The sequence below is a fragment of the Suncus etruscus genome, chromosome 17, assembly GCF_024139225.1.
Source record: "Suncus etruscus isolate mSunEtr1 chromosome 17, mSunEtr1.pri.cur, whole genome shotgun sequence".
Lineage (NCBI taxonomy): Eukaryota > Metazoa > Chordata > Mammalia > Eulipotyphla > Soricidae > Suncus > Suncus etruscus.
The window spans coordinates 46,509,652-46,788,036 of record NC_064864.1 but is presented as its reverse complement, the minus strand read 5'-3'; the positions used below and the strand labels follow the sequence as shown (position 1 = coordinate 46,788,036).

Genomic DNA, 278,385 nt, shown 5'->3' with positions numbered 1-278,385 from the left:
TATAGCAAAGTGGCAGGCTACAAAATTAACACACAAAAATCAATGGCCTTTTTATACACTAATAATAATAGGGAAGAAATGGACATTAAGAGAACAATCTCATTCACATTAGTGCCACACAAACTCAAATATCTTGGAGTCAACCTGACTAAAGATGTGAAGGATTTATACAAAGAAAACTATAAAACACTGCTCCAAGAAATAAGAGAGGACATGCGGAAATGGAAACACATACCCTGCTCATGGATTGGCAGGATCAACATCATTAAAATGACAATAATTCGGGGCCCGGAGAGATAGCACAGCGGTGTTTGCCTTGCAAGCAGCCGATCCAGGACCAAAGGTGGTTGGTTCAAATCCCAGTGTCCCATATGGTCCCCTGTGTCTGCCAGGAGCTATTTCTGAGCAGACAGCCAGGAGTAACCCCTGAGCAATACTGGTGTGGCCCAAAAACCAAAAAACAAACAAACAAACAAAATGACAATAATTCCAAAAGCATTGTACAGATTTAATGCAATTCCTCTAAAGATACCCATGACATTCTTCAAAGAAGTGGATCAAACACTTCTGAAATTCATTTGGAACAATAAACAACCTCGAATAGCTAAAGCACTCCTTGGGAAAAGGAATATGGAAGGCATTACTTTTCCCAATTTTAAGCTGTATTACAAAGCAATAGTTATCAAAGCAGCATGGTATTGGAATAAAGACAGACCCTCAGATCAGTGGAATAGGCTTGAGTACTCAGAGAATGTTCCTCAGACACATAACCACCTAGTTTTTGATAAAGGAGCAAGAAATCCTAAATGGGACAAGGAAAGCCTATTCAACAAGTGGTGTTGGCACAATTGGTTAACCACTTGCAAAAAAGTGATCTCAGACCCTCAGCTAACACTATGTACAAAGGGAAAATCCAAATGGATTAAAGACTTTGATATCAGATCTGAAACTATAAGGTATATAGAACAACATGTAGGTGAAACACTCCAGGACATTGAGACTAAAGGCATCTTTAAGGAGGAGACAGCACTCTCCAAACAAGTGGAAGCAGAGATAAACAGATTGGACTATATTAAGCTGAGAAGCTTCTGCATCTCAAAGGAAATAGTGCCCAGAATACAAAGGCCACCCACTGAATGGGAGAAATTATTCACCCAACAGATAAAGGACTAATATCCAAAATTTACAAGGTACTGACAGAGCTATACAAGAAAAAAATATCTAACCCCATCAAAAAATGGGGAGAAGAAATGAACAGACACTTTGAAAAATAAGAAAGGCAAATAGCCAAAAGGCACATGAAAAGATGCTCAACATCACTAATCATCAGGGAGAAGCAAATCAAAACTACTATGAGGTACCACCTCACACCACTGAGATTGGCACACATCACTAAAAAGGAAAACAAGCAGTGCTGGCGGGGATGTGGAGACAAAGGAACTCTTTTTCACTTCTGGTGGGAATGCCATCTAGTACAACCTTTATGGAAAGCGATATGGAGATTCTTTCACAAACTGGAAATTGAGCTTCCATACGATCCAGCTATACTACTCCTAGGAATATACCTGAGGAACACAAAAATACAATACAAAAATCCCTTCCTTACACCTATATTCATTGCAGCACTATTTACAATAACCAGACTCTGGAAACGACCAAGATGCCCTTCAACAGATGAGTGGCTAAAGAAACAGTGGTACATATAGACAATGGAATACTATGCAGCCATCAGGAGAGATGAAGTCATGAAATTTTCCTATACATGGATGTACATGGAATCTATTATGCTGAGTGAAGTAAGTCAGAGGGAGAGAGAAAGATGCAGAATGGTTTCACTCATCTATGGGTTTTAAGAAAAATGAAAGACATTTTTAACAGCATCTCAGAGACAAGAGAGATGAGGGCTGGTAGGTGCAGCTCATGACATGAAGCTCATCACATAGAGTGAAGAGTGCAGTTGGAGAGATGACTACACTGAAAACTATCATAACAATGTGAATGAATGAGGGAAGTAGAAAGCCTGTCTTGAGTACAGGTGTGGGGGGGTGGGAAGGAGGGTGATCTGGGAAATTGGTGGTGGGAATGTTGCACTGGTGAAGGGGGGTGTTCTTTACATGACTGTAATCATACAACTATAATCATATTTGTAATCACGGTGTTTAAATAAAGATAATTATTTTAAAAAATTGCATCACTATGTTGGTAGAGACAACCACACCCATCAGTGCTCAAGCGCTATTCCTGGGAACCACAGCACTGCCAAGATCTGAACTGGTGGGGTCCATGGGATGTGAGGCAAGTGTTATAACCCCAGTATCTCTTCAGCTCCAAATTTGTTTTGTTTTGGGTGATGTTTGGGGTTCACTGAGGCAATTCTGGGGTACGATGAAGATCATATGACTTGCCTGGGCCAGCCACAAGCAAGGCAAGGACCAAATTTTGTAATTACCATTTTTATTGAGGTACCAAGATTTATAATCACTTTTTTAAACATTATCCATTAGATAAAAGTTGTACAATGTAGATGGATACACTACACAGACCAAACTAGGACACTTACATCATACATTTTTTAAATTAGATAAGTTAGGGATGAAGCAATAGCACAGAGATAAGGCATTTTGCCTTGCATGCGGCCCAATACAGGTCTGACCCCAGTTCAAATCCCAGCATCCTATATGGTCCCAAGCCTGCCAGGAGTGACTTCTGAGCACAAAGCCAGGAGTAACCCCTGAGCGTCACTAGGTGTGACCCAAAAACAAGCAAACAAAAAAAATTAAATAAGTTAATTTTCTTAGGTTACATAATTAAACTTACATAAAAATTTATACCTTTTTCTCCCCTACTTCTAAGGGTGAGCTGTGCTCATCTCCACAAAGCCCACTTTCAAAGCTAATACTCAACCTAGGATGAGCCAGAAAGGCAGATTTCAGGGAAGTCATCTTTCCAGAAGTTGTGCTCTGCCACACAGCCAATTCTCCAAATACTGCAATTCCCCACAGAAGCTCATTTGCTAGTCTTGTAGAGTCAGGGACAGGTGACTGGATTCAGTCACTTCCAGGATCATTTCATGTCTTGTTAAAATGCTAGGGACAAGAGGACAGAGATAAAGTATAGCAGGTAGGGTGCTTGCCTTGTATGTGGCTGACCAGGGTTTAATCCCTGGCACCCCATATGGTTTCCCATTCCCCATCAGGAGTGATTCCTGAAAAGAGCCAAATAAAAAAACAAACACACACAAGAAAAAGAAAAGATAATAGGGACAAAGGGGAGCAGCCTGGTTCCTATTCATAAGAAAATTACCAGGAACAGCTAACTCAAGAACCCATTATCAATTTTCAAGTTTCACTTCGTTTAAGCCTGACTCTAGTCCTCTGGCAATCTAATCAAACTTCTGTGTGATCCAGGTGACTCAGAGCAGATATTAAGACCTCCCACGAAGTCAACTCAAATAAATCAGCCACACTAGCCCTGGAAAAGACAGAGCAATGGCAATGGCATGAACGTCAGAAGTGGCCTCTCCTCTGAAATAAATGAGAGATTGTTAAAATAAAGTAGCCTACCATCATAACCGACCACCAAACTCATGGTCAGGCCTGGTTAAGTTATTTTATCATCTGAAAGCCATGGAGTCAAAATTTGATCTTTTTTTTTTTGGGGGGGGGTCACACCCGGCAGCACTAAGGGGTTACTCCCGGCTCTATGCTCAGAAACGGCTCCTGGCAGGCTCAGGGGACCATATGGGATGCCGGGATTCGAATCACCGACCTTCTGCATGAAAGGCAAACACCTTACCTCCATGCTATCTCTCTGGCCCCAGAATTTGATAATTTTTAAGCTGCATACAATTCTAATAGTCTGCACTACATGCTGTCTTCAAGATTTTGGTGGTCCTTTATTTAAAAAAATATATTCTTAGAAAAAAATTGTCTTTGAGCCACATACAGTTGTACTCAGGGATCTTTCCTGGTGGTGCTTGAAGAACCGTTTTTGGTACCAAGAATCAAGGGTTAGACACATGCAAGGCAATAGCCCTACCTACAGTATTGTAGATACATTCTCAAGTATGACTTAGGAACAGAAGTTAGAAAGTAAAGAGAGAACAGAGTGGTAGTACAGAGGTTAAGATGCTTGCCTTGCATGTGGCATAGCCAACCCAAATTTGATCCCCAGCACCCCATATAGTCTTTTGAGCAGAGTCAGGAGTAAGCCCTAAGCTGAGCATAGCCAAGTGTGACCCAAAAACAAACAAAAAATAAACTATTATTATGCATTTTTCAACTGTAGTTTTAGATAAAAATTAGCGGTAGCTCATTGTTTCCTATTAGTGAACTGTGTTTTGCAGTGGCTGTCAAGAATGTATTTGTGGGGGCCGGGAAGGTGGTGCTAGAGGTAAGGTGTCTGCCTTGCAAGCACTAGCATAGGACAGACCGTGGTTCGATCCCCCAGCGTCCCATATGGTTCCCCCAAGCCAGGGGCGATATCTGAGCGCATAACCAGGAGTAACCCCTGAGCGTCAAATGGATGTGGCCCCAAAACCAAAAAAAAAGAATGTATTTGTGGAATTATTTTAGTAACACTTCAAAATATGCAGTTGTTTTTAAAGACTATTTGGACACTTTTATCTGCAGATATTAAAAAATAAAAAGAATCCCCTATAGCCTTGTGCCACCTAATTTTGATTTTTTCCCCATGCTCTGGAATTTTAATTTAGGGTCACCCCAGCAGTGCTCAGGGGCTACTTAATCTCAGCTGTGTTTGGGAGACAATGCAATATAACAAATTGAAGGGGCCGGAGAAATAGCATGGAGGTAGGGCATTTATTTGCCTTGCGTGCAGAAGGACGATGGTTCAAATCCTGGCATCCCATACGGTCCCCTGAGCCTGCCAGGAGTGATTTCTGAGTATGGAGCCAGGAATAACCCCTGAGTGCTACTGGGTGTGACTCAAAAAAAAAAAAAAAAAAAATATATATATATATATATATATATAAAACAAATTGAAGAGCAGACTCATAATGCAAGACCACATTTTTTTAATATGAATATAGATCTTACTTAAATAATGCAGACTTCATTCATATTTTAGGTACTAAGGTTTACAATATTTTTAATAATAAAAGTTTCATGCTTAAAATGTTCTAACTTTGCATCTTCCACCAAAGTGTTAGCCCCCCAATTACCCTTTCAAATATTCTCCCATCAGAGTAAATTAGGCCAGGTTTTTTGTTTTTTTTTATTGAAACAATTGTGATCAACAGAATCCTTCATAGTTGAATTTGAGACACACAATGAGTCACGCCCCTTCTCACCACTTGTTGTTGTTTTTTAATGAAACACACACTTGAACAAATGAATTGGGTATTCTACTATCATTTTCTATAATTTAGGAATATATAGAAATGCTCTGGCTTTTGAATGTTTTTCTTTTAGAGAAAACATAATTTTTAAGTCAACTTTTTTTTTTTTAAGTCAACTTTTTATTTTTTAATTAATAAAGAATTGGGCCGGAGAAATAGCATGGAGATAGGGTGTTTGCCTTACATGCAGAAGGACAGCGGTTGGAATCCCGGCATCCCATATAGTCCCATGAACCTGCCAGGTGCGATTTCTGAGCATAGAGCCAGAAGTAACCCTGGAGTGCTGCCGGGTGTGACCCAAAAACCAAAAATAATGATAATAATAAATTAATAAAGAATTGAACTGATTTGAACAGAAAAGAATTTCACTTTAAAATCAAACACAATAAAGATGGTCAGCTATGGCAAGTGACCATGGCAATACCATTTAATAAGAGGACTTCTGTTTACAAATAGGTTTCACCATGGCCCAACCCTACCTCAAATCACTATCATTTAACTGTCTTGGCACTTATCATCCAAGTAAATTTGCTGATGAATAGCAAAATTACAAAATGAACCCAAGGCCAGTGAATCAAGATTCACAACATCCCCCAGGAATGTAGGTCAAGGTAGGGATTGCAGCTGGCCAGAGTAACCCTGGCCCAAATTTCATTTGGAACTTCGCTACAATGAAGAGAGCAAGTCACTGCTCTGACAGGTAAAAATTAAAAATAATTACAAAATAAAAGAGTGATTATTACCAGACACCATGAAGTTACTAGTTCCTGAAAGTATGATGAGAAAGGATCAAGTCTGCAGAGAAACTATTGATCTTTCTTATATGCTCACAAATGAAGCTCTACTAAAGAAGGTAAAACATCACTAAATTTTTCTTAGGAATCAGTTTAGGGCTGGAGTAATCAAGTGTGGTTATCTTTTCATTTTGCTTTCGTCAGAAAATTTAAAAAACACACACACATCCAAACATTGAGGGCAGGAGTGATAACATAGCAGGTAGAGCATTTGCCTTGCACACGGTTCAATCCCAGGCATTGGATAAGGTCCCCTGGGCCTGCCAGTAGTAATTTCTTTTTTTTTTTTTTTTTTTTTTTTTTTGTGGTTTTTGGGTCACACCCGGCAGTGCTCAGGGGTTATTCCTGGCTCTGTGCTCAGAAATTGCTCCTGGCAGGCACGGGGGACCATATGGGACGCCGGGATTCGAACTGATGACCTTCTGCATGAAAGGCAAACGCCTTACCTCCATGCTATCTCTCCGGCCCCCAGTAGTAATTTCTGAGTGCAGATCGAGGAATAATACCTGACCACCACCAGGTATAGCCCCAAAACCAAACAAACAAATAAAAAAAGACATTTAACCATTCAATAAGAGGCCCAGAGAGCCAGTACAGCAGGAAGGGCACTTGCCAAATTCAATATTCAGTATCCTGAGCAGTGTCAGGTATAGCCCCAAACCAACCCCTCCAAAAATTCAAAACATAAATAATTCAATAAGGACATGGGGTTAATGCAATTCATGAAGTACCTCCAAAGCAACTACCTAACTTCCCTCAGGAGAAACTACACATCATCCACAAATCTCATCTACAAAGTCTGGCCAAGGTGGGACAATCAACACACAGCACAAGGCCTTCCAGAGCTCGCTTCTCCTCAGCACGAGGCCTGAAATGTCTCTGCCCTCTGGTGAGCTGTCCTATTTTAACAGATGATTCAACTGGTCCTGTAGATCCAACGACTGTTCAACACTAGAAGTTAGAACAGAGCAAAATTTTGGCATGAGCTAAAAAGACATCTCTTTGTATCAACTATTTGTACTTTAATACTAATTATTATGCAGCTGTGTCAAAACTTATAGTGGTCCATGAGGTTCCCAGGGATGCTTCAATTGTGAAGAAAAAGATTTGTAGGACCCAAAGATAGCCTGGAAGTATGGCAGTTGCCTTGCATGTGTGAGGTCCTGGACTCAATCCCAGCTCAACAAGGAAAAGAAAAGATTATAAAGCTAATGAGTATAAATTAACTTAAAAGGATAGATTTAATGTATTGGGGAAAAAAACTATAAAAAAAAAAAAGGAGCCAGGGAAATAGTACAGGGGTAAGGCGCTTGCCTTCCATGGCCAATACCAGCTCGATGTCCAGCACTAAATATAGTTCCCTCCCCAATAGCCAGGAATGATCCGAGTATAGTCAAGGCTAAGGCACAGCTGGGTGTGGCCCAGAACCAAACTAAACCCAAAACAAGAGAATGTAGTGATTCTAGTAATTTATTTTAAAGTATTACCAGTTAAAAAGGTTTCTATTTGATCTCAATTACCTATCCCAGGTTATGAGTTGATTTAAAGGTTGATTTATGAGTAAATTTAAGATCCACCAGAAAGAAATCAATAAAAGTTTTGTTCTAATCTTAAATCAAGGAGTATAATTCCCACCCCTCTAGACTGCTTTGCTGGGCTCCTTTCTCTCCTACCTTTGGGGTTACTTACTTTTTCTGAATAGCTTCTTGCCTAAATCAGAAAAAGAAAAAAGAAACTCAAACACAAACAATCAAAACACAATCAAACAAAATTCAGTGAATTAGCAAAAGCCATTCACAGTCACCTATATAGAGGAGGAACAAACTTCCCTCTGTCACATTCTGTATTTTTGTCAATCTTACCCTGAGACTTGCTATTGAATCTCTGTTCAGTATCTAAGTGGGGGGCTGTTAAAAAGATGGCATCTGGGGCCAGAGATAGCACAGTGGTAGGGCATTTGCCTTGCAAGCAGCCAATCCAGGATGGATGGTGGTTCGAATCCCGGAATCCCCTGTGCCTGCCAGGAGCGATGTCTGCACACAGTCAGGAGTAACCCCTGAGAGTGACTGGGTGTGACCCCAAAAAAAGCCAAAAAAAAAAAAAAAAAAGATGGCATCTATCCTGAACTGTAATAATGCTTTATCAGTGTAAGGGATGTGGCCCAACAAATATAGGCATGGCTCAAAGTCAGTTCGGGCTCGGGGAGTCAACGAATGCATACCAATAGGTATTTGCCTGAAATGAGCCTTTTACTTATTGCATTATTCTGCTGGGCCTGTCCTAAATAGGCCTTGGCTTTGAGCGGGTTTCAGGTCTTTCCCTGTGAGATGCCTCAAGAGGGCAAAGATCCACTGAAATACAGCCTAGTTCTAGAGCCTGCCTCCTACCCAGTACTCTGGGCAGTCTCAGGCATCTTTGAGGCAACAATCAGGTGTGTTCCAGAGCTACTATTGGTACAGAGGTGACTTCTGGCCTGGCTCAGGGGAAACAGAAGTCTGGTGAGCAATCCCAAGGCTCTTATGCACAAATTAGGCACTCTAGCTCTTAGAGCCATCCCCACCTCTCTTAGGAATATTAGGGAACTCATCCCTAACCTACTCTGCCAGGTTCCCTGGGAAATGAAGCTGAAGCAAGCAACAGCCCTGGGGAAGAGGATTTTCACACAAGGACGCACTGCAGAGAACATACTCACTGGTACTGAAGATGTGTGGTGATTATGGCCATTTTCCTTAAGCTCTATATTAAAAAATGTAGAGAACAAGCAGTGAAACAGAACAGTCCTCCTTCCCATAGCTATGTAAATTCTGCATATTTTAGAAAACCCAAAGGACAAAGGAAATTTGGTCTTACATCTTCCGAGTGCAAGATGGCGTCTTCCTGGAGCACCATGTTCCGAGCTGCCTGACCCAGCAGCTGGAAGACAAAAACTGAAGGGTGATTATCAAAGTCTCCAGTGTTGCTAATCCTCCCAATACAGACATTACCCACTTCCCTCCAACACAAAACAGCAGGGGATGGTTTCCTGTGCACGCATCCAGGATCCATTTCAGTGTCATGATGGCAGTTTTAGTTTGCCTGGGGCCAGAGAAATAGCATCGTGTTTGCCTTGCATGCAGAAGGTCAGTGGTTCAAATCCCAGCATCCCATATGGTCCCCTGAGCCTGCCAGGAGCGATTTCTGAGCATAGAGCCAGGAGTAACCCCTGAGCACTGCCGGGTGTGACCCAAAAACCAAAAATAAAAAACAACAACAACAAAAAAAAACCTTCTTTTTTTAGTTTGTCCCCAGGCCACTGCCCAAGTTCCAGAGCTGCTGTACATGTGGCATGACTATTCATCGGGGCCCAGGGAAGACGGCAAAACACCTTGGCCATACATACTGAGTGCCAGCTGATCTTGGCTCTTTCCAAACAAATCTGAGATTGGAGGTGTTTTGAGAAGACTGATGGAGTAAGTATTAGGGTAGAAACAGGAGGAGACCAAGATTGGACAGATGGCTCAAAGAGCTAAGGTGTATGCTTTTGGGAGAACTGGGTTTGATCCCTATCACTGAAAGGTCCCATAATTTGTTTTTTTTTTTTTTTGGGGGGGGGGGTTTGGGGTCATACCCAGAAGTGGTACTCAGGGGTTACTCTTGGCTCTGCACTCAGAAATTGCTCCTGGCAGGCGCAGGGACATATGCCGGGAATCAAACTCGGGTCCATCCTGGGCTAGCCACATGCAAGGCATATGCCCTACCACTGTACTATCACTCCGGACCCTGAAAGGTCCTCTGAGTATCACCCAGAGTGGCCTCCATCTCTACCAAGCACTAATCCTACAGCACTGAGCCTATAGTACCCCTAGCACTATCAGTGGCCCAAAAATTAAGAAGTAAATTAAAAAGAAATGGAATAAGAGACAAAGTTAAAGAAGCCTGGGAAGCAGCTTGAGGTTGAGCATAGGAAAGTATCCTGAAGGAGAACCAGAGGAGGCTTGGGAGACAAATGAGAGCATATTTATTGCAGGATGGGAAGTGAGGAAGGCTTGGAGACATACCTGGTGGTACAGGAAACCATGTTGTTTAATCCCCAGATCAAACCTAAATCACCACATGCAAAATATGTGCTCAGCATTTTGGGGTCTCTCTCCAACCCACTGAGGCAAATTTCAATGAGTTCACTGATGGTGGTCACCAGGCTCTCATTCACCCAGGACACTTTTGGGGCAGGGTATTAGACTTAGCACAGAGGCAAAAAGAAATTAACAGGGGCCAGATCAATAGTACAGTGGGTTGGACACACACTTGCCTTTCACATGGACAACCATGTTCAATTCTTTGCATCTCATATGGTTTACCCAAGCACTACCAAGAGTAATGCTTGAATACAGAGGCAGAAGTAAGCCCTGAGCACTCCAGGTGTGGCCTAAAAACTATCAAGCAAATAAACAAAAAAAAACAGCCCAAGGGGCCAGAGATTTTTTTTCTTTTTGGGCCACACCTGGTGGTGCCCAGAGATTACTCCTGGCTCTGTGTTCAGAAATCTCTCCTGGCAGGCACAGGGGACCATATGGGATGCCGAGATTCGAACCACTATTGGTCCTGGATCAACCACTTGCAAGGCAAACGCCCTACCACTGTGCTATCTCTCCAACCCAGGGCCAGAGATTTATAGTGGGTAGAACACTTACCTTATACATGGCAGACTTGAGTTTAATTCTCAGCACCCCATATGGTCCCCCTATCCCTACTAGGAGTGATCCCTGAACTCAGAGAAAGCCCTAAGCATAGACAGGTTCTCTTCCAGACCCCCCAAAAAAGTTATAAGAGGCTTTAAAATCTACAAGTTGGGCTTTAGAGTCTTTGTGACTATAGGAAAGTGACTATTCCATTTTTGGTTTAACTTTTTTTGGGGGTGGGGGGCACACCCGGCGGTGCTCAGGGGTTACTCCTGGCTGTCTTCTCAGAAATAGCTCCTGGCAGGCACAGGGACCATATGGGACACCAGGATTCGAACCAACCACCTTTGGTCCTGGATCGGCTGCTTGCAAGGCAAACGCCACTGTGCTATCTCTCCGGGCCCTGGTTTAACTTTTAATTCAAAGTTTTAATGTGCCACGCTTCTGGCAGATGTGAGCTACTATTAAGTGTACCTCACCAACCTTTCACCATTCTCTTGGGTCAGAGATTCCTGATGAAAAAGGGAGTTGTTCGGGCCCTGGGAGTGGGCGGAGGAGGGAAACCCCTCCCCTATGTATATTGGACCCCCTGTTTTGTTTGCTAGTAATACTATTTTTCAAAACTTTCACGACAAATATACTTTTTAAAGCATTATCCAAAAATGTTCCTGATCCTAGACTGTTCCTAGGAATAGAATCAGGATGCCCAAGATCTTGATAAAACACTCAAATTGACCTTTATTGTCTAGTCTTTTATGTATTGCCTCTCCCCTCACCCCTGTGTCTCTCCTACCTCCTCATACCCAAACTCTGAACCGTTATCTTCCCCTTATTCAACCCTCCTTATCCTCAGTTCCTAATTGGGTAGACACCAAGACTGACCTTCTGCCCCAACACCACCATCCAGCTCCTCATTGAAAGATACCCTCTCAGGCCCGGAGAGATAGCACAGCGCGTTTGCCTTGCAAGTAGCCGATCCAGGACCAAAGGTGGTTGGTTCAAATCCCGGTGTCCCATATGGTCCCCCGTGCCTGCCAGGAGCTATTTCTGAGCAGACAGCCAGGAGTAACCCCTGAGCAATGCCGGGTGTGGCCAAAACAAAACAAAACAAAACAAAACAAAAAAAAAGAATTCAGCTTTAATTCACTTTCAACAGTCTCCTTATGAGATTGTTGGTCCCCCGTGCCTGCCAGGAGCTATTTCTGAGCAGACAGCCAGGAGTAACCCCTGAGCGGCGCCAGGTGTGGCCCAAAAACCAAAATAAAAAAAAAAAAAAAAAAGAAAAAGAAAAAGAAAAACTCCATGGCAGAGAAAGACATTCCAGAAGCTGGAGCATATGCCTGGCATGTACAAATCCTGGATCATCAGTACCATTGGGGAGGCCACCTTCCCCCTCAAAAGAAGTAATTCCAGCAGGATGTGTGCTGGAACACTGTATAACTGAAATTCGACTACAAAGTACAACAATTTTTTTTTTTTTTTGGTTTTTGGGCCACACCCGGCGGTGCTCAGGGGTTACTCCTGACTTTGTGCTCAGAAATCACTCCTGGCAGACTTGGGGATCATATGGGATGTGTGGAGAGCGAACCTGGGTCCATCTTGGGTCAGCTGTGTGCAAGGCAAACGACCTACCACTGTGCTATCGCTCCAGCCCCAACTATCAACAACTTTTAACTCTGTATCTCAGGGTGATTTAATAAAAAAATTTTTTTCTTTTTTTAAAGAGAAAAGAACCCAACCTGGGGCATCCACATGCAAAGCACATAACCAGGCCTTGGTGCCATCAGCCCCAGTACTCAGACCAAATTTTACAGGTGGACCAAAGGTGCTGCTCCACTTAAAAGAAACAACCCGGGGACCGGAGATATAGCATGGAGGTAAGGCATTGCATGTAATTTCATATTACAGCTCTGACTTATTACAATTCTTCTAATTTCCTTTTTTTTTTTTTTTGGTTTTTGGGTCACACCTGGCAGCACTCAGGGGTTACTCCTGGCTCTGCTCAGAAATCACTCCTAGTAGGCTCGGGGGACCATATGGGGTACCGGGATTCGAACCGATGACCTTCTGCATGAGAGGCAAACGCCTTACCTCCATGCTATCTCTCCAGCCCCTAATTTCCTTTTCTTGTTCCTACCATTTTAGTCATGCCCAGGTTCTCTAGGAATCTGTCCTTGGCTCCTTGCATGCAGAAGGTCAATGGTTCGAATCCCAGCATCCCATATGGTTCCCTGAACCTGCCAGGAGCAATTTCTGAGCATAGAGCCAGGAGTAACCACCGAGCACTGCCAGGTGTGACCCAAAAACCAAAAAAAAAAGAAAAGGAAAAAAAAGGAAGGAAGGAAGGAAGGAAGGAAGGAAGGAAGGAAGGAAGGAAGGAAGGAAGGAAGGAAGGAAGAAAGGAAGGACCCCAAAAATCCCCACTTTAAAGAAATGAAAATTAAACATTATATGGGCCCGGAGACATAGCACAGTGGTGTTTGCCTTGCAAGCAGCCGATCCAGGACCAAAGGTGGTTGGTTCGAATCCCAGTGTCCCATATGGTCCCCCATGCCTGCCAGGAGCTATTTCTGAGCAGACAGCCAGGAGTAACCCCTGAGCACCGCCGGGTGTGACCAAAAAAAAAAATTAAACATTATAAATGATAAGCTATGTGCAAGATTGGTTTTGGTTTAAGCCTTTGTTTTGTTTTATTTTATTTCAAGGTCACACCCCATGGTGCTTGGGATCACTCACAGAAGAACTTGGGAGAATAATATGGTGCCCACAATAGAACCTGGAATACCTCATGCAAAACATATATTCAGCCCCAAGAGCTATTTCCCCAGCCTGCATGGCTGATTTTTTCTAAAAAAAAAAAAAAAAAAAGAAAGAAAAAAATGAACAAATAAAACATGCTTTTGTTTCTCTTGGGTAAAAATCTAGGAATGGGACGGCAGAGTCAGATACAAGCCAATCACCTGTCAATGAATACAGACAGGTATAAAAAAAAAAAGTAAAAGTCTTTGCACAACCTAAGTATTAGTTTCTGTGTGAAAATGTAGGCGAACAATGACTAGTTTTTGTTTCTTTAATTATGAGAGAGGAAAATACCCAAAATACCTCATTAAAATAGATTCTGTCATTGGATAATAAAGGAATAGTCAGGAGAAAAGAAAAAAAAACTTCTAAGAAACAGAATGGTCAAGATTGTGACTAGAAAGGCAATGAAGAAAAGAATTAATCCATAGCTCAAAGGAATGGATCTCAGACTTTGTATGAAAAGATCTTTTCTCACAGCACCTCCTCCTTGCTACTTCCCGAGAATTAGATCTCTAAACACGAATAACTGCGGCCCCAAAAGTTTACGAAATGTGGAACCTTAAAGGAATGCAGCATTTGAGGGACAAGAACAGGCGTCCGTTCTTTTGGTAATCTCTGCCTTTTTGAATTGTTTTTGGGCCACAGCCAGCGGTACTCAGGGTACCATTTGGAGAGCCGGGCCAAATGCCTTTACCGCAGCACTGTCGGTCCAGCCCAAGATCTCGACTTTTATCAAGGTTTTTTTTTTTAAGGAAACTAGACAATACAATTTTATTAGTATCGGCGACGTTTGAAAAATATGGAACGCTTCACGAATTTGCGTGTTAATCACCGATTCCCAGCACTTTCCCATCCCACCAACCTCCCAAAACTACACAACCCAGAATGCAACGCGCGACATTTTGCGATCAGGTTTTACAGCCTACAATTCCCAGGATGCAACAGGAGGCCCTTCCCACGGCCCTGCAAGCCCTGCAGGAGCCCAAATATGGGGGCTGGGAGAGGCCGCGCCCAGCTCACCTCAGAGCTCCGCGAGCCCTTCAGCACTTGTTTCGTGAGCGCTATCACGTCAGTACCACAAGTGTTCACCTTTTCCGTCAGCAGTCCCTTCACGGACTGACCAAATCGCGCTTGCGAGTCTGGCGTCCCAGTCGCCATCGCCTCGGCCTCCGGATTAACTACGGCGAGTCTCCGAGGCCAAAAGAACAGCCAGGCGGAAGGAAGCGGTAGTTTCGCGTTTTTTTCCCCTTGCCGTGGGAAAGGAGATGACGTATGCGCATAGCAGACTTTGGCCTTGGCTAACTAGAATTCGCTCCATAGACTCAGTTGCTATCCTGAGGGAAACGGAGTCCGGACAAACATCGCTGGAGAGGTTAAAGGGCAATTTTAGGAATTCCGCGACTGAGCGTTAGTAGGCTTGGAATAGAGTCCCAGTTGTGCCATTTGTGTGATGGCAAATTTACCTGTCTTTTATTTCTCCCCTGTTAAATAGAAGCAATAGCATGAAAATATACAAAGGGTTAATGGGATTACTCAAGATCATTCCGTTCAGCTTTGATGAGCTGTCAGGATTGAACCCAACACATGTGGGCACACTAGGAATAAAATACAACGAGAGTTATTGTGCAGGCATAAGGCAGGTGTTTTTGGTTGATTTGTTTTTTTATTTCCTTTTTGTGTGTATGAGGTTAATTTTGGTTTGGGGGCAAACCCGGAGGTGCTCAGGGCTTACATCTGGTTCTGCAATCAGGGATTACTCCTGGCAAGAATTAAGGGACCATATAGGATACTGTGAATGGAACCTTACCATTGGCAAGCACCTTACCTACTGTAGCTCCTCTTCATTTTCTCTTTTTTTTTATATTGAATGACCATGAGATACAGAATTAAGTAATTGCTGATGGTTGAGTTTTAGTCATACAATGTCACAACATCCATTTTTTCATGAGTGTTCATTTCCCGCCACCAAACCACCAGTGTCCCAGTGTCCCATTTGGTGCTCCCCACTATGTCTACCTCTTATAACAGACGCTGTTCTCTCTCTCTCTCTCCCTCTCCCTTCCTCTCCCCGCTCTTTAAGGCGCTATGGTCTGCAATATTGTTACTGAAAGGGTACCATGCATATCACTTTACCTCCTTTCAGCACTCAGTTCTCATCCAGGGTGATCATTTTCAACTATCATTGTCATAATGGTCCCTTCTCTGCCCTAATTAAACTCCCCCTTCCTTGTCTTGCTGTTGTCAACCTAAATTCGATCCCTAGTACAGCATATGGTTCCCTGAACACCACTAGAATCCCTGAGCACAGAGCCCTGAACACAGCCTAATATTGCCCTCCCCAAAAATAAAAACTGTAAAGAAAAGAGCAAGGAATAAGCCTTGAGCACCACTAGGTGTGACCCTAAAACCCAAAAATGAATTTTTTTTTAATTTTTGGGCCACACTCAACAGTGCTCAGAGGTTACTACTGGCTCTATGCACAAAAATTGCTCCTGGCAGGCTCGGGGGACCATATGGGATGTTGGGGATCGAACCAGGTCCATCCAGGGTCGGCTGCATGCAAGGCAAACATCCTACCGCTGTGCTATCTCTCTGTCCCCCCAAAATGAAATTTTGAGGGTTGGAGAAATAATACAATGGTAAAGCTTATTTGCCTTGCATTCTCTCTGCTCAGTTTCCATGCCCCAGCAATCTATTTGGTCCCAGAACCTTCATGGCTCACTTCTGAGTACAGACCTTGAAATAGTCCCTGAGCACTACTGAGGGTGGCCCAAACCCCTCCACCTGCCAAAAATAATTGAAAATATGTTTTGGAGGGGTCCACCTACTCTAGCAGCCCGGGGGGTGATGGTAGGGTATATGGGTTGTAGAAAGGGAACTGGAATCAGGGGAGGACATAGTTGGTGATGGGTATTCCCCTGATTCAATGTTAATATGTACCTAAAATACTACTGTGAAAGATATGTAAGCCATTATGGAAAAATATTTGTGTTTTTAATCAGAAACTTTCTTTGACTTAAATGTATTATTATTATATCAATTATATTATATGTTATGTTACTATAAAAAAAAAAGAAAATATGTTTTGGTTTTTATTGGAAAATCCCATTGACAAAATGTTGGGATCTCCCTCTGAGCTCAAAGAGTTGTTCCTAGGGGTGTTTAGAAAACCATGGGTGGGGAGCCGGAGAGATAGCATGGAGGTAAGGCGTTTGCCTTTCATGCAGAAGGTCATCGGTTCGAATCCCGGCGTCCCATATGGTCCCCCGTGCCTGCCAGGAGCAATTTCTGAGCATGGAGCCAGGAGTAACCCCTGAGCACTGCCGGGTGTGACCCAAAAACCACAAAAAAAAAAAAGAAAAAGAAAACCATGGGTGGATCCAGAACCTCCTTCTTGCAAAACAGCTACTCCTACCCATAGAACTTTTATCCCATCCCTGAAAACACTTTGCTGCCAGAAGCTACTGTCTTCAGGGTATAAAGTTGGTGTCAGGCCTCTCCACCATTGCCAATGAAGATTCAGGGCCAGGTATTCAAAAGGGAGAAAGAAGCCATTTAGTGTAGGTCTATCTGAGAATTTATTCTCCAGTAGCCTGGTATCCTGGCACAAGTAGAGTCTGAAAGGTTAAAAGCAGAAACTCAGGGTAAAATTTGATGAGTGGAGGAGATAATGAAGGACATAGTCAGTGAAGAAGCCCTCTATTTCCAAATTCTCTGCAGGTCAAAAGCAGCACCTGTTAGAGGCTGAATATTGGTTAAAAAAAAAAAAAAACTTGGGTTGTTGTTTTGATTTGATTTTTGGATTTTTTTTTTTGTAAATTAAAACCTTGAGGGGGTAAGATAAGTTGAGACACTGTCAATGGAGAGGAGCCAAGGACAGATTCCTAGAGAACCTTGACATGCCTAAGATGGTAGGAGCAAGAAAAGGAAATTAGAAGAATTGCAATAAGTCAAAGCTGTAATATGAGATTTATTTTATGTTACCGGAGACCAAGTAGATAAAAATAATATATAATGCCAGGAGAGGTTGCTTGTTTTTGCAATAGGTAGGAGTTGGGTCATCCCTAGTGGGGTTCAGAACTATTTCAAGTTCTGTGTGTGAACCTGGTAGTATCTTCGGCCTTGGTGCCAAAGATTCAAACAGGCTGCCAACAGTGTTGCAAGGCAAGTGCCTTACCTCTTCCCTATCTCCCCAGCCCACCTACAGGAGGTTTTGGGTTTTATTTTATTTATTTTTGTTTGTTTGTTTGTGGGCCACAAAACTACTTAAGGGTTACTTCTGGCTCTGAGCTCAGAAATCACTCCTTGCAGGCTCAGAGGACTATATAGATGCCAAGAATCAAACCCAGGTCTGCCGCATGTAAGATAAATGCCCTACCAGCTGTGTTATTGCTCCAGCCCTTGTTTTTGAATTTTCACTCCTGGTTCTGTGTAGACTAAAAGCAGCCCTTATGATGGCTTTGGATGGTGGATGGAGGCCTTTGTTCTTAGGCCCTGGGCACGTGGCTCCATCCCCCACTAATCAGCAGATCTGGGTCCAGGAAAGCGAAGGGTATTGAACTCACTTACAGGCAGGTTTCCAAAGAGATAACATCTTCATTTAGCCCTAGCCATCAGATGCGGCTACTAACCATTTACGAATGCCATTCTTAGCTAGCCCTACATCTTACTTCTTTCATCCATGTTACCTCCAACCTCCATCCTGGCAAAAGACCAAAACGGACCTTTTCCCTCGGCCCAAAGGCCTTATCTAACCTTCCCAAAACCACTCCCAGGAATGGGCGGGGGTCTTGCAGATAAAGATAACATAATATCTGCTTCCCAAGACCCCTCCCAGAAATGGGCGAGTCTCAGGTAGATACACCTAAATCCAGGGTGGAGTCACATCTTGGTATAATGTTTTACTGTGTATATTTTAATGTATTTAGCCTGTTTTTTTAAAATGGATGTTCTGTAATTATGCTTTTGTGCTTGTGTGTAGGAAAGGTTAATAGGAACAGAAAGTTCCCCCCAAAATAGTTTAAAAGTATAGGAATATGAAAGTTCCAGGATAGTGCTTGGTAAAATAGCATTAAGAAAATTTTTAGGGCCCGGAGAGATAGCACAGCGGTGTTTGCCCTGCAAGCAGCCGATCCAGGACCAAAGGTGGTTGGTTCGAATCCCGGTGTCCCATATGGTCCCCCGTGCCTGCCAGGAGCTATTTCTGAGCAGACAGCCAGGAGTAGCCCCTGAGCACCGCCGGGTGTGGCCCAAAAAAAAAAAAAAAAGAAAATTTTAAGGTCCCGGAGAGATAGCACAGCGGCATTTGCCTTGTAAGCCAGGACCAAAGGTGGTTGATTCGAATCCCTGTGTCCCATATGGTCCCCCGTGCCTGCCAGGAGCTATTTCTGAGCAGATAGCCAGGAGTAACCCCTGAGCAATGCCAGGTGTGACCCAAAAACCAAAAAAAAAAAAAAAATTAGATCATCTGGGGCCTGAGAGATAGCATGGAGGTAAGGCATTTGCCTTGCATTCAAAATGACTGTGGTTCGAATCCCAGCATCCCATATGGTCCCCCTGTGCCTGCCAGGAGTGATTTCTGAGGACAGAGCCAGGAGTAACCCCAGAGGGCTGCCAGGTGTGACCCCCCCCAAAAAAAAGAACATTTTATTCTCCCAAATAACCTCATTTCTTTATATTTTGCAATTCATGCTCCCACTTTCCTAGAGATAATTCAAAGAAGTTCTCTAATGTGATCACACCAAAACTGCCACAGCTAGCTTTGAAAAATCTGCAAGCTGGAGCTGCTGCAATAGCACAGTTTGTCGGACCCTAGCCTTGCAGTGGTGGACCCAGGTTTGACTCCACACACACACACACCCGAGCATCCCATATGATTCCCCAAGTAACACCAGGAGTAATTCCTGAATGCAGAGGCAAGAGTAACCCATGAGCATCACTGGGTGTGGGCCAAAAACAAAGGAAGGAAGGAGGAAGGGAGGGAAAAGAAAGAGAAAAGAAAAAACTACAAGCAGGAATAAAGAGTCAGGAGGCAGGAGCAATAGCACAACAAGTAGGGCATTTGCCTTGCACATGGCTGATCAGGGTTAGATCACTATCATTCCATATGATCCCCCATACCCACCAGGAGTGATTCCTGAATGCAGAGCCAGGAGTAACCCCTGAGCAACTTTGGGCATAGCCCCAAAACAAACAAAAGTAATAAAAGAAAGAAAAAATATAAATAGTAGGGAAGGTTATATTTAAAAAACTACAACAACAAAACAAAACTGAGACCAGAGTGACATGACAATGGATAGGGTGCTTGATTTACATATGGGCTGACCCAGATTAGATTTTTGCACCCCATATGGTTCCCTGACCCTACTCCCTGAGTGACCCCTAAGCGAAGAGCCAGGAGTAAGTCCTGAGTATCACAGGGGGTGGACCTAAAATCAAAACAAAAAAATACTTGAGCAGAGGGAGGGAAGGAAAAAGAGACAAAGAAGCAATGCGGCAAGGACAAAGAGGCAAGGGGATTCAGGTACAACAGTGGTGTTTGGAATGATAGAGCTAAATATCACAACAGAATCAAGACCCTGAAATCATGAGACCCAGACTTTAACAACTGAACATAAGAGGGTGTCTGGCAGGCTAAGGAAGGGGCACTAGATGGGAAAGGGAATCTTGGGACATTGGTGGAGGAAAGTTGATACTGGTGGTAAGATCAGTGCTGGAGGGGCTGGAGAGATAGCATGGAGGTGAGGTGTTTGTCTTGCTTGCAGAAGGATGGTGATTCCAATCCCCGAGCCTGCCAGGAGCGATTTCTAAGCATAAAGCCAGGAGGAACACCTGAGTGCTGCTGAGTGTGACCCAAAAACAAACAAACAAAAACAAAAAAAAAAAAAGATCAGTACTGGAACATTCTATGTCTAAAACCAAACTATGAAGGACTTTATAAATCACAATGTTTAATAATATTAATTTTCAAAAATCAATAGAAGCTCTGAGCAGCAGAATAATGGCAGCTGAGGAAAAGAACCAGGCACTCCAAGATGAGATTGGGAAAACTGCTAGCAAACAACAGAAGTTGTTTGTTTGCAAAGATGCAAGTTTGGAAAGAAATTAATAGCATACCAGAGAAGTAGGAAATGAGTTCAAGGGGATCTATATAAGATTCAATGGGAAATATCTGAACCCAGCCAGCTCCATAGACTTACTCTATTCTCAAAAGAGATATAAACCAAGTCATGAAAAATCATGGATACACACAGCTAAAAGCTGGCAATCCTAAGAGGAAAGGGTGGGACAAGCCCCTGTCCCGCTTGAAGCCATGCCTGCTGAATCCAACACCCATTAACAACGCTTTGCCTATGCCCCTACCTCATTACTTCTTGTCCTATTTTACTGTATTACCTCAGCAGCAGTCCAGTACCAACCATAAAAGAGATCCGCCCCTTTAAGAAAGACCTTACTCAACTATTATTGGCTGGCTAGATCTATTTAAAAAAATAGGGGCCGGGTAGGTGGCGCTGGAGGTAAGGTGTCTGCCTTGCAAGCGCTAGCCAAGGAAGGACCGCGGTTCGATCCCCCGGCGTCCCATATGGTCCCCCCAAGCCAGGGGCGATTTCTGAGCGCATAGCCAGGAGTAACCCCTGAGCGTCAAATGGGTGTGGCCCAAAAACCAAAAAAAAAAAAAAAATAAATAAATAAATATTTAAAAAAATACCCACGTAAGGGCCGGAGAGATAGCACGGAGGTAAGGCGTTTGCCTTTCATGCAGAAGGTCATTGGTTCGAATCCTGGCGTCCCATATGATCCCTAGAGCCTGCCAGGAGCGATTTTTCTGAGCGTGGAGCCAGAAATCAAAAACCCCTAAGCACGGCCGAGTGTGACCCAAAAACCAAAACCAAAAACAAACAAACAAACAAAAACACGCCCAGTGAGGCTCAGTTGGTATGGAAAGTCAGTGGCAGTTTGAAGAGGCAGTTGGAGCAGCAATCTGACTGAACTATTTCCACTCCTGGCTACCACTTTTCTTCCTGATGTTGTCAGACCTTTGGCTGTTTCTTTCTAAACTGCTATCCTTTACCTTGGATCCCTTATCCTTGTACCTTGTCCTCATTCTGACCTTACCCTTGTCCCAAACCCAACTCTCTCTCCCTTTTTCTCCCTTCCTCACCTAGGTGTTTGCATAAGGTCCCTGAATTCTCTATTTCAAAAAGGCTTGATGCTTGGCCTCCAACAAATTGTAAGCCCTCGCGGACTTTGGCAGTTGGCCTACTGAACAGTTAGGGTTCAACAGCAGTTGAACAGTTCAACAGCAGTTGACGACCCAGTTGGACATTGAAACAGGTACCATATTTTCTGGCATATAAGACGACTTTTGAAAGGAATAAAAGTCAACCGAAAATCGGGGGGCATTTTATACGCCGAGTATATCCCGGAAAATGTTTCTATATGCCGCTAAGCGAAAATCGCCTGGAAATTGCCCCGAAACGAATTTTCCAACTCAATCCTGCACCAATCACTGCAAGGCTGCTTGGACCGCCTCTCTGACTCAGTCCAAGCAGGCTTTTATGCATGCAAATTATACAGTTCTGTACCCGAATCGACACTGTCAAAAGCCTGCTCAGATTGGCCAGAGTCAGAGAGGAAGTCTATTACAGTATAACCTTTGAACCTTTGCTTGTTGTGAGTGGCTCACTGTGGTACAAACAGTTGCAGCACAGGAACGTTCTGTCTTACACAGCAAATATAGGCCTAAACCTATGTTTTAACTATAAAATTATGGGGTCGTCTTATATGCCAGAAAATATGGTATGTTTGTCTGGCTATTATACTTGATTTTCCATTAGGTTTGGGCAATGATACCATCTTGTATTAAGGTCCTGATCCCACTGTGGATTTTTGGTCTCTTGGATTTTAGGCAATATAGAGCTGAAGGCAATAATGACCTATTTGATCATAATAACAATGATATGCTGCAATATATATATATATATGTATATATATATATGTATCCAGTTTATGTTGAAGAAAAATAACAGGATGATAACTAATTTAATGTAAAGCATCAGGCCCAGAGAGATAGCACAGCGGTGTTTGCCCTGCAAGCAGCCGATCCAGGACCAAAGGTGGTTGGTTCGAATCCTGGTGTCCCATATGGTCCCCCGTGCCTGCCAGGAGCTATTTCTGAGCAGACAGCCAAGAGTAACCCCTGAGCAACGCTGGGTGTGGCCTAAAACACACACACACACAAAAAAATCAATCCTTCAACCTCTCTCAAGCCCACTCCACTGGTAAGGAGACCAAATCAAAAATGATAGCCAATGCCACTCTTTCAGCACACTCCATTCCAAAACCTAGAACAAAAATGCCTCCTCCTGTACCCATAAAATCAAATTAGGTGAGAAATGCAAGAAAGGGAAATTCTGCTAAACTAATACGAGAGCAAGGGAGAGGAATTTTCCTAGAGAAACTAGGGCACAGTCTCAGATTAAAACAAAGCCAAAAACTGTAATCAATATGAATAATGATAGCCCAAACAGACCCACAACTCCCAGGTCTGATGGTAATAATAGTACCACAGAGGATGAGCCCATAAGTACATATTCAGAATCTAAATCAGAAGGATATACCTTCCCAATAAGATCAAAGTTAGAGCTAGGCCTCGTGAACTGCCCTCCTATCAGGAATTAAATCACTCGAGGGCCAGAGTAATAGAACAGCAGTAGAACATTTGCCTTTTATGTGGCCAACACAGGACGGACCCGGTTCGAATACTGGCATCCCATATGGTCCCCCGAGCCTGCTAGGAGCAACTTCTAAGCTCAGAGCCAGAAGTAATCCCTGAGCACTGCTGGGTGTGATCCAAAAACCGAAAAAAAATTTTTTTAATTCCCTAAGCAGCTTCAAAAAAGCTTGCGCAGCCTCTGGGCATACAGCTCCATATTGCACCAAATACCTGTCAGACTGGAGCAAGAAGAACGCGCTTTGGACCCCACAAGACTTTCAGACCGTGTCCAAAGTAGCCCGAGTCTATCGCAATACTTATGGTAGATGTGGTTCAGTGATGAGGCAAAAGCTAAGCTTTGGAATCAGGGAAAATCAGGCAGGAGGCTGACCAGGATAAGAATAACTTAAATATGCTTTTAGGAGAAGGAAAATATAAAAAAAATCAAGACAGCAAGGGCCGGAAAGATAGCATAGCAGTAGGGCATTTGCCTTGCACACAGCCAATCCAGGACAGACAGTAGTTCAAATCTTGGCATCCCATATGGTCCCCCTGTGCCTGCCAGGAGCTAATTCTGAGTGCAGAGCCAGAAGTAACCCCTGAGCGCCGCCTTGTATGACCCAAAAAGAAAAAGAAAAAAGAAAGAAAGAAACGAAGAAAGAAAGAAAGCAGGCTACTCTACTCTGCACTATCTTGATGTACATTAGAGAAATAGCTTTAAGTGTGTGGGAGAGAATAGACGCAAACTCTGAATTCAAGGGCATTTTTACCAAATTTATCAAGAGCAAGCTGTCCAAAGCAGTACAGAGGCAGGTGAAGAGAAAACAGGTTCAGGATCGTTTAATCAAATAACTCGCATTAGAGAATGCAAACGAGTTTTACCAGTCTTTACTGAGGCCAATAAGAAAAAGAAAAGATGTGATGGGATTCCTCAAGGCTTGCTGGAACATTGGTTCTATTTCCCACCAGCACAAGTAAATGCCTTTGAGACTTATTTGGTCTAAAAACAGGCTAAGAGACCAGGATACCAATACAAATATTTTAGAGCCCTACCTAACCGTACATTCTCAAGACCTTGCTCTAAATGTGGTAGATGCAACTACTGGGCAAGAGACCACCAATCTGCCTGGAACATAAACAAAGGACACCCAGACCTCTCAAACCTGGGATAGAAGTTTCAAACATTATAGGAAGGAATGAAGAGCCCTCCTTAGACCCACCCTCTGGAGACCACCACCCAGACCAGGAGAGTTAATGTGGAGAGTCAGTTGGAGCAGCAATCTGACCAAGCTATTTTTCCTCCCGGCTACAGCCTTTTTCCCTGACTTCAACAGACCTTTGGCTGTATCTTGGACTGCTTATCCTTTACTTTATATACCTGTTCCTTTTTCCTGGCTCTCAATCTGACTTTACCCTGGTCCCAAACCCAGTTCTCTCTCTCTTTCTTCCTCTCGCTGCCTAAGAGTTTGTCAGAAGGCCCCTGGCTTCTCTATTAAAAAAGGCTTAAAGTATCTTGTCAGAATCGTGCCTTCTTGGCCTCAGACAAACCAAAGGCCTCTGTGGACTCTGGCAACCACTCCTCTACAACTCTCTGCAGAGACATCAATCTGACCAAAATCCAAGTATACCAGTATTTGGCCTGATATCAACACTTTTTGGAGTGAGTGCAGGCACCCTCCCCAACCCTTCCTACCCATCCCACCTCCGCCTTCTCAATCTTCTGGAAGATTTCACAGCCCAAAACATGCCCCACAAAAGACCACAGTAGTAGCAATAGTGCTTTGTATTCTTGGACCTATAATTCAACTCCTGGACAATTTCATTTTTGTTTAATGTGGCCATCCCCAGAGGAACACACCAATTTAGGTGCCAATGTGTAGCTGAGGTAATTTATTGTTCAGAAACAAATGAAGTAACAGAATGATCATCTTGCAACAAGAACTTACTAAGCCTTCTGACAATGATTTAATGACCTTATTGGAGATACAATACTTTTCACAAATGTGCTTGTTGCTTTACTTCTTTCTTTCCTCTTAATTCCATTTTTTTTCTATTTTTTCAATTAATTTTGCTCTCACTTATCTGGAAACAAATATCAACTATATATGTGCTTTTGTATGTTTTTTGGTTTTTGGGTCACACCCGGTGGCGCTCAGAAATTACTTCTGGCTCTGCGCTCAGAAGTCACTCATTGGACCCAGAGAGATAGCACAGCGCGTTTGCCTTGCAAGCAGCCGATCCAGGAACAAAGGTGGTTGGTTCGAATTCCTGTGTCCCATATGGTCCCCTGTGCCTGCCAGGAGCTATTTCTGAGCAGACAGCCAGGAGTAACCCCTGAGCAACACCGGGTGTGGCCCAAAAACAAACAAACAAACAAACAAACAAAAAAGAAGTCACTCCTGGCAGGCATGGGGAACCATATGGGATGCCGGGATTCCAACCAGCATCTGTTCAAATCAGCTGCAAGCAAGGCAAATGCCCTACCGTTGTGCTGTCTCTCTGGCCCAGATATGTGCTTTATTTATTTATTATTTATTTATTTATTTATTTATTTATTTATTGGTTTTTGGGTCACACCCGGCAGTGCTCAGAGGCTACTCCTGGCTCTACACTCAGAAATTGCTCCTGGCAGGCTCAGGGGACCATATGGGATGTCGGGATTCGAATCATGGTCCTTCTACTTGCAAGGCAAACACCCTACCTCCATGCTATCTCTCCGGCCCCTGATATGTGCTTTTTAAATAAAGTAAATTTAAAATATTTCAGTGGAGTTTGTGAAGAACAGGATGGTAAATTCAATCAATAATAGTTAAAGAAATCATAGATTAGGATTGAGGAATACAGGTCCTGAGATCCCAGAAGCCCAAAAAGTCCAGCAAAATAGACTCAAACAGAAAAACTTCAAGAAACATTGTACTCAAAATGAAAGAAAAAAAGGAACTTAAATGCAAAAGGAAGCTCATAACAAGGGCAGCAGATGTGTCAGATGAGACTCTCTACAGGATCAAAGAGAATGGAAGGATATAGTACAAACACTCAGAGAAGTGACCACCTCACCAAGAAGGTTGTACCCAGCTGTTTTTGTCCATATTTGAGGGAACAATACAGAACTTTAAGAACAGGCAACAGCTTAGGGAATTTATAGCCTTAAATTGCAAGAAGCATTAAAGGAGCTTGTTTGTTGTTTTTTTTGTTTGTTTGTTTTGTTTTTTTTTTTATTTTGAACCATACCTGGTGGTGCTCAAGGCTTACTCCTGACTCTGCATTCAGGGTCGATCCTGGCAGAGATTGAATCCAGTTCAGCTGTGTGCAAGTTAATGCCCTCTGTACTGTTGCTCTGGCCCCTAAAAGAGTTTCTTAATTTTTAAAAAATTTTGTTACTTTATTTAAACACTAGTTTACATAGTTGCTCATAATGAATTGTTTTTGCCATTCCATGTTCCAACACCAACCCCACTATCATTCTAAAATTCTCTCCACCATTATCCCTGGATTCCCACTCACACAAATCCTGCTTCCTTTGGTATGCACAAAATACTTTATTTTATATTGCTTGTTTTAACCAAATGGTAATGAAATTATTGGTAAAAAAAAATTACAGCAAAAGAAAATTTGTGGAAATTATTATATCTCTTTTTTGGGGGGTGTTTACACCCAGCTGCACTCAGGGGTTACTCCTGGCTCTATACTCAGAAATCGCTCCTGGCAGACTCAGGGGACCATATGGGATGCCGGGATTCGAACCATCATCCTTCTGCATGCAAGGCAAATGCCCTACATCCATGCTATCTCTCCAGCCCTCTCTTTTTTCTTTTTATTTTGTGTTTTTCTTTTGTGGTGTGGTGGATAGTGGTGGTGGTGGATGATGGTGGTGGTGGTGGAAAATTATATCTCAATGGGGTCATTAAGTCATTAATGAAAGATTTACTAAGCTGTTATTGCTAGATGATCATTCTGTTATTGGTTTTGTTTGTTAACCTTAGGTGGCTTTGATGCCAATAGGATATCTAATTTGGTGTGCTCCCACTGGGGTGGCATACTGAAAAATTTGAAGGTGCTGAGGACTTGATGTGTCCTAAAGAAGCTTCTTTAAAAGACTAGACCACAGATCTCCAGGGCTTCCCCGGGCCACATGCCTGGGCAAGCCAGCGAGTTGGGTCCCTTGTCGGAGCTTAAAGATACCCTAGGCTTTCCCCAATTCGGCTCCTTGGGGAGGATCTGGGTGGGGCTCTGAACTTCCGGCCTCCCAGCTTCTTAAAGGATCTCTTTCCTTCCTGGGAGCCTGGAGTCTAGCAGCATGGGGTTCAGCCTCCACTATGCCAGAGGCCTTCTTAACCAGGCCTGGGTGGGGGGGGGCTGCGGGACTTCGGTAACCCCAGCACCCCTCTACTGCCTTGCTCCAGATCTCCAGGGCTTCCCCGGGGCCACATGCCTGGGCAAGCCAGTGAGTTGGGTCCCTTGGCAGAGCTTGAAGGTACCCTAGGCTTTCTCCCATTCGGCTCCTTAGTTTGGGTCACACCCAGCAGTGCTCAGGGGTTATTTCTGGCTCCAGGCTCAGAAATTGCTCCTGGCAGGCATGGGGGATCATATGGGACTCCGGGATTCAAACTGATGACCTCCTGCATGAAAGGCAAACGCCTTACCTCCATGCTATCTCTCTGGCCCCTCCTCCCAGCTTCTTGATGCAGTTACTGGTAACTTTCCAGTCTATATACCAGATACATTAATAGTCCTCACTATCATAGGATTATGTTTTTATGTATGCAGAATGTCCATTTTGTAGTCTGCCCTTTCGCACACCCCTACAAAAGATCATTTTTCTCTTTAACTCTTTTTTTTTGGGGGGGCCACACCCGGCGATGTTCAGGGGTTACTCCTGGCTGTTTGCTCAGAAATAGCTCCTGTCAGGCACGGGGGACCATATGGGACACCGGGATTTGAACCAACCACCTTTGGTCCTGGATTGGCTGCTTGCAAGGCAAACGCCGCTGTGCTATCTCTCCTGGTTCCCTCTTTAACTCTCTTAACCCCTATCATCATTACTCCTCATTTACCCTTTTTAACTTAAGTACTGTAGAGTCCTAAGTCACAGACCAAAGTGGTGCCTTGGAGTTAACACCCACCCAACTATTCCAAAAGGCATAGAAAGGACACGTATGTCTTTTCAACATTTTATGTGTTTTTTTTGTTTGTTTGTTTGTTTTTTTGTTTTTGGTTTTGGGCCACACCCGGCAGTGCTCAGGGGTTACTCCTGGCTGGCTGCACAGAAATAGCTCCTGGCAGGCATGGGGGACCATATGGGACACTGGGATTCGAACCAACCACCTTTGGTCCTGGATCGGCTGCTTTCAAGGCAAACGCCGCTGTGCTATCTCTCTGGGCCCTTATGTGTGTTTTTTTGATGGCTATAACTTTTGCTGAATATTCTCTTATATAGTGATAATCCCCCCCCCTTTTTTTTTATCTTCTCTTTGTGAACTGTTCAATATGGAATTTGGTGTGAAAGAATCCCTCAGTTTGGGCCTGGAGAGATAGCACAGCGGTGTTTGCCTTGCAAGCAGCCGATCCAGGACCAAAGGTGGTTGGTTCGAATCCCGGTGTCCCATATGGTCCCCTGTGCCTGCCAGGAGCTATTTCTTTTTTGTGTGTGTGTGTGTGTGTGTGTGGTTTTTGGGCCACACCCTGTGACGCTCAGGGGTTACTCCTGGCTATGTGCTCAGAAGTTGCTTCTGGCTTCTTGGGGGACCATATGGGACGCCGGGGGATTGAACCGTGGTTTGTCCTAGGCTAGCGCAGGCAAGGCAGGCACCTTACCTCCAGCGCCACCGCCCGGCCCCGCCAGGAGCTATTTCTGAGCAGACAGCCAGGAGTAACCCCTGAGCACAGCTGGGTGTGGCCCAAAAACCAAAAAAAAAAAAAAAAGAATCCCTCAGTTTAATGCTCATGTTTGAACCAAGTCATGGGTATTGTTGGACGTGTTCTTACGCCCCCATATACTCTGATAACGCCACGTGGCTTTATTTCTTGTTTGCATAGGCACACTAAAACGGGAAAATACTATACATACAAATAAGTTCTTATCTAATAGAGATGGGAACACACAAATCTTGTAGTACAATGGGACCTTACACCCTGAACATTGACATAAAGACCTGGCACAGGCTTCAGAAGAATGGGCATTCTCCATTCACCCCTGATCTAGAGAAGACATCTAGGAAACATCCAAGGTTATCTATAACATCACCTGGAGGCAATCCTCTACCAGGGAAGACCCTACCGCTGCTCTGACATCGACCTACTCAAAAGAGACTTCCCTTAACACTGAGAAGACTTAACAACAACAATGACCTGCTTACTGGACAGGGCTTTCTGTATTGCCCCTTAATTCTGAGGTGAAACTAGAGGATACTCCACACCAGCCTGACTTCAATGTAGGATGTGCAGATTCCAGGATCTTTAATACAGAAACCTGATACCAACAATAGGACTGCATGAAAAATAAAACTGTATTGGCACTACAGACAATGACTTGGATTGAATAAACTAGTTTGCCCGGAGCCTAGAGTTGGTCTTATGCCAGGAAACTTCAGGGGTAGGGGTCTCCTTGTATTTAGACCAAGGCTTTTTCTTTCCATGTCCCCCATATTTTGGTGGGCCTATGCAAACAATATTTGCCACTCTAACACCGTTTTTACCGTGCCCTTTTGACTAACCCTTAAAAAAAAACCTCTTAAACTTTTGATGTTAACTTAAACTAATATGTATGTGCATGAAAATATAAAAAAATACTATGCCTTCAACGTTTAAGGAGTCACATAAATCTCATGGCTTTAGGTTGCTTTGTGTACTGCTAAGAAATGTTATAATGTACTACAATCTGGAGACTTGTGGACAAAGTAATTGTACATGGGTTCTGCCTTATTTTTCTTAATGTTCTTTGACTGTAAGTTCAATATTTAGGCGTCAGCAAGGGGATTTCTTCTGAGAACTCTGTTTATAGGTGATTGTCCTTTCACTGTAACTTTACCTTGTCCTCTTTGCATTATTTTTCTCATAATTAAAAATAAAAAATTTGGGGCCGGGTAGGTGGCGCTGGAGGTAAGGTGTCTGCCTTGCAAGCGCTAGCCAAGGAAGGACCGCGGTTCAATCCCCCGGCGTCCCATATGGTCCCCCCAAGCCAGGGGCGATTTCTGAGCACATAGCCAGGAGTAACCCCTGAGCGTCAAACGGGTGTGGCCCAAAAACCAAAAAATAAATAAATAAATAAATAAATAAATAAATAAATAAAAATAAAAAAAATAAAAAAATTGGGCCCGGAGAGATAGTACAGTGGCATTTGCCTTGCAAGCAGCCGATCCAGGACCAAAGGTGGTTGGTTCGAATCCCGGTGTCCCGTATGGTCCCCCGTGCCTGACAGGAGCTATTTCTGAGCAGACAGCCAGGAGTAACCCCTGAGCATCACTGGGTGTGACCCAAAAACCAAAAATAAATAAATAAATAAAAATAAAAATAAAAAATTTATATAAAAAAAAAAGACAAGACCAACTCCTCAACTCTAGGCATTGAGTATGGCACCATTCATGGCCATTATGGTTTCCCACTAATAGAGTGAGAAAGGCTTGTTTACTCCTATTCTGCTAAGGGATTTGTATACATTTGAAATAACTAACAGCTCATTTACATTGAAAGTATATATCTGATCAGGTGTTCCTTTTTTACATGCATGGAGATTTTTTTATTACAATCCTTTATTAATGCAAGCACTTAAGCAGTATCTCTAATATATTTTATAAATTAAATCTAATATTCCTTTTCTTATGATAAAATACATTTTTGTGCTTGTTTTGGGGGGCCACACTTGGTGACACTCAAGGATTACTCCTGGCTATGCACTCAGAAATCGCTCCTGGCTTAGGGGACCATGTGGGATGCCAGGGGATTGAACCAAAGTCCATCCTAGATTAGTGCTTGCAAGGCAAAAGCCCTACCACTTGCACCACTGCTCCAGCTCAATCCTTTTATACTTCTAGATACCAATTCAGATTCTCACCTTAAATTTTTCTAAACTCTCTCAACTCTTAGAACATTTTACATTTGTAGCATTTAAGTATTTCATGTAAATCTTCAAATGAATTAACACAGATTTATTCATAATATTTTTAAATTTATATACCTATAAAATGATATAGTTGTTGAAAGAAATTTACTTTATTGGTTTACCATTGAGTTACGATTTTACGGGATGACAGATTAGCTCTGTTCTTCCATATGTATATGTGTCACCACCTTTGCACACAAAAAAGTGAGAAATATATTCCAAATGTGAGGTAACAGAGGAACATTGTAAGGGAACAATAAATGGTCAAAGTCATGAGAACTGAAGATTTTGTCTATAGAATTGAGTTTATGTGGGGTCGGGGATGAGTACTTGGTGGAGGGAAGTGGACTCTCTGGCAGTGGGTTAGTGTTGGGATGATGTATCTATGGAAAGTATGACCAGGCAGGTAGATAATACAGCAGGTAGGATGCTTGTCTTGTATGTGGCTGACCCAGGTTTTATCCCCAGCACCCAATAAAGTACCTGGAGTGATCCCTGAGTATAAAGCCAAGAGTAAGTCCTGAGCACCACTGGGTGTGATCTAAAATGAAAAAAGAAAAAAAAATGACTAAAAGTTCAGTATCTCAATAAAAATAGTTTAAAGAAAGCAAGAGTTTTGGTTTCAGATAGTACATAATTGCTAATACATATTTTTTTCAGGGGGGTCACACCCAGCAGGGTTCAGGGGTTACTCCTGGCTTATGCTTAGAAATTGCTCCTGGCAGGCTCCAGGGACCATATGGGGTGCTGGGATTCGAACCACCTCCTTCTGCATGCAAGACAAATGCTCTATCTCCATGCTATCTCTCCAGCCTTGTTTTGCAAATATGTTTCTATTATTTTTTTACTATACATTGATAATTATAAAATCAAAACAGCAACCAGGGGGAAGGCAGGGAAAAAAAAAATTGACCAAGTCTGAAAAACACTTACTTACCCTGCAGTTCTTACCCTGCAGTATATTCAACCAAGATTTCATTGTTATTATTATTTTTTTCTTCTCTTTCCTCATATAGTCATCTTCTTCCTCTTCATCATCATCTTCTTCATTTTCCTCTTTTCATCATCATCATCATCATCATCATCTTCATTTTCTTCTTCTTCTACCTTCTCAGTGAAGCAAGATACTTTTTATTGAGACACCCCTGAGCGCTGCCAGGTGTGACCCCCCCAAAAAATATATATATATATATAATATATATATATATATATATAGAGAGAGAGAGAGAGAGTGTGTGTGTAAGAGAGAAATGTGTTCGAGAGAACATAGGCTTCTACAGAATAGAAATAGGCAAGCAAAGAAACATAGAAAAAAAGTAAGTGGATCCCCTCAAGCTCTCCTCAGAAGGCTAGGAATGGCCCCCCAAAAAACTGCTAAGCCCTAGAGGCCAAAAAACAAAAACAAAAACAAAAACAAAAAACAAGTGAGTAAGGACTGGCTGTGCGGTTGCCAGGTAGAAAGCTGATACCTTTGTCTGTGGAGGATCCTCCCTGCTGTGCCTTTGATGACTCTGAGATCTTCAAGCGACCTGTTGGCTTTGCTTGTGTCTCTTTTTTGATTCCCTCAAGCTCTCCTCAGAAGGCTAGGAACACCCCCCCAAAAAAAAAAACTGTCACCTAGAGGCACAGAGGAGCACGGCCACTCCACTTCACTTCAGGACCCTTGCACTCTTTCTAACCAATGAACCCCACAACAGCATGAAGAAAGAATCACACTACAAGCATGACAATGGGGAAACCTCTAAGGCAAACACCATGCACAGAGAATGAACATGATAGCCCTGATGATCCCAAAAAATTCCAACCATCTGATTAATCTCTCAGATAAGGAGTTTAGAATAGAAATATGGAGGATGTTCATAAAACTCAAAGAAAGCATAGATCAATCTGAACAGACCACAAAGACAGAAATCAGAAAACTCCAAACTGAAATAACAGATCTGAAAAACATGGAAGCTCAACTGAAAAACTCAGTGGATGGCCTCTCCAGCAGGGTAACAGCAGCTGAAGACAGTATCAACGTGCTGGAAGATGAGATGCAGAACAATGCAATACAGCAGAAGAAACTGGAAAAGACCCTTAGGACAAACGATCAAACAATGAAAAAAGTACTCAAGGAATGTGAACAGATGAAAATAGAAGTCTTTGATAAACTCAACAGAAACAACATAAGAATTATTGGAGTCCCAGAGACCCAGGTAGGAGATCCCCAGGAAGAATCAACTGTCAAAGACATCATCAAAGATGATGTTACTTCCAGAGTTAAAGACTTCATGCAATCAAATCCTGCATGCCTAAAGAGTACCAGCTAAAAGAGACCTGAAGAAAAACACCCCAAGACACAGGCTAGTTATAATGACAAATCCCACAGATAGAGATAGAATACTGAAAGCAGCAAGATCAAAAAGGGAAATTACATTCAAAGGAGCATCCTTAAGACTTACAGCAGACATGTCACAGAAACCCTAAACGCCAGAAGACAGTGGTGGGATATTGTGACAAGACTGAATGAAATGGATGCCTCACCGAGAATACTGTACCCAACCCAACTCACATTCAGGTTTGAAGGAAGGATACATAGCTTCATGGACAAGCAACAGCTCAGAAACTTCACAGATGCAAAACCAGCCTTAAAGGAAAAACTGAAAAGTGTACTTTAAGACAAGAGAGACCAACAAACACAGCAAACTTATCCACAAAGATGACATTAAATCCTATGACAATCATCTCCCTCAATGTCAATGGACAAAATGCACCAATTAAAAGACACAGAGTGGCAAAATGGGTCAAAAAGATGAATCCTGGTTCGAATCCCAGCGTCCCATATGGTCCCCCGTGCCTGCCAGGAGCTATTTCTGAGCAGACAGCCAGGAGTTACCCCTGAGCAACGCCGGGTGTGGCCCAAAAAACAAAAAAAAGATGAATCCAACCTTCTGTTGCCTAAAAGAAACACACCTGAATAGTCAGAACAAACATAGATTCAATATCAAAGGCTGGAGGAAAATCATCCAAGAAAACAACACCCTTAAAAAACCTGCGGTGGCCATATTAATTTCTGATGACCCCAAGTTTATACTCAGAAAAGTTGTAAGGGACAAAGATGGACACTTTGTACTACTAATCAAGGGATATGTGCAACAGGAAGAAATCAGATTATATGCACCCAATGAGAGAACAGCAAATTATCTAATACAATTATTGACAAATCTGAAAGAAGACATCAATAATAACACAATAATTGTGTGAGACCTCAACACAGCCCTATCAACACTTGATAGGTCAACCAGACTGAAACCCAACAAAAATAGACTAGCCCTGAAAAGAGAAATGGAAGAAAGAGGACTAGTAGATATGTATAGGACACTCCACCCAAAAAAACCTGGATACACATTCTCCTATGTACATGGGTCATTCTCCAGGATAGACCACATGCTGTTACATAAAACATACCTCAATAAAATCAAGAGGATAAAAATTTTGCAGGCTACCTTTGCTGACCACAAGGCTCTGAAATTAGATGTGAACTACAAAGGTGCAGTGGTTCTTTGCTGTTAACTTTGCTGGGTATTTGTGAATCCAAGAACAGTCCCCAGAATGAGAAATTACTTCCCGTCCCCTTGTCCCCTTTCAGGGGAAGACCTTGGTAATATTTATCCGCAGCAAATAATAATCCACACAGACAAGAACGATAGGGTTTAAAAGATCGGGCAAGGAGAGCCAGAGAATCCTCCTGCAGCCAGCAGCTTTTCACAGAAGGCCCCCTCACTCCTGTCCCTCCAGCTATTTATTCCCAACTCCACAGCGCCCCACCTGGAACGGTTAGGTGGGGCAAAAGTCACAGAACAATCCTAAGGAAACACTTTTATATACAATTCCAAGAATCATCTTATGGAAACTTTTTCATATGCTACAATTCCCCCTTTTTTTGTAAAGAACAATAAACAATAATAATGTACAGAAATAAATAATATTTGTTTTTATTTTTTTTTATTTTTTTTTTTTGGTTTTTGGGCCACACCCGGTAACGCTCAGGGGTTACTCCTGGCTATGCGCTCAGAAGTCGCTCCTGGCTTGGGGGACCATATGGGACGCCGGGGGATCGAACTGCGGTCCGTCTCCTAGGCTAGCGCAGGTAAGGCAGGCACCTTACCTCCAGCGCCACCGCCCGGCCCCAGTTTTTAATTGTAAAAGAAATAACTAAGCAATTGTAAAAGAGTGGCTGTTTGCATAAGTGCATCACGGAAAAAGGTATAGAAAAAAAATTTTTTTAGCCTAACACAGGGTGTTCAAAACCAGAAACAGATGTAAAGGAATCAACTACAAGCTCCAGAGTAGAATAAAATCTACAGCGTCCAAGATGATCAATTCCGAGTAAGTATTCCCTAGAAAAGCAGAAGTCGAGTAAGAAATTCCAATATTCAGGACCTATTAGGCCATGGGGAGCTCCCGGGGCAATAACAAAGCCCGAAAGTAATTCGGAGACAGAGATCCTTAGATGAGATGCTCACAAGGCTGAGTAGCAGGTGAGAAGACACACATTTTCCATTCCAGTCCAGTTTGAGCAGAAGAAAGCCCATCTTTGGAGGCAGTGAATTAGGCCCCTATTTCGAAGGAAGAGGCACACACACACACCCGCACAATGGGTGCCAAAGTAAATAAGATCCATATGTACTTGAATTCAATCCAAGATGAGTTCTAGTCCAGTAAGCAGTTCATAAGAGGTCCGAAAATGAAGAACCATGTACGGCCGATTATTAGGTGGGAGCTTAAGTTCAAAACCAAAACAAAATGCTTAAGGCAGAGAACCTCCCCCGTGTAAATGAAAAAATTGAGGGTCTATCCAAAATGGATAAAACCTCCTTTTGCACCTGCTATTTTTTCCAATGATGCACCCATGCAAAAGGCCAAAATACCAGCCAGGATTACAATCTAGCAACTTATTTATGACAGTATCTAACCCCTAATCCAAAGCAACAAAAGTAAAACCTTAATGAAATACCATATCAATTTTGAGAATTAACAACTAAGATGTAAAAACATTAATTACAGTAATCAACAAAAGTGTAGACTCAAATATAACTTTACAGGATTACAATTATAAAACTACAAGAGCTGAAATTTCTCCCAAGTTCAAAGACTACTATGAAAAGATAGGGAGTCCAGAACTCCCAAAAGTCCGACCAAAGAAACTTGATGAGTCAGGGAAAGCAGTTGTAATAAGAAACAGGATACAGCACTGCAACAGTTTACGATGTCTTTCTCAGTCAGAGATCAGGAGGCTTGTCATAGTGGGTGATGATTTGCACACGATGATTTGCAAATGTGGAGGGATTCCTGAAAATAGACTGTTAGGGACTCGGAAAAAAGAGGGAAGGATAAGTAAGAATAAATTGGGGAAGATAAAGTCAGGAAAAAAGAACTATATACAAAACATGTAAGACATACAGACACACAAGACATACATAAACATATTTCACACAAACATGGCCATCACTCACTCATACTTACCAAAAAATGTTAGCTGGGAGGATCCCAAATAGAGCGAAAACAAAAAAACAAAAAAATTCAGCTGAATCAACAAAAAGCGCTTTAAAATACAATAGCCGGCAAACAGTTTAGATGAAAATCTTCAAGTTCACAGCAACAACAAAAGATATATATTTTAAGGCATAGTCGAGTAACTCTGCAAGAGAATTTCATGCACAATACGACCAAGGAAACCAATAATACAAGTAGAGACAAGTAATTCTATCGTAACCATAGATGATGAGCACTGTAAAGAGAGTCCACCTAAAAGGTACTGTTATGTCAAAATTATGAATTCACCTCCATCTAGAAGCCTAAATTGAGGCAAATAAAACAATGACGTTAGAGTGAAAGAGTGAAAGTTGTTAGATGAGTATATCTCAATATATTGCTATATAATACCTTAGTACGATGAGGAAGCTTTCTCTCGAGTGAGCCTGGATCAATAGTGGTATTAAGACATAAATACATCATACAAGCAACTACAATGGGGATTCATCATATTAAATCCTATTCAGCGGGAGTACCTGTGAAATGAATCATAAAGCATTAATGACAACTAACAAATAAAATAAATAATTATTAAGCATTTATAGTAGATCTCTGAGAAGTATAAAACAGGATGTATGCTGCTGTGGATTTTACCGATGCAGTAGGAATTTTCTTGATTTTCTTGTCATCAAAATTGATCCAGTGTTGTCTTGAGTCAATATTACAGTATGATGTACAGTGTCCAAAATGAAGTTTACCAAAATGGTTAGACACTGATGATAAGATGTATTTTTCAGTTTTGTAATTTTTTTCCTGAGTGAATTCTGCTAAGTTGAGGTCTTCTAAAGGAAAATCCACATAAGTGAGTAGTTTTTTAATTTGTTTGCCATCAAAAGCAAAACGTTTCAAATGAATAATTAATACTGGAGGTAATTTCCACAAGTATGTCCTCTTCAAAAAGTCCCTTTTAGCGTTGCAGCTGTTACAATGAATTCTATTGTTACCTTTCAAATCTTCTTCTTTAAAGAATTCAACAAGGCATTCTTGTAACGTACATTTATCTGTAGGCTTGATTGCCAGGGACAACTGAACAAATGTCTCATATACCTCAGACTTTTGGTGACATGTGAGACACTGTAGTATAGATTTGAACTGTCCTTGAAAGAGGTCATATATAAGAGATTTGTGAGCCTTTTGGTGTTTAGGCCTAGATTGTTCATGTTTTTCATTGTCTATCAGGTGTATAGTTTTATCTGCTATTGAATTTTCAGTAAGCAAATCCTGATGTAGTCCCTCTATAAGGAACATCAATAATTCGTGAGGATCCTGTTGGTTGTGTCCGGCAAATTGGTCATTAAGTAAACCAATTGTTGCTTTGAAGTGTTCAGGATTGACATTCCTATGACATCCATCTCCCATGATTTTTATGAGATGACCGAATTGTTCTGCTAATTTACCTTTATGTCCACTTGGATTTTCTTTGTTAATGTCTTTTTTATAATGATCTTGATAAAAATACTGAGTTAAGTCTGAAATATTATACAGGCATTGTAATATTGAGTTCATATAGCATGAGTTCCCTAAATTTCGTAATCCTGTAAATGCAGGTCTCTGTTTCTCTATTTGCATTCTGGAATGTAAGGGCTTCTTTTTTTTTTTTTCTTTTTTTGGTTTTTGGGCCACATCCGGTAATGCTCAGGGGTTACTCCTGGCTATTCGCTCAGAAGTCGCTCCTGGCTTGGGGGACCATATGGGACACCGGGGGATCGAACCGCGGTCCATCCAAGGCTAGCGCAGGCAAGGCAGGCACCTTACCTCTTGCGCCACCTCCCGGCCCCCATGTAAGGGCTTCTTACTCTTGTCTGCCTTATTCAAGGTATTGGGTGTAAACGTTAATCCCTTGTTTACTTTCCCAGAGGCCACAGCAGTGTTACAATTGTCAGTGTTTTGAGCATTTTGTATTTGACGTGGGGGCAGGCTTGTAGTCCCAGCAACCTGATCCTGGTGGTTTGTACTAATTCGATTTCTGATGAGGCGTAAAGGGACCCAAAATTTCTTAGAGGGGTTGTCATTTGTACCAACATATGCATATCCCCTTCCTCTCAGAAGAAGATATCCAGCGATCCATTTTTCATCCTCTTTGATCCAAACCGGTATATGTGATGTTTCTTGTCTCTGAATATCTTCTTTAAAATGTCTTTCCCCAGCAGTGTAACTTTCCCCTTGGGGTAAATTTAGGTAATTTAGTTTAAGAAGAGTCAAAGATAACAGCTCAGTAGGTGCTAAACCTCTTTTTCTATTCTTTTGTAATTGAGTTTTTAGCGTCCTGTGGGCTCTTTCCACAATGGCCTGTCCTTGGCAATTATAGGGGATTCCTTTCAGATGTTTTATCTGCCATTCTTTACAAAAGAATTCAAAAGTTTTGCTGATATAGGCGGGTCCATTATCAGTTTTAATGGAATACGGAACACCCATAACTGAAAAGCATTGTAAAAGAAAACCGCAAACTGCCTTAGACTTTTGGGAAGACATAGGGATTGCCCAAATAAATCGAGAATAAGTGTCCACCACCACATGAAGATAAGGTTTCTTTGGAAATAAATCTGTTTGAGTTACATCCATTTGCCACAGTTCATTAGACTGTAAGCCTCTTGGGTTTGCTCCTGCTATATGAGTCTTTTTTGCTAATGGGGCACATATGTCGCACCTTTCTATAATTTCTCTAGCTTGCCTCCAGGGAATCTGGTAATTTACATGTAAGCGGCGAGCATTTGTGTGTAATGCTGTATGTTCTTCTGTAGGTGACTTGAATATAGGCATTGCCAACAAATCTGCAGTTTTATTTCCTTGAGCCATTGGCCCTGGAAGACCTGAGTGGGCTCTAATATGCGTGATGAAGATGGGTTCAGTTCGTTTTTGAATAAGCTGTTGTAATGTTTGTAGTAAATTCTGTATAATTGGGCTATGAGCATTGAGAGAGGCCGTGGCTATCACAGGACATAAATTTACCACATACAAAGAATCAGAGACAACATTCATGGCGTCAGATACATTTTCTAATAGGTAAATTAACGTTGCTAATTCAACTTTCTGTGCTGACTTATACTTGGTATCTATTGTTATTTTCATGTTTTCTCCAGTTATCCCACCCCTACCCCCGCTGGACCCATCTATGTAAAAAACCTTCGCATTGGGGATAGGAGAGTCTCGAACGATTGAAGAAATAACAAACTGAGTCTTTTTCAAAAAGTCCCATGTCTTTCCTGGTGGATAATGAGAGGAAATTTCTCCTGTGAAATCTGAAAGGGCCCTTTGTAAAGATTCATTAAGAGGCAATATTGACTCAATTTCCTTTTTTGGTATTGGCAATACTAATATATCAGGGTCAAATCCTAGTAAAGATATAGATCTGAGTCTTGCTTTGATAATGAGTTCTGAAATTAAATCCAAATAAGATATCACAGACCGAGGCTGTTTGTTATGTAAATATACCCATTCCAGCGGACCTGCCTGTTGCATCAATGCCCCCGTAGGGGTTTCTTTTGTAGGGAAGATTAATAAAGAAACCTTCTCTCCCGGGATGAATCTTGAGAGAAATGATTGTTGCAACCTGTTCAAGAAGAAGTCCAATTCATTTTTGGCCTCTATAGTTAAATTTCTCGGGCTGTCTAGGGCAGAATCACCCTCCAAAGTTTTAAACAATTAGACAGTTCTGCATTTGGGATTCCTAGCGCAGGCCAGAGCCAATTCACATCACCTAAAAGTCTCTGAAAATCATTAAGTGTTTTGAGGTTTTCTTTTTTGATGGAGATTTTTTGTGGACGTATAGACGTTCGGTCCAAAATAAAACCCAAGTATTGATATGGTGGCATAGTCTGTATCTTTTCTAAAGCTATTTTCAGTCCTGCTGTTTGCAAACAGTCAATAACAAAAGAATATACGTCCTGTAGATCTGTTTCATTGTTCATTGTGATAAGAATATCATCAGTATAATGAAAGATCATGGCTTGAGGAAATCTTTCACGAGCAGGGCTCAAAATCTTATCTACAAAAAATTGACACATTGTTGGGGAATTCAGCATGCCCTGGGGGAGGACAGTCCATTGGAACCTCCGCAGGGATGGGTATTGTTTATAGAAGGAACTGAGAATGCAAACCGGTGTTTATCATCCGGGTGAATAGGAATATGGTAAAAACAGTCTTTCAAGTCAATTATGACTAGTGGCCATTCCTTTGGGATAACTACAGGTGATGGTAAACCTGTTTGCAATTTTCCCATGGGTACCATAGATATGTTTACAGCTCTCAGATCCATCAACAGTCTCCATTTTCTGGACTTCTTTTGTATGGTAAATATAGGCGAATTCCATTGAGAAAATGAAGGCTCAATATGCCCTAATTTTAGCTGTTCTTCCACTAATTCTGTTAGCACCTTTAATCTATCAATTTTAAGGGGCCACTGACCTATCCAAATTGGTTCATCAGATTTCCATTTTATTTTTATCGGTGCTGGGTTCTTTCTGTCAGTGGCCCCTACCAAAAATTCTGAGTTTTCATTTCAGGAGAAGTTCCAGACTCTTCTGGAGCTAATGGGATGTGGAATTCAGCTTTCCACTGTTTGTGTAGGTCGCGACCCCAAGAATGGGCCCACATGAGGTCTAATTATAGCCTTTTGATTTTCTGGGCCGTGAACTACCAAAGTCCTTTTACTTAACAGACAGGAACTTAAGCCTCCCACTCCTTCTAGCGAGTATGGAATTTCTTGTAAAGGCCAATTTTCTGGCCATTCCTTATCAGAAATTACTGTGATTTGAGCCCCAGTGTCTATCATTCCATTAAAGGGTCGCCCCTGAAAGTGAAATTTAATCATCGGATTTTCCTCTTTAAATTTAGTAACCAGAGCGATAATTGGGTTATGGGCGGCCCCTGGATCTGTGCTTCCAAAACCTCCAATTTGTGTCTTATCTGAAGTCCCAAATTTGACATATGGCACTATTACTATCTGGGCAATTGCCTCCCCCTTTTTGAATGTCCAAGTATCCGGTACCGGTACCGTAATTACTACAACAATTTCTCCCTTTGAATCTGAGTCACTGACACCTGTGGTTACTGATATACCCTTTACATTGAGGGAACTTCTGCCCAGAATCAATCCCATTGTATCTAGGGGTGGCGGGCCCACGATGCCAGTTTTTAGCATGAAGGGGCATGCTCCTGGGTAAATTGTAATGTCCTCTGGGCAAGTTATGTCGAGCCCAGCGCTCCCCGCAGTCGCATGAATTAATTCGCTAATTGTGAGCAATCTTGGGCTGGGCTCGGAAGAAGTATGGTTTGTGGACTTTGCCCCTGATTTGCACGGGCCTGGGGACTGGTAGGCGTTTCCCTGCATTGGAAATGTGTGTCCCTGAGGAGCTTGATTTAACAAAAGACGACAATTTCTTCTGAAATGGCCCTGTTTTCCACAATGGTAACAGAAGAATTGCCTCCTGGGTGTAGTGTTAAAACCATTCCCTGTGTTATTGTTAGGGAGATTTCCAGATCTGCAATCTTTTGCCCAGTGGCGACCTCTCTTGCATTTTGGGCAGAGACCAGGCTTTGGGGCGGCGCTTCCCCCCCCCCCCCCCCCCGGGGGTAGAAGGACTTTGTTCCCTTACTGACTGCAAAAGTTTGCACTGGATCCAGGTTTGCTGAAGAATCATAAACATTTCTGCAGGCATATAAAAAATCATTTAAGTCAGCGTTGTCCTGCAAAGGGGCCAATATCAATTTGCAGGCTGAATTCGCATTATGATAAGCCAAACTTTTTTCTAAATATTTTCTAACCTGCTTATCTTTGACTTGTATTTTCAAAGCATCTTTGAGTTTAGCTACAAAGTCAATATATGGCTCATGGGGACCTTGGGTAATTCTTAAAAAGGTTCCTGCACCTGTGCTGTTCATATCAAGTTTTTCCCATGAGGATACTGCAATATCTTTAATTATGTTTAAGATTTCCTTAGGTAAAGCAGCTGGTGCCTGAATATCTGCATATTGATTTTCTGCCATTAATAATTCATACGATAGAGTGACCCCTGCCACTCGTTTTTTTGTTCCATCCGGGCTATATAATTTGGATTTCACACCCTCCGAATAGAACATCTCCCATTCGGTTCGCTGTTTAGATGGCAAGCATATTTCAGCTAGTTTTTTAAATTCATGCAGGGTCCAAAGTGATTTTTGACACCAAAGTCTTAGCGTCTCCAGACAGTATGGAGAGGTTGGCCCAAATTCCTTACATGCTTTCTTAAACCGTTCCATGTCTTCTATTTCAAGGGGTTCATAAATTGGTCTATATACTGTTTGTAAAGGAACTGAGGCCGGATTAGCAGAATTACTTTGCACCGGGCTCTGAGCCCTGACATGTGGAGCACTAGCCTGTGATTCGTCATCTGAGCTGGTACTATTATGTGATTCCATTCTGTTTACAGAATCCGGACTCACTTGTGGACTTAGCATCGGGGGTTGGTCATCAGTGTTAATATTTTGATTTGGGTCCTGAGTTTCTAAATTATGTTTCCGAGTAGATTTTTTGTTGGGAAAAATGCCTATATTTTTGATGGTGGTGCTAGATTCATCAGCCTGCACTTTGGCCTGGAGTTTCATTGGATAGATCTCCTTATTTTCCATGCTGGTCTTAGCCTCACTTTTTCCACACTTTTTCCTTCCGAAATACCAGCCAATACCTATGCACGCCATAACAATATTAGCAACCACAGAGATTCCACAAACTATGGCTAATGGAGCCAACACAGGCGAGGCAAATATTTGAGTATCAATTGTCATTTGAACTATAGACCACAACCATCCAAAAGCAATGAATTTACCTATCATCCAGCCTATTTGTTTTAAATAGTATGGAAATATCCACTTGACAAACGCCAAACCAAAGAATTTGTAACAAGGTGGCACAATCAACATGGCTGACCATAGAAGCCATCCAAGGATCTCCAGAGGCAATTTCCAATAAAGCGTTTCACTTACAGTTATTGAGGGTCCAGGTCCACCTGTTCCCGGTGCCATTTGCAGTGGTTCTTCGCTGTTAACTTTGCTGGGTATTTGTGAATCCAAGAACAGTCCCCAGAATGAGAAATTACTTCCCATCCCCTTGTCCCCTTTTGGGGGAAGACCTTGGTAATATTTATCCGCAGCAAGTAATAATCCACACAGACAAGAACGATAGGGTTTAAAAGATCGGGCAAGGAGAGCCAGAGAATCCTCCTGCAGCCAGCAGCTTTTCACAGAAGGCCCCCTCACTCCTGTCCCTCCAGCTATTTATTCCCAACTCCACAGCGCCCCACCTGGAACGGTTAGGTGGGGCAAAAGTCACAGAACAATCCTAAGGAAACACTTTTATATACAATTCCAAGAATCATCTTATGGAAACTTTTTCATATGCTACACAAAGGCACACAGAAGAAAAACTTTAACAATTGGAAATAAAACAGCATGCTACTAAACAACCAGTGGGTCCAAGGGGAAATCAAAACTTTCCTGGAAACAAATGATAATGAAGACACAAACTGCCAGAATCTATGGGACACAGCATAAGCGGTCCTGAGAGGAAAATTTATAGCTTTGCAAGCACACATCAGGAAGGAAGAAGGGGCATACCTGAATAACTTAATGACAAGGCTATAAAATTAAAAAATGACCGAAAAAAGGACCCAAAAATAGGAAGACAGAAGGAAATAACAAAGCTGAGAGCAGAAATCAATGAAGTGGAAACCAAAAAAAACAATCTGAAAGATCAACAAAAGCAGTTTGTTTTTTTTTAATAAATAAACAAGATTGATAGACCATTGTCAAAACTCACAAAGAAAGAGAGAAACCTGATAACCCATATTAGAAATGAAAAGGGGGATATCATGACAGATATTGCAGAGATTCAAAGGGTATTCAGAGCTACTTTGAGAAACTTTATGCTACTAAACATGAGAACCTAGTAGAAATGGATAAATTCTTGGACACTTATAACCTTCCACAGTTAAGTAAGGAGGATGTAGTATATCTAAACACCCCCATCATTATTGAGGAAATTGAAACTGTAATTAAATGTCTGCCTAAAAAGAAAAGCTCAGGCCCAGATGGATTTACTAATGAATTCTTTCAAACCTTTCAAGAGGAACTACTACCAATTGTAGCCAGCTCTTCCACGAATTTGAAAAAAAGGAAACACTCCCAAACAGCTTTTATGAAGCCAACATCGCCTTGATTCCAAAACCAGACAGAGATGCTGCAAAAAAAAAAAAAAATTACAGACCAATATCCCTGATGAATGCAGATGCAAAGATCTTCACAAAATCCTGGCAAATAGGATCCAATGCATCATCAAGAAGATCTTTCACTGAGGCCTGGAAGGTGGCGCTAGAGGTAAGGTGTCTGCCTTGCAAGCGCCAGCATAGGACGGACCGCAGTTCGATCCCCCAGCGCCCCATATGGTCCCCCCAAGCCAGGAGCGATTTCTGAGCGTATAGCGTCAAATGGGTGTGGCCCAAAAACCAAAAAAAAAAAAAAAGATCTTTCACTACAATCAAATAGGTTTCATCCTAGGAATGCAAGGAAGAAGGAAGGTTCAACATCCGTATGTCTATCAACATCATACACAACATCCACAACAAGAAAAATAAAAATTGATCATATCAATAGACGCAGAGAAAGCATTTGATAAGGTCCAACACCCATTCTTGATAAAAACTCTCAGAAAGATGGGAATGAAAGGAGCCTTTCTCAATATAGTTAAGGCCATCTACCACAAGCCAATGGCAAATATTATTCTCAATGGAGAAAAACTAGAAGCCTTTTCTCTAAATTCAGGTACAATAAAAGGCTGTCTGTTCTCATCACTCCTCTTCAACATAGTACTGGAAGTACTTGCTATAGTGATTAGGCAAGAAAAAAATATCAAGGGAATCCAGATAGGAAAGGAAGAAGTCAAGCTCTCACTGTTTGCAGATGACATGATACTCTACTTAGAAAACCCTAAAGACTCTACCAAAAAGCTTCTAGAAACAATAGATTCATATACCAAGGTGGCAGGCTACAAAATTAATACACAGAAACCAATGGTCTTTTTATACACCAATAATGATAGGGAAGAGATGGACATTAAAAAGGCAATCCCATTCATTTTAGCGCCACACAAACTCAAATATCTTGGAGTCAACTTGACCAAAGACGTGAAGGACCTATACAAAGAAAACTATAAAGCCCTGCTCCAAGAAATAAGAGAGGATACACGGAAATGGAAACACATACCCTGCTCATGAATTGACAAGATTAACATCATTAAAATGGCAATACTCCCTAAAGCATTGAACAGATTTATTATGATCCCTCTAAAGACACCCATGACATTCTTCAAAGAAGTGGATCAAACACTTTTGAAATTCATTTGGAACAATAAATACCCTTGAATAGCTAAAACACTCTTAGGGAAAAGGAATATGGGAGGCATTACTTTCCCCAACTTTAAACTATACTACAAAGCAATAGTAATCAAAAGAGCATGGTATTGGATAAAGACAGACCCTCAGATCAGTGGAATAGGCTTGAGTATTCAAACAATGTTCCCCAGACATACAATCACCTAATTTTTGTCAAAGGAGCAAGAAATCCTAAGTGGAGCAGGGAAAACCTCTTCAACAAGTGGTGCTGGCAGAACTAGTTAGCCACTTGCAAAAAAGTGAACATAGACCCCAGTTAACATCATGTATGAAGGTAAAATCCAAATGGATTAAAGACCTTGATATCAGACCTGATACCAATAAAGTATATAGAACAACACGTAGGTAAAACATTCCATGACATGAGACTAAAGGCATCTTCAAGGAGGAAACTGCACTTTCCAAACAAGTAGAAGCAGAGATAAACAGATGAGAATACATTAAGCTGAGAAGCTTCTGCACCTCAAAAGAAATAGTGCCCAGGATACAAGAGCCACCCACCGTGTGGAAGAAACTATTCACCCAATACCCATCAGATAAGGGGCTAATATCCAAAATATACAGGGCACTGACAGAACTTTACAAGAAAAAAAAATCTAATCTCATCAAAAAAATGGGGAAAAGAAATGGACAGACACTTTGACAAAGAAATAGGGCCCAGAGAGATAGCACAGCGGCGTTTGCCTTGCAAGCAGCCGATCCAGGACCAAAGGTGGTTGGTTCGAATCCCGGTGTCCCATATGGTCCCCTGTGCCTGCCAGGAGATATTTCTGAGCAAACAGCCAGGAGTAACCCCTGAGCACCGCCGGGTGTGACCCAAAACACACACACAAAAAAAAAAAAAAAAGACAAAGAAGAAATACAAATGGCCAAAAGGCACATGAAAAAATGCTCATCACTAATCATCAGGGAGATGCAAATCAAAACAATGATGAAATACCACCTCACACCACAGAGATTGGCACACATCACAAAGAATGAGATCAAGCAGTGCTGGTGGGGATATGGAGAGAAAGGAACTCTTATCCACTGCTGGTGGGAAGGCCGTCTAGTCCAACCTTTATGGAAAGTGATATGAAGATTTGTCCAAAAACTGGAAATTGAGCTCCCATTCGACCCAGCTATTCTACTCCTAGGGTTATACCCTAGGACCACAAGAATACAATACAAAAAATCCCTTTCTCACACCTATATTTATTGCAGCACTAATCACAATAGCCAGGCTCTGGAAACAACCAAGATGCCTTTCAACAGATGAATGGCTAAAGAAACTATGGTACATAGAATATTATGCAGCCGTCAGAAGAGATGAAGTCATGAAATTTTCCTATACGTGGAATCTATCATGCTGAGTGAAATAAGTCAGAGGGAGAGAGATAGGTACAAAATAATCTCACTCATCTATGGGTTTTAAAAAAAAAAAAAAAAGACATTTTTCAACAATCCTCAGAGACAAAGAGAGGAGGGCTGGCACTTCCAGCTCACTTCATGAAGCTCACCACAAAGAGTTGTGAGTGCAGTTAGAGAAATAACTACACTGAGAACTATCATAACCATGTGAATGAATGAGGGAACTGGAAAGCCTGTCTAAAGTATACGTGGGGGTGGGGTGGGGTGGAGGGAGATTTGGGACATTGGTGGTGGGAATATTGCATTGGTGAAGGGGGTGTTCTTTACATGACTGAAACCTAATCACAATCATGTTTGTAATCAAGATGTTTTAATAAAGATATTATATAAAAAAAAGAAAAAAATCAAGCAAGATAGATATGTGTTTACGGGAGAATATGTGCTTGAAGAGCAAGCCCAAGGTAAATTCTTTGTATTTATTTGTTTGTTTATTTTTGTTTTTGTTTTTTTGGGTCACATCCTAGCGGGCTCGGGGAACCGTATGGGATGCCAGGGATTGAGTCAATGCAAGGCAAATACCTTACTGCTGTGCTTTAACTCTGGCCCCTAAAATAAATTTCTTTTTTTTGGGGGGGTCACACTAGGTCACGCTCAAGGCTTACTCCGGGCCCCACACTCAGAAATCGCTCCTGGCAGGCTCGGGGGACCATATGGGATGCCAGGATTCAAACCAATGACCTTCTGCATGAAAGGCAAATGCCTTACCTCCATGCTATCTCTCTGGCCCCTAAAATAAATTTCTTGATGGCTTGTAAAGAGTAACTATTTGTTTGATATATTTTCTAATCATGTATATGTATAATATATCTGTATATATATTATATGTATATATATATATATATACACACACTATATGTCCAGGGTTACATAACAATTTCTCTGGCATTCACAGCTGACCTGAATCAATCACTGGTACTTCATACCCTCCAGAAATGATTCCCTGAGCACAAAACAAACAGAATTTCTCAAGCAGTGAATGAACAAAGGTTACATAGCCTGGAGTCAGACTAAAGACATTGTGAGCCATGAACAACAATCAACTTTCAAAACTTTTTTTTTTTTATTGCAAACAAAGCAGAAGACTCCAAAGTCTTGCATGACCCTTTCCAACCTCAAACCTATTTTGTCCTGGTGACTACCAGAACATTCCTGCTGAAGAACTTACAGGAGCACCTCTACATTCTAGTCTTACCCAGAGACATAGCCTGTGGGATGCATTTGTAGTGATGCCTCCAACTCATTCCCTCATCACTTGCACCTGTAGCCAGGCCTTCCCGCAGCCATATCTTGCACACATCAGGCCTCACCTATCTTCACATTGGGGGTGGGTGTTGGGGCTACACAGGGCAGCACTCAGGTTGATTCCTGTCTCTGCTCAGAAATCACTACCGGCAGTCCAAGGGACCGTATGGGATACCAGGGATCAAATTCGGCTCTCTCCCATGTCGGCAGCTTGCAAGGCAAATGACCTACCTCTGTGCTATTGCTCTGGCCCCTACCACCTCCACATTTGACTGGACTGCTCTTCTGTTTTGTGGGGCCTTTCTCAATCACTACCCAGGCCTTTGCCCACGACCCTCCCTAGCCTTCACAGCATTGCTTATATTCCTCTTCTTTCTTGAAGTTGCTTCTGACCATCCACCCTTAGTGCTGTTCACAGGGTTGCCTTGTGAACCCCATTTGAGCCACTAAAACAAAAGGCAGCTAAGTGGTGTGTCAGGCCAGGTCTTGCTGGCAGCTGTTCTCCATGTTTCTCTAGCTGAAGAGACTGGGAGAGCATCCCCCCAGGATCGAGCATCATTTCTACCTCCCACCTCTGTGGACCTGGTCCAGTGAGTCCTGTTTGTTTCTCTCTCTTGGGGCTGTGGCTTCATCTGGTGATAACCCACTAATTTGTTGATAAATACTCATTGACTGACTGCAGGTTTCCAGCAGTGAGACTTTTGTCCACCAGGAAGACCTACTGCTAAGAGTGCCAGAAAAAATGAGAGATTTGGGGGATAACCCATAGTACGATGATCCATATTAAATGGGGGCTAGCTTCACACAAGGTAACCCTTGCATGAGCCATGTGTTACCCCATTGACTCATTGACACCCTCAACAGGATTTTTTTTTACTACTTTCATATTACAGAGGAAAAGAAAACTTAAAAAAGTTAGGGGGTCGAGGCTGGAGAGATAGCATGGAGGTAAGGCATTTCATGCAGAATTTCATGCAGAATGACAGTGGTTCGAACCCCGGCATCCCATATGGTCCCCAGTGCCTGCCAGGGGCGATTTTCTGAGCATGGAGCCAGGAGTAACCCCTGAGCACTGCCGGGTGTGACCCCAAAAAAAAGTTAGGGGGTCACTGGGGCTGGAACAATAACAGTGGATAGGGTGTTGCCCTGCAGGTGGCTGAATTGGGTTCAATTCCTGACATCCCATATGCTACCCTAAGCCTACCAGGAGTGATTTCTGAGCTCAGGGCCAGGACTAAACCCTGAATGCCACTGGGTGTGAGCCAAAAACAAAACAAAACTAAAGGTTAGGGGTCGGGACCAGAGAGAATAGTCCAGCAGGTAGGGCCCTTGCTTTGCATGCAGCCAAAATAAATTCAATCCCTGGCACCACATCCTGAGCCTGTCAGAGTAATTCCTGAGCACAGCCAGAGTACAGGCCAAGAAATAAACAAAAAATCAGGGCTGGAGAGATGGGGCAATGGATTAAGTATGTGTTGTGTGTAGAAGGCCCAGCTTCATCAACATGGTCTCCCTGTTACTACTGGGAACAACTCCAAGCACTTGCCCAAAACAAACCAAGAAAGTTTGTAAGAACTTGGAGCCAAGGTTCTTACACATTCTTACACTGGGCCACATGCCTGGTATGCACAAGGGCTCAAGTTCAATCCCCAGCACTGCATAGCCCTTGAGCAGTGCTGGGCAAAGCAATGTCCTATCACCAGACCCTAGCACAGAACCATTTACCTGGTTTGGTAACTAGCCCAGGAATGACCTGAAAGCCCCTCAATACTACTTTCTTCCCCCTAAAAAAGTTAGATAAACAATAATCATACTATCAGGAAATTCAATATCAAGGGATATACCTCCAATAAATAAACAGGCTCTTGAATAGAGGATAGGGTGCTTGCCTTGCATGCTGTTCACCTGGATTCAATTTCTGGTTCCACATGTGGCCCCCCAAACAACAAGAGTGATCCTGAGTACAGAAGCAAGAGTAAGCCCTGAGTACAAGTGGTTATGGTCCCCAAACAAAAAAGTTTAATAAAAACAAATAATGAGTACAGAGTTAATGCAATATTTCTAGAGAAACCCATGACATTCTTAAAAGAAGTGGATCAAACACTTCTGAAACTCATGTGGAACAATAAACACCCACAAATAGCTAAAGCAGTTCTTAGGAAAAGAAATATGGGAGACATTACTTTCCCCAATTTTAAATTGTATTACAAAGCAATAGTTATTTAAAAAGACATGGTATTGGAATAAAGCTGATCCTCAGATCAGTGGAATAGACGAGTATTCAGAGAATATTCCCAGACATATAATCATTTAATTTTTGATAAAAGGGCAAGAAATCCAAAATGGAGCAAGGAAAGCCTCTTTAACAAGTGGTGTTGGCACAACTGGTTAGCCACTTGCAAAAAAGTAGCTAACACCATGCACAAAGGTCAAATCCAAATGGATTAAAGATCTGGATATCATGAAACAAGAAGGTATATAGAACAACACATAGGTAAAACATTTCATGACATTGATACTAAAGGCATCTTTAAGGAGGAAGGAAATAGCACTCTTCAAACAAGTGGAAGCAGAGACAAACAAATGGAAATATATTAAGCTAAGAAGCTTCTGCACCTCAAAATGCCTAGGATACATGAACCACCCACAGAATGGGAGAAACAATTCACCCAATACCCATCAGAAAAGGGGCTAATGTCCAAAATATACAAGATACTGACAGAACTTAACAAGAAAAAAACAACTCACCCCATCAAAAAAATGGGGAGAGAAATGAACAGACACTTCCTCAAAGAAGAAATACAAATGGCCAAAAGACATGAAAAAATGCTCCACATCACTAATCATCAGGAAGTTGCAAATCAAAACAATGAAGTACCATCTCACGCAACACAGACTGGTACACACCACAAAGAACAAGAACAAGCAGTGCTGGGGCCGGTGAGGTGGCACTAGAGGCAAGGTGTCTGCCTTGCAAGCGCAAGCCAAGGAAGGACCACGGTTCGATCCCCCGGTGTCCCATATGGTCTCCCCAAGCCAGGGGCAATTTCTGAGTGCTTAGCCAGGAGTAAACCCTGAGCATCAAATGGGTGTGGCCCGAAAAAAAAAAAAAAGAACAAGCAGTGCTGGCGGGGATGTGGAGAAAATGGACTCTCATTCACTGCTGGTGGTAATGCCTTCTAGTCCAGCCTTTCTGGAAAATAATTATGGAGATTTCTTAAAAAACTGGAAATTGTAAATTGAGATCCCCTTTGATCCAGCTATACCACTCCAAGGAATATACCCCAGGAACACAAAAATACATTCAAAAATTCCTTCCTCACACCTGTATTCATTGCAGTGCTATTTACAATAGCCAGACTCTAGAAACAACCAAGATGCCCTTCAACAGATGAATGGCTAAAAAAACTGTGGTACGGGGCCGGAGAGATAGCATGGAGGTAAGGCGTTTGCCTTTCATGCAGAAGGTCATCAGTTCAAATCCCGGTGTCCCATATGGTCCCCCGTGCCTGCCAGGAGCAATTTCTGAGCCAGGAATAACCCCTGAGCACTGCTGGGTGTGACCCAAAAACCACCAAAAAAAAAAAAGAAAGAAAAAGAAACTGTGGTACATATATACAGTGGAATATTATGCGGCTGTTAGGAGAGATGAAGTCATGAAATTTCCCTATACATAGATGTATATGGAATGTACTATGCTATGTACATGGAATCTATTACGCTGAGTGAAATTAGTTCAACAGAGATGGACACAGAATAACCTCACTCATCTATGGGTTTTAAGAAAAGTTAAGGACATTATTGTAATAATGCCCAGAGACAATAGAGATGAGGGCTGGGAGGACCAACTCACAATATGAAGCTCATCACAAAGAGTGGTGAGTGCAGTTAGGGAAATAACAACACTAACAACTATCATGAAAATGTTAATGAGTGAAAGAAGAGAATGCCTTTCTCAAATACAGGCAGAGGTTGGGAGGGGGGACATTGGTGGTGGGAATGTTGCATTGTTGAAGGGGGTATTCTGTTTATAACTGAAATCCAACTACAATCATTCTTGTAATCATGATGTGTAAATAAAGATTTTATTAAAAAAATTAATGAGGAGAGATAGTACAGAGGATAGGGCATTTGCCATGCACGCAGCTAGCCTGAGTTCGATTGCCAGTATCCTATATGGTACCCTGCACATCATCAGGAGTGATTCTTGAATGAAGAACCAGGAGTAACCCGTGAGTATGGCCTGGGGTGACCCCAAAACCAAATAAATAAATAACAGGCTTTGAACAGATGTGTGTGCGTTCAAAGCAATGTTATCTATAACTATTGGGGCTTGATCCCTGACACCCCATGTTCTCCTAAGCATTTCTGCTAGTGAACCTGAGCACTGTCATGTATGACTCCAAAACAAAAACAAAAGAAAGTAAGAGAAGAACAATCCTGAGATGTCCCAGATCCCAGTGAAGAAATATTATTGTCACAGAGGGGATTCAGGGCCAGGAAGATAAGACAGCAGGTAGGCGTTTGTCTTTCATGCAGCTAACTCAGGTTCTATCCCAGCATTCCACATGATTCTTTCTGAACCCCATCAAGAGTGATCCCTGTAGGCTGAGCCAGGACAAGGCCCTTGGTACTACCGAGAATTGCTCAAAAACAAACCATAAAAGGATGGAGGGATGCCATTAGATACCTATGAAGCAGGGGTCTCAAACTCAATTTGCCTGGGGGCCGCAGGTTGCAAAGTTGGGCTGATCCTTGAGTGCAAAGTCAGTAGTAAGCCTTGAACATTGGTGGGTGTGACCCAAACAACTAAAACAAAACAAAAAAAGATTTCTCTAGGGCAAGGCCACAAAATGTTGTACGGACAAATGGCCCGCAGGCCTCGAGTTTGAGACCCCTGCTATGAAGCTTAAGAACATCACACTGGGTCCGGGCGGTGGCGCTGGAGGTAAGGTGCCTGCCTTGCCTGCGCTAGCCTAGGACGGACCGCGGTTCGATCCCCCGGCATCCCATATGGTCCCCCAAGAAGCCAGGAGCAACTTCTGAGCGCATAGCCAGGAGTAACCCCTGAGCGTCACAGGGTGTGGCCCAAAAACCAAAAAAAAAAAAAAAAGAAAAAAAAAAAAGAACATCACACTAGGGCCCGGAGAGATAGCACAGTGGCGTTTGCCTTGCAAGCAGCCGCCGATCCAGCACCAAAGGTGGTTGGTTCGAATCCCGGTGTCCCATATGGTCCCCCGTGCGTGCCAGGAGCTATTTCTGAGCAGACAGCCAGGAGTAACCGCTGAGCACTGCTGGGTGTGGCCAAAAAAAAAAAAAAAACATCACACTAAATAAAATAAGCCAGACACAAGAACAAACCAAGCATATGTGAAGCAGAGTCATTCCCAGGGAAAAGGTTTGATAAACTGGAGAGATAATACCGGGGTTCAGACATTTGCTTTGTATGCAGCTGAATCTGGTTTTAATCCCCACGCTATGTATGGCCCCCAAGCCCCATCAGGAGTGATCCCTGAACACAGCCAAGAGTAAACCCTGATAACTTCTGGGAATGCCCTCAAAAAGATTGATTTATGTTGTGTGTGTGTGTGTGTGTGTGTGTGTGTATTGGGCCACACCCAGTGAAATCAGGAGTTATTCTTGGCTCTGTACTCCTTTCGGTGCACAGGAAACCATATGGGTTGCCGAGGTTCAAACCCAGATTGGCCACATGTAAGGCAAGTGCCTTATGTGCTGAACTATCTCACCAGCCCCAGTACATTGTTTATTTTTAACATAATAAAATAGATTTCTAACATAATTAAATTTTAACTTTTGTAATCATAAATTTATTTGTTCATTTATTTAACATAAATAAATTTTAGCATAATTAAAGTTGTTGGGTTTGTTGTTTTTTTGTTTTATTTTTATTTTTATTTTATTTTTTTTGGTCTTTGGGTCACACCCAGCAGTGCTCAGGGGTTACTTCTGGCTCAATGCTTAGAAATCGCTCCTGACAGACTCGGGGGACCATATGGGATGCAGGGACTCAAACCACCATCCTTCTGCATGCAAGGCAAATGAACTACCTCCATGTTATCTCTCCGGGCCACAATTAATGTTTTAACATAATAAAGTATTTCTTAAATGTAAGTAGCTCACCTCAAATCACACACACACACACGCACACACACACATATATATATGTATGTATGTATGTATGTATTATAAGAGGTAATCTGGCTTCGTTGGCAGGGCCAGGACTTGACCATTTGTGTTCCTGGCGTCACTGTCTTTGAGATTGCGTCTAGGCCTTGTTTCAGAGCACGCACATTCTTCAGTGAGGATATGATAAACTGAGATAAAGGATTTTAACAGCCTCCTGGTTATAAGCCTCCTGACTTTGCCATCTGCTCCTGATTCTGATTTCACAACATGGGCAGCTCCAGGGCTTGATTTCAAACCTGGCATCCCCTCAGACAGGGACCCAGTAGCTCTCTTTTCTTGAACTTTCTCTAGAGTGTTGCCTGGAAATCAGCCAGGCCTTGAGCCTCCATTCTTCAGGCATTTTTTGCTTCTGAAAAAAAAAAAGGGCCTGGACATGGCAGTGCTCCAGCAGAAACACCCACAAGACAAGAGATAATATAAAGTCAAGGTGAAGGGCAGGGCATTCCCTTAAAAAGCTTCCTTGCATCCCATAGCTGATCCTACTGCCCGCCACAATGTGGGAGCTGCTGATGCTCTTGGTGCTCAGCTTCACCTACTTCTTTTGGCCCAAGCTAAAGTCTTCTGATGTTAAATATCCCCAAAGTCTCCCATCACTACCCCTGGTTGGCAGTCTGCCATTCCTGCCCAGGCATGGAGAGCAACACGTGAACTTCTTCAAGCTGCAGGAAAAATATGGCCCCATCTATTCCTTCCGGCTGGGCACCAAGACTACAGTGATGGTTGGCCATCACCAGCTGGCCAAAGAGGTGCTGATCAAGAAGGGCAAGGAATTCTCTGGGCGGCCTCAACTGGTAAGCAGTGCCCATCCCCACATCATCATCCCATTTCCTTCCTTCTCAAACCACCAGGGCTTGTTCTGTTCCTCAGCCAGGACCTTGCCAGGTTACTCAGATAGCTGTAGGAAGCAGGAAGCTTCTGCTCCACAAACTCTGCTGAGGCTCAGGCTGCACAGAGACACCCTGGGACATTTGTTTCAGTCTGACCCCTCAGACTCTCTCTACAGGCAAAATAGAAAAGATGCTCCTTTTCTGGAGACCCAGAAAAGCCTCCAGCCATCTTTATGCTGGCCACCTGCAAGACTTCTCTGACCTGGATTTCCTGAGTGAAGGGAAAAACCTGCCGTGTGCAGCTCAGAGGGGGAGAGTGGTCAGGGCATAGGAAAGAGCATGCCTTTACCTGTGTTCCTTTATCTGTGGGAGGCCACAGGAGGACAGACAGCTGTTCTCTGTAGTCCAGAGGGTCTGAAAGACATGACCCAGCCTCCCAGTGGTCCTCAAACTATGGCCTGCGGGCCACATATTGTATTTGTATATGTTTTGTTTCTTCATTGTAAAATAAGATATATGCAGTGTGCATAAGAATTCGTTCATAAGTTTTGTTTTTACTATAGTCAGACCCTCCAATGGTCTGAGGGACAGTGAACTTTGAGGACCCCTGCGAGAGGATTCTGCTTGCAACTGCTCAGCTCCCAAGTGGTTTGGCACACAGCCCAAGTTCCTTGGATGCTGAGGATCAGCCACTTGAGCTTCTGGGATGCTCCTAGAGAAAAAGTGGAGACTCACCACCCAGAGGTGCTCCCTCGCCCAGTCCCTGCTCAGCAACAGCTGAGTGCCAGGCAGCACCTCCTGTCTCTCTTGATCAGGCCAAGTACCCATTTCCCTTTGGCATTTTGTGGGGTCCTCGGGCATCTGCTTCCCTCCTGGCAGAGAGAGGGAGGCAGGTGCATCCATAGGGGCCTGCAGGTCAAGGGTGAGAGAGGGGAGGTATGGAAGCCTCCTCTACTGGCATTCTCTGGAGGGCAGTTTGCCCAAGTCCTTTCTGGGTGGATGAGATGCCTGATCAGAGCCAGCAGATGGAGGGGCTGTAGGTTGGGCCTCTAGCACTCTCTTGGAGGACTCAGGGAAGACAGGGACCTCTGGGCTGAGCACCCCAGCCCCATAGCCTACTCCCTGGCCCCAGACAGCCATACTTAATGCCCCAGGTATCAGGGAGGTCTAGAGGGCATCAGGGGCTAGACCCAGGACCTGCCTTTTGACTTGGGGTTTTCAGGATTCTGTCTCTGATGGGATTAGCAGCTCGGTGGGTGGATTTAGGCCTTGCTCGGTGTCTTCCAGACCTGGGTAAGTGAAGCAGGAGGGATACCCTAGGGTCGGTGTGACCAGCACCTTGGGAAGGGGAACAGGTCCAGGAGGCCCAGGGCAAGTCTGGTAGGTGACTCTGATCTTTCCCGTTTTCCTTGCTCTCCAAAGGTAACTCTTGACATCCTGTCGAACAACCAGAAGGGCGTCGCTTTTGCCAGTCACGGAGCCTGGCAGTTGCATCGAAAGCTAGTGCAAGCCACCTTCGCCCTCTTCAAGGATGGCAGCCAGAGGCTGGAGAAAACCAGTGAGCTGGCCAGGGCCCTCCACCCACCCCCCCCAGAACGGAGAAAGGAGAGGAGGGAGGGGTGGCGAGCGGCTCAGTGACCTTCCTTTGGCCACGTCTGCCACCTAGTGGCCATCTTCTTACCCGCCCCTTGCAAAGATGCAGAGTAAAAGGGGCTGGGTGGGAGAAGAGGAAGGAGATGATGAGGTCCTTTCTTCATTTCCACTCTCAAGTTTCTCTCTCCCCTCAGTCTGCCAGGAAATCAGCTTACTGTGTGATTCCCTGGCCACCCTGGATGGACAGTCTATAGATATGTTTGAGCTCATCTTCCTGATGGTGACCAATGTGATCTGTACCATCTGCTTCAACTTATCCTACAAATATGGAGACCCGGAATTAGAGATCATGCAGAAGTTCAACATGGGCATCCTGGATTCCTTGGGCCAGGAGACTATAGTAGACATATTCCCTGTGTTGAAGGTGAGCATGAGAATGTAGGCCTGACCGAGGCCCCAGTGCTTTTCCTACTGGCTCAGGGCACCTTCTCCCCATAGTCAATTCAAACAGACACAGCTGCGCCCACTCTCATGCTGTCATAAGTTTTAATAGTCATGACAATTGCTCACATTGCCAATTGCCCTGCAAGGATTTTAGTCAGCAGCCCTCACCCTAGAGCCAAGGTTCTCATTGGGCAGCTAAGAAATACTGTGGAAGTTAAAGAATGTGCTCCAAAATAAAGAAGGGATGTGCTGAAAGATGGGATGTGCCCAAAAGAGAGTCAGAGATGGGATGAGGTATTTGCCTTGCATGTGGCTTACCCAGGTTCCATGTCCCAAATATGATCTCCAGAGCCCCACTGGTAGATAACCCTGAGCTCAGAATCAGGAGCAAATCCAGAGCACAGCCAAGTGTGTCCCCATAACAAAAATAAATAAATAATAACAACAACAAAGCAACAGAAACAAAACAAATTAGAAAGCTAGAATCTGGGGCTTCAGCGATAGCACAGACAGAAGGGTTCTTGCCTTGATGAGGCTGACCCAGTTTAATCCATGGCATCCAATATGGTCACCCAGGCCTTTGAGGAGTGATTCCTGAGCAAAGAGCCAGAGTAACTTTTTTTTTTTTTTTTTGGTTTTTGGGCCGCACCCGGTAACGCTCAGGGGTTACTCCTGGCTATGTGCTCAGAAGTTGCTCCTGGCTTGGGGGACCATATGGGACACCGGGGGATCGAACCGCGGTCCGTCCAAGGCTAGCGCAGGCAAGGCAGGCACCTTACCTTTAGCGCCACCGCCCGGCCCCCAGAGTAACTTCTAAACAATACTGGGTATGGATGAGAGAGAGACAGACAGACAGACACAGACACAGAGAGAGACACAGAGAAGGACAGGGAGAGACAGAGAGAAACACACAGAAAGAGAGAATAGAAGAGGAGAAAGCTAGGATCTGTCACCTGGAGAATTTGAATATCTGACCCAAGAAGTGGATTTGATATTTCTCATTACCTTTTCAGATTTTTCCCAATAAAACCTTGGAAAAGTTGAAGGAAAGTGTGAAATTTCGGAATGAACTTCTGACTAAAATCTTGGAAAAATACAAGGTAGGTTGCTACCTGAGCATTGCAGGATGTAGCTCAAAACAAATGTGCAAGATGATAAAGCAAAAGTAGATGAATTACAAGTTAGGTTAGGAGTGTCCAAGACTGAGGCCAGGCCTGAAAATACTTCTCCCTCATTTGCACATTGAAGAAACCTTGTGTCCATCCTGGCATGGAAACAGACAGGGCTCACCAACTTTTCCCAACCAGGAGAACTACACTGGCGACTCTACCACGAGCATGATGGACGTACTAATCCAAGCCAAGACGAATTACGCTGACTCTGACTCAAATTCCACTCTGCTTTCTGATGAGTATATTCTGGCCACCATCAACGACATCTTTGGTGCTGGGGTGGCACCCACCACGTCTGCTATACAGTGGACAATCGCCTACTTGCTGCATTGCCCACAGGTAAGTGGCCCTGCTTCCATCTTCCCAAGCCTGACTCCAGCCCCAACTCTGGGGCCAAAGGGGAAAAGGGACACTACACTCAGGCCTCCATGCAGCCACATCAAGCTGCTCTGGTCCTGGCCCCTGGGAGAGCTACCCCATCCCCTGCAAGCAAGGTTGGTTCACAGTGCCATCACCAGGAGCCAACTCTCCTGGATGTGACACTAGGACCCTGGGAAGCTCACTGCTCATATCTGGCCTTTCTGGCCTTCAGCTGAAGAAGAGGATCCAGGAGGAGATTGACCAGAATGTGGGTTTCAGCCGGACACCAAATATCAGAGACCGGAACCACCTCCTGCTGCTGGAAGCCACCATCCGTGAGGTGCTCCGTATCCGGCCCATAGCCCCGCTGCTCATCCCCCATAAGGCTATGGTTGACTCTAGGTGCGTCTGCTCCTGAGCCCAGTCCTGAGACATGGTCCTCCTGGCTGAGGTCTGCCTTAGTTAGTTCCTCTATGAGGGGTCATCTTACTGTCCATGTCTCCACCCTTCACCCCTCGGACTTTGCTTTATCCTATCTGGAATGATAAATGAGGTGTGAGGGCTACAGCAATAGCACGGTGGGAAGGGCATTTGCCTTGCACATGGCTGCCCCGGCTTCGACCCCCAGCATCCCATATGGTCCCCAGGAGTGATTTATGAATGCAGAGCCCAGAGCCAGGAATAAAATCTGAAAGCCACCTGGTGTGGACCCCCAAAATAAAACAAAAACAAAAGAGGGGTGTACTTTGATCACAGATGTCCCCAGCTCCCAGTGCCTCTAAAGGATAAAGCAGAGGTGGGATAGTTTTTTTTTGGTTTTTTTGTTTGTTTGTTTGTTTGTTTGTTTGTTTTTGAGCCACACCCGGCGGTGCTCAGGAGTTACTCCTGGCTGTCTGCTCAGAAATAGCTCCGGGCAGGCACGGGGGACCATATGGGACACTGGGATTTGAACCAACCACCTTTGGTCCTGGATCAGCTGCTTGCAAGGCAAACACCGCTGTGCTATCTCTCCCGGCCCAGAGGTGGGATAGTTTTAAGGGAAAGAGGAGTGGGTGCAGGTGGGAAGAATGTCCCCTGGCTCCACATGGCAGTTTCCCACTGAACAGGGTGGGGAGAAGCCTCCTCTAGCCCTTTCTCTCTCTTGGGTGCAGCATTGGCACTTTCACCATTGACAAGGGCACGGATGTCATCGTCAATCTGTGGGCACTGCATCACAATGACAAGGAGTGGGCCCAGCCTGACCAGTTCATCCCTGGTGAGTCCTGCCCAGCCCACACACCACTAGCCTGCTGTTCTGGCTTCCTCTTCCCAGTGGCTCCCCCAAACTCCTGGTTCCAACCTCGGGACCTGACAGTATCCCCACTACCACCATTCTTGCCCTCCATTGACACCCCCATTTGCAGCTCCATCTCCCATATGGCCAAATCTCCTCTCTTGGAAGCTACTCCCTCCTGGGCTTTGCCTTTCTTTCTGCTTCCTTGGTGGCTGAGAGCACTGAGGAGGGCCCATTCGGGGGTCTGAGGCCCACCTCCATTCTCTCTGCCTCAGACCTGACTTTGCCTCTCATATCCACAGAGCGTTTCCTGGACCCAACCCAGAGCCATCTCATCACTCCCTCCCAAAGTTACATGCCTTTTGGGGCTGGGCCCCGCTCCTGCCTGGGAGAGATGCTGGCCCGCCAGGAGATATTCATCACCATGGCATGGCTTCTGCAGAGGTTCGACCTGGATGTCCCAGATGATGGGAAACTGCCATCTCTGGATGGGTCACTCAAGGTGGTCTTTCTAACCGAGGCCTTCAAAGTGAAGGTCCAGATACGCCAGGCCTGGAAGGAAGCCCATGCTGAGGAGAGTCTCTGAGGCTTCCATGGCCCCAACTCCAACCTGGAAAGCCAAAGATAGGCCCAGAGATGCTTGTCCTCTGCTACCTCTCCCTCAGCCCTGTGTCTTTCTCTACTCTGCCACAGCCTAGTGCTTCAGCTACTTTCTCTTCAGCAGGCCCCAGCAGCTCAGTCACTATGAGGTTTGTTCAGCACAATTAAGTTTTTCAGCAAATTTCTGACTGGCACTACGGACTGTTGTTTTAATATAAAATAAAAAGTCTATAGTCCTAGTGTTGGGAGGAGGCCTTTCTCAGCACGACACCTTTACCCCTTGGCCAGCTGGTCTGGAGAAGGGTAGTAGCAGTGAAATAATTTCACAGGCAGTCAATTGGAGTGTTTTTTGGAGTCAGCTTGCTTTATTCCAAGGCCCTAAACACCATATGCTTTTCCTCATGCATGGCTTCCATGCTAAGCTTTTCCAAGCAGCTTCTCTGCTGCTCTCTGCAGGCTCTCTGCCTCTCTTCCCTTTCAGCAGCCCTCCGTGCTTCCTTGACTCTCTCCATCCCCCCATGCTGCGGACTTTTTATCCTGATAAGATAAAAGTCCCTAAGCAAACCTTAGTGGGTTCATTTTCCCACTGGGAATCAAGCGGAAGCACGAAGCAGACGAATATGAAATATGAATTATGAAATATGAAATAAATGAAACCACACAGAACTACATAGTGAACAACAAGAGGGAGAGGCCAGAGAGAGCCAAAGAGGCTTTATTGGGCCTTATATAGAGGGATTTTTTTGCCTAGCCAGGGAAAAAGGAAAAGGGGATGAACCAATAAGATCAAAGCTAGAATTAGCATATGAAGAAACCAGATACCTTTAAGGAAATGGGGGGAGAAAGAGAGATCACAGGAGAGCTCAGCAGGAGACTTTTGGCAGGCTTTGGTACTGTATTTTCTTTGTTAGAAAAAAATACTGAGGCCTGATTTCTATAATGGTCAAAAATAAAGAGAGAGATAGTCACAGCCACGTTTAGAATTATAGCCAAACAATCCACACAAAGGGTCAACTGATTTGACTACTCTAAGCGGGCCTTTTTGGCAAATAATTCTTTTTCAGGAGTGCACTATACCTAAGAAAGCACTTCTGTTGTGTGCCCTTCCTGAGTGGGGTGTAACACCCCCATGCAACATTTTTTATATTTTTTATTCCAAACCGTAGACCCCTCCCAGGTGTGGGTGGATCTGACCATCTACGTGGGATAAACATTAAGTTGGGGGAGAGGATACCCACATTCTCCGCCCTTTTTGGAGAAAATTTGAAAACAAAATAAAAAAAGAAAAGTTACATATCTTCCACCCGAGGCAGGAATTCCATATCAGAATTTTCAAGTCTCAAAGTTTAAATTGTATACGATACTTCTGAAATCCGTCTTTTCCATATCGTATACATGTCACAAAATTTTTCCTAGAATTCTTTGAGCATAAACATTAAACTTCTGCAGATACACATATAGTTTGAAATTCTTAGCACTATTACACCAAGCACTATTAATAAGTCTAGAACATCCAAGTTTCTTTCCATAAACTTCTCTAAACAAAGTCACAAGAACATTTCTGCAGATAATACAGTTTAAAAATACACTGCTACATAAGATACACACTAAAACATCATAGCAATTGGGAAACATTCACTAGCATAGCTGAGAACCTTCAAAACTCTAACATGCAGTTCCCCAGAATTGTGCAAATCAATATATTAAACCACTAAAGTTAGATACAATATTTTCTGTTTGCAGTGGAGCTTAGTACAAAACAGTAAGATCCATACAGATAAAACACATTTTAGCCAGCAAGACAATGACAGATGCTAATAGGGTCAAGAAATTAACTTAAGGGGCAGGAGCCACCTTGTACATGCTAACCTAGGAGGGACAGCAGTTCAATCCCCGGCATCCCATATGGTCCCACGAGCCAGGAGCAATTTCTGAGTGCACAGCCAGGAGTAACCCCTGAGCATCACCGGGTGTGGCCCCAAAATAATAAACAAACAAACCTGAACCAAAGTTAAGATCCAGGGGGTTTTGAAAATCAGCTTCTCCCAGGGATGAGTTTAGTTAGAGAAATAACTACATTTTGAACTATCCTAAGAATGAGAATGTACGAGGGAAATAGAAAGCCTGTCTAGAGTACAGGCAGGGGTCGGGTGGGGAGGAGGGAGATTTGGCACATTGGTGATGGGAATGTTGCACTGGTGATGGGTGGTGTTCTTTACATGACTGAAACCCAAACACAATTATGTATGTAATCAAGGTGTTTATATAAATTTCTAAAAAAAATCTAGTGACCATGGTGTTTAAATAAAAAAAAAAAAAAAGAAAGAAAAGAAAATCAGCGTCTCCGTGGGGCTTCACTGGGCTTGTGTTCATCTTCTCCATCTTCTTTATTTTCATCATCATGATGTCCAGACACTGGTGAGCTGGGGGTGACTCCCCAGGGTGCACGGGTTGGCCACACGCAGAACCCCAGGACATGGCCCGGGGCCTCTCAAGGCAGCTCGGCTGGAACCTATCCCCACCTGCCTGCCTGCCTGCAGGGAGTGCTCCTGCTGCAGTTCATCGAGGAAGTGGTTGTCTTAGGGTGCACAGCTCGCAGCTACTGCCGCGTCTGGGCCTCAATTCGGGTTCGGTGCTACCGGTCAACTGCCTGCTTCTGGTCCCTATTCAGAAGAGCTTTCTTTCTGATTTTTTACCAATCACTCACTTCTATACGTTTCTGCAAATTGGGAGGCCGAGGTCCTTGGAAAAGAAAATTTTGGTAGAGGAAAGGTCAGGGGCCTAGTCCTTTGAGGGGGTGCTCTAATTTTCCAGCTCTCCTCCCTTTACTGCCCGCTTACCCACCTAAAGGGATCTCCATCAAGTTCAGATTAGGCGGCCCTGCTACAACATTCTGGGCTCTCCATTCTCATTCCAGCCAATAAAAAATCGGATTACCCACCAAAGAGTCAAGGCACAATACGTCATCACTGAGGTCTTCTTGGGTTCTCAGACTCTGTGTCCATCCATGTTCAAGTGTCAGTTGTAACTTTAATATAAAATATAACGTCAGGGCCGAGAAGGTGATGCTAGAGGTAAGGTGTCTGCCTTGCAAGCGCTAGCGTAGGACCGACTGCAGTTCCATCCCCTGGCATCCCATATGGTCCCCCCAAGCCAGGGGCGATTTCTGAGCGCATAGCCAGGAGTAACCCCTGAGCGTCAAATGGGTGTGGCCCAAAAACCAAAAAAATAAATAAATAAAATAAAATATAACGTCTATAGTTCTAGTGTTGGGATGAGGCCTTTCTCTTTACCCTATGGTCAGTGGGTCTGGAGAAGGCTAGTAGTGGTGAAATAATTTCACAGGCAGTCAGTTGGAGTTTCTTTGGAATCAGCTTGCTTTATTCCAAGGCCCTATGGTTCCTATGCCATATGATGTTCTTCACATGGCTTCTATGCTAAGCCTTTACCAAGCAACTTCTCTGCTGCTCTCCCCTGACTCTCTGCTTCTGTCTCCATTTCAGCATCCCTCCATGCTTGCTTGCCTCTCTCCTTCCCCCCAGGCAACATTTTTTATATTTTTTATTCCAAATCACAGTCCTCTCCATGTGAGGGTGGGTCTGACCATCCAGGTAGGACAAACAGAAAGTTGGGGGAGGGGATACCTACACCAGACACTCTCTTGTGGAGGGGAGAGCATATTCCTGTGAGGCCACCAAAGAAATGAGAGTTCACAGACTCTCAACTGCATCCACATTGCTTATGAAGGGTAACAGGAGCTGAGAGGGTGGGGTGTGGGGGGTTTGGGCTGAGAAGCACTAGATGAGGCCTCAGGTGAGAGAAACAGAGGCCAGGATTGTGGGTGCAGAAACAGGAAAGGGGCAGAGGGCCCACTGAAGTTTGAGGGGGCAATGGAAAATTGGGGGCATGGTCCCATGACATCTTTGGATGCAGCAGGGAGTTGAGGTGTCTTTTGATTTTGTATGAGGGAAATTGTATTTTGTTTTGTTTTGTTTTGATTTTATTTTTGTTTTTTGGGCCACACCAGCATCGTTCAGGAAAGGGAAATGTTTTGTTTTGTTTTGTTTTTTGGGGGGTCACACCCGGCAGCGCTCAGGGATTACTCCTGGCTCTATGCTCAGAAATCGCCCCTGGCAGGCACAGGGGACCATATGGGATGCCAGGATTTGAACCACTGTCTTTCTGCATGAAAGGCAAATGCCTTATATCCATGCTATCTCTCCGGTCCTGGGAAATGTTTTCTGTTTTGTTTTGTTTTTTAGTTTTTCAGCCACACCTGGAGGAACTCAGGGATTACTTCTGCTCTGTGCTCAGAAATCATTCCTGGCAGACTCAGGAGACCATATGGGATGCAGGGACTTGAACCCAGGTCTGTCCAAGGCCAGCTGCATACAAGGCAAATGCTATGTTTGCCTGCTGCTGCGCTCTCTCTCTGGCCCCAGGGAAATGTTTTCTAAGCAGGGTCATTTCCAGTGATACTCAGCCAACTGGTTGGGAAGCTCAATTCTCAAGTTTGAGTGGATCATGTGAAGGCCAGAGATAGAACATAGGACCCTGCGCATGAAGCTTGCATACCTGACTCCTGAGCCTGTGTTGAGGTTTTGAGACAATAGGAAGCTACTAAAGAGTTAAAACTTTTTTTTTTTTTTTTTGTGGTTTTTGGGTCACACCCGGCAGTGCTCAGGGGTTATTCCTGGCTCCAGGCTCAGAAATTGCTCCTGGCAGGCACGGGGGACCATATGGGGTGCCGGGATTCGAACCGATGACCTCCTGCATGAAAGGCAAATGCCTTACCTCCATGCTATCTCTCCGGCCCAGAGTTAAAACTTTTAAGAGGAAAGATGTGTATGTATATATATATATATATCTATATAGATATAGATAGATAGATAGATAGATAGATAGATAGATAGATAGATAGATAGATATACATATATACACATATATATCACTCCTGGCTTGAGGGACCATATTAGACACCGGGGGAACAAACCTCGGTCTGTCCTAGGTTAGTACTTGCAAGGCAAACACCCCACTGCTTGTGCCACCGCTCCAGCCCTTATTTTTTTTATATATAATTTAGAAAGATCAATACCTGTGCTAGGCACTTGTCTTGGGACCAGAGAGATACACAGCAGTAGGGCATTTGTCTGTTTACAGCTGACCTGGGAGAGACCCAGGACCCAATTCAATTCCTGGCATCCTAAATGGTCCCCCAACCTGACAGGAGCAATTTTTGAGTACAGAGCCAGGAGCAGCCCCTGAGTGCTGCTAGGTGTGGCCCAAAACCCAATCAATCAATAAAGTTAAAAGAAAATTTAAAAAATCACTTTCCTTGCATATGGCTGAGCCTGATTCAATCCCTGGTTCCCTGTCCTCTCTCAAAATTAGCTGGGCATAGCCTACAACTACATGGACTGGCCACATGAAGCCCAATCTGTTCTTTCTCCCCTCGGGGGAGCTCAATCCTGAGGCTGAGCAGACACTTCTCTGTAGCAGGGGTCTCAAACTCAATTTACCTGGGGGCCGCAGGAGGCAAAGTTGGGGTGATCCTTGAGTGTAACGTCAGTATTAAGCCTTGAAGATTGGGGTGTGTGACCCAAACAACTAAAACAAAACAAAACAAAACAAGATTCCTCTAGGGCAGGGCCACAAAATGTTGTACAGAGGCCCGCGGGCCACGAGTTTGAGACCCCTGCGAGGGAGGAGAGTGAGATCAGATGGAGCAGAGCTGAGGACCTGAGCCTGACAACAGTGTTTTTTTGTTTGGTTGGTTTTATTTTGGGATCACAACTAAAAACAGCATTCGAATTCAAGGGTTACTCCTGGCTCTGCACTCAGAAATCGCTCATGGCAGGCTCAGGGGACCATACGGGATACTGGGTACCAAACCAGGTCACTCCCGGGGCAGCCATATGCATGGCAAACTACCTACCGCTGTGCTATTGCTCCTGCCCCTGATAATAAGTGTTTTGAGAGCAAGAGAAACAGGTCTTGTTTGCCTGGTACACATGCCACAGCTGGGCTTGAGGGGAGTGTGCCCCAAGTCCACCTTCCCCCGCCCTCCAGCCTTGGTTCTACATGGGGTCTGCACTGCAGAAAAGGGCTGCTTTAGTGTCTCTATCCCTGCTTCCCACCCCAGCTGGCCCATTCCCCTCCATGCTTTGAAGAAGTTATGTGACCTGTGGGTCCAAATGCTTGCCTTTACCACATTCCACTAGCTTCATAATGCTGAGTGAATGAGCTGACCTCTGAACACTTCAGCATGTGTATGAAGTTGGGACCATGACAGTACACTTCTAGAAGGGCTGCTGCCAGGCTACAATGAGAATAGGTGGGGAAGAAGACAAAGGTAGGGCCATTAGTACAGAAGGTAGGGTGCTTGCCTTGCAGGAAGCCCTTCTGGGTTCAATCCAGACACCCTTTAATGCCCCCTGAGCCTCACCAGGTGTGATTCTTGAGTACAGCATGGTGTGGCCCTCAAACAAAAACAAACACAAAATATAAAATTATAAGATGGGGTGTTCAGGAAACAGCCTGTTGCAAGTCAGCCCCTGAAGAGGTTGACTGATGGAGGGATGGAGGATGAGGTCTTTCCCCTCCAGCTCGGAGCACGCGTCTGCCACCCTGTCCAGCCGATGGTTCTGAGGTGAAATGGCGGGTAAACAGCTTGCAGACAGTCAGGCTTGTGGAAATATTAGCTTTATTCGGTGGACAAGACTGAAGTCCAAAGTCTCAGCCTCAGTTCCAACCAAAAAGCCCCTCGCCTTCCACAGACCTTTGTTTTTATCCCCCAGAATCAGGTACCACCCAATGGTGGGATTAGATACCACCCAATGGTGAAAGCAGAATCAGGTACCACCCTAGGGTGGGGGCAGAATGCCAGGTCACACCCTAGGGTAGGGCACAGTCACCGATCATGGTAGGGTCAGTAACATAATAATCCCATAAAATGTTTACATACACAACACAGTCAACAAATAAAACAAGTGACAATCTTTCTGAAAGATGGCGGGATAGAAGAATCAGAGCAGATACCAGGGGCCAGAGAGATAGCATGAAGGTAAAGCACTTGCCTTGCATACAGAAGGACCATGGTTCGAGTCCTGGCATCCCATATGGTCCCCTGAGCCTGCCAGGAGTGATTTCTGAACATAGAGCCAGGAGTAATCCCTGAGCACTCCCGGATGTGACCCAAAAAAACAAAAAACAAAAACAGGGGGCCAGAGAGATAGCATGGAGGTAAGATGTTTGCCTTGTATGCAGAAGGACCAAGGTTCAAATCCCAGCATCCCATATAGTCTCCCAAGCCTGCCAGGAGTGATTTCTGAGCATGGAGCCAGGAGCAAACCCTGAGCACTGTCGGATGTGACTCCCCAAAACAAAAAAAAAAAACAAAAACACAGGGGTCCAGAGAGATAGCATGGAGATAAGGTATTTGCTTTGCATTCAGAAGGACGGCGGTTCAAATCCCAGCATCCCATATGGTCTCCCAAGCCTGCCAAGAGCAATATCTGAGCATGGAGCCAGGAGCAAACCCTGAGCACTGCTGGGTGTGACCCCCCCCCAAAAAAAAAAACAGGGGTCCAGAGAGATAGCATGAAGGTAAGGTATTTTGCTTTGCATTCAGAAGGATGGCAGTTCAAATCCCAGCATCCCATATGGTCCCCAAGCCTGCCAAGAGCGATGTCTGAGCATGGAGCCAGGAGTAACACCTGAGCACTGCCGAGTGTGACCCAAAAACCAAATAAAAAAAAAGAAAAAGAAAAAGGTATGCCAACTACAGAGGCATGGCTGGGCTCAGAACACTCTGCATGCCAGGATTTCTGGGTGTGTTTGAATGGCATACCCAGTTTGGGGATTACTGCTAGATCTGCACTCAAGGGTCACTCGTGATGATACTTTGGAGGCCATATGGGGTGCTGGAGATCAAATCTGGATCAGTTGTGTGCAATGCAAAGTGGAAAAAGAGATGTGCTGGTCAAAGGAGAGTTAAAACATCTTCGAGAAAGTCATAAAGGTGTACGCTCTTCCCATCAAGGGAAAGAAGATTGCTTCTAGCATTTGCCATTTGTTGGAAATGGAGAAAAAAGCATTTGACAGATTAATAACTTCATCCTCAATATCAAGGACTGTTACTGATTTGTTCTAATCAGGAGACCATGAAGGGAAAAGTACCTGAAGTCAGAGTCACACATTATTAAACTCACAGTAACCCATCGCCATTTTCCAAGGTCCATCTGTCTTTGGCAAGAGAAACCAAAGAATCAAATGTGCCTGTGAAAAGGAAAGGTAACTCCTGCATTTGTCCCACGTTTTTGATGGGGACACAAGTTTCTAGGTGTCTTGCAAGAGGGTGGTTTCTATTTTGATTTTATATGTTGGTAATAGCAGAAAATTTGGAAGTTTCCTATTGTCCCTTCCTGCCAGGTTCTCCCTCCTCCATTGATAAAGGGGACATTGAGATGGTTATTTTTGAGTATATTTATTCCAATAAGTGACACAGGTTTTGAGTTCCATTGGCCTATTTCCATCAAATGGCATAGGTAAAAACTTTATTTGTCACCTGTTATACTAAAGCCTTCATTCCAATGATTAGATCATAGTGGTGATTTAAGTACACAGGCAGTAGTATTAGTTTAGATCTTATTTAAAGTATATATACACATACAGTTATATATTTACTATATATCCATAGGTAATTGAAGAAAACAGAAGGAAGGTCCTAAGTATTTACTTGAATCATTTTATAGGCTCTTTCTTCAGATATACCCAAGTCTTTCCTCCATTTGAGGATTTCTGTCTCTGAATTTGAGTCTAGAAATTGGGTAAGGATCATATCTACCTACCATGGTGGCAGCTAAGGTCTGGGCACTACTTGCTCACCTGTATTCATAAAGGAGAGGTGGAGAAAATAATGCTCACAACTCCTCCACCTGGTCCATCCATTTCTCTGTCTCCTTGGAGTTAAGTGGCACTACATGGTTAGGTCTGTTCAACAGGCTGTGAGCAGAAGTAATATATGTCACTTCTGGGCAGCTGCTTAGATGAGCAGGTGTGACTTCTCCACAGACTCTCTCTCATCCCAGGAACCATGAAATCAGATCACAGGAATAAAGTGGACTCCATCCCCTGAGAGTCACTTAGACTCGAAGCAGACTTTATGTGACAAATAAACTTTAATGCCAAATCACTGACACTTGGGGGTCATTGTATTAGTACACCCTATCGCAATGCATTGGAGGAAAGCAGAGCTTTCATTCAAAGCAGCCCATGAACAATCAACCATCACCATTTCTGTTACCAGGATGATGCATGCACCTTTCTTTTCTAAAAATCAAGCTCATTCTGCCTTTCTTAGTTCAGTTTCTTTGCTTGTTGTTTTTCCACCTTGGATTCCTTCCATCACAATGAAACCAAGAAGCCCATTTTAACTGTAGCACCTTCCTTGACAGTTCTTAACATAGAACAGCCACCAAGTGTGTATCAAAGATGTTTTTCCCACTTCTTTTTTATTTTTTTGTCAATATCCATCTCAAGGCTTCAGTGAAGGCAGAATTTCCTGAGCCCTTCCAAGGACATGGGCATGCAATTGTGCTGGTTGACTCCAGACTTCTTTTTTTTTTTTTTTTTTTTTTTTTTTGGTTTTTGGGCCACACCCTGTGACGCTCAGGGGTTACTCCTGGCTATGCGCTCAGAAGTTGCTCCTGGGACCATATGGGACGCCGGGGGATTGAACCGCGGTCCGTCCTAGGCTAGCGCAGGCAAGGCAGGCACCTTACCTCCAGCGCCACCGCCCGGCCCCCAGACTATTTCTTTCTATTTATTTCTTTCCTGGCTCCAACCCTCATCTGGTGTCTTCAATCATGACTGATTCTTCTCCTCGTGGGGATGAGGACTGCTGTTTTTTTGGTTTGTTTTGGTTTCCTGGCAGCACTCAGGGGTTACTCCTGACTCTACGCTCAGAAATCACTCCTGACAGGCTCAAGGACCATACGGGATGCCGGGATTCGAACCACCAACCTTATGCATGCAAGACAAACACCTTACCTCCATGCCAACTCTCGGGCCCCAACTGCTGGTTTTTTTTGTGTTTTGTTTTTGTTTTTGTTTATTTTTGGTTTTTCGGTCACACCCAACAAGGTTCAGGAGTTACTCTAGCTCTTAAGCTCTTAAGCTAGGGCAGTGGTCGGCAACCTGTGGCTCGAGAACATCCGGCTCTTTACACTTTTTTTATACTTCATTATTTTTTATATTTTTTTATTTAAACACGTTGATTACATACATGATTGTGTTTGGGTTTCAGTCATGTGAAGAACACCACCCATCACCAGTGCAACATTCCCATCACCAATGTCCCAAATCTCCCTCCACCCCACCCAACCCCTGCCTGTACTCTAGACAGGCTTTCCATTTCCCTTATACATTCTCATTATTAGGACAATTCAAAATGTAGTTATTTCTCTAACTAAACTCATCACTCTTTGTGGTGAGCTTCCTGAGGTGAGCTGTAACTTCCAGCTCTTTTCTCTTTTGTGTCTGAAAAACCTATCCATACAATCAACACAGAAAGACCTCCACAGGAAGCCGAGTCATAATCAGAAACCATTTATTAAGTTGCCCTGAAAAAAAATCATTGCATAATCCAAAAATGCCTTCAGTCCTGCATGATCATTTTGTTCTCTTCCTGAACATATTTGGGGAGCAAAATCATCATCAAAATCTGGTTTTGTGAGTGGATAATCAGGATGCAGAAGGCTTTGAGGAGAATGTTTTGAGGCAAAAGTTTACTTTATAGGTCTACTTCAGAATGGATAAGATTTTGCCAGAAGAAATGAACTCCTCAAAACAAAATGGCTCCGGGCCAGAGTAATAGCACTGCAGTTGGGCATTTGCCTTGCACGTGGCCAACCTGGGACTGACCCAGGTTCTATCCCCGGCATCCATAAGGTCCCCCAAGCCTGCCAGGAGCTATTTCTGAGTGCAGAGCCAGGGTAACCACCGAGCACCACCAGGTGTGCTTCCCCCACCCCCCCCCCCAAAAGAAAACAAGATGGCTCCAATTATTTTTTTGGTAAACGGACACCTAGTTCAGTGGGTTGGGTGTCTTTTCATTATAGCTAAATGTCCACTACTTAGCAGTTTGAAACAATAATCCCTTGATCTCAGTTTCTTTTTTTTTTTTATTGTGTATTTTTTTTTATTTAAACACCTTGATTACATACATGATTGTGTTTGGGTTTCAGTCATAAAAGGAACACCACCCATCACCAGTGCAACATTCCCATCACCCAAGTCCCAAATCTCCCTCCTCCCCACCCAACCCCCGCCTGTACCCTAAACAGGCTCTACATTTCCCTCATACATTCTCAATATTAGGACAGTTCAAAATGTAGTTATTTCTCAAACTAAACTCATCACTCTTTGTGGTGAGCTTCCTGAGGTGAGCTGGAACTTCCAGCTCTTTTCTCTTTTGTGTCTGAAATTTATTATTGCAAGAATGTCTTTCATTTTTCTTAAAACCCATAGATGAGTGAGACCATTCTGCGTTTTTCTCTCTCTCTCTGACTTATTTCACTCAGCATAATAGATTCTGTGTACATCCATGTATAGGAAAATTTCATGACTTCATCCCTCCTGACAGCTGCATAATATTCCATTGTGTATATGTACCACAGTTTCTTTAGCCATTCGTCTGTTGAAGGGCATCTTGGTTGTTTCCAGAGTCTTGCTATGGTAAATAGTGCTGCAATGAATATAGGTGTAAGGAAGGGATTTTTGTATTGTATTTTTGTGTTCTTAGGGTATATTCCTAGGAGTGGTATAGCTGGATCGTATGGGAGCTCGATTTCCAGTTTTTGGAGGAATCTCCATATTGCTTTCCATAAAGGTTGAACTAGACGGCATTCCCACCAGCAGTGGATAAGGGTTCCTTTCTCTCCACATCCCCGCCAGCACTGTTTGTTCTCATTCTTTGTGATGTGTGCCATTCTCTGTGGTGTGAGGTGGTATCTCATTGTTGTTTTGATTTGCATCTCTCTGATGATTAGTGATGTGGAGCATTTCTTCATGTGTCTTTTGGCCATTTGTATTTCTTCTTTGTCAAAGTGTCATTCATTTCTTCTCCCCATTTTTTGATGGGATTAGATGTTTTTTTTCTTGTAAATTTCTGTCAGTGCCTTGTATATTTTGGAGATTAGCCCCTGATCTGATGGGTATTGGATGAATGGTTTCTCCCACTCAGTGGGTGGCTCTTGTATCCAGGGCGCTATTTCTTTTAAGGTGCAGAAGCTTCTCAGCTTAATATATTCCAGTCTGTTAATCCCTGCTTTCACTTACTTGGAGAATGCAGTTTCCTCCTTGAAGATGCCTGTAGTCTCAATGTCCTGGAGTGTTTTGCCTATGTGTTGTTCTATATATCTTATAGTTTTGGGTCTGATATCGAGGTCTTTAATCCATTTGGATTAAACATGATGTTAGCTGGGGGTCTACGTTCAATTTTTTGCAAGTGGCTAGCCAGTTGTGCCAACACCACTTGTTGAAGAGGCTTTCTTTGCTCCATTTAGTATTTCTTGCTCCTTTATCAAAAATTAGGTGATTATATGTCTGGGGAACATTCTCTGAGTATTCAAGCCTATTCCACTGATCTGAGGGCCTGTCCTTATTCCAATACCATGCTGTTTTGATAACTATTGCTTTGTAGTAAAGTTTAAAGTTGGGGAAAGTAATTCCTCCCATATTCTTTTCCCCAATGATTGCTTTAGCTATTCTAGGGTGTTTATTGTTCCCAACGAATTTCAAAAGTGCCTGATCCACTTCTTTGAAGAATGTCATGGGTATCTTTAGAGGGATCGCATTAAATCTGTATAATGCCTTGGGGGAGTATTGCCATTTTGATGATGTTAATCCTGCCAATCCATGAGCAGGGTATGTGTTTTCATTTCGGCGTGTCCTCTCTTATTTCTTGGAGCAGAGTTTTATAGTTTTCTTTGTATAGGTCCTTCACATTTTTAAGGAAGAAATGGACATTAAGAAAACAACCCCCCCCCAAAAAAAAAAAGAAAAGAAAACAACCCCATTCACAATAGTGCCACACAAACTCAAATATCTTGGAATCAACTTGACTAAAAATGTGACGGCTCTTTACACTTTTTTTTTTTTTTTTTTCAATTTTATAGGAAAGGTGAGTGGCAGCTACAAGTACTGGTGACCTGCGCTGTCAAAGACTCTCCGGTTTACTCTAGCATGCAGTTGGAGATCCCATGGCCACTATTAGCCACAGACCTTGGGAACATGCTATCTTTACACTTTTAATTTGGCTCTTCTGTGTGCAGGGCGGCCGCTCCAGGAGTCAGGACTCTGCTCCTAGCCTCCGTCAGTGCGCGCCCTGTGTGCAGCGCTGGCGCCGGCTCCAAGAGTGTAAGATGATATCCAGTATCAACCCTAAACAAAGGTGTTCCCCCAACCTCATCCTTTCTTAAACCTCTTCTTTTGACATGTAAAAGTCCACTGAATATGTACTTTTGTCTCTCTCTTTTGACCTGAAGCCTCCTGGTATTGGGAATTGGTTTTAATAAAGAAAAAGGTGTTCTAGCTTTTTGGGCTTGAGGCAGAGAATACACGGTAAAAGGCCATGGACTCCATGATCATCCTTTCCTGGCTAGCTTGATTTATTATTTCTTTCCTGCTACCCTGCTTCTTCAGACCAGGTTGGGTGGGGTTTAGAAATACAGTGCCTGGAGTGATCTTAAAACACATATTTTAGGGGCCGGAGAGAGAGCAAGGAGGTAAGGCGTTTGCCTTTCATGCAGAAGGTCATCGGTTTGAATCCCGGGGTCCCATATGGTCCTCCGTGCCTGCCAGGAGCAAATTTCTGAGCATGAAGTCAGGAGTAACCCCTGAGCACTGCCGGGTGTGACCCAAAAACCACAAAAAAGGAAAAAAAACAAAAACAAAAAAACATTTTATTTTGCACAAGAGTGGGCATCTTCCATGAAGGGATTCTCAACTCAGAGTTTTCTTTTCCGTGGATTCTCATGTTCAGAGTACTCATGATTAAAGTTTTGAGCTAATGCCCTTAAATGCTGTTTTGCATATTGATTATGACTATCTGCATAATATAAGTGCCAATCAGAAATTTTTTGCAAGTGTGAAAACATTTCAATATCTCCTTCTCAGACACAGCTATCCCAGAATCAGATTCTTTTTTGAACACATCCATCTTATGTCTCACTGTAAAAACTACTTGTGAAACTCCCCTGCAGAGAAATATTAAATTCATAGAGAAAATGAACAATGTCTGCCAAATACACAAGTTTAGCTACCCATTCCTTGTCCAACTGGGGCTGTACAAAGTCAGAGTTCTGCTCTCACAAGAGCTGCACTACTTCTTCCCTCTTGCCAACAAAACAAGAGAGCACCCTTCCCCTGAACAGCCACTTCACTTCTTCATGGAGAAAATTCTAGTAGTGGGCATCCATACTCTCATCCAGGGTGTGAATAGCCTGGATTTGATCACAATTGTGAATTTCACAAATTATCTTTACTGTGTCATCTGTCACAGAGTTTACTTCAGCAGGGAGTTTTTTTTTTAATCCAGTCTATCATACAATGAGTGAATACAATGTACAGGTATGCATCTTCTGTTTCTTGTGACTACACAAAAACACTGAGCCATGCACAGTGCATCATCTGTACATACATCAACACATCAGATTATTATTCTGAGTGAAATGAGTCAGAAGGAGAGGTGTAGACACAGAATAATCATTTGTGGCATATAAGAATAATAAATGGCAATATGGTAATAATATCTAGAGAAAATAGGTATTTGAATTTTTAAAGACAAAAAGAAATCAACAGGGTTGCTTTGCAGTAAACTCTTTTGGACTTATGATTAGTAATAAAGCAGCAAGAGTTTATGAGATAAATTTTTAGAAACTGCTAAATGATATGCCTGAAATAGTTACAAAAACTATTTTGGATAGCATCCTAAGTTATTAAAGGGAATAAAGTAATTAAAATTGTGTGGACAGATCATACTTTGGAAATTATGATTTTTCTTAATTGCAAATTTAAAAAAAAGGAAACCCTTTTAAGAAAATTTGTATTTTTTTTACTGGTTTAAGAATTTTGTTCATTTGATATATAGGAATTTTAAAATGAAATGCTTATGAACATAGGAAAGGACCATAGCTTTTAAGATTCATTTCATTTTGGTTCAATGTTTTTTTTGGTTTTTGGTTTTTGGTTTTTGGGCCACACCCTATTGACGCTCAAGGGTTACTCCTGGCTATATGCTCAGAAATCACCCCTGGCTTGGGGGGACCATATGGGACGCCGGGGGATGGAACTGCAGTCCGTCCTACGCTAGCACTTGCAAGGCAGACACCTTACCTCTAGCGCCACCTTTCCAACCCCTTGGTTCAATGTTTGTTTATTTTTTTTTGTTTTTTTTTGGGGGGGCCACACCCGGTGACGCTCAGGGGTTACTCCTGGCTATAGGCTCAGAAGTTGCTCCTGGCTTGGGGGACCATATGGGACACCGGGGGATCGAACCTCGGTCCGTCCAAGGCTAGCGCAGGCAAGGCAGGCACCTTACCTCTAGCGCCACTGCCCGGCCCCTGGTTCAATGTTTTAATTAAAAGTTTTGAGCCCAGAGAGATAGCACAGCGGTGTTTGCCTTTTAAGCAGCTGATCCAGGACCAAAGGTGGTTGGTTCAAATCCCAGTGTCCCGTATGGTCCCCTGTGCCTGCCAGGAGCTATTTCTGAGCAGACAGCCAGGAGTAACCCCTGAGCAATGCCACGTGTGGCCCAAAAACAAAAAACAAAAAAAGTTTTATATTATTAATGTAGAAGGATATGCGGTTATGCTAGAAGAATAAAATGTGGATTTAATGCTGGGGAAAAGGGGAATTTCTGGGAAAGAGTAGGCAGTTGGTTGCAAATAGAACTGAAGAAAATTTGTAGAGTGAATTTGAATAATGTAAAGAAGGTGAAAGTATGAACTAAAGAAAGGAGAGGTTAGAAACAAAAAAGGGGGCCAGAGAGATAGCATGGGAGTTAGGGTGTTTGCCTTGCATGCAGAAGGTCAGAGGTTCGAATCCCAGCATCCCATATGGTTCCCTGAGCCTGCCACAAGCAATTTCTGAGCATAAAGACAGGAGTAGGGCCCGGAGAGATAGCACAGTGGTGTTTGCCTTGCAAACAGCCGATCCAGGACCAAAGGTGGTTGGTTCGAATCCCGGTGTCCCATATGGTCCCCTGTGCCTGCCAGGAGCTATTTCTGAGCAGACAGCCAGGAGTAACCCCTGAGCAAAGCCGGGTGTGGCCAAAAAAAAAAAAAGACAGGAGTAACCCCTGAGCACTGCCAGGTGTGACCCAAAAACAAAAAAAAAAAAAAAAAGAAAAGAAAAGAAAAAGGAAAGGAAAGTAGGTGAATGCAGAAAGTTTAAGAATGTGTATAAGGGGCCCGGAGAGATGGCACAGCGGCGTTTGCCTTGCAAGCAGCCGATCCAGGACCAAAGGTGGTTGGTTCGAATCCCGGTGTCCCATATGGTCCCACGTGCGTGCCAGGAGCTATTTCTGAGCAGACAGCCAGGAGTAATCCCTGAGCATTGCCGGGTGTGGCCCAAAAACCAAAAAAAAAAAAAAAAAAAAAAAAAAAAAAAAAAAGAATGTGTATAAGGAGAGGCTGGAGAGATAGCATGGAGGTAAGGGGTTTGCCTTTCATGCAGAAGGACGGTGGTTCCAATCCGGCAACACATATGGTCCCCCGAGCCAGGAGCGATTTCTGAGCACAGAGCCAGGAGTAACCCCTGAGCAATGCCGGGTGTGACCCAGAAAAAAAAAAAAAAAGAATGTGGAGAAACTGTAAGTGTTGCCTGTGCGTGTTTTTCCACTGTCCTGTCTCCTGAACCTCTTGGGAGTGGGCCGAAAAGGACCCAGAAAAATAGCTCTCCCAGAGGCTCCAGAAGAGCACGGCCGCTCTGCTTCACGGCCGAGCACTCTTTCTAACCAACACGCAGAAAAAAATCACACTACAAGCGTGACAATGGGGAAACCTCGCAGGCAAACACCATGCACAAAGAATGAAGACGATAGCGCAGAAGACCTAAAAAATTCCAACCATCGATTAACCTCTCGGGTAAGGAGTTTAGAATAGAAATAAGGAAGATGTTTGTAGAACTCAAAGAAAGTATAGATAGATCTGAACAGACCACAAAGACAGAAATCAGAACTGAAATAACAGAACTGAAAAGCACGGTAGCTCAACTGAAAACCTCAGTGGATGGCCTCGCCAGAAGGGTAACAGCAGATGAGGACAGAATCGGCTTGCTGGAAGATGAGATGCAGAAACACTCAACACAGCAGAAGAAATTGGAAAAGAACCTTAAGACAAACGATCAGGCAATGAAAAAAGTACTCAAGGAATGTGAACAGGTGAAAATAGAAGTCTTTGATAAACTCAACAGAAACAACATAAGAATTATTGGAGTCCCAGAGGCCCAGGTAGAAATTCTCCAGGAAGAATCAACTGTCAAAGACATCATCAAAGAGATACTCCCAGAGTTAAAACTACATGCAATCAAATCCTGCATGCCTGAAGAGTACCAGCTAAAAGAGACCCGAAGAAAAACACCCCAAGACACATCCTCGTTATGATGACAAATCCGACAGATACAGATAGAATTTAAAAAGGAAATTACATTCTAAGGAGCATCCCTAAGACTTAAAGCAGACATGTCACAAGAAACTCTCAAGGCCAGAAGACAGTGGTGGGATATTGTGACAAGACTGAATGAAATGGGTGTCTCACCGAGAATACTGCACCCAGCCGGACTCATGTTCAGGTTTGAAGGAAAGATACATAGTTTCATGGATAAACAACAGCTCAAAAACTTCACAGAATAAAAACCAGCCTTAAAGAAAAAACTGAAAGGTCTACTTTAAGACAAGAGAGACCAACAAACACAGCAAACTTATCTACAAAGATAACATTAAATCCTATGACAATCATCGCCCTCAATGTCAATGGACTAAATTCACCAACTAAAAGACACAGAGTGGCAAAATGGGTCAAAAAGATGAATCCAACCTTCTGCTGCCTAAAAGAAACACACCTGAATAGTCAGAACAAACATAAACTCAAAATCAAAGGCTGGAGGAAAATCATCCAATCAAACAACACCCTTAAAAAAAAGCTGTGGTGGCCATATTAATATCTGATGACACCAAGTTTATACTCAGAAAAGTTGTAAGGGACAAAGATGGACACTATGTACTAATCAAGGGATATGTGCAACAGGAAGAAATTAGACTATTAAACATATATGCACCCAATGAGAGACCAGAAAATTATCTAATACAATTACTGACAAATTTGAAAGAAGACATCAATAATAACACAATAATTGTGGGAGACCTCAACATGGCCCTGTCAACACTTGATAGGTCAACCAAACTGAAACCCAACAAAAACATACTAGCCCTATAAAGAGTAATGGAAGAAAGAGAACTAGTATATATATATATATATGAAACTCCACCCCAAAAAACCTGGATACACATTCTTCTCCAATGTCCATAGGTCATTCTCCAGGATAGACTATATGCTGACACATAAAACATACCTTCATAAAATCAAGAGGATAGAAATCTTGCAGGCTACCTTTGCTGACCACAAGGCTCTGAAATTAGATATGAACTACAAAGGCACACAGAAGAAAAACTTTAACAATTGGAAATTAAATAGCCTGCTATTGAACAACCAGTGGGTCCGAGATGAAATCAAAGAGGAAGTCAAAATTTTCCTGGACACAAATGATAATGAAGACACAAACTGCCAGAATCTATGGGATACAGCAAAAGCGGTCCTGAGAGGAAAATTTATAGCTTTGCAAGCACACATCAGGAAGGAAGAAGGGGCCTACCTGAATAGCTTAATGACGAAGCTCATAGAATTAGAAAGTGCTCAACAAAAGGACCCAAAAAATAGGGAGACAGAAGGAAATAACAAAGCTGAGAGCAGAAATCAACTAAGTGGAAACCAAAAAAACAATCCGAAAGATCAACAAAAGCAGAAGTTGGTTCTTTGAAAAAAATAAACAAGATTGATAGACCATTGGCAAAACTCACAAAGAGAGAGAATGAAAAACCTGATAACCCGTATTAGAAATGAGAAGAAGGAGATCACGACAGATGTTGCAGAGATCCAAAAGGTAATCAGAGACTACTTTGAGAAACTTTATGCTACTAAACATGAGAACTTAGAAGAAATGGATAAATTCTTGGACACTTATAACCTTCCACAATTAAGTAAGGAGGATGTAGCATATCTAAACACCCCCATCATTATAGAGGAAATTGAAACTGTAATCAAATATCTACCCCAAAAGAAAAGCCCAGGCCCAGATGAATTTACTAATGAATTCTTTCAAACCTTTCAAGAGGAGCTACTACCAATCCTAGCCAGGCTCTTCCGTGAAATTGAAAAAACGGGAACACTCCCAAACAGCTTTTATGAAGCCAACATCGCCTTGATAGCAAAAACCAGACAGAGATGCTGCCAAAAAAGAAAATTACAGACCAATATCCCTGATGAATGCAGATGCAAAGATCTTCAACAAAATCCTGGCAAATAGGATTCAATCCATCAACAAGATGATCATACATTACGACCAAGTAGGTTTCATCCCAGGAATGCAAGGATGGTTTAACATCCATAAATCTATAAACATCATACACAACATCAACAACAAGAAAAATAAAAATCACATGATCATATCAATAGATGCAGAGAAAGCATTTGATACGGTCCAACACCCATTCTTGATAAAAAAAAAAAAACTCTCAGAAAGATGGGAATGAAAGGAACCTTTCTCAATCTAGTTAAGGCCATCTACCACAAGCCAATAGCAAATATTATCCTCAAAGGAGAAAAACTAAAAGCCTTTCCTCTAAATTTAGGTACAATAAAAGGCTGTCTGTTCTCACCACTCCTCTTCAACATAGTGCTGGAAGTACTTGCTATAGCAATTAGGCAAGAAAAAAAAATATCAAGGAAATCCAGATAGGAAAGGAAGAAGTCAAGCTCTCACTGTTTGCAGATGACATGATACTCTACTTAGAAAACCCTAAAGACTCTACCAAAAAGCTTCTAGAAACAATAAATTCATATACCAAGGTGGCAGGCTACAAAATTAATACACAGAAATCAATGGCCCTTTTATGTGGGGAGCCTAGCTGATAAACCTAGAACATAAAAACACCTCAGTAATTCCTAATCTGGTCACCCACGTGACCAAAGGCGCCCATGCCTTGAGAACAAAGAAAATAGACAAATAAAGTAATTCAGAGCAGCCCAATATATCCAGCCAGAAAGAAAAATATAGAGCAACCTGCCCTTGTGTTAGCAAAACGTTATTAAGATTATAGCTGATCTTCTATTTATACTTGTTGAGTATAATTTATAGAACTCTGTTTGAATCTTATGCCTTTTAGTAAAACGTGCTCAGGTCTACCTCTTTGCCCCTCCCTATTACCTGCCCCAGTTTATGCTAATGAATGCTTGTAACTGTGATTGGTGGGAAACTTGTAACACCTTCTGACGTATCTCAGCCCTTAAAAGCTGATCCCCCAACAATAAACTTCCCTTTTTTGAACAGCATGCATTGTCTTGAAGGCTTCTCTTACTAATTTCTCTAGTTCTTCTTTACAGGTCGGTTCTGCTCGAGTGAACCCACTAATAACTAGCAACCTTCATTTCCACACCCCCGCCGGTCGGGGGTCTCCCACGAAAGTTGCACTTTTATACACCAATGATAGGGAAGAGATGGACGTTAAGAAGGCAATCCCATTCATTTTAGCGCCACACAAACTCAAATGTCTTGGAGTCAACTTGACCAAAGACGTGAAGGACCTATACAAAGAAAACTATAAAGCCCTGCTCTAAGAAATAAGAGAGGACACGTGGAAATGAAAATACATACCTTGCTCATGGATTGGCAGGATCAACATCATTAAAATGACAATACTTCCAAAAGCATTGTACAGATTTAACGCAATTCCTCTAAAGATACCCATGACATTCTTCAAAGAAGTGGATCAAACACTTATAAAATTCATTTGGAGCAATAAACACCCTCAAATAGCTAAAGCACTCCTTGGGAAAAGAAATATGGAAGGCATTACTTTCCCCAATTTTAAGCTGTATTACAAAGCAATAGTAATCAAAAGAGCATGGTATTGGGGCCAGAGAGATAGCATGGAGGTAAGGCGTTTACCTTTCATGCAGAAGGTCATCAGTTCGAATCCTGGCATCCCATATGGTCCGCTGTGCCTGCCAGAAGCAATTTCTGAGCACGGAGCCAGAAAAAAACCCTGAGCACTGCTGGTGTGACCCAAAAACCACACAAAAAAAAAAAAAGAGCATGGTATTGGAATAAAGACAGACCCTTGGATCAGTGGAATAGGCTTGAGTACTCAGAGAATGTTTCCCAGACATATAACCACCTAGTTTTTGATAAAGGAGCAAGAAATCCAAAATGGAGCAAAGAAAACCTCTTCAACAAGTGGTGTTGGCACAACTGGTTAGCCACTTGCAAAAAAAGTGATCTCAGGCCCCCAGCTAACACCATGTATAAAGGTAAAATCCAAATGGATTAAAGACCTTGATATCAGATCTGAAACTATAAGGTATATAAAACAACATGTAGGTAAAACATTCCATGACATTGAGACTAAAGGCATCTTTAAGGAGGAAACAACACTCTCCAAACAAGTGGAAACAGAGATAAACAGATGGGACTATATTAAGCTGAGAAGCTCCTGCACCTCAAAGGAGTTAGTGCCCAGAATACAAAAACCACCCACTGAGTGGGAGAAATTATTCACCCATCAGATAAAGGACTAATATCCAAAATATACAAGGTACTGACAGAACTGTACAAAAAAAAAAATCTAACCCCATCAAAAAATGGGGAGAAGAAATGAACAGACACTTTGTAAAAGAAGAAATACAAAAGGCCAAAAGGCACATGAAAAGATGCTCAATATGACTAATCGTTAGGAGATGCAAATCAAAACTACTATGAGGTACCACCTCACGCCACTGAGATTGGCACACATCACAAAGAAGGAAAACAAGCAGTGCTGGCAGGGATGTGGAGAGAAAGAAACTCTTTTTCACTGCTGGTGGGAATGCCGTCTAGTACAACCTTTATGGAAAGCGATATGGAGATTCCTCCACAAACTGGAAATTGAGCTCCCATACGATCCAGCTATACCACTCCTAGGAATATACCTGAGGAACACAAAAATACAATATGAAAATACTTCCTCACACCTATATTCATTGTAATGCTACTTACAATAGCCAGACTCTGGAAACAACCAAGATGCCCTTCAACAGATGAGTGGCTAAAGAAACTGTGGTACATATACGCAATGGAATACTTTGCAGTGTCAAGAGAGATAAAGTCATGAAATTTTCCTATACATGGATGCACATGGAATCTATTATGCTGAGTGAAATGAGTCAGAGGGAGAGAGAAAGATGCAGAATAGTTTCACTCATCTATGGGTTTTAAGATAAATGAAAGACATTTTTAGCAGTATCTCAGAGACAAAAGAGATGAGGGCTGGTAGATGCAGCTAATGACATGAAGCTCACCACATAGAGTGATGAGTGCAGTTAGAAAAATAAATACGGGCCCGGAGAGATAGCATAGCGGCGTTTGCCTTGCAAGCAGCCGATCCAGGACCAAAGGTGGTTGGTTCGAATCCCGGTGTCCCATATGGTCCCCCGTGCCTGCCAGGAGCTATTTCTGAGCAGACAGCCAGGAGTAACCCCTGAGCACTGCCGGGTGTGACCCAAAAAAAACAAAAAAAAAAAAAAAAAAAAAAAAAAAGAAATACACTGAGAACTATCATAACAATGTGAATGAATGAGGGAAGTAGAAAGCCAGTCTCGAGTACAGGTGTGGCTGGGGTGGGGAGGAGGGAGGGCTGAGAAATTGGTGGTGGGAATCTTGCACTGGTGAAGGGGGGTGTTCTTTACATGACTGTAATCATACAACTACAATCATATGTATAATCATGGTATTTAAATAAAGATAATTTAATAATAAAAATATGGGAAATCTTACTGTAGAAAGACCCTAGGCAATAATCAAACGGCTTCGAGATTTTCTGTGCAGATTTGAGCAACATTGCTTTTTCTCTCTCCTGGCACCTTTTTAGCAACAATCTAAATTAAAGCCCACTTCTTTTGGGTAACCTATGTAATATTCTTACCAATGGCATTAAATGTAAAAATCAGACTGGCTAGAAAAATTTAGCTAGAAACAGAAAAGTAACTCAGAGTTGTGTTTATTGATAATGTTATGTTATTTTGATTTCTATTGTCTAATTTCTCGGTTATCATTACAGATAATAAGGACAACAGCTCCAAGACCTGATTGAGTAATATTCCCCTGTCTAACTAATCTAATCCTTTTTAAGATATTGAGACACTGCTGAACCGAACCAGTTAACTGCTCATTTAGGGTAAAATGAGATTTCCCACTATCTAGAAAGAAACTACTGTCCCTTCTCAGCAGGAAAAAACTACAGAAAAATTTATCTTCGGCCACATTCCCTTCTAATTTCTTCCAAGGTTATTAAATCTCTAGGGAAAATAGGGAGAAGACAGGTCAGCTGGAAAAGTTTCCAAGGGGAATAAGGGCCAAGTAGGGCCATGGGACCAGGAACCCAATGAGCTATGGTCATTGACAATTGAAAATTATATTGTGGGGCCGGAGAGATGGTAAGGTGTTGGCCTTGCAAGTGCTAGCCTAGGACGGACCGTGGTTCTATCCCCCGGCATCCCATATGGTCCCCCCAAGCCATGAGCGATTTAAAAGAGCAAAACCAGGAGTAACCCCAAATGGGTATGGCCCAAAAACCAAAAAAGAAAAGAAAATTATATTATGTCTATTTATCCCAGAGGTTAAAGCAAGTAGAAAAAATCAATTGGTCATTGATAGTATAAATAAAAAGAAGCAAAGACTGTGCTTCTCCTGGAATTGTTACACACCAGGTGTAAGAGACAGAGACGGTTCTCTTAGATACAGAGCAGTGAAAAAACCCGGAAACCTCTTAATGCATCTTTTTTCAGATACCTCTCAGAAGCCCAAAGCCCTGATGGTCAGCAGCCTAAACAAATTGTCTGGCAACCACGAACCCAAGATCCACAAAGCTGACTCAGGTGGCTCCGGGTGGCTCCAACCTGCCTCTCTTTGGGTACTGCACACACTGTCCATGTCTGTCTTATTCATAAGGAAAAAGCTGTCGTGTTTCAGCCTAGAAAATATGGTCACCCAGATCAGCAACCCTACATCATGCCCACCTGGGACTCCACTTCAGAACATCATTGACAATTGTTTTCCTCTACAATCATCCTGATGTACCAGAGGACAGCAGTGACTGTGGGACGACTGCTAGCAAGAGTGAACATCTGATTTATTTGTGGACTGTGCTTGAACTATTACCCAAACTGGGGAAAAGTTTAGCAAAGCCAAAAAAGAAGTTAGAACCTAACCACCCATGGTTTGAATTTTGGTTTAATCAATTCCCCTCACTGACTGTTACTGTTTTGTGTGTGTTGTTTCTTCTTATCTTGCCTTGTGTGGTTTGCTTTTGCATTTGCTCATCGTCCTACATCTGCAGGCGCCCAGATGAGACAAATGGTAACCACCCCGTTGTCCCTAGCTTTGGACCAGTGGTCCGAGGTGCAGCCCGAGCCAACAAACTAGTCCTTCCTGTTAAAAAGTCTAATCTTGTAGATTCAGTCATATTTTCACATCAGCCCACCTGGAGTGATTGCCATCAGTTACTAGATGCCCTGTTCACTACTGGGGAGCAAGATCGAATCCTGCTGGAAGCTAGGAAGCATGTTCTGGGGATAGACAGTCAACCCACTCAGTTACACCACCTCATTGATGTCCAATTCCTTCTGTGCCACCCTAATTGGGACCTGAACACTCCTGAAGGTAAGGGAGGGAGCATCTGTCCATTTACCACCAGTCCCTAGTGGCGGATCTCTGGGTGGCCTCTAGAAGGCCCACCAATTTGGCCAAGGTGAGAAAGGTGGTACAGGGTCCTTCAGAGTCTCCTTTTGTGGTGTTTGGTTTTGTTTTGTTTTGTTTTTTTGGTTTTGTTTTTTTTAGAAAGGCTAATAGAAGAATATCGGAGGTATATTCTGTTTGAACCGCAAGCAGAGGACCAGAAGGCCTCAGTAGCCCTGGCCTTTATAAAATAATCGACCATGGGCATCAGGCGCAAACTTGCAGCGCCTGGATGGGATTCAGGACCTAACCTTGCGGGATCTAGTAAAGGACACAGACAAAGTGTTTCATAAAGGGAGACAGAGGACTAAGATCCTGGCACAGTAGTGGAGAACAAGGGAGCAGGAGGATACAAGAATAGGCAGAGGGATAACAGGGACCTGGGCACACGCCAACGTCCATACTTGGACAGGGACCAGTGCGCCTACTATAAAGGAAAGGGGCACTGGGCCTAAGACTGCCCCCAAGAAAAGGGAGACCCAAATACCCAGAACACCCCGACTGTCCCAGCCCTAGAAGAAAACTAGGGGTGTCGGAGCTCAAACACCCTCCATGAACTCAGGGCAAAGTTCAAACTGCCTGACCGCTGGCTCACCAATGCCAGCATTGCCTACTACCGAAGTATCCTGCTTGAGAAGGACAGTGACTTTTGGGCTTCCCCATAGCCCAAACCCTGCTACACTCCTTCCAGACACCTCTGAGGGTACAGTACTGCACACCTGCCAGGACATCCTTGCTGAAGAAACCGGGATCTGCTGAGACCTCCAAGACCAGCCTCTGCTGCATTCTGAGGTAACCTGGTACACAGATGGAGCAGTTTTCTCCAGGAAGTGTTTATAGACGCCTTCCCAGGATGGGTGGAAGCTTTTCAGCGTTTGTGACCCAGGTAAGTTAGGGCGTGGCCACGATCTTGGGGATTAATCGAAAATTACATTGTTGGGGCCGGGCGGTGGCGCTGGAGGTAAGGTGCCTGCCTTACCTGCGCTAGCCTAGGAGACCGCGGTTCGATCCCCCGGCGTCCCATATGGTCCCCCAAGCCAGGAGCGACTTCTGAGCGCATAGCCAGGAGTAACCCCTGAGCGTTACCGGGTGTGGCCCAAAAAAAAAAAAAAAAAAAGAAAATTACATTGTTTATACCGTCCCCAAAGTTCAGGACAGGTAGAGAGGATAAATAGAACCATTAAGGAGACCTTGACTAAATTAGCCTTAGGGTCTGGCGCTTCAGATTGGACCATGCTCCTACCTTATGATGCCCTCTATAGGGCCAGGAATACCCCTACCCCTTCTCTTTGCAATCTTACCCCCTTTGATAATCCTGCTAGTGTTGCTAACAGTCGGACCCTGCATCATCAATCGTCTGATTGCTTTTATTCAAGAACGGGTGGGGGCGGTAAAGTTGATGGTTATTAGGTAGCAATATGAGGCTCTTAATCAAACAACTCAGGGTCTCTAGGATTAGAGATCTCCCATAAAGAAAGTGGGGAATTAAAAGTGAAAGAAAAAAAATAATTTTTCTCTGCAGCTTCCCGAGGACTCACCCTTAATACCCTGGCCCCACCCCTTCCTAAATCCCAAGAACTTGCACTTGACCAAATGATGTATTTTAACTGTTGGAAACCTTATGGCTTGTGGTTATCTAAATCTTGCAAAAATGTAACTGAGCAAATGTCAAGTGTCACGTACTCCTTGAAATGGACCACCTTTTTTTTGGGGGGGGGGCCACACCCGGCAGTGCTCAGGGGTTACTTCTGGCTGTCTGCTCAGAAATAGCTCCTGGCAGGCACGAGGGACCATATGGGACACCGGGATTCGAACCAACCACCTTTGGTCCTGGATCGGCTGCTTGCAAGGCAAATGCCGCTGTGTTATCTCTCCGGGCCCGAAATGGACCACCTTGCTGTAATTTTCCACTGTCTGAAAAGCTATATAAAGGCTTGTTAAATCTGGTTCGGCCCTCATCCTCGGACTTATGTTAGGCCATATTGAGATTATGTTATTATACTTGCAAAATAAAATCCCTTGCTTTTTTTCGCTTTTTGTTTTTGGGTCACACCCGGCTGCGCTCAGGAGTTTCTCCTGTCTCTATGCTCAGAAATCGCTCCTGGCAGGTTCAGGGGACCATATGGGATGCCGGGATTCGAACCACTGACCCTCCGCATGAAAAGCAAACGCCCTACCTCCATGCTATCTCTTCAGCGCCCAAAACCCCTTGCTTTTGCATGGTCTCTGCCTCTTGGAATCATTAGAGGAGTGTGTGTGGAATTCCCGACCTTATCACCACTATGTGGGAGCTGCTGATGCTCTTGGTGCTCAGCCTCACCTACTTCTTTTGGCCCAAGCTAAAGTCTTCTGATGTTAAATATCCCCAAAGTCTCCCATCACTACCCCTGGTTGGCAGCCTGCCATTCCTGCCCAGGCATGGAGAGCAACACGTGAACTTCTTCAAGCTGCAGGAAAAATATGGCCCCATCTATTCCTTCCGGCTGAGCACCAAGACTACAGTGATGGTTGGCCATCACCAGCTGGCCAAAGAGGTGCTGATCAAGAAGGGCAAGGAATTCTCTGGGCGGCCTCAACTGGTAAGCAGTGCCCATCCCCACATCATCACCCCAGGTTCCATGTCCCATCATCCGTTCCCTTTCTTCTCAAACGACCAGGGCTTGTTCTGTTCCTCAGCCAGGACCTTGCCAGGTTACTCAGACAGCTGTAGGAAGCAGGAAGCTTCTGCCCCACAAACTCTGCTGAGGCTCTGGCTGCACAGAGACACCCTGGGACATTTGTTTCAGAGTCTGACCCTTCAGACTCTCTCTACGGGCAAAATAGAAAAGATGCTCCTTTTCTGGAGACCCAGAAAAGCCTCCAGCCATCTTTGTGCTGGCCACCTGCAAGACTTCTCTGACCTTCCTGAGTGAAGGGAAAAACCTGCCGTGTGCAACTCAGAGGGGGAGAGTGGTCAGGGCCCAGGAAAGAGCATTCCTTTACCTGTGGGAGGCCACAGGAGGACAGACAGCTGTGCTCTATAGTCCAGAGGGTCTGAGAGACATGACCCAGCCTCTAGAGATTCTGCTTGCAACTGCTCAGCTCCCAAGTGGCTTGGCATACAGCCCAAGTTCCTTGGATGCTGAGGATCAGCCACTTGAGCTTCTGGGTGCTCCTAGAGAGAAAATGGAGACTCACCACCCATAGGTGCTCCCTTGCCCAGCCCCTGCTCAGCACTAGCTGAGTGCCAGGCAGCACCTCCTGTCTCTCTTGATCAGGCCAAGTACCCACTTCCCTTTGGCATTTTGTGGGGTCCTCAGTAATCTGCTTCTCTCCTGGCAGAGAGAGGAAGGATGTTACATCCATAGGGGCCTGCAGGTCAAGGGTGAGAGAGGGAAGGTATGGAAGCCTCCTGCTCTGGGGCATTCTCTGGAGGGCAGACTGCCCAAGTTCTTTCTGGGTGGATGAGATGCCTGAGCTGGGCCTCTAGTGCTCTCTTGGAGGACTCAGGGAAGACAGGGACCTCTGGGCTGAGCACCCCAGCCCCATAGCCTGCTCCCTGGCCACAAACAGTCACATTTAATGCCCCAGGTAGCAGGGAGGCCCAGAGGGCATCAGGGGCTAGGTCCAGGACCTGCCTTTTGACTTGTGGTTTTCAGGATTCTGTCTCTGATGGGATTAGCAGCTCGGTGGGTGGATTTAGGCCTTGCTCGGTGCCTTCCAACCCTGGATAAGTGAAGCAGGTGAGATACCCTAGGGTCGGTGTGACCAGCACCTTGGGAAGGGGAACAGGTCCAGGAGGCCCAGGGCAAGTCTGGCAGGTGACTCTGATCTTTCCCGTTTTCCTTGCTCTCCAAAGGTAACTCTTGAGATCCTGTTGAACAACCAGAGGGTATTGCTTTTGCCAGTCACGGAGCCTGGCAGCTGCATCGGAAGCTAGTGCAAGCCACCTTCGCCCTCTTCAAGGATGGCAGCCAGAGGCTGGAGAAGACCAGTGAGCTGGCCCAGGGCCCCCCTTCCCCTGGAACTGAGGAAGGAAAGGAGGGAGGGGTGGCGAGCTGCTCAGTGACCTTTCCTTGGCCACTTCTGCCACCTAGTGGCTATGTTCTTACCTTGTAAAGATGCAGAGTAAAAGGGGCTGAGTGGGAGAGGGAAGAGGAGATGGTGTCCTTTCTTCATTTCCACCCTCATGTCTCTCTCTCTCTCTCTTCTCAGTCTGCCAGGAAATCAGCTTACTGTGTGATTCCCTGGCCACCCTGGATGAACAGTCTATAGATATGTTTGAGCTCATCTTCCTGATGGTGACCAATGTGATCTGTACCATCTGCTTCAACTTATCCTACAAGTATGGAGACCCTGAATTAGAGATCATACAGAAGCTCAACATGGGCATCTTGGATTCCTTGGGCCAGGAGACTATAGTAGACATATTCCCTGTGTTGAAGGTGAGCATGAGAATGTAGGCCTGACCGAACAGTGCTTTTCCTGTTGGCTCCAGGGCACCTTCTTCCCATAGTCAATCCAAACATAGACACAGCTGTGCCCACGCTCATGATGTCATAAGTTTTAATACTCATGACAATTGCTCTCATTGCAGCCCTCACCCTGAAGCCAAGGTTTCTTTTAATCCTCACTGGACAGCTGGGAAAGAATGTGGAAGTTACAGAATGTGCTCCAAAATAAAATAAAGGATGTGCTGAAAGATGGGATGTGCCCAAAAGAGAGTCAGAGATGGGATGAGGTATTTGCCTTGCATGTGGCTTACCCAGGTTCCATGTCCCAAATATGGTCTCCAGAGCCCCACTGGTAGATAACCCTGAGCTCAGAACCAGGAGCAAGCCCAGAGCACTGCCAGGTGTGTCCCCATAACAGAAAGTAATAATAATAATAATAATAATAATAATAATAAAGCAACAGAATCAAAATAAAAGAAAGCTAGGACCTGGGACTAGAGCCATAGCACAGAGGGAGGAGTTTTTGCCTTGATGAGGCTGACCCAGTTGAATCCCCGGCATCCATATGGTCCCCCCTTGCATGCCTGCAAGAAGAGATTCCTGATCATAGAGCCAGGAATAACTTCTGAATGCTACTGGGTATGGACAAGAGAAAGATAGAGAGGGGCTGGCGAGGTGGCGCTAGAGGTAAAGTGTCTGCCTTGTAAGCGCTAGCCAAGGAAAGGACCACGGTTCGATCCCCCGGCTTCCCATATGGTCCCCCCAAGCCAGGGGCAATTTCTGAGCGCATAGCCAGGAGTAACCCCTGAGCATCAAATGGGTGTGGTTCAAAAAAACAAAAAAAATAAAAGAGAGAGAGAGAGAGACAGGCAGAGACAGAGACACAAAGAGTGATAGAGACAGTCAGAAAGAGAAAGAGAAAGAATAGAATAGAGAGTGGAGAGGAGAGGAGAGGAGAGGAGAGGAGAGGAGAGGAGAGGAGAGGAGAGGAGAGGAGAGGAGAGGAGAGGAGAGGAGAGGAGAGGAGAGGAGAGGAGAGGAGAGGAGAGGAGAGGAGAGAAAGCTAGGATCTGTCACCTGAAAATTTGAATATCTGACCAAAGAGGTGGATTTGATATTTCTCATTTCCTTTTCAGGTTTTTCCAAATAAAACCCTGGAAAAGTTGAAGGATAATGTGAAATTTCGGAATGAACTTCTAACTAAAATCTTGGAAAAATACAAGGTAGGTTGGTATTGAGCATTGTTGGGTGTAGCTAAAAACAAATGTGCAATATGATAAAGCAAAAGTAGATGAATTACAAGTTAGGTTAGGAGTGTCCGAGACTGAGGCCAGGCCTGGAAATACTCTTCCTCACTTCCATATTGAAGAAACCTTGTGTCGACATCCTGGCATGGAAACAGACAGGGCTCACCAACCTTTCCCAACCAGGAGAACTACACTGGTGACTCTACCACAAGCATGATGGACATACTAATCCAAGCCAAGACGAATAACACTTATTCGGACTCAAATTCTACTCTGCTTTCTGATGAGTATATTCTGGCCACCATCAATGACATCTTTGGTGCTGGTGTGTTCCCCACCATGTCTGCTATACAGTGGACAATTGCCTACTTGCTGCATTACCCACAGGTAGGCGACCCTGCTTCGATCTTCCCAACCTCACTCCAGCCAGCCCCAAGTCTGGGGCCAGAGGGGAGAAGGACACTACACTCAGGCCTCCATGCAGCCACATCAGGCGGCTCTGGTCCTGGCCCCTGGGAGAGCTACTCCATCCTTTGCAAGCAAGGTCAGTTCACAATACCACCACCAGGAGCCAACTCTTCTGGATGTGACACTAGGACCCTGGGAAGCCCACTGCTCATATCTGGCCTTTCTGGCCCTCAACTGAAGAAGAGGCTCCAGGAGGAGATTGACCAGAATGTGGGTTTCAGCAGGACACCAAATATCAGAGACCAGAACCACCTCCTGCTGCTGGAAGCCACCATCCACGAGGTGCTCCGCATCCAGCCCATAGCCCCACTGCTCATCCCCATAAGGCTATGGTTGACTACAAGTGCGTCTGCTCCTGAGCACTGTCCTGAGACATGGTCCTCCTGGCTGAGGTCTGCCCTAGTCAGTCCCTCCACGAGGGTCCATCTTAATGCCCATGTCTCCACCCTTCACTCTTGAGACTCTGCTTCATTCTCTGGAATGATAAATGTTGTGTGAGTGCTACAGCAATAGCACAGATGGAAGGGCATTTTCCTTGCACATGGCTGCCCCGGCTTTGATCTTCAGCATCCCATATAGTCCCCAGGAGTGATTTATGAATGCAGAGCCAGGAATAAAATCCGAATGCCACCAGGTGTGGAACCCCCCCCAAAATAAAACAAAACCAAAAAGAGGGGTGTACTCTGATGACAGGTGCCCCAGCTCCCAGTGCCTCTTCACAGGTCTGACAGGTATGAGTTGCCATGATGCACATGAAGGCAGACAAAAGTGGCTAAGGGAGAAGGCAGAGGTGGGATGGTTCTAAGGGAAAGAGGAGAGGGTGCAGGTGGGAAGAAGGTCCCCTGGCTTCACATGGCAGCTTCCCACTGAGCAGGGTGGGGAGAAGCCTCCTCCAGCCCTGTCTCCCTCTTGGGTGCAGTATCGGCAAGTTCACCTTTGACAAGGGCACAGATGTCATCGTCAATCTGTGGGAACTGCATCACAATGACAAGAAGTGGACCCAGCCTGACCAGTTCATCCCTGGTGAGTCCTGCCCAGCCCACACACCACTTGCCTGCTGTTCTGGCTTCCTCTTCCCAGTGGCTCCCCCAAAGCTCCTGGTTCTAACCTCGGGACCTGACAGCATCCCCACTACCACCATCTCTGCCCTTCATTGACCCCCATTTGCAACTCTATCTCCCATATGGCCAAACCTCCTCTCTTGGAAGCTACTCCCTCTTGGGCTTTGCCTTTCTCTCTGCTTCCTTGGTGGCTGAGAGCACTGTGAGGAGGGCCCATTAGGGGGCCTGAGGCCTCAGACCTGACTTTGCCTCTCACATCTACAGAGCGTTTCCTGGACCCAACCCGGAGCCATCTCATCAATCCTTCCCTAAGTTACCTGCCTTTTGGGGCTGGGCCCCGCTCCTGTGTGGGAGAAATGCTGGCCCGCCAAGAGATGTTCCTGACCATGGCCTGGCTTCTGCATAGGTTCGACCTGGATGTTCCAGATGATGAGAAACTGCCATCCCTAGAAGGTTCAGTCAAGATGATATCTCTGCCCAATACCTTCCAGATATGCCAGGCCTGGAAGGAAGCCCATGCTGAGAGGAGTCTCTGAGGCCTCCGTGGCCCCAACTCCAACCTGGAAAGCCAAAGATAGGCCCAGAGATGCTTGTCCTCTGCTACCTCTCCCTCAGCCCTGTGTCTTTCTCTACTCTGCCACAGCCTAGTGCTTCAGCTACTTTCTCTTCAGCAGGCCCCAGCAGCTCAGTCACTGTGAGGTTTGTTCAGCACAAATAAGTTCTTCCAGCAAATTTCTGACTAGGCACTACGGACTGCTGTTTTAAAATAAAATAAAAAGTCTATAGTCCTAGTGTTGAGAGGAGGCCTTTCTCAGCACGACGCCTTTACCCCTTGGCCCACGGGTTTGGAGAAGGGTAGTAGCGGTGAAATAACTTCACAGGCAGTCAGTTGGAGTGTCTTTGGAGTCAGCTTGCTTTATTCCAAGGCCCTAACTGCCATATAGTTTTCCTCACATGGCTTCTATGCTAAGCCTTTGCCAAGCAGCTTCTTCTCTGCTGCTCTCCCCTGGCTCTCTGCTTCTGTCTCCCTTTCAGCATCCCTCCATGCTTCCTTGCCTCTCTCCTTCCCCCCAGGCAATATATATATTTTTTGTTTGTTTGTTTGTTTTGTTTTGTTTTGTTTTGGGGCCATACCCTGCATTGCTCAGGGGTTACTCCTGGCTGTCTGCTCAGAAATAGCGCCTGGCAGGCACGGGGGACCATATGGGACACCATTTTCGAGCCAATCACCTTAGGTCCTGGATCGGCTGCTTGCAAGGCAAACGCCGCTGTGCTATCTCTCTGGGCCCTCCCAGGCAATACTTTTTATATTTTTTATTCCAAACCTCAGTCCCCTCCATGTGTGAGTGGGTCTAACCATCCAGGTGGGATAAACAGAAAATTGGGAGAGAGATACCCACACTAGAACTCTCTTGGGGAGGGGAGAGCACATTCCTGTGAGGCCACCAAGGAAATGAGAGTTCACAGACTCACAGCTGCATCCACGTTGCTTATGAAGGGTAACAGGAACTGAGAGGGTGGGGTGTGGTCCTGGGGGGGTCCGGGAAATGTCCCTGCTGAGAAGCAGTAGATGTGGCCTCAGGTGAGAGAGACAGAGGCCAGGATTGTGAGTGCAGAAAGAGGAAAGGGGCAGGGGGCCCACTGAAGTTTGAGGGGGCAATGGGAAATTGGGAGCATGGTTCCATGACATCTTTGGATGCAGCAGGGAGTTGATGTTTCTTTTTTTTTGGTTTTTGGGCCACACCTGGTAACGCTCAGGGGTTACTCCTGGCTATGTGCTCAGAAGTTGCTCCTGGCTTGGGGGACCATATGGGACAACGGGGGATCGAACCGCGGTCCATTCAAGGCTAGCGCAGGCAAGGCAGGCACCTTACCTTTAGTGCCACCGCCCGGCCCCGAGTTGATGTTTCTTTTGATTTTGCATTAGGGAAATTGTATATATATATATATATATATATATATATATATATATATATATATATATATATATATATATATATATATATATATATTTAGTTTTTGGGTCACACCAGGCAGCACTCAAGAGTTACTCCTGGCTCTATGCTCAGAAATCGCTCCTGGCAGGCTCAGGGGACCATATGGGATGCAGGGATTTGAACCACTGACCTTCTGATTGCAAGGCAAATGCCTTAGCTCCATGCTATCTCTCCGGCCCCAGGGGAAATTGTATTTTGTTTTGTTTTGGTTTGAATTGATTTTTGTTTTGGGGGCCACACCAGCAACATTCAGGAAAGGGAAATGTTTTCTGTTTTGTTTTATTTTTTTAGTTTTTCGGCCACACTGGAGGAACTCAGGGGTTACTTCTGCTCTGCGCTCAGAATCATTCCTGGCAGACTCAGGAGACCATATGGGATGCAGGGACTTGAACCCAGGTCTGTCCAAAGCCAGCTGCATACAAGGCAAATGCTGTGTTTGTGTACTGCTGCGCTCTCTCTCTGGCCCCAGGGAAATGTTTTCTAAGCAGGGTCATTTCCAGTGATACTCAGCCAACTGGTTGGGAAGCTCAATTCTCAAGTTTAAGTGGATCATGTGAAGGCCAGAGATAGAACATGAATCATGCATGCCTGACTCCTGAGCCTGAGTTGAGTTTTGAGACAATAGAAAGCTATTAAAGAGTTAAAACTTGTAAGAGGGAAGATATATATATATATTCACTCCTGGTTTGGGGGACCATATGAGACGCCGGGGGATCAAACCACAGTCTGTCCTAGGTTAGTATTTGCAAGGCCACTGCTTGTGCCACCGCTCCAGCCCCCTATTTATATATATATATATATAATTTAGAAAGATCAACACCTGTGGTTGGCTCTTGCCTTGGGACCAGAGAGATACACAGCAGTAGGGCATTTGCCCTGCATGACAGCTAACCTGGAAGGGACCCAGGACCCAATTCAATTCCTGGCATCCTATATGGTCCTTCAACCTGCCAGGAGCAAATTTTGAGTACTGAGCCAGGAGCAGCCCCTGAATGCTGCTAGGTGTGGCCCAAATCCCAATCAATCAATAAAGTTAAAAGAAAAAAAATAAGCACTTGCTTTGCATATGGCTGAGCCTGACTCAATCCCTGGTTCCCTGTCCTCTCTCAAAATAAGCTGAGCATAGCCTACAACTACATGGACTGGCCACATGAAGCCCAATCTGTTCTCTCTCTCTCCTTGGAGGAGCTCAATCCTGAGGCTGAACAGACACTTCACTGTAGAGCAGGGGTTTCAAACTCAATTTACCTGGGAGCTGCAAGAGGCAAAGTCGGGGTGAAACAGGGCCGCATAAGGGATTTCACAAAAAAAAAGTAAGCGATTAATCGCGAATACTGCGATATTTGAAGGCCGGCCGCGGGCCACAAAATGTTGTACGGAGGGCCACAAACGGCCCGCAGGCCGCGAGTTTGAGACCCCTGCTGTAGAGGGAGGAAAGTGAGATCAGATGGAGAACTGGGGACCTGTGCCTGACAAGTGTTTTTTGTTTGGTTGGTTTTGTTTTGGGATCACAACCAACAACAGCATCCGAGTTCAAGGGTTACTCCTGACTCTACACTTAGAAATCGATCATGGCAGGCTCAGGGGACCATATGGGATACTGGGTACCGAACTAGGTCACTCCTGGGGCAGCCACATGCATGGCAAACCACCTACCGCTGTGCTATTGCTCCTGCCCCTGATAATAAGTGTTTTGAGAGCAAGAGAAACAGGTCTTATTTGTCTGCTACACATGCCACAGCTGGGCTTGAGAGGAGTGTACCCCAAGTCCATCCTCCCCCAGTCCTCCAGTCTTGGTTCTACATGGGGTCTGCACTGCAGGAAAGGGCTGCTTTAATGTCTTTATCCCTGCTCCCCACCCCAGCTGATCACTGGAAAAGGGAACCTTGAAGCCATCCAGTCTACAAAGTGTCCTGAGACCCAAGAAGACACTGACCCTACCCTTTACACTAGAATGAGATATCATCTCCAGTGTCATCTGCAGACCAGGTCTTCCGGTTTGCCTGGAGAATCTCTGGCTGAACCCCAGCCTGACCCAGTGCTCAGAGGGAAGAAGGCCAGGGAGATCCTGCAGGAGGCAAAGACCAAATTTCCCTTTTAGAAAAGAACCTCATGGGGCCAGAGAGTTAGCACAGCAGTAGGGCATTTGCCTTGCAAGCAGCCAATCCAGAGATGGACCGGAATTAGAATCCCAGCATCATACATGGTCCCGTGCTGGCAGGAGCGATTTCTGAGTGCAGAACCAGGTGTGACCAAAAAATCAAAACAACAACAAAAAAGAGCCTCTTTCTTCAAAACAGACATTAGCCAGCTCCCAGCTCTCTCCTGACTTTCGCTGGCCGTGCACTGACATCTTCTCTAGAGTCCCTAGTCTAGGAGGGTTTGTAGGCATCTCTGGGGGGGTCTGGGAAGATGCTGACTGTAGCAAGTCAGCCCCTGAAGAGGTTGACTGATGGAGGGATGGAGGATGAGGTCTTTCCCTTCCAGCTCGGAGCACGCGTCTGCCACCCTGTCTAGCCGACGGTTCTGAGGTGAAACGGCGGGTAAACAGCTCGCAGACAATCAGCTCGTAAATATTTGCTTTATTCGGTGGACAAGACTGAAGTCCAAAGACTCAGCTTCAGTTCCAGCCAAAAAGCCCCGGCCTTCCACAGACTCTTGTTTTTATCCACCAGAATCAGGTACCACCCAATGGTGGGATCAGATACCAACCAATGATGGAAGCAGAATCAGGTACTACCCTAGGGTGGGGACAGAATGCCAGGTCACACCCTAGGGTAGGGCACAATCACCAATCAGTTTAGGGTGAGTAACATAGTAATCCCCTAAAATATTTACATACACAACAATTCCCCCATTTGTTTTTAGTAAACAAACAATATTGTCTACAATTATTAAAGGAAAAATTAGTCAATAATAAAAGACCGGCTGTTTGCATAAGCGCATCACAGGAAAATGTAAAGAAAAACTTTTAACCTAAACACAGGGTGTCTAAAACCAGAAACATGTAATAAGGAATCAACTACAAGCTCCTGAGAAGATAAATCTAAGACATACATAGATCTTTCGAAGAGACACCAGAAAGGTTGTGTAATATTTACATACACAACAGCTGACCCCATAGTGAGTTGACTGGAAAGGTATAACCACCTCCCTCTTCCCAGTCCTGGCCCAGTGTCTCTCAGCTCACAGCAGAGGGGAGCAGATGGATGGGAGGGAGGCCAGTGGCCCACGCTTGTCCAGGGTTGTGCCTGCAGTGAAGAGTCAGTCATGAGCTGAGGCTGTGTCTCCCACAAAAGCCATGACTGACTTTAACTGGGCTGGAGATTATCCCTACAGCTACTGAATGAAGCCATGCAAGAGTCTTGGGGCAGGAGGGGAGACTAGTCCTTTCCTTCCACCAGAGGAGACTGAGGCCCAGGGGTTGGAGAGGGGTAACAGGTGAACTCACAGCAGTGTAGAATGGAAGCCCTGGCCCCAGGGCTGCAGGGAGGGGAGCTGGCCCATCCCTCTCCATGCTTTGAAGAAATTCTGACACCTGTGGGTCTAAATGCTGCCTCTACCACATTCCACTAGCTTCATGATGCTGAGTGAATGAGCTGATCTCTGAACACTTCAGCATGTGAATGAAGTTGGAACCATGACAGTATACTTCCCGAAGGGCTGCTGCCAGGCTAAAATGAGAATAGGTGGGAAGACAGACAAAGGTAGGGCCATTGGTACAGAAGGTAGGGTGCTTGCCTTGTAGGAAGTTTGGGTTCAATCCGGACACAACTTTAATGTCCCCTGAGCCTCACCATATGTGATTTTTGGTACAGCCAGGTGTGGCCCCCAAACAAAAACAAACACAAAATATAAAATTATAAGATGGGGTGTTGAGGAAACAGCTAACAAATAAAACAAGAAAGTGACGATCTTTCTGAAAGGAGGCAGAATAGAAGAGTCAGAAGCAGATACCAGGGGCTGGAGAGATAACATGGAGGTAAGGCATTTGCAGAAGGACTGTGGTTCGAATCCCGGCATCCCATATTGTCCCCTGAGCCTGACAGAAGCGATTTCTGAGCATAGAGCCAGGAGTAACCCCTGAGCACTACCGGGTGTGACCCAAAAACAAAAACAAAAACAAAAAAGAAGCAGATACCAATTTGACCAACTGGTGCCTCTATGGAGGGGGAGGGTTCACTCCAGGATGAGGCCTGCTGGCTCTCCAGAATCACACCGGTCTGCAGCCTGCAGTGAGATTATACAGCTGCACCTGATGGGAAAGAATATTGAGGCAGCAAAAGGTATGTGCTCGGCCAGAGAGTAGCACAGTGGTAAGGCATTTGCCTTAGACGCAGAAGGACACTGGTTCGAATCCCAGCATCCCATATGGTCAGAAGGACACTAGTTCGAATCCCAGCATCCCATATGATCAGAAGGACACTAGTTCGAATCCCAGCATCCCATATGGTCCCCGAGCCTGCCAGGAGCGATTTCTGAGCATGGAGCCAGGAGTTAACCCCTGAGCGCTGCCAGGTGTGACGAAAGAGAGAGAGAAAGAGAGAAAGAGAAGAAAGAAAGAAAGAAAGAAAGAAAGAAAGAAAGAAAGAAAGAAAAGAAAGAAGAAAGAAAGAAAGAAAGAAAGAAGAAAGAAAGAAAGAAAGAAAGAAAGAAAGAAAGAAAGAAAGAAAGAAAGAAAGAAAAGAAAGAAAAAAAGAAGAAAGAAGAAAGAAAAAGAAAGAGAAGAAAGAAAGAAAGAAAGAAGAAAGAAAAGAAAGAGAAAGAAAGAAAGAAAGAAAGAGAAAGAAAGAAAGAAAAGAAAGAAAGAGAGAAAGAGAGAAAGAGAGAAGAAAGAGAGAAAGAGAGAAAGAAGAGAAAGAGAGAAAGAGAGAAAGAGAGAGAAGGAGAAAGAAAGAAAGAGAGAAAGAGAGAAAAAGAGAGAAAGAGAGAAAGAGAGAGAGGGAAAGAGAAAGGGAAGAGAGAAAGAGAAAAAGAAAGAAAGAAATAGAGAAAGAAAGAAAGGAAGAAAGAAAGAAGAAAGAGAAAGAAAGAAAGAGAAAATGAAGAAAGAAAGAAAGAAAGAAAGAAAAAAAGAAGAATGAAAGAAAAAAAGATAGAAGAAAGAAAGAGAGCGAAAAAGAAAGAAAGAGAGAAGAGAGAAAGAAAGAAAGAAAGAGAAAGAAAGAAAGAAAGAAAGAAAGAAAGAAAGAAAGAAAAGAAAGAAAGAAAGAAAGAAAGAAAAAAGAAGAAAGAAAGAAAAGAAAGAAAGAAAAGAAAGAAAGAAGAAAGAAAGAGAGAAAGAGAGAAAGAGAGAAAGAAAGAGAGAAAGAGAGAGAGGGAAGAGAGAAAGAGAGGGAAGAGAGAAAGAGAGAAAGAGAGGGAAGAAAGAAAGAAAGAAAGAAAGAAAGAAAGAAAGAAAGAAAGAAAGAAAGAAAGAAAGAAAGAAAGAAAGAAAGAAAGAAAGAAAGAAAGAAAGAAAGAAAGAAAGAAAGAAAGAAAGAAAGAAAGAAAGAAAGAAAGAAAGAAAGAAAGAGAAAAGAAAAGAAAAAGGTATGTGCTGAGTGTCCTTGGTCCTTGGTTAGGTTGGAAATTCTCCAGTTCAGTTAGGGTCTCACTGTGGTCAGTCTTCATGACTGTGCAAACGTCCTATTTATTACTTTCCCAGCTCCAACCCTTATCTGGTGTCTTCAATCATGACTGATTCTTCTCTTCGTGGGGATGAAGACCGCTGATTTTTTTTATTTTTTTGGTTTTTGGGTCACACCCGGCAGCACTCAGAGGTTACTCCTGACTCTACGATCAGAAATCGCTCCTGGCAGGCTCAGGGGACCATATGGGATGCCGGGATTCAAACCACTAACCTTCTACATGCAAGGCAAAAACTTTACCTCCATGTTATCTCTCCAGCCCCAACTGCTGGGTTGTTGGGGTTTTTTGTTGGGGTTTTTTTTTGGGTTTTTTTTGGGGGGGTTGTTTGTTTTTCAGTCACACCCAACAAGGTTCAGGAGTTACTCCTAGCTCTGCGCTCAGAATCTAGGGGAACTATATGTGATGCTCGAATTCAAACCAGGTCCATCCTGTGTTGGCCTCGTGCAAGGCAAAAGTCTTACTACTGTGCTATTGCTCCTCCACCCTGCTTTTTAACCCCTGCACACCTTACACTTTCTTTGCCATCTTTGTCCCACATCACTTTTCAAGAGGGATTCAGCTAAAAGGATGGAATTGCACCCAACTCTACCCAGCTCTTGCTGGGGTCACCACGCTTTCTTGGGCTCTCCAGCAACTGGAGAACTGTAGGCACTCAGCACCCTGCAGAATAAACACATGGAAGCTGTTAGCAGATAAGGCATTTGCCTTGCAACTGGCCAACCCAGATTCAATCTCTGACTCCCCACATGGTCCCTGGAGCCCTCCAGGAATGATTCTAGAATGCAGATTTAAGAGTAACCCCTGAGCACTGCTAGGGGTAGCCCCCCACAAAAGATGAAAACCAAAAACCAGAATAAACACGTGCCCAGAATCCCCATCACACCACTGCTCCCATGTTCAGCCCAGAGGTCCCTGCGCCAGAAAGGGAATCCTTTACTGAACTCCATCATTCTCCTAAATATTTGTTTATTTGCTTTTGCTCTGGGGCTACAGCCAGCAAGAAAAGATAGGAGGTAATTTAAAGCCACACCCATCAAGACAAGATAAAAGATAATATGTAGTCAAGGTAGAGCATCCCCTTAAAAAGCTCCCTTGCATTCCATAGCTGATCCTCCTTCCTTCCACTATGTGGGAGCTGCTGATGCTCTTAGTGCTCAGCCTCACCTACTTCTTTTGGCCCAAGCTAAAGTCTTCTGATGTTAAATATCCCCAAAGTCTCCCATCACTACCCCTGGTTGGCAGCCTGCCATTCCTGCCCAGGCATGGAGAGCAACACGTGAACTTCTTCAAGCTGCAGGAAAAATATGGCCCCATCTATTCCTTCCGGCTGGGCACCAAGACTACAGTGATGGTTGGCCATCACCAGCTGGCCAAAGAGGTGCTGATCAAGAAGGGCAAGGAATTCTCTGGGCGGCCTCAACTGGTAAGCAGTGCCCATCCCCACATCATCATCCCATTTCCTTCCTTCTTAAACCACCAGGGCTTGTTCTGTTCCTCAGCCAGGACTTGTCCCAGAGTAACTCAGACAGCTGTAGGAGCAGGAAGCTTCCCCACAAACACTGCTGCTGGCTCTTGGTACATAGAGACACCCTGGGACATTTGTTTAAGAGTCTGACTTCTCAGCCTCTCTCTACAGGCAAAATAGAAGAGATGCTCCTTTTCTGGGAAACCTAGAAAAGCTTCCAGTCATCTTTGTGCTGGCCACCTGCAAGACTTCTCTGACCTGGATTTCCTGAGTGAAGGGAAAAACCTGCCGTGTGCAACTCAGAGGGGGAGAGTGGTCAGGGCCCAGGAAAGAGCATTTCTTTACCTGTGGGAGGCCACAGGAGGACAGACAGCTGTTCTCTGTAGTCCAGAGGGTCTGAGAGACATGACCCAGCCTCTAGAGATTCTGCTTGCAACTGCTCAGCTCCCAAGTGGCTTGGCACACAGCCCAAGTTCCTTGGATGCTGAGGATCAGCCACTTGAGCTTCTAGGGTGCTCCTAGAGAGAAAGCAGAGACTCACCACCCAGAAGTGCTCCCCGCCCAACACCCTGCTCAGCACTAGCTGAGTGCCAGGCAGCACATTCTGTCTCTTTTTTTTTTTTTTTTTTTTTGGTTCTTGGGTTACACCCAGCAGCTCAGGGGTTACTTCTGGCTCTATGCTCAGAAATCACTCCTGGCAGGCTCAGGGGACCACATGGGATGATGGGATTTGAACCACCAACCTTCTGCATGCAAGGCAAACACCTTACCTCCATGCTATCTCTGCGGCCCCGTCCTGTCTCTCTTGATCAGGCCAAGTACTCACTTCCCTTTGGCATTTTGTGGGGTCCTCAGTCATCTGCTTCCCTCCTGGCAGAGAGAGGGATGCAGGTGCATCCATAGGGGCCTGCAGGTCAAGGGCGTGAGAGGGGAGGTATGAAAGCCTCCTGTTCTGGGGCATTCTTTGGAGTGGATTCTTTCTGGGTGGATGAGATGCCTGAGCTAAGCCAGCAGATGGAGGGGCTGTAGGTTGGGCCTCTTGCACTCTCTTGGAGGACTCAAGGAAGGCAGGGACCTCTGGGCTGAGCACCCCAGCACCATAGCCTGCTCGCTGGCCCCAAACAGCCACACTTAATGCCCCAGGTAGCAGGGAGGCCCAGAGGGCATCAGGGCCTAGGCCCAGGACCTGCCTTTTGACTTGGGGTTTTCAGGATTCTGTCTCTGATGGGATAAGCAGCCCGGTGGGTGGAGTTAGGCCTTGCTCAGTGCCTTTCAACCCTGGATAAGTGAAGCAGGTGGGATACCCTAGGGTCGGTGTGGCCAGCACCTTGGGAAGGGGAACTGGTCCAGGAGGCCCAGGGCAAGTCTGGCAGGTGACTCTGATCTTTCCCGTTTTCCTTGCTCTCCAAAGGTAACTCTTGACATCCTGTCGAACAACCAGAAGGGCATCGCTTTTGCTAATCACAGAGCCTGGCAGCTGCATCGGAAGCTAGTGCAAGCCACCTTCGCCCTCTTCAAGGATGGCAGCCAGAGGCTGGAGAAGACCAGTGAGCTGGCCCAGGGCCATCCTTCCCCCGGAACTAAGAGAGGAGGGAGGGGTGGCCATCGGCTCAGTGATCTTTCCTTGGACACTTCTGTCACCTAGTGGTCATTTTCTTACCTGCCCCTTGCAAAGATGCAGAATAAAAGGGGCTGAGTGGGAAAAGGAGACGGTGTCTTTTCTTCATTTCCACCCCCATGTCTCTCTCTCCCCTCAGTCTGCCAGGAAATCAGTTTAATGTGTGATTCCCTGACCACCCTGGATGGACAGTCTATAAATATGTTTGATCTCATCTTCCTGATGATGGCCAATGTGATCTGTACCATCTGCTTCAACTTATCCTACAAACTTGGAGACCCTGAACCTGAGATCATGCAGAAGTTCACCAAGGGCATCTTGGATTCCTTGGGCCAGGAGACTATTGTAAATATATTCCCTGTGTTAAAGGTAAGCATAAGACAGTAGGCCTGACCGAGGCCCCAGTGCTTTTCCTACTGGCTCAGGGCACCTTCTCCCCATAGTCACTTCAATCATAGACACAACTATACCCACTGCCATGCTGTCATAAATTTTGTTTTTGGGTTTGGTTTTGTTTTGTTTTGTTTTGGGGTCACACCCGGCAGTGCTCAGGGGTTCCTCCCTGGCTCTACGCTCAGAAATCGCTCCTGGTAGGCTCAGGGGACCATATGAAAAGCCGGGACTCGAACCACCGTCCTTCTGCATGCAAGGCAACCACCCTACCTCCATGCTATCTCTCCAGCCCCATTGTTTTGTTTTTGTTTTTGTTTTGGGAGTCATAAATTTTAATAGTCATATAGCAGCTCTCATTGCCAATTGCCCTGCAAGGATTTTAGTCAGCAGCCCTCACCCTGGAGCCACTCCTCATTGGGCAGCTGAGAATGAATGTGGAAGTTAAAGAATGTGCTCCAAAATAAAGTAAAGAAAGGATGTGCTGAAAGATGGGATGTATCCAAAAGAGAGTCAGAGAAGGGATGAGGTATTTGCTTTGCAGGTGGTTGACCCTGCTTCCATCTCCCAAATCCAGGTCTCTAGAGCCCCATTGGTAGATATCCCTGAGCTCAGAACCAGGAGCAAACCCAGAGTACTGCCTGGTGTGTCCCCAAAACAAATAAATAACAACAACAAAGCAACAAAAAAACAAGACAAATTAGATAGCTAGAATCTGGAGCTAGAGCGATAGCATAGAGTTTAGGGTTTTTGCCTTGATGAGGCTGACTCAGTTTAATCCCAGCATCCCATAAGGTCCCCCATGCCTGCGAGGATTAATTAATTCCTGAGCAAAGAGCCAGGAGTATCCCCTGAACATCACTGGGTGTGGACAAGAGAGAGGAGAGAGAGAGTAAGAGAGAGAGAGGAGAGAGAGAGAGTAAGAGAGAGAGAGAGGAGAGAAGGGAGAAAAAGGAGAGAGAGGAGAGAGAAGTAAAGAAGGAGAGGGAGGGGCCGGGCGGTGGCGCTAAAGGTAAGGTGCCTGCCTTGCCTGCGCTAGCCTTGGACGGACCGCGGTTCGATCCCCCGGTGTCCCATATGGTCCCCCAAGCCAGGAGCAACTTCTGAGCACATAGCCAGGAGTAACCCCTGAGCGTCACAGGGTGTGGCCCAAAAACCAAAAAAAAAAAAAAAAGGAGAGGGAGGGGCCGGGAAGGTGGCACTAGAGGTAAGGTGTCTGCCTTGAAAGCTTTAGAGTAGGACGGACCGCGGTTCGATCCCCCGGTGTCCCATATGGTCCCCCCAAGCCAGGGATGATTTCTGAGTGCATAGCCAGGAGTAACCCCTGAGCGTCAAACGGGTGTGGCCCAAAAAACAAAAAAAAAAAAAAGAGGGAGAGAGAGAGAGAGAGAGAGAGAGAGAGAGAGAGAGAGAGAGAGAGAGAGAGAGAGAGAGAGAGAGAGAGAGAGAGAGAAGAAAGCTAGGATGTGTCACCTGGAGAATTTGAATATCTGACCAAAGAGGTGGATTTGATATTTCTCATAACTTTTCAGGTTTTTCCCAATAAAACCCTGGAAAAGTTGAAGAAAAGCGTGAATATTCGAAATGAACTTCTGATTAAAATCTTGGAAAAATACAAGGTAGGTTGGTACCTGAGCATTGCTGGATGTAGCTAAAAACAAAATACAATATGAGAAAACAAAAGAAGATTAATTACAAGTTAGGTTAGGAGGGGCCCGGAGAGATAGCACAGTGGTGTTTGCCTTGCAAGCAACCAATTCAGGACCACAGGTGGTTGGGTTCAAATCCCGGTGTCCCATATGGTCCCCCCCATGCCTGCCAGGAGCTATTTCTGAGCAGACAGCTAGGAGTAACCCCTGAGCATCGCTGGCTGTGGCCCAAAAAACAAACAAACAAACAAACAAACAAAAAAAGTTAGGTTAGGAGGGACTGGAGATAGCACAGTGGCAGGGTGTTTGCCTTTGCACACAGCCAATCCAGGACGAACAGTGGTTCAAATACCAACATTAGATATGGCCCCCCGTGCTTGCCAAGGGTGATTTATGAGTGTCGAACCAAAGTAATACCTGAGAGCCACCGGGTATGACCATAAACCAAAAAAAAAAGTTAGGTTAGGAGGGTCCAAGACTTGAGGCCAGGCCTGGAAATACTCTTCCCTCACTTAGATGTTGAGGAAACCTTGTGTCTCCATACCGGCATAGAAACAGACAGGGCTCACCAACCTTTCCCAACCAGGAGAACTACACTGGCGACTCTACCACGAGCATGATGGACATACTGATCCAAGCCAAGACAAATTACGCCAACTCAAATTCCACATTGCTTTCTGATGAGTATATTCTGGCCACCATGGGTGATATCTTTGGTGCTGGTGTGGAGACCACCACGTCTGTTATTCTGTGGATAATCGCTTACCTGCTGCATCACCCTCAGGTAGGCGCCCCTTCTTCCATCTTCCCAGCCAACACTAGGTCTGGGGCCAGAGGGGTGAGGGACACTACACTCAGGCCTCCATGCAGCCACATCAAGCTGCTCTGGTCCTGGCCCCTGGGAGAGCTACCCCATCCCCTGCAAGCAAGGTTGGTTCACAGTGCCATCACCAGGAGCCAACTCTCCTGGATATGACACTAGGACCCTGGGAAGCCCACTGCTCATACCTGGCCTTTCTGGCCTTCAGCTGAAGAAGAGGATCCAGGAGGAGATTGACCAGAATGTGGGTTTCAGCCGGACACCAAATATCAGAGACCGGAACCACCTCCTGCTCCTGGAAGCCACCATCCGAGAGGTGCTCCGCATCCAGCCCTTGGCCCCGCTGCTCATCCCCCATCAGGCTATGGTTGACTCCAGGTGCGTCTGCTCCTGAGCCCAGTCCTGAGGCATGGTTCTCCTGACTGAGGGCTTCCCTGGTCAGTCCCTCCACGAGGGTTCATCTTACTGCCCATGTCTCCACCCTTCACCCCTGGGACTCTGCTTCATCCTGGACATATGGTCTGGATGTGGGTGTGGAGGCCAGAATAATAGCACAGCAGGAAGGGCATTTGCCTTGCACATGGCTGACCCAGCTTTGATCCCCAGCATCCCATATTGTCCCCTGAGCACAGTCAAAAGTGATTTCTGGGGCCAGAGAGATAGCACAGTCGAGAGTGTTCGCCTTGTATGCAGCCAATCCAGGACGGACCCCTGAGCACCACCAGGTGTGACCCAACCCCCCTCATAAAATAAAGTGAATTCAGAGTGCAGAGCCAGAAATAACACCTGAACACCGCCAGATGTGGCCCCCCAAAATAAAACAAAACCAAAAATGAGGTGTACTCTGCTCACAGACACCTCAGTTCCCTGTGCCTCTTCACATGGCCTGGCAGATATGAATGGACATGTGTGCAAGAAGGCAGACAGACAAAGGTGGCTAGGAGAGAAACAGAGGTGGGATGGTTCTAAGGAAAAGAGGAGAGGGTGCAGGTGGGAAGAAGGTCCCCTGGCTCCACATGGCAGCTCCCCACTGAGCAGGGTGGGGAGAAGCCTCCTCCAGCCCTGTCTCCCTCTTGGGTGCAGCATCAGCAAGTTCGCCATTGACAAGGGCACGGATGTCATCATCAATCTGTGGGCACTGCATCACAATGACAAGGAGTGGGCCCAGCCTGACCAGTTCATCCCTGGTGAGTTCATCCCTGCTCAGCCCACACACCACTTGCCTGCTTCTCTGGCTTCCTCTTCCCAGTGGCTCCCCCAAACTCCTGGTTCCAACATCGGGACCTGACAGCATCCCCACCACCACCACCCCTGCCCTCCATTGACCCTCATTAGTAGCTCCTTCTCCCATGTGGCCAAACCTCCTCTCTTGGATGCTACTTTCTCCTGGGCTTGGCCTTTCTCTCTGCTTCCTTGGTGGCTGAGAGCACTGTGAGGAGGGCCCATTAGAGGGCCTGAGGCCTCAGACCTGACTTTGCCTCTCACATCTACAGAGCGTTTCCTGGACCCGACCCGGAGCCATCTCATCAATCCTTCCCTAAGTTACCTGCCTTTTGGGGCTGGGCCCCGCTCCTGTGTGGGAGAAATGCTGGCCCGCCAGGAGATGTTCCTCACCATGGCCTGGCTTCTGCAGAAGTTCGACTTGGATGTACCAGATGATGGGAAACTGCCATCCCTAGAAGGTTCAGTCAAGGTGGTCTCTCTGCCCAGTGCATTCAAAGTGAAAGTCCAGATACGCCAGGCCTGGAAGGAAGCCCATGCTGAGGGGAGTCTCTGAGGTCTCTGTGGCCCAACTCCAACCTGGAAAGTCAAAGATAGGCCCTCTGTTATCTCTCCCTCAGCCCCATGTCTCCCTCCACTTCGCCACAGTCACGTGCTTCAGCTACTTTTTCTTCAGCAGGCCATAGCAGCTCAGCACTGTTTGGTTTGTTCAACACAATTAAATTCTTCCAGCAAATCTTTTACTGGACACTCCGGACACTCTCCCTCATGAAGGGGAGAGCACATTCCTGTAAGAGACCCCAAATAAATCAGAGTTCAGAGATTCACTCAGCTACATCCACATTGTTTATGAAGGGTAACAGGAGTTAAGAGGGAGGGGTGTGGTCCTGGGAAGTCTGGGAGGTGTCCATGCTGAGAAGCAGTAAATGAGGCCTCAGAGAGACAGAGGCCAGGATTGTGGGTTCAGAGCTGAGGAAGGGGGGGCCGGGCAGTGGCGCTAGAGGTAAGGTGCCTGCCTTGCCTGCGCTAGCCTTGGACGGACCGCGGTTCGATCCCCCGGCATCCCATATGGTCCCCCAAGCCAGGAGGGACTTCTGAGCGCATGGCCAGGAGTAACCCCTGAGCGTCACCGGGTGTGGCCCAAAAAACAAAAACAAAAACAAAACAGAGCTGAGGAAGGGGCAGGGGGCTCACTGAAATTTGAGGGGGCAATGGGAAATTGGGGGTCTAGTCCCATGATACCTTAGGAAGCAGCAGGGAGTTTGTGTGTCTTTTAATTTTGTGTCAGGTAATTGGTATTTTGCTTTGGTGTGGTTTTTGGACCACTCCAGCAGCATTCAGGAAAGGGAAATGTTTTCTAAGCCAGGTCATTTCCAGTGATACTCAGCCAACCTACCGGGCAGTTCAGTCCTAGAGTATGAGTAGATCATGTGAATGCCAGAGATAGAACGCTCTGCGCACAGGAAGCATGCATGCCTGACTCTTAAGCCCGAGATAAATTTTGATATAATAGGAAGTCACTAAAGACTTAAAACTTGTAAGAGGGGGACCAGAGAGATAGCATGGAGGTTGGGCATTTGCCATGCATGTAGAAGGACAGTGGTTCGAATCCCAGCATCCCATATGGTCCCCCGAGCCTGCCAGGAGCAATTTCTGAGCATAAAGCCAGGAGTAACCCCTGAGCACTGCAGAGTGTGAATCAAAACAAAACAAAAACAAAAACAAAAAACAAAAAACAAAAACAAAAAAACTTGTAAGAGGGAACATCTGATTTATATTTTTAAAAAGATCAGCACCTGGGTTGGAGAGATAGCATGGAGGTAGGGCATTTGCCTTGCATGCAGAAGGACAGTAGTTCGAATCCCGGCATCCCATATGGTCCCCCGAACCTGCTATGCTCTAAGCATAGAGCCAGGAATAGCCCCTGAGCACTGCTGGGTGTGACCCCCCAAAAAAAAATTAGCACCTGTGCTAGAAAGATAAAACATAGGTTTAGGCACTTGCCTTGCATGTGGCTGAGCCTGACTCAATCCCTGGTCCCATGTGGTCTCTCAAAATCAGCTGTGTGTAGCCCATACCTACATGGATTGGTCACATGAAGCCCAATCTGTCCTCTTTCCCCTCAAGGGAGCTCAGTACTGAGGCTGAGTAGATCCTTCACTGTAGAGGGAGGGGAGTGGAGGTCAGATGGAGGAGAACAAAAGCTGGGGTTCTGGGCCTGACAACCTCTGTTTTTTGTTTGTTTTCATTTTGGGGCCATGGTCCAGGGGTTATTCCTGGCTCTGCACTCAGAAATTGCTCATGGTAGGCTCAGAGGACCATATGGGATACAGGGGATTGGACCAGGTCTGTCCCAGGTCAGCCACATGCAAGGCAAACACCCTACCCCTCTGCTATTGCTCTGGCCTCTGACGATAGCATTTTGAGAGCAAGAGAAACAGGTCTTGTTTGCCTGGTACACATGCCATGGCTGGGCTTGAGGGGAGTGTGCCCCAAGTCCACACTCCCCCAGCCCTCCAGCCTTGGTTCTTCATGGGGTCTGTACTGCAGGAAAGGACTGCTTTAGTGCCTCTACCCCTGCTCCCCAGCACAGCTGGTCACTAGAAAAGAAAACTTTGAAGCCATCCTGTCTACAAAATATCCTTAGATGCCCACGGAGACACTGACCTTCGCTCTTTATCCTAAATGAAGTGTCATGTCATCTCCAGCATCTGCTGCTGGCCAGGCCAAGTCAGCCTATCAACAAGTCAGGTTTTCCGGTCTGCCTGGAGAATCTCTGGCTGCACCCCTGCCTGACCCAGTACTCAGAGGGAGAAGGCAAGGGAGCTCCTGCAGAGGCAGAGGAGAGATTTCCCTTTTTAAAAAAGAGCCTCTTCCTTCAGAACAGACATTAGCCAGCTCCCAGCTCACTCCTGACTTGCTGGCCAGTGCACCAGGATCTTGTGTAAGAGCCTTTAGTCTAGGAGGGTTTGGGGGCATCTCTAGGGGGCCTGGGGAGATATTGACCCCATAGTGAATTGACTGGAAAGACACCTCCCTCTTCCCTGACCTGGCCCAGTGTCTCTCAGCTCACAGCAGAGGGGAGCAGATGGGTGGGAGGGAGCCCAGTGGCCCATACTTGTCCAGGGTTCTGCCTGCAGTGAAGAGTCAGCCATGAGCTGAGCTGTGACTCCTGCAAAAGCCATGACTGACTTTAACTGGGCTGGAGATCATCCCTTAGCTACTGAATGGGGCCATGCAAGGGCCATGGGGCAGGAGGGGAGACTAGTCCTTTCCTTCCACCAGGGGAGACAGGAGCTGGGGAGGGGTAACAGGTGAACTCTCAGCAGAGTGGGATGGAAAGCTCCAAGGCTGTAGGGAGGGGAGCTGGCCCAGAAGCTTCTGAGACCTGCCACCTCCCTTCTGTTGCCCAAAGGCCTTTTCACTGCCCTAAGTCCCCTCCCTTAGACTCCAGGCTGTACCTCATGACTTGTAGTCCTAAAAACTTCTACTCCTGATACTGACTCCACGTGCCTCAGAGAACCAGCATCTCCAAAGACACCACCCACCCCTGTTTCTGGAGTTCATCATGGAGCCTCTCATTTCATCCTCCAATACTCTAGGTTTACTCCTGGTCCTGCACTCAAGGATTCACTGAAGCTTGGAAGGACAATACAGTCCAGGGCATCATGTGCAAGGCATATGCCCTACCCGCTGTCCTAACTCTCAAGCCCCACTTTAGTTTTTGAAATGGCTGCTCACCAAACAATGGAATAATGTTCTTGTGAGTGCAGAGAGCAGGGCCTCTCCTGCAGGGGCTGCCAATGTCTTCAGGGGATAGTTGCCCAGAGTACCCACTCAGATAGAAGGGGCGCTTCTTGGTACCCCCAGTGTGGAAAGTGAAGATGAAAATGTTTTGGTTGGCTAGTGGTGGCCACAAAGCTGGGAGCAAAAGCTCAAGGTCTTTCTGACCACACTCAGAGACACAACTAAGAGTATCTCAGGAGCAGGCCAGAGGGCAGGCTGGGAAGACCAGAGGGGGACCCAGTCTTGAGCCCAGATTCACAGTTTCATAAACCCACTTCCTCATCAGTAAGGTGGGATTATGTTCCACCTGTACTGCTCTTTAGGAGGCTTTGATGAGGAGAAAGAGTAGGAAGGGCCGTGAGCAGCTGAGATCCACCTGTGAAAGCAAAGCAGGGTGGTGAGGCCCTCGAGGCAGCTTGTCCTGGAGTCAACGGTGCCTGTAGACTAATCCTAGGCAACTTGTTTGGGGGATCACACCAGTTACTCAGGGGCTTCTCACAACTCAGTGCTCAGGTCACCTTTCCTGGTGGTATTCAAGGAACTGTATAAGACTGTATGGAGAAAATAGATAAAGTTTCGGGAAAAAAAAACATACAGATGTATGGAAAGAACTGGGCCACCTGCAGGCAAAGGATATGCTCATCTCTTGAGCTCTCTATGACCTTCCCTTGGCCTTTTCTGAGGGTGGGGACCAGTGGGAAGGTCACACCTCATGGAACTCAAATGCAGTGCTAAGGACAGGACTTGGGTCATTGTATCAAGCAAACTGCTTAACTCCTGTACCATCTCTCCAGACCCTTCCTTGACCTTCTTAAACCTTAGTTTTCTCAGGTGTGTGTGGTGTGTGTATGTGTGTGTGTGAAAACAAAACAAAACAAAAAAAATAAAACCTCACTTTTCTCATGGGTAGTGGAGGTATGTGTATAGAAATTGTTCCATCTGGTGGGGCCACAGGGATAGTAGTTGTGGTCAGCCTTGATTTTATTCTAGCACCACCAAGAGTAGCTTTTCTTTTTTAACATTTATTTATTTAGGTTTTTGAGCCACATCCAGCTGGCGCTCAGGGGTTAGTTACTCCTGGCTCTGTGCTCAGAAATCTCTCCTGACAGGTTCAGGGGACCATGTGGGATGCTGGGAATCAAACCTGGGTCTGTCCCAGGTTGGCCACAAGCAAGGTAAACACCCTACCTTTGTGCTATTGATCAGGCCCCGAGTCATTTTTCTTTCTTTCTTTTCTTTTTTGTTTTTCGGGCCACACCCGTTTGATGCTCAGGGGTTACTCCTGGTTAAGCGCTCAGAAATTGCCCCTGGCTTGGGGGGACCATATGGGATGCCGGGGGATCTAACCACGTCCTTCCTTGGCTAGCGCTGGCAAGGCAGACACCTTACCTCTAGCGCCACCTCTCTGGCCCCCTGAATCACTTTTCAACACAGAGCTGGAAGTGGTCCCTGAGTACCATTGGATGTGACCCTCAAACTAGAACCAAATAACAACAACTAAAAGTAAACCAAACTTGGGGCCGGCGAGGTAGCACTAGAGGTAAGGTGTTTGCCTTGCCAGCGCTAGCCAAGGAAGGACCGAGGTTTGATTCCCCACCCCCTGCGTCCCATATGGTCTCCTCAAGCCAGGGGCGATTTCTGAGTGCTTAGCCAGGAGTAACCCCTGAGCATCAAAAGGGTGTGGCCCGAAAAACAAAAACAAAAACAAAAGTAAACCAAACTTGACCTGTTATGTGGATCTAACATGGACCTATAGAACTATCAGTGCTTAGTTAATGGCTGATTTATTGTCCTTGCCTATATTGGCATCCAGGGGAGCCCTATAAGCATTTTATGCAGACACCCCCAAAGTCTCCAGCATGGTTGGGAGGGAGTGTGGGTAAATCCAGCAGGTCCATCCTCAAGAAGTAGCTCCAGGACCTGCCCTTGAACTCCAATTGGCCCTTCCCATTGCCTTACTCCTTTCCTGAGGAGCCAGGATAGCTGGCAACAAGTGAGGACAAGGAAAGCACAGAGACCAGCTTTCCAGGGAACTAGCGCAAACTAGCTGTTTGGTAGCATTTTCCCATGGGGTTGGATTTCTTGGTGCCAGGAAAGCAACGAGGAGCAGCCTTAGGAGGACACAGTGCAAATCAAAGAGAAATCCTTCTTCAGCAAGCCTCTCTGGGCGCTCTTTTATTTCCTCAGAGAGAGAAACACTCTTGAGAGTAAAAGTAAAAAGGACTGGACCACCTGAGCATTTTACAATGTTTTTAAGACTCTATGGAATTGAATCTTAATCCCCAGCAAGAGACCCTTCAGTACTGAGGGACTGTGACCAGTGAAGTCTGGCTGGGTGTGTGATCTGGACAGGAGATATAAAAAACAAAACAAAACAAAACAAAACAAAAACTATGTTGTGATTAGAATAGATAAAGCATCGAATAAGATGAAGATGTCTGGTTTATATTTTTATTTGTTTGGAGGCCATACCTGGTGGTGCTCAGAGGTTACTCCTGGATCTACACCCACGAATCACTCCTGGCAGGCTCGGAGGACCATATGGGATGCTAGGAATCAAACCTGGGTTGGTCAAGTCCAAGATAAGTACATTACCTGCTGTGCTATCTCTCTGCTCCCTCATTCACTTTTTACCACATTACTGCCTCGGCTGCTCCATCTTCCTCTAGTTCCCTCTCACCATTGAAATATCAGAAGTTCTTGTGACTTCAAGAGAGAACTTTAGGGGCCGGAGAGATAGCATGGAGGTAAAACGTTTGCCTTGCATGCAGAAGGACAGTGGTTCGAATCCCAGCATTCCATATGGTCCCCCAAGCCTGCCAGGAGTGATTTCTGAGCATGGAGCCAGGAGTAACCCCTGAGCACTGCCGGGTGTGACCCAAAACCACACATACACACACAAAAAAAGAGAGAGAGAACGTTATATCTCTTTTCTGGCTGACTAACAAGTTGATGCTCTGGGCTTTGAGGTCTACAGATGTGAGTTCAAATGCTGCCTCTACCACATTCCATTAGCTTTATGATGCTGATTGAATGAGCTGACCTTGAACACTTCAGAATGTGAATGAAGTTGGGACCATGACTTCCTGAAGGGCTGCTGCCAGGCTAAAATGAGAATAGGTGGGGAAGACAGTTAGACAAAGGTAGGGCCATTAGTACAGAAGGTAGGGCGCTTGCCTTTCAGGAAACCCTCCTGGGTTCAATATAGACACCCTATATGGTCCCCCTGAGCCTCACCAGATGTGATTCTTGAGTACAACTAGGTGTGGCCCCAAAACAAAAACAAACACAAAAGATAAAATCATAAGATTGACTATTGAGGAAACAGCTAACAAAACAAGAAAGTGACCATCTTTCTGAAAGGTGGCACAATAGAAGAAGCAGAAGCAGAAACTGATTTGACCAACTGAGGCCTCTATTGGGGGTGGTTCGCTCCAGGATGAGGCCTGAAGGCTCTCCAGAGTCACGCCTGTCTGCAGCCTGCAGTGGGACTACACAGCTGCACCTGGTGGGAAAGAATATTGAGGTGGAAAAAGGAATGTGCTGAGTGTCCTTGGTTAGGTTCAAAATTCTCCACTGCCCCTGTACACAGTTCAGTTGGGGTCTCACTGTGGTCAGTCCTCATGACTTATATATATAGTCTGGGCAAACATCCTGTTTATTTCTTTCCCGGCTCCAACCCTTAACTGGTGTCTTCAATCATGACTGATTCTTCTCCTCGTGGGGATGGGGACTGCCTGCCTTTTAACCCCTATACACCTACACTTGCTTTGCCATCTTTGTCCCCCATAACTTCCCAGGAGGGATTCAGCTAGAAGGATGAAGTTGCCCTCAGCAATTCTACCCAGCCCTCCACCCCATGCTCCTGCTGGGGTCACATATGCTTTCTTGGGCTCTCCAGCACCTGGAGCACTGTAGGCACTCAGCACCCTGCAAAATAATATGTGGGGGCTGGAGTGCAGATTCAGCAAGTAAGGCATTTGCCTTGCATGTGGCCAACCCAGATTCGATCTCTGGCATCCCACATAATTCCCGAAGCCTTCCAGGAATGACTCAAGAATGCAGAGTCAGGAATTACCCTTGATGGGGCCAGAGTGATAGCACAGCAGTAGGGCATTTGTCTTGCAAGCAGTCAACTCGAGATAGACCTGGTTTTGATCTCAGGCATCCCATATGGTCCCCGGAAGCTGCCAGGAGTGATTTCTGAGTACAGAGCCAGGAGTAACCCCTGAGCGGCACCAGGTGTGGCTCCAAAAAAAAAAAAAAAAGAGTGAACCCTGAGCACCGCTGGATGTGGTCCTCCACAAGTGAGCAAAACCAAAAACCAGAATAAACACATGCCCAGAATCCCCTTCCATCATGTTCCTACGTCTTTTTTGTTTATTTTGTTTGCTTGGGGGCTACACCCAGCATTGCTCAAGGAGCACCACAGCCATCCCCCCAGCCCCAAAATGTATTTGTGTCGTCCTTTCTCTCATGGGCCTTGGCTCTGCTGAGCAGGTATCACATCTGTCTGGGGCTAGTTACCCTTTCAGACTCAGGCAGGGCAAGCGTTCAGTAAATGCTCAGCTTAAGTCAGGCCAGTCAGTCACATGCCCCCATCTACTTTCCAAGTACTTTCCAGGATACCTTGCCCAGCTGGCTTTTGAGCCAGAAGCCCAGGTTGCTATTGCCCCTTCTCTGGAGTCAAAGCCTGGTTGACCACCTCCCAATCCCACCCACACACACCCTAGCTGAAGATAAAGGGTTTGTGGAAATCCTTGTTGACCAAAGCTACTGCTTCATGGTCTAGGTTACTTGTCACCTGGTATACTGAGGTCACTTCTATACAGCTGGGCAGTAAAGGTGCCTGCCTAGCCTTTGGCCACCTGTTACAGAGTTGTACCTTCAGACACAGTTGAAGAGAAAAAGTTTGGAGTTTTTCTTTCTTTCTTTTTTTTTTTTTTTTTTTGGGTGGGGGGGCGTTTTGAGCCACACCCGGCGGTGCTCAGGGGTTACTCCTGGCTGTCTGCTCAGAAATAGCTCCTGGCAGGCACGGGGGACCATATGGGACACCGGGATTCGAACCAACCACCTTTGGTCCTGGATCGGCTGCTTGCAAGGCAAACGCCGCTGTGCTATCTCTCAGGGCCCTGGAGTTTTTCTTAAGAGTTTCCCCTGTAGCTTTTTTTTCCTTAAGAGTTTCCCCTGTAGTTTTTTTTTTTTTCCCTAAAAGAAGCTCATTTTAGTTTAAAAGTTTCTCCTGAAAACTCCTAGTGACCCTGACTTTGTTACAAGCCAGTCACGAATTAACACAACAAGTTAGCCACCCCTCCACATCCCCTCCATTCACACCTGGCCACCTGGCCTATTTTAGGAACTTACTTCTAGATTAGTTACCCCCCACACCCTTTTGGATAGAAATGCAGCGTAGGGGCCGGGCGGTGGCGCTAGAGGTAAGGTGCCTGCCTTGCCTGCGCTAGCCTTGGACAGACCGAGGTTCGATCCCTGGTGTCCCATTTGGTCCCCCAAGCCAGGAGCAACTTCTGAGCACATAGCCAGGAGTAACCCCTGAGCGTTACCGGGTGTGGCCAAAAAAAAAAAAAAAAGAAAAAAAAAAAAGAAATGCAGCCTGCAGATGTAATGTTTACCTTGCATAATAAAGGATGCAACCACCACCCTTAAAAGTTTTATTGATATGTAGCTTCCCCCAGTTTTGTTTTATGATTGTTTCTGTTTAGTGATAGGGTTTTGTTTTATGGTTGTCTCTCTCTAGTGATAAGGTTCTGTTTTATGGTTGTCTCTTTGCTGTGATAGATGTTCATATCTTCTGATTAAGTTAGAATGCCTGAGACAAGATATTTTCTTTTGAATTCACAACCGTGTCTGTACGATAACACTGACGCCATGCCTTTAAAATCAATCGTATAAAAACCTGCCAAAGTTGTGATTCGGGGTCTTTTTCTCTTGAGGAGACCCTGGCCAGTGAATAAAATATCTTTACCTTTGCAGCTTGCATGATCTGTGTTCTCTTTGAAGCGGCTCGAGATGTCAACCAGGAGATGGGGAGAAATTCCCAACCCTAACATTGTCATCGCTTAGCCTTAGAGAATATGAAGGCCATGTCTTCCCCCCACTTCTTCCTGGGGCTCATGTCCTTGATCAGTCCCAGCAGTGCGTCCCAGGCAGCTCCTGGAGGACCTGACTCCTCAGGGCCTGGCAGTGTTGGGGGCCACCAGGGCTGCTCAGTGGTGTGAGGTTGGCGTAAGGTGCAAGGCATGCACTCTACCACTTCAAACCATATCCCTAGTCTCTTTCTTTTAGTCTTAAAGCAATACTATCCCCAGACTAGTCCACTGAGGCTGCAGAGAAAAACCAACACAAAAGGAATGCTGCCACCATGGCCCAGAGGCATGGAAGGAACAGAAAGGTGTTCCCAGCCCATGGCCATATCAGAGGCAGGGGTGCACCTAACTTACAATGGACACAAACATGTCAAAACAAATCCAGAGTTAGGGACCACGAGGTCCACAAGACCCCTCTTCATCTGACTTTGTCCACCCAGTGAGTGGCATTCTATGAGGATGGTTTACACTGACCTAAGAACTACTGGCCTACCAGGGGTTCACCATGGCCTACAATGACAAGGTGCTGGTCAGGTAATCAAACCACCTTCTTCCATTACCCTTAAGCTTGGGATTAGCAGTGCCACCGCCTCCTACCCCCTCAGCCATCACAGCCACTGCAGTTTGTCCTCCCATGAGCTGCTCTCCCAGGGCGAACACCTGGACCTGCTTGCTCCGTCCTCCTTAGGTACCTGAGACACCCAGGAGGCGCCTCACTAAGCTGCATTTTGTGGGTGGTATTTATCCTCCATTACTCGGAAATCAGTGTGGAGATCTTTTCAGATCTTGAGTTCTAGTACTGGGATACTTGACAACCAGTTTTTACTTTCCTGAGGTCTCACCAAGACCTGTCTGAGAAAAGCACCTTAACATTAGAAATAGACCCTTGGTGGGGAGTGCGGGTGTCTGTAGGGATTTCTGGGACAGAACATGGCCTTCAAGGCCAGTGGGTCAGCTGGCTCTTTGCCGTTTCTGTCCCAAGGGCACTCTGTGTGGAGAAGGGAAAGGGGAGGAAGTTTGGAAGCTAAAGGTATGACTCATCCCAGTTATTCACAGGAAAGTGCTGGGGGAGGAATAAAAGGGAAAGGAACAATAATAGGTTTTGGGGGGGCTGATTTTATTGGGGCTTCTCACAGTGGTTGGAGCCACTCAGTCTTCAGAACAATCACAGCACAGGAATTGCATCACCCAGACTGCCCAGAAAAGTCTGACCAGCTGAATCTTATTGCTTAAGATACACGTATTCACAAAACCCAAAGATGGGGTGCGCCTCACGCAGGAATGTGGCGGCATCTGCAGTCTCCCAGGCAGAGCCCCAGAGAAGCCCGAGTTTCCCGAGAAGTCCTTCAAGCTCATTTTGACGCCTGTCCATGCAGGGGAGTCTCCAGGGAGGGTCACATCCTTCTGGGTAAAGCCAAGAGTGAGCACCCAGACAGAGGGACCCCTTACTGAGGGAGGCTGAAGGGCTCGGGTTCATCCTTGAGATCAGTGAATGAAGGACTCATTTTGGTACTATTTTCCTTCGAGACACTTCAGTGAATCGTGGGAATTTTTCTTCTCATCAAGGTAAAAGGAAAAGGCCTCTGAGGGGCTGCAGGCCCACTCCCCCTCTTGCCACAGGCTGGTTTGCTCATGTGCACTGAACCTCTGCAGAGGAAGGCAGACCACATTGTTGGTACCCAATAATCCTTCCTGGCAGTTCTGGGCAGAGCCCAGCCTAAACCACAGACAGTCCTGACTTGTTCCTGACAAGCCAATCATCGTCTGCCTGAAGGTCCAGCCTCACTCCCATCCCAGGAGTTGCTCAGGAGGCAGACAGGTTCGAAGCACACTTCCCTTTATAGGGGACAGGACATAGGCCTCTTGGGTCGGTGGGGGATAACCTGGAGCAATGTGCAAACTGCAGTGAAGAGTAAAGTAGAACCTCTACGCAGGGCCAGTATCTCTGGCAAGCACGGGAGGGTGTGGGTGCTGCCGTCCACGCTGCTGCTGAAGGAGCCCCGGCCCACGTTTGTTCCGTAAACAGTAAATGCGTAAAATAAATGACTTTGAAAGGGCCATGCACACTCCAGATGTGGGGTTGGTGGGTGCTGCATGGTAGCCACTCAAAGTATATTCACAGGAGAATGGGGGACACCCACACACGCATGTACACCCACACACACATATATATACCCATACACACGTGCGCAGACACAAGTTACCAAAAAAATGTAATCAGAGGGGGGGGGCTTCACTTCATTCAACAAAGGGGTTTAGGTTTTATGGAAACCAAATGCAGACACTGCATAGCCCTGGATATGTCCATTTGTGTGTGTGTGTGTGTGTGTGTTTATATTTTCCATTCTTACCATAACTTCATTGTCTAGTCTGAATATCTCTGTTCAGGAGTGGGGGGAAGCGGGTAGGACAGGGAATGTTGAGCTTTAGCTCGATCTGTTCAGATTCTTTCCATCAGAGTGTAACGGCCAACTACAAACCATGTCAGGTCCTGGGAATCATTCTAGATTCTTCACAGAAACAATCAATGCCCCACTCCGAAAGGGCAGGAAAGAGCATGGAAACCACAGAAAACCAGGACATTCCCCCTCAAATGGTCAGTTTAAAACAAACAAAAAAACTTGAGAAGCAAGTTGAGACAAAATACTGTGTGAGGGGTCGGATATGGGCCGCCAGCTCTCAAGACCCGTAGTCTAGTGTCTGTCTGGGGAGAATAGGCAGGCAAAAGCCCACAGCTGTGCTCAGGAGCAGAGAGGCATGGCGCTGGGGGCAAAGAACCAAGGGCAAAGGTGCGGAACGAAGACTGGGTTTCTTGGGCTCCAGAGTCCCTCTCAAGTCTGCACCCAAAGTGCCTCCTTCGGTCCCATTGAGCCCAGGTCCTCAGGGCCAGCTCTGGGGAGATATAGGTGATCCCTTCCCAGGTCAGGAGCTTGCAAAGCTCCTTTTCCATTGATAAGGGCCTTATGTTCAGCTTGCTTTTGTTTCATTCATTTTCTTTTAAAGAAAAGGCAAAAAGGCAGTATAATAATCATCCACATCTTCTGGGCTGCCACCAGCCAGAACCTTCTGGCAGGGCCCTTCATGGACACACAGAATTCCACCCCCCTTCCACCTCAGGCCTCCGGCTCTCCCCAACAAGGTCAACCTAGTGCCAGCTCTGCAGACACTCGGTGAGGCACCAGTGCTGGCCTCCTTCATCCAGTCTCAGAGCTGCCTTCTCTCCTGTAGCTAACCCCAGAGGACATCAACTCCACTGTCAAGATTCACTGCAGGGCACTCTCTCTGCTTGTCCTGCCAGGCCACACACGGCCACACACAGACACAGATATACACACACACAGCAGGTACTCAGACACAATTCAAAATGGGGAAATGGGGGGAAGGAGATGTGGTGAGGAATGAGTCACAGAACAACTTCTCAGCCCTCTACAACACTGTGTGGGGAGAGGTAGCCGGACACCCCTCCTCCCCAAGTGTGCCTGGAGATGTAGAGAAATGCAGGAGAGGAGGAAAAAACAAAAACAAAAGACAAAGAACAAAGTGGCTGGGCCACTTTTTCAGAAAGTCACTTAATGCTTCTGCTTCCGCTCCAGGGGCGCCTCTTTCCCTGAACCACGGTCTTGGGGCCAGACAGGGCCGGCTCTAGCTGGGGGAGCTGGTGCCCTGGGAGTTTGGGGAGTCCTGCTCATTGATGGTGTTCAGCAGCAGGCACGGGGGTGGCCGTGGCAAGTGGGGGTGCCCGTGCTCCTGGGCCTGCTCCTCGGTGGGCTGGCAGAGACCTTCCTCCTCATCGCCTGGGGGCTGCACATGGCAGCTGTCACAGAAGCCCAGGGGCCCATCCAGCACATCATCGATGAGGGTGCTGAACTCTTTGAGGTCATCGTCATCAGGGTGGCCCCGATTACACACGCACACCTCGATGCCCGAGTCACCGGTAAAGCGGCGGTGGCGGCCAGGCGTCTTGTCCTTGCCCTGCTCGGAGCCGTGTTCCCGCAGTAGCTCCTCGTGACAGTCGGAATCCTTGTCCAGGAAGGCCCCGGGGTCCTGCTCCCCCAGGCTGGCCGCAGAGCTGCTGGGCTCCAGGCCAGGGGCTTTGGTGGAAGCTGGGTTGGCAGGCATGTCAGAAGGTTCGGGGCCCGCGATGCTTGGGGGTCTTGTGCTGCTCCTGCTGGGCCCTGACTGGGGGCTTCCCTGCACCTCTGGGGAGTCCCTGCAGGGGTTGGTGGCCTGAGGGCTGCCACTTGGGGCAGACACTTGCTGCTGGAAGGCACTGTATGGTGGTGGAGGAGTTGAAGGTCGGTTCACCACTTCCTCATAGGGAGGTAGTAAATAGTTTGGCAAAAACCCTGAAAGGGAAGGCAGGGAAAAGACATTACCGCACTGGCATGGTCAGAGGGCAGATGCCACACTCCCTGTACATATACATCCCTTCCCACCCCCAGTGCCCACCCCTGCCTGTGAGTAAGTGGGCAATGAAGAAAGGGAATGAGCAGACGCAGCCTCCGAGGTAGGGTGCAGGGGTAGGTGGGGGACATCAGATCTATTCCCAAGCAGCAGCTCCCACAGCCCAGAAGGAGATGGCCAAACAGATGTTGGGGGGCAGGAGGGTAATCAGGAGACAGTTTCTGCCTGGAAGGAGGCCATCATGTCAGGGCTGGAGCAATAACATAGTAGGTAGGGAATTTGCCTTGCACATGACCGATCCAGGTTAATCCCCGCCATCCCATATGGTCTCCCGAACCTGCCAGGAATGATTTCTGAGTGCAGAGCCAAGAGTAACCCCTGAGCACCACTGGGTGTGGCCCCAAAACAGAACAAAAACAAAAACAAAACAAAAAAAAAAGAGGCTCAGGACCAGAGCAATAGCACGGCAGTAGAGCTTTTACCTTGCATTCGGCCAACCATGGACCAACCCCAGTTCGATACTCAGCATCCCATATGGTCACCCCCAAGCCTGTCAGAAGCAATTTCTGAGTGCAGAGCCAGGTGTAACCCCTGAGAGCCACCAGGTGTGACCCCCAAAAAAACAAACAAACAAACAAACAAACAACAACAAAAAAAAAAAACAAAAAAAAAATGGGGCCAGAGAGATAGCATGAAGGTAGTGCATTTGCCTTGCATGCAGAAGGATGGTGGTTCGAATCCCGGCATCCCATATGGTCCCCCGAGCCTGCCAGGAACGATTTCTGAGCATAGGGCCAGGAGTAACTCCTGAGTGCTGCCGGGAGTGACCCAAAAACAAAAAAACAAAACAAAACAAAAAAAAAGGAGGCTCTCCTATTAGGCTCAGGAACCCCAACTTTAAACGTCCCACCCACCCCACAACCCCCAGATAGACCAAGCAGAGAGTATGAGAGGTGAAGGACCTGCATGTGGTCAAACCTGACTGGACTGTGAGCCAAGCAGGAGTATCAGCCCTGGCACCTCAGGTGGGCAGGTGCCAGATCAGTTGTCACTGGTCAACCCCCGACCCAGCACAGGGCACCGTGACCATGAACACTCATAGAGTATTCACAGAGCACCCGTAGCTAGCTGGGCACTACATGGAGCACAAGCCACCCCCTCATACAGAATCCCACACCTGTGACCACTTCATCTGCAGCAAGGTCAGGGGAACTCATCGAATGCCCTTCAGTGAGTTACCATGGGTCTTGGTCTTGGTGCTCAGAAAGGCCTGGCTCTCCCCCTATCCTGTCCACAGCACAGTGGGGCACCCTATACTCCAGTTCACTCCATCATCTGGGTATGGAGAGGGCCGAGGCCTGGTCAGGACCAGCCAGCACGGTTCTGCCAGGGCCCACCGCCCTGCTTGCTGTGGCGTGGATGGTTCTGGGATACGTACTGAAGTAGAACGGCAGCGCTGAATAGCTGTGGGCTTCCCGGTAGGCGATCAGGTTAATCTCGCGCTGCCGCTGCTGGGCCTGAAGCCGGTGCTTGGCTCGGCGGTGGTGGCAGACACAGCAGCAGCTCAGGATGATGATGATGGTCCACACCAGCCAGAACCCTGGGGAGCAAGGCAGAGAGGGGCCACATCGTGAATACAGGCCTGCAGGGACACACATACCATTTGGGCTGGCATGAATTTCAGTTGTGCCCAGCCTTGAAAGGTTTGGATTGTTTTGGCGGCCATACTGGGGACTATCTGGTCCAGGCATTGCTTTGGTCAGTGGCTGCAGCACCCCCTCCTGAAGGCTCTGGGGAGAGGTAAGAAGCAGAGGCGGGGAGGGAAGCCCACAGTCCCCTTTCCTTCTAGGGCCCTATTCTCTCAGATCATGCTCAGGGAAAGTTGGCATAGTCCAATCTGACTCTTTAATCTTCTTAGTATGCAGAAAATATTTTTAAACATCATGAGTCTCTGAGAGACAATGCAGCAAGTAGTGCACTTGCTCTGCATGTGGCTTACCCAGGTTTAATCAATAAGAATATTAAACAGCTGTTAAGGGGCTTTCCTTACATGTAGCCAACCCGAGTTCGATATCTGACACTCCTTTTTCCTCCAAGCCCTCCAAGAATGATCCTTGAGATCAGAGCCACAAATAAGGCCTGAGCACTGGCAGGTATGATCCAAAATATAAAAATCAAACAGTGTTTTTTTTTTTTTTTTTTTTTTTTGGTTTTTTGGGTCACACCCGGCGGTGCTCAGGGGTTACTCCTGGCTGTCTGCTCAGAAATAGCTCCTGGCAGGCTCAGGGGACCATATGGGACACCGGGATTCGAACCAACCACCTTTGGTCCTGGATCGGCTGCTTGCAAGGCAAACACCGCTGTGCTATCTCTCCGGGCCCTCAAACAGTGTTTATACACAAATACACACATACAGGAAGGGAAGATGGGTAGGTAAAACAGTGACTTATGAATTATGAGACATTTTTGGGGATAGAGACATAATACAACAGAATACGGCATCTTCCTTGCACCCAGCCAACCAAGGTTCGATTCCCAGCACAGAGCCAATTTAATTCCAATTCATTGTGCCTATATGGTTCCCTGAGTTCAGAGTCAAAAGTAAGGGGCTGGAGAGATAGCATAGTAGGAGGGCATATGGCCGACCTGGTTTCAATCCCCGACATCCCATATTATCCCCCAAACCTGCCAGAAGTGATTCCTGAGCGCAGAGCCGGGAGTAACCCCGGAATGCCACCAGGTGTGGCCCAAAAGCCAAAATAATAAAACAAAACAAAAACCAGAGTCAGGAGTATGCCCTGACTACTATCAGGTGTGGCCCAAAAGCCAAAATAACAAACAAAAAAATAAGAGTCAGGAGTATGCCCTGAGCACTTTAGGGTATGGACTAAAACCAAACAAACAAAATAAACAGGAGGGGCCAGAGAGATAGTGCAGCGGTAGGGCGTTTGCCTTACAAGTATCCGACCCAGAACCAACAGTGGTTCAAATCCAGGCATCCCATATGGCATCATCCCATATGGTCCCCCATGCCTGCCAGGAGCGATTTCTGAGCAGAGAGCCAGGAGTAACCCCTGAGCATCACTGGGTGTGACAGACATTAAAAAAAAAAAAAAAAAAAAACAGTAATAGGAAAAATACCATGCATTGGTTTCCATGTTGGCCACATATTTCAAATTCTCCCCCAGAAGCACATGGCTAGAATTCCACTTCCTTATGTAGATGTGGCATTGGGATGGGTTCTAATGAGTTGGGAACAGAGTTGACATATTTCACTCAGGTCAGAAGACTTCTTGCTGATGTGTGCATCTTCACTTGATTTCCTTGCTATGTGAAACTGCAAGTTTTCCAGAGGACTTTCAGGTCAGTCTGGCCCCAGTTGATGTGGGAAAGGGATGAAGGAAAATGGAAAAACAATGACCGCCCAGTGTAGGGCCTGAGTCATGTGCCAGGAGTTTACTATAAACTCTGGAAAACACCACTCCCCCTCAGCAGGAAATTCCTCATTTAGAAGCCAAAGCAGACAGTAATGATCTGGTCCTACCCCACAGGATGGCAGGTGACCTCCCTGGGGAGCTCAGCAGGAGCCCCTGCCACTGCCACTGTAGAAATGGTCTGGTTTGGGAAAGATTTTAGAGGGTCCAACACAACAGTAGAGTGGGGAAGGCACTGACCATGTTCGTCTCATATGGTCCCCTGAGCACAGCGAATCCCCTGTCACCTCCCCATAAAAAGACAAAGTAAAACAAGTTAGGAGTCAGAGAGGTAACTCAATTCAAGAGGCCTGGGTCTGATCCCCAGTACAAGCTCCCCTGAGCACTTCCCAGGAGTTACCTTCAAGCACTGAGGTGGGTGTAGAAGGAAGAGGAGGGGTGGAGAGAAAGAGGAGAACAGAAATCATGAAAATCCAGAATGTTAGTGCAATTGTTAAAATCTAAGAATCTGCACCTTTTGGAAACAACTATCTTTCCCCCAACTAAAGCCCAGATTGGGAAAAATGCTGCCTAAGTGATGGAGCCCCAATGACCTTTCTCTGCATTATCAGTTTGGTGAGGTAAGCGTCCAGGATAAGATCTGGAAGATCCAATCTCAAGTGTAGCTGCTGGGACTCCCTTGGGGCCTTTCCTCAATACTCACCTTTCCTGCCTGAGGTTGAACAGGCAGTTTTGTGACCCTCCATGTCCTACCAGTTTCTAGAAGGATCACGCCTTCTGATTAAGTTCCCTCACTGGGCCCCGATGCTAAGACTGTCAAAGACCATTCTGGGGAAAATGTGGTGTTTGGAGATATGGTGGCCTCACTCAGTGCCTACCATGTTGGAGAGTGTATGATTGTCGATCAGCACCTTCATGTATGCCCAAGAGTCTGGGTGAGGGTAGTTTACTCTGCTCTTTCCCACAGCACTGGACTGGGCTTCTTATCTAGACTCTCCCAGCTGGGCAGTCCTTGCCCTCCTCTCTGCGTGACTAAGCTCTTGCCACACTTTATGGCTCACTTCAAATGCCACCTCTCCCATGCAGCCTGCCTGAACCCTGTGAAGTCAACTTGAACTCTCCTTTGAACACTCACAGCAATTCTGGGACACAAATCCCACTGTGTATTTTGTGACTAGAGGCACACCTGGTCCCTCTGCTAGGAGAAACCCCTAATGTTCAAGCTAGTATTTGCCCACAATTTCCAACACGAAAAGATGCAGAACCAAGTAGAAAATATCAGACTTGTAAATTCTCAGATTCACTTCAAACTGGGAACCAAAAACTCTGTATGGGTCACTTGTGCATACATGTACAGATGTACAGACATACACACACACACACACATACACACACACACTTGGTCACTTGTGCATACATGTATAGACGTACAGACATACACACACACGTACAGACATACACACACACACACACACACACACACACACACACACACACCACAATTACTTTCTCCCCAGCTTTCTTTCCTTGTGGGCAACTTTGGTTAAGGAAGTACTCTGTCTGATGGGAACCTTCCCAAGGATTTCCTGGCAGATTTTTTTCTTCCAAAAGAAAGAGAAAATGAATAACTCAAAGCCCATTACTTTCACACTGCAGGCAAAGTTGAGAGGTAATTTGAGGGTTCAGGGCTCAAAGGAACAAAAAAAAGTAAGTTTTTTTTTTGTTTGTTTTTTGTTTTTTGTCTTTTTTTAACCACACCCAGCTATGCTCAGGGGCTATTCCTAGCTTTGCTCAGGACGCCTTCCTGGCATGCACGGGGGGCCATGTGGGATGCCGGTGACCGAACTCAGGTCGAGCGCGTGCAAGGCAAGTGCCCTACCCGCTGTTCTATTGCTCCCCCCCAAAAAAAAAAACAAGTAAGTTTTGTTTGTTTGTTCTGGGTGCATACCGAGCTCTACTCGGCAATTTCTCCTGGCTCTGCATTCAGAAATCACTCCTGGCCCTGTTCAGGGGACCAAATCCCGGTAGGCCAGTTACAAAGCAAGCACCCTACCCACTGTACCACTCCGGTTCACAAAAAGTGGTTTTGATAAGACCAAAGGAGTTTGTTCTGGCACAAACTTCCTCCAAATGTGGGAGTAAAGGACAGAACCCTGAGGAGGGAAACCAAGGCATCAGGTATAGCGGCACATGCTCTGGGCAGCACCTGACCAAGAAGCCAATTCTGTACACAGGAGGGGGTCAGTTTTGATAGGCTCCAGCCTTCCAGAACTGTGAAAGCTCCAAAAAGGGTGAGGCTTTAACCTCCAAGCAGACTGGCCTCTCTCTGGCTGGTTCTCCCAACTGACCACAACTGCCTGCATAGATGGCGCCTCCTGGGACTGTCTTTAAGTCCACAGTTCCCCAACTGTCTCCTAGCTCTGTCCCTAGTTGCTGGTGGTTCCTGCGTCTGCCCTGCCAATGGCCCAAAACGCTCCATCAATCTGAAGAAAAGCCCTCAGCAGACCCATTTCCCTCTGCAACTGATGCCGCCTGGTCTGGGTCCCAGAAAAACAAACTGTAGCTCAGTGGCCTTCTTGGCAGCCTGGCCTCGACTTTTGTTTTAACAAAGGGTGGAGGGGAGAGAACTTGAGCCCCATGTTTATCTGCATTTTAAAACATTTAAACAGTCTGTCCACCTGCTTGGCACGATTTGCTCTTTGCCAAGGCCTTCCACGCAGCCCTGTCTCCATCAGCAACAACCATTCTGGGCCCTGCTGCTGCTCATGCACGTGGAGAGCTGGTGGCACATGTTGAGCCCTTGGTCACCCTTGAAGGGGAGCTGGTATTTGTCTGACCCAGACCCAGCAGTTCTCAGAAGGATAGTGTAGCCCCAATTCTGGAAAGGGTAGGAGGTGGCGAGAGAGGGAGGGAGTGGCCCTGTTTACAGGAACACTCCCCTGGGCCCTCAAATACGTTTGCATTTCAGAGGGAAGGACTCCCCAGCCAAGAGTCTAGTTTCCCTTTCCCTGCCAAACTACAGCCCTTCCAGCTGCATTTCAACCAGTGGCCTGACCAAGGGGAAGGAATTATAGAGACAGGAAGAGAAGGGGATGGGGCAGGGTGCCATTAGTAGTTAGGACCTGGTGTGATAAACAAGCCCAAGGTGGGGATGTCCACAGCAGGGCTTAGAAGCCTGAAGGGACTGAAGACAGCTCAATGGGCTGAGAGCAGGCAGGAGGTCCAGTTTGATCCCAACATATGGTTGGTTCTCTGAGCACTGCAAGAAGTGACCCCCAACCACAGAGCCAAGAATTGCCACCCCCAGAGCCACCCAAAGCAAAGGTCCCCACTCCCAAAGCAAAATTAAAGAAATTAAATGGGAAAAAACTCAAGCTTAGCCCTACTCTCCCAGAAGAGTGATGTGGGAACACAGTCAGTCAGGGACCTTCCATCCTCCAGCTGAGTAGAGGGTCCCATGGAGGGCGTGGAGACCACCAGGGAGGATAGGTGTGAGTTAGTGTGAGTGAGTGCTACAAACCTGGACACTCCAAGCAGTGAGGTGGCACTGCTCTGCCTTTGTGAAAGTCTGAAAGGTACAGAGTCCCCGGCCCCACCTAAGCAGGGGTCAGAGGAGGAGGGAGTCTATGGTCTTTTGTTGACAGGAGCCTAGACAAGCCCTTGTGTGTCTCTCTTGTGTGTCTCCAAGAGAGTGAGACAGAGAAACAGAGACAGAGGCAGAGACAGAACTCCAGAATCTCTCTCCCAGTGGGCTCCATGGCTAGGGGCCCTCATGAAAGATGACTCCTTTTTGAAGAATTCTCAGGAAGTCAGCCCTGGCTGCTCTCTGGGGAACTGACTCTGGAAGTCCTTGTGGTTCTTATGAGAATGTGGCGTCTCACCACGCAGATAGGCCCATCCAGTGCACAGTCCTTCTCTGCACAGAAAGGACCAGCCTGGACTTCTGGGCTGGTTCCCAGAGGAATTAAAGTTTAGGCCACTGCCCAGTAGAGCCTAGAAAAGACATCTGAGACCCCCAGGCAGGAGCTCAGGCAGTATTTTCCAGGCTCGAGCCAGAGATTCCTTGTCTACAACAGGAAGGTTGCTGGCATCCGAGACAGTTTGAAGGTTCTCTGCCTGTGTGAGGTCTAAGTTCCATCCCTGAGCACTACCAGGAGAGGCCCAACAACAATAACAAAAAGAAAAAAAAAAAAAAGAAAGAAAAAAAAAGGAAAAAAAAATTGTTTCTGGAACCTGGAAAGAGATTCTAGATAAGAATGAGAAGTGGGGGGCCGGGAAGGTGGCGCTAGAGGTAAGGTGTCTGCCTTACAAGCGCTAGCCAAGAAACGGACCGCGGTTCGATCCCCCGGTGTCCCATATGGTCCCCCCAAGCCAGGAGCGATTTCTGAGCACATAGCCAGGAGTAACCTCTGAGTGTCAAACGGGTGTGGCCCAAAAAAAAAAAAAAAAAAGAATGAGAAGTGGGGCCCGGAGAGATAGCACAGCGGCGTTTGCCTTGCAAGCAGCCGATCCAGGACCAAAGGTGGTTAGTTCGAATCCCGGTGTCCCATATGGTCCCCCGTGCCTGCCAGGAGCTATTTCTGAGCAGACAGCCAGGAGTAACCCCTGAGCATCGCCGGGTGTGGCCCCAAAACCAAAAACCAAAAAAAAAATAAAAATAAAAAAGAATGAGAAGTGCCCAGTGAGACACAGCCCTCGGGTCCTACAACCCTAAATGAGACTTACACCAGAGCTCATAGTAGTAGTTGCAGCACTGAGACTGTCCACAGCAGTGTCCTGTGTCACAGATGTAGCTTTGATTGTTGGTTCCCACACAGGTTTCCTTATCCTAAAAAACAACAAAATGAAAGCACTTCAGTAGACTGGTTTCTAAAACCTTTTTTTTTTTTCCCCTAAAACACTCAGCAATGCTCAGGGCTTATTCTGGCTCTGTACTCAAGGATAACTCCTGATGGGCTTGGTGGACCTTTTTAATCCCAGGTCAACTACGTGCAAGGCAAACACTTCCCCCTGTACTATTGCTCTGGCTCTGGCCCCTAAAACAACCATTTTTCTTATCCCCTTTTTCCTGGTTGCTAACCCATCAACAAAAATAGTTGTATCAGGGCCTGGAGAGATAGCACAGCGGCGTTTGCCTTGCAAGCAGCCGATCCAGGACCAAGGTGGTTGGTTCGAATCCCAGTGTCCCATATGGTCCCCAGGAGCTATTTCTGAGCAGACAGCCAGGAGTAACCCCTGAGCACCGCCGGGTGTGGCCCAAAATCCAATAAATAAATAAATAAATAAATATATATATATATATATATATATATATATATATATATATATATATATATAGTTGTATCAATGGTGATTCCTTTAAGAAAAATAGAAGGGTTGGGGACAGCCACCACCTTTGCAAACACAACTGCGATCTCCTTGGCCAGGCCTAGTACAATCCCACAGTGCCTCTGTTTGGGGTCCTGGCACCTCAACAAAATATGTGAATGCCACTATGCCATCACCAGATGTGTGATTGCCACATCCCAGGGTATGACTCTCGAAAGCTCCACAACCAAGGGTACACAACTCCTGGTCACAACAACAAAGGGATGGGAATGGGAAGACTTCTTAAAGAACCACACAACAGCAATTTTAGAGAAAAAAAAATATTTATTAAAGGGGGAAGAGGGAAACGGGATTCAGTATACATAGGTAACAGAAGTGGAGTACTCATCAGTCAGAAAGTGTCCAAGCAGAAGGTACTTCATGTTCTGGAGATGGTTCAAAAGCCTACAACTTGTAGGCTTTTACTTGCAGGACCCCAGGCTTTATCTCCTGTCCCTGCATGGTCCCACCAAGGCATCACCAAAACCAAAAACTAAACTATTAAAAAAAAAAAATCCTTCCGGGGCCGGAGAGATAGCATGGAGGTAAGGCTTTCATGCAGGAGGTAATCGAATCCTGGCATCTCATATGGTCCCCCGTGCCTGCCAGGAGCAATTTCTGAGCCTGGAGCCAGGAATAACCCCTGAGCACTGCCGGATGTGAGACCTAATTTGAGTTCAATTTGCTAGATCTCTTTTGCGTACTGGTTGACCTCTTACTGAACTTGAGTGAATCCAGGCATTTGACTGTCTCTTATCAGGGACAGCTCTAGAAAGGCACTAATGAATAACCAGGAAGCCACTAGCCAAATTCTATTCCCACCACTGCTAGGTGGGAATGGAAGGGGAAGAGTTCTCCTAATTTCACAGTCAAGACAGAAATGCAACCAGGGGAAGGCACAAAGGCTGGAGCATGTGCTTTGCATGAGGAAGGCCTGGGTTCCATCCCTGGTAACACACTGTCCCCTGAACAATGCTGGGCTTGGCCCCCAAACAAAAGGAAACATTCCACCAGTTGTAACTGCAGCTCCTGATGCAGATCTGGGGCCCTTGTTAACTGGGGCCCTGATGGACTACACATACAAGCAGAGGCTCCCTCTGGCTTCTCGGTCTCCTTATTCTCGGGAAGAACCACCACGCTCACTGGACACTACCTTTGTCAAGAACCCCATTTTGGGCAAAGAGACACAGATTAATGAGCTCTTGCCCCCATCCTCAAGAAGCCCAGAGGTATTTTGGTTTTGTTTCATATTTTTAAATTTAGGAGGGGAGGGACCAGAGAGATAGCACAGTGGTAGGGTATTTGCCTCGCACACGGCTGACCCAGGATGGACCTAGGTTCAATTCCTGACATCCCATATGGTCCCCCGAGCCTGCCAGGAGCAATTTCTGAGTGCAGAGCCAAGAGTAACCTGAGTGCCGCCGGGTATGGCCCAAACCACCCCCAAAAAATAAATTAAAAAAATTTATTTAGAGGGGAGCACACCTGGCTGTGCTCAGTGATTACTCCTGGATCTATATTCAGGAATTACACCTGGTAGTGCTGAGGAACCAGATAGGGATACTGAGGCTTGAACCTGGAGTTGGCCATGTACAAAGCAAGCATCCTACTCACAGTACTATCTCTCTAGCCCCATGAAGCTCAGTTTAGAAGGAAAAAAACTGCTAAGCAAAGAAACTAGAAACGCCGTATTGTATTTGCAATACAGAGCTGACCCTGCTTGGGGCACATCCGGGCAGGCTTCTGCCAATGGAAACTGAAGTCATGTGGTCCTTTCTTCCTCCCCGGGCCTTGCTTGGTCACACTGCCTACTTGGCCAAGAGTATGAACAAAGCATTTGACTATCCCAGGAGCTAAGACCAGCTCAGACCTGCAATCAGGGAAAGGACAAGACAGAGACCGTAGCTACAACAATGTGGGGTTGAGGAGAAGCTCACAGGGCTAGGACACATGTTCTGCATACATGCAGGTCTAGTTCCACCCAGCACTGCCAGAGCCCCACACACTGAGAGGCACAGCCCCTTACCGTCACCAGGATGGGGCCCACCCTCTTCCCCACCCCAGTAAAGAAAAAGAGGTGTGGCTCACTTGGGGCCCATCAGATGCCCTGTCTCTTGGGGCCCATCAGATGCTGCAGTCTCACAAGTGGTGTAAAGGGACTTAGGAAGACAGAAACACGGTAAAGGCTTCATAAGCTTTGACAAGAGTTTCGCCATATGACAACCTTCTTACCATCCTCCTCTTCCCTAGCCCACCATAAACAACATAAAATGTTAGTGACTTGGGAGGCGGGCACCAGGTTTTCTTAGAGGCCAGAGTACATGGAGAGAGCAGCTACATGGCTGCTACATGTAGCTACATGGCTACAACAAATGCTCTTGCACTCCAGGGCCAAATAATGCATTCAGACGGGCCCAGAAGGGTTCTCCTGATTTTACCAAGCCCTAAAATGCCATTCTTCTGGCACTACTTCCCTGGAGCACAGTTCCAAGTGTCCACATAAGTTTCTAGAAGAGGCCCTGCAGCATAGCGGTAAAGCGTTTGCCTTGTACGCAGCCAATTCAGGACGGACGGTGGCTTGATCCCCGACATCCCATATGGTCCCCCAAGCCTGCCAGGAGCAATTTCTGAGTGCAGAGCCAAGGGTAACTCCTGAGTGCTGCCAGGTGTGACCCAAAAATAAAACAAAACAAAAATGAGGCCCTGTTGCCTATGGCAAAGCACATCAAAAAATCCAGTGACACTTCTACCTCCAGAAAATTCGACAGCCAAGGGCCAGGCTCTGAGCACAGGGCAGCCAGCTGGTCCTAAGGAGGAGTGGAATGAAATGTGTATAAATCTAAACAAGTGGCACCCTGGTGACCCACTGCTGTCTGCTTTTCTCTGGGTACCTCTATCATCCAGGGAAGGAAGCTGGAGTAATAGGACCCCACACTGTCTTCCTGCTCTGCCTCCACATTCCTCAGAAGAGAAGGCTCCAAGGAGTATCATTTAATGCAGTGTCCACTGACAACTTTCTGCCCAATACATCTCATTCCTGTACCCCTGTCCTCCTCCCTTGTCCTCCAGTAAAGCCCCCACACTGCTGGAGATGGTCCTGGTTATGGCAACTGCTATTTTCTGCTTTGAAAGGAAAGAGGGTTGGCGAAGAAGGAAGACAAAAAGTAGACTCGAGATCTATAGCAAAGAGTTCTGAGATTAAACGCAGGCTAACAGCACCTGTCTTGCCACCTCTGGCTATGAAAGCCCAAAGCCAAAGCAAAAGTACAGCAGATAAGGAACTTGCCTTGTATGCCAGTGATCCAGATTCAATTTCTGGCACCCCAGATGGTTCCCTGAGCCCACCCAGAGTGATCCTTGAGTGCAGGAAAATAAGCAAGCCTTGAACATGGCCAGATATGGCCCCAAAACAACAACAAAAGCCAAACAAATAGATCTCCAGTGATCCTGGCAGCTCTGCCACCTGCAATTCCCAACACAAGTGATTTCCAGTCATACTGCAGCCAAGTAATTGTAGGCATCACATATGAAGGTGCCATGCCCAGCAAATTCCAAAGCTAAAAAGACGTGCATGTGAGCCCACCAGCCAGCAAAGCAAGCACTGCAGCTACAGGAGTGTGAACCCCAGCAACAACCATGGCTGAGGGGATAGGCCCTGGCACAGAGGTGCAGATTCGGTTGCCACTATATCACCAACAACAGAGGGAATGAGGAGGGAATACAATTAACTTGAAGAAAAAAAAAAAACCTATATAAAAGATCCATATGAAGGCAGACAGGAGGACTGAGAGGGTGTAGAGCATGCCAAGGCTGAATGCCTGCAGACCTATGGGTCTGAGAAGAGCATTCGCTTTAGACCCAGCTCTGCTGCCACAGAGGAACAAAATTTTGAGCAAGTTAGTCAAAGGCGGGATGGTCAGTTAAGAGGGTTCTCCTTAGTTTCCTTCACCCCTAGGACTTAATCACCCCACCCATCTTCTCTCCCCTCAGACACAGCAACCAGGAGTGATGTGAGGGCTTACAAGAACTCTGAACACAGGGAACAGACAGGAGTGTGCCCAGGCTCCCTCCTGCTCCATGGCTCTTCCCAGCACAAAAGGTCTATTCCAACTCCCCCCAGAGGTCTCCCCAAGGTCTCTGAGAGGCTCAAGACCCACCCCAAGGTAGAAGTGGGCTGAGTCAGTCAGGCCTGGGGTAACCACGCCTGACATGATTACACTTTCTGAGGCTACCACCAAGCCAAAAACATGAAAAATAAGAAAAGCAATGCTGAACTGGAACAATTTTACGATGGAAAAGGACACAAGCTGTATGCCTTTTTGCACATATGAAAAAAATTATCTCAGTTCTGATGGCAGCGGAAACCGTGGGACCAACATTTTCCTTAACAGTTTCCATGTCTAAAAGTGCTATTCTTAGCTCATCCACTATAAAGGTCAATTTAATCAGCACAAAAACTTTCTAAGGACCAGCAGAGGGAGATGCTGGGTAGGAATGGCTCCCTAGGGGCAGCTGGAATCTGCCAATGGATGGTACTGGAAAACTCTTTTAGAGTAACTGGTTAATGGCATTCCAAGTCCTAGAAAATACTACAGAGAGGCTGGAGCGATAGTGCAGTGGGTAAGAGAGGGCACTTGCCTTGTGTGTGGTTGGCCCAGATTCGATCCCCAGCATTCCATTAGGTTCTCATAACATCACCAGGAATTAGTTCTAAGTTCAGAGCCAGGTGTAGCCCTCCCACCACCAAAAAAGAAAAGGACCAGAGAGTTCTTGGCTTTTCAGATGTGTGGTGGCTTGGATTGGCTGGATCCCCAGCACTTAAAAAAAAAAAAAAAAAGTTAGAAAATATTGAAAAGGGGCCGGCGAGGTGGTGGTAGAGGTAAGGAAGCAAGCGCTAGCCAAGAAAGGACCGCGGTTCAATCCCCCAGCATCCCATATGGTCCTCCCAAGCCAGGGGCAATTCTGAGCACTTAGCCAGGAGTAAACCCTGAGCATCAAATGGGTGTGGCCCGAAAAACAAAAACAAAAACAAAACATTGGAAAATCCAACTTCTTCACAGGATGCTAGAGAGCACAAGATACTATCTTGGTTATTGGAACCGAATGAATTTGGGACACCACACCCAGATTTCCCTGCAGGGAAAAGAAAGGCTTCTAATTCTACAAATGACTTCATAGATATATGATTAATATCCCTCTTCATGTACTAGGCACTCTGTGCTGGATGCTACAGCATTGAACAATATTTCTGAGGCTAGGGAGAGAGTACAGCAGGGAGTTGCTTGCCTTTTCAAGAGACAGGACAGCAGATAAGGCTGTGCTGCCTTGCACACTGCTGACCTGGGTTTGATCCCACCAGACATGTCCTATAGTCCCTGGAGCCCCACCAGGAATGATTGACCCCTGAGTACAGAAGCAGGAGTAAACCTTGGGCACTGCTGAGAGTGACCTCAAAACTAAAGCAAACGAGAAAGAGATTCTGAGAGAAAAGACTCTGCATCTGAGTAGGGAACTTTAAAAAGATCTGTTTTAAAATTATTTCTAGAAAACAAATTTAAAAATGCTGATCCCTAGAAATATTGACTCTAGAACACTATTCTTTTAATTGCACAGCTGGGCTCTAAGAAAGTCAGCCAGATTCTGTGGGGAGTCAGTACTGCTGGAGAAAATCAGAAACGGTAGTAGCAAATAAGGTCAGACTTTCTCATTGCCCTGGAAAGAGCTCTTGGGCCCACCCAAAATGGAGAATTGGCACTAAATTCCTATAAAAAGCAAGGACCCGGGCCCGGAGAGATAGCACAGCGGTGTTTGCCCTGCAAACAGCCGATCCAGGACCAAAGGTGGTTGGTTCGAATCCCGGTGTCCCATATGGTCCCCCGTGCCTGCCAGGAGCTATTTCTGAGCAGACAGCAAGGAGTAACCCCTGAGCACTGCCGGGTGTAGCCCCAAAAAAAAACCTAAAAAAAAAAAAAAAAAAAAAGCAAGGACCCTAAAAGACACAGCACACTATAGAAAAGAACTCAATAAGCGGTGACAGCAGATAACTGAGTTGTGAGGGCATTAGAAAAAAAAATCAAAAAGCAGAAGAAAAAAAAACTTATTTTTTAGGACTAGGTCATGAATCAGTGATGGAACATATAGCTCCCATATGTGAGGCCCTGAGCTATAATCTTCAGAGTCACCAAGAAAAAGTGTTCCTTCAATTTATCTGTAACCATAACTCTTCCCACAAGTCCTCCTGGGGAAGGTGACACCTAACTTGAATCCTGACTGATAAGGGACCAGTTTGCCTTGCGTTCAGCAGACCCAGGACGGACCTGGGTTCGGTTCCCAGCATCCTATATAGTCCCCTGAGCCTGTCAGGAGGAGTGATTTCTGAGTCCCGAACCAGGAGTAACCCCTTAGCACCGCTGGGTGTGACCCAAAAACCAAAACCAAAAAAAAAGTACTTTGACCAACTGTGTAAACTGGGTCTGATTCCTCTTCCCATCATAACAAGGGAAAGTGGAGGGAAGAAAGAAAGAAAGAAAGAAAGAGACTAGTATCACTTAGAACAGTAACTCAGAGAGAGCAGACTGGGAAGCATATGAGATCTCATACAATAGTTAAAAAATACCCAGTGTGGGGTCGGCGAGGTGGCGCTAGAGGTAAGGTGTCTGCCTTGCAAGCACTAGCCAAGGATCAGGACTGCGGTTCGATCCCCGGTGTCCCATATGGTCCCCCCAAGCCAGGGGCAATTTCTGAGTGCTTAGCCAGGAATAATCCCTGAGCATCAAACGGGTGTGCCAAAAAAAACAAAAAAAAACACAAATCCAGTGGGCTTGTAAATCATTGTTGGCCCAGTTTATGGTGGAGTAACAGTGAAATAATTTTGCAACTCTCATATTTGCTTTACTTTCCCTTTTTAGGGGATGGGGGTAGGGCCACACCCAGTGTTGCTGGGAGTTGAAGAGACCGTGTTCCCTGGGATCTTAGCCAGAGCTCCAGCATGCTGGCCAGTCGAGCTACCTCACTGGTCCCTCATGTTTACTTTCCAGCTTAGATCTCCCTCCTTTACCAAAACTGAGGTTGTGGCTGGTACTGCTGAGTTAGCAATAACGTCCATTTTCCTTCCATTGTTTTTTTATTTTGTTTTCATTTTTGTTTTTGTTTTTGGGTCACACCTGCTGGCGCTTATGCTCAGAAATCACTCCTGGCTGGCTCGGGGGACCATATGGGATACCGGTATTTGAACCAACATCCTTCTGCATGCAAGGCAAATGCCCTACCTCCATGCTATCTCTCCGGCCCCTCCTTCCATTGTTAAAGTAGGATTTTTTTTTTTTATAAAAAGCAGATAAATAGGGCCCGAAGAAATAGCACAGGTTTGCCTTGCAAGCAGCCGATCCAGGACCTAAGGTGCCTGCCAGGAGCTATTTCTGAGCAGACAGCCAGGAGTAACCCCTCAGTACCGCCGGGTGTGGCCCAAAAACCAAAAAAAAAAAAAAAAAGCAGATACTAGCACTGCACATCTCCTGGAGCAAAGTTCTATCTGATTTGGTAATGCTCTGTGACCAAACAACTAAGTCTTCATAAACAAGGCAGACTTCAAATGGTTAACTGACAAAAGACAGCCAAGCAATTTTAACTCAGAATCATTTGGTTTGGTTTTGTCCATATAGAATCTTCAAATTCTAAAAATCTAGTTCTTTCAGTCCTATATCTTTAGAAAGAGTTGTAGGAGGTCATGAAAAATATTCTTTCAGCCCTCTCCCTCTCTCCCTTTCTCTCTCCTCCCTCTCCCTCTCCCTATTCCTCTCCCTCTGTCCCTCTCTCTTTCCCTCTCTCCCTCTTTCCCTCTCTCCTTCTCTCTCCTCTCTCCCTCCCCCTCCCACTCTCCCTTCCTCTCCCCTACTCCCCTAAAGAAAAAAAAAATTCTTTCAAAAAAAAGAAAAATATTCTTTCAAGTTCAGTGAATCTGGAGGCCAAAGCAATGTAGCACAATAGGTAAGGCATTTGCTTTGCACACAACCAACCGGAGTTCAATCCCCAGCATCTCATATGGTTCCCCGAGCCTCTCAGGAATATTTTTTGAGTGCAGAGCCAGGATTAACTCTGAGTGCTGCAAGGTGTTGCCAAAAAAAGAAACAGCAACAAGTAAAAAACAATAAAGTTCAGTGAATCTACCTATAGTTTTGCAGTACTATTTCCAAGACTACTGATTGTAAGGCTGTGTACATGAAGATCCGAGGGATATCAGTAACACTGATCAAGGGCCCCTATTCTGAACTGGTTCAGAAGATTTGGAGCTGGCGGCAAGCAAGCTCAGGAAGAATGACTCAGCAGAAGCCTTTGTCTCCTAAATCTGATCTCCCCTTAGTCAACTCACTTTTTTTCTTTGTGGCAGAGCCTGTCAGATATTACTTTTTTCTTTTCCTTTGGTTTTTGGGTCAGACCCAGAGGCTCTCAGGGGTTATTTCTGGCTCTGCACTCAGACATCACTCCTAGCAGGCACAGGGGACCATATGGGATACAGGTATTAGAACCACTGTCTGTCCTGAATTGGCTGCATGCAAGGCAAACACCCTACTGCTGTGCTATCTCTCCAGCTCCACATATTACTTTTATATCTTTCACAATATATATATTAGAATGTCTTTTTTTTTGTTTTGTTTTTTTTGTTTTTGGGGGGCCACACCCAGCAGCAAAGATCTTGGCTAGTTTAAGCTTGTCCTTTCACAGAAAGAATGGAATTGACCTTCCTTAGTAAAACTTTCAGGATCAATCATCATGTCTAATATATAGATCAACCATCGTGTCTAATATATTTGGTGGGACCGGGGTGGTAGCACAGTGGTAGGGCATTTGCCTTGCATGCAGCTGACCCAGGATGGGTGTGGATTCGATCCCTGGCATCCCATATCCAGGAGTAACCCCTGAGTGCTGCTGGGTGTGGCCCCAAAGCCAAAAATAAATAAACAAATAAATATAAAATAAAAAAAAAACTCCTTTAAAAAACTCCATTATGAATAACTCTGTAACTCACAATGATTCACTAAACAAAGTAAATATTTTAAGTAAATAAAAAGCTTTTTCATAACAAAAGAATGGTACTTAAAAAGGAGGAAAATATTTGCACATCAAAGGGCTAATATTCAAGATACATAAGGCATTTACAAAGCTCAACAATAAAAGAGCAAATAGGGTAGAGATAGAATATAGCTCAAGGGGGCCGGGAAGGTGGCGCTAGAGGTAAGGTGTCTGCCTTACAAGCGCTAGCGTAGGACGGACCGTGGTTCGATCCCCGGTGTCCCATATGGTCTCCCCAAGCCAGGGGCGATTTCTGAGCTCATAGCCAGGAGTAACCCCTGTGTGGCCCAAAAACCAAAAAAAAAAAAAAAAAAAGAATATAGCTCAAGGTACTTTTCTTCCATGTGGTTGACCCTTGTTTGAAACTTGATTTGCTCCCTGGCACTACATATATGGTCCCCCCACCAGCACTTTCAAGAATACCTGAGCATAGTTGGGTGTGCCCCCACACCTCTACAAAACATTAAAGAATGGGAAGTAGAGTTGAACTTTCTCAAATAAAGATAGTGTTGGACCAGAGAGATCTCAATGGACTGTCTGCTTTACAGCAGCAGGCCAGGATCCATGCACTGTCTCGCTTCCCCTCTACTACCATGAGTAGCCTCTGAGCGCCACATGGGAATGGCCACCCTAAGAAAAGATGGTCAACAGATCAGCACCAATGATTATCAAGGTAATATAAGCCCAAATAATAATGAGCTTTCACCTCACAGCAGTGAAAATGTGAAAAAGAACAGAAATAGGAGCTGGAGCAATAGCACAGTGAGCAGGGTGCTTGCCTTATAAAATACCAAACAAGGTCAAACCTAGTATCCCCAGTGGTCCCCCAAGTCTGCCAGGAGTACTCCCTGAGAGTACTGAGAAAAGAAAGAAAGAAAGAAAGAAAGAAAGAGAGAGAGAGAGAGAGAGAGAGAAAGAAAGAGAGAGAGAGAGAAAGAAAGAAAGAAAGAAAGAAAGAAAGAAAGAAAGAAAGAAAGAAAGAAAGAAAGAAAGAAAGAAAGAAAGAAAGAAAGAAAGAAAGAAAGAAAGAAAGAAAGAAAGGCCGGGCGGTGGCGCTGGAGGTAAGGTGCCTGCCTTGCCTGCGCTAGCCTAGGACGGACCGCGGTTCGATCCCCCGGCGTCCCATATGGTCCCCCAAGAAGCCAAGAGCAACTTCTGAGCACATAGCCAGGAGTAACCCCTGAGCGTCACAGGGTGTGGCCCAAAAAACCAAAAAAAAAAAGAAAAAAGAAAAAAGAAAGAAAGAGAAAGAAAGAAAGAAAGAAAGAAAGAAAGAAAGAAAGAAAGAAAGAAAGAAAGAAAGAAAGAAAGAAAGAAAGAAAGAAAGAAAGAAAGAAAGAAAGAAAGAAAGAAAGAAAGAAAGAAAGAAAGAAAGAAAGACAGAGAGAGAAAGAGAAAGAGAGAAAGAGAGAGAAAGAGAAAGAAAGAGAGAGAAAGAGAGAGAAAGAAAGAGAGAGGGAAGGAAGGAAGGCTTGATCCCTAGCATCTCATATGGTCCCCCAAGCCTGCCAGGAGTGATTTCTGAGTGCAAGGCCAAGAGTAACCCCTTAATACTGCAGGTAAACTGTGTATCGGTGGAGGGGGTGGTACAGGTGTGAAGGGACCCTAGGACAATAGTGAAGGGTTGCTGATGTTTTGGTGGTGGGACGGTGTTGTGTCACTGCAAATATGAAATGATAATGTCAATGCTACTATAAATTCTGAGTCTTCTCACTACCACCAAAAGAACCCTTGTTGGAGCCAAGGATATAGCTCAGCAGCTGAACTTGCCTTCCACGTGTAAGGAACCAGGTTTGATCCCTGGTACCACAAAATTAGAAAAGAGATCAGAATCACAGAGCTCCAATAAATGAACAACACTGTTCTTGCCTATTGAAAAATGAAACAGATCGGGGCTGGGGCTGGAGAGACAGTACAGCAGATAGGGCATTTGTCTTGCTCGTGGCCAAACCGAGTTTGATCCTATAAATCTAGACACTGCCAGGAGTGATTTCTGGTTACAGAGCCAGGAGTAACCCCTGAGCAGTGCAGGTTTGGGGGAAATATTTATAATAAGGTACAGAGTGATAATATAATGTACCTGCCATCCTAGTAAGATCCCTAGCACTGCAAATGGTCACCCCTGACCCAAGCAGAAAAGAAAAGGAGAGGAAGAAAGAAGGAAAAGAAAGAATACAATCAATCACAATATACACAAGTGAAAGTGACATGTTAGTCAAGCATGTTATCTCTGTCAATACTCCAAAGTTTCACTGCAACTTTGATCCTCATTAAATAGGCCTCAAACAGAGCAGCCAGCAAAAAAATTAAAATCCATTTCCTGTGTTGCTATTAGGAATATGAATATCAAACTCAGAAAAAGGTACTTAACTCTGGTAGGAAAATCCCAGAGAAGAGATCAGAAGCAAGATACCCCACAGATTTATAAAAGAGCCTTGATGGGGTGGGGGTGCGGGCATGCTGAACAGACAGGAGGGAAGGCATTTGCCTTATTTGTGACAGCACTGACTGTGACCCTGGTTCCATCCTTAGCACCATATATGGTCCCATGAATATTGGCAGGGGCCACTCCTGAGCACAGAGCTAATGTGGCCCCTAAATTCTTCCCACCCCACAAAACATATTGATGGGGCCAGAGTGAGAGTTTAGGGGTCAAGACTTTGGCCTTGGGGCCGGAGCGGTGGCACAAATCTACACTAGCCTAGGATGAACCAAGGTTCCATCCCCAAGTGTCCCAAATGGTTCCCTCCAAGCCAAGAGCAATTTCTGAGCATATAACCAGGAGTAACCCCTGAGCGTCACTGGGTGTGGCCCCCCAAAAAACACAAAACAAACAAACAAAAAAAGACTTTGGCCTTGCAGGTAGATGACACTGGTTTCATCTGGACACCATCACATGGTGTCTGAGCACTTCTAGGAGAGACCCCAAGCACAGAGCAGGTAGTAGTCATTGAGCACCAACAGGTGTGTCCTCCAAACTCAAAAACCCTAAATAAATATATAAACAAGTAAATAAATCAAAGCATTTTGGCGTTGGGTGGGTGCCAACCTGTGTGGAGGGACTGGCTATATCATCATGGGGTGCTGTGTTAATGTGTCCTCTTGTCCCCCAGAAGACCCTCAACACCACCTTAGCCTCACCCATACAGCAGGACAGTTCTATCAGGGGCAGGCACAGCAGCCAGAAATTTTCTGGAAAAGAAAAGTATGGTGTCTCTCCAGCAGGGCTGGTGCAGAGGGCCTGGAGAAAGAGTGGGCACAGCTGTGCTTCCCTTCCCATAGGATTCCCTCCTCTTCCTGCTCCAAGACCCCAAGGCACAATGAGCCCCAAGAAAGTCTAGGCCAGGGGTCCGCAAACTTTCAGACACAAAGAGCCACTTGGACTTGTTTCCGAAGGAATAAAAACAAACTGGGAGCTGCAAAACTATCAAGAGATTTTTTTGTTGTTGTTTGTTTGTTTTGTTTTGGGGCCACACCCGGCGGTGCTCAGGGGTTACTCCTGGCTGTCTGCTCAGAAATAGCTCCTGGCAGGCACGGGGGACCATATGGGACACCGGGATTCGAACCAACCACCTTAGGTCCTGGATTGGCTACTTGCAAGGCAAACGCCGCTGTGCTATCTCTCCGGGCCCAAGAGATTTTTTTTTTTTTTTGGTTTTTGGGCCACACCCTGTGACGCTCAGGGGTTACTCCTAGCTATGCGCTCAGAAGTTGCTCCTGGCTTCTTGGGGGACCATATGGGACGCTGGGGGATCGAACCACGGTCCATCCTAGGCTAGGGCAGGCAAGGCAGGCACCTTACCTCCAGCGCCACCGCCCGGCCCCAAGAGATTTTTTTTTTTACCATCAAGAGTTTAAAACAAATAGAGCACTGCATACATTGTTTCTTATCTTAATGCTATATACAGGATCGTGCAGTTAGCTGTCAATCTGAAGAAGAAAAAAAAACTTTTCCATTTAACAATGTAAACCATATACATATTTGTGCAAATTAATAGCCAATTAAAATATATAAGTGATACCGCTCCCCACCCCTCTGCTATCAGCCCTGCGGTCAGAGCCACAGCAAAGTTTCATAATAGACGCATGCGGCTCTGGAGCCTCGGATTGCCGCCCCCTGGTCTAGGCCCATGGGGTACTGGGCCTGTCATTGTTTAATAAGCAATCTTGAGCTTATCCTTGATCCTTTAACAAGGATCTTGAGCTTTGCGTGTGGAAGACCATGTTCCATCCTAGTACTACCTGATCCCCAAGGACCCTAACCCCCTGCAACACCTCTAAAAACAGAAAAAAAAGTTTTAATTGGCAATGTTTTACCATATAAGACGACCAGGCGTATAAGACAACCCCCTAAAATTACAGTTAAAACATAGGTTTAGGCCTATATTCGCTGTATAAAACAGAAAGTTCCTGTGCTGCAACTGTATGTACCACAGTGAGCCAATCACAACAAGCAAAGGTCCAAAGGTTATACTGTCATAGACTTCCTCTCTGACTCTGGCCAACCTGAGCAGGCTTTTTACAGTGTAGATTTGGGTCCAGAACATTGCCTAATTTGCATGCATTAAAAGCCTGCCTGGATTGGCTGAGTTAGAGAGGTGGTCCGAGCAGCCTTGCAGTGATTGGTGCAGGATCGAGTTGGAAAATTCGTTTTGTGGCAATATTCAGACAATTTTCGTTTAGCGGCATATTGAAACATTTTTCGGGATATACTCGGCGTAAAGATGACCCCCGATTTTCGTTGACTTTTTTTGTTTCAAAAGTCGTCTTATACGCCGGAAAATATGGTATTTAGTTTTGTTTTAAGTCACATCCTGCGGCTGCGCTTAGGGGTTACTCCTGGCTCTGTGCTCCTGGCAGAAATCTTTCCTGGCAGGCTCGAGTGACCATATGGAATGCTGGAGATCGAACCACGGTCCATCCTGGGTTGGCAGCATACAAGGCAAACACCCTATCATTGTGCTATCACTCTGGCCCTATAATTGGCAATGTTTGAAAATGAGGATGCATACAGAAATTCGGATTTCTACTTTCTCCAGGGTCAGTGGCTAAGCAGTAAACTCAGAAGAACCACCCTGAAGCCCTCCAGCACAACAGTCATGCCCACATTTGACCACCCTGGCCCCAAGGCCACACATGCCAGAGGCCACAACAGAAGCAACAGCTGCCCAACTGGCTCCACCAAAGCTCAAACATTCTTTGTTTTTTTTTTTTTGGTGGTGGGGGGGGACACACCTAGCGGCGCTCAGGGGTTACTCCTGGCTCTACACACAGAAATCATTCCTGGCAGGCTTGGGGGACGATATGGGATACCGGGGATCGAACCTAGGTACATCCAGGGTCGACTGCATGCAAGGCAAACACCCTATTGCTATGCTATTTCTCCAGCCCCTCAAACAACATCTTATAGGTGACAAGGCCCTCAAACAGGGCCAGGGAGGAGGAGGAACATCTGTGCTCTGGAAAGGAGCACAAGGGGGACCAGGGAACCTCCACAACCTCCAGAGGGCTGGACAGAGACTCGGAAATTGTTCCTGGAAGACTCAGGAGACCATATGGGATGCCAATTGAACCCAGGTCCATCCTGGATCATCCACGTGCAAGGCAAATGCCCTACCACTGTGCTATCTCTTCAGCCCCCCTAAAGAATTTTCTAACTCTAAGGGCCAAAGAGAGTACCAGGAGATAAAGGACTTTTATTTCTTTCTTTCTTTTTTTTTTTTTTTGGGGGGGGGTTACACCTGGCAGCACTCAGGGGTTACTCCTGGCTGTCTGCTCAGAAATCGCTCCTGGCAGGCTCGGGGGACCATATGGGATGCTGGGATTCAAACCAATGACCTTCTGCATGAAAGGCAAACGCCTGGGCCCGGAGAGATAGCACAGCGGTGTTTGCCTTGCAAGCAGCCGATCCAGGACCAAAGGTGGTTGGTTCGAATCCCGGTGTCCCATATGGTCCCCCGTGCCTGCCAGGAGCTATTTCTGAGCAGACAGCCAAGAATAACTCCTGAGCACTGCCTGGTGTGGCCCAAAAAAACCAAAAAAAAAAAAAAGAAAAAAAGAAAGGCAAACGCCTTACCCTCCATGCTATCTCTCCGGCCCCAGGACTTTTATTTCTGAGGGAGGAAACACACATGTCAGTGTTCAGGAGTTACTCCTGGCATTGTGCTTAGGAATACTCTTGGTAGGGCTTGGGGGACCACATGGGGTGCTGGGGATCGAACCCAAGTCAGCTGCATACAAGGTAATCACTCTCCACCCTGTGCTAAGGCTTCAGCTCTCCCCTGACCCCAGGTAAAAGACTGTCCCTGTATCGTGCTGATCCAGTGCCACATATGGCTCTCTGAGCACCTGCAGGAGTCACTCCTGAGCAGAGCCAGGAATAGCCCTGAGCACTGCCAGGTGTGGCCAAAAATAAATAAATAACATGTAAACTGGAAGAGGTTCCAGTTTAAGATTAGACACCAACAAAGGAGTTAAGTAGGTCATCTGAGATGAATCACAACACAGTCAAGTCACAACAGTAGACACTTAGCTTAAAATGTAGCCTGATATTAAACTAATTATTTAATTAGAGCCTAATTATTCTTTAACTATATAAAGGTATTTAGAGGAGTCAGAGAGATAATACAGGGGGTAGGGAGCTTGCCTTGCACATAGGGTTGATCCCCACATCTCATATAATCATCTGACCCTACCAGGAGTGATTAATGAGCACAGAGTCAGGGAATGAGCCAGGGAAGCCCAAAAATCAAAACAATAAACTAAATAAAATAAAGGTATTTAAGGGGCCAGAGTGGTGGCACAGCAGTAGGGCGTTTGCCTTGTACGCGGCTTTCCTAGGACGAACTGCGGTTCAATCCCTCCACATCCCATGTGGGCCCTGAAGCCAGGAGCGATTTCTGAGTGCATAGCCAGGAGTAACCCTCGAGCATCACCAGGTGTGGCCCAAAAACCAAAAAAATTAAAGGTATTTAAGTACTCTGAGACCCTATCCTTTTGAGAAGTAGTAATCCATGTATTTGGATTGAGAACAAGACAAAACTGTGGTAGGGTGGCAGGCCCCAGAAGCAACTGTGGTTGGGGTGTTTGGCCCCCAAACCAAAACACACAAACACCTATGATGGGGGTCGAGGTGTGGAGAGAGCGCACAGGGCCTAAGGCACTTGCCTTGCACGTAGCTAAATAAGTTCAATCCTTATCTCTGCCACACACCTCTTCGGGACTGCAGAAAGACTGTTATCTCTGGACCAGTGACTTAACACATACAGCTCAGTGTGCAGCAAACCACAGAACATGCCTGTCTCTTTCTGAAAACATCTGGTTCCCTACACCTATGACTTTTCCAGCTACTTCTGAAACAGAACTATTACTCTGTGTCTTGGCACTGGGCACCTTTGTCTTCAGGATTGTTCTGTTCATTGTGGCCTGGCTCAGTGGCAGCCCTGTCATCTGCACACTAGATCACAGACATTCAACATCCGGTCCTCAGACAAGGGCAAGCAAAAGTTACTGCTGCTTAAAGCTTGCTTAAAGCTTGAATCATATGGTAGCAGTACTAATGTGCGTGGACTAGACCGCTGATCTTGATGACAATCGTAACACCTCATCCCCAACTGGAGACAACCAACGATGTTCAAATGCTGCTAAATATAGGGGTTAGGAGAATGTGGTGCAAAATTTCCCCAGTTTAGGGATTTGGAAGGGCACAAGACCCAACAGTGCTCAGGGGTTATTCCTGGCTCCACACTCAGGAATTACTCCTGGTGGGCTTGGGGGATCATATGGGATGCTGAGGACCAAATCAAAATCAGTATGTGCAGTAAGGCAAACGCCCTACCTGGCCCCAGGGGTATTTTTATCTGGTTTCTCTTGGCTGAGACCTTTTGAGTTTTTTGAATCTTGAATCTGATGTTTTCTTTCTGGGTAGTTCTCAGCTACGGTTTTTTATTTTTTGGTTCGTACCCGGCGGTGCTCAGAAGTCGCTCCTGATAGGCTCGGGGGACCATATGGGATGCTGAGATTTGAACCTGGGTCCATTCTGTGTTGTCTGCGTGCAAGGCAAATGCCTTACCGCTGTGCTATTGCTCCAGCCCCCAGCTATGATTTTTTAATCAATAATTTGCTTAATAATTCTTTGTTTTGTTTGTTTTTGGTTTCTAGGTCATACCCGGCAGCACTCAGGGGTTACTCCCGGCTCAGTACTCAGAAATCGCTTCTGGCAGGCATGGGGGACCATATGGGATGCTGGGATTTGAATTATAGTCTGCCTGGATTGCCTGTGTGCAAAGCAAACACCCTACCACTTAGCTATCTCTCTGGCCCCAATAATTCTTGTTGGTGGTGGTGGTCACACCCGGAGCCACTCAGGCCTTCCTCCTGGCTCTGCACTCAGAAATAACTCCTGGCAGGCTCGGGGACCATATGGGATGCTGGGAATCAAACTGGGATCTGTCTGGGGTTAGATGTGTGCAAGGCAGACGCCCTACCGCTGTGCTATGGCTCTGGCCCCTGCTTAATAATTCTTTATCCCCATCACTTTCCTCATCCTCAGGGACCCCGATGTTTCTTATACTATTTCTCTTACACTCCCAACACACTGCGTCTCACAGGATAAAGAGCTTGGGCCCCTTAGGCCCAGGCTGCAGGGTAGAAAGTATAATCATACTGTACCCCCCTTTGTGGCCACACAAAAAAACCTTCCTGGTTTATTTGTGGGTTTATTTTGTTGTTATTGTTTGGTTTTGGGCTACATCCAGTGGGGCTTACGGATAACTCCTGGATCTGAGCTCAAGAACCACTTCTGGTGGGCTCAGGGGACCTTACGGAATGCCAGGATGGAACCTGGGTCAGCAGCGTGCAAGGCAAATGTCCTACTTGCTGTACTATCGTTCTGGCCCCTGACCAAGACAATTTTAAGTCACCTGGCACAGTCTGAGCCTGGTCCACAGGACATGTCTGGAAGTGGGGGTTGAGTGCACATTCTATTTTTGTCCATAGCCTGCCCTAGTCTCTCCAGGGACTCTCCAGGCTTCTGGGCCACTGCTAGAGGAGTAAAGGCAGGGGGTGAGGGTAGGGGCATCACAGGTATTATCACCACTGTCTCTTGGAGATAAATCCCAAAAAAAGAGGATCTGTCATGTTAAGAGTTAGAAATTCCTGTCTTGGGGCCGGGAAGGTGGCGCTAGAGGTAAGGTGTCTGCCTTGCAAGCGCTAGCATAGGGTGGACCAGGGTTCAATTCCCCGGTGTCCCATGTGGTCCCCCCAAGCCAGGGGCGATTTCTGAGTGCATAGCCAGGAGTAACCCCTGAGTGTCAAACGGGTGTGGCCCCCCCAAAAAAATTTACTGTCTCAAAGTGAGAAGCAGTTGCCCTGGGCAATAAGAACCTTTGCAGGAATACTGTGAGGTAGAGATTTTGGTGGAGAGCTATTGGCTGGAGTGATACTGGCTGGACTTTCTGAAAAGCAGTGCTGTAAGACTCTGGCCCCTCTTCCTACCTGTTCTGTCCTATTAAACCCTTTACAGAATGAAAAAAAAAAAACTGTTTGGTTGGAGTCTTCCTGAGAGACAACAGGAAGAAGGTGTGTTTGTTACAACTGCCTGGTAGGAAAGGAAGCAGATTTCCAAATCCAGGATGTAAACCACCTGAGAAGTTGGGCACAGATTTGAAACCAAGACTAAGGAGACCTATGTCTCGGTTCAGTGGATGCTTCTGGAAGCATCTGCATCAAGTATGAGAATCAAACCATTACCAACATCCTGGCCTTCCTCTATGCAATACTCAAGGGAACCAGTGTCCTGTGTGCTCTGGTCCCAGCAAGTCCTAAGCCACTTTTGGTGCGTCACACATTCTGGGTCACTCTCAAAGAGTGTCTCCTGAAACACATATGGTTCTCCCCTCCCCCTATTTTCAGCTGACTCAAGCAGTTACTTCCCAGAACCCAATGAATCAGCACTGACAGCAACAGAAGCCTCCTGAGAGGTTCAGGGTTCAAACTCAGGTGAAACCCAATGGCTACTGAGATGCACAAAAGTAGCTAAAACAGGTCAGCATAAAGGGCTGTTTCTGTTCTCTACTGCTACAAATTCCGAACTGGTGAAGCCAAGAAGTGCCTGGAGACCGGAGATAACACTCCAGGTAAGACACTTGCCTTGCATGTAACTGAACCAGCTAAATCTTCATCCAGCATCCCACAGGGTTCCCCCAGCTTGACAGGAGTGCTCCCTGAGCACCATCAGAAGAAAGCGAACAAAAAGGAATGCTAGGAAGGCAGAGTTTACAAAACTAGGCTAGGACTGTTAGGGAAGTAGGAAGATGAAGGGATTTCACAGCACTTTGTAAAGAAGACCCAAATTATTATGTTTAGCTGGACTAAAATTTACCCCTTCCAAGGAAAAGGGGTGGGAGGGGGTGGATCAAGCTCATGGGCTATCACTGGAGGAAGTGAATGTTTTCTTTGGCTCCATCCCGGATAAAAGTTTCAAAACCAACAGTCTTCTTTTCCACTGACTATTCTGTCCAGCCCACTGGCTTCTCTGTGCTTTGATAAGAGGAATCTAGTTGAGAAAATAAGCCACTCTTCTCTAGTAGAGAAGAGTCTTTGCAACAGAGATGGCTGGGAGTTTAAAAATTCACTTGATATGGGGGCCAGAGAGATAGCATGAAGGTAGGGAATTTGCCTTGCATGCAGGACAGTGGTTCAAATCCCAGCATCCTATATGGTCCCCCTAGCCTGCCAGGAGTGATTTCTGAGCATAGAGCCAGGAGTAACCCCTGAATGCTGCAGGATGTGACTCAAAAAAAAAATTCACCAGATATGATCAATTAATTTTTAATAAAGGAGCAAGAAATACAAAGTAGAGTAAGGAGAGTCTCTTCAACAAGTGGTATTGGAGAGGTTGGAGTGATAACACAATGGTAGGGTGTTTGCCTTGCATGCGGCCAACCCAGGACCCGGGTTCATCCCCAGCATCCCATATGGTCTCCCAAGCCTGCCAAGAGCGATTTCTGTGCACAGAGACAGGAGTAACCCCTGAGCGCCGCTGTGTGTGGCCCATAAACCAAAAACCAAAACAAACCAAAAAACCCAAGTGGTATTGGGGAAACTGGTCAGCTACATTTAAATAAATGAACTCATATCTTTTTTTAATGCCATACACAAAAGTCAAATCAAAATAGATTAAAGACCTTGATATCAGACCCAAAACCATAAGGAATATAGAGAAAAACATGATAGAACTCACCATAATACTAAAGATAAAAGCAGCTTTGAAGATGAAACACCACTGACCAAGCAAGTAGAAATAAAGATTAAACAAATGGGATTTCATTAAATTAAGAAGCTTTTGCGGGGCCGGGCGGTGGCGCTGGAGGTAAGGTGCCTGCCTTGCCTGCGCTAACCTAGGACGGACCGCGGTTCGATCCCCCGGCGTCCCATATGGTCCCCCAAGAAGCCAGGAGCAACTTCTGAGCGCATAGCCAGGAGTAACCCCTGAGCCTCACAGGGTGTGGCCCAAAAACCAAAAAAAAAAAAAAAGAAGCTTTTGCACCTCAAAGGAAATGATGAACAGGATAAAAAGACTGTCACCCAAAATTATTCACTCAATACCTATCTGGCAAGGGGCTAATATCTAAGATATATAAGGACCTGGTAGAGCTTATCAAGAAAAAAAAAATCTCACCAAAAAATGGGGAGAAGGGGGCCGGAGCAATAGCACAGCAGTATGGCATTTATTTGCCTTGCACACAGCCAACACAGGACAGACCCTGGTTCAATCCCAGAATCCCATATGGTCCCCCGTCCCTGGCTGGAACGATTTCTGAGTGCAGAGCCAGGAGTAACCCCTGAATGCTGCCGGGTGTGACCCAAAAAAAACAAAAAAAGGGGGGGAGGGGAAGATGAACAGAAACTTTCTCAAAGAAGAAACACAATTGGCCAAAAGGCACATGAAAAATGTTCCATATCATTAATCATTAAAGAGATGAAAATCAAAACGAGATATCATCTCATATTGCAGAAACTGGCACACATCACAAAGAACAAAAACAACCAGTGCTGGAGTAGATGCGGGAAAAGACTCTCACTAACTGCTGGTAGGAATGTAGACTGGTGCAGTCTTTTTGGAAAACCATATGAATATTCCTCAAAAAACTAGAAATTGAGTTCCCATATGACCCAGCAATACTACTTCTGGGAATATACCCTAGGAACACAGAAACACCATGCAGAAAAGGAAATATGGGGGCCAGAGCAATAGCACAGCAGTAAGGCATTTGCCTCGTACGTGGCCAACACGCAGGACCCCGGTTCAATCCCGCATCCCATAAGGTTCCCCGAGCCTGCCAGGAGCAACTTCTGAGAACAGAGCCAGGAGTAGTAACTCCTGGACACTGCTAGATGTGAGCCAAAAACCAAAAACCAAACAAAGAAACAAAGAAATAAAAAGAAATCTGTACTCCTCTTTTCATCCCAGCACTATTCACAATAGCCAAAGTCTGGAAATACCCAAGTACCCAAGAAGAGATGAGTGGATAAAGAAGCTATAGTACGGAGCCGGAGAGATTGCATGGAGGTAAGGCATTTGCCTTTCATGCAGAAGGTCATTGGTTCGAATCCCGGCATCCCATATGGTCCCCCGAGCCTGCAAGGAGCGATTTCTGAGCGTGGAACCAGGAGTAACCCCTGAGCACTGCCGGTGTGACCCAAAACCCAAACCCATTCCCCCCCAAAAAAGAAGCTACAGTACATCTACACAATGGAATATTAATCATCTGTTAGGAAAAATAAAATCATGAAATTTGCTTATACATGGATGGACGTGGAGAGTATTTTGCAGAGTGATATGAGTCAGAGGGAGAAGGACATAGACATAGAATGATCACGTTCATTTGTGGGATAAACAAATAACAAATAGATATAAAGTTGGAGTACAGTGGATAAGATGCATGCCTTGCACCAAGCCAACCTGGGTTCTATCCCCGGCATCTCATATGTCCCCTAAGTACTACCAGTAGTAGTAATTCCTAAATGCAGAGCCAGAAATAAGCACTGAACACCACCAAATGTGACCCCAAAACCAAAAAAAGAGAAAGAAGTGCAATTAGGGCACAGAAGAGACTACTATGATAACAATGATAGCTGGAGTTGATCAAATCACTGGGTGCTGAAAATAAAGTGATATACTTATACTCTTTCAGTAACAATATTGCAAACCACAGTGCCTAAAAGGAAAAGATAAAGACAGAGAGGAAGAAGAAAAATTGAGAGGCAGGGGTTGGGGGGGGATGGACAGGAGGAAGCTGAGGACATTGGTGATAGAAAATGTGCACTGGTAAAGGGTGTTGGACATTGTATGAATGAACCTCAATCATGGACAACTTTGTAACTGTGTACCTCATGGTGATTCAATTAAAAATCTATTAATAATTGGGCCAGAATGGTGGCGCAAGCAGTAAGGGATCTGCCTTGCCTGCACTAGCCTAGGACGGACCATGGTTCGATCCCCCAGTGTCCCATACGGTCCCCCAAGCCAGGAGCGATTTCTGAGTGCATAGCCAGGAGTAACCCCTGAGTGTCACCGGATATAGCCCAAAAAAACAAAACAAAAAAAATAATTTGTTAATAAAAATAAGTGAAAAAATAGGGCTAGAGAGATAGCACAGCAGTAGGGCATTTGCCCTATACGCAGAAGGATGGTGGTTTGATTCCCAGCATCCCATATGGTCTCCCTATTTCTGCCAGGAGCGATTTCTGAGCGTAGAGCCAGGAGTAACCACTGAACGCTGCCAGGTATGACTCAACCCCACCCCCCCCAAATAAAAGTAAAAAAAATTATCCTGAAAGCCACCCTTCCTTATTTGAGGTAAAAAGGAATGAAGGTGCCTTCTGGAGTTGCCATAAAAAAATTTTTATAAATCGCTTCAGATAAGGAGTTTGGGCTTCAGCTTTGGATAGTACAAACATGAAGTGTTACTTTGGTGTTTTCTGCAATGTGCAGCCAGGACTTTGCTTCATTTGTCCTGAGAGGGATGAGAGAGGTAGGAGAGTAACAGGACTAGAACCATGCAGTCTATGAGGGAGCCTGATCATGCAAAGAGAAAGCCTGGCCGCAAACTTTCAGGCAGACACCAGTCTGGCACAACATGCCAAGCAAGACCACACTGAGAAACCCTGATCCCCTGTCTGGGTCACATATATGCTGCCAATCCTGCACAGATCACTTCTGGCATTTTGGTTTTCTCACAAAGGAAAAAGGAAAGGTAGCTGTCATGGCAAAATAGTAAGTGTTGAGGATATGTTTGGCCAAGTCTGGCAGTGTAGGGGGTTCAATTCTAGGCTGACTATGACAGTGTTCTCAGCATGTCCTCATGAACCGAACTTCTCTTTCTGTGACCAACACTCTGGTAACCCATCACTTCAGCTTCAGGTTACTTAACTGCTCCCAGCCCACCAGCAAGCATACAAACAGCTCGATGGGCCAGTGGATGGCTTTGGTCATCACAAATTCCAACCTGAGCAAAACATTGGCAGGAAGGATTGTACCTCTCAGGGGTTACATTGCCAGAGAGGGTCCCAGACACACCCCAGTTCTGTTGAATCAGATAACATGACATCTGCAGCGATGACAATGGTGACAAAGGGTGCCACCACAGAGAAAAGCAGCATTCCAAGATACAAGAGTCCGCAGCACGCGGGCCCGGAGAGATAGCACAGCGGTGTTTGCCTTGCAAGCAGCCGATCCAGGACCTAAGGTGGTTGGTTCGAATCCTGGTGTTCCATATGGTCCCCGTGCCTGCCAGGAGCTATTTCTGAGCAGACAGCCAGGAGTAACCCCTGAGCACCGCCGGGTGTGGCCCAAAAAACAAAAAAAAGAAAAAGAGTCCGCAGCACAACTCATACTCCCAAATCTGCCATCTGATCTCTGGCACTGCATATGGTCCCTCAAGCACCTTCAGGAGTGACCCCTGAGCAGAGAGCCAGGAGTAAGCCCTGAGCACCGCTGGGTATGCCTCCTCCTTGATCCCTGCTGACACAAAATAAAAGTCTGTCTTAATGGATCTAACCTATATCCCACCAACTAGAACTTACCTTCAACTGACCATACACAGCTAAAGGATAACAACTGACCCTGTTTGAAAGGACCAATTAAAGGAAGCTTTATCTTTAGATGTGTTCAAATGTTCCGCACCTCCCTGGCACCCATCTCCTCCCATCCCAGACTGTAAAGCCCTTATGGCTGAGGGACTGTTTATACCTCTTTGCATCCACAAGCATCCTTGGAATAGATTAGGTACATGATTCTTTTGAGATCTAGAACACTGGTTATGAGAATCTTCCAGCATTACCAAATCAGTGCCTTCAAGAGCCAACCATGAAACTTCGCTCAAACCAGCATACTAAGAACATTCTGTTATAACTGTGTTTTCTGAGAGGCAGTAATCCATCTGTTAGGTCTACAGAATAGATTGGCTCCATCAGAAAACACATTTTCTGATCACAGATAATACAAAGTCATGTTTAATTGTGAGCTACAACTCAAATCTGGGACACAGTGCCATACCCCGTAAGTTCTGGCACTCTTCTGAGTTTTTGCACCTCTTGTTAGAGCATGCTCAGGTTCTTGTCCTCTGGCAGTCAAGATTGAAAGCAAAGGAAATGAGATGACTTTAGTAGAAACTAGATGTAAAGATGGGGTAGGAGCAATATAGTTCAGTGGGTAAGGTGCCTGTCTTGCAAATGGCCAACGTGGGTTTGATCCCTGTATCCCTGAGCCCAAGGAGTTAATCCCTGAGCCTCCCCAAAAAAGTGGGAAAGAATGATAGCATAGCAGATAGGGTGTCTGCCTTGCACATGCCAACCCTGGTTCAATCTCATATGATCCAAGCCTTCTAGGTGATTTTTTTTTTTTTTGGGCCACATCCAGTGATGTTCACGGGTTACTCCTGGCTATGCGCTCAGAAATCGCTCTTGATTTGGGGGACCATATGGAACACCTAGGGATCGAACTGTGGTCCATCCTAGGTTAGCACATATGCCACCGCTCCAGTCCCTAGGTGTAATTTCAACTTCTGAATGCAGAGCCAGGAATAACAGCTGAGCACCATTGGGTGTGCCCTTCCCCAATAAAGAAAATAAGTGCACGGAGGCTGGGTCATGGAAGTCCCCTTAAAGGATGTCCAGGCAAGGTAGAAAGTCCTTTTTACATTCTCTTAACTAGGGGGGATGGGCAAACACTGCACAGGGTTTAAGACTTGCAAGATGGTAAGATAAATAATTGAGGAGGGGCAAGAGGTGAGAGCGTGGTCTCCTGCATATCCCAGCTGCAGATCTTGAACTCATGCTTGAGTTTTTCCTCTAGGGTCATTCTCTTTCTAATCCCGTCCACCTCTCTTCCTCCTGTCTCTAGATTGCCATAGCTGAGCACAAACGGACTGTTCATTAGTCAACACTGCAGCTTCCCATGAGCTTAGCTGTCTTAATTGTCCCAGGAACAAAACTAATACTCTGAGGCCCACCTGACTTGTCCTTTACAGACCCTGAATTCATCTCAACACACACACACACCCCTACTCGAGGAACCTGATGCTCTTCTCCTTTTCTGTGTCATAAAGGACAATAATCAATGGATAACCAAGGTCCCAGGCAAACTTCACACAAGGGACAGTTTACCATCTCATCTTAGGAGCAAACAAAAACAACATCCTGACCTGAGCTGTCTGGAATGCTCTTTCCCAGCTCACATGTCAGGTAAACTCCTACTCACTTCTCAGATCAGGTTTCACCTCCTCGGGAGAACCTTCCTCGGGAATGTTCTGTTCCATACAGTCTCAGCACCTTACCCATCAGGATCTCCCATAAAATTGGGGTAAGGCTTGGGAAGTGATGGTAGGAGGAACTAATAGAAATGCATATGGGGGGGGCCGGGCGGTGGCGCTGGAGATAAGGTGCCTGCCTTACCTGCGCTAGCCTAGGACGGACCGCGGTTCGATCCCCCGGCGTCCCATATGGTCCCCCAAGAAGCCAGGAGCAACTTCTGAGCGCATAGCCAGGAGTAACCCCTGAGCGTCACAGGGTGTGACCCAAAAACCAAAAAAAAAAAAAAAAAAAAAGAAATGCATATGGGGCCGGGAAGGTGGCGCTGGAGATAAGGTGTCTGCCTTGTAAGCGCTACCAAGGAACGGACCGTGGTTCGATCCCCCGGCGTCCCATATGGTCCCCTCAAGCCAGGGGCGATTTCTGAGCACATAGCCAGGAGTAACCCCTGAGCGTCAAACGGGTGTGGCCCAAAAACCAAAAAAAAAAAAAAAAAAAAAAAAAGAAATGCATATACCAAAAAATAAAAATAAAAATAAAAAGAAATGCATATACCAGGGATCAGGATCCAGACCTAGAGAATCTTTTTTTTTTTTTTTGAGTCACACCTGGCAGCGCTCAGGGGTTGGTTACTCCTGGCTCTACGCTCAGAAATTGCCCCCAGCAGGCTCAGGGAACCATATGGGATGCTGGGATTCGAACCACGTCCTTCAGCATGCAAGGCAAATGCCCTACCTCCATGCTATCTCTCCAGCCCCCGAGAATCTTCATTTTTATAAGCCCCTTCTTAGGCATCTTGAAAGTGATTGCATCATCATGGGACTGGAGTGAGAAGGGCAGCAGGCCCTTGTAAGTAGCCCCTCAACCAGGGTTTGATCCCCAGCATCCCTAGTGTGTCTAGAGTGATCCCTGAACATAGGACTAAAACCTGAGCACCACCAGGCATAGACCAGAAATAAACCAAAAAAGTGATTGCATCAGAGTGTAAGGAGGAACAGTGAGTAATCTTGAATTGCACCCTCTGTGCCTGGTCCACAGCATTCAAAACAAACAAACAAACAAAAGTTTAAGGGGCCAAAGCAGTGGCGCTAGAGGTAAGTTGTCTGCCTTACAAGCACTAGCTAGGACAGACCAGGGTTCGATCCTCTGGCATCCCATAAGGTCCCTCAAACCAGGAGCAATTTCTGAGTGAATAGCCAGGAGTAACCCCTGAGCGTCACCAGGTGTGGCCCCCTCCAAAAAACCCCCAGGGGCCGGAGAGATAGCATGGAGGTGAGGCATTTGCTTTGCATGCAGAAGGATGGTGGTTCAAATCCCGGCATCCCATATGGTCCCCCAAGCCTGCCAGGAGTGATTTCTGAGCATAGAGCCAGGAGTAACCCATGAGCGATGCCGGGTGTGAACCAAAAAAAAAAAAAAAAAAAAAAAAAAAGGAGGGGAACGAAGAGATAGCATAGCGGTAGTGTTTGCCTTGCATGCAGAAGGATGGTGGTTCAAATCCTGGCATCCCATATGGTCCCCCGAGCCTGCCAGAAGTGATTTCTGAGCATAAAGACAGGAGTAGCCCATGAGCACTGCCAGGTGTAACCCAAAAACAAAAACAAACAATCAAACAAACAAAAAACAGAGCAGTCCACAGGATAAAATGCTAAGGGAACACAGAGGCAAGCCATATCTTAGCTGCTACCTGGGCCACCTAGAAATAACCTTAAGGGACAGTAGAGATAGCCCAGTGGTGGGACGTTTGCCTTGCATGTAGCTGAACCAGGACTGACCCCATGGTTCAAATCTTGGCATCCCATATGGTCCTCCGAGTCTGCCAGGAGTGATATCTGAGTGCAGAGCCAGGAGGAACCCCTGAACACCGCCGCCGCTGCGTGTGACCCAACCCCTCCCCCCCAAAGAAAAAGAAAAAATAGAAAAATGTCCTGATCAGGGCCAGAGATATAGCACAGTAGTAAGGTGTTTGCCTTGCACACAGCCTATCCAGGACAGGCTGTGGTTTGAATCCCAACATCCCATATGGTTCCCAAACCTGTCAGAAGAGATTTCTGAACACAGAGCCAGAAGTAACCCCTGAGAGCTGCCGGGTGTGACCCGACCCACCCCCACCCCCAAATAATAGAAAAATGCCCTGACCAGGGCCAGAGAGATAGCACAGAGGTAGGGCATTTGCCTTGCACGCAGTCGATCCAGGACTGACAGTGATTTGAATCCCGGCATCCCATATGATCCCTTGTGCCTGCCAGGAGCGATTTCTGAGCACAGAGCCAGGAGGCTGGGTGTGACCCAAAAACCAAAAAAAAAATGCCCTTGACCAAAAGACATTCCTCCAACTACTTTCATAGACACTAGTACACAGCAAGAAAAGGAAAGACAGGCTTTGGAATCCAAAGAAAGACCAAGTTCAAAGACAATCACACTTCAATCACCTCTTCCCTCCTCACAAGCAACTTCAGGCCAATGGCTTCATGTCCCTAATATTCCTCATACACTGCAGTCGAAACAGAATCAACCCCCCACATGGATGCAAAGGGAAGAAATGTAGAAAAATATATGCATATTAAAAATGTTAAAAATAAGGATTTGGGGTGGGTCTGGGGTTGTTGTTTTTGTTTTTTTTTTTTTTTTGGTTTTTGGGCCACACCAGGTGACACTCAGGGGTTACTCCTGGCTATGAACTCAGAAATCGCTCCTGGCTTGGAGGACCATATAGGACATGGGGGTGGGGGGTGGTCAAACTGCAGTCTGTCCTAGGTTAGGGCTTGCAAGGCAGAAGCCTTATTGCTAGAGTCACCACTCCAGCCCCTGTGGTGTTTTTTTAAATTGTATTTATTTATTTTGGGGGTCCACACCTGGCAGCACTCAAGGATCATTCCTGGCGGCACAAGGGGACCCATTTGGGATACCAGGGATTGAACTTTGATCAGCTGCATGCAAGAAAAACAACCTAGACCTATCTGCTTTACTATTACTCTGGCCCCTGGGTTAGTTTTTAAAAATAGGATCATTGAGCTAGAGAGACAGTAAGGCATGTACTCAGGCCCTTTGCTCTCCATGCGACCAACAGTTCAGATCTACACTGCCTACGGTCTCCTGAGTACAGAGCCAGGGTAAGTCCTGAACACAGCTGGGTGTAATACAAAAGAAAACATCCTCAAACAGAATTATCAACATCCTCCAGCCACACACTACCACTGTTTAGAAATGAATCCAAGGTCTCATCCATGTAAGGCAAGTGCTCACCACTCAAGCACATCCCTGGCCCTCAACAAGGAACCTTTAAAAGGTTGATTTTTTTTTTTTTGGTTTTTGGGCCACACCTGGTGATGCTCAGGGGTTACTCCTGGCTATGTGCTCAGAAATCGCTCCTGGTTTGGGGACCATATGGGATGCCAGGGGATCAAACTGCGTGCGGTCCATCCTAGGCTAGCTCACACAAGGCAGACAGATGCCTTACCCCTTGTGCCAATGCTCCAGCCCAACAGACTGACTTTTTAATGTAGCTCCAGTACAGAATGCAGTTACTCTGTCAGATACAGAAATGCTAAAAAGACACAAAATTAGGTCACCAATACTGCACAAGGTTTTGAGAAGTGAAGTTCAATTGTTTGATGTTTTGTTTGTTTGGTTTTTATTTTTGGTTTGAGGACCACAATTGGTGATGCCCAGGGGTTACACCTAACTCTGTACTCAGGAATCATTCCTGGCAATGCTCAAGGAACCATATGGAATGCCAAGGATCTAACCAGTATCAGCCACATATGATCCCCAGAGAACCACCAGGAGTAATTCCTGAGCGCAGAACCAGGAGTTAAATCTGAGTATCACTGGATGGGGACCCCCCCCAACCACTCCAAATTACAGGGGCCCAGGGCAGGTAGGGCACTTTCCTTGCACATGATTGACTGGGGTTCAATCCCCAGCATTCTATATGGTTCCGAGTCTACTGAATGTAGAGCCAAGAGTAACCCTTGAGCAACACCAGGAGTAACCAAAAAAACCAAAACCAAAACAAAACAAAAAACCAATAAAAAGACCAATTCAGGTGACTGGGGGGTTTGTTCTATGAGCACTTTTCTGCAGGAGAGCAAATCTGAGTCCAGGGCCTTTGATCCCTGTATCCCTGTGACTATTCCTCATGCAGGGACAGACAACTGAGGGTGTGCAGCCGGCCTTGTCATCGCCTCCTCCTCTGACAGCTACCGATGGTGACAGTCCCACCTTCAGATATCCTCGCAGACAGAAGGGGCGGCGGGAACACTGAACAAATGACTAGCTGCTCGCAGCTGCACCTCAGACAGCAGACAGCAGCAGTTGGTCCTCAGCACTGTCATGTCACCCACACTCGAACTTAGTGTCCTGCTCCAACAGCAGTTCTTAAGCCCTGGGTGCTGGCCAGGAAGGGCAGACAGTAGCTCCCCACCCCCACCCCTCTCAGGCAGATCTGAGGTCCCTGGGCCACCCCAGGGAGCCAGAAGAGCACTCAACCATTCACACCCACCACCAATTCTCTTCAGAAACAGAGAATGGAGAAGAAATTCCTGTAGGCTAACTGAATTCAAACAGAGAAGGAAGATATGGGGTTTGGAGCAAAAAAATCCCACCCTGCCTCTCCATCCCAGCCTCACTCAACTGTTCCCTCCAGAAAGTGTTGCAAATGACTTTAAGGGGTCTAGAGGAAAAAAAGAGGGCACTCCCAGAAGCCCAAGGATGGGGCAGAGGCAGGGGGAGCGACATGGGGTCAGAAGAGGGTGTTCAGAAAGTGAGGAGCAGCTGGCAGAGCAGGAGAATCGGCGATTTTCTGGAGGTACCAGTCTGTGGCAACTGTAATATTTGCCAAGAGCCCCTCCACCCAAAGCAGCAGCCGGGCAGAGGCTTCAGCCCTCTGGCCCAAACCGAGCCCCGGCCCGCACCACCAAGCCCCGTTACCTGTCTCAGCCCCCAGAGGAAAGGCATCCTGCAAAAGCATCATCCACGGAAACGCTGGAACAAAGGGCTCTGTAAAGTTAGGGTCTGGGAAAGCGCATGTCCCTGCTGGGCCTGCTTGCTCCGAGGCCCAGTTGCCCTGCCTCCTTCGCAAAGAAGAGAAAGTAAACAGAGTCCTGGGATCAGCCTACCCTGCTCCCTGCAGCTCGCCTCGCTACTCCCCCTGCCTGGCTCCCTCCGCCAGGCTCTGACCCACCCCCACCTTCCCATGACATGTCTCAGGCACAGAAAACCCCAAGCTGTCTGCCAAGGGGGAAATGACATCAGTTCAGGCACAGCAGAAAAACTCCAGACAGCTGCTGTGGATACTGAGGGGAAGCACTTAGAGCCCAGAGGCCAGCAGCAGTGGGAGGGGGCTGAACTCTGGGCTTGGCATAAATCAAGCCTCCACAGCTGAAAAGAGCTGTTTCCCTGTTTTAAGGTTCCCTGAATAAAGGGCTCACTCTCTGGCCTCAGAGCTATTGTTTCTCCTGCTGGGAAAGAAAAAAATCAAGGCCAGGGATAGACCATTCCAGCCCTGCCAGAGTCCAAGCCCAATAAACAACCATGCACTAGTGGGGCTCTCCCAACTTTCCCTGGGGTGTGAGACAACCATAGTGAGGGCAGGAGTGGAGAGGTGCCTTTTCCCCAGCAAAGGTAAAACATGACCTTTCGGGCCTTCACTTCAACAGGCAAGTTTCTATTTCATAAACAAGCTGCCCAGAGCAGGTGCCAAAATCTTTCCTCACTTGTCTTAGAAAAGGTACAAGTTCCCCCTGGGCAGCCTCCCGGTAGTGAGAAGAGCAGATTGTCTATATTTAAACCAACTCTCCCCAGGTCAGTCTTCTCTAAGTTTATGAAGGAAAAGACTCAATAGTCACAAGCTCAGTCCAGAAGCAACCAAGACACTAGGGCTGACTCTTTGTCCTGGTTCTTCCAACTCTCACCCCCCATTCCCAACTACTCTTTTCTTCCCTGAAGAGCAGGTCATAGCCACACTCTCTGGCCCTTAACCTGCTACTCAACATACTTGCAAAGGACAAAGGGCTATCCTTGGATTTAGACATGCAGAAATGACTCTTAAGGGAGAACATCATCAGAGGGAGCCTTAAAAAATCCAGAGTTGGGGCCAGATAGATAGTATAGTGAATAAGGCATTTGCTTTGCAATATAGGTTTGATTCCTGGAACCCCGTATGGTTCTCAAGCCTGTCAGCAGTAATTCCTAACCACAGAGTCACAGAGTAAGCTCTGAGCATCGCCAAGTGTGACTCCAAAGCAAACAAAAAAATCTAGAGTTACTCTTTTTGGGGGTCATACTTGGCTGTACTCGGGGATCCCTCCTGCAGACTTGGGGGACCATATCAGGTCACAGGGATCAAACCCAGATGAGTCACCTGCAAAGCCAAGACTGGGCCCACTGTATTATCTCTCCAGCCCGACTTACTTCCTGTTAACACAGATAAATTCTTAGACCACAGATACATTCTACTTTCCATGATTTAAAGCAGGTACGATTTTCTGTCAGTGATTAACTGTAAAGATCTCATGAGCCTGGCACTGGCCTTGGCAGGGTGCAGGAAAGTCAGAAATGATTTTTGCAAATTAGTACTGCTCACCCCAGGCCATAAATTAGCAGGACGTAACACTTCCAGGAGCAGGTGGTTCTCAGTCATTAGCACATCTAGGCCCCTCAGACACAATGTGCTTCTGCTGGCTGCCCACTGATGGTTTTGGTCAAGGTTACAGTGACTTTTCCCACAAGGAAATGAATGAGCCAAACTTGCTGAGCCACTTCCTCGAAAGGAATGAATGGCAGGCTCAGAGCCACGGGGGAGAGTAGAAAAAGCCTCAGGCCAACCAGCAGGAAAGCCCAGTTCTCCAGATACTAAGGCCCCACGTATCCCAGGCCTTGCTAGCACCTTACAAGGCAGGCAGGAGGGACAGCAAGGCCCAGCTGTCCAGGAAAAAACAGAGGCAAATTGTTTATGTTTGGAGGCCAAACCCAACGGTGCTTGGGGCTGACTCCAGGCTATGTGCTCAGGGATCACACCTGGCTGGTGGTTAGGAACATTTGGGGTGTCAAGAATCAAACCTGGGTGGACTGCTGGTAAGGCAAGCACCCCTATCTTCTTTACTATGGCTCCAGCAACAAGATGCAGCTCTCACTGCCCTCTTTTGCCAACCAGACTTAGAGCACATGCAGAACTCCTGACTTTGGAGATGAAAGAAAAGGAAAGGCATCCCCAGCCCACTAGGTCAGCCTGGGTTTGAACCTACTAGCAGGACTGTGGTACATGAAGCTCTCAGAAAAGTGCTCTGCAGTCTTAGTGCGGTTATTCTTCAACCCTTATCTGCTATAGGGCAGACAGGCAATCAGCCTTCCAGGTGCTGGGAAAAGTCCTGCCATCAAATTCAGGACAACTAGCTCTTTTTGTTTGTTTTGTTTTTTGTTTTTGTTTTTGGGTTACACCCGGCAGTGCTCAGGGGTTACTCCTGGCTCTACACTCAGAAATCGCTCTCAGTAGGCTCGGGGGACCATATGGGATGCCGGGATTCGAACCACCACCGTCTTTCTGCATGCAAGGCAAATGTCTTACTGCTGTGCAATCTCTCGGGCCCCAACTAGCTCATTTCTAATCAATGTCCATCAGCCAAACTGTAAATAAGTGGAGTTGCCACAAAATTATTCAAAAGTAAGTTTGCAGAAGTACAGTAGATCAAGATGGAGCAGATGCAATCGTACAGCGGGTTGGGCATTTTTTTGCCTTGCATGTGGCTGATTCAGGTCAGATCCTTGGCACAGAATATGGTCCCTGGAGCCCTGCCAGGAGTGAGTCCTGAGCCCAGAATCAGGAGTAAGCCCTGAGCACTGTTAGGTGTGGTCAAAAAAGCAGGTGTGGTGATTCAGGGTCCCTCCCAACATATCACCCTTTTAGGGACACTTCTCAGGACAATGTTCTGATCAACTCTCGCCTGCTTTATCTTCTAATGAGGAGAAATTCTGTGTGTGAGGTAGCACTGTAGCACCAGAAAGGGCAAAGGAATCATATTCACTCACAAAGTGAGTGGTACTGCTGCTGCTTCTTTCCTTGGCCAATTAATCCTCTGAGCACTGAGATTTGGGGTGTGGGTAGAAAAATAAGTAGAGTTGTAACATAGGCATTTCTAGGAAGGTGAATTCACTTCTTTGCAATGCTCAACAAACATCACCACAACCAAGTGATAGAGTAACTAGCTTTGGGTAGAATTTAAGAGACAAGACAATCATTAGCCATTTTTACTATCCTGGGGGAAAAGGAGGGCGGTTCTTTTAGGTTAGTGACCCAGGCTCAAACCTGGTAGATCAAATCCTTCCTCAGATTACTTTCATCTGCCTAACAATGCAAAATTCAATGAATTTAACCATTAAAGAGACTCTAAATCAAAGATTAAAGCAGGTGATCTCGACTTCCGGCCTCCCAGCTTTTTGAAGAATCTCTTTTCCTTCCTGGGAGCCGGAAGTCTAGCAGCATGGGGTTCGGCAAGCCTCCGCCAAGCCAGAGGCCTTCTTAACCAGGCCTGGGGGAGGGGGTGCGGAACTTGGGTAACCCCAGCACCCCTCTACTGCCTTGCTCCAGATCTCCAGGGCTTCCCTGGGCCACATGCCTGGGCAAGCCAGCGAGTTGGCGGAGCTTGAAGGTACCCTAGGCTTTCCCCCATTCCACCTTTGGCTTCTTAGGGAGGATCTGGGTGGGGCTCTGAACTTCCGGCCTGCCAGCTTCTTGACGCAGTCACTGTAATCTCTTTTCAGTCTATATTTTCAAAATCGTGCAGGGGGGACAAGATACATTAATAGTACTCACTGTCATTGAATTATGTTTTTATGTATGCAGAATGTCCATTTTGTACTCTGCCCTTTCGCACACCCCTATAAAAGATCATTTTTCTCTTTAACTCTCTCTTTTTTTTGGTTTTTGGGCCACACTTGGCAGCGCTCAGGGGTTACTCCTGGCTGTCTGCTCAGAAATAGCTCCTGGCAGGCACGGGGGACCATATGGGACACCGGGATTCGAACCAACCACCTTTGGTCCTGGATCGGCTGCAAAGGCAAACACCGCTGTGCTATCTCTCCGGGTCCATGTGTGTTTTCTTTGACAGTTTGCTGAATATTTTCTTATACTGTGACGATCCCCCCCCCCCACTTTTTTTTATCTTCTCTTTGTGAACTGTTCAATATGGAATTCGGTGTGAAAGAATCCCTCAGTTTAATGCTTATGTTTGAACCAAGTCATGGGTATTGTTGGACGTGTTCTTACGCTCCCATATACTGTGATAACGCCACGTGGCTTTATTTCTTGTTTGTATAGGCACACTAAAACGGAAAAATACTATACATACAAATAAGTTCTTATCTAATAGAGATGGGAACACACAAATCTTGTAGTGCAATGGGACCTTACACCCTGAACATTGACATAAAGACCTGGCACAGGCCTCAGAAGAATGGGCATTCTCCATTCACCCCTGATCTAGAGAAGACATCTACAAAACATCCAAGGTTGTCTATAACATCACCTGGAAGCAATCCTCTACCAGGGAAGACCCTACCGCTGCTCTGACATCGACCTACTCAAAAGAGACTTCCCTTAACACTGAGAAGACTTAACAACAACAATGACCTGCTTACTAGACAGGACTTTCTGTATTGCCCCTTAATTCTGAGGTGAAACTAGAGGATACTCCACACCAGCCTGACTTCAATGTAGGATGTGCAGATTCCAGGATCTTTAATACAGAAACCTGATGCCAACAATAGGACTGCATGAAAAATAAAACTGTATTGGCACTACAGACAATGACTTGGATTGAATAAACTAGTTTGCCCAGAGCCTAGAGTTGGTCTTATGCCAGGAAACTTCAGGGGTAGGGGTCTCCTTGTATTTAGACCAAGGCTTTTCCTTTCCATGTCCCCCATATTTTGGTGGGCCTATGCAAACAAAATTTGCCACTCTAACACCGTTTTTACTGTGCCCTTTTGACTAACCCTTAAAAAAAAAAAAACCTCTTAAACTTTTGATGTTAATGAAAATATAAAAAAAATACTATGCCTTCAATGTTTAAGAAGTCACATAAATCTCCATGGCTTTAGGTTGCTTTGTGTACTACTAAGAAATGTTACAATGGGGCCCGGAGAGATAGCACAGCAGCGTTTGCCTTGCAATCAGCTGATCCAAGACCTAAGGTGGTTGGTTCGAATCCCGGTGTCCCATATGGTCCCCCGTGCCTGCCAGGAGCTATTTCTGAGTAGACAGCCAGGAGTAACCCCTGAGCAATGCCGGGTGTGGCCCAAAAACCAAAAAAAAAAAAAAAAAAAAAAAAAGATATGTTATAATGTACTACAATCTGGGGACTTGTGGACAAAGTAATTGTACATGGGTTCTGCCTTATTTTTCTTAATGTTCTTTGACTGTAAGTTCAATATTTAGGCGTCAGCAAGGGGATTTCTTCTGAGAACTCTGTTTATGGGCCGATTGTCCTTTCACTGTAACTTTACCTTGTCCTCTTTGCATCATTGTTCTCATAATTAAAAATAAAAAATTAAAAAAAAAAAAGGCAGGATGGGGCCCGGAGAGATAGCAAGGCGGCGTTTGCCTTGCAAGCAGCCGATCAGGACCAAAGGTGGTTGGTTCGAATCCCGGTGTCCCATATGGTCCCTGTGCCTGCCAGGAGCTATTTCTGAGCAGACAGCCAGGAGTAACACCTGAGCATCGCTGGGTGTGACCCAAAAAAAAAAAAAAAAAAAAAAAAAAAAAAAAAAAGGCAGGAGGATCTCAAAATGCTACAATTTATGACACCAGCCTGTGTCTGACACATCTGGCCATTAACCTAGCCCCGTCCTTCCCAGCTCAGAGCCTCCAATGACAGTAATGCTGAACTCCACGGGTCTGATTGACTTCTTATTTAAGAGGACACACTACTGCTGATATGTTCCTGGCTAGAATTCAAACTTTCAATAATTGATTTAAGCATGTTGGGTCCAGGGGCTGGAGAGATAGTACAGGGGGTGGGGGAGCAAGTCATTTGGCTTGCACACACCTGAGCTGGGTTTGATTCCCAGCACTCCCCAAAAGTCCCAAGCACCAACAAGTGTGACCTCAAAACAAAACTTGGGCCAGAAGATGACTCCAAGGGATGGGGCCAATACAGGAAACCCAGGTTCAAACCCAGCCCCACACAGTCCCTCAAGTGCCATAGCAGAGAAGTAGTTCTACACATTATCTGCTGTGATCCTAAATCCAAACAAAAAAACAAGACAGTGCCAGGGAAATGGCACCAGTGAGACAGTTTAGCATGTGTGAAGTGCCAGCTCGAGTCCCAGACTGCATGATCCACCCCTCCCTCACACTCTGGGACATTCCAGAGTGTAGCCAGGGCTTCACGCTGACCCACTGGGAGTCAGAGTTGTCTGAGGCAGATATCCTGGGAGAGTCCCACACCTCTCATCTGTTCCAGTACCCAGACAAGAAGATCCCCAAGCCTGGGGTGTCAGGGAACCTGTTGCCACACCCTGGCATCTGACCAGGAGGCAGAAATGACCCATAAGCCTAGGGCTGCAGCCTGGGAGCAAGCAAGAAAGCTGCAGAAAGAGGGTTTTGTTAGAACACAACCGCAACTGCCAGGCTCCAGGCGGAAGAGATCCTTGCCCAAGCGAAAAAGCCATTTTCTGTCCAGACGCTGTGGGTAGGGCAGTGAGACTGACATGGAACACCTGTGGTCACAACGCTCAACTCAGGTCAGTCTAGGAGGAGGTACAATTAAACCCTGGAGGGAGCTGACTTTAAAAACAAACCCAGGGGCCAGAGAGATAGCAAGGGCAGGCGTTTGTCTTGCATGCAAAAGGACTGTGGTTCGAATCCCAGCATCCTATATGGTCCCCTGAGCCTGCCAGGAGCAATTTCTGAGCGTAGAGCCAGGAGAAACCTCTGAGCGCTGCCAAGTGTGACCCAAATAACAAAAAACAAAAAAGAAGAAGAAATAAAAACAAACCCAGGGAGCCAGACTGATAGCACAGCGGTAGTGCGTTTGCCTTGCACACAGCCACCTGGGACAGAACTAGGTTTGATTCCCGGCATCTCATATGGTCTCCCCAAATGATTTCTGAGTGCAGAGCCAAGAGAGCCACCAAGTGTGGCCCAAACACCGCCCCCTCTCAAATAAAAGACTTACAGACCTGGGGCCCAAGTGACAGTCCAGCAGGGAGGACACTTGCCTTGTACGTAGCCATCCTGGGTTCAATCTCAGGCACCTCAGATGCTCCCCCAAGCCTACCAGGAGTGTCCCTGAGTGCAGGGACAAGAGGAGGCCCCAAAATCAGCCAGGTGTAGCCCAAAACAAACAAAAAGTCTAGCAGACCTTCCTGAGTAGGAACACCAGGGGCTGATTAGCTGCCAGGAGCCAAGAAGATGAGCTTATCTGTGTCTCAGGGCTGGACAAAGGCGGGCGTGTACCAAGCCTGCTTGGGCAAGCAAACACATCTGCCTGGGTTTCTGAGTGGGACAGGCCCTTCCTCCCACGGGGTTCTCTGAGAACATGTAGATGTGCTCACACTATGGCATGGTCACAGAGAGAAGCCCGCAAAGAGCAGCAGTGGCGCCGAGAATCACTCACTAAACATCCGATGACGTGTTTTCCAGAAGAGCTGGAACATATGTCAACATCAGATTTTTCTGAGGAAAATCGTGTATTTCTGTGAAATTAGGCAACTCATTCAAGGACACGTTCCCTGGAAACCTCAGAGAACTGAAGCCAAGTGTGGAAGCAAGTGTGGAAGCAGGAACATGTGCTGTCCACACAAGAACCAGGGAGATGGCTCCAAGGACTAGATACATCCTTTACATGCCAGAGCCCCAGGTTCAGCACCACCAGTAGGCCCCCTCCCAAAAGCAACGCCAAAAGAAGCCAGTGTGATAGCACCTTGTATATGGCCAACCCGGATGAACCATGGCATCCCAATGGTTCCCTGAGCCTGCCAGTAGTGAATTCTGGGTGCAAAGCCAGGAGTAACCCCTGAGCACCACCAGGTATGACCAAAAGAAGAAGCCCCATGGGGGCCAAAGTGTTTGCACAAGTAGTAAGGCATTTGCCTTGCATGCGGCTGATCCCAGTACAGACCACAGTTCAATCTTTTTTTGTTTTTTGTTATTTGGGTCATACTTGGCAGCACTCAGGGGTTACTCCTGGCTCTACTATGCTCAGAAATCACTCCTGGCAGGCTCAGGGGACCATATGGGATGCCAGGATTCAAACCACCGTCCTTCTGCACGCAAGGCAAACGTACTACCCTCATGCTATCTCTCCGGCCCCACCAGGAGCAATTTCTGAGTGCAGAGCCAGGAGTAACCCCTGAGCGTCACTGGGTGTGGCCCAAAAAACAAACAAAAAAAAGAAAGAAAATTCCTGTGTTGACAGTCATTTTGCGAATGTTTATTGTCTTCATGGGGGCCAGAGTGATATAGACCCAGTGGGTAGAGTGCTCGCTAGACATGCAGCCGAGCTGCATTTGAAACCTGGAATCCCACAGCAGTAATTCCTAAATGCAAAGTCAGGAGTTAGTCCTGAGTTGGATGTAGCCCCAAAATAAAATAAAATGTTCACTGCCTTCATGCACAAACCTTTACACAGACATATGGTTACTGCCCACTTGGGGGAGTCTGAAAGTCCCAGGCAGTGGCTGTCAGGGTTGGTTAACAAGCTGTCACAGGACCTGCAAGCTCAACTTTATAAAGTACAACGCAGCTTTGTGCTTTTCTTTTTGGTATCAAAATTCTAGGTTCATTTCTCCTACCCAGGAAACAGTTCAAACCTCAACCAAACTAGTAATTGAGCCACAAGTTCTTGAAAAAACCAGCAAGTTACTGCACAGGGCTGGTCACCAGATAGTGCCTCTCAGTGTTCCTCCTCCATCTTCATAAATTGTTCTTTACGCCAGTAACAAAAGATGGTTGTAGGTCACACAGCTATTTAAGACCACCCTTAGATGTAACTTGGAAAGAGAGGCATTGGGAAAGCGGGCCCCTCAAAGTTTCCACTAAATTTGATTCTATCTTTCATTTAAAAAAAATGTGGGGGCTTTTGGCCCCCTTCTGGAATGTTCAGGAATCACTTCTACAGGCACTCGGAGAACCATATGGGGCTCCAGAAATGGAAAATTGGGTCAGATAATTGTAAGGCAAGAGCCTTAACCATTGTGCTATCTTCTCTGGCCACTGAGCTTTCACTTTTTCTTTTCAATCTTATTTTAAGCACTGTGGTTTACAAAGATGATTTTGGTAGTGTTTCAAACCTAAAACTACAGCATTATACCCCCCAACAGTGTCCACTTCCATCCACTTGTCTCAGTGTACCCCCTTCGACATCTCAAGCTTTCACTTTCTTTCTTTTTTTTTTTTTTTTTTTTTTTTGATTTTTGGGTCACACCCGGCAGCGCTCAGGGGTTACTCCTGGCTCTAGGCTCAGAAATCACTCCTAGCAGGCTCGGGGACCATATGAGATGCCAGGATTCGAACCACCATCCTTCTGCATACAAGGCAAACATCCTACCTTCATGCTATCTCTCCAGCCCCTAGAGCTTTCACTTTCATTGAAACGTTGGGCAAGACAAAGAGAGAGACACAGTCCAAAGGAGGAAGCTGGACAATGGTGCAGGGCCACAGGAAAGGCTAAAATTTAATTCAGGGCAGCGCCACGGGGAGAGACAATTTACAGAGCTGAGTTTTACCGTGTTTTGCATACAGAGGCCCAACATTGATCCCGGCATCAGTTACTCATAACTTACTCATCACTTATTCAACTTTTGTTGTGATTAAAAAAATAATCATTTTACAGATAAAATGTAGAATCCTAAAATACTGGCACATTCTCTTATTGTGCACAATGCTGAGGTTCTCTTACAATTCACTTTAAAACTGCAATTAAAAATCTACAAAAAAGAAAAAAAATCAACCCACAAAGCTTCTAAAAAAGGAACCCGCAGGCACTCAGAACCTCAAGCACCATGGGGAGCAGCCGCAGGTCCACCAGATGTGGCTTCAAAACCAAAATAAAAAAAAATTTTTTAAATGCTTGGGACTGGAGAAATAGATAGTATAAAGAATGCTTTGCCGTGCACATGGCTGACCCAGGTTCAATATCTGGCACGTCATAATAGTGCCCTATACCCTGCCAGGAGTCAGCCCTGAGCACCATCAGTTGTGCCCTAAAAACCAAAAAGAAAGAAAAAAGAACCTGCATTTCTATGGCTCACACAGTAGCAAGCAGTGACTTGCATCAAGTGACCCCCCTCAAGGAACCAGTGATGCTTGGAGAAGACTACAGAAGTGGCAAACAACTACTGCAGCAAGTCCCCCACATTAATGTCATGACATTCCTCTGGCCCCAACAAGAAGCCTGAGATAAAGCTCAAAGATCAGGATGGTTCCAGCTACCATGCTGAGTTCCAGTCAGAGGCAAGGCATGGAAACCCTCCAAAATTCTCAAGTAAGGAATTGAAACACCTGAATTATCTCAAAAACAAAATTCCCTCCCTCCAAGCAGAGCATGGATGAGCTAGCATCCTGGCAACAATTTTTCACTTAAAAGCTCTGGGATGGGGGCCAGCAAGGTGGCGCTAGAGGTAAGGTGTCTGCCTTGCAAGCGCTAGCCAAGGAAAGGACCACAGCTCGACCCCCCGGAGTCCCATATGGTCCCCCACAAGCCAGGCAATTTCTGAGCGCGTAGCCAGGAGTAACCCCTGAGCATCAAATGGGTGTGGCTCAAACTCCCCCCCCCCAAAAAAAAAAAAAGAACTCTGGGATAAAGTTGTTTCTGGTTTTGTTTCAGTTCTCAGAAAATTCCATTAGCAACACCTTAAGGTGCTTTTCTTTTCTTTTCTTTTTTTATCCTTTTGCACAAAGGACTATGAAACTTAATAGGGTCTCATGACATACACACACACACACACACACACACACATTCACAAACACCAGAAAACAACCCCCCCCCCCCCCACACACACACAGCATTTTAGCCAATAATAGCCCATAGGACTGAAGCACACAGTTTGATTGCAGGAGACTCAGCTTTACTCCCTAAAAAAAGATAATGCTCCCCCAGCAGTGCCAGAATGACCCCAAGCACAGAGTAGCTTCTGAGCACTGCCCCAACAGACATACAAACAAAAAAACCAACTAGGTCATTCATCCTTCCCATAAATTTTAAATACAAAAACTTCTGGAATATATATGACAACAACTCAAACAAAACGGCAAGGAATGGTAGTAAAACTGAAAAGGGCTTTTTATTATTTTGTTTTTGAGCTACACCCAGCATTTCACGGGATTTACTCCTGGCTCTGCAAGATCAAGGATCTATATAGGGTGAAAACTGAACCAGGGTCAGTTGTGCACAAGGCAAGTGCCCTCCTGCTGTATTCTTGCTCCGGCCATAAAACTGGAAAAGACTTCATACCATAGCAGAGATGCTGGTCCTTTTGTCATATGTCACCCAACCCACTGAGTAACATAAGGCAATCTGAATGAGACAGGAAATGCACTTCTCTAGATCTGGACCCAGAGTCCAAACCACAAAGAAAGCTCTAAAACAAAGCTGAAGTAGGCAGACACTACTTTGGGGGTTTAAGGCTTAAGCAGAAGGGGTGGGTAACAAGCCAGAAGTACCTGTGAAAAAGGGTTTCTTGGGGCCGGAGAGATAGCATGGAGGTAAGGCTTTTGCCTTTCATACAGGAGGTCATCGGTTCGAATCCCGGAGTCCCATATGGTCCCCCATGCTTGCCAGGAGCAATTTCTGAGCCTGGAGCCAGGAATAACCCCTGAGCACTGCTGGGTGTGACCCAAAAACCAAAAAAAAAAAAAAAAAAGAAAAAAGAAAAAGGGTTTCTCCATGACAGCAAAAAGCAAAGCAAGCAAGCACAAGCCACTCACTGCCCTCCATCACCTCTTTCCCATCAGAAATGGCACAAAGGACAGCAGTAATTTGCATTTAGTTAACCCAATGTTCTGAGTCCTCACTTTACACAAGATGCAAGAAAGGCCGAGCCTCCCAGGAACACAATAGAGCAACTCCAGGATTAGAAACTCCTTTCCCATGAGCAAATGACAGGTCTGTGAGTGGGTAGCTTCAGGGCCACACCCACCACTGCCAGACAAGCAGAAGGGCTTAGGCTAAAACGATCTGACTAATGTTTCTTATGGAAAGGATAGAGGTTATAATGGCACCCCTAAGAGAGCCGCACCTTTAGGCGCCCCAAATGGTATCAATGAAATCACATCCAAGTGTGAGCCACCAGTGATTCTGGTGTCAAGGTGTCAGTGGACACTGCCATGGCCCAGACATTGCACTAAGGTATGGACCACAACCAGGCAGGCTGGGAATGGAGGCAGAAGTGCATTTCTGTATTGTTTGTTTGTTTGTTTTGAGGGTCATAGCAGGCAGTGCTCAGGACTCACTCCTGACTCTGCACTCAGGGACCATTCCTGATAGTGCTTGGGGACTCCTATGTGGTGCCAAGTATCAAACCCAGGTTGGCCTCGTGCAAGGCAAGCACCCTACCTGCTGAACTATCTCTCTGGCCCCTAAGATTATTTTAAATTGACTCTTATTCACTTAGTCCACACCTGGAGGTTCTCAAAGAACTCCATGTGGTGCTGGAGTTGAACTTCAGTCCACTACATGTAAGGCAAAAGAGCCACATCTCCTGAATGCTCTGTTTGGCCCCTCCAAGCTCCTAACTTTTATCAGCATTGCCCAGAGACTGCTTGGAGGCAGCCATTTCTACGATAAGAGGCCCAGAAACAGGATGTTTCTGCTTTACAGTGAAGTACATGAAAGTGCCCCATTCCACAACCAGTTCTGCATCCCAAGTGTTTTCCACAGCATCCTATTTTCCAGTTGTCTTTCAGTCTTTCTGAGTCCCATTTCTCCCTCGATGGCACTACCCGTCAGCTGTGAAACCCCAATACTGTACCTTGAGGGCGCGCATAGCCAGCCAGGCATGGGGCGGGGACACACAGCTGACGCTCCTGGAGAGCTGAACGAAGAAAATCCACTGACAGGGCCTCCTCATTTTCCCAGGTTTCTTTGAACATTTGTGCAATCTCAGATAAGAGCAGGATTTTTCCAAAAGTTCTCCCTATGCTAGAAATCGAGGGCAAAAGTCATAAGTTAATCTTTCACTGGACAGAGGTTGGAAATAGGTTAAGTGTGTCAAACAAAATGACAAAAGGTTTTTGTTTTTTTTTTGAGGGGAATAGAGAGAAAGCAGTTTGCCATGGGACATTTGGTGAGAATCAAATTACTTAAGACAACTTAGGCCAGAGTGATAGCACAGTGGGTAGGGAGTTAACCTTGCACATGGCCCACATCCTGTATGGCTCCCCTAAGCCTGACAGGGGTCATTTCTGAGCACAGAGCCAGGAGTAACCCCTGAGCATCACCGGGTATTGCCAAAAAAATAAAACAGGCAAACAAACAAAAAAGATTGAAGAACATTCCCTAATTTACTTAATTTTCCATTGTTCCTGTTTGGGGCCACCCATGAAAGCCCTTGGGGGCTCTCCCATCATTCCTGGGGAATCACACGGTGCTGAGAATCAGTCTCAGGCCTCCTGCATGCAAGAGCCCATTGGGCTCTCTTGGCAGCCCTTGCTTAATTTAATTTTCTTTTCTTTTTTTTTTTTTTTGGTTTTTGGGCCACACCCGGCAGTGCTCAGGGGTTACTCCTGGCTGTCTGCTCAGAAATAGCTCCTGGCAGGCACGGGGGACCATATGGGACACCGGGATTCGAACCAACCACCTTTGGTCCTGGATCGGCTGCTTGCAAGGCAAACACCGCTGTGCTACCTCTCCGGGCCCTTAATTTTCTTTTCTTTTCTTTTTTTTTTTTTTTTTTTTTTTTTTTGGTTTTTGGGCCACACCCAGCAGTGCTCAGGGGTTGCTCCTGGCTCAGGAATAGCTCCTGGCAGGCACCCAGGAACATAAGGGATGCCCGGATTTGAATCAACCACCTTTGGTCCTGGGACGGCTGCTTAGCTGCTTGCAAGGCAAATGCCACTGTGCTATCTCTCCAGCCCCTTAATTTTCTTTTTTTTTTTTTCCTTTTTTTTTTTTTTTTTTTTTGGTTTTTGGGTCACACCCGGCGGTGCTCAGGGGTTACTCCTGACTGTCTGCTCAGAAATAGCTCCTGGCAGGCACGGGGGACCATATAGGACACCAGGATTCAAACCAACCACCTTTGGTCCTGGATCAGCTGCTTGCAAGGCAAACAACCGCTGTGCTATCTCTCTAGGCTCTTTAATTTTTTTTTTTTAATTATGAGAATGATGCAAAGAGGAGAAGGTAAAGTTACAGTGGAAGGACAATCGCTCATAAACATAGTTCTCAAAAGAAATCCCCTTGCTGACGCCTAAATATTGAACTTACAGTCAAAGAACATTAAGAAAAATAAGGCAGAAATTTTTTATATTTTTTGGTTTTTCGGCCACACCTGTTTGATGCTCAGGGGTTACTCCTAGCTAAGCACTCAGAAATTGCCCCCAGCTTGGGGGGACCATGTGGGACATCAGGGGATCGAACCGCGGTCCTTCCTTGGCTAGTGCTTGCAAGGCAGACACCTTACCTCTAGTGCCACCTTGCTGGCCCCCTTAATTTTCTAATAATATTATTACCCCCCTTCTAGGGGCCGGAACAATAGCACAGCGATAGGACATTTGCTTTGCATGTGGCTGACCCAGGACGAACTCAGGTTCAATCCCAAACATCCCATATAGTCACCCGGGCCTGCCAGAAATAATTTCTGGGGCCGAGTGATAGCACAGTGGTAGGGCATTTGCCTTGCACGCGGTTGACTTGGGACAGACAAGGGTTTGATCCCGGCATTCCATATGGTCCCCGAGCCTACCAGGAGTGATTTCTGAGCACGGAGCCAGGAGTAAACCCTGAGCACTGCCGGGTGTGCCCCAAAAACAAACACACAAAAATAAAGAGTGATTTCTGAGCACACGGCAGGAGTAATCCCTGAGCACTGCCGGGTGTAGCCAAAAAAATAAAAAATAAAAAAAAAATAATAGTCCTTCTAAATGTTCATGTTCTATAGCCATGTAAAATTTCATATAGCTGGGACTGGAGAGATGGCACAGCAGTAGGGTGTTTGCCTTACACGCAGCTAATCCAGACAAATCCCGACATCCCATATGGTCCCCTGGGCCCGCCATGAGCGATTTTTGAGCACAGAGCCAGGAGTAACCCCTGAGCGACACCGGGTGAGACCCAAAAACAAACAAAAATTCATATATTTATAGTCACGCTGATTTTTCCTTTGCATAAATAATAAATTCTCAAAAGCAAGATCTTAACCTGTAACTTTAAGACATCTCTGTCTAGGGGCCATAGCGATAGCACAGTGGTAGGGCATTTGCCTTGCACGCAGCTGACCTAGGACCGACTTTAGTTCGATCCCCAGCATCCTATTTGGTCCCCCAAAGTCAGGGGTGATTTCTAAGCGCATAGCCAGGAGTAAACCCTGAGCATCACCAGGTGTGGCAAAACAACAACAATAACAACAAAAGGCATCTCTGAATGGGCTAAACATGCTTAATCCCCAGCACCACAGGGTCCTCCAAGCACTGCCCGGAGTAGCCGCTGAGATCTGTGCCAGCCTCTAAGCACCACTGGGTAAGGTCCCTTCCCCCAAATAGTCATTACTGTTGACTTTCCTAAGGGCATGATAAAGCATGTGGTTTTATGTTAAGGAACAGAATTCTTTTATCCAGGGGTCTCAAACTCAATTTACCTAGGGAGCGCAGCAAAGTCGCGGTGATCCTTGAGTGCAAAGTCAATAGTAAGCCTTGAACATTGGGGGTGTGTGACCCAAACAACTAAAACAAAACAAAACAAAAAAACGATTCCTCTAGGGCAGGGCCACAAAATGTTGTACAGAGGGCCGCAAACGGCCTGCGGGCCACGAATTTGAGACCCCTAGAGAGTCTAACAGAACTATTTGTGGCTGAAATGATATGAAGTCTGCAACTGCTTCAAAATGACCTCTCTGGGGATGAGTGGAAATAAAAATGAGCATCAAGAGATAAAACAAGGACAGTGGCGAGGATAAACTGAAGCTGACTGAGGGGTACATGGGGCTCATTATTCCATGCTCTATTTTTTGTCTGTGGTTTTAAATTCTTTTTTTTTTTTTTTTTTAGTTTTTGGGTCACACCCGGCAGTGCTCAGGGGTTACTCCTGGCTGTCTGCTCAGAAATAGCTCCTGGCAGGCACGGGGGACCATATGGGACACCGGGATTCGAACCAATCACCTTTGGTCCTGGATTGGCTGCTTGCAAGGCAAACGCCGCTGTGCTATCTCTCCGGGCCCGGTTTTAAATTCTTCATTAAAAAAATGTACAAGGAATGATACCTATTCTTTTTTTTTTTTGGTTTTTGGTTTTTGGGTCACACCCGGCAGCGCTCAGGTGTTACTCCTAGCTCTATGCTCAGAAATTGCTCCTGGCAGGCACGGGGGGGGGGGGGGGGGGGGATAAGGAATGCCAGAATTCGAACCACTGTCTTTCTGCAATGACAGGCAAACACCTTACCTCCATGCTATCTCTCCGGTCCCGATACCTATTCTTGACCCAAAATTATATTAAGCTTTTAAAAGAACTACGTATGGAAGGAGCTGGGAGTGGGCTCAGCAGTAAAGCATTTGTGAGGCCCTGGGTTCAAATGCAGGAAGGGAGGGGGGAAAGGAAGGAAGGGAGGAAGGGAGAAAAAGGGAAAGGGAGGAGAAAGAAGTAAATGGAGGGAGGAAGATAAGGAACTGGAGGGAAGAAAAATGGAAAATCAAAGAGAATAGAGGAAAGAAGAAGAGAAAGAGAAGGAAAGGGAAATGGCAAGGAAAGGATAGAAGGGGAGGGAAGAGAAGGAAAAGACTAATGAACACCAAAGGCTCAAGCAACCAAAAATATAGATAAACTGGATCTCAATTACAAAGGGGGGGGGGACGGATAGCATGGAGGTAAGGCATTTCCCTTTCATACAGAAGAAAGTCATTGGTTCGAATCCTGGCACCCCATATGGTCCCCCGTGCCTGCCAGGAGCAAGTTCTGAGCGTGGAGCCAGGAGTAACCCCTGAGCACTGCCGGGTGTGACCCAAAAAAAAAGCCTGTGCTTCAAGGATACCATCAGAACATGAAAAATGAGACAACAGTAGAGACTGGAAACTACTGACATTACTGATAAGTGGCTCACACAGCTTCCTCACTGGGGGGCAGGGTGCGGAGTGGGGAGCATTCTCAGAGGCTGCCTGAAATGCACGTACATCATCATCTACAGAAGGACACAAATTTCTTTGGTTTGTTTTTATTTTGCTTTTTGATTTTTGGGCCATAGTTGAAGTACTCAAGGGTCACTCCTGGCAGGGCTTTGGGGGATGCAGTATCAGGGATCTACTCAGGACCAGCCAAAGACAAGAGCCCTTGTCTTATGTCTCCAGCCCTGGGATTTAAGATAATTGTTTTTAGGGGGGAGCCCACTCCCGGCGACACTCAGGGATTACCCTGGCTCTGCTCTCAGGAAACACTCCCGGCAGGCTCAGGGGACCTGTTAGTCCTGGGTTGGCGCTTTCGAGGCAAACACCCTACTGCTGTGCTTCTCTACGGCCCTCTCCAGCCCCCTTGACAGACTTTAAACTAGGCTTTATTTAAATCCCAGCATTCCATATGGTCCCCCGAGCCTGCCAGGAGCGATTTCTGAGCAGAGAACCAGGAGTAACCCCTGAGCGCCGCCGGGTGTGGCCCAAAAAAACAAACAAAAAAAAAGTCTGTCACAGTTCCACAGTTCCACAGAGTATCCCCAAGCATCCTTATGTGCAGCCTTGGAAGTCCCCAACACTACCAGGATTGGCCAGGGAATCCCCAACACTCCAAGGTCAACATACTTGCCATCATAAGGCCCTTGAACTGCAGCACAGTTTTGGTTAGCCAAGAATCACCAGTGAGGACCCCAGGCCACCTAAGCACCACTTGGGAGGGTCTCCCAATTTCTAAATAAATAAAGGTCAATGGCAAGACAGAGAAAGCACTCAACAGTTGAGATTTATGCATTGCATGTAGGAGGCTCCCAATTGATCCCCAAAACTGAGTGTTTCCCCAACTAAAACATAATTAGGGGGCTGGAGCAATAGCACAGTGGGTAGGTTCTATGCCTTGCACACGGCTGACTTGGGTTCGCTCCCTGACATCAATATGGGTTCCCCAACCCTGCCAGGATTGATTTTCTGAGCGCAGACCCAGGAATAACTGGCCAGGTGTGACCCCCCCAAAAAAAAAAAAACCAAAACATAATTAAACAGATAAATAAAGACCAGCCTCTCCCAAGGCAATATCTCTCTAGACCTTTCCCTTCAACCGGAAAAGAGACATGAGCAAAGGACCCAATAGACGTTTCTCCCCAAGATCTACTAACCAAGGCAGTTCAGCAATAGAACACTTGTCTTGCAAATGCTCTTCTTCATCCATGAGGCCTTGAGTTTGGTTCCTATCACCTCCAAAACAAACACTGAAAAAAAAATCTATAAATGCCAACCAGAACCTAAAATATATGTTTAGCTGGGCCAAAGGAATAGCTCAGTGGTAAGGCATTTGCCTTGCATGCGGCTGACCCAGGACAGACCTAGGTTCAATCCCCAGTGTCCCATCTGGTCCCCCAAGCCAGGAGCAATTTCTGAGCACATAGCCGGGAGTAACCCCTGAGAATCATGGGTGTGGCCCCAAATAAAAAATATATATATATATGTTTAGCTTTACTCTGTTACACTAATGCAAATCAAGGTCATAACTAGGTATTATACAATACCTACCAAACAACAACAAGCTGTAGAAAGGTTGGAATTTCAAACACTATTAGCAGAGGTGTAAATGCTGCTACTGTTTTGGAAAGGAGTCTGACAGTTCTTCAAAAACTTCCAATAGCATCACAAGAATATAAGACCCAGCAATTCTACTTTTAGATATATAACCTAGAACAAAAACATTTATCCCCACAAAAACTTGTAAATCAATGGGCAAAGCTACATTTCAATTGCCCAAAGGTAAGAAGAATTCAAATGTCTCTCACTTGCTGAAAAAGAAATAAAATCCATGATAGCCATAAGAGTGGACTATTTAGGGGGCATGAAAAGAAAGGAAGCATTAGCACATGCCTTCATGTGAGAGATTCGGGGCACACAGAGACAGAATAGGGAGGATGGCAGGGGAGAGTGCAATCAAGTACACAAGTCTCCTGCTGGGGGGTGAGAAACACGTTCTGAAATAAGATGGAGATAGATGAAAGTAAGCCAAGCTGAAAACCCAGTCTGCAAACCACTGAACTGTACTCTAAAAGGATAGAATTTATGGTATATTAATTTTTTCTTGGCGTTCAGGCCACACCCAGTGGTACTCGGGTTATTCCTGGTTCTGAGCTCAGGGATCAGTCCTGACAGATTCAGGGGACATTTTTTTTTCTTCTGGTTTTTAGGATACATCCAGCAGCACTCAGGAGTTACTCCTGGCTCTACGCTCAGAAATCGCTCCTGGCAGGTTCAGGGGACCATATGAGCTGTCAGGATTTGAATCACCATCCTTCTGCATGCAAGGCAAACGCCTTACCTTCATGCTTATCTCTCCAGCCCCTCAGGGGACGATTTGGGATGCCGAGGATAAAACCTGGAGTTGGCCATGTGCAAGCCAATCGCCTTACCCACTGTACTCCAGGCCCTATATGAATTCTCTCTCTCTCTTTCTCTTATCTCTCCTATCTCTCCTCTCTCCCTCTCTCTTTCTCTCTCTCACACACAGACCCTCTAAGAAATCATCCAGACTTCCCACGCCAAAAGCTGAGCACTCCCCATCCGTGATAACAGCCCCCACTTTCCTCACTCCTGAAAATCTAGAATAGCAGTGTCATGTACAGCTGAGCTGCTGGAAAAAAAGCTAAGTAAGCCCATACTTCCTTATTAGAACAAAAACACAGGAAAACCCTCTCCTCTGACTGCCATTTGCTATTATGCAAAGTGGGATTAGGAGTCTACTGGTATATGTTCTTCTTAAATTCCTCCTCTGGAAACATGTCTTAGTTAGGGAATAGGGAAGCCTTCAGAAAGCTCCCCCCAAATTTAAAAAGTTAAAAAGTCAGGGTCTAGGGGCCAGAGCGGTGGCACAAGCAGTAGGGTATTTGCCCTGCACTCACTAACCTAGGACGAGCTGCGGTTCGATCCCCTGATGTCCCATATGGTCCCCCAAGCCAGGAGTGATTTCTGAGCGCATAGCCAGGAGTAGCCCCTAACCATCACCGGGTGCGGCTCCCCCAAAATAAGTCAGGATCTAACTTTTACAGAATAATTATTATGAGGAAGGCTCTATTCTATAGACGTTGGTTCGAATTTTGGCTCATACCCAGTGATACTCAGGAATTACTCCTGGTGGTGCTCAGGGGACCATATGGGACACTGGGGATTAAACCCACATTGGTCGCATGCAAGACAAACCCACTGTATTTTTTTTTTTTTTTGGTTTTTTGGGCCACACCCAGCTATGCTCAGGGGTTACTCCTGGCTGTCTACTCAGAAATAGCTCCTGGCAGGCACGGGGGACCATACAGGACACCAGGCTTCGAACCAACCACCTTTGGTCCTGGATCGGCTGCTTGCAAGGCAAACGCCGCTGTGCTATCTCTCCGGGCCCAAACCCACTGTATTTATTTATTTATTTAAACTGTGTTAAATACCTACTGTGTTTATCGCTCCAATTCCTATAAGGCTTTGGAAATATTCACTAAACAGTCACAATAATTCAATAAAGCAGGTGATATTAAGCTCATTTCACAGATGTGAAAGTTGAGGTAAATAGCACAAAGTTACATGGGAACATTCTGGCTCTAGAGTAAACATTTCTCAGTGCCATGTTCAAGTATCCTTAGTCCAGGAAGGCTCCCACAGCAGGGCTGGTCCTCACTCAGCCATTAGCTAACATCTCAAGGCTGCCTGCCTGTAGCTTACATCTGTCCATCAGTACCTTCCCAGGTACTACCCAGCCTAGGGTATCTCTGCTCCATGACAAAGGGTAGTGGTTGGCAGCCAAAGAGGAGATGGAAAATAAGTTAGAGATTCAAGGGGTTTTATGGTTAGGAGGGGTACATCCAATGGTGATCAGGGCTTATTCCTGGCTCTGTGCTCAGGGATCACTCCAGGCAGGGCTTAAGGGAACATACATGGTACCAGGGATTCATAGTTTTAAACTGTATTCAAGTCCCAAAGAGCTATAATACTCTAACATCTCAGTTAGAAAGTCAAGAATTAACTTCCTTTCTCATTAATAAACAATAAGCTACTAAGAGAAAAAAAAAACATTATCTGATCATTAAGTCAAGTTGTGGTTTGATTTGCTGTCATTTCTGGGTTTAGTTGGCTTTTAACACATCTGGTGTGAGAGACCATGTGGAATAAGAGATGAGGAAATAATGCAGAAAAGGCAGCATGTAGAATTTCAAAAGACACAATTTTTTTGTCTTGTTTTGTCTTGAGGGCCACACTCAACAATGCTTGGGGATTACTTCTGGCTCTCAGCTCAGGAATCATTCCTGGTGGGGCTTAGGGGGATCATATGGAATGCCAGAGATAGAAGCCAGGTCAGTTGTATGCAAGCAACCACTTTACCCACTGTATTATCTCACATTCTCTAAAGACACACATATTTACTCCATGAAAACATGCCTCTGAACTGCAAGAATATGGAATAAAATAGTAGGACAACATAAGATTTGCCTTGCTTGATATTTCATCTACTTATCTGTTTTTTTTTTGTTTTTTTGGGTGGGGGGAAGCACTACAGCAGGTGGTGCTTACTCCTGGCTCAAAGCTCCTGCATGGCTAGGAGACCATACAGGGTGGCAGAGATCAAACCCAGGTCATCCATGTGGAAGACAAAAACATTACACACTGCATTATCTCCCTGGCCTCCTCACTTGATTTTTGTTTGTTTGTTTGTTTGTTTGTTTGTTTTGGGGGGATCCACAGAGTTACTCCTGACTCTACACTCAGAAATTGCTCCTGGCAGGCTGTCTGTTGTGGGTTGGCCAAATACCCTACTGCTGTGTGTGTGTGTGTGTGTGTGTGTGTGTGTGTGTGTGTGTGTGTGTGTGTGTGTGTGTGTGTGTCAGGGTGAGTCCCCCGCCACACACACACACACACCCCTGCCACAGAAAAACCCAGCAGCCTCTGCCCACACATGCTGTCCCCCTGGCAGAAAAATGGCCCAGATCCTCTATCAAACTGAAAGAAAATGATGGCTCCGGAAACTTCCCAGGTAGTCTGGTTCAGACTGATGCCTCTGTGGCATTTCAGAGTAGGTGGGAGCAGATTCCCCTTTCTGCAAGCACCACAGTAGCCCAGCGCCACACCCTGTACCCTCAGACAGAAATAGCCCAATTCTACAACTTAAGCATATCAAACTTCAAGCAGTTGTTTTGGATCTATAAATCCTGGACCATTTGTGACTCCTTTTTTTGTTTTTTGTTTTGTTTTTGGGTCACACCCAGCAGCACTCAAGGGTTCCTCCTGGCTCTACGCTCAGAAATTGCTCCTGGCACGCTTGGGGGACCATATGAGATGCCTGGATTCGAACCACCAACCTTCTGCATGAAAGGCAAACGTCTTATCTCCATGCCATCTCTCCAGCCCCCATTTGCGGCTCCTTTGACACATCAAATTTTCATAGTAGTCAGCCCTGTAGTATCAGGAAATCTGATGGGAGAGTTACATAGTAATATGCCCAACCTCAGTGAGTCTAAACAGTAACACAATGTAACACAGTAGACTCAACTAGCACCAACCACAGCCTAGAAAATCCTCAGACATTGACTTTAGTAACACCAGTAATACTTTAGTAACAAGTATTTAAATTTAACCCTTGTTTATCTAAATGATATTTTTTGGGGATGTCACACCCAGCAGTGTTCAGGGGTTACTCCTGGTTCTGCACTCAGAAGTTGCTCCAGGTACGCTCAGGGAACCCTATGGGATGCTGGGATTCGAACCGGGGTCCGTCTTGTGTTGACTGCCTGCAAGGCAAACATCTTCCCACTGTGCTATCACTCTGGCCCCATCTAAAATTTTGATACTTCCATTTGTCTTTGTGTTGAAACAAATAATATGAAGTAAGCTTGTTTGTGTCTGCAAAGAAGCAAACTATGATGGTGGTGGGAATTTGGGGACAGTACACTAGTTGCTGGTGGTGGCATTGGAGTTTGAACATTTAATGTCTGAAATGACTATATTATGAGCAACTTGGTAATTCACAGTGTTATAATTAAAATTTAAATAAATAAATAAATAAATAAATAAATAAATAAATAAATAAATAAATAAGAAGGGGTGTGAGCCCAAGTGAGCATTGTGAAGAGAAAGATGATGGAGTTGCAGTGGCAGGAGGTGCAACCTCTAGCAAGCATAAGCACCACCACACATAAGCATCTCAGCAAGCCACCCAACTCCATGCTGTGACTAAGAATGTGAGCCTCGGGGGCCAGAGCAATAACACAGCAGTAGGGTTTTTGCCTTGCATCCAGTTAACCTAGGACCTAGGTGGTTCAAATCTAGCTAACCTAGGTGGTTCAAATCAGCTAACCTAGGTGGTTCAAATCCCGGATCCCACATGGTCCCTGAGCTTGCCAGAAGCAATTTCTGAGCGCAGAGCCAGGAGTAACCCCTGAGGGCAGCCGGATATGACCCAAAAACCAAAATAAAAAAGTGAATAAAGCAGAGACCTCGGAAGATAGCTGAATACAGGAGTGTCCACACAGGGATCTAGCCATCTCCAAGTCAGAGAGGGTGACGTGCTCTGCCTCCCACATAGGGTTAGACTTGTTTGCACTTTCCTTACCTCCCAGGTAGTTTCCACACGGCATGCCAGATTTTTGGTTAGGGGCTTTTTGTTTGTTTGTTTGTTTTTTTTTTGTTTTGTTTGTTTTTTTCTCCACCTAGTGGAACTGCAAAGCATGGATGGAAAAGGTGGTTGCCAGCTATCAAAACTCCCTGTGATTGAGTGACTTTCCCCTGTCTGCATTTGAAAGAGTGGGGTCAGGAATGAAGCCACATCAATTTCCCCAAACCATCTGATAGCAATTTAATATCCAAGATATACAAGGCACTGGTAGAGTTTAACAAGAAATAAAACATGCAACCCCATCAAAAAGGGGAGAGGAGATGAACAGAAACTTCCTTGAGGAAGAAATACAAATGGCCAAAAGGTACACGAAAAAATGCCCACATTAGTAATCACCAGGGAAATGCAAATAAAAAAGATAGTGATATATCTCTCACACTACAGAGACTGGCACACATCACAAAAAAAAAAAAAAAAAAACAAGAACAACCAGTGCTGGCACGGATATGGGGAAAGGACTCTCATTCACTGCTGGTGGGAATGGCAAATGGTATCATTTTTGTGGGGAAAAACAATGTGGACATTGTTTAAAAAACTAGAAACTGAGCTCCTATATGGCCCAGTGATACAGCTCCTAGCAATATACCCTATGGGCCTAAAAAAAAATGCAGAAAAGGCATCTGCACTCCTTCATTCATTGCTGCACATTTACAATAGCCAGAATCTGGAAACAACTCAAGTATGTGCCTGAGAACAGATGAGTGGATAAAGGAACTGTGGTACATCTACACAATAGAATACTACACAGCTGTTAGAAAAAAATGAAGTCATGAAATTTGCTCATACATGGATAGACATGGGGAGTATTATGCTAAGAGAAATGAGTTAAAAGGAGAGGGAGGGGCCGGGCGGTGGCGCTAAAGGTAAGGTGCCTGCCTTGCCTGCGCTAGCCTTGGACGGACCGCGGTTCGATCCCCCGGTGTCCCATATGGTCCCCCAAGCCAGGAGCAACTTCTGAGCACATAGCCAGGAGTAACCCCTGAGCATTACCGGGTGTGGCCCAAAAATCAAAAAAAAAAAAAAAAAAAAGGAAAGGGACAAACATAAAATGATCACATTCATTCTGGTATAAAAAAAAAAAAAAAAAAGGGGCCGGGCGGTGGCGCTCGAGGTAAGGTGCCTGCCTTACCTGCGCTAGCCTAGGAGACGGACCGCGGTTCGATCCCCCGGCGTCCCATATGGTCCCCCAAGCCAGGAGCGACTTCTGAGCGCATAGCCAGGAGTAACCCCTGAGCGTCACCGGGTGTGGCCCAAAAACAAAAAAAAAAAAAAAAAAAAAAAAAAAAAAACAGCATGAGAATACTAACCAAAGACAATAGAAATGAGGGCCAGGAGGAATGGTTCATGGGAGGAAGCTTGCCAAAAAGGGGAAGAAGAGGAATACAGTTAGGGCAGAGAAGGGACCAATATGACGATAATAATTGGAAATGATCACTCTGGACAAGAACTGGGTACTGAAAGGAGATAAAGTGATATGATTGCCATCCTTACAGTAGAAGTGTCTAAAAGGGAAAAACAGATGGGGCTGGAGAGATAGCACAGCAGTAGGGCATTTGCCTTGCAAGCAGCTGACCCAGGACAGATGGTGATTCGAATCCAGGCATCCTATATGGTCCCCTGTGCCTTCCAGGAGTAATTATTTCTGAGCAGAGAGCCAGGAGTAACCCCTGAGCGATGTGTGTGGCCCAAAAACCAAACCAAACGAAAACAAAAGACAGGGCAGAGAAAGGGAAGAGAAGGAAGAGAGAGAGCGAGAGAAGAGAGAGTAGTGTTAGTCATAGGGGTAGGATGGGGGACAGTGGCAAGAAATGTTCATTTGTGAAGGAATGGGTTTCAGAATATTTATGACTGAAACTCAACATGAACAACTTTGTATCTGTGTATCTCAGTGATTCAACTTAAAAAAAAGGAATGAGGGCCCGGAGAGATAGCACAGCGGCGTTTGCCTTGCAAGCAGCCAATCCAGGACCAAAGGTGGTTGGTTCGAATCCCGGTGTCCCATATGGTCCCCCATGCCTGCCAGGAGCTATTTCTGAGCAGACAGCCAGGAGTAACCCCTGAGCATAGCCGGGTGTGGCCCAAAAACCAAAAAAAAAAAAAAAAAAAAAAAGAATGAACCCACACCACTGCACTGCCAAGATGTTATTGTTCTCTTGAGTGTTAGTCATGCCCTGTTCTCATGGTAGGAGTTGGGTCACACCTGTCTGTGCTCAGGGCTTGTTCCTGGCAATGCTGGGGTATCAGGGATAAACCAGAAATGGCAACATTCAAGGTAGAGCCTTAACCCTTACACTATCTCTACAGCCCTTCAAAGGTCATTTATTATGGGGAGATGGGGACCACATCTGGTGGTGGTGCTCAGCATTCAGAGGACCATATGGGTGCCAGGGACCAACTTAGATCTGCCATATGCAAGGCAAGAGCCTTACCCACTGTGCTATCACTCTGGCCCACTCAAGCATCAGTTTTAACAACCCAAGTAAAGGAAAGGAAGAGCTCTTTGGAATTTCGGGAATGTGGATGTGGTCAAACTTTCAAATGGCAGTTGAAAATTTTAATCCAAAACCATCCAAGATGGTGGTTTTTAACCTTTGTAAGGCTCAGGACTTGCATTGAGACACCCACCGTCTGTAGAGAGTGGATTGCTCAGGGAGCTGAATGCGTTAGCTTTGATTCTCCCCACTGCCAGGAAGAGCCCTTGTACCACCAGGTGTGGAGCAAATCCTCCTCCCACAGTAAAAAAGAAGTATGGGTCAGAAAGATAGTACATTGGAAAAGGTGTTTGCCTGGCACACAATGGTTCCAGGCTAGATTCCCACCATCTACACATCCTATCAGGACTGATTACTGAGTGCAGAGCCAGAAGGAAGCCCTGAGAATTGCTGGGGTGGCAAAAATGGGGGAGAGGTAGCCAGCAAGTGCCCAATAGCCACAGAAGGTGCAGCATCTGGGAGCAGTAAAGGGAGGGTTGGACGTTACACAGCCACCCTAGGCCAGGTCAGTCTCCCAGTGACCCTGAGAGCATTTGGAGGCTACTGCAGGTTGAACATATGGGAGAAGAAAACAGCAGTTAGAAAAATGAGCACAGGGTCAAGGGCTGGAATGGGGAAAGGAACCAGCTCTAAGAATATGAATGACGGGGCCGGGCGGTGGCGCTGGAGCTAAGGTGCCTGCCTTGCCTGCGCACGGACCGCGGTTCGATCCCCCGGCGTCCCATATGGTCCCCCAAGAAGCCAGGAGCAACTTCTGAGCGCATAGCCAGGAGTAACCCCTGAGCGTCACAGGGTGTGGCCCAAAAACCAAAAAAAAAAAAAAAAAAAAAAGAATATGAATGACTCAGTCCCCACTGGTTATGGGACAAGGGAGGACATGGAGAAAAGAAAGTCCTTGCCACCAGGCTTACACCAGGCAAAAACAAACAAGTCGTTCAAATGAAACCACAAATGGCCAGAACTGGTATGGCTGGTAGAGTAGTTGCCTTGCATGCAGCTGACCTGGGTTTGAACCCCAGCATCCCACAGGGTCCCCAAGTACTACCAGGAGTGATTCCAGAGCGCAGAGCCAGGAGCAACCCCTGAGAACCTCCGGGTGCGGCCCAACATCCAAAAATAATTGAAATGAAATGAAACCACAAGGGCAAACCACAGTGAGAGGAAAGAAAGTTCAAGATGAGGTGAAAAAGGGAGGTTCACCTGCCTGCTGAACCGCAGACTGAAAAAAATCAGCTTTAATCCGAACTTCTGACACTGGCTGACAGAGCAGAGCTGACTGCGACCAAATGTCAACAGACCCGAGAGTGAGCGGCACTGCCCACCCAGGCCTGCCCACACCCACCCTTTACCTCAACCTGCTGACACTCTGAAGCTGGAGCTACCTTGGGCATGGAGGATGGTGAGCACCAGGCCTCCATCTAGGAGAAGCCTGGGGTATTATCAAGTTGGGACAACCACAGATGTGCCTAGACACAGATGAATGCCTTGGGGAAAAGGCAAAAAAACTGCCCCCAGCTGAGTAACCATGATTGTAAACACACAGAATCCTCAGGACAATGGCCTCTGGGAATTGGAGAGCACAACAGGGAAAGCCCTTGCCTTGCATGTGGCTAACCCAGGTTTGATCCCGGCCCTCCATCTACTGCCTTGAGTCAGGCCAGGAGTGATCCCTGAGCACAGAGGCAGGTGTGATCACTGAGCACTGCCAGGTGTGGCCTAAAAAAGGAAAGGAAGAAAGAAAAGGATAGAAGAGACCTCTAGATACAGTAAGATCACAGGTACAAACCTGTCATAACATTGTCTGATGTAACAGAGGCACCTACAATAAGAGGAGTGCTAATTATCTTCTTATTTAATAACCATTAAACAATTACGAGTCTTAAGTATAATAATTATCCTTTTATTTATTTTTTTTCTGGGTCACACCCGGCAGTGCTCAGGGTTACTCTTGGCTCTAGGCTCAGAAATCACTCCCGGCAGCTCGGGGGACCATATAGGATGCCGGGATTCAAACCACTGTCCTTCTGCATGCAAGGCAAAATGCCTTACCACTGTGTTATCTCTCTGGCCCCATAATTATCCTTTTACTTTACAACTAACAAGGTAAGTAAAAGGTGAATACTCGCACTGTCCCTCTTTTATAGATGAGTAAACTGAGAAACAAAGAGATTATGTAACTTGCTCAAGGACAGAGCACAGAGTGCAGCAGTGCTGCTCACACTACTGTCCCACTCACACTGGAAAGGGTTAGGACTGCCTTGTCTCAGTTCAGCTGGGAGTCACACAAAAAGTTTAGACATAAAGTTATCAGATGATCCAGTGGTTCCATGGTTAAGAGGACACCCCGGAGACATTAAAGCATGTGTCTACATGAACACTTATGCCCACATGTCCAAGTCGTGTTCTTTATGATAGCCTCCAATGCCCATCAATTGAGAAAAACATGAAGAAAAAGAGATAGCATAGCGACAGCTATTTGCCTTGCACACAGCCAACCCAGAACAGATGGTGGTTTGATTCCCAGCATCCCATATGGTCTCCTCTGCGTGCCAGGAGTAATTTCTGAGTGCAGAGCCAGGAGTAACCCCTGAGCATTGCCAAGTATGACCCAAAAACCAAAAAAAAAAGTATGAAGGGACCCAGGAGTACCAGGAGTAGTTCTGTGGCTAAAGCACCTGTCTTGGGAACCCAAGGTCTCAAGTTTATCCCCAGAGCCACTGTAGAGCTCAGCACAATCCCCACAGCCCTACTGGGATCTCTGCACTGCAGGCAACTTCTGGCTGATGTGAGTGCTTCATGCATGGTAGCGTGCAGCTACCAGTAAACACACTGGCCAGGAAGTACAACCCTAGGTTAGCTTGGATATGAGCACCAGAAAGTACACAGCAACACACTTTTTTTTCCTACAGCAACACACTTAAAGGGGGACAGAGACCAGGCAAGCACCTGTGCAGGAACATAGTGACAGAAGTGGGACCCCTGCCAGCACCAAAACCAAGTCTGCACAAGATGCCAGTCACAGTAGTAGCAACAGCAATGCTGAGATGCAGAATACTTGCTGGCCCTACATATAGTTTTGGGTCACCTGTTATATGACAATGCCCTTCCGCTGGGCTATTGCTCTGGCCTCCACATAGTTTTAAAAGCTGAATCCAAAAAGAGAGCTCCAGTGGTAGAGCACATACCCAGCATGAGTGAATCCACAAGTTTGATTCCCTAAACCCACATGGCCCCAGAGCACCACCAACAAGGCCCCTCTAAAATTATATTGGGAGACTGTAGTGATATACAGTGGGTGTGGGTAAGGCTTTGCATGTGGTTGAACCAAGTTTGATCCCCAGTATCCCGTATGTTCCCCCAAAGCTTACCAGAGATAATTCCTGTGTGTAGAGCGAGGAGTAAACCCTTGAGCACCTCTGGTTGTGGTCTCAAAACAAAAGAAAAAAAAATGTATTGGGACCAGAGAGATAACACAGAGGGTTAGGCACTTGCCTTACACATGGTCAACTCCTTCATTCCTTGGTACCACATATGATCGCCTGAACACAGAGCCAGGAGTAAACCCTGAGCACACCCTAAACCCCCCAAAAAAGTCTTCAGCGATAAATCTTTTTGTGAATGATAGTACCAGTCAAACTTGAAACCAAAAAATTCAGCATTACAATTTCAATTCCTAGCAGGCATATTGCTGGAAGGGCCAGAATTAACCATTTGCATGCAGGAGCCATGGGTTTGATCCCCAGCACTGTTTGGTCCTTCACCCCAAACCCCCACTGCAGGACACAACCCCGAGCACCCATCCAGGAGCTGCTTTTAAACAATTATAAAAATTTGGATCCTCAGTTATCCTAGATATTTTTCTTTTCTTTGAAATAAAATAGTCTCTTTTTTTGTTTTGTTTTGTTTTGTTTTGGGGCCACACCCAGCGGTGCTCAGGGGTTACTCCTGGCTGTCTGCTCAGAAATAGCTCCTGGCAGGCACGGGGGACCATATGGGACACCGGGATTCGAACCAACCACCTTTGGTCCTGGATTGGCTGCTTGCAAGGCAAACGCCGCTGTGCTATCTCTCCGGGCCCATAAAATAGTCTCATGGATAGTGAATACTGATTTTAAGGAGAAAAATGGGATTCTCCTGAGAGAAAGGCCCGAGTAGAGTGGCATCCCTATGAAATAGGCAACCTGGGGTGGAGCAGGCAAAGTAAAAGAGAGGTGAAGCACCCGTACTAGTTGCAAGGGACACCAGAGTGGAGTACTTCTCCAAGCCCATTTCAAAAGCTCAAAAGCCACCACCTGTGTTTCAAAGAACAAGGAATGTGCTGTCCCCATCCTGGCTCTGTACCATTTTCAACAGGAAACAAGCACATCAGGTCCCCTCAGTTTTGCTAATTGTAAACCACTGACTGGGAGAGGGCAATTGAATACCTGAAATAGGTTTGAAGCTAGATGACTTTTTCTTTAAGGCAAAAATCCAGAGGAGGCCAGAGATCATATAGTAGTAGGGCATTAGTCTTGTACACAGCTAGCTCAGAATCAATCCCTGGCATCCCTTATGGTCCACCAAGCACCACCATAATTCCTGAATACAAAGCCAGAAGTAACCTCTGAGCATCGCTAGGTATGGCCCCCAGAAACAAACAAAAATCCCACTTCCACCATGACTAATACATACTTTTTAAAATTCAAGGACTGGAGCAATAAGTACAGTGAGCAGATAGGATTTGCCTTGCATGTGGCCAACCCAGGTTCAATCCCTAGCACCCCATATGGTTCCCACAAACCTAGAGTGATTCCTGAATGCAAAAGTCAAGAGTAAGCCTTGAGCACCGTCAAACTTAGCCCAAAGCAAAACAAAAAGGATGGCAAAAGAAAAGCCAAATGGACTAGTCATTAAATCATGGTGGACTCTATACTGATCATTATATCTGTCCCAAAGGTTAAAATTTTAAGCATCAATCTCACGAGTACTCACCCACAGAAAAGAGACAAGGATATAGGGTCTGGGGAACTGGGGTGAAGCTGAGGAAGGAGGATTCTCAGGAGGATTCTCACGACAACAATCCCTTCTTTGCAGGAATGGAAACCACATCAGAGCTGCTGGTCAATGCTAGCGTCCATCCAAATGGAACAAAGTACAAGAGCCACCCTGTCCCAAAATAAGTATTGGAAGTGCCAGAGAAAAGATAAGCAAAACGCCAGTGATTGGCAAACTACAATCAGGGCATGACATTGAAGCTCTTGCCTCCCACAGTTTTGGCCAGTGCTGGGATGCGGAAGCTCCACCTCTCATCCTTCCTCCTGCTCTTGAGGTGGGTCTAGAGCAACTACCCACCTAAAAGTGCTCTCTGCTACCAGTGCCAGGGGGTGGGGAGGGGGGGGAGGAGATGGGGAGACTACAGGGCTGAAGCACCCCCAAACACCTCGCTGAGAGTACCATCCCCATCCCCAGCACCATAGGATGTGATCTCCTCAAACAAAACAGAAAGACAGAAAGTGAATCACTTCCTAAGGTTCCAGTGTGTCTAGATCAGAGGTAGAGAACAGGATTTTTACCCTCACTCAAAATGGCAAAATGCAATATGTGTTTAATATATTATTGTTAAAATGATATGCTTTTGTGTGAGTATTTGTCTGTTTTGGCAGGTCACTGCGTGGTGTGGCTCTCTGACTTTCTTTCACAGTTTAAAATTTTGGCTCTTTGTGTTGAACTTGTTCACCACTCCTGGTCCAGATCAACTCTCTAGTCATTTTTATGTATGAGGAACTGGGAACAGGCTCTTACAAATACAGAATCACAGGGGTCAGAGTGGTGGCGCAGTGGTAGGGCGTTTGCCTAAGACTATGGTTCAATCCCCCAGCATCCCACATTGTTCCCTAAGCCAGGAGCAACTTCTGAGCCAGGAATAACTGCTGAGCATCACTGGGTGTGGCCCCCAAACAACAAACAAACAAATGAAAACAAAATCACAGATGCATGAAAAAGCAACAGTTTTGGGTGAGAGTGACAGTACAGTGGACAGGGCTCTTGCCTTGCACATGGCTGACCCAAGTAAGAACTTGCCCTTAAGTGATCCCTGAACAGAGAGCAGGGAGTAAGCCCTGAGAACAGTTGCCTGTGGTCCAAGAAGCAAAAAAGGAAAAAACAACCATTCTGCTTTGTCAACATCTATACTTCTTAACTGGAATGGTGCTGACTGAGGGTTGTAACTTTTCTGATGAAGAACTTCTGCCAGTTTAGTACTTTAAATGGGAGAACAAAGAAGTCAAACTAAACCTTCCAGGGGTCCTCAAACTTTTTAAACAGGGGGCCAGTTCAATGTCCTTCAGACTGTTGGAGGGCCAGATTATAGTAAAAACAAAAATTATGAACAAATTTCTATGCACATTGCATATATTTTATTTAGAAGTGAAGAAACAAAATGGGAATAAATACAATATGTGGCCCTCGGGCCGTAGTTTGAGGACCATTGCAAACTGAAGGGTTCCAGCACTGGAAAAGGGAATTCACTGGGCCAAAAGCTAAGCACCACTGCTATCACCTGTATGTGTAATACACACAAATAGGTTCTCAAGGGAAAAGAAAAGCAATTTCACAAATAAACGAATCAACTAGCTATAGTCCAGTCAGAAAATTGAATATTATTGAGGCACAAAAAGAAGTGAAATTCTGGCTTAGGCTTCCATGGATGAACCTCATTATATAAATGGGGCCGAAGTAATAGCACAGTGGTAGGGCGTTTGCCTTGCATGTGGCTGACCAGGGACAAACTTGGGTTCAATTCCCAGCATCCCATATGGTCCCCCAAGCCTGCCAGGAGCGATTTCTGAACGCAGAGCCAGGAGTAACCCCTGAGCACTGCCGGGTGTGACCCCAAAACAAACAAACAAAAACAATATGCTAAGGACACAAGAAACCCAACACAAAAGGTCACATAAGGACAAATTTCATTTATAGGAAAGCTCCTGAAGAGGTTAAGCCCATAAAGACAGAAAACAAATTTACAGATGCCAAGAACTGGGGACTGGGAGGCAGGAAGTAACTAACTGCTTAGTGAGCCCAGGTTTTTATTTGGGGAATGAAAATGTTTTGGAACTCTAGACACAGGTGGAAGGCGCACAACAGTGGAAATGTACCAACCACAACTGAAATGTTCACTTTCACACACTTAACTGGATGCTGTGTGAGTTTCCGGAGGAAATGGTCAAAAACACACACACACACACAGACACACACAGACACACACACAGACACACACACACACTCTGCTTCTACCCGGATCTCTCTCTCTCTCTCTCACACACACACACACACACACACACACACACACACACACACACACACACACACACTTCCAAGTGCAACGTGGTATTGACTCTGCAGCCATCAAAAGACCCTGAGAGTGGGCTCCTGTGTGTGCCCTTCTGAAAAGACAAGGAAGGCAAGGAACAGAATGAGAAAGTCCTACCAGATGTAAGGGAAGGCCCCCCACCCCAAATGCACCCCACCCAACTTGGCACCAGAAGTCACGCTCCGATTAGGGTTTTGAAATGCCAGCCTGAGCTAGAAACAGCACCAGCAAGCTTCTCTGCCGGGGGTACAAAGCAAGCCGCCCAGCAAGAAAAGCTGGGCGGGGGCCGGGCGGTGGCGCTGGAGGTAAGGTGCCTGCCTTGCCTGCGCTAGCCTAGGACGGACCGCGGTTCGATCCCCCGGTGTCCCATATGGTCCCCTAAGAAGCCAGGAGCAACTTCTGAGCGCATAGCCAGGAGTAACCCCTGAGCATCACAGGGTGTGGCCCAAAAACCAAAAAAAAAAAAAAAAAAAAAAAAAAAAAAAAAAGAAAAGCTGGGCAACTCCATTGGCTGCCCAGGATTGCCATCAGCACCACCCTTGCTGGGAAGCCCTGTGCTGGTGGTGGCCCCTCTGGGCATCGGATCGGAGACCGGCTCACCTTGCCTGCAGGCCCGTTCTCTGGGGGCTGTGTCCCCAATACCAAGAGCACCTGGGCCACCTCCGTGCAGCTCAGATGAGTATCCCCTGAGCCTTCCTCTCCCTTGGATGTACTCAATTAGCCGGAGCCCCGCACAGGGAGACATTGCAGGCGTGCCCTCCAGGCCCTGCAGACTTGCCCCAACTGGGGGGCCATCTGGGGGGCCACATGCCCACATGCTCCAGCCCTGGCACCACTTTCCAATCCCAGTCCCAGGCCCCCTGAGTGTCTCTAAGGCCCCTCACTCGCTTGGCAAAGTGCTTCTGCCACCTCCCAGCAAACCAACCCCGAAACAGGTGTCCCTCCCTTGGCCCCCTGAGATCCTGCAGCCCACTCCAGAGTGAGTGCTCCAGTCTCCAGTGCTCAACTCGGGGAGACAACGCTCCTCTGCAGCCGAGCCAGCGACGCCCTCTCCAGCGCCAACCAGCCCGGCCTCGACGCCCGCCAGGCCCCCCGCAGCCTGTGCAAGACCTCCCTGCCCTTACCTGCGGGGGCTCAGCCCTGGCTGCCAGGGGGCTGGGCAGCGCCTGGAGGAGCAGGAGCGCCATGCCCTCCAGGAGCCTGCTCCTCTCCATCCCCCTCCGCTCCTGCTCCTCCGCCACGGCGCCGCCGCCTCCCTCCTCCCCCGCCCTCTCCTCCTCTTCCCTCTTCTTCCTCCTTTGCCTTCTTTTCCTGCTTCACTTTCCCCTCCCGCTTCCGGCTCGCTTCCAGCCCGCCCCAGCCCAGACACTGAGCGGCTCCAGTTCTCAGGCTTCATTGGCCTCTGTCCTTCGTCCCATTGGTCGAAACAGCTGTCAGTCAAGGACAGACCCGCCCCTTAAGCGACCAATCAAAGAGCGGAAAGGAAGCGGGGCCATCTTGAGAAGGGAAAAGCCTAATACTATTCAGTCCATTCCCCGAAGAGTGGCGGAAGTTACTTCGAAGGGGCGGAGCCACCGAACGTACCATGTTGAGTGTGGCGGAAAACTCATTTCTCCAATTCATAAAGGGAATGAGAAGAGTGGTGGTGATTCCACAGGTGGATGAAAAATAGCAATTGTCTTTTGGACAACTACAATCTGAAAAGAATGAGATGGCTTTTGTGTTGAAATCCAGCCCCTTTTACTAGGATCTCTCCCCTTTCTTTTGCTACCCAAGCAGAGTGGTTTGTCACAGTACTTCTTCATTCAGTACCAGTACCTTTATCTGAAGTACAATGCTTTGGCACTCCCAAGTTTTGTTTTTTTGTTTTTGTTTTTTTTTTTTTTTTTTGCTTTTGGAGAGGCAGCACAACCAAAGCACAGCTTTGTGGCCACATCCAGCAGTATAGTGATGTAATTTAAGCTGCCTTTGAGCTATCTCCCAGGCTAGTCAAAATTTTATTGAATCCTAAACTCACCTTCATAGTGGGTTTCATAGAGCAATTCATGTTCTCATTTTCTGGCCAAACACAAATGATCTTCTTATTACCCAATCAGAGGCCAATTCTTCCCTCTCAAATTCCTTTCACACACCATGGCAAGGGTATACTAACAAAGAAAATACTTCAACACCTACAGGACATGTAGTCCAAACATCTCAATGTGGTCCTCTGTGCCATGGTACCTGTCAACTTTTATCTCCCTTTCTGCCACTTTCCCCACATTCCACTCACACCAAATACCTGAGAGATCCTTCAAGGTCCAATTCCCTGTTTACAATACCCTACTTCATATCATACCTTTGCTGCTACTTCTGCAGTTAGATGACACAGCACACTGTAATATCTGCCTACTTGACTCCTTCCAATAATTTTACTTATTGTAGGACTCACATACCAGATCTTATTTTTTATTTTATTTTATTTTATTGGTTTTTGAGCCACACCCGGCGGTGCTCAGGGGTTACTCCTGGCTGTCTGCTCAGAAATAGCTCCTGGCAGGCAGAGGGGACCATATGGGACACCGGGATTCGAACCAACCACCTTTGGTCCTGGATCGGCTGCTTGCAAGGCAAACGCCACTGTGCTATCTCTCCTGGGACCCCAGATCTTTTTTGTTTGTTTGTTTTCGGGCCACACCCATTTGATACTCAGGGGTTATTCCTGGCTACGCGCTCAGAAATTGCCCTTGGCTTGGGGGGACCATATGGGACGCAGGGGGATCGAACTGTGGTCCTTTCCTTGGCTAGCCCTCGCAAGGCAGACACCTTACCTCTAGCGCCACCTCGCCGGCCCCACCAGATCTTATTTTTTAAAACAATCCCTACAACATCCTACCCAGGGTCCACAAATAAGTTCCATCCATTTTGATAAAATAAATGATGATAGGGGCCAGAGTGATAGTACAGCAATGGGACATTTGCCTTGCACAAGAATGGCACAGGATGAACCTGGGTTCGATCCCCAGCAGCCCCTATGGTCCCCTAAGCCTGTCAGGAGTGATTTCTGAGTGCAGAGCCAGGAGTAACCCGAGTGCAACTGGGTTTGGCCCAAAAAGCAAAACCAACAAAAAACCAAATAAATGACAATAAGATCCACTGAGGGCCAGAGCGGTGATGCAAGGGGTAAGGTATCTGCCTTGCCTATGCTAGCCTAGGACAGACTGCAGTCCGATCCCCTGGCATCCCATATGGTCCCCCAAGCCAGGAGCGATTTCTGAGCACATAGCAGGAAGCTCAGTAACCCCTGAGTGTCACCGGGTGTGGCCCAAAAACAAAATGAAGACCCATTGAAAAAAGCCTGTAGCTGTCTAATTTCTCCAAAAACTTGTCCAAGCATTTTAGTTTTATAGCCAGGCCCAAGCTAAAACAGCCCAGAGGGAATTGACTTAAATGTGCTAAAATAGGAAACAGAAAAGACTGAGGTGAGAACCATTTTGCATCTACTTACTGTCAAATCAGGGTTGGATAGTAGTGGGTAGGGCATTTGCCTTGCATATGGCCAATAGGATTCAGTCTCCAAGTCCCACCAAGAGTGACTCCCGAACTCAGAGCAAGGAGTAAGGCCCTTGAGGAGTATTACTGGGTGTGGCCCAAAAACGAATTTTAAAAAAGCCAAGTCTAGGGGAAGAAACAGGTAGGACAACATGGGTAGGGTCAGGTAAGGCATTTGCCTTGCACATGAATGACCCAGATTCCATCTCAGGCATCCCATATGGTCCCCCAAGCCTGCCAGGAGTGATTTCTGAGTAGAGTCAGGAATAAGTCCTGAGCACCACTGGGTATGGACCAAAATTCAAAATAAATTAAAATCAAGCCTTGTACCTCTATCTTGATCCTGCAGAGGTGATAAATGGTTATTTTTCTTTTCCAATCTCATTTCCTGTTAGGGCTCAGAGAATCACACAAAGTGCTAGGGATTGAGTCTGGGTTAGTTGTACACACAGAAGGCAAGGCCCTTCCTACTCTGGCCTGCAAATCAGCAGTGTCTGGGAGCTACTACTGGTCTAAGACTCAGGAGTCATTCCCAATAGTGTTCAGGGGACCATTTGGTACCAAGAATTGAACATGGGGTGCCTGAGCGGTGGCACAACTAGTAGGGCATCTGCCTTGCACACGCTGACCTAGGATGGACTACGGGTCGACCCCCCCACCCCGGGATCCTATATGGTCCCCTAAGCCAGGAGCAATTTCTGAGATCATAGAAGTAGTGACCCCTGAGCATCACCGGGTGTGGCCCAAAAACCAAAAAAAAAAAAAAAAATTTAAACATGGGCCTACTGCATGCTGAGGAACTCCAGTCCTGTGAGACATCTCTTTGGCCCTATTACATGTCTACTATGTTAGCTTCTTTGTGTTTTGTTTTATTCTTTTTTTGGTTTTTGGGTCACACTCAGCGGTGCTCAGGGGTTACTCCTGGTTCTGTGCTCAGAAACCGCTCCTGGCAGGCATGGGGGACCATGTGGAATGCCGGGATTTGAAACACTGTCCATCCTGTATCAGCTGCGTGCAAGGCAAACACCTTACCGCTGTGCCATCTCTCCAGCACTATTAACATATTTTGACTTGGTTTTGGAATGTAGGTCAGTGGTACTCAATAGTAGACTTGAGGGACCATATGCTATGTCAGGGATCAAATTGGGGTTGACAGCGTGTAATGCAAACACCTGACCTACTGTGATTGTAGTACCTACTACCTTTCTGGCCCTATTTTACTTTTTTGGTTTTGGAGCCAATCAATGATGCACAGGAATTACTCCCAGCAGAGCCAGGAATGAAACCAGGGCTGGGCACAAGCAAGTGTCCAACCCACTTTACTATCTCTCTGGCTCCCCTATTTCAAAGAGAAAAAAAAAATGCACCGTGTTTTGGCTTCAAAAGGGACCTTTTATTTGGGGTGGGGGGTGTTCAAATTTGCAGTGCTCAGAGGTTACTCCTAGTTCTGTGCTCAGAAATCACTCCTGGGGATACTTGAGGGATCATATGAAATACTGGAGATGGAATCCTAGTCCACCACATGCCCTACTTGCTATGCTATGGCTCTAGCCCTGCAAGAGATTTTCTCTATACATCAGTATTCCCCAAAGTGGACAATACCACCACCACTCCCAAGGATTCTGGAATGACCAACAAAGTAGAAGCTAAAGGTAAAATTAGGTGGATGATTCACTTAACAAAGGCAGATTTCTAAAGAAATGTTACTGATTTTTTTGTTGTTGTTTGGGGAGCCATACCTAGCAGTGCTCAGGTATTACTCCTGGTGGGCTTGGAGGACCAAGAGATGCCAGGTAGATCAGTGCAAGGCAAGCGCCCATTGTACTTTCAGTTTGGTGATATTTTTTTCTCAAGAGAGGACAATATATCAAAGTTTGCTTGTTTTGTTTTCTGGGTCTCACCTGGCTCTGCACTCAGAAATAACTCCTGGTAGGCTCAGGTGACAAGCCAGGGATCAAACCTGGGTCCCGGGCTGCATGCAAGGCAAATGCTTTACCCACTGCGCTATTGCTTTGGTCCCTATTTTTTAATGGGGTTTAGATGAGAACCTTTAAATGTGGCCTCTAGACTAACAGATTGAGCATTCCCAGAAATGGCTGGAAATGTAAACCCCAGAATCACACAATCATATCTGAGGCCCAGCCCTGGTACAGTCTTCCAGGGGCTCCTGCCCCTGAGGTTCAAAGCTCTGGAGCCTGTGTATACAGGCAAGCCACAGCCCTTGGTTCCATTCCCTGCAGCAACTCCTGAGCACTGGGCCAGGATTAGCCCTGAGCACCTCTGGGTGTGGTTCCAAAACAAATATTGACCCACAGTTGGGGCATTTAGTGAACAAGGACTGATGGTAAATATTTTCACTTTACTGCCAATGTGTGGTTTCCGCCTTCACTTAGCCCTTTTTCTCTTAGCAAAAATACAAGTTCAGCTGGGAGGTAGCTCAGCAGGCTGGCATGGGCTTGGTTGGGCCAGATCCTGCCTCCAGCACTTAAGCATTCCCAGAGCACCAATGGAGGGTTCCCTCCCACCCCGCCAAGCAGAGTGGACACTACCCACTCTCAGGAGTAGCCCTGAGCACTGGAAAATATATCCCCCAAAGCTAGAACTTTTTTTTTTGGGGGGGGCCACACCCGGCGGTGCTCAGGGGTTACCGCCTGGTTATCTGCTCAGAAATAGGGGGGACCATATGGAACACCAGGATTCAAACCAACCACCTTAGGTCCTCGACAGACTGATTGCAAGGCAAACACCGCTGTGCCATCTCACCGGCCCCTAGAGGGCACTGACCTCCAGCCATCTGTGCCCCCATATTTGAGATCATTTGTTTTGGGGCCACATCAGGCAGTGCTCAGGGGTTACTCCTGGCTCTACACTCAAAAATCACTCTTAACAGACTCTGGGAAACATATGGAATGTAGGAAATTGAATATAGGTCAGCTTCATGAAAGGCAAATGCCCTACCACTGTACTGGACAATACCACCACCACTCCCAAGGATTCTGGAATGACCAACAAAGTAGAAGCTAAAGGTAAAATTAGGTGGATGATTCACTTAACAAAGGCAGATTTCTAAAGAAATCTCTGGCCCCACTCTCTAAGATCAGACCAGATCCTACATCCTTGCCAGCCAAACTTATTTGCTCAGCTTGCAGAAAGTTCCCTGTTTTCTTTCAGGAAACGACTATTTTACCAAGATACATGCTGTTCGGTCAATTCGACCAAACAAAACGCAGACTCACACTAAGCCCCAAGAAGCCACGGCAGGTCTCTATCAGGCGCTGGATAGATGACGCCATGAGTGGTTCCAGGGATGTCTTTCTCCAGGGGGCCCATCAAAGGCCCCAGCCCTTCTCCACTCAGCTCTCATCAGACCGGGGATGGCAGTAGCCAAGAAATTACCCTCACTGCTGTTTAGTGTGTGCACATTTCCTCTTTACTCAGTGATTGCATTTCCTTCAAAAGCCAAGATGGAGCAGTGTTTAGGGTCAGGGGAAGCAAAGTCCACATCAGATCAGCTGGAAGCACCTAGGCCCTGATGCCATCCCCAGGAGGATGTAAAGCAGACCTCCTGGGAGCCTGAGGTCGAGCTGAACCCAAAAGTTTTGGGATGGAGGGCAGCACAGTGTGGAGGGGGTTTAGGGAGCGGTAACACACACGTATCTCCCCTCTTCCTGAGGCAGCCAGGCTAGGGCAGGGGTGAAAGGGCCACAGGCTTGAGAAGATGTGCAAGGGGACAGAGCAGACTTAGGTCCAAATCTCAAAGTTTTCCTCCTCCAGTGAATGATTTATGTGTCTTTCCTCAAGTCCCTCAAGAAGTCTCCAACTGAAGCAGGGAACAAAGATAAGGCAAAAGCTGCTTGCCCTTGTTTCTTTCTCTCTCTCTTTTTTTTTTTTCTTTTTATGCCACACAAGGCAATGCTCAGGGATTACTTCTTGTGGTGCTTGAAGGATCATATGGGGTGCTGGGGAACGTCTGGGGTCAGGCACAAGTAAGGCAAGCACCTTACCCACTTTACAATCGCTCTGACCTATGCCCCTTTTCACTTTAATACCCTGAAGTCCAGTCAACCAGAGGCCAGGTAGAAGGCGGAGACCTCCCTGCCAGAGGCTGGAGGAATGAGGGGCAGCCTGGCAGATGAGGGGCGGTACTGGTGGTTAAGTGCCAAGCAGGTGGTCAAAGACCCTTGTTGAAGTAGACATAAGGCATGGTGTCCCCGTATTTGGTCCTGATGATGTCCTGCAGCTCTGGTTCCAGAGAGGAAACTGGAAATTCACTGCAATGACAGAAGGGGGTTAAGAGCAGCCTTGTAGCTGCTTGAAGAAGCCCTCCCTGACTTTTCTATTAAGAGTCTTTTTGGGGGTGACAATAAGAAAGTTTAGAAACTTGCCTTCCATGTGGAAACCTACTGTTTTGTGGGGGTCATAGTAGTCAATACTCAAAAGCTCTTGCTGGATGTGCTCAGGAGTGACCCTGGAGTTACTTGGGGGCCATATAAAATACCAGGGATGGGACTGTGGGACTGTTGCATTGCAAAACAAGCCCCTTCACCCCTGTATTATCTCTGTAGCCTAAAGTCTACCTAAGTGAACAAACAGAAAGCTCCCCCAGTGACACCCAAAACTACCACTATCCTCCCTAGACTGTCCCAGTTGGGGGTGTATGTGTTGGGGGCATCCTCGATTTCAGGAAACACTGCGTTAGCAGGGGACAACTGAACTGAGAGTATTAAGAAGGGACATGGGGCCCGGAGAGATAGCACAGCGGCGTTTGCCTTGCAAGCAGCCGATCCAGGACCAAAGGTGGTTGGTTCGAATCCCGGTGTCCCATATGGTCCCCCGTGCCTGCCAGGAGCTATTTCTGAGCAGACAGCCAGGAGTAACCCCTGAGCACCGCCGGGTGTGGCCCAAAAACAAAAACAAAAACAAAACAAAAAAAAAGAAGGGACATGGACGAAACTCTTCTCTGAAGACTAGGAAACTGGGAAGCCCTCAATACACTCGGGTCTGAGTGTTTACCTCCCCTCTACATCATCCCTTCTTATCCCTTCCTTGCTCCTCTTCAAGACCACACAAGGGAAATATTTGGCAAGACTCAGATTTGTCAATCTCTGAACTAGAAGCTAAAACAGATCCTATTCTCCTTGGTCACTATCCAAGCCCAGACTCTGAGGGTCAGACGCAGCTCATGGAAGCAGAAACACAGAGGCTGGGGCTGTACCCCTTGCTCCCCGTCCCCTGAAGATCCACCTGAGTTACCAGTCCTCAGGCTTAGAGGCCAGACTTTGGGCCAATGTGTACTTGTCCCTGACCTAATGTCCCTTCCTGTCCTTTTTAGTCTCCTCCAGGTGAGTCAGGGACTGCTGGAACAGTGTGTTTAAGAAACCAAGTGAGGTTCGCCTGGCAGTTACCATGTCTGGGGGAAGAGCCCACATGCCACTGGGACCATGAAGATGAGGCTGGAAGAAAGGATAAAGCAAAGGTTAGGGGGGTATCTTCCCACAGCCCCTCAGTCAGGGACTAGTCCATATTCAGGCCTGTCTTCCTCTCCTACCAACCCTCCTCCTGGACTCCCAGACACTCATTCAGGCCCCCCAACCCTCCTGTCCCCACACAACCCCCACTAAATTCACAGGAGAGAGCAACAGCTTTCATGTCTGCTGGCACCTGCCAGTTTGTCAGGTGGTCAGTGAGGCACGGAGGTCAGGGCCTGGCTCCTATGTTATTGGACACATGGGCTGCTCCAGGACAGTCACGGACAGCTTCCTGAGCCACTTCAATGCAAGGGACTGGTTAAAGCAGCTGAGTGGGGCTCCAATTTAGCAGGTCAGAGGGAAGGAGGCAGGAAAGAGTCCGGTTTAGGGCCAGAAAGATCAAACAGTGGGGAAGGCACTTGTCTTGCAACCCAGATTCAATCCCTGACAACCTACATGGTCCCCCTAAGTACCTCCAGAAGTAATTCCTAAGTGCAGAGCCTCAGTAAACCCTGAGCACTGCCGGATGTGGTCAGTCTTTCCAGCTTGTGTATGCCTGTGGTGCACGTGTGCATCAACCCAAATTTCCAAGCTCTCATGTCAAGTGAGCACTCAACCACAGCATCAAACCTGGTGATGTTCAAGAGTTACTCCCGGGGGCCAGAGAGAGATCACAGCAATAGGGTGTTTGCCTTGCACACAGCCAACCCGGGACAGATCTGGGTTTGATTCCCAGTAGCCCATATGGTCCCCTGAGCCAGCCAGGAGTGATTTCTGAGTGCACAGCCAGGAGTAATCATTGAGTGATGCCGGGTGTGGCCCAAAAAAAAAAAAAAAAAAAAAAAAGTTACTCCTCAGTTCACAGTGCTCAGGGGACCAGGCAGTGTCAGGGAGTGGATGGAACCTAGGGCTCTTCCTTGCAAAACTTGTGCCCCAATCCTCTGTGCTATCTCTCCTGGCACAGTCACAAGTCTCTGTTTCTAACAAGCTCTTAATTGACAGAGGTCCTGGACCACATCTTATAAGACCTGGGATTCGTTTGTTTGGGGGCCATACCCAGCCTGTGCTCAGGGCTCATTCCTGGTGGGATTTGGAGGACCGTATGTGATACTTATGGTATACAGAGCCCCCATAAGGCAAGTGCCCTACTCGCTGCACCATCTCTCCCACCCCAGAACCTGGATTCTAACACCAGGTTCATGGCCCAGCTGTGCTACTTCCCAACTGTACAATCCAGGGCAGGCTTCCTTGGAGCAAGCAGAGGGCCTAGAGACCCTCCTTGGCAGAATTACATGGAAAATGAACAGGAACTAGTTCAGAGAACTACTCACTCAGAGGAAGAGTCATTAGCAGAAGCTACTAAAGCAGAACTAACCCTATCTAAGGATAGGGAGGGAATGAGGCTCCCAGTTCCCAAAGACACCTTTGGGCAACTTTCATTATCTCATGAAGCTTCCTCATTATCATTATAAAGACATATGAGGTCAGTGTCTCCCACTCAGGGTGAGGAAGCTCAGTGACAGGAAGCCTCAGAGAGACATTGAGGTCAGACACTGCTCAGCCAATAGCAGCCACGAGTCTGACCGCGTGGGAGGTGCTTCTTCAGGAATACTCAGGATGTCTCATCATTTATGTACATTTCTGGGTGGGGAGGTGCTCCGGAGCTCAGGAGTGAGCCCTGATGGTGCTCTGGGAACCAGATGGGGACCAACCAGTATGGGGGTGGAATGTACTTGCAAGGCAAGTGCCTTATCTCCCACCTCACATCTCCAGCATCAACATCACTTAAACTTTAGAGTGACTGGTATTGAGATGTAAATGCAGGATGTTCTGGGACTTCTGTCCACAGCCATCTGTGTACCCCACCCAGTACCTTTCCCTAATGCCTCCACCACAACATGTGATCATCAAATTTTTTCTGAGCAGACTTTTCTCACTGTTTTTGATTTTCCTCTATAATAGTTTCAGACCTAGGACACTGAGGAGATCCAGGGACCAGAGCGATAGTTTAGTCGGTAGGGTGCTTGCCTTGCATGTGGACAACTTGGGGTTGACACCCGTCATCCCATATGGTTATCCAAGCCCACTAGGAGTGATCCCTGAGTACCACTGGATGTAGAAGTGAGTGAAAGAGGACTGGAGGGAGAGAGGGGGGAAAGAGGAGAAAAGAGAGAAAAAAAGAGGGGGGGGGGGAGGGAAAACAAGCAAGTATCCTACTCTGCATATAAATGTACGCATTCAGCCCAACTAACCTGTCCACCCTCTGAAAAAATTACAATCTGGGAAAAAGTCTGTGCACAGCCAGCAGGTGTTCTGAGCCGGACACTTGGTGAAGGATTACATGCTCCCCAGAAGGGATGACAGAACTTCAGTGTACCGGATACCCCAGAACCCAGAGCTGGAAACCCAGATACTCACAAACATCCACAGAGCAGGACCTGCAAGGGGCCATGCAGAATCTGGACTCTCTGAAGGAACAAATGAGAGAGGGAAGGACAAATTGAGCTAAGCATCGCTGAGCTGACCCCCGCCCACCCGCCGCAGGATTCAGGGTTCTAAAGGGGAGCTAGGGTTTCCTCACTCTGCAGACTGAGTGCTGGTGTGTCAAGGTGGCAGGTAGGGCCTGGGGTGGGCCCCACCAGGAGAGATGAAGGGGAGAATTGAGACTGACAGTCAGGGGCCCCAGGCACTCCACCCACCTTCATGAAGCGCAGCTTTTCCAACTGTTCCATGACGACAGGCAGCAAGACTGGAAGAGACCAGGGGAAAGAAGCTGGGTTGGGGGACCAGACTCCCCATATCCCCTTCCAGAGTCCTCCTCCTTCCTGAGAAGCTCCCGAAATCATTTTCATTTGGGAAGAAGACTCAAGGCTGCGTGGGCTAGGTCACCCCGACCTGTCCCCCAGGTTCTAGCAGGAGGATGATTCCCATCCTGTGTTCCAGAGTCACAGGCAGGTATCAAACCCAAAACTCACTGGACTTAGCAGACAAGTGTGTACTGCTTCCTTCTCTGCAAACCTCAAATCGAATTTTTAGTGAATGGCCATTGGTGGGAAGGACTTTCTCTACCAAACCTCTAACAAATATACCAGACACATAAGAACAGGACACCACCACCACCCCATTTCAGCACTTGAGCAAACTTCCTCCCACCCAAACATCGAGTATGGCTGAGGTTTCTGCCCTGAACCCCGGGGTCTTCAGGACGAGAGGGAGTCCCCCACTTACTCATGCCAGGAGCAGCCATGGTAATCCGAGAAATAACCACCTGAGTGATGCCCAGGGCTGCAGCTCTCTGGACAGAGAAATGGGCCCATGGTCAAGTTGCACCCGTGGGCAGATAGGGCTGGGTTGTTAAAGGGGAAAAGGGGGCCTGCCCAAGGGTTGAGTGATCCCATGCAACCCCCACCCACCCAACCTGACTTTTAGAGCTTCTGGTCTGAAAATATTGAAGAAACAGCGTGAGCAGCTCTGTCTGGGGAATGCTTGCGTCCGGGAGAGGTTGTTCCTGGGACTCACCCGGGAGTGTCCAATCTCGTTCTGATTCCTGTCCTTCACGCAGATGCCCTGGAGGAGTTCCCTATGCAGAGACAGAAGGGGCTGGAGGCTGCCCAGCAACTGGATGGCTGGGGGGCCAGCCCAGGGGCCTGTAGCCCAGCACTCTGCCCCCCTCTTTTTAAGTATAGCCCGAAGCAGTGGCTCAGGGCTTGCCCTGTGCCCAGATCCTGCAATGGTCACTTCGACCATGAGCAAGTTCTGTCAGCTTTATGAAAAGCAAATTACCCTACCCTGCAGAATGAGGATAGGTAGGTACCCCACTCCCTACGACCTGGTGAGAAGCAAAGCAGATCACCCCACAACATGCCTCAGCCAAGCTCCTGGCAGGGGGCCGCTCTACCTCTACCTGATCTGGAGTTTTGACACTCAAGCTTTTTTTGTTTTGTTTTTCAGCGCTCAGGGGTTACTCCTGGCTCTATACTCAGAAGTCGCTCCTGGAAGACTCAGGGAACCATATGGGATGCCAGAATTCAAACTGTGGTCTGTCCTGTGTTGGCCGATTGCAAGGCAAACGCCTTACCACTGTGCTATCGCCCCGGCCCCCCCCTTTTTTAGGTTTTTGGGCCACACCCGGTGATACTCAAGGGTTACTCCTGGCTATGCACTCAGAAATCACTCCTGGCTTGGGGGATCATATGGGACACCGGGGGATATAACCATGGTCCATCCTAGGCTAGTGCAGGCAAGGCAGAGGCCTTACCACTTGCACCACCACTTTGGCCTCTCTCAAGCTATTTCTGTGTTTATTTTTGGGAAATGGGGGCCATCATACTCAATGCTCAGAGTTTATTCCTGGTTCTATGCGCAGGGGTCCTTCTTGGGAACTCAGGGAACTTATACGTTTTGCCAGGATCATACTAGGCTAGGATAGGCCCTGTGCAAGGCAAGTGCCCTACTGCTGTAGAATCTCTTGGGCCCCTCAAGCCAATTCATTTATTTTTTGGTGGCTACACCCAGCAGCTCTCAGGGGACCAAATGGGATGCCAGGGATCAAGCCCAGATCAGCCAAGTGCAAGGCAAATGTCCTACCTGCTAAGCTCAGCGCCCTGGAGTGAATTCTTTTTGTTTTTTTGTTTGTTTGTTTGGGGGCCACACCCAGTGGTGCTCAGGGATTACTCCTAGCTCTGTGCTCAGAAGTGGATCCTGGTAGGTTCAGGGGATATATGGGATGCTGGGGATCGGGACTGTCCAGGTCTGTCGTGAGCAAGGCAAACGCCCTACAGCTGTGCTATCGCTCCAGCCCCTCAAGCGAATTTCTAACCCTTGACTTCACTCTGCCCAGTGATATGGCTCAGTAGTAAAGCATCTCCCTTCTAGGTGTGAAGCCTTAAATTTGGTCTAGGGTAACACAGACACATGCACAAACATGCTGGGGAAAAAAACCAACACTCAACAAGGCAGAAGATGGAAACTTGGTCCTTTGGTTGAAAAGCAGCAGTTTGGGCTGTATCCATCCAGGTCAGGACAGTCCCCAGGAAATGGGGGCTTGTACATGTCCAAGGAGAGAACAGCAAGGAAACTAGTACAGTAATGACAGTGGACATGACATGGCTTTGTACTATCTCATGCCTTGCTATGAGTGCTTTTGGGCTCATTTATCCTTGACTGCTCCAGGGCCTCACACAGTGCACTACAGCTAAGACACATTCAGCCCCATACAAGGCAAGCACCTTCCAGCCCCACATTTTACATTTTATAAAGAAGGAACATCACCTCCTGCTCTAGTCCCAAGCTCAGAATGGGAGAGACCAGGTTACTTCTACCTTTGCTGCTGCCAAGCTCAGATAGCCTATTTCCTCTATCTCCTCAGTATCCTGGCTCCTTTACCTTATTTATGTTTTTTTGAGGGGAAGGGAGAAGTGGGCTTAGCCCAACCCAGCAATGTATAGGGGCTACTCCCGATTATGGTTCAGGGGTTACTTCTGGCAGTGTTCAGGGGACCATATATAATGCTGAAAATCAAACCAGGTCAGCTGCGTGCAAGGCAAGCGCCTTACCTCCTTACTAGCTCTCCGGCCCTTCTCTAACTCCTTGCAAAGCGTCTTGGCTCCCTTCTCTCTGGACACCTTGTTGGGCTACATTTCACCTGGAAGTCAGCCCCCGGGCTTTAGAAGTCAGCAGCAATCACAAACTATCTATAGTGGCAGTTGAAAGGACATGATCTAGTATAAATCTGAGGCCCCTTCTCTGCCCCTTCCTCTCCAGCCTAAAAAGCTTCTAGCCAGCCTCCTGCAAGTATCTTTTTGAGCAAGGCCCTGCAGAGGCCTTCCCTCACCCCTCCAGCCCCCAGAAACCCTCCTCCCTCACCCCTCCAACCCCCAGATACTCTCTTCTCACCCCTCCAACCCCTAGAAACCCTCCTCCCTCACCCCTTCAGCCCCCAGAAACACCCACTACCCTGGTTTCTTGTGTTTAGCCCTGCTAACCTCGAGCGGCACACAGAGAATCCCTTACTCACTGCTGTCGCATCATCGGGATGTTAACACAGTTGGCTGCAGCCACCGCGGCAAAGGGCACCCAGCGGCCCACCAGGGGCGGCGCTCTCTGGGGGGGTGGGACAAGAGGAAACGAGGGCAGTTCAACTCACTGGATGCTGGGTCTGGTAGCAGCTCAAAGATGTGAGGCAACGGCCCGGGCCTTGGCTCTGCCACACAGACAGATGCCTGGTTTGGAAGCCCCAAACACCTTCAAAGATCTAAAAGTGACCACCCAGGGACCAGCGGGTCCCTGGCCCCGAAAACATGATTTTTTCCCCCTGGAACTCTGCTGCCCCCTAGTGGCCAGTGCATACCCACCACGCTGGACGTACCTTTGTCAGCATGTTCATTCCCACAGCAGTGGCCACCGCTGTGGTCGTGGCTGAAATGTAGGAAAGGGCCATCTGCCTAGGAAACAGAGAAGGGCATGACAGTAGGAGCCCTGAAGGCTGAGGGCCAGGCCACGCTTGAATGAAAAAGTTTGCAGATAGGCGCTGAGATGTAATGACCACCATTCAGGTCTTCTTTCATACACTATTTTAAGGGTTTTTGTTTGTTTTTTATTTAGGGGAGACATAGCCAGACGTGCTTGGAGGCATGTCATGGTGCAGCACTTGGGGCTCCTGGTGGTAATCAGGGACCATACAGTACTGGATTTGACCCCAGCTTAAAGTCCTTGGGCCTTCTTAACCATCTCCTGGGACCCTTCTTTTATTTTCTAAAATTCTTGCTTGTTTTGGGGGCCATACCCAAAAATACTCAGGGGTTATACCTGTCTCTGAGCTCAGGACTTCTGAAAAACTCAGGGGAGCATATAGGGTGCTGGTGCCGGGGATAAAACCTGGGTACACATGGGGCTGGAGAGATAGCATGGAGATAAGGCATGCAGAAGGATGGTGGTTTGAATCCTGGCATCCCATATGGTCCCCCGAGCCTGCCAGGAATGATTTCTGAGCGTAGAGCCAGGAGTAACCCCTGAGCACTGAACGCTACCGGGTGTGACTCAAAAACCAAAAAAAAAAAGAACCCGGGTACACACAAGGTATCTTACCTGCTCCAGTCTGTGCCTGTCCTGACAAAAGACCTTCAGTGACCCAAGGATAGGCACCTTGTTCTCATTCACTGCACCCCCAGCACCTATAACCACATCCACCGCAGAACACACCTCAAGAGGAAGGAATAGAGAGGTTGGGAGTTTGCCTTGCACACAGCTGACCTGGGTTCAATCCCCAGCATCTCGTTCCAAGTCTGCTAGGAGTGATATTTTTTTCTTTCTTTCTTCTTCTTTTTTTTTTTTTTTTTTTTGGTTTTGGGTCACACCCAGTGTACTCAGGGGTTATTCCTGGCTCTATGCTCAGAAATCACTCCTGGCAGGCTCAGGAGACTGACCATATGGGATGCCGGGATTCAAACCACCATCCTTCTGGATGCAAGGCAAACACCTTACCTCCATGCTATCTCTGCGGCCCCAGCTAGGAGTAATTTTTGAGCACAGAGCAAGGAGTAATTCTGAGTGCAGCTGAGTGCAGCTGAGTGTGGCCCATTTAAAAAAAAATAAAAGGAGAGGGAAGAGGAATAGATGGGCTGGAGATATGGAGGGCATCAGCCTTGCATGCAGCCAACCTAACTCGATCCCCACATTTCATATGGTCCCCTGAACCCTTCCAGGAGTGATTCCTGAAAACCAGGAATAAACCCTTAGCACTGGCAAATGTGGCCCCCAAAACAAATAATAGAATAAAATAAATGAGGGAGGAGAGGAATGGAGCATGAAGATCTCTGGGACTGTTGAAGAAGCTGCTCCCCTCCTCAGCCTAAGAAAACACCTCCAAGCCCTGAGAGAGGAGGCCAGGCAGCCTGCCTGTGGCCACTGATAGGGAGGAGGGACCCTGGCTCTGCCAGGCTGTGGGGATTGCCAGGGGCTCAAGTCACCTACCTATTGGATGTGGGGGAAGCAGCATTCCTGTTAGTGTAGTTCACCAGGGCGTTGAAGGACTGGTTTACCCATTGCCAAAAGATCACGGCTGGCATGGTCCTGCCAGACAAGAGGGGGAGGTCACGGTCCCCTCATCACCCATGGCAAGCCACACACAACTCCCATGTGGGCTCTCTTTAGCCTCCTGCCAGTTGTGTCCTGTGCCTGGCATGTCCAGCCCCTTCTTGGCATATGGCACACCCTGCTTTAGCTGGCAGAGCAATTCCTCTACGAAGCCTTCCAGATCCTCTCCCTCCATCTCCATGAACTGGTCAGATCATGATTCTTCCTCTCGGAAAACCTCACATCCCACATGAAAACTGGGCAGTAACTGTCCATTGATCTCTCCAACAGAATCGGGGATTCCTCAAAGAAAGGACTGAGGTTTTCATTGGGGGGGCCCCACCCGGCAATACTCAAGGCTCCTGGCTCTGTACTCAGGGATTCCTCCTGGCAGTGCTTGGTATGGGATGCTGGAAATTGAATCGGATCAACTGCATGCAGGACAAATACTGTATCCGATGGCCCAAGACTGAGGATTTTTTTTTAATTCCCAAACTATGGCTTGAGAACCTGTACAATAAATGGACAAATAATCATGGGGCAGAGAAGCAGAGACAAGAACAAGTGGAAGGGGAAGGCGTGACATATGAAGCAGTGCATTAACAGGAAAAAGGGACTTCGTATTGTTTAACTTGGGCAGCTGGTTACAAAAATGCATTCAGGGGCTGGACGAGTTGAACACATGTTTGGTATGCAGAAGGCCCAGGATTCAATCCCCAGCACCACCTTCTCCTAAGCACTAGGTGCAAACCTGGTGTCCCCTATCACTACAGAGGAGCCCACTATGCCAGTAATATACTCAGGGGCCAGAGCAAATAGTACAATGAGGAGGGCACTTTTTTGCACACAGTCAACCTGGATTCTATCACTAGCATCCCATATGGTTCCCTGAGCCCACCAGGAGTAATTCCTGAATGCAGAGTCAGGAATAAGCCAGGAGCACTGCCAGGTGTACCCCCTCCCATAAAGAAAAAACCAACCCAGAAATACTTTCAATGCATTGTTGAGGTTTTGGTCTTGGGGCCACATCCAGGCAGGGCTTACTCCTGTCTCTTCACTCAGGGATCACTCCAGCAGGGCTCAGGGGACCATATGGGTTGATAAGGATTGAGCCCGGTCATCTATGTGCAAGGCAAGTGCACAAAGTGCAAGCAAACATCACTCTGGCCCCAGACCTGTTGGTTTTAACAGATCACACAGAGAGCTCCAGAAGTCTGGAGGTGTCTGTCTCCACCCATGATGCTTGCTTGCCTATGTTCAGGCACACAGCAATTGTACTGAAGGGATTGTTGGGGGGGAGGGGGGGGTTTGGCCCACTTTCATAGCTGGAATTGAACTCAGGGCTTTCTCCATGCCAAGCACATGCCCCAGCCTGAGCCTGAAGGCGCACTCTAGAGAGAAGGTCCAGACTCCAGGTGCATGACAAGACAGGACCCCACATCCTAAGTTCAGGGGAACCAGGGCTCCCACCTGTAGAACTGGAGCATGAAGCCAGTGATGATCATGCCACCGGGGACCTGGAAGGACATGCGCCCTATGACGTTCATCTTATCGCCGGTGTCAGGATGGAAGGCTGAGTCATAGAGCTTCTTGGCATACAGCAGCTGCTCACGAGGGGTTCCGGGGGGCACTGCCCCCAGCCTGGTCCCAAGACAAGACACAGAATGATGTCCTGATGCCCCACCAGATGCATCTCACGCTGCCTTCCTTCTCCCTCCTCTTCAGTTCCCACTTCCTCCCAGGGACACCACCCCCAAGGTGCTCCCAAGGCCTCCTGTCCCTCCCCAAGCTCTCACCTGCTCTTCTCCACCATCATCTTGGCCCAGTCCAGCTCCCGCTCCGGAACCAGGGCAGTGCGGGGGTCCGTAATATTGAAGAAGTGCTTCACTCGCCCCAAGAAAGTACACTGGTTCCAACGAGGGGCATCGATGTCAAAGGTCTCCATCTTGCTCCCACAGAGACTAATGCTCACAGTGGGCGAAAGGACAGAGGGTAAAGGAAGACTGTACCCAACAGCAAAGCCTCCCCCAGGGCCTGAGCACCCATGCTGGAGAACTGCCTGTCTGCGCCCTCCCAGATATCATCTGATGTAGAGTAGTGTCAGTGAACATTTCCTAGGCTGAGATGCAAGCACTGATGTGGATCCAAGTGGTTGATGGCAGCTTTGTCCTGTGCTCGATCACATGGGGAGACAAAGAACAGGGACAACCCAGAACCTGACCCTGGAGATAGGAGTCTGAGTAGGGAAGGAGCCCTCTAAGGAATGGCAAGTGGTACAGTTAACCAGATATCCGAGAGGAAGTAGAGTGATCAAAACAGAACGTTGAGCAAAGCCCTAGAAGAGCGAACAAACTTGGGCCTGAGAGCAGAACACTTGCCTTGTACATATTCTACCTGGTTCAACCACTAGCACTCCCCCAGACTCCCACAGGACTAAACCCTGACTGCAGAGTTCAGGAGGAAGCCATGATCACTGCCAGGTGTAGCCCCCTCCAAGAAAAAAAAAATGTACAAGGGGCCCGAGAGAGTACCTGCATTGCATGTGGCTGACTCTGGTTTGATCTCCAGCTCTATATATGGTACTATTATCACCCATTAGGAGTGATTCAGGAGCACAGAGCCAGGAGAAAGCCCTGAGCACCACCAAGTGTGGTCCAAAAATTGCAAGAGCCAGGGAAAGTATGTACTTGCCTTGTATGTATGAAATCCAGAGCACTACCCAAAAGTCCAGTGTGTGAGCTTGGTAACCCAATGTGTGTAATAGTCCCCATTTGTCACCAAACTGGGAAGGAAAAGGGGGCACAGAACAAAGGATTAAACCTTTTGTTTGGTTGGTTTTGGGGCGGCCATAACTGGTTCTGTGCTCAGATATCACTCCTGGCAGGCTCAGGAATGCCAGAGATTGAATCCTGGTTGGCCATGCAAGGCAAGTGCCCTTCCCACAGTACTAATGCTCTGACTACAGAAGGATGTGTGTGTGTGTGTGTATATATATATATATATATATATATATATATATATATATATATATTTTTTTTTTTTTTTTTTTTTTTTTTACAGACAGCTGTAGCAAAGGTGGAGAGATTTCTGAGGCAGGGGCCACAAACATAGCCTTTCTTAATTCCTTCTTTGACGCTCAGGGGTTATTCCTGGCTTTGTGCTCAGAAATCACTCCTGGCTTGGGGGACCATATGGGATGCCAGGGGATGGAACCACGGTCTGTTCTAGGTCACCTGTTTGGAAGGTAAATGCTCTACCGCTGTGCCACAGCTCCAGCCCCCAGAAGGATAGAGTTTTAAGAAGAATGATGAGAAGTTTAAAAACAAGAGGCTTGGGGCCGGGCGGTGGCGCTAGAGGTAAGGTGTCTGCCTTGCCTGCGCTAGCCTAGGACAGACCGCGGTTCGATCCCCCCGTGTCCCATATGGTCCCCCAAGCCAGGAGCGACTTCTGAGCGCATAGCCAGGAGTAACCCCTGAGCGTCACCGGGTGTGGCCCAAAAACCAAAAAAAAAAAAAAAAACAAAAAACAAGAGGCTTTCAGGGAATCACATGTGAATAAATGAACTTTGGGCACACAGAGACAATAGGAAACGAACTCAAATCCAGGCAAGAGGAAGCGGGACAAAAATAAAACCCCCATATACTTATATACAAAGATTTGATTTAGTCCAAGCCATCTGCTAACTGGCCTATCTAACAGTGGCATTGACCAAGCAAATGTTGGAGAGCAGGCAGCAGATCAGGAGGGTGATCTGGGCAGAAGCAAGGCAGGCCCAGACATGACTAAGCTGGAGGCTAGAATATCTGACTTTGACTGGGGGGGGGGGGGTCCTTTTAAGGGATTGCATCTGATTAAGTCAGGTCGCCTAGGAAAATCTCCCTTTGGATTTAAGGCAAAGCTAACCAATGAGGGACTTTCTTTACCTGGGGAACTTCCCTCACAATACCCAAACTGGTTTTTGGTGGGCTCTCAGGGAAAAGTGTGTGTGATACACGAGGCTACATCCCTTCCAGCCCTCTCTGGCTGAAAAACACACCAGAGAGGGGATTCTGTCCAGTTGCATTTGAGTTAGCCAAGAGGACAACTTGACAGACAGCTGTAGCAAAGGCTGAGAGGTTTCTGAGGCAGGGGTCACAAACATAGCCTTTCTTAATTCCTTCTTATTTTGGAAATAGGGAGGTGGGTTAGGCTACACTTAAACAGTATGTAGGGGACTGTTACAGGCTATTACTTGTTCTGGACTCGGGATCACTACTGGTAGACCTGGGAATCATAAGTGGTACCACGATAGAAGCTGGGTCAGCAAAGGCCTTACCTCTGCCCTCTCTCCAGGCCTATAAACAGTCCTAGGTCAGTCTAGGGTCGTCCTGGACACACCTCAGATAGCAACCTCTGGAGAAGTCAGAGGCCAGAGAGAAGTGCCGCAGTCAGCATGACCATCTGCTTCTCCAGGATCAGGCCGACTTCTCCTGCAGGGTGGTCCAAAAACCTAGGCAGTTCACCCACAGCTGCAGACCCCAGGAGCCACAGGTTTGTGGTCGCTGTTCTTGTTGCTGATGCAGACACTCTTGTGTGTCTCCCCCAACTTAGACATACATACCCTAGAAAGCCCTAGGAAGGGTAAGGAAGGGTAATCATTTGCTAAGTTATGCAAGCATCCTCACCCACTGAGGGGCAGGGAAGAGGCCACCTAGGCACAGGCCAAAAAAAAAAAAAAAGGTTAAGTTCTCTGTCTGGGGACATTCTCCTCCAGTACTGGGTGCCCCCCCCCCCCCCCCCCCCGTGGACACAGTTGTGTGGCTGGCCAGGGTGAACCTAGCCCTCCTGCCATGTCTCTGGTGTTATGCTGCACCCCTGGCAGCACCATGGGCTTTTGCAATAGTTAATTTCTGGCTGTTGAGTTATTTCTGTCAAGTCCACCTCCCTGGCATAGTCAAAATTCGCCCACCCTCGCAGCTCCTTACCGCCTACCTGAACTATACTCCATTATTTGATGCCCTGGCTTCAAGGTTAAACTTTCAGGTCATATTCACACCCACCAGAGTTAACAGAACCCTTTCTGCGGCCGTAAGGCCCAGAGACCCCAGCTCGCCGAGGACATAGGCTTATCCTCCCTTGAAGATTCCCCCACACCCCAATAAAATAGAATGCTTTGATCTAAAAAAAAAAAAAAAAAGGAGCAGGTTTGCATTCCCCAAATCGCCCAGAGTCTGCACGGCTGCCAGCCTACACTTGGTGCAGCGCCATTGCTTCCCCAGATTGTCAGCTCTCTTCTCATTTCTTTGTCTATTGGCACAGTCCTATCAAGTACTTCCTAAAAGAAGTCTCTGTCCAAGAAATCCAAGGTAGCCCCCACCCACATATTATATATATATATATATATATATATATATATATATATATTTTTTTTTTTTTTTAATTTTTGGTTTTTGGGCCACACCCGGCAGTGCTCAGGGGTTACTCCTGGCTGTCTGTTCAGAAATAGCTCCTGGCAGGTACGGGGGACCATATGGGACACCGGAATTCGAACCAACCACCTTTGGTCCTGGATCGGCTGCTTGCAAGCAAACGCCGCTGTGCTATCTCTCCGGGCCCCACATATTATATTTTCTGCTGCTGAAAAACTAGAAATAGAGGATGAGGTGGAAATCAACAAACAGGGAGACTGAACTTTCTAGGACACAAGAATATTGAAAATATTGGAAATCCAAGATCTTACTTGAAAATATTGAAGATCTAAGATCCACTTTACAGAAGAGGAAAAGGTGCCTAAAAGGTCTGCACTGCAGAGTTGAAGGCTCCAGGATCGCTCAATGGGCTGCATCCAAGTTTCACACGTGGGAGGCATTGGGCTCAATCACTGGTACCACATGGTTACTGAGCACTGCCAGGAGTGACCCCGAGCACAGAGGGAGGACAAGCCCTCACACCCCATCTGATCCTTCAGTTCCACAGTGTGCAGCCCGAAAACCAAAAACTAAAAATAAAAGTAAAAAGTTTTCTGCTGGGCCGGAGAGATAGCATGGAAATAGGGCATTGGCCTTGCATGCAGAAGGACGGTGGTTCAAAACCTGACATCCCATATGGTCCCCCGAGCCTGCAAGGAGCAATTTCTGAGCTGGGTGTAACCCAAAAACCAAAAAAAAAAAAAAAAAAGTCCTCTGCTGAGCCAGGACTGGGGAGCACTGTGGCAAAAACAACCTCGTGAGGAAGGAAGTAGCTATAAAACAAACAGTGAGGGGGCCGGAGAGATAGCATGAAGGTAGAGTGTTTGCCTTGCATGCAGGACAGTGGTTTGAATCTCGGCATCCCATTAACTCCTGAGCATTGCCAGGTGTGACCCAAAAAAAATAAATAAATAAAATAAAAATAAAAAAACAAAACCAAAAAACTGAACAGTGAGTAGAAACAGTTCTGTTCTTCCACGAAAGCCCTGGCAGCAGGGAAGATTTATTTCTCTTGCCCAGGGTCACAGGGTGAGTTCAACAGGTCCTTTATGGCGGGAGGTGGGGGGGTGGGGAGGGTGGGACCGAGAAGCATCTCTCTCCTCTCTATAAGGAGTCCATCCTTCCCAGGCAGCAGACTGTCTCTGGCAAGTCAGGGCTCATGGACAGATGCCAATACACCTCTGGGAAATCTTCTTGCAAGGGAGGAGAAACAACCAAGAGCCCCTTTGTTGACTCAAGTAGAAAAAAAATCCCTGGTGCTTGCACCAGACACAATTCAGATACAAGGAGCACTGAGCCAGGAGACAATCAGTGGTTTGCTTGGGTAAAGTAAGGTAGTTAGTTTTTTTTTTTGTTTTTTTTTTTTTTTTTGTGGTTTTTGGGTCACACCTGGCAGTGCTCAGGGGTTATTTCTGGCTCCAGGCTCAGAAATTGCTCCTGGCAGGCACGGGGGACCATATGGGACGCTGGGATTCGAACCGATGACCTCTTGCATGAAAGGCAAACGCCTTACCTCCATGCTATCTCTCCAGCCCCAGGTAGTTAGTTTTTAATCAAACTTAGAGAGCTGTGAGTTATAGAGGGAGAAGTTCATGTTTAAGAAAGAACATAGGGGCCCGGAGAGACAGCACAGCAGCGTTTGCCTTGTAAGCAGCCGATCCAGGACCAAAGGTGGTTAGTTCGAATCCTGGTGTCCCATATGGTCCCCCGTGCCTGCCAGGAGCTATTTCTGAGCAGACAGCCAGGAGTAACCCCTGAGCACTGCCGGGTGTGGCCCAAAAACCAAAAAAAAAAAAAAAAAAGAACATAGGCTTTGACAGAATGAGTGGAAATAAGCAAACAAAGAGATAAGCAAGACAAACAAGGGAAAACATGAGTTACAAGAACAAACCCAGGAGAACACTGGGGATAAGGGCATTACTGAGGGTAAGGGAAGCACCAGGGGCAAAGAGAGCACAGAGGTAAGGAAAGCACTATAAGGCTGCCTAGATCGAGTCAAAGGAGGAGACTCAAAGTAAACAAGGCCACTCAAGAACTCCAAGGCCATCGTGAAGCTTGACACCAGACACCACGGAAAGAAAATCAGCCCTCGCTTTTCTCACCAGACAGTAAGAGAAGGGGGCTGTTTGGGAAGATTCAAAACTAGGTTATTGCCCTAACAAATTGGAGCTCATGAATTTCAGGTGCAGATTTCCAGACAGTTTGGCTTTGGACCCCAATCTGCAGTGCTGAGGGGCTACAGGTGTGAGAAGGAGGGGGTGTCCCAGGTGCAAGCAGTTTTCTTGAACGTATATACAGCTGAACATCCTTCGGGGGAAACAGGCCTGGACTTCACTATCCTAACTAGGCTGGGAGAAGAGCAGCAAAGCCCCCAGAAACTCAGCAAAGAAAGCCCAGAAGGTTTTTCGCATAAGCCTGACACTGCTGTGTGTCTTAAAAGAATCATTCATCTCGTCCTCAAAGGATCCTAAAACGCTGGTTGGATTTAAAAAAGGCATCTGATTATACCATGTCCACTCTACTAGCTCATAAAACGTTCTGGATTCAAGAGAGCTAGAGAGAGAGCACAGGGTGGGAGGGCACTTGTTTTGCACCTGGACAACCCATTCAGGTTTGAACCCAGGAACCTCATATGGTCCCCTGAAACCCACCAGGACTGATCCCTAAGCACTGAGCCAGGAGTAAGCCCTGGGCACCGCTGAGTGTGCCCCCCCAAAACAAACAACAAAAATAAAACACTGGGGGCCGGAGATAGCATGGAAGTAAGGCGTTTGTTTTGCATGCAGAAGGTGATTCGAATCCCGGCATCCCATATGGTCCCCTGGCCTGCCAGGAGCGATTTCTGAGCATAGAGCCAGGAGTAACCCCTGAGCGCTGCCGGGTGTGACCCAAAAACAAAACAAAAAAAAAAACAACACTGAATTCAGGAATGGCAAAACATGACAGAGGTCAAGGAGCCTAATTCGACTCTCCCCAGCAATGCCAAACAAAAATAAACGAAATTCTATTCATTTCACTTCACAATTACAAATCACTATATACCTCTTGCCTCAATGATACAATGGGAGTTTAGCAGCACGCCAATCCCTACTCTCCCACTTAAAATAACGGAAAGAAGCCTGGGGTAAAAAGCGTTTCCTATCATTTAGATGGGGGGAGGGGGTTTGCAGTTCTTTATTTTTCCATGCCCGGTCTCCAGGGGGCTGAACAGAACCTGAACTTGGAGATACAGGACATTTTGTGCTTCTGCGGGCCTTGCACACCATGCACCCATCCCCACCCCGCTTCCACATTGTTTTGCAAGACCAGCCTTGGCCTTAGCCGCCAGTTCCCGCCAGCGCTCAGGGCCAATTCCCGGGAGGCTCTTTGCCCTTCCACAGCCCGAGCGAGCTTCTCCACCCGAGACTCAGGCGTATGCAAACTAGCACTCAGCTTACAACCGGCCAGGTGCAGGGACAGCATCCCCGGGCCCTTCGGGGGGGAAATGGGGGGAACACAGCTGGCGCCACGTGGCTTCATCAATTGCAAACCCTGACCAAGCAAGCTGCAAGCACCCCGCGCAGAGGAGTCGGGACAGAAATCCAAGCAAGCTGGCCTTCCCGGGGATCCATTGGGGAGAAGTGGAAGGTGCAGTGTGCAATTTCCACCCACGATACCTTACCTGCTCCGGGAAGAAACACACCACCTGAAGCAGCCCGCGGCCGAGCCAGATCACACCGGCGGGAGGAGGAGCCGGGAGCTGCCCCCTTTCCGCGCCCTCACGCCCCTCTTTCCGACCAATCAAAGCCCGGTAACCTTTAGATGGGCGGGGCTTAGGAGCGCATGCGCAGTAGGGTGGTCTAGGCGCGCCTGCGCAGTAGGCGGAACCGCGCGCGCCTGCGCACTTAGGGCAGAGCTGTCAGACCCCGCCCCGCTCCGCCGCTTGGCCCTTTCACGGTGCGTGCGAGAGACGTCGGGGGCGGCGCCGCTGTAGTTGCCCCTGGTAACGGGGGAGGCAGCAGCAGCAGCAGCAACAGCAGCAGCGGGAGGAGGAGGAGGAGGAGGAGGAGGAGGAGGAGGAGGAGGAGGAGGAGGAGGAGGGACCCGGCGGGAGGATGGTGAGTGTGGGGACCCGAACCCCTTCAGACAGCCGATCACTCACTCGCTCGCCTCCGGGCTCCAGCCCCGGGTGAGGCCTAGCGCCTGTCGCTAAGGAGAGAAGCGGCTAGTGCTCCGTCTGCCTTTTGGGTCCTGGATGGGTTTTGGGGGGCGGCGGGGAGTCCCCCAGGGTGGGCCCTGGAAAGAGATCTGGGCCTGGGGAAGCAGGCGGGGCTTGCCACCAGTTGGAAGCTTTGCTTTGCGTTGCCGGGGCTTGCATGGGCTGCGGGGTGGTGAGGAGGCCGTATCTGCTCTTGCTCTGGGGTCGGAGATGAGGGCGGGTCCGAGGAGCTCGGAGAAAAATGGGGTGCGCCTGGGGCCAGGCCAGAAGCAAGCCTGGGACGAGAGGCCCCAAAGGAGATGGTAGCCTAGCGCTCCCCGTGCTCGCGTGCTCCCGCGGGTAGGGCCAGTCCCACGACTCGGGCCGCCTGGGGTCGGCTTGGCTAGCGTGCTTCTGCGATCAGGGTTATTTATTTATTTATTTATTTATTTATTTATTTATTTATTTATTTGAGGGGGGGAATGGAAGTTTTTAATTCTAGGCTTGATATGGTGATGATCGATTTTCTGTTCAAGACTTAATTCATATGGATGGAGACTTGCCAAAAGTTGCTTGCCGAATCCCTGGTGGTCTCTTAGGAACCTTTTCTCTTTTCTTTGTTTTTTTTTTTTGTTTGTTTGTTTGTTTTGTTTTGGGGGTGGTGCTCAGGGGTTACTCCTGGCTGCCCTTAGAAATCACTCCTCGCAGGCTCGGGAAACCCCGTGGGTTGCTGGGGATCGAACCCAGGTTGACCTTGTGCAAGGCATCTCAAAGTATGCACCATGCTATGTGGTCTGCGTGAGTATCAATACTTTGTTCCTAATTGATTTCTGTGTATTTAATCTGAGGATGCTAAAAATCGAGTCGCTTTTAGAGCCAAAGAGGAATTAATTTGGAGGTCCGGAACCGGGCAAATGCAGAGGGCATTTGCCTTATACACAGAAGAGCCAAGCTCTGTCTCAACACCCTCTATGGCCCCAGAACCTGGCAAGGAGTGATTCCTGAGCACAAAGCCAAGAATTTGGGTGTGGCCTGCAACTCCCCAAAAAAGGGGTGAAGGGGATTTTGAAGCTCAGAGCAAAAGAGTTGGCCTAGGTATTTTGGTTCCTGTCTATCCCAACTCCAGTCTCCTTTTGAGTTTAGATATGTTGAGCTTGGGCACTGGAGTGACAGTACAGTGGGTAGGGGATTTGCCTTGTATCGGCTGACCCAGGTTCTATCCCTGACATCCCTTATGATTCCCCCCATCCCTACGCCAGGAGTAATTCCTGAGTACAGACAGAGCCACAAGTAACCCCTGAGCCTGATGTTACCCCAAAACAAAAACAAATGAAAAAAGGAATGTTGATCTTGTATTGATTTGTAAAGTGAGAAGTTAATGCCTGTCCTCAAGAATGAAATACATGGACCTTTGGTCACATTATCCAGTGAGTACATTTCCTCAGAAAGATATGAACTTCATTGATTTTACATTGTCAGATTGCTGAGGAAGTAGAATTATTTGATCTGAAGTTGCCAACCCCATTTCACACTTGCTGCATTGCAAGTTTTATTAACCTCAGGCTAAACAGATTTTCGCATGTTTTCCTTTTATTAATCGTTTATACATGAGCTGTCCATTTAAAGGCTAAGTTTTTCTCAACAAATGAGTACAAGCATAAATATTTACACAAAAAATTACTGGAGTTGAAATGAAAAAGGCATGCCAGACTAACAGAGATTGAGATGCCGTGTGATGAGAAACACATGAGTTTGGTGACTTTTCCTAGCTTGTTTATCAAAGAAGTGGACTGTGTAATTTCATGATTGTTTAATTTATAATTACAGGCCACAGTATGTTAACTGCTGCTCTTGTTTCTAGTTTTCAATGAATACTGTACACAACAAAATGACAATGTATATACAACACTGTTGTACACAACTTTTGGAATCGATGATCAAACAAAAGTCTTGTTTCACTCTTTTAAGTAAAAAGGGGCCAGAGAAATAGCTAGTGCAGGGCCCGGAGAGATAGCACAGCGGTGTTTGCCTTGCAAGCAGCCGATCCAGGACCAAAGGTGGTTGGTTCGAATCCCGGTGTCCCATATGGTCCCCCGTGCCTGCCAGGAGCTATTTCTGAGCAGACAGCCAGGAGTAACCCCTGAGCTCCACCGGGTGTGACCCAAAAACCAAAAAAAAAAAAAAAAAAAAAAGAAATAGCTAGTACAGGGAATTTAAAGTGCCTGCTTCACTTGCTGCAGGCCACAGTTCAGTACCTAGCACCTCATATAGTCCCCAGAGTACTGCCAGAAGTATGCCTGAGCACCACCTGGTATGACCCCAAAATGAAGAAAGAAAATGAGCAAGAAATTAAAATGAGGGGCTGGCATGGTGGCGCTAGAGGTAAGGTGTCTGCCTTGTCAGTGCTAACCTAGGACGGACAGCGGTTCGATCCCTCGGCGTCCCGTATGGTCCCCCAAGCCAGGAGCGACTTGTGAGCGTATAGCCAGGAGTAATCCCTGAGCATTACCGGGTGTGGCCCAAAAACTGGGAAAAAAAAAATTAAAATGAGGGCCGGAGAGATAGCACAGAGGTAGGGCCAATCCTGCAGCCAATCCAGGATGGACAATTCGAATCCCAGCATCCCATATGGTCCCCCATACCTGCCAGGAGTGTTTTCTGAGCCAGAAATAACCCCTGAACTCACCAAGGTGTGACCTAAAAACAAAAAATTTAAATGAATTATTTTATATTGCACATCTAATTTCCCAAATAGGAGCCAGAACTATAGCAAAGCAAGTAGGGTATTTGCTTCATACAGCCAACCCGGGTTTGATCCCAGGCATCCCATATGGTCCTTCAAGCCTGCCAAGAGTAATTTCTTTTTTTTTTTTTTTTTTTTTTTTTTTTGGTTTTTGGGTCACACCCAGCAGCGCTCAGGGGTTACTCCTGGCTCTACACTCAGAAATCACTCCTGGCAGGCTCAGGGGACCATATGGGATGCCGGGATTCGAAACACCAACCTTCTGCATGAAAGGCAAATGCCTTACTTCCATGCTATCTCTCCGGCCCCAACCAAGAATAATTTCTGAGTTCAAAGCTAGGAGTAAGCCCTAAGCACTATTGGGTGTGGGACCCCCTCCAAAAAAAGTGTGAATTTTTGGAGCTGGAGAGATGATACAGTAGGTAGAATACTTGCACACAGCTGACCCAGGTTCCATCCTCGATGTCCCATATAATCTGCCAAGTATCTTTAGGAGTGATTCTTGAGTGCAGAGCCAAGTGTAACCCCTGATTATCACTGTGGGTGGCCCAAAAACAGTCTCCCTTCCCAAAAAAATACCTTCAACTATGACTAATTCTTTTCAAATATTCTAGGGCCAGAGCAGTAGCATAGCATTTAAGGCATGCAAAACAAATACAAAAATATTGGGGAGATACTTGTTGCCATTGAACATTTAGAATTAGTTATTTTATTTTTGTTTTCTTTTGGGTCACACCAGGAAATACTCAGAGTTTATTCCTGGCTCTGCACTCGGGGATCACTCCTGGCAGGCTTAGGGGACCATATGGGATTCTGGGGATCAAAACTAGGTTGACCATATGTAAAGCAAATGCCCTACTTGCTGTACTTATTGCTCAGCCCCCAGAATCAATCATTTTAGCCTTGTCTTATGCTACCAACTACTTGGAGGAATACAAAGATAATAACTTTAGCACCTTCTGTCACTGTTCCTTCATAGATCATAGCTTTTTCTAAACCCCTTTCACCAAGAAATTTTTATTTCACCTGATAAACTTTATACTTCATTCAATCAATATAAATGGCCAGAAAGTACAGCATGGAGGCACTTGCCTTGCATGTGTCCACTTCAGCATAGTCCTGGCTTGATCCCTAATACCACACAGTCCCCCACAACCTGCCAGGAGTGACTCCCAAACACAGAACCAGAAATAAGCCCAAAAACCAAAAGGAAATAGAAATATACCTGATCCTGGGGCTATCAAGATAGTGCAGGGGTTAAAGTGCTTGCTTTGCGTCCCCCTGACCCAGGCTTGACTCTCTGGCCCCACAGCAGCAGGGGTCATTCCTGAGCACAGAGTTAGGAAGAGCCCTGAGCACTGTAGGGTGTGGTCAAAAATAAATGACATATATATATATATATATATATATATTTATATATATATGAAGTGTCACGTTCTCTAGGAGATTGGTTAAGGTTTGATTCCCACCGAGCTCTCAGACAGGAAAGGCAGTTCCCATTCCCCTGTCCAATTAGGTCAGGGGGAAGGAACAGTTCCAGTTGTAGAGATCCACAGAAAATAACTCACTCAGTGAAAAGTACAAGAATGGGTTCAGGGGGCTGGAGAGATAGCATGGAGGTAAGGCATTTGCCTTTCATGCAGAAGGACGGGGTGGTTCAAGTCCCGGCATCCCATATGGTTCCTCGAGCCTGCCAGGGGTGATTTCTGAGCATGGAGCCAGGAGTGACCCCTGAGCTCTGCCTGGTGGATTCCTCCCCACCCCAAAAAAAAGAATGGGTTCAGGAAATCCAGTGCTCAAGCAAGGAATTCAAACCACAGAAGCTTTCTGCTCCTAAGATGGAGTGCAGCTCAGTGGAAGAAGACTGAAGAATGAGCCCCAGCCTTCCTCAGACCCTTGCTTTTATTGACAAGAATCAGGTACCACCCTAGAGTGGGAGCAGACCAAGTAAGGAATAATCCAATATACTATCACCAGATCACACCCTAGGGGGGTACAATAATTGATTAGGGTAGGATCAGTAACACAACACACAACATATATATATATGCATATATATGTATATATATATGACTCTGGGTTATAGGCATTTTAAAGTATATACAAATAAGGGACCTGAGCAGTAGCATAGTGGTAGGGCATTTCCCTTGCACACGGCTTGGCTGCCCAGGACAGACTGAGTTCAATTCCCTGCGTCCCATATGGTCCCCCAAGCCAGGAGTGATTTCTGAGCACATAGCCAGGAGTAACCCCTAAGTGTCACTGTATGTGGCCCAAAAACAAACAAACAAACAATATATATACAAATAAGGTACCAGAGCAATAGCATAGTGGGTAGGGCTTTTGCCTTGCATACAGCCAACTCAGGTTCGATCCCTGGCATCCCATATGGTCCCGCTGAACCTGCCAGGAATAACCCTGAGTGCCGCCAGGTGTGGCCCAAAAACCAAAAAAATAATGTATATACAAATAAAACATTTACTGAGAATAAGAAAAAAAAATATAATGATTCCCCCCCAAAATGAAACCACCTCCACAATGAGTTATGCAACCCTTTATGGCATCATAACTTGCAGCTTAAGAAAAGATGTCTGGGGACAGTACAGTGGGTAATGCGCTTGCCTTGCATGCAGCCAACCTGGGTTTGATTCCTGTCTTTCTGTATCATCCCACAAGCTGCCAGGAGTAACCCCTAAGCGCTGTGAGGCGTGTTCCAAAACAAAAGAGGTCCTAGACACTTCCTTCATTTAGCAGTTACTCATGGAGGACTTCCTTTTTACTTTGATTTTATTTTTGTTTTTGGACCACACTCAGCAATGCTCAGGAATTACTCCTGGCTCTGCATTCAGGCATTACTCGAAGTCCTCAGAAGACCATATGGGATACCAGGAAATGAACCAGGGTTGGTTGCCTGCAAGGTAAACATGCCCTGGCCACTATCCTATCTCTCTAGCCCCCATTGGAGCACTTTCTATGATTGTGGGCCTCCCAACAGTTACCAGGCTATCAGGCATGTTCACCATTGCCAGCAGTACTTGTCTTGTAATCAAAAAGAGTCAGTGAGGGGCCAGAGAGATAGCACAACGGTAGGGTATTTACCTTGCATGTGGCCAACCCAGGACAACAGTGGTTTGATTCCTGTTATTCCATATGGTCCCCTGCATCTGCCAGGGGTGATTTCTGAGTACAGAGCCAGGAGTAACCCCTAAGCACGCTGCCGCCGAATGTGAGAGACAAAAAAGTCAGTGAAATGGGCCAGGGCAATAGCACAAAGTGTAGGGTGTTTGCCTTACACTTGGCTAACCCAGGCTCAATCCCTGACATCCAGTATGGTTCCCTGAGCACCACCAGGAATGACCCCAGCACCACCAGGTAAGGCCCAAAAACCAAGGGGGAAAAAAGTCAGTGGAAGGCACAAAAACAAATCTAACTGCTGTGTTTTGGGGTGCAAAACTGTGGTGCTCAGGGGCTACACTTGATCAGTGTCCCAGGGACCATATTCAGGGGACTATGTAGTGCTCGGGATTGAACCTGGGCCTCCGTGAACTCCCTCTCTAATACCCAACAGCTTTTTATTTTATATTATTTTATTTTTGATTTTTAGGTCACACCCGTGGCGCTCAGGGGTTACTCCTGACTCTGTGCTCAGAAATCACTCCTGGCAGCCTCGGGGGACCATATGGGATGCCAGGGATCGAATCTCAGGTTGGCCACGTGCAAGCAAACACCCTACTGCTGTGCTATCACTCCGGCTCCTCAACTGCTATTTTGTTTTTGTTTAGGGGCCATGCCCTGCAGTGGTCAGAACTTACTACTGGCTGTTCACTCAGGAGACTATATGGGGCACCAGGGTCCAGGTGAGCCACAGACAAGGCAAGCACCTACCCACTGTACTATTGATTTGCAGCCCAACTTTTTTTACAGACCTCCTATGTGCCTTATTGTACATGCATTTTTTTAAATTTAGTCTTCACAGGGTTGTTGTTTTGTTTTGCTTTGTTTTTGAGATATAAGTATCGGTCTTATTTTCTAGATGAAACTATGCCCAAGGCACACATATAGAAAAACTGAATACAGGGGCCGGCAAGGTGGTGCTGGAAGTAAGGTGTCTGCCTTGCAAGCGCTAGCTAAGCAAAGACCGTGGTTCGATCCCCCAGTGTCCTATATGGTCCCCCCAAGCCAGGGGCAATTTCTGAGCGCTTAGCCAGGAGTAACTCCTGAGCATCAAACGGGTGTGGCCCGGAAAAAAAAAAGAGCAAGAAAACTGAATATAGATTTGTGAAACTAAAGCCATAATCCTCTTTTTATTAGACTCTGGTGAATCAGGAACCACCCTTCCTGAGGAGATAGGAGCCTGTTTATTTAGTAGAGTCACCACTCTACTCAATTGGCCAGAAAAGACCAATTGGCTGGGGTTATCCCTGTGACTTACAAGAGTTCCTGGAAATTAAAAAGGTCTCACTGGGCGACCCCGATTGTGTGTGTGTGTGTGTGTGTGTGGTGTGTGTGTGTGTGTGTGTGTAAATATATCCATTTCATTTAGCTAGTTATGCAGAGCAAATTAGATACTTGACAGTGGATTAATTTTAATATTTAAATGTGGGCTGCTCCCCATGGCCACATATATATTTTCCATATCCCAAACGCATTCCTTTTCCCCTTCACCCCCCACCACCCCACTCTCTCTGAATGACCTAGATTGTCTCATTTTATGTCAGTGCACCAGGCCTTTGCCAGGGGTTGAGTGTAAGCTGATTTTGAGGCTGATAAAATGTCTGTAGGCAGTAGCCATGTATTCATGATTTGCTTGTAGAAAAGTTTGTTTAAATGTTTCCTGGCTGAGTCAGATCATTTCTGTTCACCAGGGAGAAGATAGCTTAAATAAACACACACACCGCTAACTTGCTGTGTACAGTGCAAGTTCTGGTACCCTAAATTGCCTTTACTTAATGTCAGAAAAGCACCAGTCCTGCAGAGAGGATATAAGTGTGTGTGTGTGTGTGTGTGTGTGTGTGTGTGTGTGTGTGTGTGTGTGTATACGTAAATGGAATAACACCATCACCTGTCTTGCTCAGTGTTGTTCTTGGGTCACTCTGTGGGTGTTTGATGATAAAGGAATGAATGGGAAACACGTGCCTTAAAAATCATGTCCTTGGGGCTGGTGAGGTGGTACTAGAGGTAAGGTGTCTGCCTTGCAAGTGCTAGCCAAGGAAGGACCAGGGTTCGATCCCCCAGCGTCCCATATGGTTCCCCCAAGCCAGGGGTGATTTCTGAGTGCTTATCTAGGAGTAACCCCTGAGCATCAAAACGGGTATGGCCCCAAAAAAACAAAATTAATTAATTAATTAAAAAATCATGTCCTTGGGACCGAAGAGATAGCATGGAGGTAAGGCGTTTGCCTTTCATGCAGAAGGTTGGTGGTTCGAATCTCAGCATCCCATATGGTCCCCTGAGCCTGCCAGGAGCGATTTCTGAGCATGGAGCCAGGAGTAACCCCTGTGTGCTGCCTGGTTTGACCCCCCAACCCCCCCCCCCAAAATCATGTCCTTAGGGGGCCGGAGAGATAGCACAGCGACAGGGAATTTGCCTTGCACACAGCAAACCCAGGCCATACTCGTCTTTGATTTCGACATTCCATATGGTCCCCCAAGCCTGCCAGGAGTGATTTTTGTGCGTGGAGCTAGGCCAGGAGTAACCCCTGAGTGCCACTAGGTTTGGTGCTCAGAAGCAAAAGTAAAAAAAAAAAAAAAAGAAAAAAAAAGGAAAATCATGCCCTTGTATAATACTGCAAGATTCTTTTATTTTTTTTTTTTTTGGTTTTTCGGGCCACACCCATTTGATGCTCAGGGGTTACTCCTGGCTAAGTGCTCAGAAATTGCCCCTGGCTTGGGGGGACCATATGGGACGCCGGGGATCGAACCTCGGTCCTGATCCTTGGCTAGCACTTGTAAGGCAGACACCTTACCTCTAGCACCACCTCGCTGGCCCCAGCAAGATTCTTTTAATTGATTGGCTTTTGGCCCACACCCGGTGGTGCTCAGGGGTTATTCCTGGCTCTGCATTCAGAAATCGCCCCTGACAGGCTGGGAGACCATATGGGATGCTGGGAATCAAACCAGGTCCCTCCTGAGTCAGCCGCAAGCAAGGCAAACGCCTTACTGCTGTGCTCTCTTTCCGGCCCCTAATACTGCATTTTAATACATAAAATCCACTGCCTAGGACTTTTTCCTTATCTCACATTTACAAGTATGGACATACTGTCTCTGGTTAGATACATAGAAGAGACAACCTGGGCTCCTGATCTAACCTCTGAAATCAGCTTACTTTATACCTTCCAGGCAGAATCCTGGTATTTATAAATATCCTCTTCCCTTTTTAGTAAACCCTCAGTAATCCTCGGATCTCTGTCCTCGGGAGCGGGTGAATGTGCTGCTGCATATACATGCATTTGCCTGTCTACACCATGCTGGGGATGTCACTTACCATTTTGCTAAGAAAATTTGTTAGCTGAACTTTTCATTTTTCCATAATTGCACTTAAAGGTGAATGAAGCATGTGATGTTATTAGTTCCAGAGTAGGAGAGATGCTCATTAGAATTGTAGCAGCATTCCTTTTTTTTTCTTATTCACTTGGGTTTGAAATCTGCACTGTGCCATACTCAGAATCAAATTCCCTCTGTTAGAGGGGTAATGTTTAGCAGTTTAGAATGGTTTCTTTTCTTTTTTATTTTATTTTGTTTTTTGAGCCAAACCCAGCAGCGCTCCTGGCTCTGAGCTCAGAAATCTCTCCTGGCAGGCATGGGGGGACCATATGGGATGCCAGGGATTAAACCCAAGTCTGTCCCAGGTCAGCTGCGCGCAAGGCAAACGCCCTACACTGTGTTATCACTCCAGCCAGATGGTTTTTTAAATCTGCCCCTTTGCTTCCCTCCTTTCTAGATGAAAAGAAATCACCCTTTCCTCTCTTTTTGAGGAGGGTCACACTGGCAACGCTCAGAGCGCTCCTGACTCTGCGCTCACTCAGAAATCACTCCTGGCAGGCTCAGGAGACTATATGGGATGCCTGGGATCAAACTGGGATTTGTTTCACGCTGCTGGCTCGTGTTATCACTCCAGCCCCCTCACCCTCACCAATTAACTACTCAGTTTCAGATATAATGAGTGAGTGTATCAACCTGCAGAAAGAGAGCTTTTTGTTCTTTACTGTTTACAGACTACACCAGGCTGGGGTGGGGGCCACTAGATCTTGCTGCTCTGGGCCACATGAGATTGAATCTGGCCTCTAGCTCACAGATCCTGTGTACCAACTCTTGGATCTATCTCCCATAGTAGCCTGTGGGGTGGTGGTTGTTGTTGTTGTTTGTTGTTGTTTTTGGTGGTAGTGGTGGTTTTTGAGGGGGAGGGGTTATTTTTTTTGATATTTTATGTTTGGAGGCCACACCTGTTGGTGTTCTGGGCTTATTTCTGAGCTTAAGAATTACTTCTGGGCCCGGAGAGATAGCACAGTGGTGTTTGCCTTGCAAGCAGCTGATCCAGGACCAAAGGTGGTTGGTTCGAATCCCAGTGTCTCATATGGTCCCCTGTGCCTGCCAGGAGCTATTTCTGAGCAGACAGCCAGGAGTAAACCCTGAGCAATGCCGGGTGTGGCCCAAAAACCAAAAAGAAAAAGAATTACTTCTGGGGGGGCCGGAGAGATAGCATGGAGGTAAGGTGTTTGCCTTGCATGCAGAAGGTAGGTGGTTCCAATCCCAGCATCCCATATGGTCCCCCCGAGCCTGCCAGGAGCAATTTCTGAGCATAGAGCCAGGAATAACCCCTGAGCAATGCCAGGTGTGACCCAAAAACCAAAAACCAAAAAAAAACAAAAACACTTATTTTTGGGCCCAGAGAGATAGCATAGCGGCATTTGCCTTGCAAGCAGCCGATCCAGGACCAAAGGTGGTTGGTTCGAATCCCGGTGTCCCATATGGTCACCCGTGCCTGCCAGGAGCTATTTCTGAGCAGACAGCCAGGAGTAACCCCTGAGCACCGCCGGGTGTGGCCCCCCCCCAAAAAAAAGAATTACCTCTGGGGCCGGAGAGATATCATGGAGGTAAGGCGTTTGCCTTTCATGCAGAAGGACGGTGGTTCGAATCCCGGTATCCCATATAGTCCCCTGAGCGCTGCTGGGTATGACCCAAAAAAAAAAAAAGAATCACTCCTGGGGCCCGGAGAGATAGCATAGTGGCATTTGCCTTGCAAGCAGCCGATCCAGGACCAAAGGTGGTTGGTTCGAATCCCGGTGTCCCATATGGTCCCCCCCTGTGCCTGCCAGGAGCTATTTCTGAGCAGACAGCCAGGAGTAACCCCTGAGCATCGCCGGGTGTGGCCCTAAAACCAAAAAAAAAAAAAAAAAAAGAATCACTCCTGGAGGGGCACAGAAGACCATATAGGATGCCAAAGATTGTACCCAAGTCCTGCTGTACTATTTCTCCAGCCCTTCCAGGCCCTGTATTTACTGCGTTTTTAAAAACTTATGAGAGAAATGAGAAGAGACTCATGAAAGAAAAACTACAGGGACCAGTGAGGTGGCGCTAGAGGTAAGGTGTCTGCCTTGCAAGCGCTAGCCAAGGAAGGACCTCGGTTTGATCCCCCGGCGTCCCATATGGTCCCCCCAAGCCAGGGGCAATTTCTGAGCGCTTAGCCAGGAGTAACCCCTGAGCATCAAACTGGTGTGGCCCAAAAAAAAAAAAAAAAAAAAAAAAAGAAAAGAAAAAAAACTACAGTGGGTACAAGACTCGTTTTGCATGAGTGTGTCCCAGGTTTGAACTCTCAATACCCCCTCTGGTCCTTTGGTGACTGCCAGCAGTGACCTCTGAGTGCAGAGCCCTCAACATCATTGCTGTGGCTCCTCTAAAAAGGGAAATAGGGGTCAGAACTATATTACAGCAAGTACAGTGTTTACCTTGCATGCAGCCAATCCCTGGCATCCCATATGGTTCCCCAAGCACCTCCAGGAGTGAAGAGCCAGAAGTAAATCCTGAGGATAATCAGGTGTGACCCAAACAACTAACTAACTAGGGGCCAAAGAGATAGGAGAGTTAGCACAGTGGTAGGATATTTACCTTGCACACAGCCGACTGGGGGCCGATTCCCGGCATTCATATGGTCTCCAGAGCCTGCCATGGGCAATTTCTGAGCGAAGATACAAGAGTTACTTACCTCTGAGTACCTCCAGGTGTAGCCCAGAAACAAACAAACAAACAAAAATAATAATAATAATAAAGTAAGTATTTAAAAAAGAAAGAAGACTCATGAGATAAGCTTTTTCATTCCTCCTTTTACTTTGGGGGGTGTGTGTGTGTGTGTGTGTGTGTGTGTGTTTGTGTGTGTTGCACCAGGGATTGAGTCCAGGGTCTCATACATGCAAGGCAAGTGCTTTACCACTGAACCGTATGCCTGGCCCAGGAAATTAATTTGGGCAGGAAGTGAGGATAGTTTAGTTCACACCCAACAGTGCTCAGAGGTGACCCCTTTTGGTGCCCAGGGACCAAACATGGTGCTGGATGTTAAAGCAAGTGTCTTTACCTCTCTCATGCTCTATCCAGACTAATACATTCATTTTGAACCTTGAAAATGTATTAGAGGGGCCAGACAGTAGCACAGCTCGAAGAGCATCTGCCTTGCACGCAGCCAACCATGGTTCACTCCCGGCATCCCATGTAGTCCCCATGGCAGGAGTGATTTCTGAGTGCAGACCCAGGAGTAATTCCTGAACAGCTGCCAGGTATGGCCCCAAAACAAAAACAAAAGAAGTGCTGAAGCAATAGCACAGTGGTAGGGTGTTTGCCTTGCATGCTGAGGACTGAGGACCTGGGACAGGCCCAGGTTCAATTCCCCGCATCCCATAAGGTCCCCCGAACCTGCCAGAACAATTTCTGAGCACAGAGCCAGGAGGAACCCATGAGCACTGCTGGGTACGGCTCGAAAACCAAAATAAAGGGGCCGGGAAGGTGGCGCTAGAGGTAAGGTGTCTGCCTTGCAAGCGCTAGCGTAGGACGGACCCCGGTTCGATCCCCCGGCATCCCATATGGTCCCCCCAAAAAACAAAAACAAAAAAAGAAAACCAAAATAAAATAAAATGCATATGGAAAATGTACTTGCTTTTATGATTTCTTTCTAGTAAACATAAGACATGAGAACTTTGGGGGCAGCACTGCATCCTCCGGTCCTTCAGCCCAGTTGATTGAGAATCACAGTGGAGCCCTCAGGCCACCTGAGCATTGCTTGAGAGCCTGCACTCCTCAAAAATCACTTGGGATTTTAAATATACCATTGTTTAGAGTAGTAATGTGATATATTGTATCCATCAGAATTATATGGAAGCAATAATGAAGCATCTGTAGAATGAGTAGGGCAGAGTGATGTCTGTCCTCAGCCATTTTGTAACAGTAGTCCCTGAGGATTTTAGAATTCTCTGGTTTGTTTTGGGGCCACACCTGGTAATGTTTAGGGATTACTCCTGACTCTGCATTCAGGAATTACTCCTGGCAGGGTTTGGGGGTCCATCTGTGGTGCCAGGGATCAAACCTGGGTCTACCGTCTGCAAGGCAAGAGCCCTGCCCACTGTACTAGCTCTCTAACCCTGGATTTTAGAAATACAATTTTTTTTGGGGGGGGGCCACACCCGGTGACGCTCAGGAATTACTCCTGGCTATGCGCTCAGAAATCGCCCCTGGCTTGGGGGATCATATGGGATGCCGGGGGATCAAACCACGGTCCATCCTAGGCTATTGGCAGCAAGGCAGACATCTTAACTGCTCCATGCCACCACTCCAGCCCTAAAAGTCTAATTTTAACTTTTCTGAAAGATGATATTATATGGGGGCCGGGTAGGTGGCGCTGGAGGTAAGGTGTCTGCCTTGCAAGCGCTAGCCAAGGAAGGACCGCGGTTTGATCCCCCGGCGTCCCATATGGTCCCCCCAAGCCAGGGGCGATTTCTGAGCACATAGCCAGGAGTAACCCCTGAGCGTCAAACGGGTGTGGCCCAAAAACCAAAAAAAAAAAAAAAAAAGATGATATTATAAATGAGTGATATCCATGTAGCTAATGGAAGCTGAAAGAAGGGTTTTTCATAAAATGTAGTGTCAAGGCCAGAGAGATGGCATGGAGGTAGGGCATTTGCCTTGCGTGCAGAAGGATGGTGGTTCAAATCCCAGCATCCCATATGGTCCCATGAGCCTGCCAGGAGCGATTTCTGAGCATAGAGCCAGGAGTAACCCCTAAGCGCTGCCGGGTGTGACCCAAAAAAAAAAAACAAAAAAAAACAAAAAAAAATGTAGTGTTAGAAAGGAATAGTGTAAGCAGCCGATCCAGGACCAAAGGTGGTTGGTTCGAATCCCAGTGTCCCATATGGTCCCCCGTGCCTGCCAGGAGCTATTTCTTTTTTTTTTTTTTTAATTTTTGGGTCACACCCGGCAGTGCTCAGGGGTTACTCCTGGCTGTCTGCTCAGAAATAGCTCCTGGCAGGCACGGGGGATCATATGGGACACCGGGATTTGAACCAACCACCTTAGGTCCTGGATCGGCTGCTTGCAAGGCAAATGCCGCTGTGCTATCTCTCCTAGGAGAGATAGGCCCTAGCAGACAGCCAGGAGTAACCTCTGAGCACCGCCGGGTGTGGCCCCAAAAAAAAAGAAAAAAAAAAAAAGAAAGGAATAGTGTCCAGGCCGGAGAGATGGCATGGAGGTAGGGCATTTGCCTTGCATGCAGAAGGTCGGTGGTTCAAATCCTGGCATCCCATATGGTCACCTAAGACTGCCAGGAGCAATTTCTGAGCATAGAGCCAGGAGTAACCCTGGTGTGACCAGGTGCCAGGTGTGACCCCCCCCCAAAAAAAAAAAAAGAATAGTATCAAAGTATTCAAGGCCAGAGAAGTTATAAACAATCTAAAGGAGGAATTGTCTTTTTTTTTTAATTTGCTATCTTTTGTTTCTTTTTATCAGTTCTGCTCAATCTCTCTTCCCAAATATTTTGATCTAGAATTTACCTTTCTATCTTTTCTTTTTTTTTTTTTTTTTTTTTTTTTGGTTTTTGGGCCACACCCGGTGACGCTCAGGGGTTACTCCTGGCTATGCGCTCAGAAGTCGCTCCTGGCTTGGGGGACCATATGGGACGCCGGGGGATCGAACCGCGGTCCATCCAAGGATAGCGCAGGCAAGGCAGGCACCTTACCTCTAGCGCCACCGCCCGGCCCCTACCTTTCTATCTTAAAACTACACATTGCATTTTATTGTTGGGAGGGGGAATGAGGCATGGGAGATTAGTGTGCTCTTTACCAAGTTAGTGAAAATACAGAGCTAGAGGGGCCGGGCGGTGGCGCTAGAGGTAAGGTGCCTGCCTTGCCTGCACTAGCCTTGGACGGACCGCGGTTCGATCCCCCGGTGTCCCATATGGTCCCCCAAGCCAGGAGCGACTTCTGAGCGCATAGCCAGGAGTAACCCTGAGCATCACCGGGTGTGGCCCAAAAAAATAAAAAATAAAAAAAAAAAAGGAAAATACAGAGCTAGCAGTGGTAAACAGTCTCTGAGACAAAAAGGACTTTATTTTTGGTTTTGGACCCCACCCAGCAATATTCAGGAATCACTTCTGGTGGGGCTCTGGGTACCATATACTGTTCCAGAAATTGGATTGAGTCAGCTGCATATAAGGCAAAGGGAATGGGTAAGTCAGGCAGTTTGGATTTTTTGTTTGTTTTGATTTAGGGCCCACACCCAACAGTACTCAGGATTTACTCCTGGCTCTGTGCTCAGGGATCACTCCTGACAGAGCTCAGGGGAACACATGTGATGTTAGGGATCAAACCTGGCTCAGCCGCATGCAAGGCAAACAACTTACCTCCTGTATATATCTCTGACCACAAGGGAATTTTTGTTTGTTTGTTTTTGGGCCATACCTGGTGGGGATTATTACTGGCTCAGTGCTCAGGGGACCATATGGGTTGCTGGGGATCAAACCCAGGTGGTTGGCTACGTGCCAAGCAAATGCCCTACCTGCTGTGTTATTGCTCTGGTCCCAAACACAAAGGAATCTTTTTTTTTTTGATTTTGGGCCACACCCAGTGATGCTCAGGGGTTACTCCTGGCTTAGGGGACCATATGGGATGCTGGAGATCGAGTCGAGGTCTGTCCTGGGTCAGCCACGTGCAAGGCAAATGCACTATTGCCTCAGCCCTGAATTCTTTTTTTTTGGGGGGGGCCACACCCGGTGACACTCAGGGGTTACTCCTGGTTATGCGCTCAGAAATCGCTCCTGGCTTGGGGGACCATATGGGACTAAGGCAAATACCCTACTTTTGCGCCACTGCTCCAGTCCCAAATTCTTTTTTTTTTTCCAGCCCCAAATTCTTTTTTTTTTTTTTTTTTTTTTAGTTTTTGGGTACACCCGGCAGTGCTCAGGGGTTACTCCTGGCTGTCTGCTCAGAAATAGCTCCTGGCACACATGGGGGACCATATGGGACACCGGGATTTGAACCAACCACCCTTGGTCCTGGATCGGCTGCTTGCAAGACAAACGCCGCTGTACTATCTCTCCAGGAGCCCCAAATTCTTAATGATTATGTTTATTTGTGTATCATTGTCCAAAAACCCCAATTTTTGATACTTATTTTACAAAATTGTTTTTTATCTTTGTGAGCAGACTTACTTTAATTCACCAACTGTTATCCTAGTATAAATCAGATAATCACCAGATACTGTGAAAAGAAACTATAATCCTTACCTGCAAGAAGCTTCATTCTAGAAAAGGAGAAACATAGAAACCAATCATCAATGATTTTGATATGGGCCCGGAGAGAGCACAGTGGCGTTGCCTTGCAAGCAGCCGATCCAGGACCAAAGGTGGTTGGTTCGAATCCCGGTGTCCCATATGGTCCCCCGTGCCTGCCAGGAGCTATTTCTGAGCAGACAGCCAGGAGTAACCCCTGAGCACTACCACATGTGGCCCAAAAACCAAAAATAAATAAATAAATAAATAAATAAATAAATAAATAAATAAATAAATAAATAAATAAATAAAAATAATTTTGATATGATGCATGCTCTACTCAGAGTGTCTATAAAGGGTTCTGGGAACAGATGTTGGGCAACACTTCATACCTCCAGGAGATTTGGGGTGACTGCTAAACTGGATTAATAGGAGGAGTAAGAATAAGTCATGGTATTTACTAAGCTGCTGGTTTTACTAAAACACTTCTGCAGAAATTTAGAAAGGTGTGCAATATAGAATAATTGACCTTACACTACTATTTAATGCCAGAAGCCTCCACCACCAGGGATTTTTTTTTTTTTCAAGTAGAAACCTTTTTTTTTTTTTTGGTTTTTTGGGCCACACCCAGCGGTGCTCAGGAGTTACTCCTGGCTGTCTGCTCAGAAATAACTCCTGGCAGGCACGGGGGACCATATGGGACACCGGGATTCGAACCAACCACCTTTGGTCCTGGATCGGCTGCTTGCAAGGCAAACGCCGCTGTGCTATCTCTCCGGGCCCCAGAAGCCACTCTTATATCCAACATCAAAGCCTATGCTCTCTAGTAATCTCTCTTCTTCATGGTTGTTCCAGGGCTTGCTCTCAATTTTACGCAAATTGAAAAGTGCACCAGACCAGGAGGTGAGAATTCTTCTCCTGGGCTTGGATAATGCTGGTAAGACCACACTTCTGAAGCAGCTTGCGTCCGAAGACATCAGCCACATCACACCTACACAGGTGAGCATTCATTGCCTTGGCGCCATGTAACCCAAGAAGATGCTCAGTATGAAAGAGAAGGTGGGAAATTGTTTTGTCTATTCCCAAGTTATGCTCTTGAGGAGTGTATACAATTTTAGAGTAATCTAAGGCTTCAAATCTATAATCAAGATTTTATTCATAGGCAATAACTCAAATGCACAGACGGGAAATGGGTCAGTGGTGACCCAGGGCTAGAGAAGTAGGATGGTATGTGAGTGTGCATGTGTGAAGATGATGGAGTGTCTGTACCACACCATGTCTCCCAGTTCTCTGCTTGGAGGTCACTCCTCGTGGTACTGACAGGGTCATGCAGTGCCTGTGATCAGACCAGACTCAGAAGCATGCAAGGCAAGTAACTTATCTCTTGAACTACCTCTCTGGTCTACAATTGATTATTGTTTAATAGATGCTGAAAGTAGTACAAGATGACAGAACTTCACTGTATAGTGAATGCAAATGTACTTGGTACTTTTTTTTTGGGGGGGGGGGTTGGGTTTTTGGGTTTTGGGTCACACCTGCAGTGCCCAGGGGTTACTCCTGGCTCTATGCTCAGAAATCGCTCCTATCGGGGCCGGAGAGATAGCATGAAGGTAAGGCATTTACCTTTCATGCAGAAGGTCATCAGTTCGAATCCGGCTTCCCATATGGTTCCCTGTGCCTGCCAGGAGCAATTTCTTTTTTTTTTTTGTTTTTGTTTTTGTTTTTGGGCCACACCCGGTGACACTCAGGGGTTACTCCTGGCTATGTGCTCAGAAATAGCTCCTGGCAGGCACGGAGGACCATATGGGATGCCGGGGGATCGAACCACGGTCCGTCCAAGGCTAGCGCAGGCAAGGCAGGCACTTTACCTCTAGCGCCGCTGCCCGGCCCCAAGGAGCAATTTCTGAGCATGGAGCCAGGAGTTTCCCCTGAGCACTTACGGGTGTGACCCAAAAACCACCAAAAAAAAAAAAAAAAGAAAAAGAAATCGCTCCTATCAGGCTCGGGAAACCATATGGGATGCCGGGATTCAAACCACTGTCCTTCTGCATACAAGGCAAACACCCTACCTCCATGCTATCTCTCTGGCCCCTACTTGGTACCTCAGTCTATTTTCTTTGTCTTGTTTTTGGGCCTCACCCACTAATGCTCAGGGCGTACTCCTGGTTCTGCACTCAGGAATCACTGTTTTTTATGCTTGGAGAGCCATATAGGATGCTGGTGGATCAAACTGGGGTTGGCTACGTGCCTTACCTACTCTAGCCCTGAACAGTCTACTTTAAAATGATTGAACTTCAAGACTCGGAGCAAAGCTCAATGGGCTAGAGCACATGCTTTGCATACGAGTCCCAGGCTTGACTCCAGCATTGTCCAGCACCAAACCAGAAATAGCCCGAATACCTCCAGGAATGGCTACAAAACAAAACAGAGCCTCAAAGCTTGGAGTGATAGTACAAAGGGTAAGGCACTTGCCTTATATGCGCCCCCCAGCACCTCATATGGACCCCCTGAGCACAGCAGGTGTAACCCAAAATAAAACATAAAAGTAAAATAGGGGAGCCCGGAGAGATAGCACAGTGGAAGGGCGTTTGCCTTGCACACAGCCTTTCCAGGAAGGATGGTGGTTCGAATCCTGGCATCCCCTATGGTCCCTGTTGCCTGCCAGGAGCCAGAAGTAATCCCTGAGCGCCACTGGGTGTGACCCAAAAACAAAAAAATGAACAAAAAAAAATGTAAAAAATAAAATAGGGGGACCGGAGAGATAGCATGGAGGTAAGGCGTTTGCCTTGTATACAGAAGGTTGGTGGTTCGAATCCCGTCATCCCATATGGTCCCCTAAGCTTGCCAGGAGCGATTTCTGAGCGTAGAGCCAGGAGTAACCCCTGAGTGCTGCCGGGTGTGACTCAAAAGCCAAAAATAAATAAATAAAATAAAATAGGGGCCAGAGTGTTAGCAGAGCGATAGGGCGTTTGCCTTTCACATGGCTGATCCAGGACAGACCTTGGTTAGATCCCCAGCATCCCATATGGTCCCCTAAACCAGAGTGATTTCTAAGCACATAGCCAGGAGTAACCCCTGAGTGTCACTGCTTGGAGGTATAGCTCAGAGGCAGGGCTTGCATGAGGTCATAAGTTCAGATACTGATGTGATGCCCAAGCCTGGCAGCTCTGCTGTCTGTGATCTCTTCTTGGGCTGAGAGCAATTGGCAGCTAATAAGAACACTACTACAAAGTCTCTGACCACCAGGGAGCACCAGCACCACCAAGAGTTCTTTGGGCAATATGGTAAATGTGATCCTTGGCAAGCCCATGTGCTTGGTGTGCAACCTCCTTGAGTACCACAGCCAATGTATGAGCACCTTCACCGACACCAAAGCTAAAATGTGCAAGCACACAGCCAGGCATGTGTGCTGCCTTGGTCATCACAAAGGGACAGAGGTAGGAATGATTTAAATGGTTATGAGGCCACACCCCGTGATGCTCAATGCTTACTCTTGGCTTTGCACTCAGGAATTACTACTGGCAGTGCTCATGTGACCATATGGGATGCCCAGGATCAAGGAAAATACCCTATCTGCTGTACTATCTCTCTAGTGTTGAGTTCATCTATTTTGATTTTAGGGCAGTGTTCAAGGGTTACTCCTGGCAGAGCTAGGAAACCATATGTGGTGCGGGGAATGAAACCCAATTTGGCCTGGTGCAAGAAAGTACCTTACCTTTACATCATTGATTCAGCCCCAGTGTGGTCTTTTTTGGTTTGGTTTGGTTTGGTTTAGTTTTTGGGTCACACCCAGGAGTGTTCAGGGGTTACTCTTGGCTCTGCATTCAGAAATCGCTTCTGGCTGGGTTGGGGATCATATGGGATGTCAGGATTCAAACTGCTGTCCATCCTGGGTTGGCCGCATTCAAGGCAAATGCCCTACCACTGTGCTGTCTCTGGCCTCCAGTGTGTTTATGACACATTACTAAGTTGAATTTGGGGGTGTTGGGGTCACACCTGGCAGCGCTCAGGGATTACTTCTGGCTCTGCGTTCAGAAATCACTCCTGGCAGGCTTGGGGATGCCAGAGATTGAACCCGGGTTGGGTCAGTTCCAGGTTGGCCACGTGCATACCATACTACTGTGCTATCACTCTGGCCCTAAATTGAAATTTTGTTGTTGTTGTTTTTGGGCCACATGCTCAGGGGTTCCTCCTGGCTCTGCACTCAGAAATCACTCCTGGCAAGCTCAGGGAACATACGGGATGCCGGGGATCGAATCCGGGTCCATCCTGGTTCGGCGTGTGCAAGGCAAATGCCCTACCGCTGCGCTATTGCTCCAGCCCAAAAGTGAATTTTTTAACATATCTCAATGTGGGTTGGGCCTACAGTGCTTGAGCCCTTAGGGTCCCACCTTGTGGTGTGCAGGGAGCCAGGTGGTGCTGGGGAGTGGATCCAAGACCTCACCCCTTCAAGGCATATTTGAGTTGTGGCCTTCATATCCACCTGGTTGTGGTGGGCTGGAGCCGCACACTGGTGGCAGTAGGGACCCTCCAGGAATTGCACGTGGGCTGTGGGCTGTGGCACCTCAGGCCTACAAGACAGGTGCTCTAACCCTGGGCTCTTCTTTGCCTTTCGACAGTTGCTCGTGCATCTGAGGCCTCAGCCCAACTGAGGTTATTTAGCATTTCCTGTCACTGGACTGTGAAAGGAGCTGGTGTGAGCTTTGAATGGCTGTGCTTGTACTTCATGGCCTCTGAGTCTTACTGATTCACACCTCTTCAGAAAAGTCATTTCAGCTACTCCCAAAATGAGCAATTTTACAGACTCTGAACAAATTTAATGTATAGCCCAAGAGAAGCAAATTACAGTAGTCTAGCCTGGAAGGACTGAAAACATATATTAGCGTGTCAGCATTTCTGCTAGAAAAGGGCTGGGCTTTGAATCTGTTTCTGTCTTTAGTCAGAGATCTGCTCTGACTTTTTTTTTTATTCTGATTTTTGGGGCCACACTTGGTGGTGCTCAGGGCAAACTTCTGGCTCTGACTCAGGAATTATTCCTGGCAAGCTCCAAGGGATGCTATGGGATGCTGGACACTGAATTTTGGTAGGTCACATGCAAGGCAAGTGTCCTACCTGCTGTGCTATCACTTTGGCCCAGGTTCTGATTTAAGAGCCCCTCAAACACAAGCTCCCTCCCCGAACACAGGGGGATGTGCACCAGTGCACCCAGTCTTCCACTTTGGATATATTTTAGGTGATTGTACAGCTATGTCAAGGAGTGAGTTATTTGGGGGGAAAAAAACGATCTTTGAGGGGCCAAAGCAATAGCACATTGGGTAGGGTATTTGCATTGCATGTTTATCTTTCTTTTTTTTTACCTTCGTTTTTGGGTCACACCCAGTGGGCTCAGGGGTTACTCCTGCTCTGTTCTCAGAAATCACCCCTGGCAGGCTCAGGAAGCTATATGGGTTGCTGGGATTTGAACCACCAACCATTCTGTGTTGGTTGTGTGCAAGGCAAAAACCTTACTGCTGGGCCCGGAGAGATAGCACAGCGGCATTTGCCTTGCAAGCAGCCAATCCAGAACCAAAGGTGGTTGGTTCGAATCCCGGTGTCCCATATGGTCCCTCGTGCCTGCCAGGAGCTATTTCTGAGCAGACAGCCAGGAGTAACCCCTGAGCACCGCCGGGTGTGGCCCAAAAACCAAAAAAAAAAAACAAAAAAAAAAAACCTTACTGCTATGCTATTGCTCTGGCCCCTCAAAGATCGTTTTTTTCCCCCCAAATAACTGACTCCTTGACATAGCTGTACAATCACCTAGAACATATATCCCAAGTTTAATACTCGCATCCCATATGATTCCCCTGAGCTTGTCAAGAGTGATTCCTGAGCACAGCCCTGAGTCCTGCTGGGTGTGGCCCAATTACAAAAAAAAAATGTTGGGACTGAGCGAATGGCTACATTCAAATTGTACAGCAAATAGATAGGGCTCTTACCTACTTGAAGCCGACCTGGGTTCAGTCCCCAGCACTCCATATGGTTCTCTGATACTGACTTCCTGATACTCCTCTTATATTGATTCCCTGAGGTCAGAACCAGAAGTAATCCTTGAATATTCTCAGGTATGGCTTAAAAACAAACTTTTATGGGGCCGGAGAGATAGCATGAAGTTAAGTCATTTACCTTGCATGCAGAAGGTCAGTGGTTCGAATCCTGGCATCACATATGGTCTCCTGAGCCTGCCAGGAGCTATTTCTGAGCATAAAGCCAGAGTAACCCCTAAGTGCTGCCGGGTGTGATCCCCCCAAAAAAAAAAACAAAAAAAATTGAAATTTGGGGGCCGGAGAGGTAGCATGGAGGTAGGGCTTTTGCTTTGCATGCAAAAGGACGGTGGTTCAAATCCAGAAATTCCATATGATCCCCCGAGCCTGCCAGGAGCAATTTCTGAGCATAGAGCCAGGAGTAACCCCTGAGTGCCGCCAGGTGTGGCCCCAAAACACAAAAATTAAAAAAAAAAAAATCTTTCATTGTGTTTTATTTGATTAGACAAAATGACATATGTGCCCTGTAGTAAATTTAGAAAGTTTAAACAGAATTGAGAAATTAGAAACCAGTTATACTGCTAAGTAGACTTGACCACTGTTAACATTTGAGAATTCCTGACACCACATCTAGTACCCTGAGCACCTCCAGGGATCATGGAGCTATGAATAGCTCCTGAGCACTGCTGGGTGTGGCCCAAAACCAAAAATGAGAGAAAGGGGAAGAAAGCATAAAACAGACCAAAAATGTGCCCTTGAAACTGTTCAGTTTTATTTCAAATAACATTCAGAGTGTTCATTTCTCTAAAAGTCGTGTGAGACTGAAGATAGGTGGGTGAGCTGAGATCAGCAGGCAGCATTGAAAGCCACATGCAGAGACCCTCAGGACCTTGGGGTTTGGAGAAAAGGTGTTTCATGAGAAAGAATAAACTAATCTCACAGGGTGATTTAGTGTCTGTTTTCGTTTGTTTGTTTGTGGGCCCACCCAGCTGTGCTCAGCTTCTGTGTTTTGTTTTGTTTTTTTTTTTAGATTCTGTGTTTTTTATAAATTACCTGTGATGTACTATTACATTTTTGCCATCCTGAAGACTAGTACTTAAATATGGTTTTAGTCAATTATCTTAGAAATTCTCATACCAAATTGCTCTCAGCAGTTTAATGTAAGCTTGACTGTGTGTGTGTGTGCATATTCCTCATTATAGAGAACAATGGGTTGGTCATTACTAACAGTGTCCCCACAGCTGAGTAGGTCAGCATGTGCCAGTGCACTTCTCTCCACCAGTGGCACTGAGAGAGCAAACCACTTCCCATCTTTCTTTCTTTTTTTTTTTTTTTTTTTTTTTTTTTTTTTGGCTTTTGGGCCACATCCAGGGGTACTCAGGGGTTACTCCTGGCTCTGTGCTCAGAAATCGCTCCTGGTAGGCTCTGGGGACCATATGAGATGCTGGGGATCGAACCTGGGTCCATCCTGGGTCAGCCACATGCAAGGCAAAATGTCTTACCCGCTGTGCTATCTTCTCCGGCCCCACTGTCCATCTTTCAAGTGCCACATTTGGCAACATACCTAGGAAAGAAGGAAGGGAAGAAAGGAGTAGGGGGTAATAGTAGTAGTGTGCAGTAATAGTACATTGGGGGAGGCACTACCTTGCACTGAATAGACCAGAGTTTGCCCCCTAGTACCTTATATGGTCCCCTGGGCCTGCCAGGAGTAGCCTCTAAGTACTGCTGAGTGTGACCCACAAATTAAAGAAAAAGAGGTACTGGAGCAGTGGCACAAGGGGTAAGGCATTTGCCTTGCCTATACTAGCCTACGACAGACTGCAGTTCGATTCCCTGGCATTCTATATGGTCCCCCGTGCCAGGAGTGATTTCTGAGTGCATAGCCAGGAGTACCCCTGAGCGTCACTGGGTGTGGCCCAAAAAGAAAAGAAAGAACATAGCTATTCAATGTCAATCTCAAAACTTGGTGATCTTTGCCTCTTTTTTTACAGGGTTTCAACATCAAAAGTGTCCAATCTCAAGGTTTTAAACTCAATGTGTGGGACATTGGTGGACAAAGAAAAATCAGACCATACTGGAGGAATTATTTTGAAAATACTGACATTCTCGTAAGTACTCCTGACGCACTAAGTTTCTCATCTTTTGCTTATCAGAAATTTCATTGCTGTAACATTAGTCTCTGTGAACTTGGGGCTGGCACAAGGCTGCAACTGTGGGGGAGAAACATCTGTAGAACTTGTCCAAGGACCTTCCCTGTTGCCCACACCCACCTTGGCAATATCCATGTTTCTTCATTATTCTAGTGATGAGAGCAGCAGAGGGGAGGTCAAGGAAGAAACCAAAAAATCAACAAATGTCAGACCAGGGATTGTGGCTCAGTATAGCACATTTGCTTCACATGCAGGAGACTTGGGGTTTTATTCTTGGCACCACCCTGGAAAAAGGAGGAGGGAGACAGAGAGATAATTAGGGGTAAGGCACACTTTCCTCTGCCTGAGGCTGAACTTGGTGGATCTGTATCATCGCATATGAATGCTCTCTCACCCATGGATGATCTAGAGACCCTGAGACAGAGCCAGAAAGGCCACCTGAGCACTGTTGGATGTGGCCCCAAAGCCAAATAAGCAAACCAATGGGAACATCTCAAAGATAACAACCACAGCAGTGAAAATCCTGAAAATAGGGGCCAGAGAGATAGCATGGAGGTAAGGCGTTTGCCTTTCATGCAGAAGGTCATCGGTTCAAATCCTGGAGTCCCATATGGTTCCCTGTGCCTGCCAGGAGCAATTTCTGAGCATGGAGCCAAGAGTATCCCCTGAGCACTGCCAGGTGTGACCCAAAAACCACACACACACACACACACACACACACACACACACACACAAACACACACACACACAAACACACACACACACACACACACACACACAAGAAAATCCTGAAAATAAGAAATGGCTGAAAGGAGTTGGAGCACAGATGGGAGGGTGTTTGCCTTGCACACAGCCGACCCAGGTTTGATCCCTAGTATCCCATATGGTCCCCCCAACCCTTCTAGGAGTGATTACTGAGCACAGAGCCAGGAGTAACCCCTGAGAGCTGCCTGGTGTGGCCCAAAAACTAAAAAAAAAAAAAAATGGTTGAAAGATCCCATCATGGGGCCGGGCGGTGGCGCTGGAGGTAAGGTGCCTGCCTTACCTGCGCTAGCCTAGGAGACGGACCGCGGTTCGATCCCCCGGCGTCCCATATGGTCCCCCAAGCCAGGAGCGACTTCTGAGCGCATAGCCAGGAGTAACCCCTGAGCGTTACCGGGTGTGGCCCAAAAACCAAAAAAAAAAAAAAAAAAAAAAAAAAAAAAAAAAAAAAAAAAGAAAGATCCCATCATGTTCTTCCTACCTTGCAAAGAAGATGCTTGAAATTGTCTTCAGTTGTTTGAAGAATAGTCTTCCATTAGCAAGATTAGCCTTACCCCTCATCTGGTGAATATTCTGAAACAATAGCTACAGGACATGGATGAGGCGCCCATGGGGAAGTGTTGGTGAGATAGTATAACTCAGAGCAAGGAGACTGAGGTTTCCCTGGCTTAGCAGAGGCCCAGAGTTGAGCTGGGAACACAGTGGTTTGCAGGTTTTTTTATCCCTATGGATCTGAAGTTGGAACTTTTCTTGCTCTCCTGTTACTATTATTTGAGAAAAATCTTACAGCTGTCCCTGTCCACATATGATTTACCCAGTCCTTTAGCCTATAAAGCCTTTACTTCTTTTCTTTTTTTTTTTCTTCTAAGAAAGGGAAAGAGGGGCCGGGAAGGTGGCGCTAGAGGTAAGGTGTCTGCCTTGCAAGCGCTAGCATAGGAAGGACTGCGGTTCAATCCCCCGGCATCCCATATGGTCCCCCCAAGCCAGGGGCGATTTCTGAGCGCATAGCCAGGAGTAACCCCTGAGCGTCAAATGGGTGTGACACCCCCCCCCCAAAAAAAAAAGGGAAAGAGTAACACACTCAAGAGAGAGCTTAGTGGAGAGTCTTGGTGCATAACCCAATATGAAAGTAGATAAGAGGGGATAAGAGGGGAAAGTAGATAAGAGGGGAGATGCAGGCAACATGTGCATGTGGGGACCATGTTCATGGGTCCAGGGAGCACATGTGCCCCTTTACTTCTTAAATTTTAACCATATACCTCAGCCATGATCAGAATCAAGAACCAAGGGGCCTGGAGAGATAGCATGACAGGTAAGGTGCTTGCCTTGCCCATAACCAACCAGGGTTCAATCCCTGGCATCCATAAGGTCACCAGAGATTGCTAGGAATAATTCCTGAGTACAGAACCAGGACTAACTCCTGAGAATCTCTGGTGTGCCCCCCTCCCAAAAAAAAAAAAAAAAAAAAAAAAAAAGAACCAAGGGGATCTTATGAACTTGCATAGAAAAAAAGCAACTTGGTTTTTGGTTTTTTTTTTTTTTTTTTTGGTCTGGCTCTGCCAGACATTCATGAAGAGAGAGCACAACCAGAGTTCAGTCTCAGAATTAAGTCTCAGAAATCATCCTTGAAACTAAATTTTGGAATTCAAGCTCGGAGCTCGGTCTTGGAACTCGGTCTCAGAACTCAGCCTTGAACTCAGGCTCAGAACTTAGTCTTGGAACTGAATCTTAAAACTCAGTCTCCGGGCCGGGCGGTGGCGCTAAAGGTAAGGTGCCTGCCTTCCCTGCGCTAACCTTGGACGGACCGCGGTTCGATCTCCCGGTGTCCCATATGGTCCCCCAAGAAGCCAGGAGCAACTTCTGAGCACATAGCCAGGAGTAACCCCTGAGCATTACCGGGTGTGGCCCAAAAACCAAAAAAAAAAAAAAAAAAAAAAACTCAGTCTCAGAGCTCGGTCTTAGAACTTGGTCTCAGAACTCTCCTCAAACTCTGGCCTCGGAACTGAATCTCGGAACTCAGTCAGTCTCAGAGCTTAGTCTCGGAATTCAGTCTTAGGACGGAATCTCAGAATCCAGTCTCGTTAGCTCCTGTTCTTTGTGATTGGGTGTACAGTGTATGGCCACTTTGAAGGATAATTTGCAGTTCCTTATGGAACAAAACATTTTTACAATACTTAGTGAGTCACCAGTCACTCTCCAAGGTAATCTACCAAATTTGTTGAAAATTCCAGGGAGATGGATCCAAGGACCATCTTGCATGCAGGATATTGGATTCTATCCCCCAGCACCCCAAGGCTCCTTAAACACCACTGGAGATGACCCAAGGTAGTTATGACTCCTTTTCAGTTTTGTTTTTTTACTTTTTTTTTTTTTTTTTGTGATTTTTGGTTCACACCCGGCAGTGCTCAGGGGTTATTCCTGGCTCCAGGCTCAGAAATTGCTCCTGGCAGGCACAGGGGGCCATATGGGACGCCGGGATTCGAACCGATGACCTCCTGCATGAAAGGCAAATGCCTTACCTCCATGCTATCTCTCCGGCCCCTTGTTTTTTTACTGTTGGGTGCCACGCTTAGCAATTTTGGTAGCTACTCCAGAGCAGAGTTGGGTAGTTGCTCCCAGCAGCATCAAGGACCAACCCACTGTTTCCACCTGTAAAAAAACATACACTCAGGCCCAGAGCAATAGAACAGCAACCAATTTCCATTTGATCCCTGGCCTACATATGGTCCCCCAATCTCTACCAACAGTGATTCCTAAGCACTGTCAGAAGTAAAACCCTGAACCTCCAGGTGATGGCCACAAAAAAAAAAAAAAAAAAAAAAAAAAAGGAAAGAAGGTTAGTGTTCATCCCTTTGAGCTATCCTTTGGCCCTATAGCAGGACTCTTCTTTTACTTTTTCTCTGTGGGGGGTGGTAATTGGACTTACTCTTGGTCCCACGTTTCTCATTAACTGGGGTGCCCAGGAATAATGTGCTATCCAACAAACAATAGATCAAAGCAACCCTCATGGAGAGTCCTCCAGCCCTGTCCATCAGCTGTTACAGACATTAGCACAGTCTCAGATAAAATTCTCATTATCTTCCAGTGCTACTTGAGATGAAACAAGTTCTGGGGAGCAGCTGAGATTCCAGGGTTAGATGCTAAGACTTCTAATCCAGCTCCATCTGGCAGCGTAGAGCGGCTTGGAGTGGAAGTGGCAGTGGGTTGTTTATGGGTCCGTATTTAGTCATACACTGTTGATCAAGAGACCTGTTCCACTAGACCCCCTACAAGAGCAGGACTGAGGCTTGACACAGGTAGTTGGCTGCTTCATTCTTGCAGTATCTCTAGAGGGCTGTCGTATTCTGCTTTCGAGCAACGTCGATGAGCTGAGCTGACCCTGCCTGTTTCTTAGAATTGTCTCCCTATAGTCTAGAGATGATTTTTACTTATTTTTATATTCCTTTTATTTGTGGGAGAGGGCTGAGGATTTGGAGCTATTCCTAGTGGTACTTGGAGGGCCATGTGTGGTGCTGGGCACGAAACAAGTGTCTGTTTCTTGCAAGGCAAGTGCCTTAGCCCTTCTCTCTCTCTGGTCCTATTGCTTTTTGAAGTGGTGGGGTTGGGAGGTTAGGCCCTACCCAGCTATGCTCAGAAAACACTTTTTTTTTTTTTTTTTTGGTTTTTGGGCCACACCCGTTTGATGCTCAGGGGTTACTCCTGGCTATGTGCTCAGAAATCGCCCCTGGCTTGGGGGGACCATATGAGACGCCGGGGGATCGAACCGCGGTCCTTCCTTGGCTAGCGCTTACAAGGCAGACTCCTTACCTCCAGCGCCACCTACCCGGCCCCTTTTTTTTTTTTTTTTTTTTTTTTTTGGTTTTTGGGTCATACCCGGCAGCGCTCAGGGGTTACTCCTGGCTCTATACTCAGAAATCGCTCCTGGCAGGCTCAGGGGACCATATGGGATGCCGGGATTCGTACCACCGACCTTCTGCATGAAAGACAAATGCCCTACCTCCATGCTATCTCTCCAGCCCCCAGAAATCACTCTTGGCATACTCATAACCTTCAAAGTGCCAGGATCAAACCCTAATCCATCAATGCAAAACTGGTCTTATCTATTTTTGTATTATCTCTGGCTCTATTTTTTGTTTTTATTTTTGGGTCACACCCGGCAGTGCTCAGTAGTTACTCCTGGCTCTACTCTCAGAAATTGTTCCTGGCAGGTTTGGGAGACCATATGGATGCGGGATTCAAACCACCATCCTTCTGCATGCAAGGCAAACGCCATACCTCCATGCTATCTCTCCAGCCCCCTCTGGCTCTATTTTCTGTTTATTGCTTTTTGTTTTGTTTTTGAGCCATATCCAGGAATGCTTAGGGTTTATCCCTGGCTCTGCCCTGAGGAATCACTCCTAGTTAGCTCAGTGGATCACATGGGATCCTGGGAATTGAACCAGGATAGGCTGCTTACAAGGCAAAAACTCTACTTTCTATACTATCACTCTGGTCTGGCTGTTTCTTATATATATATTACGTATATATAAAATTGTTTTTGGGGGGTCACACCTGGCTCTGTGCTCAGAAATTGCTCCTGGCAGGCTTGGAGGACCACATGGGATGCCAGGGATTGAAGCGGGATCCGTCCTATGTTGGCTGCATGCAAGGCAAACGCCCTACCACTCTGCTATCGGTCCAGCCCATTTCTTATATTTTAAGTCTCTATCGTGGTCACATACTGGTGCTAGGCAGGGATAAAACCACCAAAATCATTTCCAGAAGTGCTCAGGGTCTAGGCAGTGCTGGGGATCAAACTCAGGGCCTTGAACACAAAAAGCAGCTGCCCTACCACTAGAGCCACATATCCACTCCTCACAGTTAAGTTGGGGCCAGCGAGGTGGCGCTAGAGGTAAGGTGTCTGCCTTGCAAGCGCTACCCAAGGAAGGACCGGGGTTCCCCCGGCTTCCCATATGGTCCCCCCAAGCCAGGGGCAATTTCTGAGCGCTTAGCCAGGAGTAATCCCTGAGCATCAAACAGGTGTGGCCCAAAAAAACAAAAAAAAGGGGCCGGGAAGGTGGCGCTAGAGCTAAGGTGTCTGCCTTACAAGCGCTAGCGTAGGACGGACCTCGGTTCGATCCCCCGGCGTCCCATATGGTCTCCCCAAGCCAGGGGCGATTTCTGAGCTCATAGCCAGGAATAACCCCTGAGCGTCAAACGGGTGTGGCCCAAAAACCAAAAAAAAAAAAAAAAAAAAAAAAAAAAAGATGATATAGGTTTTGGGACCAGATAGACAGTACCTGGTAAGGCACTTGCCTTGAACGTGGCTGAGGTGGATTTGAACTTTGGCATCCCATATGGTCCTCTGAGCACTGCCAGGAGTGATTCCTGAGCCAGGAGTAAACCCTGAGCATCATTGGGTGTGTCCAACCTTCTACCCCTGCCAAAATTATATGATTTTCAAGGTAATATTTATAGTACTACTCAATTCTACTTTATTGTCTTGTCTTGTCTTTTGTTTTATTTTGGTTTTGTTTTGGGGCTACACCCAGCAGGAAGCCCTCAGGGGTTACTTCTGGTATTACACTCAGAAATTGCTCCTGACAGACTTGGGACCCATATGGTATGCCAGGAATTGAGCCCCATCAGTCCAGGGTCGGCTGCGTGCAAGGCAAAATGCCCTACCACTGCATCATCACTCAGGCCCTATTGGTTTTGTCTTCTTTTTTTTTTTCTTTTTTTGTGGTTTTTGGGTCACACCCGGCAGTGCTCAGGGGTTACTCCTGGCTCCATGCTCAGAAATTGCTCCTGGCAGGCACGGGGGACCATATGGGACGCTGGGATACGAACCGATGACCTCTTGCATGAAAGGCAAACGCCTTACCTCCATGCTATCTCTCCAGCCCCAAACCGTGCTGTTTTGGTTTTTTTTTGTTTGTTTGTTTTTTGTTTGTTTTGTTTTGTTTGTTTTTGGGCCACACCCAGCAGTGCTCAGGGGTTACTCCTGGCTGTCTGCTCAGAAATAGCTCCTGGCAGGCACGGGGGACCATATGGGACACCGGGATTCGAACCAACCACCTTTTGGTCCTGGATCGGCTGCTTGCAAGGCAAACGCCGCTGTGCTATCTCTCCGGGCCCTGGTTTTGTCTTCAGTGAAACATAATTCAAACAAAGTAGCTTTGTCCTCATTTCCCGGGGAGATGGTGCAAAAGGCTGGAATATGTGCTTTGCATGCTAGACACCCCGGGATCAGTCCCCAGTTTCACATGGTCCCTTCAAGCATGCCAAGAGCAGCTCCCACACCAAAAAAAAAAAAAAAAAAGGCAAAACAACAAAACCAAGATCCAGAATAGGTCTGAAAGTGAGATACAGAAATGCTGGAATAATAGGACAGTGGGTAGGTAGGGCATTTGCTTTGCATGCATCTAACCCAGGCTCAATCCCTGGCATCCCATGTGCCCATATGGTCTTCCAGGCCTACCAGGAGTGAGTAAGTTTGAGCACTGCTGGGTATGGCCCCAAAACCAAAATAAACAAAACATCTCCCAAAAAAAGTGAGATCGATAGATCTCAAATATCCATCTCTTACCTTTTTTGTTTCCAATCTGCCTTGAGCATTACCTGAACATTTTGAGCACAAATAATTGGAAACCATATGACCCAGAAATGACATTTGCCCATTTCAGCCTCAGCATCTCTTTTTTTGTTTGTTTGTTTGTTTGTTTGTTTTGGGGGGGCCACACCCGGTGGTGCTCAGGGGTTACTCCTGGCTGTCTGCTTAGAAATAGCTCCTGGCAGGCACGGGGGACCATATGGGACATCGGGATTCGAACCAACCACCTTTGATCCTGGATCGGCTGCTTGCAAGGCAAATGCTGCTGTGCTATCTCTCCGGGCCCCTCAGCATCTCTTGTATCTGCTTACCCTGTTAAGAAGCAGCCAAATGGCCAAAAGGGGGCAGCAGGAAAGAGGCCAAGACACAAAGAACTCTCCTTCACTGCTGGGTCAGCCATCTCCCGGTAGCCTGAACTTGCCCAGCATCATCAGAAAATGTCTTTTTGTTTTAGATCTTCCTCCCACAATCAGGGCTAGAGTGATAGTACAGCAGATAGGACATTTGCCTTGCACATAGCCAACCTGAGTTTAGTCCCCTGTATGACATGCAGTTCCCCTGAGTACCTCCAGGACTAATTCTAATTCCTGAGTGCAAAGTCAGGAGTAACACATGGGTATTGGCCAGTGGGGCCCCAAAACAAAACAACAAGAATGTCAGGGCAGGGCTGGAGAGATAGTACGGTGCCTGATCAAACTCAGGGGCCACACAAGCAAAACAAGTGCTTTACCGCTGAGCCCAACCCTGGCCTCCTGTCTGAAGGTCAATGAATTGTGAATGTGGAACTTTCTACGACTACTTGTTTGTTTGTTTGTTGTTTGTTTTTTGTTTTTTGGGCCACACCCGTTTGATGCTCAGGAGTTACTCCTGGCTAAGCACTCAGAAATTGCCCCTGGCTTGGGGGGACCATATGGGATGCCAGGGGATTGAACCTCGCTTGCAAGACAGACACCTTACCTCTAGCGCCACCTCGCTGGCCCCAAAATTGGTCATTTTTAAGATGGGATATTATTAGCTTGATAACTTAGAATGCCCAACATGGGCCCGGAGAGATAGCACAGCGGCGTTTGCCTTGCAAGCAGCCGATCTAGGACCAAAGGTGGTTGGTTCGAATTCCGGTGTCCCATATGGTCCCCCTTGCGTGCCAGGAGCTATTTCTGAGCAGACAGCCAGGAGTAACCCCTGAGCACTGCCGGGTGTGACCCAAAAAAAAAAAAAACAAAAAAAACAAAAAAAAAAAAAGAAAAAAAGAATGCCCAACTTGCAAATGTAAAGGTGCAAGTAAGTGACACCCAGCTGCACCACAGCTAGGCATGAGCACCGCCTCTACAAAAAGTGTGACCCCTGCTGAGTATTCTATCCTAACCTCCAAGCAGCCTGGGAGGTGGAAACAAGAAAGAGGTCAGTGGGTTTCCTGCCTTGGTAACTGAAGCCAGAGTGTAATTAAGCCCGCAAAGTCTTCTGGGAGAATAGTCTCACGCCACACCAGCGTTCTGTCATGGAACCCCGGCTTTGCAGGAGTGCACCCTGGTGTGTGAAAATTATGAGATTCCTCCATGACACACATAACAGTGGAATCTCCAAATGGCACATTTCTCAGAGCACATTCCATTGCTCAGTGCGTGACTCTGTAGGACTTGTAAATGCCTCCAGACACCATCCCGACTGCTTGGGAAGCAGAATAGAAAAGTGTTTAAAAGCAACTATGGGGGGCTGGAGAGATAGCATGGAAGTAAGACGTTTGCTTTTCATGCAAAAGGTTGGTGGTTCGAATCCTGGCATCCCATTTGGTCCCCTGTGCTGCCAGGAGCGATTTCTGAGCGTGGAGCCAGGAGTAACCCCTGAGCACTGCTGGGTGTGACCCAAAAACCAAGGGGAAAAAAAAGCAACTATGGGCAGGACCAGAGAAAGGGCTCACCAGCTAGCATATGCTTTTGAGGCAGGAGCCCTCATTTGATCACCTGCACCACCAGATACCCTCAACCACTGCCAGGAGCATCTCTGCCAGGAGCATCTCTAGGGACCAGAGCTATAAATTACAGAAGTAAGGCACTGGCCTTGCATGCACTGACTCAGGTTTGATCCCAGCACCTTATAAATTTCCCCACTGCCAGGAGCATCTCTGCCAGGAGCATCTCTAGGGACCAGAGCTATAAATTACAGAAGTAAGGCACTGGCCTTGCATGCACTGACTCAGGTTTGATCCCCAGCACCTTATAAATTTCCCCAAGCTCTCCAGGAGCTTGACCCCTGAGCATAGCTGACCCAAGAACAACAAAAAAGCCCTCTGAACACAGAGCAGAGGGCAGGAGAAATAGTACTTAAATTAAGGCTCTTGGCTGGCATACAACTATGGTTATGACAGTGGTTCAAATCTCAACACCACCTACATTTCCCCAAGCACAGCCAGGTGTGACCCCAAAAAATGATAGATACAGGGCCGGAGAGATAGCATGGAGGTAAGGTATTTAACATTTAATTTTTCTGCCTAGTATGAGTTTGAATCTACGTTCTGTCAGGCTCCAGAGATAATTTGGGCTTAACTTCTTTTCATGTTTGTTCATGTACAAATGGGGGGGAAAATGAAATTTCTCTCGAAATAGGATGAATAGAGCAAATCAGATAAGTATGTTTAGTGACATACAAATGCCCATTGAGGTTTTACCTCCATAAGTCTCCTCACATAGACTTTGGAGCACTGTTGGAAGGGTTTCTGGACAACCCTAGTTCACTCACTCGTTTCATTCACTTGTTCTGCATCATCGGTGAGGTCAGTAGTCCCAGCTTCAGTCCAAAAGTAAACGAGGGGCAGGAGTGATAGCACAGCAGGTAGAACTTTTGCCAACCCAGGTTCAATCCTCAGCATCCATGAGCTCTGCCAGGAGTGATTCCTGAGTTCAAAGCCAGGAGTAATCCCTAAGCACGACTGGATGTGGCCCAAAAATCAAATAAATAAATAAATAAAAATAAGGTGAAGTAACTTTTTTCTTTCACTTTACAGATATATGTAATTGACAGTGCAGACCGAAAAAGATTTGAAGAAACGGGTCAGGTAAATAATTCTTTTGTTGAACTACTTTCTATGTAATGGTATTTATTAATCTACCATATAAGTACAAGTTTTAGTTTATTTTAACATTAGCAATATAACAGTCATTCTTGCAAGCTGACCAAAATATCAGTTGCCTAAAAAGAAATTAGTTGTGAGACTAGAGTCGTAATACAGTGGGTAGCACACTTGCCTTGCCTTAAACACAGCCATTCGTGGTTTGGCCAAGTCCCACCAGGAGTGATCTCTGAGTGCAGAGGCAGGAGTAATTCCTGAACACTGCAAGATGTAGCTAAAAAATTAGTTGAATTATTTGAAGTCTTTTTAGTAAGACATTTAATTTGTTAGACTGGAGTGATAGCACACAGCAGACCCAGGTTTGATCACCAACATCCCATATGGTACCCTGAACACTGCCAGGTATAACCCCCCCCCCCCAAATAAAAGAAATTCAATTTATATATTTGTTTATTTTTGGGCCACACCCAGTGACACTCAGGGCTTACTCCTGGCTATGCACTCAGAAGTATCTCCTGCCTTGAGGGAACCATATGAGACACTGGGGGAATCAAACCATGGTCTGTCCCAGGTCAGCACATGCAAGGCAAATGCCCTACTGCTTGTGCCACCACTCTGGCCCTAGAAATTTAATTTTTTTTTTTTTTTTTTTTTTGTGGTTTTTGGGTCACACCCGGCAGTGCTCAGGGGTTATTCCTGGCTCCGTGCTCAGAAATTGCTCCTGGCAGGCACGGGGGACCATATGGGACGCCGGGATTCGAACCGATGACCTTCTGCATGAAAGGCAAACGCCTTACCTCCATGCTATCTCTCCGGCCCCTAATTTTTTTTTTTTAAAAAGCCACCTTCATTTGGGGCCAGAGTATACAGTGAATAGGGTGTTTACCTTGTACACGGCCCACCTGGGTTCAGTTCCCATCATCCATTATGGTCCCCTGAGTTCTCCAGGAGTGATTCCTGAGTGCAGTCAGGAGTAACCCCTGAGCATTGCTAAGTGTGGCCTTAAAACAAAAACAAACCAAAAAAGGCCTTACTTTCATTAAATAAAGAAAATAAATACTATAAGCAAATGTGGAGCCAGAAAGTAAGGTTCATACCTTGCATGCTACTGGCCATATTCAGTTCCTCTTACCACATATGGTCTCCTGTGCATTTCCAGGGCTTATTCCTATACCTAAGCACCCCTGGTGTGACGAAACGAACCAAAAAAGATTTAAGGAAATTAAACTTACAGGCATATCCGAAAGCTCTTCAGCTCTCATCCCAGACCAGAGGAACAATTTGCTTATTATTGTACTTTTTTTTTTTTTTTTGATTTTTGGGTCACACTCGGCCACGCTCAGGGGTTGCTCCTGGCAGGCTCAGGGGACCATACGGGATGCTGGGATTCGAACCACTGACCTTCTGCATGAAAGACAAACACCTTACCTCCATGCTATCTCTCTGGCCCCTATTGTGCATTTTCGTTTTTTTTTGTTTGTTTGTTTGTTTTTTTTGGGTCACACCCGGCGGTGCTCAGGGGTTACTCCTGGCTGTCTGCTCAGAAATAGCTCCTGGCAGGCACGGGGGACCATATGGGACACCGGGACTCGAACCAACCACCTTTGGTCCTGGATCGGCTGCTTGCAAGGCAAACGCCGCTGTGCTATCTCTCCGGGCCCCTATTGTGCATTTTCAATACCAATTTAATGGCTCCTATATTGGAAGAGAGGGTGAAGAATGTGTAGACTACAACTAAGCTGCTTGGTCTAAAATGACTGAAGGTACAGAATGCCTGTTAAGGTTATTACATAAGGTGGTTTTTTGAGCACACTTTCAAAGAGAAAAGCAGATGTAAGTATGTGAACGTGGGCCCGGAGAGATAGCACAGCGGCGTTTGCCTTGCAAGCAGCCGATCCAGGACCAAAGGTGGTTGGTTCGAATCCCAGTGTCCCATATGGTCCCCCGTGCCTGCCAGGAGCTATTTCTGAGCAGACGGCCAGGAGTAACCCCTGAGCACCACCGGGTGAGGCTCAAAAACCAAAAAAAAAAAAAAAAAAAGTATGTGAACGTATCTATGTGTGTGTGCATATCATTAACCTGAGTAAGTTTTCAAACTCTTAGCACGATTTATATTCTCCCTGAACAGTGTTTCCCAAAATATGATCTACTAATGCCCAACAGCAGACCTACCTGGGGAGCTGAGCTGATTTTGGATATAAATTCCTGAGTCCTGGCTTGGACTTTTTTTTTTTTTTTTTTTTTTCTGGTTTTTGGATCACACCCGGCAGTACCCATGGGTTTCTCCTGGCTCTGCTCAGAAATCGCTCCTGGCAGGCTCGGGGGACCATATGGGATGCCAGGATTCGAACCACCGTCCTTCTGCATGCAAGGCAAATGCCCTGCCTTCATGCTATCTCTCTCCAGCCCTGTGGCTTGGACTTTTTAAAACCAAACTCTTGGGGCTAGAGTGGTAGCACAGCGGTAGGGCATTCGCCTTACACGTGGCTGACCCAGGATAGATGCAGGTTGGATCCCCAGCATCCCATATGGGCTCCTGAGCCAGGAGTGGTTTCTGAGCGCAGAGCCAGTAGTAACCCCTGAGCACTACCAGGTGTGGCCCCAAAAACAAAACAAAACAGAAAATGGCCAGACTTTTCAGAGGTATGTCCAGGAACCTGCCAGGAGCCAGCCTGTAGGCTCAGGCAGGGGAACCACTACTCCAGACACTTGGATGGCTGATCAGCTTCACTTTTGTTTTTCTCTAATTACAAGTGTCTGTGGTGAGAGGGATTTCATCATTCCTCCCCTCCTCCCTCCCTACCCATTCCCCCCAAATGATCCAGGAACTAGCTGAGCTGCTGGAAGAAGAGAAACTCAGTTGTGTGCCAGTGCTCATCTTTGCTAACAAGCAGGACCTGCTGACCGCAGCCCCTGCCTCCGAAATCGCAGAAGGACTGAACCTGCACACCATCCGAGACCGAGTCTGGCAGATCCAGTCTTGTTCAGCTCTCACCGCGGAGGGCGTGCAGGTGAGTGTACTAGAGGGCTGGCAGGGTTGGCCTGTCTCTCTCTCCGGTTAGTCTCCTCTATTCAGAGAAGGACGGAGACCAATCCCTTTGCTTGCCAGATGGACTCTTCCAGGATGCTCTCCCAGGGCATGGAGAAGTTGGGTACTTTTTGATTTAGCAACTAAGCTGATCTGATTAGCTGTTCCAGGAAAGCCACAGATATCTGTCCCCTCTTCTCCCTATCCCACCCCACCCCCAATTTAGATAGATCAGGGCATTCTAAGGTCCTTTCTAGCTTGGATCTATGCTGATCTGGTTGGGTTGGGTTGGGTTGTTGTTTTTCAAGTCAAATATGCAGGGGCTGGAGCCATAGTACAGCATAGAGGGCATCTGTCTTGCAAGCGGCCAACCAAGTTTTGATCCCCAGCATCCCATATGGTCCCCAAGTGCACTGTCAGGAGTAATTCCTGAGTTCAGAGTCAGGATTAATCCCTGAGCATTGCCAGGTGTGACCTAAAAGCCTAAAAAACAATAAAAGTCAGGGATGCAGGGCTGGAGCCGATAGTACAGCAGGGAGGGCTTGCCAGGTTCGATCCATGACCTCCCACATGGTCTCCAAAGCACTGTCAGACATGATTCCCCGAATGCAGAGCCAGGAGTAACCCCTGAGCATTGCAAGGTGTGCCCCAAAACCAAAAAAACTTAAGGCAAGGATGCTAAAGCTTATCTTCCCAGTGAAAAGCTGTGCCTTTGGCTCTCTGTGCACTAGGATTGGTATCTCTTTCCTACCCCTTTGGTTTGGTTTCCCACCGGGAGGCTGCTGCTGCGTGTACTTTATACATAAACATGGTCTCTGACCACTGGGCCACAGATCAGGGCAGGCCCAGTGGTACAGAAAGAAGAGGAGCTGTACCCTAGGTACCCCAAGATGAAGTTTGAGCTCTTAAACTTCCTACAAAGCAACCACAAACCACTGGCACTTGGACTAACCCTAGAACTCCTGCTATATTCTGAAGCCCTAGAATGCACTATGTGCCTCCTTTTTATTTTATTTATTTTTTATTTTTATTTATTTATTTATTTATTTTTGGTTTTTGGGCCACACCCGGTGACGCTCAGGGGTTACTCCTGGCTATGCGCTCAGAAATCGCCCCTGGCTTGGGGGGGGCCATATGGGACACCGGGGGATCGAACCACGGTCCGTCCTATGCTAGCACTTGCAAGGCAGACACCTTGCCTCTAGCGCCACCTTCCCAGCCCCATGCCTCCTTTTTAAACATCCGTTCCTATTAAGGATATGGCACAGACCCCGACACCTGATGGTATCACTTTTGCTGATGTATGGGACATCCCTGAGGGCTGAGCACATGCCTTGCGTAAGGGAGTCCCAGTTCTATCCCAGGCACTGCATGGTGCCCTGAGCAATGTGCCAGAAATAGCCCCTGAGCACCACCATGACTCAAACAGAAGAGGCCAGGGAAATAGTACAGCGGGTAGGGCGTTTGCTTGCTTGTGGCTGGCCTGAATTCTATCCCCAGTATCCCTGAGCCCCACCAGAAATAAGCCTTAAGCTTATACTGCTGGGTGTAACCAAAAACAAAAAAGAACAAAACAAACTGAAGCCTGCATTCCCAAGGTCCACAGCCTGTCCCCAGCGTGGTCTTTCCACCCTTTTCCCTCCTGCACTTACGCCTGATGCCAGTGCTTCCCGAAGCCTCCTGCTCTCCCCAGACTCTAGATGCTGACTTCTTAAAGCCACTGAATTGGGCACCATGTTAGAGCACATGTGTCTCATGGGAGATCCCAGATTCTGTTCTTAGCATGGGGCTACGAAGCTGCATTTCTCCAGCAAATAGTTGCTTTCCAGAATTATCTCAGTAATTTCACATACCTTCTGCTTGTGTGTGTGGGGGGGGGAGGACTGCTTATGAAGTGTGAGTGTGGGAGAGCGTGAATGTGGTATCAGAGTGTGTGTGTCATGTGAATGTCTCTCATCCCATGTACCCACGGAAACGGGCCTGCACTGATGTTAGCCCAGTCCCACAATGCTTTGGGGGCTTTCTGAATGAGTCTCTGAAAGGTTTCGTTTGGGGAAAAGGACAGTCTCGTTATATTTTTCTTCCTAAACTGATGATAAAAGTAACATTTTGAGGAGGCCATATCTGGCAGCGCTCAGGGGTTAGTCATAGCAGGCTCAGGGGACCATATGGGATACCAGGGATCAAACCTGGGTTGGCTGCGTATAAGGAAAACGTCCTACCACTCCAGTGGGGTTACTCCTGGCTATGCGCTCAGAAGTTGCTCCTGGCTTGGGGGACCATATGGGACGCCAAGGGATCGAACTGCGGTCCATCCAAGGCTAGCGCAGGCAAGGCAGGCACCTTACCTCTAGCACCACCACCCAGCCCCGTAACATTTTCTTATTTTTATCATATAAAGACAAAAAGCAGAAAACTGAAAAGATCTCCCCTCTCCTGAGCCCACTAGACAAAGTAACTACCCCTCCATGAAAGCTTTGCTTCTGCTCCACTAAAACAACAGCCGTGTCTGGTGGTACAATCTCTAGGGTTTCAAACTAAGCGCTTATTCCTTCTCCTTTTCAAGTAGGTCCAGCTAGTCCACTGCTATTCAAGTGGGTTGGAACATTTCCTGGCCGTTTCATTTAGCTGCTTCCTAGGAAGAGTGCCCCTGGAGTTTTCACAGGGCCTTTCCCCTCCATTATGGAAAGGTGAGGTGACCATTTTGGGGTGAGGAGACCATGGCTTAGGAGCTGTTCGTTCTCCTTGCTTGTGCAACACTTTAGCAGGACAATGCTGCTCCTTCCAATGGCTCAGAACACAAATACCCATAGCAGACGTTTTTGAAGCTCTGAAGGGCGGACGAACACAATAGTCTGTGCTGGGTGTAGACTCCTAAGAACACAGGAGTGTGAGCCAGGCCCTGGTGCACTTGACAGGGAGGGCTGGAAAGGTTGGAAGGAAAGGCAAAAGCTGGATGCACAGTGAGCCTCTGGCTCCTCAGCCAGCCCTCTCGGATGACAGAAGGAGCAGGATGGACCCAAGCCATAGTACAGGGGGGAGGTACTTGAGTTGCTCACCTCTGAGCCAGGTTCTATTCCCAGGATCCCAGAGCCTACCAGGAGTAATTCCTGAATTCAAAGCCATGAGTAACCTCTGAACCTCAAAAACAGAGGGGCGGGGCTGGAGAGACAGCATGGAGGTAAAGCGTTTGCCTTGCATGCAGAAGGTTGGTGGTTCGAATCCCAGCATCCCATATGGTCTCCCAAGCCTGCCAGGAGCAATTTCTGCGCATAGAGCCAGGAGAAACCCTTGAGTGCTGCCAGGTGTGACCAAAAAAAAAAAAAAAAAAAACGAGCCGAAGTGATGCGTGCGGCTGAACCAGGAAGGACCACAGTTCAATCCCCAGCATCCTATATGGTCCCCCAAGCCAGAACAATTTAAAAAAAACACACACACACACAGAAAGAGAGGAAGGGAGGAAGTGAGGAAGGAATGAAGTAAGAAAGGAACAAACAAACCAAGGAACAGGACTTCATCTAGAATCCAAGTCAGGCAGGCTCTCCTGCCTTCCCAGCCCCCACCCACTGCCTCTCATTCTGGAGATCAAGAAGGAGGCTGTCATTCCTCTGGCCAAAGAGAGGCCAGAGGCTGGAGCTCTCAGCCTGGGGGGACATTCTCAGGATCAGAGATCTCCGCAGGAAGTGACTTCAGGAGTAGAGATCCGGGGCCGGAGAGATAGCATGGAGGTAAGGCGTTTGCCTTTCATGCAGAAGGTCATTGGTTCGAATCCCGGCGTCCCATATGGTCCCCCGTGCCTGCCAGGAGCAATTTCTGAGCATGGAGCCAGGAATAACCCCTGAGCACTGCTGGGTGTGACCCAAAAACCACAAAAAAAAAAAAAAAAAAAAAAAAAAGGAGTAGAGATCCAACAGGATACTTGGAGAAAAAAAAAAGATTTTCTATGGAGGAGAAAGTTTGAAGGTCATTTAATTAGTTTAGTAGATAGTACCATGGTGTATAGAATTGGGTAGTTAAGACTGGGATTTCAAGGTTAATGAGATTAGATTATGGTTAATAGAATGATATAAATTTAGAGAATTTATTATTTGAAATGGGCTATTTAATAAAAATGTTAATTAAGAAGGGAATCTGCTGCTGATTGTCCTTTAATGGTAACCTTTGGAGACTGGAGAGGTCCTGGGGTTTTCTGTGGAAACACATCTTACCTTGAACCCTGCTGACCTCAGGTTGTGCCTCTCACCTCTGCTCCTGCCCATTCAGCTTATTTTCTGTTTAAAGAGCCACTAACCAGGGGCAATAGAGGTAATGCAGCAGGTAAGGCACTTGCCTTGCACACAGCCTGCCTTGGTTCAATCCCAGGCACTGCATATGGTCCCCCAAGCACTACCATTAAGGATCCCTGGGCATAGAGTCAGGAGTAAGCCCTGAGCATCACTAGATATGGCCCAATCTCCCACCACCAATAATAAGAAAATAAAGATCTGCTGATAGAGCAAAGAAATAAAGAGCACTTTCTCTGTATACAGAAACCCCTAGTTCAATCCAAGCAATACAGAGTGGGACTCAAAAAGAAAACAATTGGTGGTGGGAATGTTGCACTGGTGAAGGGGGGTGTTCTTTACATGACTGTAATCACACAACTATAATGTTTGTAATCACGGTGTTTAAATAAAGATAATTATAAAAAAAAAAAGAAAAGAAAACAAGAGTCACTGACAAGGAATTTTTTTTTTTTTGGGCCACACCCAGCGGTGCTCACGGGTTACTCCTGGCTGTCTGCTCAGAAATAGCTCCTGGCAGGCTTGGGGGACCATATGGGACACCGGAATTCGAACCAACCACCTTTGGTCCTGGATCGGCTGCTTGCAAGGCAAACGCCGCTGTGCTATCTCTCCGGGCCCTTCTTTTTTTTTTTTTTTAACTTTATTTATAAATTAATTGATTGGTTTCTGGGCCACACCCAGTGGCGCTCAAGGGTTACTACTGGCTCTGCACTCAGAAATCAGCCCTGACAGGCTTGGGAGCCATATGGGATGCCAGGAATCGAACCGGATCCCTTTCAGGTTGGCCACATCCAAGGCAAATTGCCTTACCACTGTGCTATCTCTCTGGCCCCAGGAATTATTTTATTTTATTTATTTATTTGGTTTTTGGCTTTTGGGTCACACCCAGCAGCGCTCAGGGGTTACTCCTGGCTCTACACTCAGAAATCACTCCTGGCAGGCTCAGGGGACCATATGAGATGCCGGGATTCGAACTACCGACCTTCTGCATACAAGGCAAACACCTTAACCCCCATGCTCTCTCTTCGGCCCCAGGAATTATTTTCTTATGCTTAAGGATGTGCTTGTGGAGGCCAGAGTGATAGCACAGTGGGTAGGATGTTTGCCTTGCACATGGAAGATCTGGGCATCCCATATGGTTCTCCAAGCCTGCCAGGAGTAACCCCTGAGCACCACCAGGTGTGACCCAAAAACAAACAAAAAAGTATGTGCTTATAGGACCGGAGCATTTGCACAAGTTGTAAGGCTCGCCCTGCTAGCCTAGGACAGACTGCAGTTTGATCCCCCAGTATCCCATATGGTCCCCCAAGCCAGGAGTAATTTCTGAGTGCATAGCCAGGAGTAACCCCTGAGCGTAACTGGGTGTGGCCCAAAAACCAAAAAAAAAAAAAAAAGGTATGGGCCCAGAGAGATAGCACAGCAGTGTTTGCCTTGCAAGCAGCCGATCCAGGACCAAAGGTGGTTGGTTCAAATCCCGGTGTCCCATATGGTCCCCCCGTGCCTGCCAGGAGCTATTTCTGAGCAGACAGCCAGGAGTAACCCCTGAGCACTGCCGGGTGTGGCCTAAAAAACAAAAAAAAAAAAAAAAAGGTATGTGCTTGTACTCTCCGGCCCCTTGTAATGATTCTTATTAAAGCCTAAATTGCTCCTAAAATTGAAAGGTCCCACCTAATGTTTGTAAAAATCACTTTCACCGTGATTATCATGGAATGATCAGTAAAGTTCCCCCAGAAGTCTGCTCATCTGGTGGCACAAGCTGTAGGGCATTTGCCTTGCACACGCTAATCTAGGACGTACCACAGTCTGATCCCCCAGTGTCCATATGGTCCCCTAAGCAAGGAGTGATTTCTGATTGCATAGCCAGTAGTAACCCCTGAGCATCACCGGGTGTGGTCCAAAAAGGAAAAAAAAAAAGTCTGCTCATCCTCACATTCTACTCTTCCCCATTACTCCAAAACCCGATTGATGCCTGCCTTATATGCATCCAATCCTAATTCAACTCCACCATAACTTGGTTCACCAGTAGCACACAATATGACTTCCCAAAATATACAGCTGGAAGCTGAAGTCATAGCACAGCATAGGTCGTTTGCCTTGTAGGCTGCCAACCCGGCACGGACCCAGGTTCAATCCCCAGAATCCCATATGGTCCCCCGAGCCTGCCAGAGGAGTAACCCCTGTGTGCAGCCAGGTGTGGCCAAAAAAAAAAAAAATACACAGCTGGTCAGGAATGGGCAAAGGTGCCAAGCAGACCTTAAATGGGTCACATGACAACTACCACCACAGCCCTAATGAACCTGGAAGAAAATGTATGAAGGTCAAAGGACAAAAGAAAAGGCTAAATGAGCTGGAGTCATAGTACAAAGGGAAGGGCATTGGCTTTGCATACAGCCAAACTTAGTTTGATCCTTACACCCCAATGGTTCCCTGAGCCAACCAGGAGTGATTCTAAGCACAGTACCATGAGTAGGACCTGAGGACCATTAGGTATGCTCCTCCCCCCAAAAAAAAGAAGAAAAGAACCAAAGTACAGCAAGGTGCTTGCCTTGCATGCAGCTGACCCTCATTCAGTCCGCAGCACTGCATGGTCCCCCACACTGTCCAGTGGACCACAGCCCAAAAATTAGAAAAAGAGGCAATACTTTCTATAAACGTTCAAAGTTTTTAAAGACAGTGAGGCTCTACCTTGTGTTGGTGTCTAATCCAGATGCATTTGAGAGAAAAATAACAACCATCAAAGTTAGCTCAGTCCTGGGGACTGAGAGAGGCTTCAGCATGTCTCCTTAGCCTGGTGGCTTATACACACACTTGAAGATCATGGAGAACAGTGATCCCTGGGAGCCAGGGCTCAGGGCCTCCTCATGGCTCAACATTAAGCCCAGCAGTATTCTGGGCCCACATGCCAATCCAAGGATCAAACCAGGGTTGGGAGCATTCAAGGCAAGTGCCTCACCCCCAGGGCTGTCTCTGCAGCTCTTGTAGGTGCATCTTTCTTTTTTTTTTTTTTTTTTTGGGGGGGGGGGGTTTTGGGCCACACCCGGTAACGCTCAGGGGTTACTCCTGGCTATGTGCTCAGAAGTTGCTCCTGGCTTGGGGGACCATATGGGACACCGGGGGATCAAACCGTGGTCCGTCCAAGGCTAGCGCAGGCAAGGCAGGCACCTTACCTTCAGCGCCACCGCCCGGCCCCAGGTGCATCTTTCTTTACCCTGACTGAACGTGAAACAGACTTTTTGTTTTGACTTTGGGCTACATTCAGTGGTGCTCATTGGACCCTGAGGTACCAGGGGTCAGACCTGGGCCATCTAAGTGTAAAACAAGTGGTCAAATCCTTTGAGCCACTTCCCGAGCCATGGAAATTGAAATTTAAAAGTTTTCAGAAATGGGGGCCAAAGAGATAGCATGGAGGTAAGGCATTTGCCTCGCATGCAGAAGGTCGGTGGTTCAAATTCCGGCAGCCCATATGATCCCCTGAGCCTGCCAGGAGCGATTTCTTTTTCTTTTTTCTTTTTTTCTTTTTTTTATTTTTTATTTTTAATTATGAGAACAATGATACAAAGAGAACAAGGTAAAGTTACAGTGAAAGAACAATCGCCCATAAACAGAGTTCTCAGAAGAAATCCCCTTGCTGATGCCTAAATATTGAACTTACAGTCAAAAAAACATTAAGAAAAATAAGGCATGGGGCCGGAGAGATAGCATGGAGGTAAGGCGTTTGCCTCTCATGCAGGAGGTCATCGGTTCGAATCCCGGCGTCCCATATATGGTCCTCCCGTGCCTGCCAGGAGCAATTTCTGAGCCTGGAGCCAGGAATAACCCCTGAGCACTGCCGGGTGTGACCCAAAAACCACAAAAAAAAAAAAAAAAAAAAAAAAAAAAGAAAAATAAGGCAGAACCCAGGTACAATTACTCTGTCCACAAGTCCCTAGATTGTAGTACATTATAACATTTCTTGGCAGTACACAAAGAAACCTAAAGCCATGAGATTTATGTGACTCCTTAACTTTGAAGGCATAGTATTTTTATATATTCATGCACATACATATTAGTTTAAGTTAACATCAAAAGTTTAAGAGGTTTTTTTTTAAGTATTAGTCAAAAGGGCACAGTAAAAATGGTGTTAGAGTGGCAAATATTGTTTGCATAGGCCCACCAAAATATGGGGGTCATAGAAAGGAATAGCCTTGGGCCCAGAGAGATAGCATAGCAGCATTTGCCTTGCAAGCAGCCAATCCAGGACCAAAGGTGGTTGGTTCGAATCCCAGTGTCCCATATGGTCCCCCGTGCCTGCCAGGAGCTATTTCTGAGCAGACAGCCAGGAGTAACCCCTGAGCACCGCCGGGTGTGGCCCAAAAAAAAAAAAAAAAAAAAAAAAAAAAGTTCAAGAAAGGAATAGCCTTGATCTAAATACAAGGAGACCACTACCCCTGAAGTTTGCCAGAAGAGATTTCTGAGCATAGAGCCAGGAGTAACCCCTAAGCGCTGCCAGGTGTAACCCAAAAAAACAAAAAAACAAGTTTTTAGAAATGTCCTTCTTTGCCTGGTTGCTGGAAGAGGACCGGCCCATCACAAAGTTAAAGCAGACTTTCCAGGGGAGCCATGGACAGAAAGCATAAAGTAAGGTTCTAGTGATAGCTGGAGTGGTAGAATGGCAGAGAGGATGTTTGCCTTGCACAAAGCCAACCTCAGCTCCATCCCTGACACTCCATGTCTCCGTGTCCTCCTGAGCCCACCAGGAGTGATTCCTGAGTGCAAAGTCAGGAATAACCCCTTAGCTTCACCCAAAACCAAACAAAAAGTATGGCCCAAAATCAAACAAAAATAAATAAAAAGGTTCAGAGGCCAAAGGAGAACCCCAGTCCCAGAAAGCCTCCTCCCAAAAGGTCACAGAAATTCCTCTGCCATGATGGGCAGAGGCCATTATGAGGAGTGGCTAGGAGGAAGAGGAGGAGAAAGAGAAACTGAACTGTGCCCAGCAGAAAGCCTTTATTTGAATGAGTTGGAGGCACTTTTCCTGGGATGAGGCTCAGGTTCCTGGGACCTCTCTAGGAGGTAACATGGAGCCTGGGGACTCCTGCCCCCAACCCCAAATGGGCACCAGGGATAAGAGACAAAGAAAGTCTAGTCCAGAAGAATTTGATCCCCCACCCACAGCACTCCTTGTGGGTGTTGAAAGCATTTTCTTTTTCCTCTGAAAATTGTGTGTGCGCGCGTGCGTGTGTGTGTGTGTGTGTGTGTGTGTGTGTGTGTGTAAGCTGGAGTAATGGTGTAGTGGGTGGGATTCTTATCTTGCACATAGCTGACTCAGGTTCGATCCCTGACACCTCATATGGTCCCCTAAGATCCTCCAGATGTGATCCTTGAGCACTGTCCAGTGTATCCCCCCAAAAAAACTAAGGTGATACTTGGGGCCAGAGCAATAGTACAGTGGGTAGGGTACTTCACACGATTGACCCAGATTCGATCCCCAGCATCCTCTATGGCCCTCCAAGCACTACAGGAATAATTCCTGAGTGCAGAGCTAGGAGTGACTCCTGAGAATCACCAGGTGAGGCCTCTATTTTTTCTTTTTTTTTTAATGATACTGAGGGGCCCAGAGTGATAGCATTAGCAGTTAAGGAGTTTGCCTTGCTCTCATCCAACCTGGGTTCAATCCCAACATCCCATCTGGTCCCCTGAACATGGCAGGAGTGATTTCTGAGAGCCAGATGTAACTCCTAAGCACCACCAATGATGCCCCCCACCAAAAAAAAAAAAAAATATATATATATATATATATATGCTGAATTATAATTTTCCTTCCTACCAGAGATCAGCAGTTTCCACCTGCTCTGAGCCCTAATAGGAACCCACCTGCTCCAATAGCTTTGAGCTTCCTGGAGGTCAGCACCCACCTCTTGTTCTTACACCTATCACACATGCCCTTCCTCCTGTCCAAACAGGAGTGGGGAGCAGGCCCACTGGGTAGTCCTTTTATGGAATTTTTATTTCCTTAATCTGCCAACAGAATTTCCTTTTTAAAAAAAGAGTCACCACTGCTTGCTTTCTCAGCCTGTTGTCACTTGTCTTTGACTCTGAGTTGTACTTGGAACTGCATATCTGCAAGATACCTCAGATCCGTTGATTAATTTTATAGTGGGGGCACACAGACTAATGCTCAGGGGCCACCAGGGGCACACCCTGTGCTGCTGAAATATGGGAGGCAGATGGTGCCAGAGACCCAACTCAGGACCTATGTGCTAGATCCGTGCTTTGCCATTTGAGCTATATTCCCAGCCCGCCTCATGTTTATTTTTAAACATTATTCAGATCTCTGTGCATGCAATCTCATCGTCCTCTCTCAGACGCAGTGCTCTTTATCAGCAGAAAAAAATATATATCGTAACAGCCAGCACTGTTTTGTATGTGCTGCATGACCCTGGGGGCCCAAGGCACGATGGGACAGGGATAGTCTGCGTGGCTCAGTGCAGGTCTGAGCGCCTGGCTGTCTTGAAGTGATTCCCTCCAGGACTGCGTAGTTCTCCTGGCACTGAACACCAGGCCCGCCCAACCACGGCTACCACTTTCCTCTCAGCCACTGCGCTGAGCAGAGGGATGGGGCAGGGCTACCAGCAACCATGCTTCTCATGGAAAAGACTATATCGCGCTGAACCGTGTGTCAGTAGAAGGTTTCCACCAGGGCCCGGAGAGATAGCACAGCGGCGTTTGCCTTGCAAACAGCCGATCCAGGACCAAAGGTGGTTGGTTCGAATCCCGGTGTCCCATATGGTCCCCCGTGCCTGCCAGGAGCTATTTCTGAGCAGCCAGCCAGGAGTAACCTCTGAGCACCGCCGGGTGTGGCCCAAAAACCAAACAAAAAAAAAGAAGAAGGTTTCCACCGGTGCTACCAGTGGCTGACTGGCAATTCCCCCAGTGGTTGTTACAGGGGGTAAAAGCATGACCTGCTAAATGTTCTTGCCTCTCCACGAAGCCAAAGCTCAGTCACGGAGGTTTGATGCCTCACTTTTGACCCTCACGTCAAATGGACGTGAACCAGTTCAAACTGAGTTTCAACAAAGAGGGGAGAGGGACGGTGGAGAAAGGAAGGGGGAGAACTCCTCCCACCTGAGATTGTCATCTCTGTGCTACAGATCAAATGCACACAAAGTTGGTCCGACCAGTTTCTAACAATAAAGGTTCCGCCATTAAACAAACTCTGAGTTCATTTCCTTCTTGGGAGGCCAAGGCAGTCACCTACTGAAGTAAAGGATCATCTTTTTCCCAGTCACCTGTGGTAAGAGCAGGCAGGCCCTTGCCAGCTGAAGGCGGGAGTGAAGTGGCACTAATTGGAACCCGAGACGCAGAAGGCGCCTCCTCTCCACACGGAGACTTTCCACTGGAGGTGGTGGTCTTGGCGGGAGGTCCCAGGCCGGGCGCGCACAGGGAGGCCAACCTGCAAGCTCCCACATGCACCAACCAGGCCCAGTACCTGGCAGCCAGGGCAACTTGAGAATTGAAGGGCCGAAAACAGCCCCTGGCACCTTCCCGCTTGCAGCCTGCCATGCTGAGCGTGGGCTGGTGACTCCAGTCTCAGATCTCTATTCGGCCACAGGCCTTTAACTTTCTTTTTTCTTATGGGGTGGGGCCACTCCTGGCAGTGCTTGGGGGTCGCTCCTGACAGTGCTTCAGGATGAAAGGGGGGGTCAGGTTAAGTACCTTAATCCTCATGCTCTCTTTCTCTGGCTCCCTTATGGTAGAAAGATCTAGAAGTTTGCCCTCTCCCATGCTCAGTGTGAATAAAAGCTGAGGCAGAGCTGTTTCCCCAGCAGCTGCTGAAGTTCTTGAGAAATGGCATGAGGTTAAAGAGCTTGGACAACTGTGCCGCGGGGCCTCCTTTCCTCACCTGAGGTGGGGACGTGCTCAGAGTACCTGTTTCCCAGAGCACTCGAGGGGAGGGGAGGCAAGAGGACGAGGAATAAAACACAGGCCTCAGGGCCAGAGAGATAGCACAGCAGTAGGGCGTTTTCCTTGCATGCAGCCGATCCAGGACTGGCAGTGGTTCAAATCCTGGCATCCCATACCCCGTGCCCTGAGCGCAGAACCAGGAGTAACCCCTGAACATCGCAGGGTGTGGCCCAAACAAAACAAAACAAAACAAAACAGGCCTCATGTGTGGTCCTGGTTCAGTCCCCGGCACTGCATTGGTCTCCCAAGCACAGAGCCAGGAGTGATCCCCATACTGACAGTACTGACCCAAAACCCAAAATAAATAAAATGCCACCGTAATTACTTTTGTTTGTTTTTTGTTCTGCGGCCACACCCAATGATGCTCCGGTTACTCTTGGCTCTGTGCTCAGAAATTGCTCCTAGCTTGGGGGACTATATGGGACACTGGGGATTAAGCTGAAGTCCATCCTGGGTCAGCCACAAGCAAGGCAAACTCCATACCACTATGCTATGGCTCTGGCCCCTGTAATTACTTTTTTTTTTTTTTTTTTTTTTTTTTGGTTTTTGGGCCACACCCGGCGGTGCTCAGGGGTTACTCCTGGCTGTCTGCTCAGAAATTGGGGCCGGGTAGGTGGCGCTGGAGGTAAGGTGTCTGCCTTGCAAGCGCTAGCCAAGGAAGGACCGTGGTTCGATCCCCCGGCGTCCCATATGGTCCCCCCCAAGCCAGGGGCGACTTCTGAGCACATAGCCAGGAGTAACCCCTGAGCGTCAACCGGGTGTGACCCAAAAAAAAAAAAAAAGAAATAGCTCCTGGCAGGCATGGGGGACCATATGGGACACCGGGATTCGAACCAACCACCTTTGGTCTTGGATCTGCTGCTTGCAAGGCAAATGTTGCTGTGCTATCTCTCCAGGCCCCTGTAATTACTTTTTTAAAGAGAGGGGTGGGAGTGATGATAGTACAGCTGGTAAGGCACTCGCCTGACATATGGCTGACATGGGTTTGATCCCCAGCATCTCATGTTCCCCCCCACCCCCAAGAGGGAAGACAGGAAAGTAGGTAGGGAAGGATTGCTCTGGGACCAAGTGCATCTGCACTCTGAAGACCCAGTTCCCTTCCATTTCAGTAGCAAATAATCATTCACCCCCAATCTCTGTCAGAATGCAGAGTGCCCCCATCGTCCCACACGCCCATGGGTGCCACCAGCAGAGGCTGCAGTCTGCTCTGAGCGCCCTCTATCAGCTGCATGAGGCTGGAGGGACTGGACCCCCTCGGCCCTGTGACTTCGAGAGGCTTCCTACATAGGGGTCCGCATAATGCCCCCCCAGCTTCCAGAGCAGATACCCTGGAACGAGCCGCCTGTACCTTCTTCCCTGGGTCCCTGCAGCTGAGTAAATATTTTTCCTGTCTCTTTGGCTGCATCATGTCCCGTTACATATGATAAAAGAAAACCGCCCTCTATTGTCAGCCATAAAGCAAGAAAGAACCCACAGAGTGTGGGAACGCTGCTTTTTGGTTTCTCTGAGAAGGTGAATTGGTAAAATACCACCCGTCTCCGTCAAGGAGAGCAAGCACAGTGCAGTGTGCAGGCTTCGGTCATGTCTGAGCGGCTCCTAGAGCCGGAATGCTGAGAGCTATTCAGCTGGAAGGTGATCTTACTCATCCCCTCTTTATTGCTAAATCTTTTTTTTTTTTTTTTTTGTCTCCTGGCAGGTGATCCTTTTTTTCCTGGAAACCAATTAGCTACTAAAATTAAACATGTTTCCTCTTTAAATAAATCCTTTTCATAAAATGGCCTTAAAATCGGCCTCAGCTTTTCCAAAGAAGCCACTGACCCAGTTGCCATTGGAGGGGCCCCCCTTTCTCCCCGATCACATTCCTCCAGCCTGTCCCCACCACAGCCGGCCGCTCCCCACCTTTGCCGTGAGCCACGGCCAGCCTCACCCTGCCGGAAGCCCGGGGCCCACTCAGGGCCAGCCAGCGGCTTACTGGGTTGTCCTGCCCAAAGTGCTTTGATGGCAGCGGGCAGAATTCTAAGCACTGTAAATTCAGGTTACGGTCAGATTAGCCGCGAGATAGGATGCCTGCTGGTTGTTGGGCAGTGATGTATTGTTTATGGGATTAATGTGTGCAGTGGCCCAGGGTGTCAGCTGATATTTATTACTGTAAGCTGTCTCAGCTGTTCAGGTTCAGCAGCTAGCACCAGTGTCACTGAAAAATGCGGGGCGCTGCCCTTCACGGACGCCCCAAGAGAAGCAAATGCAAGGTGGGCCCCTGGGGAGACGGGCAAGGCACTGGGGCAGGAGCCACCTTGAATTTGTCCTGGGAACTAGGAGAGAATCACACACCCTTGAAAGTCAGAGAGACCTTGGGGAGGAGAGCATTCAGAGAACTGGGGGTGAAGAGGAGGTCACCCTGGCCAGGCCAGCCTCTGAGGAACGCCACCCGTGGGGCTGTGACGCTGCTGTGGTTCCTCCTCTGTCCTTCCCCAGCCTTCTCAGAGAGGACACACTCAAGGTCACCGTTCCTTATGGAGAGAACCTTCTCCCCAGCCCTCGGCTTGGTGGGACCTCAAGCTACCGGAAGTGGTCTGGGCCCTGTTAGTCCTGTCTGCAAGACACCCTGCACCCCCAACACAGTGCACATCGCCCCAGTGTGTGTCCAGTAATGCACACACAGCAGTGGGTTTGTTTTTCCAGAAAGAATTTTAATTTAGCCTGAGTATACACTGTCACACTGTAAACACACTGGGGCACCAGGAGGGTGGCTGATGGGACGGGGCGCGAGCAAAGGTCAGCTTTCAGAAAAAGCCAAAAATGGCTGGAATCTTTCCTGAGCGCGCCTGGCCTGTCGGGCCTGGGATCCAGGCAGATGTGTTTGTTTTTTCAGAGGGAGTTGCTGAGGCCCCATCTCAAGTTCAGACCCTGTGCACGCCCCTTCTGTCTCCCTCCTGTGTTCCCAGGGGCCTCCCACCTCCCCCTCAGATATAGGGTGGGTCCTTGAACCCGTAGACTCCCCAGAGCTGGTGGATGGGAGTGGGAAGCCGGCCCCCTGCTACAGTGAGTGGAGCCTTTCCTCAACTAACCCCATCTTTCTCTACTCCTTTCCCCCAAAGGACGGCATGAATTGGATCTGCAAAAATGTCAACGCAAAGAAGAAATAAAAACTAGACGCACAGAGGCTCGGGAGCTGAGGGAGCCGAATTCTGTCCTGAAAACACTGATTTGCTGCTTTCTGACCAAATGTTTTTCCATCTGTGTGTACAGCTACAGCTGTTTGAAGAGAGGGACCAACATAGTCGAAAAAGAATCCCCATTCCAGCAGTAGATTTAACTGATCTCTGAGGTTCAGTATCATTTTTCAAATAAAGGAATTATATTATTTCCTCTGCATAATTGAAATAGTATTAAGTGTCTCAAAGCACATGATTGGAAAATGAGATCTTTTAAATGAGCGAGAAATTGCATTGCAGTTTAGACAATTCCAGTGGGTTTTTTTCCTTTCCAAAAAAATAATATATATAAAAGAGGAAAGGGAAAAAAAAATGGAGGAAACAGCAGCAGCTGTGTCTGCTTTCATTGACCTGCACGTACATTTGCACCCTGGTCTGGAAACCACTAGCAGGCAAGGGCTGGGGTAGCTGGTCACATATTTCTACAGTCATCAGCCACCAATGGCTGCAGTGGACAGGAGAAGCAGATGGCTCCAGCATCTATCTTGTCTGCAGGTAAAGAGATGAGGAAGAGTCTATATAGAAAGGAGGGGAGACTCCTTCCTGGAATCAAGTCCCCACAGAAACAAGCCTTCAGCCCCCCCCCCCCCCCCCGCCCCCCAGACGGCCTCAGAGGAGGCCAGTTCCCGTGACTTTTGACTATAATGACATCTGGAATGTAAGGAGAGGTGGGAGGTTTAATTCCAGAAAAATTACAAGGTCCTTCATAAAGCCTCACACGGAGGGCTCAGGCCGGCACAAACAGGCTTTCCCCAGCTCAGTGGAGCAGGGAGCAGCCCACAGATTAGCCGGTTTCCTTCCTATAGAAGGGATTTCTAAAGCTCAAAGACGTCTGTGTTTCCATGATCACAATAGGCTGCTGCTGCTATCAGATTTTAAAAATAAATGCAGCTTTGCCACGGATGTGCTCTACGGAGAGAAGCCAGGCAGATCGATTTTTAGAAGAGATCCTTTTTTACCGGGCTGGCAAGTGGGTGGCACGGGATGCGGGTGTTGGCGGTGAAGGCTGCTGGGGAGGCCATTCGGCATGTGTGTGTAATCTCAGGGGCCAAGCGCAGAAAGGCCAGTCAGCACAGCTGGGCTGCTTGCAGCTCACCAGCAAACTGTCCTCTATTGATTGATTAGAGGGGAATGACTGGAGACTTCTACTCCGTTGCAGAGAGGGCTTGTTTCCCTGAGCTTTAAGAAATCTCCAGCTTCCCAGAGGAAAAAAAAAGAAAAACAGAAAATAAGAAACTCCCCAGCTTCAAACCCAGGAGTGCAGGCCAGAGCATTGCCCCGCTCCTAGATTATTTTTCTGAGCCGAAGCAATAGCACAGTAGCAAGGCGTTTGCCTTGTACGTAGCCAACACAGGATGAACCTGGGTTTGATTCCCAGCATCCCATATGGTCCCCCAGCCTGCCTTGAGTGATTTTTGAGGGCAGAACCAGGAGTAACCCCTGAGCGCCACTGGGTGTGGCCTAAAAACAAAAAGACAAAATTGCTGTTCAGGTGCTGGAAATGGGGCATGAGTAAGATACTGCCTGCTGGCTGGTGGTCCCAGCTGTCCTCTCAAAGACCTTGAAGACCGGCATGGCATGTTTCCTTCCCAACTCCCCTGTGCCCTGCCCAGAAGGGCCAGGCCAGCATTCAGGCCTCCAGCCCCTGGTTTTCTGGACCAAGGTGAAGCTGATGAGGCTGGAGA

The 278,385-nt window shown here is 46.6% G+C and overlaps 8 protein-coding genes and 1 non-coding gene across 11 annotated transcripts in view; 4 read left to right on the top strand and 5 right to left on the bottom strand.

The window, feature by feature from the left end:
* AS3MT (arsenite methyltransferase) overlaps window positions 1-3,588 on the bottom strand; it is a 29,851-nt gene extending 26,263 nt beyond the window's left edge. The window contains exon 1 of the mRNA XM_049790418.1: window positions 3,564-3,588. Within this exon, the coding sequence (XP_049646375.1) occupies window positions 3,564-3,588 (25 nt within the window). The remainder of the gene's footprint in view (window positions 1-3,563) is intronic.
* A 3,039-nt stretch (window positions 3,589-6,627) lies between these two features.
* On the bottom strand, window positions 6,628-14,773 carry BORCS7 (BLOC-1 related complex subunit 7). Its single transcript, XM_049764375.1, has 5 exons — window positions 14,634-14,773; window positions 9,004-9,066; window positions 8,846-8,889; window positions 7,843-7,863; window positions 6,628-7,104 (listed from the first exon to the last, which is right to left on the bottom strand). Exons 1-5 carry the CDS (start codon window positions 14,769-14,771, stop codon window positions 7,053-7,055), a joined length of 318 nt encoding a protein of 105 aa, XP_049620332.1. The 5' UTR covers window positions 14,772-14,773; the 3' UTR covers window positions 6,628-7,052.
* A 41,005-nt stretch (window positions 14,774-55,778) lies between these two features.
* On the top strand, window positions 55,779-61,539 carry LOC126033432 (steroid 17-alpha-hydroxylase/17,20 lyase-like). Its single transcript, XM_049790417.1, has 8 exons — window positions 55,779-56,075; window positions 57,534-57,669; window positions 57,899-58,128; window positions 59,162-59,248; window positions 59,456-59,659; window positions 59,913-60,082; window positions 60,832-60,935; window positions 61,256-61,539. Exons 1-8 carry the CDS (start codon window positions 55,779-55,781, stop codon window positions 61,537-61,539), a joined length of 1,512 nt encoding a protein of 503 aa, XP_049646374.1.
* Window positions 61,540-74,723: 13,184 nt separating this feature from the next.
* LOC125995539 (small nucleolar RNA SNORA44) lies at window positions 74,724-74,852 on the bottom strand. The gene has a single exon (XR_007491042.1). It is a non-coding gene; the product is annotated as a small nucleolar RNA SNORA44 (small nucleolar RNA).
* A 14,090-nt stretch (window positions 74,853-88,942) lies between these two features.
* Window positions 88,943-94,405, top strand: LOC126033430 (steroid 17-alpha-hydroxylase/17,20 lyase-like). Its single transcript, XM_049790416.1, is given in 9 exon segments — window positions 88,943-89,239; window positions 90,499-90,526; window positions 90,529-90,633; window positions 90,855-91,084; window positions 92,230-92,316; window positions 92,524-92,727; window positions 92,989-93,155; window positions 93,728-93,831; window positions 94,134-94,405. Coding segments are annotated over 9 exon segments (1,494 nt in total).
* An 8,218-nt stretch (window positions 94,406-102,623) lies between these two features.
* LOC126033429 (steroid 17-alpha-hydroxylase/17,20 lyase-like) lies at window positions 102,624-109,216 on the top strand. The gene is made up of 8 exons (XM_049790415.1): window positions 102,624-102,920; window positions 104,374-104,509; window positions 104,720-104,949; window positions 106,503-106,589; window positions 107,206-107,403; window positions 107,648-107,817; window positions 108,523-108,626; window positions 108,933-109,216. The coding sequence occupies exons 1-8, from the start codon at window positions 102,624-102,626 to the stop codon at window positions 109,214-109,216; spliced, it is 1,506 nt and encodes a 501-aa protein (XP_049646372.1).
* A 12,324-nt stretch (window positions 109,217-121,540) lies between these two features.
* Window positions 121,541-197,762, bottom strand: WBP1L (WW domain binding protein 1 like). Of its 3 annotated transcripts, XM_049764307.1 has the most exons (5): window positions 197,579-197,751; window positions 175,607-175,776; window positions 131,114-131,216; window positions 124,393-124,554; window positions 121,541-122,896 (listed from the first exon to the last, which is right to left on the bottom strand). In XM_049764307.1, exons 2-5 carry the CDS (start codon window positions 175,703-175,705, stop codon window positions 122,193-122,195), a joined length of 1,068 nt encoding a protein of 355 aa, XP_049620264.1. In that variant the 5' UTR covers window positions 175,706-175,776; window positions 197,579-197,751; the 3' UTR covers window positions 121,541-122,192. The 3 variants fall into 3 exon arrangements, with proteins under 3 accessions (XP_049620264.1, XP_049620266.1, XP_049620265.1); XM_049764309.1 differs by lacking the exon at window positions 175,607-175,776 and having other exon boundaries at window positions 197,579-197,762; XM_049764308.1 differs by lacking the exons at window positions 175,607-175,776; window positions 197,579-197,751 and adding an exon at window positions 162,569-162,697.
* Window positions 197,763-203,906: 6,144 nt separating this feature from the next.
* On the bottom strand, window positions 203,907-215,483 carry SFXN2 (sideroflexin 2). The gene is made up of 11 exons (XM_049764320.1): window positions 215,323-215,483; window positions 214,997-215,167; window positions 213,425-213,523; window positions 211,821-211,896; window positions 211,470-211,555; window positions 208,973-209,033; window positions 208,682-208,748; window positions 208,153-208,202; window positions 207,872-207,921; window positions 205,391-205,438; window positions 203,907-204,256 (listed from the first exon to the last, which is right to left on the bottom strand). The coding sequence occupies exons 1-11, from the start codon at window positions 215,469-215,471 to the stop codon at window positions 204,157-204,159; spliced, it is 957 nt and encodes a 318-aa protein (XP_049620277.1). The 5' UTR covers window positions 215,472-215,483; the 3' UTR covers window positions 203,907-204,156.
* Window positions 215,484-222,892: 7,409 nt separating this feature from the next.
* On the top strand, window positions 222,893-276,863 carry ARL3 (ADP ribosylation factor like GTPase 3). Its single transcript, XM_049764354.1, has 6 exons — window positions 222,893-223,070; window positions 240,492-240,635; window positions 247,648-247,764; window positions 258,162-258,212; window positions 261,053-261,238; window positions 276,584-276,863. Exons 1-6 carry the CDS (start codon window positions 223,068-223,070, stop codon window positions 276,629-276,631), a joined length of 549 nt encoding a protein of 182 aa, XP_049620311.1. The 5' UTR covers window positions 222,893-223,067; the 3' UTR covers window positions 276,632-276,863.
* Window positions 276,864-278,385: the final 1,522 nt, after the last annotated feature.

Excerpts from the sequence above, each read along its gene's own strand:
- SFXN2 (XM_049764320.1), bottom strand. The coding sequence starts at position 215,471 with ATGGAGACCTTTGACATCGATGCCCCTCGTTGGAACCAGTGTACTTTC. Across the intron at positions 213,524-214,996 it reads TTCATGCTCCAGTTCTACAG|GACCATGCCAGCCGTGATCT; the intron begins GTGGGAGCCCTG and ends CTTGTCTGGCAG. Across the intron at positions 211,556-211,820 it reads GAATGAACATGCTGACAAAG|AGAGCGCCGCCCCTGGTGGG; the intron begins GTACGTCCAGCG and ends CCACCCCCCCAG.
- BORCS7 (XM_049764375.1), bottom strand. The coding sequence starts at position 14,771 with ATGGCGACTGGGACGCCAGACTCGCAAGCGCGATTTGGTCAGTCCGTG. Across the intron at positions 9,067-14,633 it reads AGGGCTCGCGGAGCTCTGAG|CTGCTGGGTCAGGCAGCTCG; the intron begins GTGAGCTGGGCG and ends TTTGTCTTCCAG. Across the intron at positions 8,890-9,003 it reads CCATCTTGCACTCGGAAGAT|AGCTTAAGGAAAATGGCCAT; the intron begins GTAAGACCAAAT and ends TTTTTAATATAG.
- ARL3 (XM_049764354.1), top strand. Across the intron at positions 258,213-261,052 it reads GATTTGAAGAAACGGGTCAG|GAACTAGCTGAGCTGCTGGA; the intron begins GTAAATAATTCT and ends CAAATGATCCAG. Across the intron at positions 261,239-276,583 it reads TCACCGCGGAGGGCGTGCAG|GACGGCATGAATTGGATCTG; the intron begins GTGAGTGTACTA and ends TTTCCCCCAAAG.
- LOC126033429 (XM_049790415.1), top strand. The coding sequence starts at position 102,624 with ATGTGGGAGCTGCTGATGCTCTTAGTGCTCAGCCTCACCTACTTCTTT. Across the intron at positions 102,921-104,373 it reads TCTCTGGGCGGCCTCAACTG|GTAACTCTTGACATCCTGTC; the intron begins GTAAGCAGTGCC and ends TGCTCTCCAAAG. Across the intron at positions 107,404-107,647 it reads ACCTGCTGCATCACCCTCAG|CTGAAGAAGAGGATCCAGGA; the intron begins GTAGGCGCCCCT and ends TCTGGCCTTCAG.
- WBP1L (XM_049764307.1), bottom strand. The coding sequence starts at position 175,705 with ATGAGGAGGCCCTGTCAGTGGATTTTCTTCGTTCAGCTCTCCAGGAGC. Across the intron at positions 124,555-131,113 it reads CTACTACTATGAGCTCTGGT|GGTTCTGGCTGGTGTGGACC; the intron begins GTAAGTCTCATT and ends CTTGCTCCCCAG. Across the intron at positions 122,897-124,392 it reads AGCGCTGCCGTTCTACTTCA|GGTTTTTGCCAAACTATTTA; the intron begins GTACGTATCCCA and ends CTTCCCTTTCAG.
- LOC126033432 (XM_049790417.1), top strand. The coding sequence starts at position 55,779 with ATGTGGGAGCTGCTGATGCTCTTGGTGCTCAGCTTCACCTACTTCTTT. Across the intron at positions 56,076-57,533 it reads TCTCTGGGCGGCCTCAACTG|GTAACTCTTGACATCCTGTC; the intron begins GTAAGCAGTGCC and ends TGCTCTCCAAAG. Across the intron at positions 58,129-59,161 it reads ACATATTCCCTGTGTTGAAG|ATTTTTCCCAATAAAACCTT; the intron begins GTGAGCATGAGA and ends TTACCTTTTCAG.